The following is a 288358-nucleotide window of genomic DNA, read 5'->3' on the forward strand; positions in this document are numbered from 1 at the left end:
AAAGAAATGTTAATTTTATGCTTTTGTTGCTCTGATTGTCCTCTCTCGGGTATGGGAAAAGAAGCAGTCCTGAGCCTGTGTTCTTGAGTCTGCTGTTGAGAGAGACACCAGAAAGCGGTCCTTAGGCAACTTATGAGGAAGCAGACACTGAACATGACAAGATCAGGTTAAAACTACGACATTTTATTAAGCTAAAGTGTGAATATGATCTTTTTGTGTTATCTGACCCTTAATTGTTTTAAATTAAAAAGGTTTATAAAAAACATTTTTGTCTTAAGTTTTATATAATTTCCTTTCTTTGTCATGTGTCTTCACAGTTTTTTTGCCATCAGTGGTGACCAGAGAGTGGCAGTGTGCAGCTTTAAACTTTTGCGCTGATACTGTTTTTTTTTCATACACTTTGTGTTCTGTATTATTCAGTGTTTGTGAATTAAATGCATTGAAGAAATTAATAATAGTGGTTGTATATTAATTAAATCGTAGACATGTTTTTAAAGGGATAGTTCACCTAAAAATGACAATTCTGTCATTATTTACTCCCTCAAGTAGTTCCAAACCTGTATGAATGTCTTTGTTCTGCTGAACACAAAGGGAGATATTCTGAAGAATGTGGGAAACAGAGCAGTTCTGGGGCACCATTGACTTCCATAGTATTATTTTTTTCCTACTATGGAAGTCAATGGTGCCCCAAAACAGCCTGGTTACAAACTCTCTTCAAAATATCTTCCTTTGTGTTCAGCAGAACAAAGACATTCATACAGGTTTGGAACTACTTGAGGATGAGTAAATAATGACAGAATTTTCATTTTTGGGTGAACTATCCCTTTAACCTCATAAAAGACAACATTTGGAATTCATGAATATATTCTTAGGCTTTGGCTACTTTTCAGACCTTAAAAGAAATGTATGTTTCTAAAAATATCTTTTAATATCAACAGAGAACTAAATATTTATTTAAACTACCTTAGGATATAAACAATATGATATCTGATTAAATAAATGCCAGTGACCTGGATTGTTGTGTTTTGACGATGACAATTGTTATTGTTTTTTTTGTTGTTGTTGTTGTTGTTTTTCAAGCATTCAATAAAAAAATCATAATAATAAAATAAAAAAATGCCAGTGACCATGACATAAAATCTTTTATATTCCCATTTGTATGGTGAAGTTTGTGGGATATCAGCTGTTAGAGTATATATATATATATAGTCAATATATATATATATATATATATACATATGTTATTTTTTTAACATGATTAGGCTATACATAGCATCCATTGCACATTAATGCGTTAAATGCGTTGATGTCGCCCTCTTCTGGACAATAAGATTAAAATAGCGGTCATCAGCTGAAGATGTACATAGCTTAAAGTGTGATCCCATTTTTTATTTTCAGGAAAGATTTTGATATGTATGTAAACTCGTTGAGTAACTCTAATAATTCTATTGCATGTAAGACTCTCTTATGGTGTAAGTCTTATAAGATAACTTAGTATGCTTTGTATTATTGTTTGTAACCCTCGTTGTTTTTTTGTTGTTCTCTTTGTCTTTGTAATTGTTGTTTTGTTATTGCATAGTAAAAAAAAAAAAAAAAAAAAAGTGTGATCCCATGATTGTGAAAAGAATATTTCATGAGGATGATGGCTTGTAAAATGGTTATTGTCCAAACTCCTAGGTCCCTAATAATAGATAAAGGGAATTCTACATTTAAAGTGTATAAATATATGTCATAACATTCAACACTGTTGCATAGACATACACACCCTGAGCAATTAATTGGGAGGAGGAAATACATAAACGTCTCACATATTTCACATATGAGTCGCACATGCTATTATATAGTAATCCTACGGAACAGCCTACAGCCAGTGGGCGTGTCCTTTCGCATCCCGTGCCTCTGATTGGTTATTCCACACGGGCGTCAACGAAAGGGGCAGGTCCGAGCGTCTTGACTGACATATAGAGCACTAGAGAGGATAAGTGTCTTGTTCTGTCTGCTTGGGAAATTCATGGGGCTTTAAATTTCTCACCGGGACACAGGTCCATCCAGGGGGGTCAGTGAGGTAAGTCTTGAGGACTGTGAATGATTTGGGATGTAGATGCGGGTGTTTGTGTGAGCAGCGCTCTACATGTGGCTGTCTATACAGCTGTCTCACACTGGGGACACTTTTGATTGGAGCGCTAACCAGCTAAATCCTGTTAGCCGTCTAATAATAAACAGCTGATTGCTGCTAGCGCTGCGCGGCTACACTGTTAAAGCTAACTGTTGCAGCCAATTCAAGCTATGAATGAACGAACTGCGTAAATGAACCGACCGAACGCATAATGTTAACTTTATAACGTAGGAGAAAACGAGTCAGGTTTGTAAAAGCTGTAGTAGCTCAGCGAGAGCCACGCGCTGCGCGTTTGCTTGAAGTTGAATGGGCCGCACGTGCGCTTGTGTTGCCATCATAAAAATCAAATGCGTAATGTTACGCACTGTCCAGCGTGACTGGAAACATTTACCAATGGTAGGTTATATGAACTGGAACAGACGTGCCACTGCCAGGACGGTCATCTGTAAACGAGTTGAGCAGGTCACTGTCCTTTGTGGCGTTATAACTCATTTACAACACACAGTATAAGTGCAGATCTGAATTACATTTGCCTCTGACTACTTTAGTGGGGCCATTTACGTGTATATCTAAATCTTAAACGGGCACCAGCAGGAACTGTTTCTGAACCTACTGAATGATCATAGTTTAGTGGCAAATCAAGAGGGAAAAACACTGAACCATGCACAGCTGGGATTTGTTCATTGTCTCATTGACTCATCATAATTACTTCTATTTTCCACCTTCAAGTAAGCCATGTTCACATTTAAGGGAGAGCAGAAACTAAAAAGCACTACGGTGAAGTCTGAGATGTTAGCTGCTATTTTATTTTAGTGACTGAGTTTGTTTATTAATTTTATGTTAAGTGTGGGTGCAGTCATTTAAGAAAAAAAGAAGAAATTAACACTGTATTAATTACCCTATTAATAATTGTATTCGGCAACGATGCATTAAATTGATCACAAGTGGCAGTAAAGACTTTTACAAAGAATTAAAAAAATAAAAACGTAGCAAGGTTTCCACAATTTTAAGCAGTGCATGTTATCAGCTGTAATGGTGGTGATGAGAAATGTTTAAGCACCAAATCAGCGTATTAGAATGATTTCTGAATGATCGCGTGACACTGAAGACTGGAGAGAGGATGCTGAAAATTCAGCTTTGACATCACACAAATCAATAACAATTTAAGATGTTTTAAAATGCTGAAAAATATTTTAAATTGTAAAATGAATCACTTAAAATCTATTGCTGCCAAAGTAATGCAAATTCTAACATTTTTAAACACTACAGTGCACTCAGAAATACACCTTATATTAATATGTAATGTTTAGGTATTCATGGTTATTAGTAGTTTTAAGCAAAAATTAGACATGAAAATAAGTTCTGTTATGCACTGTTTGTAACTAGTGCTGTCAAACGATTAATTGCATCCAAAATAAAAGTCCTTCTATAATATTTGTGTGCATACTACTGTGCATATTTATGTTTATATAAATACAAACACATGCATTTATATATTTAATAAATATTTTGTATATTAAATGTGTATATGTAATATAATGTATGAGTATAAATATAGACATGTCAATATTTTCCAAATATATACTGTATGTGTATTTATACATAACATATATATACACAGAACACAACACACATTATGCAAACAAACATTTTTGTACGATTAACCGTTTGACAGCACTATTTGTAACTCATCGTGAATTACTGAATAATATTTATTTATAAACAATAGTCATTTTATTTTTATTTATTTGTACAGAAGAAAAAATGTCATTGCCTTACTGAAAACTGTAGCTTTGATTTTAGGTGATTGAGCTGTCAGAAGGGTTCTTCACCACCTCTTCTGTTAGTTAATGTATGGCGGCGTTTACAGTTACCTTAAAACGGTAACAGGTTAAGCAAACTTTTTTTTTTTGGACTTCATGTTGAATACAAGCTTCTCTTACATGTTCCTCCACTTTGAAGCACCTTGGTCTGGTTACATTTTCCCCAACCCTTTGGCCTCAAGCTGTAAGTGTGAACATACTATTCTACAGCATACTGTGCAACCACACATTGTGTACAGTGATTCATAGCACACCACACAAGACAGATCGAGTCAGCAGCATGTCATTATTCTGCCCGCACCAGTATACTGTTAGTTGTGCAACAGGGATGGGCTTTAAAATCGGGTTCCTAAAAACGGTAGCCTTTGGTGTGGGACAGAGTGATTGAAATACTATATGTGACATTGTGGTTTCTTTTTGATTCTTGTGGCTTCATGCAAAATTGCCCCCTGCGAAGTGAGACAGGAAGGCTGCTGTCTTGATCTCATAATGAGTTCTAATCAGATTAAATTTCCACGCTTATTCTTAATCTGTTATACACCTGTCAATCTCAGTGTCTGTTTATTGCTGTATGTAGGACTCACAGTTGGGCTTTTGCAGTTTTAGTAATGTTGGAAATCTGACCTCTTACAGGTTTTCTGTCTTCATGAGCTCCAGATGAGAAGAGGCTGAGCAGAGGTTCTGTGAACTGCCCTGAAATTAATTTTGCTGGTGAGTTGTTACATATAACATGTATTGTTATATTCTGTCCTTTTTTCTGTGCTGGATTGACGTGCATGAAAATGCTAATTTCCTCAAATGATTATGGGTGGTATTATGATATCCAGAGATGCTGAATTAAATGTTAGTTTTCTTGTTTCTACACAAAACCTATTGTATGTGCTCCTATATAAACACACATCATATAGGATCGTGTAGCTGTAAGCAGCAATCGGCAGAAACAGATCCAGGTTTTGTTTGTAGAATATTTTTGTTTGTGTGTCTCTGCTCATGTGGATGGACTGTTGTGTGTAAAGATGGTCTGTTTGTGGGTAAAGTCCTTTTCTCTTAATTTAACCTCATTCGTAGTTCAAGGCCCTCAGTGATGGAAGATTTCAAAGACTACTTATATGGATGATTCTGATGCACTTAGCAGACACTGCATGGATAAAAATGTCTCTGGCTTGTTTTTATCATAACCGTTTGACTTTCTCATTCTGTTTGAAAAGTAGCACAGAATGATGGAGTGAATAAACATTCTGATGTGGACCTGCTTTTTCCTGTCCCCAGGTGCATGGTTCTCATTGCTATTGAAGACAAATTTTGTCTTAGCCGTGAACTTGCCCTGCAATATAGGAATAATGACCGTTGCCAATGCCAAGTCTGGCACAGGTAAGCACCTTAGAGCCTCTTACAGGTTTATAGGATGCTTTATAGATCATTAGGGTGTGTGATGTTTGTCATATCCAAACATGTCACAAACACATAGATGGGACAGTCGGCATGGCTTCTATTATTATAATTATTATTTATTTTTTTTAGACGAGTGACCAGTTGATGATATTTATCAGAGCTTTATATGGCAGCAGCCTGGTAACTCTTTCTGCAACATTTGCTGCATATGTGAATAATACTTGAGGAAAGGTGTGCTAGTATTTCTATCATGACAACTCTCTGAAAAATTTAGCATGGTAATGGATATGACAGTGTTAATGTAGTTGATGTAGGCAGAGTAGATTTGATACGCTGCTGTATTGCTGCTGCTGTTGTTATTGCTGCTGCAAAGCAAGTACATAGACATACTGCTGCTGCTAGAGTATATATATATATATATATATATATATATATATATATATGCGCTACTCTAGCAGCAGCAGTATGTCTATGTACTTGCTTTGCAGCAGCAATAATCTAGAACAACAGCAATGCACTGATGTATCTGCCAACAATCACTATCGGCCGATTGTTCAAAATCAGCCGATGATCAGAGCCGATTATATCCTGTCAATCAAAAGGCGGCGGAAAAACGTGTCAGACTGCAACTCATACTGTGAGTGAAGAAAATCTCTGTTGAATTGAGGGCTGTCAATATTAACGTGTCAATAAGGCATTAACAGTTAAAAAAGTGGCATTAAAGCAGGCTCTATTTGACCAGATGAATCACCCGTAGTTCAAGCCTGCATTGCCAGATCTGCAGTTTTTCTCTACACCAAACATTTGTAGCACGCCTCGATCCATCCAATAATCACAAAGAGCTCTGTGCTTTCTTACTTCTTACTTAAGGTCTCTGCACACTGAGTCCGAAATTTTCGCATGCGTTTTTTCGCATTCGCAATCTTAAAAATTCGTCACGCACAGAGACCTTGCACACTGAGTCCGATGCGTTTTAATTAATCCGTTGCGAAAAAATTCGCAAAACTATACAAAATGTCTTTACGTAGTGAGGATGATTTTGTTGTCCTCTCTTTTTAAAAAAAGAAAAAGAAAAAGGAAATATTGGGTCCATCCAATCCTTAGATTGCGCAGAGAGGAAGGAGAGTTCCACCTCCTTATCAAAGAGCTGCGGGATTATCTCGAGAGATTCAAAATTTATTTCAGGATGTCAATGCCTCAGTTTGATACTTTGCTAGCGATACTGAATCCACATAATAAAAAGAAGACCACCAATTTCCGTGAACCAATTTATCCTGAACAGAGACTGTCTGAGGTATGGACACACACACACACACACACCGAACTGCGGCATCGGAAAGGTGCGCGCCAGGCATAAAAAATAGGCTACAGCAGTTCTTTATATTCTGTATTCCGCAATTTGTTTGTCATAAAGTGCTCTGTGCTGCAAGAAGAAGTGTATTAATTTGTCTGACACTATTTTGGATTTTGGCTTTCGCTTGTACGGTGGCTCTGAATGGTCAAAACACCTTCTCAAAGCATCTCAAAATGCTTTATACGGATGCGAAAAACGCAAAAAATCGAACCCGATCCGAATTTTTTTTTGACGGACGAAAAATTCGGACTCAGTGTGCAATGGCCTTTACTCTCAGCTTTCAAATCCTGTACTTTTATCACAAAATACAAACGATGAATGCCGTTTTGACTCTTTTAAATGTGACGTGACAGATCGCTATTGTATAGGGCAACAGACTATTATTTTGATAATTGATTAACCTAATGATTATTAGAATGACTAATCGTCAATTATTTCACTGATTAATAAGTAGACTTTGATTATTCAGCTTTTGCAATTAGTCAAAATATTAAATTATAAATATTCTAACATAAAGGTCACTTCAGCTTTAGAAAAGCATATTATGTAATTACAATTATTATACAATTAATTGGTAACACTTTACTATAAGGTTCGTTAGTTAACATGAACTAAGAATGAACAATACTTCTACAGCATTTATTAATCTTAGTTAATGTTAAGTTCAGTACTTACTAATGCATTTATAAAAATCACAAGTTGTATTTTTTTAACATTGGTAAATGCACTGTGACCTACCATGAACAAACAATGAACGACTGTGTTAATGTTGGTTAATAAAAATAAAGATTAATACATAAATGTATTGTTCATTACATTAATTCATGTTAATACATTAACTAATGTTAACAAGTGATACCTTATTGTAAACTGTTACCAATTCATTATACAAATAGATGTATTTGGCACACAAAATGAGATGACAGACAGAGACACTCTCACCATTTAATTAGCTATATGAAAAAGTTACTGAATAACACATCATTCTGCCTAACATCTCCTTTTGTAAGATATATAGATAAGAAACAAAATAAAGGTAAGTGATAAGACGCTTTGGATAAACTATTTTATTCACAACATAATGTCTTAAAATGCCTTATAGGGTTATGACAACCAAAACAGTCCCGAGCTAGATCAAGCTTTGATCTCTGTAAACCAAACAATCACTTTAATTACTTTTATTTTTTATTTTTTTTTTCACTAATAAAAATATTTTCTAATTAGCTAGCTCCACACTGGAGAGCTGCTTTATAACAGAAAATCAAGTTGTAATTCTAACTGAAAGCGACACTGGCTCTGGTTTTTCATGTTTAATACCGTAAACCTGCTTGAATTAAGCCCATCTATTGCATAAAGTACTATATATATATATATATATATATATATATATAACATGATGTAACCTGACTTTCCTGGAGTACTGAACTGCAGAGCTCAAGCAAACATCCACATCGCTGTAATCAGATGCATTTTAACTGCTGCTTTCACACTACTGTCAGTTTTTGTTGTTTATTTCGTTACTGAGAGGAAAGCGCGCAATATATATTTACATCCAAACGCCGCTCAGGTTCGGATGCATTTGCTCTGAACTGAAGCGCCGAACTACAGTCTTGCGCTACACCGACACACTGGTCAAACCGCAGTATTGCAGGCTCTTACATTTGGTCATGTGAGATCAAACGACTACTCGATGACAAAAATATTTGTCGACAATTCTTTGTTGCCGATAATGTCGACTAATCGTTGCAGCCCTACTATTGTACCTCAGTTAAAGTCTCTTCCAGTTTAATAAGTTATAGTGCAAAATACACATGAATGTACAGAAGATGTTGCAGTATGGCTTACCAAAATGTTTCATGTCTGTCTAATGTAATCGCTCAATCAGTGTTTTAACCGCTGAGAGATGCCAATAAAACAGACTGTGAACAGTATGTCACTTAATGTGACATTTACCTTACAGTTCATTAGTTAGCTATAAAACAACACGGAAGAGGAGCTTTTTTTACTTATTATATATGTATGTTTGAATAAATCTGGTATTAAGGTATTTATGAAGGAAAAAGGAAAGTTTAAGTTTATGGTAACAAAATTGTTTAACATTCAACCTGTTCTTTTTCATCAGTATTATTTGTGATTTGAATTTTGTGAACGGGAGTTCCTCTTTTGCTGTGCTATAAGCCGGGCTTTGGACGCTTTCACTTTCAAATTTGAATTCACGACCTTATCACTTTTTACAAGAAAAGATAGTTGTCTGTTTTGCTTACATCTATTCACTGTTTAAAACTAAACTAAAAATTATTGAAATATGGATTAATTGTTGTTCTTATTACAAACTAACTTATCTCAGTATTTGCGTAATTTTTTCAACTCGTTCTGACGCAGCGAGTATTAACCAGGCTCTGCTCCTAAAGAACTTGCATTGAAAGCGCCTCTCTCACTCGTCACGTGATCAGAAATCTTAAGTCCAAAGTATACTTAGGCTGTCCGTGTCCGCGCACCGTCCGCATTACGTCATTTTCATCATCAGGAGGGCTCGCGTACAACATCTCATACGTGAGGTGAATGTTGACAGAGCGCAAGTCAAGTAGGTGGTACTACGCATGTGTTGAGCTCGTCTGTCTGCACTAATCTGCGGTAGAGTATACTTCAAAGCTGTACGGATGTGAAGTATACCCGGGCCTGCTGCTCTGTGCGGTGTGCGCTTTTTGCATGGAGCAGAGCAGACGTTTTGGACCATGCGCAGACCATGCACTGGCACAAATGCGACCACGTCAAATTTTAACTCCCTTATAACTATCGGTATCGGCTGATATCATTCGGAATAATCGGTATCGGCAGAGGAATTCAGTATCGGTGCATCTCTTTTATTTATATATTAGTGGTGTCAAAATTAGCGCGTTAACGCATGCTATTAATTATTTTCAGATTAACGTGTTAAAAATATTTTATGCAATTAACGCAGGGGCGGGGCTAGGGTTGGCCACCCCATTCGCAACTGCTGCCTCTGTCTCTTTTTTTTCTTGCAAAGGATTGCGTTTATTTAGATGCAGAATGTCTTTATGACCACATCAAACGGGAGAAGTTTCAGACACGTGCTCTATACGTCGCCTCCACGCCAGACGCGAAACAAGCGCGTAAAAGATACTGTGCTCCTAGCGCGCACTCTTCAAATACACGCACAAAGGTGCCGGTGCGCGCTGTAGCCTATATCATTTCATATCATACAGCGAAAGAAACTACGTGCATGCAATGTCGTAGTTATGCCGTCAGTTAAGGCATGAAGTTTCCAAAAAGGCGATTAAAGCTGCCTTAAACTGTGTGCATGCATGCAATAGCCTATGTTATATATGCGTCACATTTAAGTACATGTCTCTGAAATGGTTTTAAAAACTGTCCTGAGGCACCCTAGCACTGTCTCCCTCATCTAAAATACCCAATTCAACTCATCTGCTCATTAGTTGAGACTTTCAGACCTGAAGTGAGTCAGAAAATGTAAAGAGATTTGTGAGAAAATAAGATGCATGTCAGATCCCCATCACCTTCAGCAGCAGCAGCTTTTAAAGCAATAGCAGGCAAATAAGTTAATAACCAGCTGCTGTGATGTCTATTAATCCAAGAACAAAAGAAAAAAAGAGGAAATCAATAACTTTTATAGTTTTAAGGGGTTCAACTATATTTAATTTAGAATTTAGTGTTTGGTAAGTATTAATTTTCTGTATATTTCTGCTGAAGGGCACAGGTAGCTAAATATGTCATTTATTATAATGGGTTCATGTGAAGATTTATTTTAAGTTCACTTAAATTAGACGTTAAGTCTAATAAATGTTAAAATTGATAGCTCTCAATTATACTGTAATGCTGAATGGCTACAGTCAATGGTTAAATATTCAGGCGGCAAAATTTTTTTTTTTATAGGAGACATCAGTAGTATTGATATCAGTGATGCTGGCCTTCAATCATGAAAAGGATACCATTAAAGAAATATAAAAAATATACTGTCTTTATGTTGTTTGTACATTGTACATTTGAAGATTGTTTATTTAAAAGCTTGAATGTTAGGTGGGGTTAAGCGTGATTAATCACGATTAATTTTAGAAAAATGTGTGATTAATTAGTTAATTTTTTTAATTGATTGACAGCACTATTATATATATATATATATATATATATATATATATATATATATATATATATATATATATATATATATATATATATATATATATATATATATATATATATATATATATGCTATACAGGTGGAGCTGGGGAGGGTGGAGGGTTTCAGAATAACTCTGAAAGTGTGCTGCAAAATGCTCTACTGGATGCCAACCAGCCATTTAAATCAGCAGTTAGCTTATTGGCAGTTTGTGCCAAGTAGTTTAATGCTGTGAGTATCATCAGTTTGCACTACCACCCATCAGCCTGCGCCATAGAGTTTCATGACAGAACTTGGCATTTTAAGAACGCAGTGACTTTGCTACCCAGCAAAGTCAATTGCTACCCAATAATGGTAGTGGACGTTTATTCGATTTTGATCAAGTTCACATCTATTCATGACTGCAGATGATAGAGCTTTGAAAAACTGCTGCTCTTGAGTATGGGTCAGAAACTGCTAAGCCCTCTTCAGTCATTCTAGCCATATCATCATTACTCTCCCAGTGTCTAATGTATCTTGCCTCTGTAGAGAGGGACCCATGTAGCTCCGTATGGAGATGGAGAGGTTACAGAAAAGCTCTGATGAAATGGCTCGTCTCAGAGGCTTAATGACCTGCATGTATGACCCTCCATGTTTTCTTTCAGCTGCTTCTGCTGACACACCGTTTTCTCTGCCGTGTTGTGCAGTTTGTTGCCTTATTGAGGGAGAGGTCTCTGTGTGGGTTTGTTCACCATGGAAATGGTTACTGTTTGCACTATGCAAATTACTCCACTTCGTGGTGAATATGCCCTTTTTGAGGCTCTCAATTTGTTTATAATTGTCTGAGTGCTTTCTGAATTCTGATGCAGTAATATACACATGGATTTGTTTTGTCATTCTCTGTTACTGGAAAGCAGTAGGTTGTGTAGTGTTCACTGTAAACATGATCCAAAATCAACTTCCTGCCAAGCTGTAGGAAGCTGTGGAAACTATTTTTGATTTTTTTTTTTATCAGGAGTCTAGGCATTCATAGACTTGTTGATCTATGGCATGCAGTTCATGTAAATTTAAGTCCACATTCAACAAAGCTTCTGGTCACCCTGTAGGGTTTTTGGACTTCTCGTGTCTAACAGTAAGAGGGAGTGATTTTTTTTGTTTTGTTTGTTTTTTTCCTTTTGGAAGTCAGTTGTCTCTTTTTTGTTGTTGTTGCTGTGACCTGTTTCATCAAAGAAGATTCAAGATGGACTTTTCTGTAAAAAATCCCACACCATTAGACGCATTGATGTAGTTGAATTACTAATCATCCATGTGGGCCATTGGCAGTGTTGCCAGATTGGATGGACGATTTCCAGCCCAAAAGCTCACCAAAACCCACCCACCCCAACAAAAAACTGCCTAAAACTTTAACTGTCAAAATAATGTAAGAGAATGTACATCAAGATTGATAAGGACCATTTTTAACTCCTTAAAACAAAATAATGACAAAATAATACAAAAATAGATGCATTTCTCAGGAAAACCAGATCAGAGTAAATACATTAAAGGGAATACCAAATATGATTCAAATATGCAAGCAGACACTGTCAAAATGACAAATTAACAAATACCCTCAAAAATAATTTTCAATGTCAACTGTCAGAATAAGCCAATTTCAATGCAAAAAGTGCCCAATATAAGACCGTCATTTATGCACACTCCATGAGTCAAACCTTTACAGTATAATACACTGCTGTGCAAAAGTTTGGGATCAGTAAAGTTTAAAAAAGTATATGCTCATCAAGGCTGTATCTATTTGAAATATTATAGGAATTTAAAACAAAAGTTTTCTATTTTAATATACTTTAAAATAGAATTTATTCCTGTGATGTAAAGCTGAATTTTCAGCATCATTACTCCAGTCTTCAGTGTCACATGATCCTTCAGAAATCATTGTAATATGCTGATTTATTATCAGTGTTGGAAACAGTTGTGCTGCTTAATATTTTTTTGGGACCTGTGATAATTTTTCAGGATTCTTTAATAAATAAAAAGTTAAAAAGAACAGCTTTTATTCAAAATAGAAATTGTTACAATATACACCACTACTCAAAAGTTTTGGGTCAGTGAATTTAATTTCTTTTTTAAAGAAATTAATACTTTTATTTAGCAAGGATGTGCTAAATGGATACAAAGTGATAGTAAATACTTACACTGTTAGAAAAGATTTTCTATTTTGAATAAATGCTGTTCTTAACTTTTTATTCACCAAAGAATCAAAGAAAAAAGTATCACAGGTTCCAAAAAATATTAAGCTGCACAACAGTTTCAACACTCATAATAAATCAGCAGATTTCTGAAGGATCATGTGATACTGAAGACTGGAGTAATGATGTTAAAAATTCACCTTTGCTTCACAGGAATAAATTATATTTTAAAGTATATTAAAATAGGAAATCAATATCAGAAATTACAATATTTCACAATTACTGTTTTTTGGGGTTTTTTTGTTGTTTTTTTCTGTATTTTTATCAAATAAATAGATGAGTATAAGAGACAATTTAAAAAAAACAAGGTAAATTATTTGAGGTTTATAGTATAGGTCTAACATAATACAATATGATATCAAAACAAACTGAAGCATGTAAACGAATAGAATAGAATAGAAAACAAACTGAAGCATTTAAACTGAGAACTGTAAGCTTAATATTTTCAAAAAACGTGAATTCTTGTACACTGAACAAAATTATAAACGCAACACTTGTTTTTTCATGAGCTGAACTCAAAGATCTAAGACTTTTTCTATGTACACAAGTCCTATTTCTCTCAAATATTGTTCACAAATCTGTCTAAATCTGTGTTAGTGAGCACTTCTCCTTTGCCGAGATAATCCATCCACCTCACAGGTGTGGCATATCAGGATGCTGATTAGACAGCATGATTATTGCACAGCTTAGGCTGGCCACAATAAAAGGCCACTTTAAAATGTGCAGTTTTATCACACAGCACAATGCAAACAGATGTCGCAAGATTTGAGGGAGCGTGCAATTGGCATGCTGACTGCAGGAATGTCCACCAGAGCTGTTGCCCGTGAATTGAATGTTCCTTTCTCTACCATAAGCCGTCTCCAAAGGCGTTTCAGAGAATTTGGCAGTACATCCAGCCGGCCTCACAACCGCAGACCACGTGTAACCACACCAGCCCAGGACCTCCACATCCAGCATCTTCACCTCCAAGATCGTCTGAGACCAGCCACCCGGACAGCTGCTGCAACAATCCGTTTGTATAACCAAAGAATTTCTGCACAAACTGTCTCATCTGCATGCTCGCCGTCCTCATCGGGGTCTCGATCTGACTGCAGTTCGTCGTCGTAACGGACTTGAGTGGGCAAATGCTCACATTCGATGGCATCTGGCATTTTGGAGAGGTGTTCTCTTCACGGATGAATCCCGGTTTTCACTGCACAGGGCAGATGGCAGACAGCGTGTATGGCGTCGTGTGGGTGAGCGGCTTGCTGATGTCAACATTGTGGATCGAGTGGCCCATGGTGGCGGTGGGGTTATGGTATGGGCAGGCTTTTTTATGGACAACGAACACGGGTGCACTTAATTGATGGCACTTTGAATGCACAGAGATACCGTGACGAGATCCTGAGGCACATTGTTGTGCCATTCATTCACGACCATCACCTCATGTTGCAGCATGATAATGCACGGCCCCATGTTGGACATGTCACCGGACATGTCACCCATTGAGCATGTTTGGGATGCTCTGGATCGGCGTATATGACAGCGTGTTCCAGTTCCTGCCAATATCCAGCAACTTCACACAGCCATTGAAGAGGAGTGGACAACCTGATCAACTCTATGCGAAGGAGATGTGTTGCACTGCGTGAAGAAAATGGTGGTCACACCAGATACTGACTGGTTTTTGGACCCCCCCCCCCCCCCCCGATACAGTAAAACTGCACATTTTAGAGTGTCCTTTTATTGTGGCCAGCCTTAGGCACACCTGTGCAATAATCATGCTGTCTAATCAGCATCTTGATATGCCACACCTGTGAGGTGGATGGATTATCTCGGCAAAGGAGAAGTGCTCACAAACACAGATTTAGACAGATTTGTGAACAATATTTGAGAGAAATAGGCCTTTTGTGTACATAGAAAAAGTCTTAGATCTTTGAGTTCAGCTCATGAAAAATGGGGGCAAAAACAAAAGTGTTGCGTTTTATCATTTTGTTCAGTGTATTTATATATGAAGAGTTCAGATGCAAATGCCTCTGAAATTTTCTTCTAAAATTATATTTTTATCAGCCTGCTATGTTTAATTATTTCACTTTAATTGCACTGAAAAGGACCTATAGATTGCCATTTATAATAAATTTACTGAACCTAAACATAGGAGCCTGATGTTTTAAATGCGTTAAATTGTATGAGAAATGTCTTAATTATAATTTCCAGAGGTCTTACACAGGGGCTTTGCTCGGGTTTGGAGAGATAATATACCCCCCCCCCCCCCCCCCCCCCCCTCGTAATTAATTTTATTTATATACTTATTTCATACTTCAAATACATTAACATATTTGTTGACACATAATTTTATATGAGTAATCTTTATTTGGAGTATGTCTTTATTGCACAATGCACATTTCTTAATATTATGCCTAAAATGTGTTTTACTATCACTATTGATAAGGATTGTATGTAATATAATATCAGTCTTTAAATGCAAGATATTTAAAGTGTACCTGAAGTATAATTTGATTGTACACTTTAGCACAATCAAATATACTTCAGTATATCTTTAGTTGGACTTCAGCACAGTTAAAGTGCCTTAACACAAAATTAGTTGTTCCAATTTAGCAGACTTTTATTTTACCAGTTTAGTATTCCAAAAGTACAATTGCAGGGTATTTTTATTTTGCACATAAATATATAAATGTAGGGGAGACCGGGGAGTGTTGTAACACGGGGTTAGTTGTAACACGGTCAGTTTGATAAGTCAGAACAGAGCTTTGTTATCAATATCATACACTCATTCACATTTTTAATGTTACAGGACAAGTGGCATATGAATGTGAGCAACATTGTAGATTTTATGACCAAAAAAAAAGATTTTCAGGAAAGAAACCAATATTTTTCAATAAGATTAGTTTTTGCCTAGCAATCATTGTGTTGTAGATATAATCTTTTGACTTGCATAACCTGAAGTAGCTGTTTCTCTAGTTTAATTTGATACTTTGCATTCATGTACTTAAACTTAAACCCCACATGCTAAAGCTCTTCATTAAAACAGTTCATTAAGAGTTGGTTGTAACATTTTTAATGATTACAATGAGTCCAGTTATCGAGTCACATCCTCTATTGAGGCAAAGTCATGTGAGGTTTTTATTGCACACCAAGGGATTTATGTAAAATGTGTTTCCATCATAGTTTATGCGCATAACTTTTTATTGTACAAAAACACTATCCGTCTCAAATGAGCACATACGTTTTTTTGTGCACATTTTTAGAATTTCTGTGCATCTTGACATTTCCATCCAGCATTCCAACTTCACATAAAAAATAGGTAGATGGCAACACAGTTAGTGACTGAACTCTTATGTGACAGGAACACAGTGCACACTCACACAAACACACACAGCTATTTTTTTTTGTGCTGAATTGAAAAGGAATACAATATAGTTTTTATAATTTTAAATGGTTCACTTTATTCAGAACTGATTATTCTTTGTTCAATAAAATGTTTGCATAAATTGGAAATGTGGGTCTTATTTCAGCAAATTACTTCACACTATTACATCTATCCCCAGCCTGTTACAACTCCCCCCAGAAGTGGGATAGGTTGTAACAACGGAACTCTTTGTATTTGACATTAACTCAAACAATCTGTGATTATGCAGTACACATCTAAGTGAGTTTTATTTGTAGTAGCCATATGTGACTACGATATATCAAAGTTTGAGAGATCTAGCACAAACAACCACTGAGTTACTGATGCTCAAACAGTGTTACTTTCATCCCCGGTCTCCCCTATTTGTAGAATACTTAGCAGAAAATAAATATTTCAAATACATTTTAGTATGTTTTTTCCACTAGGGCCGTCCCCATACGTTGGATACTGAGCCTCACTAATCACATCTTTGATGCTTTATCTGACATTAAATTAATTTATTTGTTTACATTGTGTGGATAAATTACCAACTAGAGATGCACGATTCTGGATAAATGGAATCCATTTTTTTTTTTTTTTTTTTTTTTTTTTTATAGATATCATGATTCTCCCACCATGATTCTGCAAAAAAATAGACAACTAAACAAAATGGCATGCAATTTTCTAGAGGTTCTGCCAAAATGCAAATTGCTACAATCTGTTTATAAAATGTATTCAACGTATTGTCAAAAGCAAAAAATCAAGTTGAACGAATGATTCAGTGACTCTCTCATAAAGACTTCACTTGTTTCATTCCTGAATGAATCAACGTTTTTTTGAACAAATTTTTTTTTTTGTCACTTGTCGCCACCTGCAGGTGTTACAATGTAATTTATACAATCTTTATTTGAAGCGTGAAGTCACTTTCAAAAGGGTTTTCTCTATTTTGATCGCTACTGTAGACAACAATGTTTATGTCCGAACTATAAACTTATTCCAGTACTTCTGTGACTATTTGAATGTTTGTAATGCATAAATAATGATACAAAAGACTTGTAAAGATGTTTGATAACTGCCCTCTCTGGGTCATAAACATAGCTCAATCGTTGTCATTTATGAACACGACTGTGTTGGTGATTGAATCTGTTTGCGATTTGGCTATTTAAATATCCAAAACATTAAACCGAGGGCTTTAAAGCTATGTTTAGTGGAATGAACACATAAGGAAAGCAGTAAACTAGCAGCGCAGACTGCTTTTCATCACGGACAGATGGATTTCTAGTACTTGGAGAACAAATTAAAATTAATAAAACATTTTATTTGTAAAGTGAATGGTCTATCTTCAAAAACATCAGGGGAAAGAATGAAGCATGACTATACGGCTGGATTAAACTTAATAAAGCAACGATGTCAATGAATAAATATGAGCGCTCCACGTTTCAAATCAAAACACGACACTGATGTCTTTATGTGAATGTATCTGAAGGTCCTCAGAAACGTGTTTGTGGCATTTTAATTTCATCTTGCCTATAATGCCTGATAAAGCAACATTTGAGCGCGGACAGTGCTGCATTGTGTTCTGGAAACCGCTATATTAAGCTGCTCCTAAAGCGCCACCTCGTGGCAGAGAATGAATTTGCATTTCCAATAAGCCTTTCTTGTATGGTCAGATCAATGCAAATATCGACCATTGTTTTTAAGCAGCAAACACAGAGTTGTAAATGAGAAAGAAGTTAATGTGCCTTTTAAAAATATAAACAATTAGACAGTAATATTCGTTTTAGTTTAATATAATAATTTATATGCTAGATTTATCCCTTTTCATAAAGATGGCAGAAGGCTGAAATGCTGTTGTATAAGATTTGTTTTTGTTAAAACCTGTATCTGAACTGTAAATCATGTAATTTTATGGCTTAATACTGTGTGTTACCATAGAAGTTGTCCAACCCCGCTCATACTGTGCTCATTTTACTTGTGCAGCTCTTAAAATGGGTTATAAATCTGTAGATACCTTGTAAATAGTAAAATCAAATTCCTTTCTTCATATTTGTTGATATTTGTGAATTGAAAATATTTTTGATTGACGATTAGACTCCTATCTGATTCTCCATATTAATTTTTTTTTATTTGGGCTAGTTTAATTTTCGGGCTACCAAAATCTGAAGAGTACCTGCCCGAAGGCCTACCAGGGATTTTGAAATTTTGCGAGCCCTGCTGAAACTGAGCTGCAGCACTGTGGCCAAGACCATACAGTGGTTTAACATGAACTGTTCCACTCAGAACAGGCCTCGCCATGGTCGACCAAAGAAGTTGAGTGCACGTGCTCAGCGTCATATCCAGAGGTTGTGTTTGGGTGGGGGGTCAGCCTGTCGGTGCTCAGACCATATGCCGCACACTGCATCAAATTGGTCTGCATGGCTGTCGTCCCAGAAGGAAGCCTCTTCTAAAGATGATGCACAAGAAAGCCCGCAAACAGTTTGCTGAAGACAAGCAGACTAAGGACATGGATTACTGGAACCATGTCCTGTGGTCTGATGAGACCAAGATAAACTTATTTGGTTCAGATGGTGTCAAGCGTGTGTGGCGACAACCAGGTGAGGAGTACAAAGACAAGTGTGTCTTGCCTACAGTCAAGTATGGTGGTGGGAGTGTCATGGTCTGGGGCTGCATGAGTCCTGCTGGCACTGGGGAGCTACCGTTCACTGAGGGAACCATGAATGCCAACATGTACTGTGACATACTGTAGCAGATATTGGGCCTCAGGGCAGTATTCCAACACGATAACGACCCCAAACACAACTCCAAGATGACCACTGCCTTGATAAAGAAGCTGAGGGTAAAGGTGATGGACTGGCCAAGCATGTCTCCAGACCTAAACCCTATTGAGCATCTGTGGGGCATCCTCAAACGGAAGGTGGAGGAGCGCAAGGTCTCTAACATCCACCAGTTCCGTGATGTCATCATGGAGGAGTGGAAGAGGACTCCAGTGGCAACCTGTGAAGCTCTGGTGAACTCCATGCCAAAGAGGGTTAAGGCAGTGCTGGAAAATAATGGTGGCCACACAAAATATTGACACTTTGGCCCAATTTGGACATTTTCACTTAGGGGTGTACTCACTTTTGTGGCCAGCGGTTTAGACATTAATGGCTGTGTGTTGAGTTATTTTGAGGGGACAGCAAATTTACACTGTTTTACAAGCTGTACACTCACTACTTTACATTGTAGCAAAGTGTCATTTCTTCAGTGTTGTCACATGAAAAGATATAATAAAATATTTACAAAAATGTGAGGGGTGTACTCACTTCTGTAAGATACTGTAGTTCTTAAACTCTAATCTTTTCATGTATTTTGATAGCGTAATGTATACAGTCTGTAGTGCTTAAGAATTTAATCGTATAAGGAAACAAAGGTTTAAAAAACGGGTATCTGCAGTTTGGTGTTTGCGTTATGATTTCCCTTATCGTAATCACCTTAATTACAATCTTGGTTTTTATATATATATTAATGATGTGTGTAAATTGTGTGTCACCCTCAGCCATGCAGCAGGTGCTGGATAACCTCAAGGAGCTGCCGCCTTCAACAGGAGCCAAAGACATCGACCTCATCTTCCTCCGTGGCATTATGGAGAGTCCCATAGTTCGTTCCCTTGCTAAGGTATAACCTAATACTTAATTTTAACTCCTTTAGTTTGAAAGCTATTAGCAGACATCAAATAATTGATTAACATTAATAATTTAAAGGATTAATTCAAAAGTATAGTTAATAAGAGCGATATCTGCCTCCTAAATATCAGCATAAACGTTCACATGTGCACACATTTATAAGGCCAGGGGTTGTTTGTTGTGTCACAGGTTATAAGAATGTGATGTGCAGGGGGCCTCTTCTTATTCTTAATATAGCTGTGTGAAATTGTTTAGATTGTGAGATATACTGGTTGAGTTTCTTTTTGTTTGATTAGGAACTAACGCTAATGTGAGAAACACATAATCCATGTTACTGTACGTTCTGTGGATTTTTCCAGTAGGAGTTAGTTTACAAGTGACTGACGGTTTGATCTGCATTAATGTCCAGTTTGTACGGCCTGTTTCCTCAGACTGAAAACGGTGTCAGCACAGGATTATTCAGTTGTCTTTTTTCTTTTTTTTTTTTTTATATATGTGTTGTGCAGGTTATTCTGCTGTGGTAACCCCTGATAGGGAGCAAACCGAGAGAGCGAGAGAGAGAGAGAGAGAGAGAAATTATAACTTATTTGTTCACTAACATCTGTGTATATTCATGTAGATCTCAAAAAATAAAAACAGAATTTAAAGTCTTTAAAATTCCCACCACTGTACAATTTCAACCACATATCAAATGATGTATTCCCTTTTTTATAATTTGGTGACAATGACGTTTTAAACGTTTTTAGAACGTTCTTTTTCCTAAGGCTTAGGCCTATTTCTAGAGTTTTATGCAAGTTAAATGCACATGATTGAGAACAAATTTAGTCTTCAAAAATGGTCTTTGCACATTAATTAATTCATGCATTTCACTGACTGATTGCTAAACAAGAACATTTGAAAGACATGGTGGAAATGACACTGGAAATAAAAACTGTGGCTCTAATTTTCATTCAAATTGAATTTCGCTCTATCATAGTTTTTTATTTTTATCATTTAAAGATTGAAAGTCTGATCAAGGGTAAAACAATCAAATGTATTAATAGGATATTTGGAAAAATAACACTAAGGCATGATACAGTTTTATTTCATATTTAAAAAATCAGTTTTAATAAAAACCAAGTGTTGAGCCGCTTGATTAAATCATTATTCTTAATGACTTTGTACAGTTGTTTTAACTCTCTCTTCTATCTGAAGTGTACATGGCAGTGCATTTGTTAATCTAGACGTAATCCATTAATCGCTTTCTTGGCAAGACACTCAAGTTATTTTGTCTCCGCCCACTTTCTCTCAGGCTCACGAGCGATTGGAGGATGTTAAGCTGGAGGCAGTGCAAAGTAATAACGTGGAGCTAGTGAGTGAGATCCTGTCTGATATGAGCAGTCTGACCATTCATGATGAAAGTGCAGCAGAACTCTGTAAGATCCTGAAGGAACCGCACTTCCAGGTACCAAACCTCATTGTCTATCTGACTGACTCTTTCATGATATGTTGACTGTTTATTTACATTTATTCATCCTGTAGCCTTCTCATCAGAAAAGGAAGCAAGATCACCGTTAAGCACTTGAGAAATTGGACAAATTAGTTGCTTCTGTTTTTTTTTTTTTTTTTTTTTTTTTTTAAATGAAGATGATTATTTGGTAATTTGTTGTTTGTTCTGTTCTGTATTCTCTTGGTATTTTCAGTCCCTGTTAGAAGCTCACGACAAGGTGGCCTCTAAGTCATATGAAGCTCCTCCCACCAGCACCAATTCCACCAGCATGGCCAGCTCATCCCTCATGCCGGCTGACACAGTTCGCATGATCAGCATCCAGAAGAAGGCCGGAGAGCCTCTAGTGAGTGACAGATGTTCTCAGTTTCACAGGATTAGATCCCACAGTCGGTCAGATCTTTAGCTCTGTAGAGTCTCTCTACTAACAGCTTGTTTCAAATCCACGCAGTGCCATTTGGTTAGTCTGCGTCGGATGAATGTTTGCATTAATAAGAGCTAGGCTTAATTGTTAAATTAGACCTTTATATACAAGGAAGATCTAAGGCCAACCAGTCTCGAGCAGCAGATCTATAGTTGGCAGCCTGCAGTGTTTTAACACCTAGTAAAATGTCATTGTGTCTCAGCCAAGGTCAGAAATTCAGCAGGGTGTTGGTTAAAAAAGCCACTGAAAACAACCTTTATTCATTTATTGCACAATTCATTATATTAAAAGCCACTGAAAATAACATTTATTTAGGGATGTTTTAAAATATGATTTCATATAAAAAGTCAATGAAAGAAATGTTAATTTCAGTGGCTTTTAATATAATAAGACAATATAATGCAATATCCAATGAATGAATGAATAATGTTGTTTTCAGTGGCTTTTAATAATATAATATAATATAATATAAGAATAATTAGGACAGCAAAACAATTAATTGCATTCAAAATAAAAGTTTGTTTACATACTATGTGTGTGTACTGTGCATATTTTATTATGTATATGCAAGTACACAGACGTATATATTAAAAAAAAACGTGTACATATAATTCTACTTGTATCTATTGTGTGTATATATATATATGTATATATATGTGTGTGTGTATGTATGTGTGTGTATTTATATATTTATTATGTATATCACAGCACACGCATGTTTGACTCTTTGTGCCGGCATTTCTGTGATTCATTGTGTCATCTCTTTTAGGGTGTAACATTCCGGGTGGAGGATGGCGACCTTGTCATTGCACGTGTTATGCACGGCAGCATGATTGACAGGCAAGGAATGCTGCATGCAGGTGATGTCATCCGAGAGGTGAACGGCCGAGAGGTGGGCAAAGACCCCATGGCATTACAGCACATGCTGAGAGACTGCAATGGAAGCATCACACTCAAAATCCTGCCCAGCTACAGGGACACCCCTCCACCCGCACAGGTCAGCGCACCACTGATTCACAGCAAACCCAATCAAGTTAAATGACACCAAATTTAAAAAAAATTAATCAACTGTTTGTTTGTTACACAGCAGTTTGTAGTTAGTCGTTGCATGGCAACGGGTTTCAGTTGTATTTATTTATCTTAGGAATGCACCAATATCACTTTATCCAGAACTTTTTTTGGATTAATTCATGATTAAAATGCAGTGGTTACCTTGCCACTAATTTCAAGTGGCAATGAAAAATCAAGGTGATCCACATTAGAATGATTTCTGAAGGATCATGCTCTGAAGAATGGAGCAATGATGCTGAAAATTCAGCTTTGCATCACAGAAATAAATTATATTTTAAAGCATATTAAAATGGATAAACATTCTTTAAAATTGTAGTAATATTTCACCATATTAGTTTTTTTTTTTTTTTGATTTTTAAAAAATGCAGGCTTGATGAGCATAAGACACTTTCATAATGCTGCATAATTATCAAAAATGGTAACATGATAAAGTCCTTTCACTTCACCATTTTGCCAGTCTACACTTCACATAACAGGCCTGTAGGTGGCATTTGGGCTTCATTAACTATGAGAGTTTCATGAAATAGCTAGTAAACGGTGCATCATACATAAATGTAAGTGAATTGAATCCCGATTACCATTATTGCGACCTTTGGTGCTGCACGGTTTTGTCATTTAGCATCCATTTTCTCAGCGATTGTAATTTGATTTATAAAATAAGACAAACCGCAGATCCAGATCGCTCCACAAATAAGATCTTCTCTCCCATGTAATTTTCAACCGATTTAGGAATAAGAACGGAAAATGACTGCTCCACTTCACATTATTGTCCAATGAAATTTGAACTTGAGCCAGATCATGGTTGGTGTATTATACATGATAAACGGGCATTGATAAATTATGTAATATTCTAAAATATATAGGCTAATATGATTTAGCTAAATAAGATAATAAGATTTGAAAATTTAGATAAATAAGATTTTTTATTAAACACTAGCGTTTATTATTTATGAGAGAGTTCAAAATATTGTTTGGTTGATCTTTTTTCCTTCTGTCGACCCACTCACTGAAAGAACCATGGCTTGAGCCCTCAAAGCCCCCCCTTCTGCACATGCCTGATCTTTCACTATTCTTATTTTTTTCTATGGTACTTCATATTCAAGTTGATGGCACATTAGAGCTGCTCCATTGCAGCGGCTCAGTACTGTTATCACGAAATTTCCTGTAATATTGTAATAATCCTGTAATAATTGTAACGGCGATTAACATTTTTTTTTTTATTATCTGAAACATGCTGCGACTTATATTCCAAAGCAACTCATATAATGCAATTAACGTTAACAAGCAAAACATGTTAAACGCATGCACACATTGGTACAGAATGAGAGAGACGCATAGCCTAGCACGTTTCACACAGACTGCTGGTTTCACTTTTTATTTAGATACTACTTTGTGGATGCTTGATATTTACAACAAATTTTGTTTATAGTGAATGCAAAAAAGATCATGCAACAGAATTGTCTCCGTCTCTCCTTACTGTTAAATTATTTTGCTTGCTTGACACATCCGACCAAACTACAAACTTTCCAGTGATGTCTGTGAGAAAGGGATATTCACTTGTAATTAATATAATGTTAAACATCCAATATTCATGTATGCACTTCATAGACATCCTTAATTTCCAATAACTCCATTCTACTCTGTTTGTTCTGTTGTCAGTGATTCTTTGTCTGTTCACATGCTGTGTGCTATCTGTGTTTGGTATCGGGCAGTGAACTGAATCGGATGCTGAGAGTACAAAATAATCTTGTCCCATAGTCCTGATTTTAGTGCTGTATAACCTCCTGATGGCTTATTGGATCGAATAGTCCTTGAGGAGGAAAAAGGAGAGACCTGGCCTCTGGGTGACTCGGAATGCCTTCGGGCTGAAACTGAACATGGTTATCCCTATTAATAACACGACCTGTGCTAAGTAGGGCAGATGGGAGGAGTTAAACATGCGCACACCCTTACTTTCTACTCTAAGGAGATCTGGGCCTGGAGAGAAATAGATCCTCAAATTCTCAGTCATTACCTTTTCTTTCTGTTAGTAGTGTTTTGCACCACAATGATTCATAATTGGGACATACAGGACTGTAATGTGCAAAGTAATCGCACAAGTTAAGCAGGTTTCGCAGGTCCATGTATAATTGCTGGTTCAAATCCTGATCCGAATAGGTTTAGGTCCTCAAACAGTGCTGCTGCATATCAACCCTGTGAGTGTACTTCTAATCAAGTATGTCCTTTTTAGTAAATACTGTTTGAAAACCTCACACAAGAGCAAAGACAGAGGGCGAGGGTTTTCAGGCATCCATTCCTTGTGCCAAACCTAAATTTCTGTCTTATTTAGACCTGAACTTTACTCAGTGGCTTGGTTATGTTCAGTGAATGACCGCTGTGTGTTTACTGTTGGGAAATCATCACTGATAAAGATCCACCAGGATCCATAAATATTTAATGTGAAAACATACTGTTGTCCTTCATAGAGAAGCCCATTTACAACACACACCAACATAAGCTGTCTCTTACTATTCATTTATTTCCCAGGAGGATGAAGTATTCTATGGACAAAACGTTGACCATGTGAATTGGCCCCTAGCACAACACAGATGTTGTCAATACAATATGAAAACGCTTTAGCCTTATTTTATTATTATTTTTTTTTTTGGTTCGATGATTTATGTAAAATGCAACCTTCCTCTCTTCGTTTGCATAATATGTCAAAGTCAGCATAGAAAATGTATTTGCCTGTGAGCTATGACATGATTTAATTTTTAGGCTATAATTAGCATCTTAAAATGAGTCCTGGTAATAAACAGGAGTAATAACACTTTCTTTGCACTTTAGGTGTATCTGAAGCCACATTTCAACTACAATCCTGACACAGATAATCTGATCCCTTGTAAAGAGGCAGGTTTGGCTTTCTCTAAAGGAGACATTCTGCATATAGTGAACAAGGAGGACCCCAACTGGTGGCAAGTGAGAAGCATATTCATTTCTTTGGTCACACTTTATTTTAAGGTCTAATTCTCGCTATTAACAAACCATTAACCATGACTTTTTTTTGCCTCAAACTCCTCATTTGCTGCTTATTAATAGTTAGTAAGGTAGTTTGGGTATTGGGTAGGATTTGGGATGTAGAATATGTGCTTTATTGCTACTAATAAACAGACAATATGTTAATAATTGTCATGCTAATAAGCAACTTGTTAATTGTGAGAATTGGTCCCTAAACTAAAGGATTACTTTTTTCTTTTTTTTCAGTTTTGGTCTGATTTCTTTAATTGCTTAAATATTTGACATTGACACTTTTTCATTTAGGCATGTAATATAAATGGAGGCCACACTGGCTTGATCCCCAGTCAGTTTCTTGAGGAAAAGAGGAAAGCATTTGTAAGGAGAGACCTGGATGGATCAGGTACAGAGGTTTAAGTTTGGTTTTTTTGGTTAAGTTTTATGGATTAAATTATTTTAGGGATATATAAATTCCTTCCTATTGCATTTATGCTGTAAACAATAAAGTTCCAACTGTGGGTTTAAGGAATCCTCTGCGGGACATTAACTGGAAAAAAGAAGAAAAAGAAAATGATGTACTTGACAGCGAAAAATGCAGGTTAGATTTGAAGGGGTTCTTTGAATTTTTCAACATTTGTGTCATTCTTTTATTCTGCAAGGTTAGATTAAATTAATCAAGTGACATCTTTTGTAACACTATAAATGTAAATACTATTTCAAATGAATACTTTTCTTTTGAACTTTCTATTCATCAAATAATCCTGGAAAAATGTTTGAGTTTCTGCAGAAATTCAAGAACCTTCTTTCAAAAATGTAAAAAAATGTATCTTATATAAAGATCTTAATGACTCCAAACTGTTTAATGGTAGTGCAAGTGTTTTTAAAATGTAAGAATTAACTTTCAAAACTTCTCTCTTTCTAATAGAATTTGACCGCCATGAATTACAGATCTATGAGGAAGTAGCAAAGATGCCTCCATTCCAGAGAAAAACTCTTGTGCTGATTGGTGCACAAGGAGTGGGTCGCCGAAGCCTCAAGAACCGCCTGATTGTGTTAAACCCGCTGCGATATGGAACTACTGTACCTTGTGAGTATATAATTAACATTAAAGGGATAGTTCACCTTCAGTCGATGGTGCCCATTGACTTCCATAGTATGGGGGAAAAACTCTTGTCAACGGGGACCAACTGAAGGCGAATTACCCCTTTAATATTGTTAATTATTACATTAATAATTACTACATTTGTCATTTTACCAATAAAAAGTCTCACTCATCAGAAATTCATATGATTCTCAGTCACTTCTCGGCATCCACGCGATGATGAAAAGGACGTCCAGTCATACTGCTTTGTGTCCCGGGAGGAGATGGATACAGACGTCAAGGCAAGTCGCTACCTTGAGCATGGAGAATATGACGGCAATCTATATGGAACCAAAATAGACTCCATCCATGAAGTCGTTCGCACAGGACGGACTTGCATATTGGACGTCAACCCACAGGTGAGTGGTTTTGTTAATAACACGAAGAAATGTTTTAGATTGATATTGTATTGTAATCTGTAATGGTCCATAGTCTTTACATATTAATAGCTGGTGAGGATGTGCTACAGGATGAACTACATATTTTCATCATCCTGTCTAGGGATTCCTAAACTTGTCAGCGAAACCCCTTTGACCTAAAACATTTACTTAAAGAAACCTTGAGATTTTAAAGTTGTAATTAAATGGAAGTAGCAACAGACATTTTCTTCCATATTGTGAGGTAAATCCAACTGAAACGTATTATTGGAAAATGAAAAAAAAAGTATGATGGCACTTTGTTGACTGGACAAAGGAAGAGCTGAATGTGAGCTTGCAGTCGATTGTGAGAAAAGTGTGGCATAAGTCACCGGAGAGAAGTCTGACATTTTACTGGTAGCTTGAGATGACATTTTGATAAATTACAAGGTCTAAAAAAAAAAAAACTGAAACCTTCAAAATTCTCAATGTGATCTTTGCAAAATGGTACAGTATTATTTTGTGGTGGTGACTTAATAGTAAACAAAAGATCCAAAGTAATTGTTTTTCCCTAAATTATTTATTCAGCTTTTTATAAACTCACAAACCCCCTGTGGTTTTCTCAGTTTGGGAAACTGTAAAATTCTGGACTTTGAGGACACTGCTCATTTTGAAGGCCTCCTCAAGATCATTTCAGGTCTTGGATATGTATATAATAAAATGTATACCGCATCTTAAAAATGCAAGAAAATGGGACTAGATCTGTTTTTTTGACGATTGACAGTAATTGTCCTGAAGTCTTTCATTATTGTTAAAGGCCTTGAATTTTTAGACAGGCAGTGCTTAAAAGTGAGTTCATTTAGAGATGCAACTGTTCTGGTTGCTGAAGGTCTAATAGCACGGTGTCGGGTTCTCTCAGAGACGCTGCCCGATGAATGCCTTAATTCGTCCATTTAAGCACCAACTCTAAAAACATTAAAGCTTTAAAAATGAATCTATATTATTCACCTGATCATCTTAGTAGTAATTATGTAATTACAATGTTGTAAAGGTATGGGTGAAGATGAACAGTCAATGTGATTGTGCCTGTGTGCTGCAGTCATCAATGCAGTCCAGACATAAATGAGTGGTTCAGAACCTGTATAAAACTCACCAAGTCATGTGATTTCAACAAACGAGGCTTCAATGCCTTTTTTTTTTTTTTTTTTTTTTAACCTTGGTTTGCAAATACTTCAAAATTCAGAGGGTTTGCAACTAGATGTTGATCTGGTGAGCTCATGAACGATTGGCTATTGCTTTTTAAATGGTTTCGGATCAGTGTTATATAATGTACATTAAGTTTTAATTAATTTAATGAATTTGAAGTTGTGTGTGTGTGTGTGTGTGTGTGTGTGTGTGTGTGTGTATAATACAAAATGATACCTAATTGCTTCTAATTGAGCTAGTTTGCCAAGCACTGTCTGAAAACACACAACCTTCCTAATAAGAATTACAAATGAATAAAACACAAATTTTACAGAACCTTCACATTTAATGGTATTTAATTACAGAGTTTTTGTTGCGCTTACATTTTTTACCAAAGGTGTCACCCGCCTGTGGTCTATCGAGTACCTCAGAACAGTGAATCGGTTCATGGACCAATTGGTTGTTGATTCTGAGTTTCAAAAAGCTTCTTTTCTCACTTCACTAACAAAAAGACTTTATTTGATAAATGTGCTCTGCAGGCGCTAAAGGTACTGAAGACATCAGAGTTTATGCCATTCGTGGTTTTCATCGCTGCCCCAGAACTCGACACACTACGGGCCATGCACAAAGCTGTGGTGGATGCTGGGATCACAACCAAGCTACTGACGGTCAGCCTCATTTCTGTCTATCAAATTCACGTTCTCAATTTTTTTTCCCCAATAATGTAGAAACATTGGAGTTACCATAAGCTCAGAGTTTGAGATATGGGGCCAGTTTTACTAACAGCTCGCGCCAGTGTAAACCGTCTTTTGGCGTTAAAATAGTACTGTCAGGATTTACTAAAGATGCACAGTGAAGAATTAGCGCTGAAAAGGCATGGACAGTTATTTGTGTGCCTCACTTTATTGAATATGCATTTGCAGGAGTTTCCTTTTCAGACGCAAAACTTATAGGAGGAGAGTATTCAAAAGAATCACGCAATGCGTTTTACTAACGTTCATGCTCGTCAAATTACTGCCATTTGTGCCATTTAACGCCCAAAAAAGCATGTCTTAAACAATTTTGCGCTGCACAGCAGAGAACAGAGATTCCTTGGTGGAAGGGAGAAGATTTTTTTCCACACGTATTAATTTATTTTGAATGCCAAAAGAACACATTATACGAACATATCATTTGCCAAGCCATGTTATTTTAATTTGCTTCAGGAAATAAAAGACTACTTACCAGGTCTATCCAAACCTCTAGCAAACGTACTGTGGCTTCGTTATTTCTTTATTTGCGACTACGCTAATTTGTGCTGCGCTTGAAATTTACACAACTATGGGAAACACTGTTCCCGATAATTTGATCCACCCTTGGTCGATATGTAAATGAGATGTTGCGTCTGTGTTCTTTAATTTGCACGTTGTAAGTAAATCACCCGCAGATATTTCCACACCCATCGGCGCTGTTTTGGAATTGCGCTCTCGCGCCAATTTGCCCTGTTTAGTAAAACTGGCCAATGGTTCTTTAGAAGCCACAAGTAAGTGTGACGACTTCTATTTCTGTCATTTTAGGAAATGGACCTAAAGAAAACAGTGGACGAGAGCGCCAGGATCAAGCGGGCATACAATCACTACTTTGATCTGACTATAGTTAATGATAATCTGGACAAGGCCTTTGAGAAACTGCAGGCAGCTGTGGAGCAGCTGACCACACAACCACAGTGGGTCCCTGTGAACTGGGTTTACTGAGACGTACAGCGGTCCAGACACCCCATCATCATCATCAGCGGCACAACCGATACGTCAGCGGCACAGAACACAAGTTCACACTGAACGGACCCAGCAGTCACTATGCAAATGTACACTAGCCATCCAGTCACGACAGACATAAGGGAAGTGTACTTATTTATTAATGTTTTTTTATTTTCTACTGACTAAACTTAAAGTGCCCCTATTATGGGTTATGAAAGGTTCATGTTTTGGGAGTCCCCAACAACAGGCTGACATGCATGCAAGGTCAAAAAACCTTCATTTTCTTATAATATGCCTTTATTTTTACCTTAATTGCTCAACGACTCCCAAACGATTCGCTCAGCGATTAATTTTTTCAAACCCCTCCTTTGTGTGACGCTATTCTGCGGTGATTGGTCGATTTCATTTAAAGCAGTGTTTGTGAGTGCAGTGCTGCTTTGTGTACAGCCGTTACCGGGCAAACAGCTATTCTTAACGCTCCAAAAGCAGCACCTAGTGGCAAAGAATGAATTACCATTTTCATTCAGACCAGTGCGAAAATCAGGTTTTCCCAGGTCTGCGCGCGCAACAAGTGGGCGGGCAATATGCTAAAGTTTCATGTTGACGTCAACGTGAAACGCTTTGTATTCGTTTTAAAACAACTCGTTTCAATGATTCGGAGTCGACTCTTTCTTTTGAGAGACAATAACTTTATACACGGTGCACTTTCAGATTTAAAACTTTGCAGGATGTTTTCATTCACTTAGAGCTGTGTTACACACTGCATGAAAGATCATTTTCAAAAATCCATAATAGGGGCACTTTAAATACTTGGAGGGAAAAAACAAATAGGATTGTTTTTTTATGGTTTGTCATAAGCTGCATTACAGTATTTAAAGCAGGGGTCTGTTTTCTTGCTGTAATTTTAGTGTTTCAAACATTGGTTTACAGTGCAGGATTCATCTTGCATTTCTTCATCTGTCAAACAGTTCAGTCACTACAGTATGTCAAGCAGATTTAGTTTATACAGCTTTGAACTTAAGATCTTTAGAAGTGTCATCCTATCATCCTTTTTCGTTCGTTAAATCCAAATGTAACTTACAATATCACAATAGCACTTTATTTTACAGTCCCTTTGTGTATGTACTATAATAACTAGGTACTAATTCTGAACCTAACCTTATAGCCCAGAGTATACTTCAGTTTTGATGCGAATGCTTCAAGGGGTTGTTCACTAAATTGTCATTTACTCACCCTCAAGTAGTTCCAAATCTGTCTGAATTTCTTTCCACTGTTGAACATAAAAATATATTTTGAAGGATGTGGGTTGTATGATTACCCATATATTATGGAAAAAAATACTATGAAAATCAAAGAGGACCAGAAACCACTTGGTTACCCACATTCTTCGAAATCTCATCTTTTGTGTTCAGCAGAAGAAAGAAATGCATTCAGGTTTGGAACAGCTTTAGGGTGAGAGAATGATGACAATTTTTATTTTGCTTCATGCCATCCATGTTTTTTTTTTTTCCCCCTACTGAAATGATGGGCTGGTTCAATGTTGCCACCTTGTGTACAGACAAACAAATTAGTGTGAAAAAGCTTGTCAGACAGATACTGTGCCTGAAAATCTAATATTTCCCTACTACATAGTATGCAAAAAAAAAAAAAAAAAGTACACAAACAACAGTGTTATGTTCAAATTCATAGTGTTTGATAAACGGTAGGTGAAAAAGTACCTGGTTGACCTACTGCTTTCACCAGGATTCTGAAGTGTGCATTCGATGGACACTTTACTATCCAATGAGACCATGGCAGAGGATTTATGAATGGCAGTAAAGCAATGCCAGTAGATGCCAGTAATTACAGATGCCATTGGTCACATGACGGTAACAACATGGTGGATGTAGTATGTTCCATTTTCGTTCATACTACCCATACTCATTCTATATAGAATATACTTTTTTTTTTTTTTTTTTTTTTTTTTGCAAAGTAAATTCCAATTCAAATGTAATGCCTATTACGTTGATTTCAGACACACTGAGAGTTTGTATGAGATCTCTGCAAAACAAAAGTGAACATTTAAAACTGGTGGGTGTTTCTAAATAATGCAATGAAAATGATGTCCCTTACTTGACTCCACCCCTAAACACAGCAGCAAATCAGTTAACGTGATTGAGAACACCCTCATTTTGGCCTCGCCCACTGATCTGGTAACCCATTACTGTCCTGCAGAGGACAGGGTACAGCGAACAGTACATGCGTACAATGCTGATGACGAAAATTTACATCACATGCACTGTGTAAAAAATCTATACTTCAGTTTTGACGTTAATGCTTAGCTTATGCATAGAGCGGAACGCACAGCCTTTCAAATATTATCCATTTGAATAGTATCAGGTGCACTATAAAGTGCACTCTTTTTTTTTTTTTTTTTTTTTTTTTTTTTTTTATAATTAGTATTTTGAGTTTTTTTTTTTTGAACATCACTGATACATTATAGTCAACATTAAAGTCAGCTTTACAATTTGAATCTTAACATGTATCCCATAGTAATGTTTAATAAAATAAAAAGCAAAAATAATCAAAAGCATAAAAAAAAAAAAATAAAAAATACTAATAATAATAAAAAAAAATAATAATAATAATAAAATATGCATTTTTCCAACAACAAGCACCATGCTGTCATCTAATAGCAATATATTGCACATATTTTCCCCATTTAGCCACATATTTTTCCACCTTATCATTAATGTTGAAAGAGATTTTTTCATAAGATGCCACTTTTGCCAATTCCATACTCCACTAAAGTGCACTCTTTTAAATTAGTTGCATTTGTCTCTTAACCACCTCACACAAACACTTGTCAGCGCAGGTGTTTGTTATTGAGGTCTCCAGTAATTTGTTGTTCCGTCTCATTCATTTCTTTTTCGACTGTGAAACAATATCCCAGGCCACTAACTAGTGCAAAAAAATTCAAGGCACATGTGGGAGCAGAATGTAAACGTACTGCAAACATAATATACATGCAGTACAATGAAGTATACTCTGGGCTTAAGGGCCGGTTTACACAGAACAAGTTTTTGTGTTCCATTGCACCGTTGTTTTTCATGCGTCTCACTGCATTTCAGTGTCTTATCTTGTGCGAGTTGAAAATGCTCAATCTTGGCAGATTTTTCCATTCACCGGTGCTGTACCTCTGCATCTGGATATATTTGTGCAGCACCTGTAGTTTTTAAAAGCAGAAGCCTGTTCTGTGTGAACAGCCCCTAAACCTAACCTTAACTCATGTCCAAGTTACCTTACATTTATATTACCTTATATTAAGTGCATGTACTATAAAATAAAGTGCATCCAATATCATTGTTTTAGTTTTATCGTTGCAGAATTGTGAGCTAAAGTCATTGTGTTGCTTGTATGTCCTAGTTTACAGAATCAGCACTGTATTTAGCTAAATGCCTTTTACACGGGCACAAAATCACATTCAAACATGGAATATAGACCAAGTGTGTCATGATCACAACCTACCTGGCCTCACAGATTCATAACCTGTTATCTAGCTGTATGTAGTGATGTACCTCTGTCTCTGGTGTCTTGCTCCAGTGTCTTTTTCAAGGCTTTGTAACTGATTTTTATCCAGCTTGCATATTCACTTGAAAATTCTATATTTTGCAATACAGAGTTGTATTTTCTGAAATCAAACCGCTGTCTAATAAATTAATCTTAATTTTGGATCACTTTACTTAAGAGTCTTTATTTTCTGGGGCCTCGTTTATAAAGTGTGCTAATGCTCCAATTTGATCTTGGATCCACACCAACGCTCATATTTGTAAAAACTGCCTTAGACCCTGACGTGACGATAAACACGCTTCCACATCTGAGCAGACGTACACACTTTTTCTTGTCAGAATACGGCAGGTTTTTGGAAATGTAAGCTTTCTTGCAGCTCACTGTTCTAAATTAAAGAATTTGGACGATGACTGGTGATCTTTTATATGTTAATGACTTTAATTAGGAGTCGTTTACAAGGCAGAGAGATTTGATCATTCACGAATCATGGGTTTCACATCTGAAAGAGTGGTGTACGTGCGTTTTCTGTGCATACGTTCATTCTATGAATCACACGTACGCATATTTGAGAAATGATCGTAAGATTGGTTTCTGTGCAACATTTTATAAATGAGGCCCAAGGTGTGCAGGTTTGCTCTTGTTAAAGGAGTTTAGATGGCAGAAATCTGGGTTAAGGAATTTATGAAAACATGGACAAAATATAATGTAAACAATTTATTGTGCATTTTCACATAAGATTGTATTTCCAGGGTTGCCAGGTTTTCACAACAAAACTAGCCCAATTGCGTGTCAAGGGGGGTCCCTCGGTAAAAATCGCATTCCATGGGATAAATATCATGTTATTGGGGTCGCTTCAACCCATGGACATGAAAACCAACCCGCGGCAACAGTGTTAAAAAAGCCCAATTCCACAGGAAAACCGCAGACTTGGCAACACTGTGTATTTCCACTGTAAAAGGTTTGACATTTACAGAGGTACTTCAAAAAAAAAAAAAAAAAAAATATATATATATATATTTAAAATGAATTGCAACTATTTAAAGACAATTTCTATAAAACAGCTGAAAGGCCACTTAAGGATCCTTTTTTTTTTTTTCTTATCCCAGTTTGTAGATTGTCCACCGCTTTGTGCCCTTTGGTCCTCAGCTTACTATAGGGTGTAAAAAAATATCGATACACGTGAGTATCGCAATATTTTATTTGGCGATACTGTATCGATTCTCCAAACCGGAATATCGATATAAAAAATAAAAAAAACGAAACAAACTGCCATGAATCTTGTAGGATTTTGAGTTCATATCCCGACCGCTAGTCTTCATCTCTGAACTTAAACGGTGACAGGAAATACTAGCATCAGGGCACTCCACTAATGTTAGCGTTAATATAGTTCGTTGTCAGTAATGGAGGATGAAAGAATTGTTCCAGTTCTCGTTTCGGTGTACAAAGCTGAAGTGTGGCGCCATTTGGGCTTTTGTGGTAATGTCCGCCCCGGGACCGCGGCACGAGCTCCATCTCGGTTCTGCCGCTTACCCCGTCCCGTGTTGAAAAGCCTTTGCACATAAACACAAACTGAAAAACCTGTGAAATCCAAGTTGAAAAGTTCTGAGAATGTTTAACATCTGTATTTATTTGATTGTTTTACAATTGTTTTGTTTTCTTTAGGAATCCTGCAAGCACTTTATTTTTCAATCAGATCAAATGTTTTGACATTGCATGTCACAATTATAAACTTAAACTGTGAACCTTTTAAAGTAGGGTCTATAAATATATATTTTTATCTTTTTATAAAATACATTTTATACATACATTTAACTAAAGAATCATGTAAGCCCTTGAATATTTCCCCCTTTACTCGTACTGCACAAAAAGTGGTTCAATAATGTTGAATGTTATAGGGACTGTTTATTGCAAATGCAGATCCCAGTGTGTTCTGGTTAAACTATTTTTATTTATTTTTTGCTAAGGTTTGCATATGGTGGTGTGTTCTTAATGACAGCTTTCCTAAAAAATATATATCCTATTCCTAAAATAAGAAATATCCCAATATATCGTGTCGTGATACGTATCGTATCGCCAGATTCTTGCGAATACACAGCCCTACAGCTTACATCAGATATTTTCGCTTTGCTGTTGTACTCCAGTCAGACAGGGGGCACTAGAGATGCCAAACCTTTAACAGCAATGCACAGCATGAGAGGAAGGCGATCCTGTGGGTTGCTGATTTTTGTAACCACTGAATCCTTCTCCTTATGCAGCATCACGTTACAGGAAGCAAAGAGTGATGTAACCTTCTTGAAAACTTTCTCATTGGTTAACGCAGCCAGAGCAGCATCTTTCAGAGAGGACTTCTTATCTGAAGTCATATTTTGCACCTGCAAGACAATAAACACGTCATATAGGCAGAAAAAAGAAGCTCTGTTGCTTGCATGCACAAAGTTGCTCAGTTTGTTGTACTCCAAGCCAGAAGATAATTAGCATGTTCAAGTTGATGTTTCCCTTAGGAATTTTTTGACTTTTTTTACAATGGTGGCTCTGGATTTATGAGCAAATTAAAGGCTGTATTTAACACAACTTGAGACTTTTACAAAGCTTGCCAACAAAAATGGAGTATTATGTGTTGAGATTATCAACAAAGCATGTACTGTCATTATCACTACACAAAATGCTTCAGAACTCCGACTGTATTCATCTAAAAGAAGAAAGTCATATACACCTAGAATGCCTTGAGGGTGACTAAATTATGGGGTAATTAATTTTTACCCTTTAAACAGGCAGTATTTATTACATGTGGCATTAATGCTTCCATTTTTGATGGAAAAACTGTTCTTTAATACGGAATACGATTACTTAATATGAAGATACTTCTAAGATACATAATATTTTTTCCCTTTTTATCTATTTTTTCTGATGAGCTGCTGTGACATGTGAATTTCCCTTTGGGATTAATAAAGTTAATCAATCAATCAATCGATACTTACAAGATGAAGCAAAGCATGCAGGGTTGTGTAACTGCAGCAGGATTTGAGCTCAAGCAGGGCAGAGTCAGTCATCTCTACATGAGCACATGATTGGTTATGAGAACAAAGGTCAATCTGACAGCAGGTGTGTGACCACAAACAACCATCAGGTAAATGACAACGATGCATTGAAAGTGAAACTACTGATTGCTTTTATGACCACTTAATATACAAAACCTAATCTATGACCGTTATTTGTCAAAATTCTGTCACTTTAACTGAACTCACCATCTAAGGAGCTGATGAGCAGATGGGTGGCAGACAGAGCGCTAGGTTTCTTCTGCTTTCCAGAGGGATTGGTACCAGCAGTCTTCTGTACAAGCTCCAGTGTGGCCTTCAGAGCAGGCACCTTCTCTATTGTACTGGGATCAGGCTGCGTCCCTCCACACAGGTCCTCTAGCTGAGAGAGGGATAAACAAGTCTGAAGATGTCCAACATGTCCATTATTACTGTTCTATATATATTTTTTTTAAGAAACCAAACCCAGACAGCAACATAGTTTTGGCCCAGATGTGGGCCGGAGCTTGCTGTCTAGGAAGTTTATTTATAAAGCACTTTTTTTTTAGAAACAACAAGTGTTTATCAAAGTGCTGTACAGACATGGATAAGACAATATCACAAATAGAATAAATAATAGAAAATAAAAAAATATTATAAAATAACAAAATAAAATGGCAGCTCTCACACAGTGTTAAACGCCAGATTATAAAGGTAGGTTTTTAAGCTAGACTTAAAAACAGAAAATGTTTGGGCCTTTCTAACATGTAAAGGCAGATTATTCCAAAGTCTAGGGCCCACCACTGCAAACGCACGGTCACCCCTGCTCTTCAGCCTTACACGAGGGACAACTAACAGTGAATGGTCAGCGGACCTAAGTCCCCTCGATGGAGCATATGGCTGTATTAAGTCTGAAAGATATGTCGGTGCCAGACCATTTAATGCTTTAAAAACTAAGATTAAAATCTTAAAATCAATTACAAAACGAATGGGAAGCCAATGAAGAGAGGCCAAAATGGTAGTAATATGATCCCGCTTTCGTGTTCCCGTTAACAAACGAGCTGCAGCATTCTGAACCATCTGTAGTCTGGTAAGGGAGGCCTGACTAATGCCTACATAAAGTCCATTACAGTAGTCAAGACGGGATGATATAAAAATGTGTATAATTCTTTCAAAATCTTTAAAAGACAGGATTTAAGCTTAGAAAATTGCCTCAGCTGGAAGAAACTAGATTTAATTACCAAATTAATCTGTTTATCCAGTTAAAACTCCCAAGTTTTTTACAGAAGGCTTCACAAATGGTTATAAAACCCCTAAATCCAGGTCAGGAGGCCCACAGGCACCCCCTAGAGTGAACAATATAACTTCTGTCTTATCCTCATTAAATTAAAAAAATGTGTTGCCATCCAGGCTTTTCCTATAGGCAACACAAAAGTGGTGCTATAGAATTTGAACGTTTTTGTTTCAATTGCAGATATAATTATGTATCATCTGCATAACAATGAAACAAAACATTATACTTCCTGAAAATAGATCCTAGAGGAAGTATTTATAAAGAAAATAAAATGTGCCCCAAAATGGAGCCCTGAGGAACCCCACACGAGAAACACGCAGAAGAGGACATAAAATCCCCAAGGCGGACAGAAAAGCTTCTGCCAGACAAATATGATGGAAACCACTCCAACACAGTACCCTTAATGCCAACACACTGTTCCATACGAGATATCAAGATGTTATGGTCTACAGTGTCAAATGCAGCCGTGAGATCTAGGAGCATAAGAACAGCATAGTCACCCGAGTCAGTGGCAAGGAGCAGATCATTAAAAACTTTCAATAGGGCTGTCTCTGTGCTGTGTAGGGATTTAAAACCAGGCCGAAACACCTCATGGAGACCGTGTAAATTTAAAAAGGATAACAGTTGTGTGAATGCAACTTTCTCCAGTATCTTAGAAAAAAACGGGAGTTTTGAGATGGGCCTAAAATTTGCAAGGACCAATGAATCAAAGTTGTTTTTTAATCACTGGTTCCACAATGGCGTGTTTAAACAATGCAAGACTGCTATTTAAAATAGATTGAATTTAGGGTCCAATAGTTTCAAAAGCCTGTTTTAGAATTTGAGAAGGAATAGTGTCCAGACTACAAGAAGATGATTTCATTTTACCAATAATCTCTCGCAAAGATGCAAGGGATACAAGCTCAAACTGATCAAAGACAGCAGGACACAGTAAAAACAAATGAGTCAGCGGAAGGAAAATAAATGTTTGCTCTAACAGCCTCGATCTTATCAATAAAAAAATGTAAAACGTTTTCACACATAGAGGCTGAGGACTGGAGGCAGGTAGATTGGGGAGTATTCAAAACAGCATTAATAGTGCTGAACAGAACACGAGGCTTATGGGAATTACTATAGATCATATTTGAAAGATACTTAGACTTTTCAGATCTAACAGTTTTCTGATATTTATGCAAACTGTCTTTTAAGATGTTTAGAGAAATTTGCTACCTATCTTTCTTCCACTGGCATTCATCCCTCCTGCACTCAGTTCTGACAGCACGAGTGACATCATTCAGCCATGGTTGGACTTTATGTTTAGGTTGGACAGTCCTAACTGGAGCAACTGTATCCAAAATATTTTGACAGGTAGAATAAAACAAAGAGGTCAAATCATCAGTATTAAGACCACATGAAGTCACTGAATAATCCCCATCGATGCTATTAAAGGCATCTGAAAACAGCTCAGCAGTTACAGGGCTAATTGTCCAACAATGACATGTTGTGACATTCGGTTTAAGGTTATGAGAGTGACATAAATAAAACTGGCATGTGGTCAGAAAAAGATGCAACACATAAATCAATGTTACAGACGGGTAGACCACATGATAAAACCAAATCTAACACATGTCCATGCTGGTGTGTGGAGCTATCCACACACTGTGTTAAATTAAACGACTAAATTAAACGAATTAAACGATTTAAAAATCTTTAGCCAATGGCTTATTGAGGCAACAAATATGAATGTGAAAGTCCCCAACAATTAAAATTCGATCATATTTGGGCATGATTCTGGCCAAAAATTAGAAAAGTCGTTATAAAATCTTTGTTATATTTAGGTGGGCGATAGACAACAGCGCACAGTACTGGGTAAAATGAATTTAGCTCAAAAACACTGAGTTCGAAGCTGGATTAAACCTTACATTGGGTGCTGGTCTAATAAATTTGTTCAGCACTGTATATGTTTTAAGATGACAACTAGATGGCATTTGTTGTAGAATAATTACTACTTTTTAAAAACAAAAAACAAAATCTGATGTAAGATTCCCCCTTGTCACTCACTGCGTCCTCCAGCATGCTGATGGCTGCACTGTCCTGCAGGAGCAGAGAGATCTGCTGGAATAATGAGGAGCGTGTGCTGGATGGGAGTTTAGAGAGAATCGTAAATTGCCCCTGGAGTCCTTCCAGATCTAAAGAGAGAGAAAGTGAATCATCTTTATCAAAACATTTTTTTATGGAAATAATGTAAACTCTATAGTATTAATCAACTGTCCTTACTAAAACTCCATCAGGTCAATATATAATGCTGTGAAATAATATTTGCCCCCTTCCTGTTTTTTTTTGCATATTTGTCACACTTCAAAGATTCAGATCATCAAACTAATTTTAATATTACACGTTAATGCAAGTAAATACAAAGTGCAGTTTTTAAATTATGATTTCATTTATTAAGGGAAAAAAGCAGTCAAACCTACCTGGCCCTACGTGAAAAAGTAATCTTTGTGTAATATTAAAATTTGTTTAATGATTTGAATCATTTAAGTGTGACAAATATGCAACCAAAAAAAAAAAAAACAAGGTGGCAAAAACTTTTTCACAGCACTGTACAACTAATAAACCAAAAATAAAAGTAAGAACATATTTCTTTTGAATAATTAATTAATGCTCAACCATGAAAACGTATTCATTACTGAATTCATCTGCATTCACCATATTGGTCACTTTACAGCCATTCACAACTAGTAAAGAATCCACTACTTTTCACCGGTTTTGTGAATTCAAACACACCATGCTTTCACATCATATTTTTCACCTATTATATAGTAGGGAAGTGTGCGATTTCTGATGGAGCCAAGCTTGCCGTGTGGGGCTAGCTGTGATGTCACAGATTCATAGTTTTACACTTTGGGAAATCAACTTTCCAGTGGCTTACTTACTTATAAACCAGAAAAACGCTAAATAAATGAACAAAAACTATTTTTAAAGCTTGGCCTCCTAAACATTAGATCACTTGCACCCAAAGCAATTATTGTAAATGAAATGATCACAGATAATAATTTTGATGTACTCTGCCTGACTGAAACCTGGCTTAAACCAAATGAATATATTGGTCTAAATGAGTCTACTCCACCAAGCTACTGTTATAAACATGAGCCCCGTCAGACTGGTCGTGGCGGCGGTGTTGCAACAATATATAGTGATATTCTCAATGTTACTCAGAAAACAGGATACAGGAGGTTTAACTCATTCGAAATACTTCTGCTTAATGTTACACTGTTAGATATGCAAAAGAAATCTCTCCTATCTCTTGCTCTGGCTACGGTGTATAGACCGCCAGGGCCATATACAGATTTCCTAAAAGAATTTGTAGATTTCCTCTCAGATCTATTGGTCAATGTTGATAAAGTGCTAATTGTCGGAGATTTTAACATTCACGTTGATAAGCTTGGTGGAGTAGACTCATTTAGACCAATATATTCATTTGGTTTAAGCCAGGTTTCAGTCAGGCAGAGTACATACAAATTATTATCTGTGATCATTTCATTTACAATAACTGCTTTGGGTGCGAGTGATCTAATGTTTAGGAGCCCAAGCTTTAAAAATTGCTAATTTATTTTGCGTTTTTCTGGTTTAAAAGCAAGTAAGCCACTGGAAAGTTGATTTCCCAAAGTGTAAAACTATGAATCTATGACACATCACAGCTAGCCCAACACGGCAAGCTTGGCTGCATCAGAAATCAACAAACGGACTGGAGTATGTTTGCTTCTCAGGCTGCCAGTGGCTCTCACACGGACATTGATATCTATACCACCTCTGTACTGGATTACATCAATACCTCCATTGACAGTGTTACAACAGAGAAACAGATCACAACGTAACCTAATCAGAAGCCATGGATGAACAAGGAAGTGCGGCTCTTGCTGAAAGCCCGCAACACTGCTTTCAGATCAGATGATGCTCAGGCCTACAGCATATCCAGGGCTAACTTGAAGAGTGGCATCAAGAAGGCCAAGCACTGCTACAAGCTAAAGGTAGAGGAGCATTTTTCCAACTCTGACCCCCGGCGCATGTGGCAGGGCATCCAGGTCATCAGTGACTACAAGCTATGCAACTCCACTCCGACGGTCACAGACGTCTCCTTCCTTAACGAGCTAAATTACTTTTATGCTCGCTTTGACAACAACAACAAGGAGACAGCCGCCAAGATCACACTCTCAGGAGACCATCAGACCCTCAAACTCACCTCCACAGATGTCTGCACAGCATTGAGCCGGATCAATGCATGCAAGGCTGCTGGCCCCGATGGCATTCCTGGACGTGTGCTCAGGACATGTGCAGAGCAGCTCGCAGGGGTCTTCACAGACATTTTCAACCTGTCACTCACCCAAGCAACGGTGCCAACATGCTTTAAGTCCACATCCATTGTGCCAGTGCCGAAACACTCCTCCCCAACGTGCCTGAATGACTACCGCCCCATAGCACTCACACCCATTGTTATGAAGTGCTTTGAGCGATTGGTCCTGGCACACCTCAAGAACTGCCTCCCACCCACACTGGACCCACACCAATTTGCCTATAGAAGCAATAGAAGCACCGAGGATGCAGTATGCACAGTACTGCACTCGGTACTCACACACCTGGAAAACAACAACACATATGCACGGATGTTGTTTGTTGATTTCAGCTCAGCATTCAACACAGTCATTCCCTCCAAGCTGATCACTAAACTTGGTGACTTGGGTGTTAACACCTCCCTCTGGATTATGGACTTTCTGACCAACAGACCTCAGCATGTTAGGTCAGACCACACCTGCTCCACCACCATCACACTCAATACCGGCGTACCACAGGGCTGTGTGCTGAGCCCATTTCTCTACTCCCTCTACACCCATGACTGCAGGCCTGTGCATGGATCCAACTCCATCAAGTTTGCTGACGACACCACAGTGATTGGCCTCATCAGAGACAACGATGAGACTGCCTACAGGGAGGAGGTACAGCACCTGGCTGCATGGTGTGCTGACAATAGCCTGCTCCTCAACACCAGCAAGACAAAGGAGCTTATTGTGGACTTCAGGAAGAAGAAAAGTGGAACGCATGGCCCCATCCACATTAACGGGATGGTTGTTAAATGTGTCTCTAGCTTCAAGTTCCTGGGAATCCACATCTTGGAGGACCTGACTTGGACCACCAACACATCCAGCCTAGTCAAGAAGGCTCACCAATGCCTCTTCTTCCTTCGGACACTGAAGAAAAACCACCTGTCTCCAGCCATCCTGGTTAACTTCTACCGGTGTGCGATTGAAAGCATCCTGACCAACTGTATCACAGTCTGGTATGGGAACTGCTCAGTTGCTGACCGCAAGGCACTGCAGAGGGTGGTGAAAACCGCCCAACGCATCACAGGGACACCACTTCCTGCCATTGAGGATGTCCAGAGAAAATGCTGTTTACGTCGAGCTCGCGGCATTCTTAAGGGCTCCTCTCACCCTGACCATAGACTGTTTAACTTACTGCCCTCTGGGAGGCGCTTCAGGAGCCTCCGAACAAGGACAAGCAGACTTAGGAACAGCTTTTTCCCTACAGCTGTCTCCCTACCTAACTCTGCCCGATGATTCCCCCTCACACACCACTACAAACTCTTCACCCCTCCCCATCATTAAATCGATTAAAAAAAAAAAAACAATCTACACACTGAGTACTATGTACTGGAAATTTTTATTTCTATGCACTTTCAATGTTCATTGCACTAGTGTTTATATATCTTAATGTATAGCTTATTCATATCCATTTGTAATTATATTCATAGTTTTTGCTCATAGTGTACATACATTTACTGCACAATCCATCTGTATAGTATGTTTATATCACCCATCTGTATATCATACTGATAGTATTTAAAAATTTGTAAATTGTCCATAGTACTACTGTCTTATCTGTATATTCTGTACATATGTAACATATTGTAGGCACTGTATATCCTGTACCTCTGCTTATTGCACTTCTGGTTAGATGCTAACTGCATTTCGTTGCCCTGTACCTTACATGTGCAATGACAATAAAGTTGAATCTAATCTAATCTAATCTAATAATACAAATGATGCGTTAAGACTTGCGTTTACTGACTTAATAAACTCTTTTGGAGTCCAGCAAAACGTCACCGGGCCCACTCATCGTTTTAATCATACGCTAGATTTAATTATATCGCATGAAATTGATCTTACCGATATAGATATCGTACCTCAAAGTGATGATGTTACTGATCATTTCCTTGTATCGTGCATGCTGCGTATTACTGATATTAATTATAAGGCTCCGCGTTATCGTCCGGGCAGAACTATTGTTCCAGCCACCAAAGACAGATTCACAAATAACCTGCCTGATTTATCTCAACTGCTCTGTGTACCCATAAATACACATGAACTAGACGAAATGACTAGCAACATGGGTACTATCTTCTCTAACACATTAGAAGCTGTTGCCCCCCTCAAATTGAAAAAGGTTAGAGAAAAACGTACTGCGCCATGGTACAACAGCATACCCATTCTCTCAAGAAAGAAACTCGTAATAATGAACGCAAATTGAGAAAAAATAACTTTTTAGAATTGCGTGAAAAAACAGTATGTCCAGCTATAGACAGGCTCTAAAAGCTGCCAGGGCAGAGTATATCCACAAACTCATAGATAATAACCAAAACAATCCAAGGTTCTTATTTAGCACAGTGGCTAGATTAACAAATAAACAGATGCCACCCGATCTAAATATTCCCTCACAGTTTAATAGTAATGACTTTATGAATTTCTTTACTGATAAAATAGATAACATCAGAAATACAATATCAAATGTAGATTCTACTGCGTCTAGTATTTCAGCTTCATTCATCGCACCCAAAGAAAAACTGCAGTGCTTTACAACTATAGGACAGGAAGAGCTAAATAAACTTATCAGTGCATCTAAACCAACAACGTGTTTATTATATCCTGTACCCACTAAACTACTGAAAGAGATGTTACCTGTAGCAGAAGAACCGCTTCTCAATATTATTAACTCATCGTTATCTTTAGGTCACGTCCCAAAACCATTCAAGCTGGCGGTTATTAAGCCTCTTATTAAGAAACCACAACTAGATTCTAATGATCTGGCAAATTACAGACCCATTTCAAATCTTCCGTTTATGTCTAATATTTTAGAAAAAGTTGTGTCTGCTCAATTGTGTTCCTACTTGCAAAAAAATGATCTTTATGAAGAATTTCAGTCAGGTTTCAGGCCTCACCATAGCACAGAAACTGCACTTGTTAAAATTACAAATTACTTGCTTCTTGCTTCAGACCAAGGCTGCATCTCATTGCTAGTATTACTTGATCTTAGTGCTGCGTTCGACACTATAGACCATGACACACTCATAGATATATATCTCAACAAGACCAGATGAAACTTCTAAACTATCTAAGCTAATAGATTGTGTAAAAAATGTAAAAGATTGGATGACCAATAATATCCTCCTATTAAATTCAGATAAGACAGAGATATTACTTATTGGACCAAAAAACAGTACACAGAATCTCTTGGATTACAATTTGCAACTAGTCGGATGCACTGTCACGTCCTCTAAAGTCAAAAATCTGGGTGTTATATTAGACAGCAACTTGTCCTTTGAAAATCATATTTCCAATGTTACAAAAACAGCATTCTTCCATCTTAGAAACATTGCCAAGCTTCGAAACATGCTACCTGTTTCTGATGCAGAAAAGCTAGTTCATGCATTCATGACCTCTAGACTGGACTATTGTAATGCACTGCTAGGTGGTTGTCCTGCATCTTCAATAAACAAGCTACAGATAGTCCAAAATGCAGCGGCTAGAGTTCTTACCAGGTCAAGAAAATATGATCATATTACCCCAATTTTAAAGTATCTGCACTGGCTACCTATTAAGTTCCGTATCATTTACAAAATATTAATACTTGCCTATAAGGCCCTAAATGGTTTAGCTCCTGCGTACCTAACTTGTCTTCTACCACGCTACAATCCAACCCGCTCCCTAAGGTCGCAAAACTCTGGACTTTTGGTAGTACCTAGGATAGCAAAGTCCACTAAAGGAGGTAGAGCTTTTTCACATTTGGCTCCCAAACTCTGGAATAGCCTACCTGATAACGTTCGGGGTTCAGACACACTCTCTCTGTTTAAATCTAGATTAAAGACACATCTCTTTAGCCAAGCATTCACATAATGCATTTTATAATCTTGTACTGCAGTTATATCTGATCAAATGTACATTATTATTATTCTTTAGCTTGGGTTGAACAAATCATTTTTGCTTAGATGGAACAGCAGCTACACTAATTATGTCTCTATTTGTTTCTCTGTTTCTGCCACGGGATTAACATCCTCTGAGGATGCCAATGCTCAGACAACATACAGAATTACCAAATCTTGCCATAAGTTAAATATATTAAGGTTCTGCAATATATAAATATATTGTGGAAACTTAATTTCCTGTAGAGCTGCTTTGCAACGATTTGTATCGTAAAAAGCGCTATACAAATAAACTTGAACTTGAGCTTACTTTACAGTTGTTGCTGAATAATTACTGAAAAATTATGTATTTTATTGTCAAAATGTTGTTTTCAATGAAAGATGGATAGAGTAGCTACTGTGATGTTACCTTTCTGCGGTTTGTTGGTTGTTTTCCCTGGTGCAGCACTAACTGTTCTTGCGTGCTTCACCTTCACTGGCCCGTCAACTACAAAACCACCCTTGATATTTGGCAGCAGGCACAGTTCTGACAAAATGGATGAGAGTACATTTTATATGGCTTGTTTGACCCTGCAGAATAACCATTCCTATAATGTTTAAGAACATTTTCCTAAACGTCTGTATGATAAACAATTTTGGTTGTGTGCTGGGTTTCCATTTGATGTTCAATGTAAAGGTCTTTGCACACTGAGTCCGAAATTTTCGTATGCGTTTTTTTCCAAAATTCCTTATCCTAAAAATTTGTCGCACACAGAAACCTTGCACACTGAGTCCGATGCATATTAATTTATCCTTTGCGGAAAAATTTGCAAAACAATACAAAATACCGTACGGTTGAACCACTGATGGCAGATGGACTATTTTGAGGATGTCTTTTATACTTTTCTGGTCCTTGACAGTGTTAATTGTTTGGCAGTCAATGGGACAATCTTAAACTGTGTTCCGAAGACGAACAAAGCTTTTACAGGTTTGGAATGACATGGGGGTAAGTGATTAATAACAAAATTTTCATTTTGGGGTGGAGTAACCCCTTAAGCAGTAAGGATGATTTTGTTGTCCTCGCTCTTCTTAAAAAGAGAAAAAGAAAGAGGAAATATTGGGTTCATCTGCTGAGATTGCGTAGAGAGTAGTTCCACCTCATCAAGGGGCTGGGAGATTATCCCGAGCAATTCAAAGTTTACTACAGGATTTTGATGCTTTGGTAGCAATACTAGAGCAACATATTTAAAAGAAGACCACCAATTTCCGTGAACCAAACCAGCATACAATTTTGTCTGTCACTTCTACGGTGGCTCTGAATTGTCAAAATACCTCTGAAAATGCTTGTTACGGATGTGAAAAACGCAGAAAATTGAACCCGATCCGGACGTCGAATTTATTTTTTTTACGTACAATTTCGTACGATAATCGAGCAAAAACTTCTGATCAAATATGTAATTGGTACAAAACTTCCAATGAATGATTATTTACCGTAGTGTCCAGTTTGAGCAACTTCTAGTTCAATCACACTGTAAGCAATGGTGGTTTTGGGGGGGATGTTGATAGACACATTAGTGTCATACTCAACAAAAGGCTTCCCTTTATCATTGACTGACACCTGTGGAGAAACAAGAGACAGACGGGACAGTTTGTTTTAGGAGGAGAGGAGACAGGAGGCAGGACCGGACACATCCCGCTGGAATGTGTTTACTGGATGGTGATACACCCAAGACTGTAATCGGAAAAGAAGAATGTGTAATCACAAAAGCCCAACCTTTATTGTCTTATTGAACCTAAACATTCCAGTGCAGGTACCACCTTCCTGAACGTCCTCTGTGACGGTGCAGGGCTGAGTGGTGACGATTCGCTCCTTCACGAGTGTCAGCACCTCCCTCTGCGACTCCCGTGTCTGCTCGATCAGAGAGTGCTTCAGGTCCAGAACTCTACAACCACAGCAGAGATTCAAGTATGACAAGTGTCACATGGATTTATTGTCAAAAATGTGTTCATCTACACGTGGCAGGTGTGTCTCAAGTCCTTATTGTCTGGAACTTTTCACCTACGTCAATACACCTGGATCAACTTAAAAAAGAAACGGTTGAAGATATATCCATGTCCAACTTTCTATTGGTGTCGTCAGGATGATTTAGACATTCTGACTTTAAAAAAAGAAATAAGCCAAATAATTTAGTTGTTACGGTATAAAGAATATGTTTAGGTCACATGACAAAACATTTAAAGTGCAGGAATGCTAATTTCACTGAAGGAGATTTAGATATATGATCAATGACAAATGAGGACATAGAAGACAAAGAAAAAATTCTTTATACGTGCACATAGAAATGCCACCTAATGAATCATTGTTAAATTTCTAAAAACAGTGTTCAATAACTTTAAAATATTTTTTCTATATATATATACACATGAGTTTATTACGGAAGCCCGTTACCATCACTAAATACAACATTTAAAAAAAAGGTAATTTCTACTTTAAGCTCACAGTTTTTTAGCTCACAGACTTTCTCACAATTGCAAATTTTCTCAGAATTGTGAGATATGAACTTGCAATTGTGCCAGAATATCGAGCGGACTGACTGAAATGGACTTTATAACTTGCAATTGCGAGTTTATACCTCCCAATTCTGAGAAAAGTCATCAGAACTGCAGGATATATTTTCTGAATGGTGAGATGTAAACTCGATATTACGTTGAAAAAAGGCAGAATTGTGAGGTCTAAACTCAGAACTGCAAGAAGAAAACTCAGAATTGTGAGATAAAAAGTTGCAATTACCTTGTTTTCTCTTGTCGGAAATGGGCTTTCGCAATCTATCCTTCTTAATCATTATTTTTAAAATATAATTTTTTTTTAAAATTCATTTTTTTTTTCTTTTTCCCCCCTTAAAGGGGTCCTGTTATGCTATTTTACAAAGTCTTCATTTTGTTTTGGCGGGTGTACTACTAGAATATGGTCTCATGCTTGGTGGTTATTTCATTATTTTTCACATAATTTACATTATTACAATACCTTTCTCCCCAGCATGGCACAAACGACTCGAGTAGTTCTGGTTTTGTGCCTTTTGAAGGTGTTTTTTGATGATTAAGCCCCTTATATTATATTACTGTATTATTTATTTTTCTGTATTTATTAGTTTTTTTTCTTTCTTGGTTTTCCTGTTATGTTTTTGTTTATCTGTATTTTTTGTTATGCTGCTATTTGGACTTTTTTGAATTGTATTAAGAATTTTCTGACTGTTGTTAATTAGTGTTTTTGTATGTTTAAGCAATAAATATGTTATACAGTTGAATTTATTTATTCCATAGTCCCACAGACTTGCACTATTTGTGGCCGCATATATATGCAAATTAATGATCTGCCAGCAGGAGGCGCTGTGGAGCCACTAATCTATAAATAATAATGTTCTATATTATAGATCAGTGGTTGGAGTGGGAGAGAGCGAGGTTTCCCTGCTCACAAATGCTGCTTTATCAGACATTATATGCAAGATTAAATGAAAATGACATCCAAAATTTTCTAAAAACAGTTGGTTTGCATCAGAAATACAGTTATATAAAAACACCGGATTTTGAAACGTGCAATGCTCCCAAAGTCTCTTTATTCTATAGTCTTTGGTGCTCCTCAACCATTCAAATTTCTTGTAGGCGGGATTTGTGATGTCATAAATACAGGAAAACAGCTTTGTAGTCCAAACGAGCCGTTTGTTGTAGTTTTTGAAAAGGGATTTTTTTTTAAAAAAACGAAATATCTCCCTTTGGAGTGGTCTTTGAGATTTGTAACTTTGTAGATCGTTTTATGCCCAAACATACACACTACACACTGACTAAAATTCAAAAAGTGAAAAAGCATAATAGGACCCCTTTAAAACTAGACTCTTCAGAAATTTCACATTATTGCCTCGTATAATAATGTGATAAAACAATCAAACAAGCATACTTAGAAAAGCAAAGCATATTTCTTTGACACCTTCAGCCTTAAATCTCAGTTTGTGATCAAGGGCAAACAAAAAATGGAAGGGAGGACTTCACGGAAAAACAGAAATATAAGAATTTTAAACACGCCTCATACTTTCATTTCCTTATTTTCATTTAGTAGTGTCTGTATCTGTCACTACAGGCGAGATTCACTTGTATTTAAACCACATACCATATGACAACACTCTCTTATCTGACCAAGCTTGTGAAGACAGTGGCTCTAAATACACTCATGCATCAGTCCCTCACCTAGATTTAGATTCCAGTAAGAGCTTCTGCATATCCACCTCCTGTTTCTTTAGGTTTCCAAACGATGACTGAAGTTTGCTGGAGCCGGCACCCCCCACATTAATGGTCCCCACTCCAAGTTCCGCTGCAGCACTTCCACTTTTGTTATCCACAACTTTGCCATTATAGGACACAAAGTCAGTTTCAACCACAGCTGTGGACAAAAATAATAATGTACATCAGCTCTCACAAACACACAACACCTTGTTAAACACAAAATTTTTGATTTTAAATAGTTACACATACAAACAATTTGGGGAACAATTTTCACATTGAGAACATGATACTATAGTCCCTTGAGAAAAATAAATGTACACTTATAGTGTACGCCAAATCATAAAAGTATGAGTGCAGATAATATTATGAAAGAAAAGGACACTTAAGTGTGCTTAAAGAGAACATGTTCCTAAACACACTTTTAAAGAGCACTATGTAATTTGTAAGTTTTACTTTAAAGTACATTTTTAATCATCGTTGTAATATATTTTGTTGTGCTGTTTTGTGTGTTGACTAACATACTAAATAAGTATTTGATAATAAGGTTACACTTTATTTGGTAACACTTTACAATAAGGGTACATGAATAATCATGTAATGCCTAAATTAATACTTAATTCAACAAATACTAATGATTATTAAAGTTAGCTAATCATGAAATAATGAAGAGCTATACTTAACTACAACTGGAGTCACGCATGAATAACGGCAGCCTAAATTACATGTTAGTACATGTTTTAAAGTTAATGCATTAATTAACATTTATGGGTAAACTAAATAATTTTTTTTTTATCTGGCTAGGATTAGGGTTACTTAAATGTAATTATGCATAATTGTTTGTTCTTATAATAGGAAGTATATGTAACGTGTAACAAGGACCTTAAAATAAAATGTTACCTTAAACTGCAACTTCATTATTACAAATGTGTAATTACAAATATATTTAAAAACTTTACATACAAGTCTCAATGGAAATTATATTAAAGTATATTTTAGTTTACCATAAATCCATATTTCAAAGACAAAAGAATTATGAAATCACATTTAAAGATGTACTTAAATCCTACTTAAGTGGGTCATAAAAGCACTCAAAAGTTCAGCCAGCTGCATTTAATATAAATTTAAACATAAATATTTTTGATAGATTAATAAAAAATTCAAGCTATCACAGACCATATACTTTTTCACAAAGAATGACAGAAAAGTCTCTCTGTACCTGGATTTAAGGGATCTCCAACAAGAACATCATTTAATTTGAAGTCTGATGTTAGGTACTTGGGCTGTTGCCAAAACCAGTAGCGGTGTTGCTTGATGACCAGGCCCAGAGGAGCCAAACCATCTGAGTCATTCAGACGGGACACTGGGATCAGGTACCCATCAGTGTCGATCTCAGAGACCACGTTCTTAGTGGCTTTCGCAAACATCTTTCTTGCTGGCAGAAAAAGCACAAAACTGTCATAAGTGTATTTCATTTCAAAGAAATGTACTCCTGTCACTGTTGTATTGCTTACAAAAAAATACCATAAAGTATCATATTGTCAAGTTATCATAGTATCATAATGCCAAGAGATTCTTTGAAGCACCTTGGAATATCATTTCACATAAATATATATTACTTTATTTTACACTGTCATTGATTCACGTTACATGTAGCCTACTTAATACTGTAATAACAGTAAATTATACATAATTAGAAGAAATTAACCTATAGTACATGTTAGTTATATAGTACTTAAGTGTATAATTGCACTGGAAGGACACCTTAAAATAAAGTGTAAACAATTATTCAAATATAACCATTCAGTGCCATAGTATTATACCCAGTATTAGTACTGCCACATTTCTTTCATTTAAGGACACACACTTACATACTTCATTTCTCCGTGTATTTGTATAGTAACAATATCGTGATGTATAGTTCTGTAGTTATCAATAGCTAACTCGTAACTATACATAATTTAGTATTACACTGACACTGTGACACCTGTGTCTAATAACGTTACAATGTAGCGATAGAAACATCTATTGTAATCCTTTCTTTTCTTCATAACCTAACAATTTTGACAGGAGTGGACTAACTTGATATTAAAGTAACCAGCTTTGAAGACAACATAAAGCTTGTAAAGCTCTCGCGCTTACCGTCTCCTGCTCTCGTCGCTTATGTTTGAGGACGTCTACCACAAATGAGACAAACTCACAAGACAGTAGTCTGGTGTTTTTACGTAGCCCCGCCCTCACACATTTCATTGGCTCACGCCCAGACGACATCATTAATTTGCTGCACAGGTTGTCAATCAAAGTATCGGCCTTCTTATCTCTTGAGAGAGGGTGTTGTTGTCCAACAAGTTGTTTACAAGTTGCCACTGAGAGAATTAAAGTTTATTTAATTGGGTAACAGCATGTCTTTAACATCTTATCGTTTTATCTTAGGCTTACCTTGTCCTATATGTCTTTCTGGAAAGCAAAATGCCATGAAACTATTTATTTTTTATGAAAAAGAGAGCCAGGCTTTGAGTATCTCACAGTAGGGAGGTGCAGACTGGAGGGAAGAGATAATGTCAGTCTGTCACACTAACTGGTTATGTAAGAGTACTGGTGGAATAAGTTGAATAATGTCTCTCAGAAATATATGAATTAATCAGTCAACTGAAAAAAGTCTGAACATGACCTGCTGTCCAGTGGCATCGAATCTGTTTCTCTACTAAGAGAATGCAGCTGAAAACTACACACACTTAGAATATTTTAATTCAATTATTTTAGCAACATGGCCCAACAATTAATGTCTTGGAAAACGTAATCTGGATCTTTGCCTTCATTATCCGATCTGACCCCCTTAAGCAGCAGCAATAATGTCAAAATCATTTCTAACATCTGTGGATCAGTCCTGCTCATTGGCTTGGAAGGATTTTTGCACTGGCCTCACAAACTGCTCTCTTCAGATCCGATCACAACATCTCTATAAAGTCAGGACTTTGACATGACAATTCCAAAGCATTTGATTTCTTCTGCTTTAACCATTTTGACCACTGGTCAACCTACTTGTGTGTTTTGGGTCATTGTCTTGCTGCAAGACTCACTTTCTGTGGAGTTTGAGTTCAAAGACTGATATAATGACATTTTCACATGGAATTAAAATATGAAACTATCCCAGGTTATGTTTCCCAAAAGCATTATTAACCGAAGTAGATTGTATAGGTAGAAAAATGGTGCCTTTTGTTTCTACAATCTTTTTTTAGGCTGCTTTAGGCAGATGCAGCCCAGGTCCAGAAATAGAAAAATCACTCCAAAGCACACTACCTTCATTGTACATTAGCTGAGTGAAGTACCTATTATCTCATTTTACCCAAATGTACCTGTTTTGACTAATTTGTCCACAAAACATTCTTCCACAAGTCATATGCCAAACTTTAGACAGCCAGCAATTTCTAAACCTTCCCTTTTAAGAACTTCAAATAAGTGAAGTTTAATTAATTGAAGCATGACAAACCTTCACCAACTAGTGTGAAAATCATATTTTTATAGTGAAGACCCAGTTTATTTTTATCCAATTTATTGAAACACCTGACTTTTACCCTTTTTAAATAACCTTTTCCAGTAAATATATATTTACTACTGGAACCAAAAAGGTTTGTGTATTATTTAATTAAATTATCTTATAGTATTAGCCCCACTAGTATTTTTTTCATCTCTTTTTCCTTTTTAACTCTATGACTAATAAAACCCAGTGCTGCAATGCATATGTCAGCAGGAAATACGTTGTGGGTTGTCAACGTTTTTCCTCACCCACAATAAAAGAAAAAAAAAAAAAAAAAAGTCTACACGAATAACAGCTCAGGGATGATGCCTTTACATGCAAACCTATTCATAGCAGTACATTTATGATTTCATCTTCTGTTGTGACAGAAAATCCCAGACTACAAAATCTGAAACTTCAGTGCCCCACATTCATTGGCTGAACCAAATGAAAATGTGAATCCCTTTACTCTCAAACTCCACAAACACTCTTTAATAAAAAATATACGTTCCCAAAAGGGGTTTTGTGTAAACCTGAAATAAAAACAACAAAGAACAATCTTTAAAGTAAGACTTTATTGAAGGCCAGAGGAAACGCTGCAGCGATCAACACGCAAGTCCCCCAGTCCCCCAACATCATTCATAGTAGTGCGTAGTGAAATGAGCACAGGTTACAGGTCAAACTGTGTGGAAGAAGCTTTAAAACACTGCCGGGCTCACGTGTGTTGAGCAATCTGTCAGTCTTGTGAATAAGTTAAAGGGATAGTTCACCCAAAAATGAAAATTCTGTCATTATTTACTCACCTTCAAGTAGTTCCAAACCTGTATGAATTTCTGTTTTGGGGCACCATTGAATTCCATAGTAGAAAAAAAATAACAATGGAAGTCAATGGTTTTGGAACTACTTGAGGGTGAGTAAATAATGACAGAATTTTCATTTTTGGGTGAACTATCCCTTTAAGGTGAATATAAATGTTTCTGAGAACTTCAAACATTTTGTTCATTCAAGTGTCTCAGAGTAAAAGGCGGTTGTAAAATTACAATACTTTGTGACGATACATTAGATTTGATTAAAAGTTCTAGCAATGTAAATGTATATAATTTAATATAAGGCATTATATGTATTATATTCATATTCTAATATACATCAAATTCCTCGACAGTTTGATTTTAAGAGGTAGACGCAGTTTTGTTCTGACAACATACCATACATCTTTTTTAAGGTGCGATCACCTGCAGTACTACATTTAGCCACAAGGGACCACAATCCAACAGTTTTCTCTTGGTTTCATGTGCTACTTACAATGCACATAAAAAAAATAAAAAAAATCACACATATGGGCCAGGATTGCATATTTCTCATACTTCCAAGGGAGCTATTTTTTAAATTAAAACATTTTAAATTAAACTACAACATAATGTAAGCATATTAAGGCAATTGAACTGTTGGGACATTAAATTATAAATATTAAGGAATGATTTGAAAACAATCAGCCACCAGTCTCTCACAGCTTTATCAGTCTTTACCTCACTTTAAAAGGGGTGTGTTGTCTCTTGAAGCTGTAATGTTGGCCAGAACAGATAAGAGCAGGCAACAGTGAGCACAGATGTATATTGGCAGCCTCTGAGTTACCAGAGGACCGGACAGTCAAGGTTACTGAATCCAGGATCTTTCCTTAACTTCCAGTAAGTGTTGTTGCTCACCCAGGTGTCATCTTTGGACTTCCTGTTGGTGATAAAGCAGAAAATGGTTTTAACAACTAACTGGATTTGGCTGTGTAATGTATTTTTCCTAAAAAGACAGTAAGTAGGGTAGTTCGGTCATACTGGAAGAATCGAGGTTGATGTGTCATGTGGTTCTCCTCCAGGACTCTGCGTCTCTCTCGCTGCAGCTGTTCGATTCTCTGCTTCTGCACCTCTGCAGATTCAACATTCCCTTCCTCCAATAACCTGCAGACACAAACAGTCTCATATGATATTCATTTATCCTCGCGTAACATGACTGATGCATCGGCTGTGACACATTTATGTCAAAATAACTCCAACTACGTATGTCAAAATTACTCGCAGCATAGTTTTTCTATAATATCCAAAAGAATTGTCACACGCCAGTATGCGAGTTGTAAAATTACAATAACAAAACTTATAATGGCAACAGCTTAGCTCATCAATATTAATTAGATCATTGTTATTAGTGTGCACTCAATAACTTAATATTCATGTCATATCATTTTTAATACTCTGAGATACTGAAACTTTAAAGTATTGATAATTGTCCAGTTTATTTGGCAGTGGTCTCATCTACTGCAATATTGTTAATTAAAACTAATATTAAAACTATTACAAATAATTTTTATTTATAGGAAAAAAAAGAAATAGACCGAAATATAAATATCAGATGATAAACTTAAAAAAAAAAAAAAAAAAAGAGAATTTCTGCAATAACTGAAATAAGTTTAAGTACTAAAATTAGTAAAACTAAAAACTTTAAAAAACTAATAAATTAAAGCTAAATAGAAATATTTTTAAAAGCATAAAATAATAAAATGGCAAAAGCACATAGCAAAATTATCAAAACCTAAACTAAAATTAAAATAAAAATGTAAAAATAAAAGATTAAAAATAAGGAAAAAATATAATAACAAATGATAAAGCATTAGAAATATTAATGCATACTATTATAGAATATAAACAATATTAAAATTACCTTCATCTACTGCCCATTGGATATTCTGACTCTAGTTTCAAATTATAAACCAAGGTCAAAACTGTTTTTAATATTCAATTTTTTTTTTCATTTCATAAGTTTTCATTTATTCTATCATTGTTAATTTAAAATTTATTTAGGCCAAAGTTTCACCAATTGGTATCATTTAAAAATTACATTATATTTAGCAGCACAGTAATTGCTGTTAGCGGCATTTTCATGTTCAAATTTTGTAATGTATTATGTATAAGAGGTGAAAGTAAAATTAATCAGAATTATTAAAAATTATATATAATATCAAATCTAATTAAGTTCAATAGTTCCAGTCATATTTTTATATAAGCTTTCATTGGCAATACCTCTGGTCGAACCGTAGTCTGGTGTCTGTGGGTGGAAGAAGTAGTTTGGTAAGAAGGTCGAGCTCATTGAGCTCCATAGCAAACTTAGTGAAACCGTAGTACTGCTCATAGTCAGGAGGCATGGGATCTGTTCACATAAACACACACAAATAAAAGCTGATGTTAAAATGTTTTCATTTAAATACATTATGAAATTATAAAGAACTACTAAACACTAGCAACTGTATTGTCTGTGAAATACATCAGCAGAAAAATGAGGCACATCTAAAAAAGAGGGCAGACTGTGTGTGTGTGTTGGTTCCTACTCGTCCTCCAGATGCAGGTAGCAGAGGGTGGGCTGCCGCAGTACATCCCCTCGTGCCATTTCCCAAACAGCTTGTGCACGATTTTCCCTTTGTGATCTGTGACAGCTCCCTCTACCTCGTTCATGCTGGAGTTCCAGTACTTTGCCTATGAAGGACACAGACACGTTTGATCAGAGCATCTCCAAACAAAGAAGTGTGTAATATATTTAAACCAGACCACCTGGGTTAATTATACTGACACTAAACAAATGAGTGAAAATACAGAATTAATTCTCCATCATGGTATCACTAATGTGGCGTTATAATGAACCGTGACATTTAACAGCAAGGTCAGATGGAGAAGATCTCCAGCAGATGTCAGACTTGAGTCAGACAGTGAGCTTAATGAATCTCAGGGGGGATGAACCGTGAATAATTATCTGACTTGTGTAGAATCTCATTCTGTCCCGTTTCTTGTTGTGTTCTCCTTTGCCCTAATTGATCTCCTGTCTGATCTCTTTCTGTCTTTTCTTCACCCCTCAGTAAAGCCTGACCCGCTGTCCTTGAAGTCTGCTGGAAGTCTTTGAAGACCTCAGTGTCTGAGTTCAATTATCTCAACTGTGCCTCACAGATCCCTCATTAGATGCTAAGGAATGAGGCGCTCTCTGAAAGGCCAGGAAGAGTTGACTGACATGTTTTGGGTCACGTGTGACCTACACGTGTGAAGGATGTCAGATGGTGAAACGTAGCAGGTTTGAATCACAATAACATCTGGTCCAATACACTTGTGCAAAGAAAACGTCTCAGGTTACGTATGTAACCATGGTTCCCTGAAGGGAACGAGACGCTGCGTTGAAACGCATATGGGAACGCCTTCAGCGTGACCAGGCTCTGAATATGATGTGTAATCAGTCAAACAAGGGCGAGGCGTCACGGGCAGGGTGACGTCACGACCAGGAAGCATATAAGCACGTGCGGCGGAGCCGGCTTCAGCTTCAAGTCATGAAGCAAGCGCTGGCAGGGATGCCGGAAGTGTGGCAACGCGACGCAGCGTCTCGTTCCCTTCAGGGAACCATGGTTACATACGTAACCTGAGACGTTCCCTTCCAGGAACTTCGAGCTGCGTCGAAACGCATATGGGAACGAGATACCAACGCCGCCAGACTGACAAGTCCCTGCCTGGTGTCAGGACGAAAGGACAGAGGAGCCGGGAGTGGCTCGGATGTCGAGGTCATAGAACCTAACGAAAGTCAGGGGTGTGGACCACCCAGCTGCGTTGCAGATGTCCTGCATGGAACACCTGCCCAGAAGGCCTTGGAGGCCGCCACACCTCGGGTTGAGTGCGCTCTGACTCCCACCGGCGGGGGGAGCTCAGAGGCCTCGTATGCCAAAGCCATGGCACCCACAATCCACCTACTAAGAGGAGGGCTTCGTAGCAGGAAGACCCCTCTTAGGCGGACCATAGCACACGGGCAGCTGGTCCGACTTTCTCCACAGGGAGGACCTGTGGATGTATGCGTCTAGTGCTCGCACTGGACACATACGGTTGTGCTTCTCCTGGTCTGGCTCCCCGAAGGGAGGAGGACAGAAGGCCTGCAGTACGACCGGCTGTGGAACGACCGATGGGACCTTCGGAACATACCCCACGCGGGGGTAGAGGAATACTTTCGCCGAACCGGGCGCAAAGTGAATAGAGGCCGTAGTCAGGGCCTGAAGGTCACTCACCCTCCTCAGAGAGGTGATAGCCAATAAGAAAACGGTCTTGATAGTGAGGAGTCTCTCAGTTATCTCCTGAATGGGCTCGAAAGGTGCATTGCACAGAGCCTCCAGAACCACAGCCAGATCCCACGTAGGGACGAGATCGTACCGGAGGCCTCAGCCTCAGCGCACCGCGGAGGAAACGTGTAACCAGGGGGTGTCTACCCACTGGAAGGGAACTTAAGAATTTCAAAAAAATGAAACATTTCAGAATGTATTTTTTTCTCACAATGGACAAAAAACAGAGGCAGCTGACCTTGATGAAAGTGACTTTACACTGGCATTTTTCACTGTTGGAGTTTTTGATGGAGATTTCTCCGTAGTGCTCGATCCAGCGCTGCCCACTCAGAATGTTATGAATACATGATGTCACTTTATTCCATTCATAGTGATCTCCAAAGCTGAAGGTGAGAGGAAAGTGTGAGTGTACATACATATTTACTAGTACCAGGACAATATTTTGTCATTCTGAGATTACCGGATGATAATCATGCTAGGTTATCTGATTAACAGAAGTGTTAGTTATTAGTGTTAGTTAACTTCTGTATAAATAAAGCCATTTTTTAAAACAGTGGATTTTAAGTAAACATTATCTAAAATAATTGTTCAAATAATAGCAGCAATTTTTTGTATGTCTCATTATATAAATACATTATATTTAGGATATTTATGCTACTAAAACGTTTTGGGTCAGTAAAATTGTTTTTAAAAGAAATGTGCACTTTTATTCAGCAAAGATGCAATCAAAAATGAAAATAAATGTGTTTACACTGTTACACCAAAATTTCTATTTGAAATAAATGCTGTTCTTTTGAACTTTTTAATATGCAAATCTGTATATTAGAACGATTTCGGAAGGATCATGTGACACTGAAGACTGGAGTAATGATACTGAAAATTCAGCTTTGCCATCACAGGAATAAATTACAATTTAAAATATATTAAAATAGAAAACAGTTATTTTAAATTGTATTTACGACATATTTTTGATTTAAAAAAATTCCAACCTTGGTGACTTGTGTTAAATATATTTCTGGCCTAACCATGACAGGGTGAATAGGACCCAAAATACGAACTGGCATAGAATAACAGAATAGCCTAAAATAACAGAATATTTTGCATGAATGACCAGCTGACTGTATGTTTTACTCTTTTATGGCTACTTGTAAATAAATAAACAGGAATGAAATGTTGATTTGAGTGAACTTATTTTATTATGCGAGAAGTACTTGTTACCCAAGTACTTGTTGCAGACAAATTTCCAAAACAAAACAACAGTAAATCACCAAAACTAGAACGCATTGTAACTTTTAAAGTATAAGCTGAGTTTGGTGCAGGACACTGAGCTCCATTCACAGGATTTGCAAAACCCGTAGAACAGAGGAAGCGGAACAACCCACTCGGCAGAGACAGTCTGTCATCATATGTCATTACAATGTGTGCTGCTGAGTAACTGGCTGCTGTTGTCACTGACAACTTCAACACCTCGCTGCCCCAGTCTGCTGTTTCCATGAAAGATAACAGCTCCAATGCTAAGGCTTCCTGCTTGCTCTCCATACTGTACGCATGCGCTGATTTGTGACTGCGTGTTTTGAGTTTGAGCTCCATCAAGTTGATTCTTTATCGTCTATTTTCTATCTTAAATTTTTTTTTATACATTATAATTTTTGTTTCTATAACGTGTGAATATATTCCCTATAGCATTTTAAAACATTACTTTTTTCAAGTAACTAGTAAAGTAACGCATTACTTTTTAATTTACCCTAAATTTAAGAAATCTTTTAATTTAAGAAAATATCTGAGTTACTTTTTCAAAAAAGTAACGCCAGTTACTTTTTTTCCCATTTATAGACTGACAGTGCACTGTGTGAACATGCTGTTACTGTAGTTCTAGACTAAATGTGAATGTGCATGAATTCATCCCACTCGCAAAAAACAGATTTAGTATTCATCAAAATGAATTAAAACAGTGAAATGCAAACTCAGAATATGACGCAAACCTGCAATAATTAAATATGTTAAACAACACAAATGTATCTAATCCCATTTTATTAATCAATGTCTTTGCTGCTGACCTTTGATGATCCAGTTCAACCATACTAATAAGCAAAAATGACTTTAGATAAACTAACAATTGTGCTTCATTGTTTTTTATTGCTGAAGAGTGTTGAACCCGCTTCTCCTGCGTTCTACTTTACAGACGTGAATTTACTTTTCCTTCAGCCTGAGGTTTATTCATTACACTTTTTGGTGTAAAAGGGCTTTTACATTTGCTATGATTAGAACTTCTTGTACTAAAAACAATCAAGCCCTGCTCATATTGAAAAAGTAACGCAAAAGTAACGTAACGCATTACTTTCCATAAAAAGTAGCTAAGTAACGTAATTAGTTACTTTTTTAGGGAGTAACGCAATATTGTAATGCATTACTTTTAAAAGTAACTTTCCCCAACACTGGTTATCACTAGTTTTATTTAGATTTTTTGAGTCTGCTTTTAGCCTATAGCCCGTTAGCATCGCCAGCGCAGCTGCCGCTAATCTTGCTTACATTGCTAATACTCTATTCACACACATTACCATTGTTTCACTGTTACTTGCTTAAATGGCGGATTTGTGTCTACCTTTGAATGCAGGTGAGGACACATTCAAGCTGCATTCGGTGCAGCTGGAGCTGGAGGCCGTGGAAAAGCAGATCCGCGACCTGGTGGAGAAGCAGGCCCAGCTGAGAGAGCAGAGAGCCGTGCTGGAAACATCCCAGGCTGACACTCACAAGTCCGGGGTAAGTATACAGCACGCTGCTAACACTCCCACCACCTCTACTCCGTGTGTTTCTCTGCACAGGCCCTGTACACCCAGGACCCATGTCCTTCACTCTGGCGCCGGGACGCCATGGACACTGGGTACAACAGCAGAAGACGCGAGCCAGGCCCCCGGGCGACGACCTCTCCTCCCCCTCTGCCGCCTCCGGTCTTCAAGATTTCCACCCGGAACCGCTTCGCTCCCTTCTGCGAGACGGAACGCGATGCTGTGATCGTCTGAGACTCCATCGTCTGGCATGTCCGTGCTACGTTAGCTGAAGGTAAAGTGCACACTCACTGTTTCCCCGGTGCTCATGTTCTCGATGTTTCTGCGCAGATACCCACGATCCTGAAGGGCGATGAGATCATCGGTACTGTCGTGCTGCATGCGGGGGTTAACGACACCAAGCTGCAGCAGACAGAGACACTGAAGAGGGACTTCAGGAGCCTGATCGAGATGGTACGCAGCACATCACCCGCGACGACGGTCATCGTGTCAGGACCGATTCCCACGTATCGATGAGGACACGAAAGGTTCAGTAGACTTTTTGCTTTAAACGAATGGTTATCGTCATGGTTTAAAGAACAGAAACTGCTCTTTGTTAATTATTGGAATATTTTCTGGGAGCGTCCTAGGCTTTTCCGTGCTGATGGCCTGCACCCCATCAGAGTCGGAGTGGAACTCCTGTCGGACAACATCTCCAGGACGCTACGCTCCATCTGACTAGTAAGCCAATTCTCAAATAACTGCTATGATGGCTTTTGTTCTACCCACTTAAAGACAGAAGTACTTGCATTGTCCAATCTATACAGACTGTGTCTGTTCCCCGAATAGCGAGGTCAAAATATAAAGTTAATGCAGGATCTAGAAAAAATCTGATCATGATTAAACCAAAAACGCAAAATAAATGAGCAAAATTTTTTTTTAAAGCTTTGATTCCTAAACATTAGATCACTCGCACCCAAAGCAGTTATTGTAAATGAAATGATCACAGATAATAATTTTGATGTACTCTGCCTGACTGAAACCTGGCTTAAACCAAATTAATATATTGGTCTAAACGAGTCTACTCCACCAAGCTACTGTTATAAACATGAGCCACGTCAGACTGGTCGTGGCGGCGGTGTTGCAATCATATGCTAGATTTAATTATATCGCATGGAATTGATCTGACCGATCGTACCTCAAAGTGATGATGTTACTGATCATTTCCTTGTGTCGTGCATGCTGCGTATTACTGATATTAATTATATGGCTCCGCATTATCGTCCGGGCAGAACTATTGTTCCAGCCACCAAAGACAGATTCACAAATAACCTGCCTGATTTATCTCAACTGCTCTGTGTACCCATAAATACACATGAACTAGACGAAATGACTAGCAACATGGGTACTATCTTCTCTAATACATTAGAAGCTGTTGCCCCCCTTCAAATTGAAAAAGGTTAGAGAAAAACGTACTGTGCCATGGTACAACAGCATACCCATTCTCTCAAGAAAGAAACTCGTAATAATGAACGCAAATTGAGAAAAAATAACTTTTTAGAATTGCGTGGAAAAACAGTATGTCCAGCTATAGACAGGCTCTAAAAGCTGCCAGAGCAGAGTATATCCACAAACTCATAGATAATAACCAAAACAATCCAAGGTTCTTATTTAGCACAGTGGCTAGATTAACAAATATACACACGCCACCCGATCTAAATATTCCCTCACAGTTTAATAGTAATGACTTTATGAATTTCTTTACTGATAAAATAGATAACATCAGAAATACAATAACAAATGTAGATTCTACTGCGTCTAGTATTTCAGCTTCATTCATCGCACCCAAAGAAAAACTGCAGTGCTTTAGAACTATAGGACAGGAAGAGCTAAATAAACTTATCAGTGCATCTAAACCAACAACGTGTTTATTAGATCCTGTACCCACTAAACTACTGAAAGAGTTGTTACCTGTAGCAGAAGGATCGCTTCTCAATATTATTAACTCATCGTTATCTTTAGGTCACGTCCCAAAACCATTCAAGCTGGCGGTTATTAAGCCTCTTATTAAGAAACCACAACTAGATTCTAATGATCTGGCAAATTACAGACCCATTTCAAATCTTCCGTTTATGTCTAAAATTTTTGAAAAAGTGGTGTCTGCTCAATTGTGCTCCTTCTTGCAAAAAAATTATCTCTATGAAGAATTTCAGTCAGGTTTCAGGCCTCACCATAGTAAAGAAACTGCACTTGTTAAAATTACAAATGACTTGCTTCTTGCTTCAGACCAAGGCTGCATCTCATTGCTAGTATTACTTGATCTTAGTGCTGCGTTCGACACTATAGACCGTGACATACTCATAGATCGATTACAAAACTATACTGGTATTCAAGGGCAGGCTTTAAGATGGTTTAGATCCTACCTGTCCGATCGCTACCACTTTGTTCATTTAAATGGGGAGTCATCTCAATTATCACCAGTAAAGTATGGAGTACCACAAGGATCTGTCCTAGGTCCTCTGCTATTTTCAATATACATGTTGCCCCTTGGTAATATTATTAGAAAATACGGGATTAGTTTTCCTTGTTATGCTGATGATACTCAACTATATATCTCAACAAGACCAGATGAAACTTCTCAACAATCTAAGCTAATAGGTTGTGTAAAAAATGTAAAAGATTGGATGACCAATAATTTCCTCCTATTAAATTCAGATAAGACAGAGATATTACTTATTGGACCAAAAAACAGTACACAGAATCTCTTGGATTACAATTTGCAACTAGACGGATGTACTGTTACATCCTCTAAAGTCAAAAATCTGGGTGTTATATTAGACAGCAACTTGTCCTTTGAAAATCATATTTCCCATGTTACAAAAACAGCATTCTTCCATCTTAGAAACATTGCCAAGCTTTGAAACATGCTACCTGTTTCTGATGCAGAAAAGCTAGTTCATGCATTCATGACCTCTAGACTGGACTATTGTAATGCACTGCTAGGTGGTTGTCCTGCATCTTCAATAAACAAGCTACAGATAGTCCAATATGCAGCGGTTCTTACCAGGTCAAGAAAATGTGATCATATTACCCCAATTTTAAAGTATCTGCACTGGCTACCTATTACGTTCCGTGTCATTTACAAAATATTAGTACTTGCCTATAAGGCCCTAAATGGTTTAGCTCCTGCGTACCTAACTTGTCTTCTACCATGCTACAATCCAACCCGCTCCCTGAGGTCGCAAAACTCTGGACTTTTGGTAGTACCTAGAATAGCAAAGTCCACTAAAGGAGGTAGAGCTTTTTCACATTTGGCTCCCAAACTCTAGAATAGCCTTCCTGATAACGTTCGGGGTTCAGACACACTCTCTCTGTTTAAATCTAGATTAAAGACACATCTCTTTAGCCAAGCATTCACATAAAGCATCTTTTAATCTTGTACTGCAGTTATATCTGATCAAATGTACATTATTATTATTCTTTAGCCTGGGTTGAACAAATCATTTTTGCTTAGATGGAACAGCAGCTACGCTAATTATGTCTCTATTTGTTTCTCTGTTTCTGCCACGGGATTAACATCCCATGGTAACTAGGAATTACAGAAGCTTCAGTCTGGATCCAACACTTAAATGATCTGAGATGACCGAACACCTGAGAAAAGATGATGCCAACCCCTCAGATGATGCCAACGCTCAGACAACATACAGAATTACCAAATTTTGCCATAAGTTAAATATATTAAGGTTCTGCAATTTATAAATATATTGTGGAAATTTTATTTCCTGTAGAGCTACTTTGCAACGATTTGTATCGTAAAAAGCACTATACAAATAAACTTGAACTTGAACAAGGACACTGACAACATCAACCACAGCTGCTGCTATAATTTGGACAGTGCAATCATTAAAGTTACAAATGACCCAGACTACAATCTGTTCTCACTTGGTTTAACCAAAACACCACCAAGACATCAGGTTACTGTTTCTGACACGTAACATGTTTTCAAAACTGTCAAAAATATTTTCACTCACAATTTCTATAAAATATTATAGAGTTTGGCATAAATAGAAAAATATATATTCATTCACACATGGAGTTTTACTATTGTACTAATTTACATGACTTTTCCACGTTTAGAAATCATACTTTTAAAATTAGGTTTCCTCATATATCCAGGTTTTCAACACAGTTGTTAAGGGGGTGAATTAAGGAATATATATATATATATATATATATATATATATATATATATATATATATATACATACTTTTTAGCTTTTTTTTGTTTGTTTTGTCTCATTATAAATCACTTTAGGTCATCGCCCCTAATTGGCCCCAGTCCCGTTTAATAGCCACTTTAGACCTTATGAGCAAAGGACCACTTCTTTTGATCCACACTTTGTTGTATATAGTGCATATTGTCAGTTTTGGGGTAATGTGTTTTTTTTCCCAACTCAAATCAGTAGTCTATGCCCATTTATTTACTTGGACTGTAAAAAGGCATACACTGTAATAATGGGTGTAATGTACACCAAAGTGGGGACATCCCATAGGCGTAATGGTTTTTATACTGTACAAACTGTATGTACTATTGCTCTACACCTACCCTATACCTAAACTTATTCCTCACAGGAGACTGTGCATTTATACTTTCCCCCCAAAAAACTCACTCTGTATGATTTATAAGCGTTTTGAAAAGTGGCGACATAGGGCAATGTCCTCATAAGTCACCTTCACCTTGTAATACCTAAGTCATACCTGTGTCATTATACACATTATGTCCTCATTTGTCACAAACACACACACACACACACACACACTTGAGTTCTCAGAAATGTTCTAATTATTTTGGATGATTCATTCTTTTACAGAAACAACAGTAATTTATGTCATGTTGTAATAATTTTGTTTAAAGCACTGAATGATTTATTGCTTTCTTATTTTTGTAGGGTTTTTAGAAAGTGCAGTCAATAGTAATGCATCTAATTTGTAACAATCTGACCATTTTAGAAAAGCTATCTGCAGAGTTGTGTAATCTGCATATTTGTGTAAATTAATTTGCCATCTGGTTGTAAAATTCCACTGCAGTAGTTATATTCTAGAGCTTGAGATGCTTTAACACCTAAGACATGGCTTGAGCCAAAAAGAGCAGACTGGCCTGTGTGTGAATTTAATAAACAGACAAAAATAAAGAACTCACCCAGGGAGAACCACATGAGAAGTTCCTACAGGTACAATCTCCATGGACTTCCCCCAAAACTTATTCCTCCACCTCACGTCTAAAATCAGTCACATATAACACACTCAGCTTCATATCTACAGAGAACATAGGCTAATTTGTACTGACACAATAAGCCTGGTATTATTAGTGTGCTGTTACCTTGCCAAAAGATGAAGTTTTTAGATTCGGCATGACAGGCAGAAATGGGGGGGTGATGGCTGACCTGGAGGATGAAAGCAGAGCAGCTGTGAAAGTCGTACACACATTCACAAACCTGCTCATAATTACAGCTTACAGAGCGCACCCTACCTGCTCCGCCACAAAACGAAAGCCTTTGTCTGGACGATCACACTCGTAGGTCTCACCCAACACTGGATTAAAGGGTTTACCTCCTGCTCTGTAGTAACTTGAAGCATAGCCGGACACAGCAAATGTAGCAATGTACACCTACAAACAGAATACAACACATTTAGTTAGTTATGTATGTTGTCCATTTCTTTTTCAAAGGGATACTTAATTCACCCTAAAATGAAAATCTGCCCACCATCAGGGTATTCAAAATGTACAGTAACTGAATTTGTTTATACATCGGAACAGATTTGGATAAATTTAGCATTACATCACTTGCTCACCAATGGATCCTCTGCAGTGAATGGGTGCCGTCAGAACAAGAGATCAAACAGCTGATACTAAGCTGAGAGACTAAGAACAATGATGGATACTCACAGTGTCACTGGATACAGTAGAGTGCAGCTGACTAAAGCACATTTCCAAGCAGGGAGAATGATTTCTGAACAATAATCATGCTCTCATGAATAACAGTGGATCCCATGATGATGAGCCTTTCTTTAGAATCCCTCTACTCCTAGACAATCACATCAGGCTAATAAAGTCGAATGCATTGTGACATCATAAGTCAGAATATGGACGTGTGTGTGTTTGTGAACTTAACAATATTAATAGCAAACATTGTAAAGATAATATACCATTAATATAAAATTATTGTGATATAATACTGTATTATGGTATATTATTTGTAACATAATGATTGTTATAAAATGCTAACTTGAAGTCAGACTATGAATGTGTGAATATTTCAATATTAACAGTAAATAATATATCCAATACTCAAATTATATATAAGCGTATCAAAATAAAATAAATTGTTTTGATATTATATAGTATTATTTTTTTATTATATATATTTTTTAGTGCTGTCTAATGATTAATCGCATTCAAAATAAAAGTTTGTTTACATAATATATGTGTGTGTACTGTATATATTTATTATGTACAGTATATATAAATATAGACACATACAGCATATATTTTGAAAACATTTACATGTAAATATTTATATAATTTATATTATATATAAATATTTTTAATATACAAATAACATATTTTTCTTAAATATATACATGCATGTGTGTGTATTTATATATAATTAATAAATATACACAGTACACACACACATATACCTGTATTATGTAAACAAAAACTTTTATTTCGGATGCGATTAATATTTTGACAGCACTAGAAATTATTTTATTTTTATACGCTTATATATAATTTGAGTATTGGATATATTGTTATTATTGTAATATTCACACATTAATCGATTAATCGTTCAGGGTCCTACACTGTAATAGGGATTTAAATTGAACATGACAATATTATTAGACTATTAATATGCAATAAGGATGAGATCTCACTTTCATGAGATATTTTAAGGAAGTGCATTTATATCTGCGAAAATTTCTATTTTGGCCCTATTTGACAGTAGATGTTATGCTTGTATTATGCTTTATTATGCAAATCCTGAGCTCTCATCTCCTCGTCAGTGATGATTCGTTACATTAGCTTTGTATGGACACAAATGTGAACATAAAGCAAAACCAGAATGCTTTGCATTCACAAATGACAATGAGAATGCCTCTTGAGAATTCATATTTGCACCAAAAATGTACATTTCTTGGCATTTCTAGCATTCACTATTTGGATGGCAACATTTCTTTTTATGTGAATGTGCACAATGACTGGGATTAGCTCAAATAATAATGCAAGTTTATGCGTGTTTTTGAATCCAAACACTTTACATATGCAAATAGGTTTACGCAATTATGTGTGTGACCTCTTCCTACCATGCGCTCAAACGGGTCCTGTGTGTGTGCAGCCTTGTCCAGCAGTTCGCTGTACTCCAGTTCCTCACACAGTCTCTGCAGTGTGTTGAGCGGCTCGTTGAGTTGAACAGGCATGGCTACTTTAGACAAGTCCTTCCCGATGTTGTTCTTCAGGATGTTCCACAGACTGATGTTGCTGGTATTGGGACTGGGGGAGGGAAGACAAGACCGCCGCTGTTCCTGAGAACCACCGTTCTCTACACAAGTTGAAAAAGAAAAACGCAGTTCAGGAGCCTGATCTCCAAAAATGTCTTAGGAAGTTTGCTTGTCAGTGCCTTTTCTGAACACACCAAATCCAACAGCTGTCAAATGTAGATCGTAAGAGATTCCCTGAATCTTTTAAATAACACTGAATGACAGTGAAATATCAATGACATGAGGAAAAATGTGGCATACCCACCTGTCAGTCTTTCATTCTCCACCTCGTTGCTGAAGTTATCCATAGACACGTTGTCACTGATGTCACTGATATATGAGTCATCTTCCGAAGGCTAGCAGGAAACCACACATCATCATTACAGGCTCTTTGACAATATAAATGTAGCACAGAGCACCAAGCAGCTGAAAATCATCAACATGTGCATCTCTCCGCACTCTTTAATAAACCACATTATCAAAACCGTGTTTTTGGGTCCATCACTCCAATGAAAAAAATGAAGAAAGTTTTTTGTGGTACAAATTCTTGCAGAAGCCTAATTCTGCATGAGGTATTTTTAGAGAGAAGCAATTATCTCAATTTTCATATTACTTCTGTTACAGGACACGCTTGAGCAGGTCGGCCTGAATGTGAGGCAGAAATGAAGTTAGAATGAGAAAGCAGGGATGGCAGACAAGCTGTGGAATGTCATGCGTAGCACTTATTACATGTTTAATATAATTAGTCCTTTCCTCTGCCTACTAATAGGGTTTGGTTCAATGTCTGCCTGAGGTGAAGGAGAAAGCAGAGGCAGCTGGTCTCCTGAGGATGTGCAGTAAATCAATTGGACGATTTGATAGAGCTAGGCAAATACGTCAGTCCGTGGAGCGGAGTTTAAAAAACATGACACTATACTATAGTATAACTGTGTGTTGTACATGGATACTTCCAGGGTATGACTCATTTTGGTCATTTCTGGTGCCCAGCTGTACCCTTACTGCACTGACACTTAGAGCAGCACATTTATGGGACTGATAGAAAAGATGGGATTTCATTCTCACCTCATTTTCTGAAGAGCTAGCTGACAGCAGCACTTCCTGTGCATCAAAGAACTCCGATAGAGACTCTGTAATGGAAGCCCTGCTCTCATTGGACACCTGGTGGACAAGAGGACGGGAACCATCACTGGAGTCTTGCTTCTGTATGAAGAAAAATCATGGTTTCAAGTCACAAAGCCGAATGGGTGAAAAGCAAAAAGAAAAAATGAATTAATTATATTAAATAATATATTAATATAATATAAAAAAATAATTATATTTTTTTTAACCGTTCAGTTTTTTTTTCAGTGTTTTGATAACAATTAAGCACACTACCCCCCCAAACTTCTCATTACTGTAACATGCAAAATAAAACTCCTAACTAATGTAATACAGAACTTAATAATCCAGTCAAATTAACCCTCCTACTGCATTCAAGACAGTTTAGACATGGAAGAACTTTATACATTTTTTATCAATATCAATTTATAATTTTAATAATTTATCATTTTAACGTAACAATTGAATAGCTTATTTATAATATATAATATTTTAAATGTACATTGCAATGCTTATTTTGTTCTTAGCTAACTTTCACCTATTACAATATATACTGTATATTACAATATTTTGTAATATACAGTATATTTGGGCTCTTTCGCATATCACACACTTTTGACATGGTAAACATGAATATACATGCATAAATAAACTATAAACAGATAAAGATTTAACAAATAAACTTGAACTACAGTCCAAAGTGAATGCATTAATAAAATGGTAATAACATAGTAATAATCAATGCATAGAAATGTTTGCACAGCTGCTAATTAATGAGAAGATATTGATCACATATGTTTTAAATATGGTTTAAGAAAAAAAAAAGTTTTATAAGCTCACATTCCACTGGGTCAAACTGACCAGCGATATGTATGAGTAGGTTTTGAATAAATTATGACTGAATTATTAAATACCACCAGTATTTTTTTTTAGTGTGAGAGTGATGAGAATGAGATTTTTCAACAGTTATGAGAGTTATGATTTTTATGCAGTGGGCTATAGAGATCTGTTATGTGTGTCTAATTGTCATGAAAATCCTTAGGGATGCACCGATATGATACCGATAACCGATAATTCTTTATATTTCAAACGCGTTGAAAAACAAAAAATCACGTTTTTTATAATAATGTTCTCATTACAATGTTATATACACAACATTCCCAATCATAGTTCTTAATGTTGTTTTATGTAGCCTTTTTGACAGACTTGCCCTGCACAAGTTGCACTTAAGTGTATTGCCCTTTTCAAAGTGAATCCAGTCATTTTTCAAGCAATTCAAAACCATCATGGCGAACGGTGCGCATCTGAAGTGTCTCTGAAGGAAATACTACATTATTTATCTGCTTTAAGATATTAGCCAAATTTTCATATCAGGCCAATAACAGTAAAAATGAACATTTATCAGCCGATACCGATATGGTGGCCGATATATCGTGCATCCCTAAAAATCCTTACGGAAAAAATATCATTGGTCTTAAAATAGGCTTCATTTTCATTACATGATACATAAATTCTTATTTGTTTCTTTTCATTTTGAGATTAAATTTGTCCCAGATATTTTTTGGCAGCTTTCATGAGATTCACCTCATTAGCTCACATACGAAGCAAACAGGATACAAGTTCCCAAAAGAAGATTAAGACAAAAATGCAGAATGAGGGAGAATAATTCTTATCAGCACAAGACTAAGTTAAAAAACTAAATTGGCAAACAGTTTCTTTTTTAATCATGACTTGTTATGAAGCAGTCAGACAAAAAGGAAAGACAGTTGGCAGAGCTTTGCAAGCTAATTAGCGTAAAAGCATTATGTTGTCGAATATCAATTAGGGAAGTTGGTTATTGACATAGCAATTCCACAGGAACATAATGCTAATAGCATGTGAAGCGTGGGTGCTGTATATAAGGTTGTTAGTGAGCGTGCAAGTGGGTTTGGGCGTAAACTATCCAGAGATATGATTAACTGGCACTACTGAGTCTGACTCAGCCTCTCCATAGAGTATCTGTGGATTCAATTAGCATAAATCAACTTGAGCCTTAGGTTTTATCCTGAGGTAACAAAAACTATGCAGTTGACAAATCTTACGCTAATTCTTTCTACAATAATGAAACCTCTACTTGTGAAAAATTAGCAATGATGAATAATGAAAAGCATGGTTGATGGCAGCTATAGAATGGTCTGGTCTTGACAATGGCACTAATGATAGCACATTTCCCAGACCCACCTGCAGGGGGCCAGGGCTGAGGTTTATATGGACAGAGGGATCAGAGATGTGCGACTCAGCGTGTATCTTGCACAGACGCTCTCGCAGCTCAGCGTTCTGTGTAACAGCCTGCAAAAGCAACCAGCAGATACTCACATGGCTTCCACATAGAGCTTCTAACTATCAGACATACCGTAAACAATGAAAAGAAAACAGATCATTATTTATTCACACTCATCTATTTCAAAGACATATATAGTGACTAAAACTAAGCAAAGACTGTTAGGGGCCATTCACGCAGAACACATTTTTCCATTCCATTGTGCTACTTTCTATTGTTTTTCTATGTAAACATGATAGACAGACATCTTTGACCTCTGCATTAGTCTTTTGCATGACACTGTGTTCTAAAATTGTGGTGCTCAAGATTAAAAAAAAAAGTGTTTTGAGACTTTACGTTTTTTTCCCCCCATTCCCCTGCCCATGTATATGTGTGGATGCCCCGTATTTAAAATAAATCGGAAATACATTCTCAAATCTTGCACTTGTTCAAATGTGTGTGAAGATATGTCACAACAGTTTTGATGATTAAATGGGCTTCATTCTTTAGTTTTTCATAATTGTTTAGATTTGTGGATTCATTTTAACTGCCAAGTTTGAATTAGACGTGTCACAATTATATCGGTACTGACAATAACCGTGAAAGTGAAAAAATTAAATACTAATATCCTGTCAATATTATACTTATGATAATATTGTAAATAATTCAGTACCAGTAAGGATTTGGCTGACACTCCAATATAGTAACTTATCATAAAACTTAAAAATAAGTAGAGGCAGTGTGTAGCTACTACTGCCGTCACTAAACCAGTACCAGTAAGGATTTGGCTGACACTCCAATATAGCAGCTTATCATAAAACTTAAAAATAAGTAGAGGCAGTGTGTAGCTACTAAAGTCACATTAGATGACAGGCAAAAGTGAACATGGGCCAAACAAATGGAAACAAAAATAAACAAAGATGAATTTGATAACTTTTTCCCCCCAAAAATGTATATTGATACACTTTAATAAAATGATATGATCAGAAGTGCTAGAGTGGGGGGTGTCTGCTTCACAATAATGTGACTCACTGAGGAAGATGAGTCATAATTCAGTGTTACAGAACTCGATTTAGCACAGACTGTTTTTAGCATGTAAAAATGTTGCTGTGAGTGTCAACACTATAGTTCACAAGATTCATTAGAAGCTCGACATACTCATACTACAATAGCACATCCAAAAGTAATTCTCTGCACTTTATTAGAAAGCTCTAAATCTAAATATTGTCTTATACTTTGGCCATTCATGAACTGATATAAGAGCAGCATGTTTACATCAGCACCAAACAAGAGCTCTGCTTGCATGCTTAGAAATGTTTAGACAAGAAATTGAACGATTGTTAGTAAATAGCATTGAGTCTGAGGAAATGCTCAGAGAGGAAATGTGTGTGTGTGTTTGTGTGCGTACAGCAGCCAAGGCATTCTTCAGTCCCAGGAGCTGGGCCGAGGGGGCAGGACAAGACTCGTGCTCCAGCATCTGTTTAAGTCTCACTTTCTCTGTCGTCAACATGCACAGGGCTGATTTCATGGTTGTATGAACTGGAAACAAACACAAAAAAGAGTCAAGCATCATTTTAGAAATATACATAAGAACAAATCATTTAAGGATCTGATTTTGATTCTCACATCTTCATGCATGATTTATGAAACATGATCTGCTTGTAATTTGAGGGAGTATTCATGCAATGCCTAATAATCTCTGAGTCATATGTCAGGAAGAAAAAATGCGTATTTTAGTGCAGTAAAATGCGTATTCTCCACTTTCATTATAGCAGGAGTGTGAATGATTTCACCAAAGTTTACTTCTTCAATATGTTCCTGTTGAATATAAATGAGTACTAGAACTGAGAAACGGATCTTAGAAACAAGGATGTTAACCTCATATTTTTCGTACCTAAACTAAAACCTAAAATTAAAAATCTAAATAATATAATATATAAATGCTATTTCGAAAATATTATATATACACTACTGTTCAAAAGTTTGAGGTCAGTGTTTTATTTTTAAAAGAAATTAATATTTTTATTCAGCAAGGATGCATTAAATAGATCAAAAGTGACCAAATATTTCAAATAAATGCTGTTCTTTTGAACTTTCTATTCATCAAAGAATCCCCCCCAAAAAAATCACAGCTTTCACAAAAAATATTAAGCAGCACAACTGTTTTTAACATTGCTAATAATAATAAATGTTTCTTGAGCACCAAATCAGCACATTAAAATTATTTCTAAAGGATCGTGTGACATTAAAACCTGGAGTAATAGCTACCGAAAATTCAGCTTTGCCATCACAGGAATAAATTACATTTTAAAATAAATTGAACTAGAAAACAGTTGTTTTGAATTGCAATAATATTTCAAAATATAACTGTTTTTAATGCATTTGTTTATCAAATAAATGCAGTCTTTTTGAGCACTGGAGACTTGTTTTAAATGATATATATATATATATATTTAAATAAATTGAATTATTAATCACATGCTTTCAGGTAGCAACTTTGACCTAATATAAAAAGATTATGAGATATTAAAGATATTTTCATAGAGTTTGACAGTTTTAGCAACTCAGGTGAAATGCAGGACCTCTCAGACACTGTGTAAGTCAAGTAAAGAAGGTAAAATTTCTAGTTTTTGTGTTGGCTAGTGTAGTTTTTACCACTACAAAAAACCACACATTCATTTAAAGCTGTGTATCATGTGTCTTGTATTAGCAGGGACATTTCTGTCAAGCAACTTTTGAAACAGCATTATAGAAGCACCAGCAATAAACATATATTCTGTACTGTACGTTAGAGGTTTGATTATTTGCATGTCACTGATGTTGCCTAATTTACAATGACCAACCACCTGCAGAAAATAACGGATTTTCCATTTCAATCCACAAGTCTGAAGGTCTGGAGCCACCAAATCCTTTCAATGGATATCAAAAGACCACCATTTGCATGAAATACTGTGCTGGCATCCCTACAACGTATAACTAGCTTAATCAGCTAGATTAGATATAGTACATTAGGTTGTAGAGCTTGGTCGGAAAAACAAGAACACATAAACAGGTCTATTTACAGGACGGCAACATTCCGGAAGAAATAATACTTTCACTATCTGTGGTCATAAAAGTAATCAACAAGGTCATCAGTCTTCACTAAAACTATAATAGTAGTCAAAAAAACAACAATAACTAGCATGGAATCTCATGCTCTTCTAAGTATTTTAGTATTTTATTCTTGCTGGTCACCTTGCCTAGAGAGGTTTTAATATTGTCCAATCAAACCTTTTGACCTGTGGTAAGGGACCTGCTGGGTAATTTCTCTCAAAATGAGATGCTGATTTTCACAAGCTTCATGAAGACAAAGTACAAAAAAACATTTGCAATCAACATCTGTCACATTCTCCCGAGTTTTAGATCTTCCCTCAGAAATTTCCTCCTGATGACATGTATTTTATATGCAAATCAGACATTATGAGACAAAAATGTAGGAATTAGGGGAGAATGATGAGGTATCATTTGTCACGTAGGATAAATGGTGCACTATTCTAGTGATACATCACTAAAACTAGTTTACTGTGGCAGAACTCACGGTTGTTTGCGACACGGCAGAAGTCTTCCTGCAGTTTGGATACATCTATAGGCGAGTCTAGAGGTTCATGGTAAGTCTTCTCATTGGTCAGGTCTACTGAAGAAAGGTTGGGATTGGATGCATGGAGACGGGTAGAGCCTGATGAGATACAGCTCGGAACCTATAAAAATTAGGAGAAAATACCAGGTCAGTGGTCAATGATGGTGCTATTCATTTTGGCACAGAGAGCACTGCGAGTTAAATGGCCTGGGGAAAACATGACAAGAAATTTATCTTACATGCACTAATACTTAATGGTTCTTTGTGTAATACTTAAGGGACTATAAAACGAGGTGTGACTATCATTGTCATCACACTATTCATGCATGTAATACGTCAGCAAATCAGCTCAATAAAACATTACGTTACCATTAAAAATGCATGGCTCTCTAGTGACTTGAAGTATTCATGGAGTGATTCATAACTGCCTTGTAGGTTTACACAAAGCCTATTTAAAGGCAGTTTTATGTTTTAATATCTGCAAGTAGAAGGTCACGGATCACCTGCAGGGTTGTTTTGTTGTCTTTCCCGTAATTCTTGGGATGCCATTTTCTGGGATGTCTCTTCTCTTTTTTGTATGTTGAAGCCTATAAAAAATGCTAGAAAGTGAGACTCTGTTTTTATTTTCCTATCATTCCCTCAATACATATTGAAAGCCTTTTATTAATCCACTAAAACAGAAGTTTTATACATATCAGTTAATGACAGATATAATAGATTTAGTTTTAATTTATCAGTATTGGATATATATTGGCTGATATTGGAAATTGAACTGTGCATGCTCATTTCCCATATTTCTACATTTATATAACTTTGCCATCTTATAACACTCATCTAGCAAGTTCATACTTAAACACACTAGTAATTTAACTTTAACTTAAATTAAGTGTAATCTTTAGCAAATCTCGACATAAATATCCATTTTCATACGATACATTAACATTTTGTGATGCCCAAATTCACTTAATGACTGATTATAGTTGTTTAGTGTTTTATATTAAAATTATTTGTACAAAATAATATAGAATATTGGCCATCTATTGGCTATTGGGGATAACATGCAAAAAATAAAATGTAAATAGAGGAAGAATTCTGTGACAATAAGTGGATTAATGCCCAGCATCAAGTTTGCTGATTTATAACCAGCTTTGTATTGTTACAATATCAGCAGTATGTGTAAATGAACAATGTGTACTTGCACCCAGATCCCTCCAATTAGTTGTCGGCCAGACGACACAAAACAAAAAGCTGCAAACTAGCTGAAGACAACATTTACATTCACAGGAGCACAAGTAAATAGCAGTTGTAATAAAACAAGGTGACCCATTTGGCAGATGAAAGGACAGCTTTCTGAATTATAGCTCATCAGCGGTTATGTGGAATAATTTGATTTATGACTGCAAAACTCATCGTGGCTATCCTTCTGAAATTGTGCTATCAACTGAATGATTGTCAGTTGGGCCGTAGGCAAGAACATTAACAGCATCCACAGGCACAGCTGGACCGCTGCCTGAGGAAATAAGACTGGCCTTTTTTGAGGGCAGCAGTTTTAAAGATCTGAAAAAGTTAGTCCAAGTAAAATTAGAAAAATCCAAACTAATACTAATTCAACTAAATACATATTTGTTGGATATGTATAGAACACTTTATCTAACTCTTCTGATATATGACTTAATTATTGATTGTTAACAAAAATAAAATATTTTATAATTACTATTATAATTTTGTGTGTGTGTGACATGTAACCTGCAGAGCATTGATGGCTGGGGCGGAGTAGGTGCGGTGTAACACCTCCATACTTCTTAACAAGTGATTCAGTTCCAGCAGCTGAGCCTCACATACTGAGAGTTCTGAGAGAGAGAGACAAAGAACATTGTGCAGTAAAAAGCTGCAGACACAGCATTTTCAGAGTGAGGTGGATTCATAAATTAGTGTGTGAGTACCTTTGGTGCACCTGTCCATGTCATCAGAAGACTGGAGCCAGGCGGTCACCTTGGCCTGACTGGTAAAAGATACCGGCGAGTGGAAAGAGGACTGCTTTGCAAGAGAGGCACGCTACATAAAGAGAGAAAGAGACAGAAACATAGACAGAAAATGATTGAGGTGAAAGAGAGAAAGAGTATATACAAGTTCTCCTGTAATAAATAAACTGTTGGACATTGTTATTGGACAACAGTGTTGGGGAGAAACTAGTAAAGTGTAGTGGAATTAGGCAATTTAATTACAACATAAATGTAATTGTAATCAGTTACAGTTTCTGAGAAAAAAAATGTGTAGTTAAATTACAGTTACTTATAAAAATGTTAACGTTTACAAAGGGGGTTCCATCTGAATATTCCTTCACATGCAGATTTGATTAATTTCTTTCCCAAATAGCATTGACTGCTCTAAAATATGAGACAAAAATATTTCAGGAGTTTAGGAGATAGAATAGCACACATTTTATTTACTATTTGCGTTTATGTACATGCTTTATTTTTTAGGATTATCTGTTTTTTTAACAAGGTATTGTCATAGCTATGCAAAGATTTGATTTCAAAACTGTTTCATAGCTATAAAATTATTTCTTGTTATGATTTTAAATCTGTATATAACCTGAGAATGATCTCAAAGTAAAAAGAGGTGCTAAAGTCTGATTTTGTGGTGGCTGTGCTTTAAAATTCAAGTGATGAAGGATTTTGAAAGTCTGATAGTAATCAGTGTTGAGTACTACTTTAAGGGTAACACTGCTTGGTTTACATTTTTGAAAATGATTAACAGTTGAAAATGTTACTTTGAAAATGAAAAGTAACTGAAATAGTTACACTACTTATTACATTTTAAATAGAGTAACTTGTAATCTGTAACCTGTAACTTAAGTAGCCTTCCCAACACTGGTAGACAAATTAAATAAACTAGTCATAGCGTGAAAAATGCTTTTTGAGAGACTATTTTGTGAAAGTTGCCACAAATTGACAGAACGTTTAACCTTGAACAGTCCTTTAACATTCTCTCAAAGTTAAAGCACTTGCACAGTCTTCGTCATTTTATCTGGCATTTATCTTTCCATCTAAACCCTCTACATGTCCCAAGGTGTTACCTTTCTGATGGACTGACTGTCAGGTATCGTGGGGGAGGAGGTGAGGGGGTAATGAGGGTGGAAGAGCGTTTTCTCATGAGGGAACATGGCGATCTCATTCTGCCTGTAAAGTCTGTGGTGACGCAGCTTAGAGACCCATTCATCAAACAGCTCCTGGGACTTGATCTGCAAGCACAGTTAAAGGTTCAGGATGAAGGAAACCAACTCAATCAGGATTCAGGACTCAAGCTGTTTTTCTTGACATCGTGTAGCTGCACTTTAAAATGGTCCAGATGAAGGTTGACCTCACGACTTTGTATCTGAAAGACCTGCTTCCTATTCCTGAGATCAAGAGTTCAAAACGCACTTGGAGAAAAACAAACTAAAGCTGACGAAACCTATTTTGTCTCTTCAACGGTTCTCTTTAAAAGAGGATTCACTACTTGGGAGCAGAATTTCATTTCAGACTCAGACTCTCTGTTGGGGTTTATAAAGCTTTCTCTTATTAAACTTAATCTATTTTGGGATTGTAATGATTTGCTAAAAGCTTTAAACATGATAAAATTATATACTGATAACAGTATAATTTAACACTATTAACCATAATAACCTATAAGACAATATCGCAGTTTATATAAATTTAACAAGAATTTCATGAAGTATCAAACGATTTTAAACATTTAGACAGTTACATTTATTTAGAACTTTATATTAAGCAATTTTATATTGACATCAAAATTTGTAACTATATTTAATGAGAGAATTCTGGGAAATGTGTTTTTCCAATACGCTTAATGAAATGAAAATTACTCATTAAGATTACATATTAAATATAATTAAATATGTATGTTTGTATATATGTATACAAATTTTATTAACTAATACAACTAACTAGTCTAATTAACTAGTGTAATTCTACTTAAATTGTTATTAGAACTGTAATTCGAAGTTAAGCACAATTACATTTAATTAGAATTGAATTTCAGAATTAAATTAAAAGTTTTAATGCATATTACCTTTAACATTCCATTAATTTAAACTGAATTATACTGGGATTTAAAATTCATTCTCAGTTCAGTTCTGAATAACAAAGTACATCAAATATTTTTCTCACATAGCCACAAAACTCCATTAAAGAAATCATAACCCCTTTCAGTGTTACTTTAATATAAGGCTAAAGCAAATCTCCTGTACCATCATAATGTAACATGCTTTTCCTGTGACTGCAGAACATTCTGACTCTAAGACCAGTCTAATACTATAATTGTTGTGATACCTTCAGGTGATAAATGTTTTCCTCGGCATCCAGATCAATACACTTGGCTTTCTTCTTAATGGCCATGACGGACAGTCCCACATCAATGCAGCCGTGGAGCTTGCCTTTCTCGACCTGCAAAGCACAAAGCACAGACAGAAGGTGTGACCTATAAATATCACACCTACCTTGTATATCAATACAACAGATGCTACTTTGTTGCAATGTACTCAAATTACTACTGAGCAAATATGTTGCTCCTGGTTAAACCTCAAATGAATATAGATTCAAATTGATTTCTTGCCTCTTGTGCTTTTCCACAAATAATTAAATCTACTGCATCCTTTCAAAAATACAACAGTGATACAACAGCTCTAGTCATCCCATCTTACTGTGGTTATTTCATAGGTTTGCAAGAATGACATAGAAGTAGGGATGAGAATTGTGAAGAATTTAAGTATTTGATTCTATTAATAAATCTTTTAGCATTTATAAGGAATAAATATTTGAAAAAAAATTCTTTTTTTTTTAAATATTAAAAAAATAGTACAAAACACATAAAGTGTATCTTTAACTACATACTGACATATAACTGACCAGTCAATAACTACACTGATTAGTTAAAAATATTCATTAAAAATTACCTGCTCAAAATTCTGAATTTGGGAGCATATAGCCCTCTATAAGCATATTGTGCATTCAAAACACTAAATTTCACAAAACGTGACAAGTTTGCAGGACATTAAATGCAAGAGCGCTCAGGCTAATTTTGGTAATGGATAACCTTGTCAATGATCCATTCTCACAGGCACATTCAACTAGTGCCCTTGATTTAGAGGCCAAAAAGGCTCCAGCTACATCTGAAAGATATATGGCAGGTTGAATACGTAAGTTCATTATAATTTAATACCCTGGCTCTAAGCGTCCACTTCATAATGCTGTTTAGGAGGGAAGACTGGCATGAGGGAAGGTAGGTTGTATAACAGTTTCTGTTATGAAATTTACCGCTTTACATTTGCAAAATATCGGCTCTAGATGATACTATCAAACCCTGGGGACATTAACTTTGATTTTACATACCCACAGCTTGAGGCTTTTATCAGCAGGAAACATATATGTGACCCTGGACCACGTCTTAAGTTGCTGGGGTATATTTGTAGTAATGGCCAAAAATACATTGCATGGGTCAAAGATTTTTATTTTATGCCAAAAATCATTAGGATACTAAGTAAAGATAATGTTCCATGAAGATATTTAGTAAATTTCTAACCATAAATATATCAAAACTTCATTTTTGATAAGTAATATGCATTGCTAAGAACTTTTAAAGGCGATTTTCTCAATATTTAGATTTTTTTGCAACCTCAGATTCCAGATTTTCAAATATTTGTATCTCAGCCAAATATTGTCCGATCCTAACAAACCATACATCAATGGAAAGTTTATCTATTCAGCTTTCAGACGATATATAAATCTCAATTTCGAAAAATTTACACTGGTTTTGTGGTCCATGGTCACATATTGACAAAAAGATGGAGGTTTAGGACCTCTAAAGATTGCTGGAGCTCTGTGAAGACTTACATGATGGGGAACTGACCACTAAAAGTCCTGAGTGCTTTAGTTCAATGGATTGAGTGAGTGTGTGTGTGTGTGTGTGTGTGTGTGCATGTGGGCCTTTTAGACTCACATCAGCTGCGCATTTGGCGTACTTCAAAATGCCCTTGTCCAAGTAGAAGAATCTCTGTGAAGAAAGCACAAAGAGGAGAGGACAGAGGAGAAACTTGGGTCAGATTTATTTGGTAAATAATGAATGTCTTCTCAGGGGATGCTTCTGCACTCTTGATGAATGAGAGGCTGTGTATTGTTATGCCTCTTTTCTGTCTATTCTTGTATTCACTTTTTGTTTGAAGGGGAATATGGGTATTTTTGGAGAACAGACCTTTGAATGGCTTACTCAGGGTTGTATCTGAATATTAAACTGGCATAGAAGAAAGTATTTTTGCATCAAAACATGCTAACATCACCTTTAATTGTGTTTGTGTGCTTAAATTGAACAGAATGAGTGCTTTAATTGTCAACACTGAAAAAAGTGAAATGACTGTGTCATTTATTTAAAGTGCATTTTTATGTTGGTCTAATCAAAAATCACAATTTCTGGTGTAACCTGTTTAGTTCAGTTTGGCTAAAATCAAAAAGGACTTATCATTGAAAAAATTAAAAGAAACAACTCTGTTGATTTGCAGCTTTAATGACTACAGACATTATTGTGGGTTTTATGAATGTTTCTGGCGTTTTCATTGTTGTTGTTAGTCCATAACAGACAAGATTATGCATATTTGAAAAGGGCTGCACAATAAACATTAAGGTCTTTCATCTTAAATTTCATATTATAGCTCATTTAGTTATAAAAATTATAAAAGTTATAAAAACCTCAAAAATTATTATGTTGACCTACATTAAAATTTGATTAAGTGTGATTTTTATAATAAATAATTTCTATAATCTGTATGAATGTTTTTGTCTACAAAAAATAAATATTTTTTATTAATATAAAATCAAAAAACCAATTTAGCAGTACCAAATTGAATAATTTTTTAAGTGGAGAGTCCATCAGAATGAGTGCAATGTGTTCAGGCAGGTTAGCACGAAACCGCTCAGATCTGGAAATCTCTGCACTAATTTATCTAATTATTCCACTTTTTCCAAATATTTAGAATTAAACATTGGTAGAGGCATTAATGCATGGCTATTTCCTACATACCTTGTGCCAGCCTTTCATTGGCCACTTTCTCTTCTTCAGCATGTAGCCAGCCTGCTTCTCTGGCTCCTGAACATAGGAAAGACCACCACGCAAACCCTCCACAATCTCCCAGCTGTCCTGTACAATTCAATTCAATACAAGCACACACTGTACAATGAAACAATATAGTGTTTCTAACTCAGTGACTATAAAAAGTTGTTCTGTCAGGATCCTGCCCTCACTGTCTTGTCTGTGTTTCATGTTTCTGTTTGTTTTGTGTTTGAGCACATGGCTCTGTCTTTGTTGTTGTCTGCCATGTGCTCCTCCTGTCCTGCCTCCTTGTTACCCATTACCACGCCCCCTTCTTTAGTCCTCGTTGGTCTGAGTGTTGTCATCTGTCCCTCTCGTTCTCTCCTTGTTTGTTTGAGTGTTGTCACCTGTTCCTCATGTTCTCCTGTCCTTTATATTGTTCTCCCTTTCCCTCTTGTTTTGCCAGTTCATTGTGCTACGTCAGTGTTTATTTGCGCTGTTGTTTGTAGATTTAGTCTCCCGTCAGTCCCCAGTCTAGTCTAGTCTAGTCTAGTCTTGTCCAGCAGGCTGGGCTACCGGTCTCCTCCCTGGGTCTGTCACACTGCTAGGCCTGTGCTGAGCCTGTGACATCACTAGTGTGGAGTGTCTGGCCACCGCTGCTAGCCTCCAGCTTTGCTGCCTTCACTGCTCTCTGGTGGTCTGCCATCCTGGACTGGACTCTGTGGCCGCTCACCTAGGCTGCCTGTTGTCATTCATTCCCTGCCTATTGTCTGGACTGTGTTCTCTCCCCTCCTCACCATCTCTTGTCCTGTCTGTTGTTTTGTTAATAAACTGTCAACTCTATCCTGCATTTGAGTCCTCTCTCATATAAACCCTTACATGTTCATAATAAATGTTTTTATAATGATGAAAAACATGCAATGTGAAATCAGAGAGTCACCAAGTAAAGAAAAAAGTGAGGAAGTCACTTGACAGAGTAATGTAGAATATACATTATGGTTATTTAATATATAAGTAAATTAATATATACACTTTCAATTATTTTTCATGATATATAGTGCTTTCATGACATAAAATTAATTATCATGATATATAAGATTTTGGTCATACAGCACACTTATTATTTGTGTGATAAATACTGTAGATATTTGGGGATTTAAAATGAATGATGAAAGTGTGGATTGAAAAGTGATGAAAATTGTTAATAAATTTACAGAAAATGTTTTAGAAAGACATGAAGGCAGCAGGGCTAGAAAAATGTTTTAAAGTTGCTCCAAACTTAAGATTCTTCTCCCCTTTTTTCAGAACACACACAAAAAAATCAATCATCACATTCCAGTATTCCATTCAAATTATTTATAGGTTTACTGCTACACAGATTGTCATTTCTTTATTTTACAAACAGGACATTGTGAATAAAAGCAGAAACAAAAGTCCCAATGCAGAAAGTCATGAATTTAGAATAAAATTCAGAACCAACACAGACCATATACACTCTTAAAAATAAAGGTGCTTCAAAAGGTTCTTCACAGCGATATGGCTAATATCCATTCAGTCAAAGGTTCTTTAAAGAACCATCTCTTTCATACCTTTGTATAATCTGAAAAACCTTCTTTCATCACAGAGAACCTTTTGTGAAACAGAAAGGTTCTTCAGATGTTAAAGGTTCTTTACGGAACCATTTAGATAAAAAGGTTCTTCTGTGGCATTGCGAAACACCTTTATTTTTAAGAGTGTAATGTATATACTGTATTAAGCCGTACTGATCCAACATTGATAAAACTCAGAAATGTTTCTTGAGCACCAAATCACCATATTATAATGATTTCTAAAGAATCGTGTGACACTGACTGAAGACTGGAGTAATGATGCTGAAAATTCAGCTTGGCTATCACAGGAATATATTATATTTTAAAATAGATTAAAAAGAGAAAAGTGTCTTTAAGTGAAGAATTGCTATACATTAGAAGCTTTGAGGAAAGCCTTTATAAGGAGATGGTTTGGGCGTATGTTATACAAATGAACTGCAGGAACAAGGTCACTTATTCACAATATTCTGGATACATCAATATAAGACTGTGGATAATTAACAATGTGCATACTGTTCTCAATCAGGTGGAAATTTAGAGAGGATAGATATTCTCTTTATTATTTAGAGCACTGACAGACGGGACAAAAATATGGGTCTTCATTCTCCCTCTTTAACAAACTCTGTCTCTTCCTCAGGGCAAGAGCTGCACTGCCCAAACACACACTCAGCAATTCACTACATCAAGGACAACTTTCAAAGAGACATCTCTATAGCCAAGGACAAAACCCAAACATGCATTAAGAACCACAGAGTGCGACTAATGAAACCAACCGCTCTTACACAACAGCTCAAATCAAAGAGCAACACAACCTTCAAGGGATACTGCGTTATGACAGTGAAACAGCCCAGCTGATCAACCAACCCTTGTGAAAAGGAAGAACACTTTAGAATAATTTTAAAACTTATAAGACTTATTAGAGAATATACTTTTAAATATTAATACTAAATATAGTGTTTTCAGACAATAATTGCATGTTAATTGTAAAAAAATGTAATAGTTTAAATGCAATTAGCTGAACTTTAGTTATTTCTTGACTCACTTAACTAGGACTTAAGTACATCTTTATATGTAATACACAACCTGAATTCCAGAAATGTTGGTACGTTTTTTTGGTACGTTTTTTTAAATTTGACTAAAATGAAAACTAAAATACTTTCAAATCACATGAGCCAATATTTTATTCACAATAGAACATAGATAACATAAACTGAGAAATTTTACAATTTTATGCAAAAAATGAGCTCATTTCAAATTTGATGCCTGCTACGGGTCTCAAAATAGTTGGGACGGGGGCATGTTTACCATGGTGTAGCATCTCCTCTTCTTTTCAAAACAGTTTGAAGACGTCTGGGCATTGAGGTTATGAGTTTCTGGAGTTTTGGTGTTGGACTTTGGTCCCATTCTTGCCTGATATAGGTTTCCAGCTGCTTAAGAGTTTGTGGTTGTCTTTGACGTATTTTTCGTTTAATGATGCACCAAATGTTCTCTATAGGTGAACATTCTGCCAAATGACTAAATGTAAATGTAAATGTATAGGTGAAAGATCTGGACTGCAGGCAGGCCAATTCAGCACCCGGACTCCATGTTTCAGGAGGTAGAGGTTTGCATGGGGTTTCAGAGGGGGGCGGGGTGATTTGAGTTCAGGGCTCTCACAGCCTGGGGGAAAAAGCTGTTGAGCAGTCTGGCAGAGCGGGCTCTGATGCTCCGGTACCGTCTTCCTGATGGTAGGAGCTGGAAGAGACTGTCTGAGAGATGGGTGGAGTCCTTCACGATGCTGTTGGTTTTGCTGGAGCATCGTGTAAGGAAAATGTCCAGGATGGAGGGGAGAGGGGCACCGATGTTCACTGTGCCTGGAGGGTCTTGCGGTCAGTAGCACTGCAGTTCCCGTACCAGACAGTGATGCAGCTGGTCAGCACACTCTCAATGGTGCCTCTGTAGAATGTGGTGAGGATGGGTGGAGGGAGACTCGCTCTTTTCAGCCGGCGGAGAAAGTGTAGGCGCTGTTGTGCCTTTTTGGAGAGTGACATGGTGTTGGTGGTCCAGGTGAGATCCTCTGTGATGTGCACCCCCAGGAATTTAGTGCTGCTGACTCTCTCCACAGTCGAGCTGTCGATGGTCAGTGGGGGGTGGTCAACGGAGTTTCTTCTGAAGTCCATCACAACCTCCTTTGTCTTCTCCACATTGAGGGACAGATTGTTGGTGCCACACCATTCAGCCAGCTGTGCCACTTCCTCTCTGTAGTGCGTTTCATCGTTGTTGCTGATGAGACCTACCACTGTTGTGTCATCAGCTAACTTGATGATGTGGTTGGAGCTGGACTTGGCAGTGCAGTTGTGGGTCAGCAGTGGGAAGAGCAGCGGGCTGAGCACACAGCCTTGTGGGGCACCTGTGCTCAGTGTGGTAGAGTTCGAGGTGTTGTGGCCGACACGGACTGACTGAGGTCTTCCGGTTAGAAAGTCCAGGATCCAATTACACAGGGAATTGTTAAGGCCCAGCAGGTTTAGTTTATTTATGAGCTGTTTGTGCTGAATGCCGAGCTGAAGTCAATGAACAGCATTCTAACATAGGAGTCTTAATTTTCTAGGTGGGTAAGAGCCAGGTGGAGGGTGGGGGAAATTGCATCGTCCGTAGAGTGGTTTGGACGGTATGCAAACTGGAGCGGGTCGAGTGTGTTGGGGAGGCTGGTTTTGATGTTGTGCATGACTAACCTCTCAAAGCACTTCATCATTATTGGAGTCAGTGCTATGGGACGGTAGTCATTGAGACAGGACACAGGACACAGTGTTTTGATAATACTACAGCATTGTTACACCAGTCTTTGTTGATATACACACACAAGCCACCTTCGCGGGTCTTACCAGACAGTGATGAATCTCTATCTGCTCGGAAGTTGGTTAGCTCGTGCAGCAGAATGGCGGAGTCCGGGATGTTATCGTTTAGCCATGTTTCAGTGAAAACAAACACACAATAATCCCTTGCCTCATGCTGTGTAGACCGACTGAGTTGAATTAAGTCCAGTTTGTTTTCCAGAGAGCGAACGTTTGAGAGCATGAGTGTTGGAAGAGCCGGTCTTGTGGGGTTAGCTCTTAGCCTAACTCATATACCTCCGCGCTTACCGCGCTTCCGTCCTCTCTCACACCGCTTGCGACGCTGCCTTGTACGGGTAGCGTCAGTAGGCGAGGCCGCTGTCTCGAGGTCCGGCTTCAGCAGTAAACAAAGGTGTCCCTCCTCTTTAGCCCGGAGGACAAAAAGAATGTCAAATTTGGACTCGTCTGACCATAGAATACTTTTCCACTTTGAAACAGTCCATTTTAAATGAGCCTTGGCCCACAGGACACGAAGGCTTCTGGACCATGTTCACATATGGCTTCCTTTTTGCATGATAGAGCTTTAGTTGGCATCTGCAGATGGCACGGCGGATTGTGTTTACCGTACAGTGGTTTCTGGAAGAATTCCTAGGCCCATTTAGTAATGTCAATGACAGAATCATGCCAATGAGTGATGCAGTGTCGTCTGAGGGCGTCTCTGAATATTTTGATGTTGTTATGCACTGTAGATAATGAGATTTACAAAGCCTTTGCAATTTGACGTTGAGGAATGTTGTTTTTAAAGTATTCCACAATCTTTTTACACATTCTTTCAAAGATTGGAGAGCCACTGCCCATCTTTACTTCTGAGAGACTTTGCCTCTCCAAGACATCCCTTTTATGTTACAGACCTGATGTCAATTAACTTAATTAGTTGCTAGATGTTCTCCCAGCTGAATCTTTTAAAAAATGCCTTGCTTTTTCAGTCCTTTGTTGCCCCGTGCCAACTTTTAAAAAAATATTGGCTCATGTGATTTGAAAGTCTTTTAGTTTTAATTGTATTCAGATTTAAAAAATGTCCCAACATTTCCAGAATTCAGGTTGTAATAATTGCGTTATAAACTAAAATATACTAGAATGTAATTTTTTATGGAAACTTGTATGTCATGTCATGTTTAAACTTGTTTGTAATTATACATTTGTAATGAAGCTGCAATTTAATACATTCAAAATATATTAACTTTAAATAATAAAGTAATATAGAATAACACACTATAGTTAAAATTATAATCATGTACTTTACATGTGCTTTAGAATACATCAAAAATAACCAAAAGATTATTAAAATATGTGATCCTGGACCACAAAACCAGTCATTAGGGTCAATTAGCCTTTTTCACACTTCTGCGTTTCTGGCTTTCGGATTGGCGCTTGCAGGGTAAAGGTTTTTCTGGTGACAACAGAGGCCGTACTTAACAAGAATGAATTCAAGAATCAAAAGTCTTTTTTTACAAATTAGATCCTATGAAATGCTTGAACTGCTGGTACTGTTCTCTACAAAGCGCAAACACTTCACAATTAACTGTTTGGTCAGCTCGGGTGTGATAAGGACCCGAGCAGCCACAAGGAGGTTCACAAATGCCGGAGCGAAGTTGGAGTCCACAAAGATGTTTATTTAGAGCAGATGTGCAAAAATGTGCAAATAAATAGAACTGAGAGCTTACAACACCGATTGATATAAAAACAGTATAAACTGCTAAGTACTAAGAACAATACTAACTCCCCTCCAATTCACTGAGGCTAGAGTTTTACATGCTTCACAGTGCAATCCCATTCACAAGCTCATTATCCGTCCTCCTTTGCAGTAGTGACGGCCATCTTAAATACACAGTTTCCCGCTCTCCCAAATTGGGACATACCATTTCTATAATATAAAAACTCTTGACTTTGATTCATACATGAGATTTAGAAACAAGAGCCTAAATAAATACAAATAATAATGCAAATCAAAAACGAATAAATCATAACATTTGAAATGCACTCATACATAGAATTAGCGTAAAATTAGCACTTTTACAAGAGTACATTTACTGCCACGCCTACTCGGCTGGATCAGAAATACATTCAAATAAAACCAAGTCGAAAGCAGTAAAGCAGTGATGGAAGGCAACTAAAGTCTCTCCATCACATCGGGTCATCACAAATACAAGTTTGTTTAATTCTAAACAGTTATAATTCAGTTAGCTTTGCCATTCTGTCCGTTTGGTGCTGGCTGTGCTTTATGAATCTCCATGTGATTTTTTTTCGCTATTATTATTATTAAGGTAATGCTGTATTTTCTACTTGCTCTCCTTTGCATTATTACTGTGTAGAACCTTGTCAAAACAAGAACACACACACATACACACACCTATTAACAGGACAGCACATTCCTGAAGAACTCCTTTCATTATCTGGGGCCGTAAAATTAATAAATTAGCAGCCCCGCACTCAACATCCTGTTCTGCTCTCCTTAACGTCTCACGAGACCCCTAAAAACAAGAATAGATTTGTGGAAAAAATCTGTAATGTATTTAAAACAGGACTTCATGGTTGGTTCTTATCACTTAACTATAATTCAACCAGAAACAGGACCAAGACCTCGGTATTTGGAAATGATCTCCTGACCATTAACGCATAAATTCAATGATGCTATCAACCGGGAAGACCCTTTTACGATGAGTTTTACAGACACACAAAAGTGACATTCCCATGACCTCCCGTTTCTCTCCAGCAGGGAAACGCGCCTTTTCTTCTTATTGGCAGAACAAAGAAAATCAGACCTTTATAAGTGTTCCAAAAGGACAAATAATAATTGTTGCTGCTACCAAAAGTAATATATATATATATACAGTTGGGCAAAAAAGTATTTAGTCAGCCACCAATTGTGCAAGTTCTCCCACTTAAAAAGATGAGAGAGGTCTGTAATTTTCATCATAGGTACACTTCAACTATGAGAGACAGAATGGGGGGAAAGAATCCAGGAAATCACATTGTAGGATTTTTAATGAATTCATTGGTAAATTCCTCGGTAAAATAAGTATTTGGTCACCTACAAACAAGCAAGATTTCTGGCTCTCACAGACCTGTAACTTCTTCTTTAAGAGGCTCCTCTGTCCTCCACTCGTTACCTGTATTAATGGCACCTGTTTGAACTCGTTATCAGTATAAAAGACACCTGTCCACAACCTCAAACAGTCACACTCCAAACTCCACTATGGCCAAGACCAAAGAGCTGTCGAAGGACACCAGAAACAAAATTGTAGACCTGCACCAGGCTGGGAAGACTGAATCTGCAATAGGCTAGCAGCTTGGTGTGAAGAAATCAACTGTGGGAGCAGTTATTAGAAAATGGAAGACATAAAAGACCACGGATAATCTCCCTCGATCTGGGGCTCCACGCAAGATCTCACCCCGTGGGGTCAAAATGATCACAAGAACGGTGAGCAAAAATCCCAGAACCACACGGGGGGACCTAGTAAATGACCTGCAGAGAGCTGGGACCAAAGTAACAAAGGTTACCATCAGTAACACACTACGCCGCCAGGGACTCAAATCCTGCAGTGCCAGACGTGTCTCCCTGCTTAAAGCCTGGCTCACACTGTGCGATTTTGGCCACAATTTGTTTGTCTGAGACAAATTTAGAAAATCCTAAAATCCTAAAAGATTCTTATAATCCTAGGCTAAAATCGGCTGTCTAGATCGCTGGTTTGACATGTTCACCGACAGCCGATTAATGGCCGTTGCGATAAATTTTTTCCTCCGATTAAATTCTGGCAGTGTCAGAAGATTTCAGACACTTTCCTGCAGTGTGACATCTCCTACGACGACCGTCAAACCAAGAACCAATAGGAGCACTGAACTTGATGACGCAATTAGCACAACAACTTCAAACCATTCATTATTTGTAAAAACAATATATGTACAAAGTAAAGTTTACTTAAAGTTTATTTATTAAGGGGCAGGATGTTTAAACTCGAATAACAAAATTACCTCAAGTTCGCTCTGTAGAACTGGAAGTCCATAAAGTCCTCTTTTGCCCAGCCATGACTTGCTCCACACACGTCGTCTTTTTCATTTTTTTTTTTTTTTAAATCAAGGCATGTAATTAATAAAACTAAGCTACACGTTGCTGTTGTTTGCTAGCTACCATTATAGCGAGAGAACGCGGGTCACGTATTGATGACGTAAAACTCCGGACAAGTCTTCTTGAGTACGTCCGTTTTTGTCGCGTCTTGACTGTCGTACAGTCTGACATTAAGACAACTGAGATCCTACAGTCTGACATGGGGATCATGTTCGTACAGTGTGACAAGCAGCAATCACAAAAGACTATTAAAAATCGCACAGTGTGAGCCCAGCTTAAGCCAGTACATGTCCGGGCCCATCTGAAGTTTGCTAGAGAGCATTTGGATGATCCAGAAGAGGATTGGGAGAATATCATATGGTCAGATGAAACCAAAATATAACTTTTTGGTAAAAACTCAATTCGTCGTGTTTGGAGGAGAAAGAATGCTGAGTTGCATCCAAAGAACACCATACCTACAGCCCGGCTCACACTGTGCGATTTTGGCCACGATTTGTTCGTCTGAGACAAATTTTGAAAATCCTAAAATCCTAAAAGATTCCTATAATCCTAGGCTAAAATCGGTTGTCTAGATCGCTGGTTTGACATGTTCACCGACAGCCGATTAATGGCCGTTGCGATCAATTTTTTCCTCCGATTAAATTCTGGCAGTGTCAGAAGATTTCAGACACTTTCCTGCAGTGTGACACCTCCTACGACGACCGTCAAACCAAGAACCAATAGGAGCACTGAACTTGATGACGCAATTAGCACAACAACTTCAAACCATTCATTATTTGTAAAAACAATACATGTACAAGGTAAAGTTTACTTAAAGTTTATTTATTAAGGGGCAGGATGTTTAAACTCGAATAACAAAATTACCTCAAGTTCGCTCTGTAGAACTGGAAGTCCATAAAGTCCTCATTTGCCCAGCCATGACTTGCTCCACACACGTCGTCTTTTTCGTTTTTTTTTTTTTTTTAACATCAAGGCATGTAATTAATAAAACTAACGGTACACGTTGCTGTTGTTTGCTAGCTACCATTATAGCGAGAGAACGCGGGTCACGTATTGATGACGTAAAACTCCGGACAAGTCTTCTTGAGTACGTCCGTTTTTGTCGCGTCTTGACTGTCGTACAGTCTGACATTAAGACAACTGAGATCCTACAGTCTGACATGGGGATCATGTTCGTACAGTGTGACAAGCAGCAATCGCAAAAGACTATTAAAAATCGCACAGTGTGAGCCCAGCTTACTGTGAAGCATGGGGGTGGAAACATCATGCTTTGGGGCTGTTTTTCTGCAAAGGGACCAGGACGACTGATCCGTGTAAAGGAAAGAATGAATGGGGCCATGTATCGTGAGATTTTGAGTGAAAACCTCCTTCCATCAGCAAGGGCATTGAAGATGAAATGTGGCTGGGTCTTTCAGCATGACAATGATCCCAAACACCGCCCGGGCAACGAAGGAGTGGCTTATTTTATGTCTTTCATATGCTTGGTGTGATTATTTAGAAGGTAGGATGTTAATCGATGCATTAACCCAGGTAGTATAAAAAATTAAGGTATGTACTTTGTGTATGCCAAATGCCTGTTGTTTGATATTGAATGAAAGCTAGTTGCGTCAATGATAATTTGGGGTGGATGAAAGTTGACTTTTCTCGTCATAAAGTATGATTAAAACCCTAACAGGAATCTGCTAGGATATGTTCTTCATTTTATGAAATAACTCAGTAAAGGATTTACGCACAGAAAACTAAGCCGTGCGGGGCGGGGCTCCGCCCTACAGAAACACTTGTGATTGGTTCAAACAGCAAAAGGGGCAGACTGAAATCAGCCCGATAAAGACAGACACCCAGCTTTGGCTAGTGCTGCTTGCTCGCGCGTTGATCTGCTTGAAACTTCGGCTCCTCATCTGACTGCGCTGTTAAGTGCTCTCAGCCATATACCATCTGGGGAGCAACCACTTCATCAAAATTGCGACCAAAGAAACTTTAACATCTGAAGCCGCAAGAACTGAAACAAATTTGCCAAGCGCGTCATTACGTCACAGAGAAGGCAACCGCCAATTGCAAGAGGGCATCCCCAGTGACATCACGCAACGACGACTTCAGCAGCCAATCCGCATCCGGGGGTTCCCTCAACCAGGAAAGGAACGAAACAACTCAGAGCAAGTAATCAATAATTCTCCATAATTCTGCTGGAAACTGGTTGAAGTAATTTTAAGAGTAAAGATAGAAAAGTTCTCTGCTTGAAACTCCCTCAGGGAAAGTTTCAGCACCTAGCAAAAGAGTGCTAGTTTAAGCTTTCTTCAAGTTCATTGCCTGAAATGTGTGTTTATGTGTGTACATATTCTGTTTTGTGTTATTTAGCTTAGTAGTATTGTAGAGTAGCAAATAAACTTTGATTTATAAAGAAATCTTTTGTCTGGTGCTATGTGATTTTCAAGTCTGAAACTATTTGCCAAAGATTGCGTTACCTATGCTCAAAATTACCTAATCAATTCTGTATTACCGTGGCCATGGGAATAAACTGAATTGTTAAGAGATACTGGTTTTAATGCTTGCTGGACAAGTCGTTAAGGAGGTATCGTTCATAAGGTATAAGTTGGACGTTTTGATTAATATCAATTAATCATACCAATATCGAATCGATACGACTTGATTTCCAGAAATTAAAATAATACTTCTAAAATTATTACAACTGTAATAGCGTAAATGTACGTTGTATAATATGCCCTGGGAAATACATATAAAACAAGAGATGACGCTGATTCGTGGCTTTATTCCTATTCTATTGGGATTACGTTGTTGTGTTGTGTTTAATATGCTTCAACCGGACTGAGAATTGTTTAATGTATTCTTGGAAAAATGTGCATCTGGTCATAAATGTTGTCAGTTTTAAGTAATTTATCATGATCGGAGACGGAGAATAGAAACCATCCAGCGCTATGTTAAGCGCATTCTCACGAGTCAGCGGTCTGAGTGGCCATATAAGTTGCAAACAAGTAAAATGTTATTTCTTTATAGATTATATAACAACAACTTGGAAAACAGACAAAACAGAAAAGGTAAGAAGCATTATTTGAGAAAAGGGCATACTGATATAGTGCAGACCTGAAACGGAACTAACTTTACCCTGCGCTGATGTAATTTCCGATTTTTGTGAAAAAGGCTAATTTTGACCCATACAATGTATTTTTGGCTATTGCTACAATTATACCCCAGCGACTTAAGACTGGTTTTGTGGTCCAGGGTCACATATAATGAATGTACATTAAAGTAAAACTTTTAATTTGGCATTATTACAAAATGCACATTTTAAAAGTGTGTTAGGAAGCATAGTCATGAAAGTATACTCTAAGAATACATGGCATTTTATTACATTAATATATGATATTACTATGTAATATCATATATTCATATAATATATTATACAATATTTGAATTTACTTATTAGGATTAACCCCTTGAGATTTATCATCTTGTTTTCGAGGGGGTCCCAAAATGCAATGTATCACAATCACAACATATATACATATATATATATATATACTGTACACACACGATACAAATGCACACATCTTTTCCACAAGGGACCCATTGAAAACTATCTTTTGTTGCCCATGTAGTGACACAAAGTATAGAGTTATACAGGAGCACTGAGTAGTCATAGAACATAAACTATAACGTAAATTATACAGAACCAGCACTCTCAGAAAGTATTTAATTTATTTGATAGATAATTCTGAGGAAATTTCTCTGAAGAAGTGGGCACCAGATCACCTGGTAGGATTTCAGCCCTCTTTGCATTACTTTAAACTCTACACAACATAATTCCATGATGTTGGTATTAAGAGTAACGTCTGCCACCCAAACAGTGAAACATATCTCCGCTTAGAAGGAGTAATGAGCTTTATAATGCTACCAAATGATGAGATTAGAGATTAGAGCCTCATAATCAGGTCAGCGTGTTCATCTGAGGAGAAGGACACGCATCCGCCCTCCAGAGCTCAGAGCATTTGAACGCACACATGTGCAGGTGTGCATATGCACACAGATATATTAAGTCTATACATAAGAGGAACAAACCTGTGTGAACGGTGATTGAAGACAAATAATGCATCCAAAGGTCTGAGAGCAGACTTTTGAACCCTGCTGTATTTATCCCTCATTTCCACAGAACATGATTAGTTCGCCACTAATTCCCTCAGACAAAAGCCTCAGGAAGAGTTTCGGAATTGCAATAAATGAAAAGAACAAGGGGCTGCTAAGTTTTTATTCATCAGGCGCTCAAGGCTCATTTCATAGATCGGTTATATTCGTATTTCCCACAGTTATCTGACTGAGAACAGAGAGATTAATACTGTGTTTCAGCACAGCGGGTAATGGGACTGATGAAGATAAAGTGGAAAGGCATAGGCTGAGAAATTTTTGGTTAAAGTCCAGAAACATTTTGTCTAGTCCACTGCTTTCATCTGTACTGTCGGAGAGTTTTTCATTTGCTTTCAGAAATTAAATTTAAAAAACCTAAGCACTATAAATATTTATACTCTAAAGGTCCTTTTTGTATGAAGCAAAGTATCAGGAGACGTTAAGGCAAGCTAGCCATCCTAAGACCTATAAACAGAACATCAGGCTCTTTGAACAAACACAGCTGTCTCGTCACTACATTTAAGCTAATATTTAGTAGATGCTTGTATCCATGGAATTTTTATTTTGATCAACATCAAGATTTTAATGTGAATAATTATATAAATATATAAAAGAAAGTATATTTCAGCCAAAACAGCCCTTAGAGTAGTTTTAGCATATACTGTGGATGACAATGTAATTTTTTTTGGTCTTGGCCGACTAGATCTACATTTCAACTTCTACATTATTGCTGCTTCTGCTGCTGCAGAGCAAGTAGCGAGACTTGTTACCGCCAAGACATACACAGACATGTAGCTGCTGAACAAATATAGATATATAAAATTGCCTGTAGCTGATCTAGACAGGTGGAGCTGGGGGAGGTGGAGGGTATCAGAGGTACTCTGATAGCACGCTGCTGAACCAGTTTACAGCAAAATCAGAATCAGATCATTTAAATGTTGACCAAATAAGCTCAATGGTTGCAGTTACAGCCTCCGTACAGATCGCGTTCTGCGTTCCCCTCGGTAAATTGTGTTCCGGGGTTCCCCTCGGTAGAAACCGCGATGTTTCCCCCTCGGGGGGGCCCCCTACTTCGTTGGGCCCTTAGAATCGTCCTAACCTTCACCCCCCTTATGGCGCCCATGTGTAAAGTAGGGCTGGACCAGAATTCGATTCGATTATTCATTCGGTGGGTTGGCAATTGATTTTCAATTTTGAGATTCAAAGTTTTTTTTTTTTCTCGAACACCTGGCATCCCCTGTGAAACGGTTCTCAGCTTCTCCGCCTGGCTGAACATCTGCACCAGCAACAGACCGTTTGCCAATGAAAGACGTTCGTGCTGACCTATAGCATGCATATATTTCATGAAAAATCTTCTATTATGAGCCCACTTGCCGCACATCTACATTTAAAATAATGAACTTAAGCGTGCAAAAGACGCAACATGTGAACGGACCTTCTGCTATCACAAAACCGAATGCGATGCATGCATTTTCTTTCTGTCAATTGTCCCGAGATGCGAGCAAAAGTCTTAGGTCAGCGTGCAGTAGCTCTTGTAGTGCAGACGAGATGCGCTGATGTGAAGCCGCTTTGAGAGAGTGAAAGAGAGAAGACGCGGTACAGCTGAATCATGCTGTTTTCAAATGACTGATTTAATCTGATATTTTGTGTGGATTTATTTACTCATCTAACCTACATGCTATATTCAATAAATGTTTGCTGGAATTTCACTCATTATAAACTCGAAAGCTGCGGGAATGAGTAAAACTATGCGATATACACACAAATTCAGGAGCTGATTAAATATAACTCTATTATACAGAGATTTGTGGAATAAAATTCCATGACTTTTACAAAACTTTTCCAGGCCTAGAAATTGCTTTTCACGACCGTACGAACCCTATAAAAGCAACTGATGCACGCTTTCAATCACTAAAGATTGGTCCTCTCCCTCCTCTAATCACATGCCGGATCCGTTACCCCGCTTTATTCCGGGACCTCTCAATTTACAAATTAAGCACTGGGCTACCTTATTAAAAGTATTGCTCTTAACAGACCTGTGTGTTTTGTATCACTAGTGCAGTGTCCGTTTTCGAAGCATATAAGCCCTGTCCGCGTGAAGCGTGCTACTTCCGGCTCGTGCTGTTCTGTAGAACAGCAATATTAAAAGTTTCACAATATTAAAAGTTTATTAATTCGGAACGTTTCGCGTGTCCATATTGCACCAAAATGCGACACAGCACTCCCTTAGGTCCTTAGCAACACACCCGTCATGCGTAAAGTCATTGGATGATCGGTTCTCGACACAATAAAAATTGCAAACAGACAGACAGATGCGCAGAGATTCCTGCTTTTATTAGAGAAGAATATGTTCAGCCCCCTCCCTTCGAAAGTTCGGTGTTGATTACTACCGAAGCTTCTAAGCTCAAAAATGGTATTCGGAACAGCCCTAGTGCAAAGAACACTGTATTCTGAATAAAGACTTTTTTTCTAGGATATTTTTTTACTTTTTTACAATAGAAGGGTGAGAAAATGCTATAAAACAGACTTTGTAGATTATATATTTCATGTCACACTGCAGGATGTCAATTTCCAAAAAGTATTTTACATCAACTACCTATTTACAGTCCCAGCGGGAAAAATATTAAACCTGAAAAATCAACACAACTGAGAGTCTCAATATATTTTCGCACACACTAATATAAAACAGTGGGAAGTCTGTGTCTGCTTCACCCTCAGTGCATTTGTATTTGATACTGCTAGTTAATCATTTTGATTGGTTTGCATGAAAAAGTTTGACATGTTCATGTTTTTTATTTTATCATCCACCAGGTAAAACTGATTGCTAAGAAAAGCCACAAAGCCACAAGATTTAAGGTTAACTGTTATTTCTCCAAAGGTGCAGGTTGAGTTATATACAGTTTCAGAAAAAAAGGTCCAAAAGCTGTCACTGAGACCCTTTCAAAAGTACAAATATGTACCTTTTAGGTCGTAATATGTACCCCTTAGGGGTAAATAAGGAACAAAGGTGTACCTTTTGAAAGCGTACCGCCCCAGTGACAGCTTTTGTACCAATTTTCAACAAAAGTGATATTTCTATGAATGTAGCTCATTGTCTGCTAAATCAAATGCATACACACTTACCTGTCTGCTGTCATGTTTGGAGGAGGAACTGCTATTGCTGTGAGATGGAGATGAGATCTTCTGGGACATAGTGGAACTTTTTTCCTCTGAGCTCATCTCCTGCTCTCAGTGAGAGGGAGAATATAAAAAGGAGAGGAAGAGGAGGAACTGGAGGAGAGGAAAAGAGGGAGGGGAACCGACAGCTCAGCAGTTGTGGGTCTCCATTTGCTTGTTCTTCCAAAGCTTGGACAGTGTTCGAGCCTGTGGACAGATGAAGAGAGACAGAAAGGATTGATCAGGAGATGTATGTGAAAGGGAACCTCAACCTGATGTCAGGCTTTCATCTGTACAGGTAATGAACACCACTCGCCCACCACAGGATATCAAATAGCAGAATTATCTGAAAGTATAAAGGCTTGGTCAGCAGGACACACAATCTGAGGGTTGTGCTGAGGAAGGCTTCTCAGCTTATGAAAGTTATGAAAAGTGTGGGGGCTACATTGAACACACACTGACTCTATGAATCTGTGCTTCATTTATAGCAGTAACAGACATCAGAGATCGCCGCTCTGTAGTAACCGTCCTTCCTTCCCTGTCTCATCTCATCCATGCTGCTCTGTCTTCCTCTCAGTGTGGTTCTCACATGAATCGAGAACAGAATGCAAATGTCCTCTTGCTTTGTGGCTGGGTTTGTTTGAAGTCATGTGTCACGACAGCACCATATGCATACTCGTGTTACAGCACCTGTGCTGGTTATTAACGCAGGTTACAGGGTGTGGGATACACGTCAGATACACAAAAAATCCGAAACAAAAATTCAAAAAACTGTCACAATAAGTTTAAATACACCTATGGCTTGTATTGAAATTATGTAAGCAATTATGATGTATTATGTATCATCAAATATGCCAATACAGATAATTGCCAAATTGATTTTATTGAGCCTATTCATTTTTTGTGCTTTTTCTTTGATTATTCACCAACCTGCAGACTCATATGTCACCAAGGCTGATGTATCAACTGATATTTGGTATTTTTTAAATTATTGTGTTGGTCGATACATTTTTCTTTTTGCACAGTAAGTGCCCTGTTGGTTACCAGTTTACTTGCTTTTTATTAATGTTTTTAACAGCTTCTTTATTTGTGAAAATACTTTAACAAGATTACAGAATCAAGATATGGCTGAAGTATAAAATAAATCTATTTTACAGATTTTTTATATATTTTTTTAAATGATTCCTTTTTTAATTCATTATGTCTAATTCATTAAATATGGAAAATATTTGCAATATACACAATTGCTATTCAAGTGTTATTTACAAATCACACATTTCAGCTTTATATTGACCACTGCCCAACAAAAAATCCATATTGGTCGATCACTAACAACAACATATTATACATATAGAATAAAATTATGGGTAACACTATGGGGACCAATTCTCACTATTAACAAGTTGCTTATTATTACCATATTGGCTGTTTATGTCCTTATAAATCACGTATTCTGCATGGCCATATTCTACATCCCTAATCCTACCCAATACCTAAATTTAACGACTAACTTACTAATTAATAAACAGCAAATTAGTAGTTTATTGAGGCAAAAGTCGTAGTTAATGGTTTGTTAATAGCGACAATTGGACCTTAAAATAAAGTGTGACCAAATTATGATTTGCGATAGTGGGTCTTTTATATATGCAAAGCACTTGTTGAATTTTATATTGTGGCTGAGATTAGTATTTTTTTCTAGCATGTGTTTTAATGGCATTTTGAAAAGCATATTCCAGTATGTCTCTCCCTCACTTTTCGCCATTATGAGCAGTAGCACAGGTCACAATGTGGGACACAGGAATGCAGCAAGGTTAATTAGTTTAGTTTTGCGCTCAACGAACCAAACACCCCTTCATTTCCATCGGCCTGTGAATTGAACGTCAAAAGAAACACACATCCTTTCTTGCAACTCTCATGAATTCAAATGGTTCTCCTGTCACCACTTGTGAATTTCATTAATGAGAGGATCTTTGATTATATATAATTTTAGTCAATGTGTCACTACAAGCATGCTGTTGAACCCAACTTGCTTGAATTGTATTCTCATCACAAATTACGCAGTTTCAGAAAGGGTGTTTGTTAAGCACTTTAGTTTATTACATTTCGGTATTTACACTTTATACCTTTACAAGGTTGTGTTGCGACCTTCAAAGCACCAAGAGAGCTTTCTAGTGTCATTTTAGGTGGAAAAAACAGCTGGATATTTTCATTTTTTGTTTCTCCTTTTATTTAGGAGGTTTGTTTCTTTTCATCTCAGGTGAGTCGAATCAGTCAGTGTGAAGTCGATTGTTTGAATTGTACGGCAACTTCCTAAACCTCTTACTGAGCAATTGAGGATACAGATACGGCTAATTACGGTCGCAGCATGTAGCCGCTTTAAGTAGCTGTGGTGACTGGTTTGTTCCGGTAAACAGACTCCTGGTTGTGAGTAAACGGCACTCTCCACCGCCGCCTGTCTCACCTCACCCCGCGCCACTTCAGAAGCCAACAGAGAGCAGCTGGCTCCGTGTGCCGCCCCTATTATTTATTTATTCACTTTCCACTGATCACACTCAACATACACACACACCCATAAGTAGCAGACATTAAATACTTGGGGGAAGTTGACATATCCTTATTTTCTGACAGTGGACACATGAACAAAGACTTGCACAGCTTTGTACAGTTTTCTGGAGGTCCACTGCTGTTATTCATCAGTTCTCTCTCACTTCTTTCAGGATTGCCTGCTGTGTTCTTCACAGGATGTCTGCTTAAGGGACAGAAGAGAGCAGTCCAGGTCTTTAGCGGTGCTTTTGTAGCCTTTTTCAGCTTTGTGCATCATTGTAATGCATTTTTTAAAGGTCCTACAAAAGCTTTTGAGATTGAGGCATGGTTCACATTAGACAATATTTCTTAAGAAGGACAGATTTGTCAGTAAACAGGCTTCTATTTAAAGAGCAGGGCACCTGTGCGACCCACACTTCAAATCTCATTTCCTTAACTGAGAAGTCAGTTATTGTTTTTTTTCTCTTTTTAGCCAGCTCTGTCAATGATGACTCAGTCAGTAAAATTTGGAAAAGAGTTTATTTCAGTCAGATTGTGTTTTTCTATAATTGTGACAAAGATCACAGAACATTTAATGAGTATTCAATGCAGGAATTCAGATAGGGTTCCCAATTCTGTCCTTGCTATTGTACAGGTGCATCTCAGAAAATTAGAATATGGTGAAAACGTTCTTTTTTTTGTAACTTATTTCAAAAAGTGAAACTTTCATATATTTTAGACTCATTGCATGTAAAGTAAAACACTTCAAAAGTTTTTTTTGTTTTAATTTTGATGATTAGAGCTTACAGCTCATGAAAGTCAAAAAGGAAATGGAAAAGGAAAAGGAAATCAGCATCTCCATAAAGCTTGTCAGCAGATGGAAGCATAAAGTGCTCTAAAATCTCCTGGTAGATGGCTGCATTGACTTTGGACTTGATAAAACACAATGGACCAACACCAGCAGACGTCACGGCAGCCCAAATCATCACTGACTTCGGAAACTTCACACTGACTTCAAGCAGCTCGGGTTCTGTGCCTCTCCACTCTTCCTCCAGACTCCAGACCTTGATTTCCAAATGAAAAGCAAAATTTTAATTTATCTGAAAAGAGGACTTTGGACCACTGAGCAACAGTCCAGTTCTTTTTCTCCTTAGCCCAGGTAAGATGCTTCTGACGATGTTTCTGTTTCAGAAGTGGCTTGGTAGCCCTTTTCCTGAAGACGTCTGAGCGTGGTGACTTGATGCACTGACTCCAGCTTCAGTCCACTCCTTGTGAAGCTCTCACAAGTGTTTGAATCGGCTTTGCTTGACAGTATTCTCAAGCTTGCGGTCATCCCTGTTGCTTGTACACCTTTTCCTACTCAATTTTTTCCTTCCAGTCAACTTTGCATTTAATATGCTTTGATACAGCACTCCTTGAACAGCCACCCCTTTCAGTAATGACCCTCTGTGACTGTGACCTCTCTTTGTGGAGGGTGTCAATGTTCATCATCTGGATCATTGCCAAGTCAGCAGTGTTCCCCATTATTGTGGTTTCAAAGAACAAGAGATACCCCAAATTTATACCGTATGGATGGTCATTTATTGAAACTCAAATGTAAATATTCTAATATTTTGAGATACTGATTTTTGACTTTCATGAGCTGTAAGCTCTAATCATCAAAATTAAAACAAGTGTTTTACTTTACATTTAATGAATCTAAAATATATGAAAGTTTCACTTTTTGAAATAAGTTACAAGAAAAAAATAACTTTTTCACCATATTTTAATTTTCTGAGATGCACCTGTATATTAGAAACTAGTCAAGATGATGAACTAGTCCAACAACCGACTACCTGATTACCCAGAAGGACGATTTGTTCTTTAAAGCATTTTTTTCTGCTTAGTGTGAAGATCTTTAGTTGTTACAGTTTGCAAGGAAGAACTCTCTCATAAAGTTGTTCGCTAACTGCACAAACTGTTTTTGAACACAAAAACGCATCTGAAGTAAAAATCCCCCTAAGAGATAAATCCAACTGGCATCACTCAAACTTGAAACCAGCCGAATTATTCAGCTCAGATAGACTGAGAAACATCAAACATTTTTTAAATCAGAATGCACAATATTTATCTTAGCTAAGACTTCGTCATCGTCTGCCATCATTTCTGATGCTCATTTACACACAGAATTTAAAAAGTTCAGCAAAAACCCAAGCACTTGTACTAATGTTGCCAATGTTTTGCCCCGAAAAGAAAAAATTTGTGGACTACTCATACCATCTTTAAACTGAACAGAAGAACATAATTTCGATGTTACAATCATAATTTGAAGAAAATTTCAAATAACAAGATAGTAAACTCGTATAGTGTGCATCAGGCTTAGGACCAATTAGTCAAGTAATCGTTTAAGCAATTCGTGAATTAGTTGATTTTGAAAATGTGTGTTGCTGTACATCAGTATTGTATGTGCATATAATTTTTAACCTAAAATATACACGTTGATCAAAAAACATAAATGGACATGTTATGCATTAACTAACCTACACAAACACACATGCGCACACAAGTATATTAACTAGTGATGCTCCGATTGATCGGCCGCCGATCATGATCGGTCGATATTGGTTAAAAATAGCTTAATCGGCAACCCCCAAAAGCGCCGATCAAAAAAGCCGATCACGTGACGTAAATAACTTGCGCAACTTTTCTGCATGTGGCGCGCGGGAACACAACAGCAGAGCAGAGCTGGCCAGACAGCAGCAAAATGACTTCTCCTTCTCCCGTCTGGAGGTTTTTCAAAGTGTCAGACAAAGACATAAAATTAGCCATATGCAATACATGTCGTGCTGAAATCCCTCGAGGTGGAATACATCAACGGCATTTTAATACAACCAACATGATTAGGCATCTTCGAACACGCCATACAACAGCTGAATATGCAGAGTATGAGAGACTAAACCAGCCGACGCAAACATCCCCATCCCTCAATCAGCCGACTGTGAGTGATGCCTTTAAAAGACGTGAACCATACAGCCGGGATAGTAAGAGATGGAAAGACATCACGTCCAGAATCATGGAATTCATTTGCCTCGACGAACAACCTCTATCCGTTGTGGAGGATAAAGGGTTCCGTCGCTTGCTAACCTGCCTTGATCCACGATACGACCCCCCAGGCAGGAAATATCTAACTGATGTGTGTCTCCCCGCGTTGTACAAATCCGTGCACACACACATTGACAAGCTTCTGAATGATAGCGTACATATTAGCTTCACAAGCGATATATGGAGTGCAGACGCCTGTCCAATGTCCCTGCTAAGCTTAACAGCGCACTTTATTGACTCAAACTTCAAAAGACACAACATTGTGCTACACTGTCAGGATTTCACGGGGTCACATTCTGCGGAGGCTTTGGTGAACGCATTTAGCGGCATGTTTCAGTCATGGGGGATCCAAAAAGAGAAAATCCACGCAATGTTTTGAAAAATGTCTTTGTTTTGAAAAATGTTAATCTGCCTTATTTGGAAAAGATGGCATACAGTAGCCTTATGTTATCTTGTTTTCTAACTACAATCAAATAAATATTGGTGGTTCTTTAAGATTTTCTTGACTCTAGCATATTTCTACTGATAAAAGATTCCCATTCCCCTGCCATTCTGTGATCGGCAGTGATCGGCAATCGGCAGACCATGATTTTGGTGATCGGTAATCGGTGATCGGCCCCAAAAATGCTGATCGGAGCATCACTAATATTAACCATGCAAACACACACACGCACACACACACAATAACTTATCTTACAAAGACCAGCAGAAGTGCAAACACATGCACACACACGCCGTGTAACCCTAGCTTTACGAAGCAAGCTGTTTTTTTTAAGAAAATCTCTCGGCAATGAGTCACGTCCTACTGTCATGCGTACAATTGAATACAGCACAGGCTATTTTCCAATATGCCAACACAGACACAGAGACAGAATGCTTTCAGTTGTAAATATAGATGATGATATCAGTTAGATCTGAGCTATTTATGTTTTCACAGGAATCTGAAGCTTAAATGCTGACTGATCCATAAATAGCACTTTTCTTGTGTATTTGGTTCATGAGTTCACGTTCATCAGATCCTTTTCAGTGGCAGCTTGCTGTCTGTAATCAAGGGGTTCAAGTTCTTGACTTCAAAGAAATAGTTCAACCAAAAATAAGTATTCTGGCATCATTTACTCTTGCTCATATTATTACAAACCCTTTTAACTTTCTTTCACAAAAAGATCAATTTTGAAGAGCTTCTTCATGCAGTTGAACACTATAATAGTATGATTATATAATAGTATGAACAGTAGTCTGTGTGATTTGTAGACTATATTACATGTATTCCGAAGCCATAAAATTGCTTTTTGTGAAGAACGAACTGAAATTTATTACACACTGATAATCTCTTCCTTCTGAACTGCTGTGACTAGTCAGTGAGTTGTACAGATCAGTCCGATTCATAAAAGGGTCCTTTTCAGACCAAATAGACAGAAGACAGAATAAAATACATTTTTTATGTTTTACTGGTTATAGGAAAAATTTAAAGCCAATCATTTTTTGGGCCAGTGCTGGATGGCTCTAGAGTATGAACGCAGGCATAAAGTCATATTATTGGATGTTTATGTTAAGCTAATGGTAAACAGGTGCTTCACATTAAAAAAATTTAATTTGCAGTGGAAAACTGGAAGAAGTGGAAAACTGGAAGCTGTGGTTGCAAAAACATAAAAAATATATAGTAGTAACATTTTAGGTCTTACTGATTAAACTGAAATTGAAAGCAAAAAAAAGCCATAATTAAATAATATAGGGTACAACGGGGCTAAAGGCACACCTTAAGAAAAAAATGTGCCATTCACTGCACCTAAAATGTATAATTACTGGGAAAATATATAAGTTTGTATTGAACGTTAATGGAGCAACAGATTTTGTGTGAAAATAAATCATTCAAGTAGTTTATTTTTGTTTAAAAATCTTAATAATAAATATATGAGGTGGCAAGAGGGGCCTTTTACCCCACAAACGGGGTAAAAAGCTCACCAGCATGGGGTAAAAGGCACACGGTATTGATACAAATACTTCAGCTAAAATAATGTTTTTTTAAATAATGTCTAAGTTAATACTTGTTCAAAACAATCACTTTAACAAAGTTTGTACTATTTTCTGCTTATTTTGAAAAATAAAAGAATACATTTTTGTTCAATAAATATACTGTCATTAAAATATGTTAATATAAAAAAATAAAAAATATGTTAATATAAAAAATCCTTAAGTCATAGAAGAGACTAAGGAAATGGGCCACATCATAGCACTCCAACCCACAGACAGCCGGTTAAAATGAAAGATTCATCAATGCTGTGGGCATTCCAAGACCCTCTCACACTACAGCAATTATACACAGAAATAACAGGCAGATACACAAGACTCTTCATTTCATTCTTTAATCAAAACTCTGTCAAGGCAGGAAAAGTAACAGCTGTTGGTTAGCACTATTTATGACTTATGTATTATTCATGAGGGGAGCAAGCGAAAGGGAAATGGACCAACAGACTGTTTTAACAGAATCACAAGAGCAACTAACTGTGCCTTTGCATTATACATGCATATATTCAACACAGCAGAGAGACTCCAGTCCCACGTTTTTAGTTTGGATGTATAGTATTAGTGGAATGTATGACCTATATAAAGTGTTGGGAAGGTTATTTTGGAAATGTAATAGGTTACAGATTACAAGTTACACTATTTAAAATGTAATAAGTAGTGTAACTATTTCAATTACTTTATTAAAGTAATGTAACTGATTACATTTGATTACTTTTTCATCACTTTTCTAAATTTCTAACGAAAGTTTTTAATCATTTTGAAACATTTAAAGCAGGTAGGGTCAACCTTACAGTAGTACTGAACACCGATCGCTGTCAGACTTTCAAAATCCTTCATCACTTGAATTAGGATTATACTCATTTAATTTTAAAGCGCAAAATCTTTAGCACAGCTTTTTACTTTGAGAACATTCTGAGGTTAAATACAGATTTAAAATCATAACAAGATATAGTTTATGCGATGATACTGTTCACTAATCTTTGCATAGACAGGAGACACTTGCATCTAACAATGCCTTGAGAAAAAAACAATTAAATCTTATTCTGTGTCTTGAACACTTCAGATGTAACCCCCTTTGTAATCGGTAACATTTTCATAAGTAACTGTAATTTAATTACATTTACATTCATTTTTACATTAACTGTAACATATTAGTTATATTTATTTTGTAATTAAAGGTAACACTTTGTATTATAATAACAAAACATTATGATTGATTACATGCAAGTAACCCTAAGCCTAACCCTAACCATATAGTGAGTACATGTAGTTAATTAATATTACTCAGTACTTAAATGTATAATTACACTGTAATTATAAAAATAAAGTGTAACCTAATTAAATGATGTAATTCCATTACATGTAACTACTTACTCCCCAACACTGCCTATATATATATATATATATATATATATATATATATATATATATATATATTTAATTTAATTAATAAATTACACTTAATTACTGTAATGCCAATTCAATTACAATATTGTATTGTATTTAATTATATATTTATTGCATTAATGAGAGCAAAATTTTTTGGATTGTGCAAGAATTGTGCAGGAAAAATTACTTACTGTCATGAAAATTATGCCATAATGCAAAAAATCTTGACAAATCTTTAAAAAGTAATTAATTTAAGTAATTATCAGTTACATGTATGCTAAGAGAGTGACAACTCCCATAGAACAATATTTATTATTTATTATTTATAAGCAGACCAAGTGTGACAGAGAAAATGGGCTGCAACACCAAACCCACTAAACCCAAACAACAGGGAGCCAAACTTTCCCTTAAGATTATGCAAAGATGCAGCACAGCAGAAAGATACAGGGACAACCACCTCTGCGGGTCGAGACCCCGCGCTTGTTAGCGCACAAAGACGCAGGTGTGACGTAATACCGGCTAGGTGAGATAGGATGACTGCCAGCTCTCTCTATGTCTACAGCCCTGTAATTTAATCTCTCTGTCACAGGGTGCAGTGTATTGTGTGTTTCTTTTGAAAGCGAGCATGGCACAGACAATGCCAAAAATAACTACCACACAAAGCTCTGACAGAAAACGAATGACAGTGGCGGTGCGACAAGGTGGCGGTGGACGGATGAAGTGCTATAATGTTCCAGAAGATGAGAGGGTGATGTTAAGGGGTCTCACTAAATGTGGAAAACCCAAATCTCTCTCAAACACAGATAAAAACACCCACACACAAATACACCTTGAATAATTGCTCTACTTTGTTCTAATATTTTAAAGGTATATAATTAAACCACAGAACACTTTATTATAGTGAATGTAAGAGGTGGTTTCAGACATAGACAGAGGCGTAAATGCAGTGGAGTGATCGTATAGGCAGATTATCATTAACCCGCAGCCTCTATCATACTCAAGCGGGACAATCAGGAGGATTTTACTGCGGGCTGGAGTAATTGGCAGTATTACAGGAGCGTTGGACCTTGATTAACGAGGTATACACCTTACAGTAGTAACCTGACGGTGGTTTAGAAGACTGGAATACATTTGAAGGGGTTATGACACACAGAGCTTGTCAGATGAATGGCTATGGTGAGGGTTTCTTCACAACTTGTGCTTGCACAAAGTGTTGGTAAACATATCAAGCAGGCACTTAATCACCTACGGGGATACTGACATGCTAGAGCTTGAATTTATGACACAGGCCTGTATTTCCCTCAGGAGCAGCTGGTTTAATGAAGGAAATGTAGCCGTATTGATACAACCTCTACGACAACCGATGCTCTTTGAAGATCTCTAGATTAATTGTGCTTTAGGTTTATTACTAGCATGAGATTAGTGAGGTTTTTGGTTGCCAAAGATTTATTTCTCGAGTTCAAAACAACTCAAAAAGAGTTACAAATATGTATAACTTGTTGTGAAGTTCTGAAGTTTAACCAATAAAAAGAGTGTAAAAAATTAGGGCTGCAACTAACGATTATTTTCATAATCGATTGGTTGGCCAATTATTCTTTCAATTAATCGATTAATCTGATTTAAAAAATATTATTTTTATTTTATTGACAAAAAAACACACATATTCCACATTCTGCCCAATGTCCTTCAAACAAACGTGCCAACTGAATGCTATGAAATCATACAGTGTTTAACAATTTCTTAAACCACCTGACATTGTTATCGTCACGGTTTACATCCCCCCGTGTGCAAATGCTAAGGACGCGCTTCGTTAACTGTATAGCGCCATCAGTGAACAACAAACAAATAACCCCAACGGCTTTTTCATCATAGCCGGTGACTTCAACCACGCAAACTTAAAGACAGTCTTGCCAAAGTTCTACCAACATGTGAACTTTGCAACAAGGGGAAACAACACACTGGACTTTGTTTACACAACAGTAAAGAACTCTTACAAGGCTGTACCCCGCCCCCACCTCGGGTACTCGGACCACATCACTGTTATGCTAATCCCAGCATATAGACCACTTCTCAAACTGTGGCATCAAAAATGCAAAACGGTCATATGCTAAAAAAATCAACAATCACACGGAGCCTGTGGCAAGCCATTCAGACCATCACTGACTACAAGCCCCCGCCACAGGCCTGTGATGAGGACACATCCCTCCCCGATGCACTCAACCACTTTTATTCACGGTTTGAAATGCAGAATGACACACCTGCACAAAAACTGCACACACCTCCCAACGACCGGGCGCTCTGTCTGTCTCCAGCCGACGTAAGGAAGACCCTATCTAGGATTAACCCACGCAAGGCTGCGGGTCCTGACAACATACCTGGCTGTGTTCTGAGAGACTGTGCTGCACAGCTGACAGATGTGCTTACAGATATCTTCAACACCTCGCTGAGCCAGGCAGTCGTCCCAAATCCACAACAATCATACCGGTACCAAAGAAATCACCTGTGTCCTGTCTAAATGACTACCTTCCCATAGCACTGACTCCAATCATGATGAAGTGCTTTGAGAGGCTAGTCATGCACAACATCAAAACCACCCTCCCAAACACACTCGACCCGCTCCAGTTTGCATACCGTCCAAACCGCTCTACGGACGATGCAATTTCCTCCACCCTCCACCTGGCTCTTACCCACCTAGAAAATAAAGACTCCTATGTTAGAATGCTGTTCATTGACTGCAGCTCGGCATTCAACACAATAATCCCACAACAGCTCATAAATAAACTAAACCTGCTGGGCCTTAACAATTCCCTGTGTAATTGGATCCTGGACTTTCTAACCGGAAAGACCTCAGTCAGTCCGTGTCGGCCACAACACCTCGAGCACTACCACACTGAGCACAGGTGCCCCACAAGGCTGTGTGCTCAGCCCGCTGCTCTTCACACTGCTGACCCACGACTGCACTGCCAAGTTCAGCTCCAGCCACATCATCAAGTTTGCTGATGACACAACAGTGGTAGGTCTCATCAGCAACAACGATGAAACGCACTACAGACAGGAAGTGGCAGAGCTGGCTGAATGGTGTGGCACCAACAATCTGTCCCTCAATGTGGAGAAGACAAAGGAGGTTGTGATGGACTTCAGGAGAAACTCCGTTGACCACCCCCCACTGACCATCGACAGCTCGACTGTGGAGAGAGTCAGCACCACTAAATTCCTGGGGGAGCACATCACAGAGGATCTCACCTGGACCACCAACACCATGTCACTCTCCAAAAAGGCACAACAGCGCCTACACTTTCTCCTCCGGCTGAAAAGAGCAAGTCTCCCTCCACCCATCCTCACCACATTCTACAGAGGCACCATTGAGAGTGTGCTGACCAGCTGCATCACTGTCTGGTACGGGAACTGCAGTGCTGCTGACCGCAAGACCCTCCAGCGGACAGTGAACACAGCTGCAAAGATCATCGGTGCCCCTCTCCCCTCCATCCTGGACATTTTCCTTACACGATGCTCCAGCAAAACCAACAGCATCGTGAAGGACTCCACCCATCCCTCCCACAGTCTCTTCCAGCTCCTACCATCAGGAAGACGGTACCGGAGCATCAGAGCCCGCTCCGCCAGACTGCTCAACAGCTTTTTCACCCAGGATGTGAGAGCCCTGAACTCAAATCACCCCGCCCCCCTCTGAAACCCCAGGTAAAGCCCTAACTCCTGAAACTCCTGAAATAAGTTGGTACAGCAATTAAATAGTGCATTCAATATTTTGAAATGTTTAGATTTAATTTTACAACTACATGTTTAAGTTTTATCCAACCTTGTTGCTGCTGTAGTTTTGTTAGTCTGAATTTTAGCTCTATTTTGACATCGGCTCGTCAGAAGATTCATTCCGTTGCCACTGTCAATCATAGCAGTGACTCGCGGCATTATTCACTCGCTTAAATTTAACATTCGTGTTTGTCATCCCTGAAAAGTTATACGTGGACGTTTGGTCCTCTTACACAAACAAAACTTTTCTCCAAATTGTGAATGGATTATGTAGAGAAACTGAGCAAAGAGCGCTCCCTTATGGCACAGTACAGTTGACCGGAAATGACTGAGCTGGCTTATCCAAAACCAGGAAGTAATCGTGCATATGGTCAATTGTCTCCCTCTCTGTGTTCCGTCTGTCTGACGCGTGTGCACGCGCCCGCCGCTCATTCGTTTTTTTTAACTTAACACAGCCTGTCACGACAGACCTTTATGCAAAATTGGAAATGCTCGCGTGAATTTGTGACATTTTTAGATAAGGATATGACCGTAAACTGAATGTTTTTGGGCTGAGGACGCACACGCATCTGTCAAAGCGCCTGCAGGGCAAGCCATTACGCTAATGCATTAACTTAAAAATAAAGACTTATCATGTTTTGGGCTCATTCTGTTTCCTCCACTATTTTTAGATGAATTTTTTTTGTCCATAGAAATGCATTATTCAGTGCTGTGATTTGAGTAACCAGCTGGAGTTGGACGTGCACTGTGGGCAGACCCGACTAATCGATAATGAGAATCGTTGTCGATGATTTTCATAATCGATAATAATCAAAAACAAAAAATAACTCTAGGGCTGCAACAAACAATTATTTTGATAATCGACTAATCTAACGATTATTAGAACGATTAATCGACTAATCGTTGATTATTTCACTGATTAATCAGTAGACATCGACTGATTATTCAGCTTTTGCAATGTTGAGTTATGCATATTCTAACAAATATATAACGCCAATCACTTCAGCTTTTGAAAGTCATATTATGTAATTACAATTATTATGCAATTAATTTATGCAGATACGTATATATATTTGGCACACAAAATAGATGACGGACAGAGGAACTCATTCACCATGTAATTAGCCTTCCTGATAACGTTCGGGGTTCAGACACACTCTCTCTGTTTAAATCTAGATTAAAGACACATCTCTTTAGCCAAGCATTCACATAAACCATCTTATAATCTTGCACTGCAGTTATATCTGATCAAATGTACATTATTATTATTCTTCAGCCTGGGTTGAACAAATCATGTTTGCTTAGATGGAACAGCAGCTACGCTAATTATGTCTCTATTTGTTTCTCTGTTTCTGCCAGAAGCTTCAGTCTGGATCCAACCCTTAAATGATCTGAGATGACCGAACACCTGAGAAATGATGATGCCAATGCTCAGACAACATACAGAATTACCAAATTTTGCCATAAGTTAAATATATTAAGGTTCTGCAATATATAAATATATTGTGGAAACTTAATTTCCTGTTGAGCTGCTTTGCAACAATTTGTATCGTAAAAAGCACTATACAAATAAATTTGAAACTTGAGTTTAGGGCTGCAACAACTAATCGATAAAATCGATTATTATCGATTATGAAAATCATCGACAACGATTCTCATTATCGATTAATCGGGTCTGCCCACAGTGCACGTCCAACTTCAGCTGGTTAGTCAAATTACGGCACTGAATAATGCATTTCTATGGACAAAATGGATCTAAAAATAGTGGAGGAAACAGAATGAGATTCTGCCGGAGAAGCACGTGATCCAAGCTGCCCAAAACATGATAATTCTTTATTTTAAGCTTTAAGTTAATGCATAAGAGTAATGGCTTGCCCTGTCAGGCGCTTTGACAGATGCGTGTGCGTCCTCAGCGCAAAAACGTTCAGTTTACGGTCATATCCTTATCTATAAATGCCACAAATTCACGCGAGCATTTCCATTTTTGCATAAAGGTCCGTCCTGACAGTCTGTGTTAAGTTTAAAATACCGAATGAGCGCCGGCGCGGCGGGCGCGCGCACGCGCGTCAGACGGACAGAACACAGTAGAGAGGGAGACAATTAATAGGCTTTTCAGCGCAAACATATCCATTGTGCTGAATTATCTGTTGTTGAAAGTTAATTTAAGGTTTAAAATAAATTAAAATATTTTATGAGAGTAGGAACTTTAAAGGGATAACAGCGTGTAATTGTCTGTCTGAATATAAACATGAGACGCTCCATAACGGCCTTTTACAGGATAAAGAAATGACGAGGTGACTGTGATCAAAGTAGTTCCTGCAGAACATTACTCTTACCTGTTGGTTAACACTGAGTTTGTGTTTTTATTCGTCTTTATTATTATCTTTATTATTTTAATTTTTAATAGAGGTTTAAACTATATTAAATTTTTACAATGCTTAACAAATTTATGTAAGTTTTTTAACAATGTGTTTATATTACAGCTTAGACATTCTCATTACTTACTGTCACATGACACATACATATAGGGCCTTGGGGGTGGGCACACTGAATGGCATCCGGAGGGCGGTCTGTTCATTCAGCCTTCCCTCTGGTGCCAGTGCCCACTTCTCAATTTTAAGTTGCACATAGACATTGAGGGCTCTAGGGAGGGGACGAGCTGACACAAGCTTGTGGAGGGTGCCCCTCCCCTGTTTTAAAGCACCCCTGTTTTAAAGCACCTTAGAACAACACACACCAACACTACATTTGAGCGGGTGAGGTGAAGCATGGGGTCTCTTTTTTTTTTTTTTTTTTTTTATCTCACACCCCTGTTCTCTGTTCTCTGTCCGGGGCCGGGGGCTGCGAGGATGAGCTGGCCGCCCGGTCGGGGTCTGGGCTGGTGGTCTTCTCTGCTGCTGCGGGGACCGGGGTGGTCTTCCTGTCCCCACGCCAGAGCGAAGGGGGTTCAGCTCCGGGATCGGGCGCTGATTACCCCTCTGGGGGTGGTGGTGCCTGGATCTAGGAGTATAGAGTGCATATAGGGAGTGTGAGTGTGGGTACCATGTCCATTTTTGTGTGTCTACATGTGGGGCGAGGGTGAGAATATTCGTTGCGTGCATGAGGGTGGGAACGTATGCTTGTGTATATGTGTGCTTGTTCGTCTACGTCTATGTGTCAGGTCGGGCCTTAGACTCCACCTCACTCATCATCTCAGTCGACCCCCACCCCACCACCATGCCCTGCCGGTGGAGGATGCCGCCGGTGCTTTGGTGGTTTCTCGCGCCGGGGCAGGATGCTCGGGTGAGCGCTGGCCCACTCTCGGCGGTCGCTTGGCGGGGCCTGGCCCTACTGGCCTTGCTGGGCCCCGGTTGGGGGGTGGGGGGCCCTTGGATCTCCGGGCCCAGGGCTCGGTCTGCCCTGGTGTGGTCGGCTGCCGGCGGAGCCTGCGGGCTTGCCGCCACGGCACCCTGGGGTGTCTACACTGTGGCTGTCGGATGTCCCACCTTCGGGCTCTCCTCTGCCCTTTTCTGGGTGGGGGCCGCAGTTGTCCCTGCGGTGGTTCCCCTGGGGGTCCCGTGCCCTGGGGGGCCTCCGGATGTTTGGGGCCTGGGTCTCTTCCATGCCTGCTTCATGCCTTGCGGGATGGGGCTGTTGTTCCCCACACACACACTATTAAACATTTACATGGAGGAACCTTATGAACACAAGCGCGCTCACACACACAGGTGTACACTCAAGCATTCACATTGGTGTAAGAACGGGTGCTCACAGACACACATTGTTCTGATCTGCTGTTGCTTCAAAACTTATTTTGTAATATTAGTTATGCGTGTTGCTCAATAACATTTAACATTTAGAATTTATTGTGATTCATACAGATGTTGGTTGTTGCTGCAGTTTCTCTGATGTTGTGTCTTCTGTTGTGTCTTCTGTTGTTTTCTCTTTTTGTCAGCAGGTATCGAAGCAAATTGTCTGTTTTCTTTTTTGTTTTGTTTTTTTCCTCTCTCTCTCTATCCCCCATTCTCTTTTTTTTTCCTCTCTCTCTCTCCCCCCCTTCTCTGTTGACTTTATCCACAATTTTTTTTTTTTTTTTATTATTATTTTTATTTTTATTATTATCATTATAATTATAATTATTATTTTTTTATTATTATTATTATTATTATTATTATTATTATTTTTTTTTTTATTTTTTTTCTCTCTCTTGTTTTCTCTGTCCCCTGGTCTTGTCGGTCATAGTATGGTTAAATAAAAGGGTATATAAAATTTAATTAATTAATTAATAAAAAAAAAAAATTATATTGAAAAAAAAAAAAAAAAAGGCTGTGAATGATGATAGCATAACTACACATACGTACTGTCATGTGTTATCTGTGTTACTGACAGGCCAAAAAAAAAAAAAAAAAAAAAAAAAAAAAAAAAAAAAACAATGTGTTTATGTAAGGTTTGTGCCACTGCTGCTCTAAAGTAACAGTATTGGTGATAACCAAAATCATTTTTCGGCTTTCTGTACTGGTTAGTACTCCAATATGTGTAAGCTCTTTAGTAACAGTAGTAGGCTGTTTTTAATGCTATAATATCATTATTGCTGTTATCTATGAAAGAAAACCAGAGCACTTATTTTTTTTTATTTTTTTTATTTGAGTATTTTTTTTTCGCGATACCCAATTGCAGTCAAAAAGTACATAAACAATACCAGCAAGAATGCAAGCTGTTATGAGGACATTTTTTATTATTATGTCCAATAAATGACAATAACATTTTTAAATTTAAACAAATTTTTGACAAATTTCTAAAATATGTTTTCTCTTTATTATGATAAGTGGTCTAATAAATTAAGCACTGTATGTTTTCATAGCATTCAGTTGTCACGTTTGTTTGAAGGACATTGGGCAGAATGTGGAATAGTGGTTTTTTTGGTCAATATTTTTTTAATCCGATTAATCGATTAACCGAAAGAATAATCGGCCAACTAATCGATTATCAAAATAATCGTTAGTTGCAGCCCTACTTGAGTTACTTTTCTTATTGAAGCAATTTGAATTCTTTATATCAGTTCCTTAACCCAAGCACACACTCCATACATCACTACAAACTCGCCTGAAAAACACCAGCATAACAGAAAGTGTTTTAAAATACCAACATAACAGAACATTAGACATTAATGAGTCTCTCTATTTTCTCATCTTGTTAAAAATGCATAAAATAACACTTTATTTTAACATTTTCTCTCCCCATATCCACTACCGTGCAAAGCATGATGGGAAGTGAACTACTTAATTGTAACAAGTTCTCTCAAAATAAAAACATCGAATTAAGCCAAAGAGTAACCGTTTCAAGTCAGTTTAACATGATGCAAGAAACTTGTTCAAAGTACCTAGAAGGCAAATCATTTCACTCGGCGGTCATCTTTGAAACGCCTCTCGGTCATGCAAGCGCAGCTCCTATCTCTTTGAATGGGGAAACATCAAATTCTCAAAAACTATTCACCAAGCTTATGATTAAATTTCAAATTTGAAATCACCAATGAAATCTGACTACAACGATATTCAGGGATTGTACTATATAACATTTAACAACCTGAAGTAACATTGACTTGTCAAAAAAATTATATTAAATTATATGAAAGATATTGTAAAAATATCTGGGCCCGTATTCATGAAAAATCTTAGTTCTAAGAGTTGCTCCTAGTAACAAAATTCTAAGAAAATTCTTAGAAATGTGGGTGTTTCCTCTTATAATTAAAGAAAAGATCCTAGTAAAGAAAAAAGTAATTCAGAAAGCATCTTAACCCTTAAAAGAGGTCTTAAGGTCCAAAATTGTTAGGAGTACAGACGAGGACTTTTAAGGGGCTTAAGAGTTTCTTTAGCAGTGGAGAAAATGGACGAAACATGAAGAGGGAGAAGAAATGTGTTGCACACAATGCATGACAGTGAGTTAATAAGACGCTACACATTAGATCGTGCAGGGATCATGTTTGTGACCGATCTTATTAGAGACACGCTAACATCTCCGACACCTGAAATGTCATAGCGTGAAAAATGGACGTAATCACTACATTAACATATTTGGCAACTGGAAAAATGCAACTATGCAGCAGTGATGATTTGTGTCTGTTACAGCACTTATTATGTCGCTGTTCATTTCCTATAAAATACGCTAAGTATGACAGCATGGTAAATAAAAAATAAAGAATATATATACATATATAATGTGTGTGTGTGTGTGTGTGTGTGTGTGTGTGTGTGAGAGAGAGAGAGAGAGAGAGAGAGAGAGAGAGTACGGTAAAACAGGAAAAATTACAAGTGAAGGCTTATAATAAACCCTACTCTTAAAACGCTCTTTTATTTCCTTCTTGGACAACAAACCAATCACAGACTTCAAAAGACTGTGTCATAGCTAGCAACAGGGTCAGCCCCGCCTCCTCACTAAGATAAAAGTTTTTGTCTTTTCCTTGCTCAGAGTTGCTCTCAGATTGAATCACTTTTAAGCTAAATTTTTAAGCTTAATTAGCAGCTCTCTAAAAGGATTCTTAGAATCTTTAGGAATACGGACCCTGATATTTTAAAAGACTTTTTGACCTTGACACAGTCATAAAGGTCTGCATCACTTCACTGCATCATAGCTGTGCAAGTAGATAAACACTATCACAAAACTTTGCCCTGCAAACTCAACACTTTTGTTCCCCTCAAGCGTGGAGATAAAAAAAATAAAAATCAATTTACAGAAATGGCAATGAGAGATATCAAGACAATCTCCCTCACTCAGCGAGATCTGGGCCCAAAACGATGTGGAGGCCTGCTGGGGCTTTAAATAACTCTCTTGATCTGTATTTTGTATGGGGCTACAGGTTTTTTTAATGCCTAGGTTGAGTAACAGTGCAGATTATGTTGCAAAGGTTATGCGACATGAGACAACGTCAATGTCTTCTTTTTATTTATTGTGCAAGTACATGTAAATAAATTTTGAGATGACTGTTTATTTACATTGTCAACTTAAACAGTAGATTACTAAATGATCTTAAAATAATAACGAATGCTTTCATAAGATTCAATAAAAGATTTAATAAAAAATCACGGCATAACATAACATCACAGTAATAAAAATGATAAATTAACATTATGTCACATCAAAATGTACTTAAAAGTAGACCTTTTTTACTATGCAAAAATAAAATGTCTTCTTTTATTAATTAGATTTTGGGGTGAAATAAGACCCAGACATGTTTTGGTAAAATTCACCCTTTTATATCATGACATTACAATAAAATCTGAAATAATTATTTCCCTTTTTAGTTTGAGACTTCTTGTTGGTATTTCATGTCAACTGATCACACTAATAATCTTCCCCTTTTCTGTAGCTCTTAAAAATGTTCTGCATGTTTTAAACACATTGATGATATTTAAGAGCTCTGCCAGAAGGGAACATTAGCAGTGAATGACAGCTTAAATTTCAGTCTTATTCCGCATACAGACTATCACAAGTCATGAGAATTACAAAAAAAACAAAGACTAATACTGGTGCGGAATAACATAACAACATGAAGCTAAGGATGTGCTGATCAAATTTTCACATTTAGTGAACTAAACTTCAACTAGTCTAATCCCTATAGCATTACAGTTCCAGTTTACAATAATAGATGTCAGTCTGAAGTCTGGCCTCATGCTACACGTCAAGTAATATTACACTGGATGACTTGTACAAGACCTTGTTTTGAAATCAGACAGGTTTTATTTTGAGAGAAGATAAAACATATATGACTGCACAATGTTACACTATAATAGTGGGGGTATCTGGGTGAATGAGCACAAACATTGAAGAAAATCGACAGAGACAGAACAGAAACGCAGAGCGAGAGAAACAGAGAATGTAAACACACAAAGAGAAAGAGAATGTAAAACAGAGCAAGAAGAAAAAAACGCCCCAAAAAATTGCATGTCGCCATTGATGTAAAGCACTGTTTCTTCCATCACAGCTCTGCAAAATATATAAACATATTTTAGCCTAGTTTTGAACTTCTAAATTGTATGCAACGACAGAGAAAGACTGGTCATTGTAAAATGGTATATTTGCAATAATTACAATTTTCTATTGCATTATCCTCACTGAATGTAAACAAAAGAAATGTTTGATTAATGTGGCTCTTTTTAACAAATCATTCAAACTGAATCAGTCCAAATCAAACACAGGAGTCATTTTTCTGAATCAAAGATTGTATCAGTCAGACAACTCACTTCTTCATTAAACTGGTATGAATGAAAATGATTCATCATTGCTTTCAAAAAGAACCCGTACAACAGTATCAATCATCCATGTAAAAATGCTAATTAAAACGTTTGTGAGCTTTCAATCTAATTTCTAGTCTAATTACTGAAAAAAGTTATTTATATGAAGTCAAGACACATGTATTTATATAGAGCTTTATACAATACAGCCTATTAAACAAAAAACAATGTAAAATTCATCAGCTATGAAATTAATTCAGCTCAATTTAGTTCAGTATTGTTTCAGTTCAGTTTAATAGCGTCAATATTGCAAAGTTAGTGTCATTATCCAGCTAAATTCAGTTCAATCTTTATTCTCATCTGATAATATAACTAAATATAATTGTCTTTTAAAGGGGTCATATGATGCGATTTCAAGTTTTCCTTTCTCTTTGGAGTGTAACAAGCTGATTGTGCATAGATAAGATCCCTGAAGTTGCAAAGACTAAAGTCTTAAAACCAAAGAGATATTCTTTATCAAAGTTAAGACTCTGCCATGCCCCCCTAAAACGGCTCATTCAAACACGCCCCCACATGTCTACATCACGATGTGGAAATATTTGCGTAATGCCGCCCAAATGTTCACGCAAAGAGAGAAGGCATGGTTTAAGTAACGCTGTGTGTTTCTAGGCAAAAGCAAAAGCACTTTACTTTGCCTTCCGAAAGTAGATGCATTTAGGAATCATTAAGATTACTTACAACAGAACAGCACAACCCAGATGTTATCACAACTAATTTTATGGACAACCGTTTTGGGAACATAGGAGAGGAGGTAATTCTGACTTTGCTATGACAATCTGGCGCTTCTGAATCAGCGACTGTAAATAAGTTTTGTTATTAGTTTAAGTATTTGCTATTGACTGTTCAAATGCAGAGTTTTGAGAGTTGTGTGTGTGTGTGCGCGTGTGTGTGTGTGAGAGAGAGAGAGAGAGAGAGAGAGAGGGTCACATCAGCTATCTTAATCGCGGCTTGTGTGCAAATACATACGAGCATCATCACTGTCTTTCATGCGACTTTGTTCCCCTTTCGGGCTTGAACTGATGGTAAAACTAAGGACATTATTAACTGTCTTTACTTTTATTTTGAAAGCTGAAGCTCGTGATTATGGAAAGGGGCGTTACATTTCCGACAAGAGCTTGTGGTGTTCGGCTAATCCCAATGCACTGTGCCAGCTGGCCAGCTGGCCAATCAGACTGCGCTTGTCGGAAGGAGGGACTTTGTAGAAAACTAAGCGTTTGAGAGAGGCGGGGCATAGAGGACCTACAATAATGTACAGTATTTGAAAAATAATGTGTTTTTTGAACATTAAAGCAACTCAACATATTCTGTTACACCAAATACACCAAATAATGATCTTTAAAAAAGCATCATATGAACCCTTTAAACCCAAGATGACAACATCTAGTTAAAGCGTTTAAGATTTTAGTCCTAATAGATAACAAACTGCAATTAACATAGTGTTTTTTAAATTAAAAAAATATTGTTGTTAGGCCCATATTCTTGAAAGGGGGTTACTGTCACTACAAATCCAAAATCCTGTAGGAAACACTGCCGTAAAGACAAATCTATACAGCTCATTGTCTTTTAATGTGTTTCCAATAGATTAAGTCAGGAAATCCCTATTTACTCCATTGAGAAAGTCCTGCCCAAAGAGGCTTATGCACACTGTGCCACCTCCGCTTAGCAGCCCAGAGTCAAGCCCGTGGGCAAAGCCTCAACTAATCAGCTGGTGGGCCTGAATTATGCAGCAGATCCTGAAGACACTCGAAAACAAAGTGCTTCATGGTAAATGCATTTCTCTTGATTTGCGATGAATTGCTTGGCATGAGCGGCTGATAGAGGTTTTATTGATACTTGTGTGATGCCTGAGGTCTCAGAGGCAGGAATGACTCATAGTGTTGTGCAAGAAACACGGGAGCATCTCCTTTGGAACTGCGTTATAGGTGTGATGTTTTTCTCTATGTCTTAACAGCGTTCTTCACACCAACAGATCCAGACTAAGGGGTGAAATCTTGTCGTTATCACAACTGTACTTGAGAACTCAATGATCAAGCATTAAAAGCGATAGTTCACACCCTGTACAAAAAAACATTGACAAATGCAGGGAAGGAACTGCATGTTGCCGCAGGAGGATTTGATCAATTTGCATTCACTCTGCCATGTATCTGTATAAGAGGTCCAACTCCTGCTGCAGAAAACATCCCCCAAACCATGAAAGTTCTTCCTCCACTTTTCACTGACATCTTTACGCACTTGGGCTTCAATGTTTCCCAAGTTTGTCAACAAACATAATGTTTCCCATTATGGACACAAAAAAATTAAACTTGCTTTCATCACTGAAGTGAACTTTGGACCAGTTCTCCTCTCTCTCCATACAACATGATGCTCAGCTAAGGTTAGTCTAGCCTTTTGATTCTTTGTGCTGATGAAAGGTTTGGTCACTGCAGAGTGGGTTTTCAGTCCAAATTTTCTTAAAGGTTGAGACACTGTATGCCGAGACAGATTCTTACCATGTTCAGCGCTGAATTGGCGAGCAATTCCAGCTGCAGTGCTGAACCGCTTGCCCATTGCGATTCTCTGAATTATCCTGTCCTCTCGTGCATGTGTCTTTTGTGGACGACCAGCCTTTTTAGGGGACTTGAATGAGTTAGTGACATTGTAAAGATGCAATTTTCTAAAAATCACAGATTTGGAACAACCAGCTTCTCTTGCTATGGCTGTTATTGGCCTTCATCTGGACAACCTGCTGTCGGAGGGTTTCAGTCACTAGAACGGCTCACCTTCTTGCAAAGTCAGTGAAAACTAGAAAGTCTGTCTGAATCAAAGATTGTGTCAGTCAGACAACTCGCTTCACGTTAAATCCATGTATATGAGAAGTAGAGAGTTCCTTTGAGATAATATCCAACAAATACACAGTACAGGTTCATCTGTCCATTGTGTGAAGAGGATTCCAACGGTTGAATAGCCATTTTTTTGCTGCCGTGAGAGCAGCTAACAGTAAAAATCTTTGTTGGACGGACAAGGTGAAGTCCCAAAAGTCATTCATGAACAAATTATGCAGAGTCGAACATATCTCATTACCCAACAAATACGATAGGTCCTGTGGGAGCTGAGTCCAAAAAGGTGAGAGAGAGGGGCACTCCCAAAAAAAATTCAAAAACGTGGCTAAAACTCCTTGGGAACAGAGATTACACTTAGGAGAAGATGACAGATTCGTATAAAAACGTTACATTGGAGTCAAGTAAACCCTATGCAGCAATTTCCAATGAATCATTTGGTGATTAGGGTTTTTAGAAGACAATTTAAACATACCCCATACCTGATCGGAAAATAAAACATGCACATCCTCATTAAGATCCTTAGCCCAAACAGTTGTAATAGATAAAGGTTTGCTTGAATGCTCAAGAAGAAAGCGATAGATGACTGAAGAAGAGGAGGGAGATTCCTCAGAAGGAAGGATTAGTTTACACAAAGGGTAAACAGGCAGTTGAGAGTTACAAGGCACCCCATATGCCCGTAGGGCCGATCTAATACGCAAATACATAAAAAAGGAGGTGCCTGGCAGATTATATTGAGTTTTAAGATTCTGGAAGGATTTTAAACCACTATCATCATAGATATCTCCCAGAGTCTTTACTTTATTATGAGTCCATTGCGGACAATGAAATGGAGTACTGCCTGACGAAAGGTTATTATTGTGGAAAATAGGCGAATGCCATTTTGTAACTAGCTGTGAACATCTTTCAACATCCCTACATGTGGAGAGGAGATGGATTACAATGGGACCAAACCGAGATTTACACTGCCTAAGCGGAACTCCCGAAAAAACAAGATGCTCTAATTTATACGGATAAACAATAGATTCCTCAATTGCTCTCCAAGACACAAAAACGTCAGGATCAAACCAAACTGATAAAGGGCAGAGGGAGAGGCTTGAGCATACTGTCTAAAATTAGGGAAAGAAAGACCTCCATGTAATCTACATCGTTGTAATGTAGTCAGTTTAATACGAGGACATTTCTCATCCCATATATACCATGAAACACATGCATCTAGTTTATTCCAGTAGCCAACCGGTGGAGCGAGAGGAATCATGGAAGAAAAGAAATTACTACGTGGGAGAACATTCATTTTAATCACCGATATAAGGGCCTGAAAAGAAGTAGGAAGACGAGACCAATTTTCCAAATCTGAGGATACTTTGGCTATACCAAAATACCATTATAGTTTTTTTAGATGATTTCCTGCAGGGAAGGAAAAAAATCTATCCCCAAGAACTTAAAGTTTTGAACCAATGGAATAGATATAGAAAGGGACATGGAATCAATTTTAGAATTGAGGGGAAGTAAACATGACTTACTCCAATTAATTTTAAACCCAGAGAGAGATCCAAAATGGTCAAATAAATTCAACACATGAGGAATAGAATGTGACTATTAAAAATAACTAAATAAATAAAACAACATACAGAAAAGATAGAAAGAAAAGAGAGATGCAAAATACAACTAAAACAAATAAAATATCATGATCAGGAAGCGATACTGTATGCACAATGAATTATGAATTAAAAAGTGAACATTAAAGCGAACAGTGAAAGACACAGTCACCCAACCATTTAGAGCATCTCTTCTCCGATTAGACAGCAAATGTCCAGCTGGAGTTCACTGAGGGTTTGTGGATGAAAGGGATCTGAGAAAATCTCTTGCTTCTTCTGGGGAGTGTAGCATTTTAGGTTCACCTTGATTGAGAATGACCTTCAGCGTTGCAGGATAAAGGAGAAAATTCTGGATGCCAGCATCTCTCATCTCCTTCCTAATTGGTGCAAATGCACTTCTTCTACTTTGCGGTGACTGGAGAAAAATCTGGAAAGAAAGACAGCGTTGCTCCGTCTGAAGTTTTCACTGGGGCATGAAGTCTGGCGGCCCGCAGAATGAGCTCCCTGTCCATGTACTGCAGCAGTTTAAAGATGAAAACCCGGCGTTTAGCACGATCTGAGGAGAGCCTTGTGTACACGTGATGCGCTCGCTCCACTTCAATCTCTTTGCCCGCCAGAGACGGAAGCCACGTCAGTAGCGATCTTTTCAAAAAGCCCATAGGGTCATCCTTTTCGGAACCTTCAGGCAATCCGACCAGACGTAGATTGCTGCGCTTATTGCGATCCTGCAAGTACACAACCTGTTGCTGGTTGTGCGTCTATTGTGATCTGCAACAACTTTCTTTTGTTCTCTCATCTCCCCTGTAAGAAGATCCAGTTTAGAGCATAGCGACTGAACAACTGACATGTGAGAAGCGAACTCGTTCCGCATCGCCGTCAACTCGGTTCTTAGAATGTCCTCAAAGTGTGTAACAGTGTTCAACATCTTGTCATCATATCGCTCGCGGTCGGTGGCTTGGATTTCTTCTTAATCGGAGAAGCCGACGGAGACAACTCCTGCTGTTTACGACTGCATGCCATCAGGTAAAGCACCACCGATGAATAAAACTTAAAACAAAACGAAAAAAAATCAGCAAAAAGAGGCCAAACATACAGAGCTCTACTCAAGTGCGACTAGGTTCATGAGCACGTCAAGTGACTCTACCTGACAACATCTTGTTAAAATGGGCACTTTTAGGGTATGAGCCAAAACGCGATGTATTTGAGTATATCGCTTTAATGCAAATTATATGTTGCTCCCGGACAAGAGGGCGAACCTTCAAGAGCTCAAGCTCAGGCATTAGCAGTGCTAGCCTTTGCAAATAAACATTCCACAATTAGTACAAGTTTGTAATCTTTACAGAAAACACTCTGTTTCAAAGTCAGTCATCTGATTATACTGTGCATAATAAATTTGCGTTTATGAATTACACAGACGGGGAGCACAGCGGGATAAAAATAACAACATAGCTGGTCTCAGGCTATCACAAACTTTATAAGTCCCACTCGTGATTATGAGCTCGACAAACTCAAGAGATCGATTCACATTGCTTTCATATGCAACTTTTAACTAACGTTACCACATTCCTATTCACGATCATTCATGAAGGCAGCACCAGTGAAAACAGACAGAGACAATGGTAGCTTTAGCATCATTAGCCTTACAGAGTGCCAAGAAGCTCTTTCAGAAGGGCAAATTGGAAAACAAACACGTGATACTTACTTTGTCTGGAGCTGACCTTCGTGCACGAAGCGTTGGTATTGATCCCTACACGTTTTGGGGACTTTACCGATTTTTTCCAGGACATTTCCTTAGACAATGAAACTTAACCACAGTGTCCTCAGTGGGTCAGATGGAGGGAGTCTATGGAGACTCCTATGTTCGTAGGTGCATCCCAGAACACAACACTTAAAATGCCTCTTTTGGTGCTGACATTGTATATCTCCAGCAGCTGCAGCAAGTAATCAGTAATGGCGGAGTCAGATTGCAGCTTCTCACTCAGGGCTGTGTTTATGCTTATTGGGCAGCATCACAAATGGGCGGGATTTTTTCCCCTTGGTGACGTGGACATTCATTCATCATTCTGAGAGACTGTTTATGATTTTTTAGATTATAAAAAAATGAGTGGGTGGATTTTTACCATTATAGGCTGGTTGTTTTCACACACTGCGGCCACACAACTGTGTTCAAACACCTTATAAAAGTGATTTTTGCATAATAAGTCAAATCTGTGACATTGACCATGTCAACTCATTTGTACAAAAGGTCAGATGTTCTTCCACTAGAGCACAAAATGCTCTTTGGATCAATCTAAGTCATCCTGGAGAGCATGATCATCAGATTCTACACAAAATGTATGCAGTTAAATTTATGCAGCTCGAGTGCTGCTGTCATAGACTGTCTTAATTGATTTAATCGTTTACTCAAATTGTTCTGCCAGTAATTCAATTTGTAATGACAACAAAGATGTGGCATTGGAAAAATGTAAAACAGACACATTTTTGCTTCAGGTTTCAGACTTTCCTGGTAAACTGGTGTTACAAACAATAAGCAGTCATTTGCTATTAATTCGTATAAAGGTTACATTTTTAAAAATGTATTTTAATATTGCATTGCACAAGTACACACTCAACTAGAGCTGGAGCACAGACGCTACTTCTGGCTAATTTATCATTATGATAAATTACTCAGCATGTCTCTCAGTAGCTCTACTGAAATCAGTATGTTGTCCTGTTGGTCTGTTCCATCTGTCTCCTTGAGAAGAACATTAACCTGTCCTATTTCAGACACACTAGTTGATTTACAAACACTTCAAGAAGAGTAAACATGCTGTGTGGGGTTTTAGTCAAGCAGAAATACTCAAATTGTGTGTGGTTTGCAGTATAACCTAAATATTGTTTTATGGAAGAATTACAAGAATTACTGTTATTTTTATGCAAATTCGACCATGTTTTATATATTACATAACCATGTTTCAATTCATATTTCTGATAATCCAGTGAATTGCTGTAAATACTTTCCAAATGAAAGGTTATTTGGAACTTGATAGACACAGACTAAACCAAACCAAAGATAGGATTATTCATAATAAAAAAATATTCAATGTCATTCAAGGCATCCAGTTTCAAATATGTAACAATTAAAAACAGTATTATTATTATTACTTATTTAACTGTTTACATTTAATAAAAGTACATTTAAAGAAACCTATTAAGTAAAAAGTCAAGATAACTTTAAATTGATTTAAAAATCTGGTACTTAGTACTCTGTTACTTATATTTTATTTACTTATAGTTTATTTCATCCACACACAATGCTTTATGAGAAGCCTTAACTGCACATTGCAACATCATGAATCATCACAACACAATATCATAAACGGAGAGTGACTGAAGTTCGTGAAATATGATGAACACTCCATATTCAGAGGCATGGAAGTCTCAGAGTTAGTGCTTTGTGAGATCACCTGCTTATTTATTAATAAAGTGTATCCTGAATGCACAAATAAATAAATCAATGTACAGTCCTGAAGTATCGATATAGCATCATGACTCATGAGTAAAAATATTGCAATTTGCACAGCCCTAAATAAAACACCTAATGGAAACTTTCAAAAATGTGCTGAAAAACTCTGAAACATTTTGACAGAAAACAGTCTAGATATTACTCTCTTAAAGCAGTTGTGTGTTGCTCAGCAATTATGATCAAACTGCATTTACATTGGACATGAACAGAGCATCATGACGTGTTGAAATTGCAGCCATTAGAATCAACAAAGCTGTCTACATTGAAAGTGCGACACTGAAGTGTATTTGAGCCTGATTTCTCCCTCCAACATGAGACTGCACAGATGTGCTTTTTTCCTCATGAGATGCTGTAGAGCTCCATCTGAGCGCCTGCCAAACCATGGTGCTTCTGCCTCCAAGAGCCAGTGCCAGCCAAACGGAGCACTCTCACAATTACAAATGTACTGCCATTAGTCTTGGCGCTCAATGTAGAATACTGTAAAACAGCTATTTAGTGAACTGTGAAGATAACTTTTCAGATGGTGTGCAAGTAGAAACAGTAGGTTTAATTTTGGTAAAAATCAGTTAGATGAGAACACAGAGAAAAAGGGTGTGCTCTGGAAAATATGATATCACTCAAATACTTCACGTACTTGACCTTCAAATTTGACATTTTCTGTGCAGCGCTTGCTGAGATGGAAGAGTTAATTGTTCTGACAAAACGTGGGAGGATTCCTTGTTAATACACTCCATGAAGTCTAGCGTTGTTATAGTTTTCCGATTTAATATTTTCTGAACACACAAGCATGGCTTCCTGTGCCTTAACCACTTCCGACCCCCATCCCCTCTAGGGCCCCTCCCATCCTTGTAAATATCTCAACATGAAATCAGACTGTTTGAAAACCACATGCCCTCCCTTTCCTCATCTGACATGATGGTGCCAAACACTGACTCATTAGAGCTGAGGGGAAAGAGAACAATATCCGAGTCGGGGAAAACCATCTTCTTCGACAGAGAACAAACGTATTTTTGCTTGAGATTTCTTGTCAACTTCTTTAATCTATAATGTCAGACACTGTGAATGACTGCTGGAAGTCATGCATATCTGAAAGAAGAGAATATTTTAGAGATGTCACGCTGGATTCAGCGAGAGCAGGACTGTGTAAGAGCAGCAGAAATCTTTCTTCTGGCAAGAACGCAAACAGGGCAGTTCAGTCCCAGCGGACCCTCAGAGGCCCAGAAGGAAAATTCTACTCACACAGAAGACTTCTTGTGTCAGCTCTGAGACCGAGGGCCTGACCTAATAAAACTACTGCCTTGCAGAAATGCAATGGCAACAGCAGACTGCACAACCTTGACTTTATACTTGTACGCAAACTATTTTTAAGACAAATTCTCTGAATATTACTGCATATTATAATGAGACAAAGCGGGTTTTACAAGCCTGTCTCGACCTTACTGATTGGAGTGTTTTTGAAGCTGCTGATGATCTGAACGAGATCCCCCTCCCCCCTCTTAAAACATAACTGTGGTTTATCACACCTGAGTTCAGTTTCTCTAGCCACACCCAGGCCTGATTACTGCTACACCTGTTCGCAATCAAGAAATCACTTAAATAGGACCTGCCTGACAAAGTGAAGTAGACCAAAAGATCCTCAAAAGCTACACATCATGTTGAGATCCCAAAAAATTCAGGAACAAATGAGAAAGAAAGTAATTGAGATCTATCAGTCTGGAAAAGGTTATAAAGCCATTTCTAAAGCTTTGGGACTCCAGCGAACCACAGAGAGCCATTAGCCACAAATGGCGAAAACATGGAACAGTGGTGAACCTTCCCAGGAGTGGCCGGCCCACCAAAATTACCCCAAGAGCGCAGCGACGACTCATCCAAGAGGTCACAAAAGACCCCACAACAACATCTAAAGAACTGCAGGCCTCACTTGCCTCAGTTAAGGTCCGTGTTCATGACTCCACCATAAGAAAGAGACTGGGCAAAAATGGCCTGCATGGCAGAGTTCCAAGACGAACACCGCTGCTGAGCAAAAAGAACATAAAGGCTCGTCTCAGTTTTGCCAGAAAACATCTTGATGATCCCCAAAACTTTTGGGAAAATACTCTGTGGACTGACGAGACAAAAGTTGAACTTTTTGGAAGGTGTGTGTCCCATTACATCTGGCGTAAAAGTAACACAGCATTTCAGAAAAATAACATCATACCAACAGTAAAATATGGTGGTAGTGTGATGGTCTGGGGCTGTTTTTCTGCATCAGGACCTGAAAGACCTGAAAAAGGCTGTGATAAATGGAACCATGAATTCAGCTGTCTACCAAACAATCCTGAAGGACAATATCCGGCCATCTGTTTGTGACCTCAAGCTGAAGCGAACTTGGGTTCTGCAGCAGGACAATGATCCAAAACACACCAGCAAATCCACCTCTGAATGGCTGAAGAAAAACAAAATGAAGACTTTGGAGTGGGCTAGTCAAAGTCCTGACCTGAATCCTATTGAGATGCTGTGGCATGACCTTAAAAAGGCGAATCATGCTCAAAAACCCTCCAATGTGGCTGAATTACAACAATTCTGCCAAGATGAGTGGGCCAAAATTCCTCCACAGCGCTGTAACAGACTCATTGCAAGTTATCGCAAATGCTTGATTGCAGTTGTTGTTGCTGAAGGTGGCCCAACCAGTTATTAGGTTTAGGGGGCAAGCACTTTTTCACACAGGGCCATGTGGGTTTGGATTTTGTTTTCCCTTCATAATAAAAAACTTCATTCAAAAACTGCATGTTGTGTTATCTTTGATTAATATTTAAATTTGTTTGATGATCTGAAACATGAAAGTGTGACAAACATGCAAAAAAATTCAAAATCTGGAAATCTGGAAGTCTGAAATCCTGTGCTGACTAGCTGGCCCCCATCTTCACACAGATCTTCAACAGATCACTGGAGCTGTGTGAAGTCCCCTCATGCTTCAAACGCTCCACCATAATCCCCATCCCAAAGAAACCCAAGACTACTGGACTTAACGACTACAGATCTGTGGCTTTAACATCTGTGATCATGAAGTCATTTGAAAAACTGGTTTTGGCTTATCTGAAGGACATCACTGGACCCTTACTGGACCCCCTGCAGTTTGCCTACAGAGCAAACAGGTCTGTGGATGATGCAGTCAACATGGGACTGCATTACACACTGCAACACTTAGACAGACCAGGGACTTATGTGAGGATCCTGTTTGTGGACTTCAGCTCGGCCTTTAACACTATCATTCCAGACCTCCTCCTGCCCAAACTAACTCAGCTTTCCGTGCCCACCTCCATCTGTCAGTGGATCAACAGCTTCCTGACAGACAGGCAGCAGCTAGTGAGGCTGGGAAAATTCTCATCCAGCACCGGCACCATCAGCACTGGAGCTCCTCAGGGCTGCGTTCTCTCCCCACTGCTCTTTTCCCTCTACACCAACAACTGCACATCTAAGTCTGTCTGTCTGGTCTGGTGGACTCTTAACAACCTGGAGCTCAACACACTCAAAACTGTGGAGATGATTGTGGACTTCAGGACACACCCCCCTGCTCTCCCCCCACTCACCATCATGAACAGCACTGTGACTGCAGTGGAGTCATTCAGGTTCCTGGGCACCACTATTTCTCAGGACCTGAAGTGGGACATTCACACTGACTCTATTGTGAAAAGGCCCAGCAGAGGTTGTACTTCCTTCGCCAGCTGAGGAAGTTCAACCTGCCACAGGAGCTGCTGAAACAGTTCTACTCTGCCATCATTGAATCCATCCTGTGCACTTCAATAACTGTCTGGTTCAGCTCAGCTACCAAATCTGACCTCAGAAGACTACGGAGAGTAGTCCGGACTGCTGAGCGAATCATTGGTACAACCCTTCCCACTCTCCAAGAACTGTACTTATCCAGAGTGAACAAAAGGTCTGGTAAAATCACTCTGGACCCCTCACATCCAGCACACTCTCCTCTTTGAACTGTTACCGTCTGGTCGACGTTATAGAGCTCTGAGAACCAGAACAACCAGGCACAGGAACAGTTTCTTCCCTCAGGCAATCCATCTCATGAACACTTGAACTCTTAACAATAAACATGAAACACACAACACTATCATACTTTTTATTTTATTTTACACACATACTTATTACATTTCAAATTTGCACCTAACATACCTGTACATACTGAATTGTCTATTTTGTATATTGTGTTTGTGCTATTTGGCACATTGTCCATTTTTGTATATTTGTACATTATTTATTTTATTATTATTATTTTTTTTTTACAATCTGTGTCCTGTCCTGTTGCTGTCATTCTGTCGCACTGTGGAGCTACTGTCACTAAAACAAATTCCTCTCATGTGCAAAAATACCTGGCAATAAAGCTGATTCTGATTCTGATTCTTTTAGAGGTCGGATCGATACCAGCATTTTGGCTTCAGTACAATACAAAGGTCTTGTACTTCGGTAGTGATATTAAATCGATACTGTAGGCAACTGCCTCAAATTACTGATGAGATGAAACAGAACATTATTTTATTAACAGCATAGCATAAAACCCTGAGTAACAAAACTTTCTGTGTGGTTTTCATACATTACAATAGAAATAATGGGCCTTTTTTTCTTTCTTCTTTTTTTTTTTTTTGCATGACTTGAGTGAGCAACAGGACACATTTTGTTCTCCTACATTTAACTAAATCAAAATAAAAATGCTTAAATGTTAAAAGCAGTTTGGTTGGATTTTTTAAATAAACTATTGCTTTAAAACAGCAGAAACATGTAGCCTAATGAAGTCAGTATCTTCTAAATAGCAGGTTGTTAATCTATGATTCATTCATGCATTTTATTTTTGTATATTTTGACCTCATAACTTTTCATTAAAATGTTGCAACTCGACCTTCTAGTGAAACAACAGACTTCTCCATTAATTTATTCTGGACTCTTTAATAATTTAGTCCACTTAAACCCCACACCTTCCTTACAATCAACAATCTTCCTCCATCCAATCAACATCCAATGGCCTGAACCAAGTCCCAGTCCTACTTTTTATTAATTAATTAATTTATTTATTTGATAATTTCACTCAGATGTTATTCACTCAATCCAAAATTAAAAATCTACTATAATTTACTCACCCTTAAGTCATCCAAACCTGGATTACTTTCTTATTTTTGTGCAACACAAAAAAATACTGAAATGACATACATTTTTTGTCTGTACAATTAAATTCAATGGCGATAAATGTTGTACTTACTGTATGGACAAAAGCAGTTAAACATTCTTCAGAATATTTCAATTCTACAACCATTTTAGGTTAGGCTTTTCCTAGCTGTTCATCCGAACAATGGCAGAAATCGGTGCAGTTATAGTGGAACCGAAATTACAAATTTCACCTTTAAAAGTAATAAGGGATTAGAGTATCTGCTAAAAACAGCACTGATATTAATATCCACTGATTCTTCAATTAGAAATCCACATCACACAAACATCAGCAAAATAGCACTTCTTTTAAAGAGCATATTGCAGGTTAGAGACTCCAGTGAGTCGATGTATAGAAAAATACTGTAGGAACTAGATTTTCTTTAAAATATACTTTAAAATACGCTATTAAGGCTTCTGGAGTCGTTTTTGTGAGAGAATTTTACTTCCGCATCTGAAACGTGCCAAAACCGGAAGTGACGCATCAAAAGGGAGAGCGGTCCATTTAAACCACAGGAAAACAATGGATCGCAATAACAGTTCGGACGCTGAGGAAATTTTTAATGTGTATTTACACTCGTATGATGGACCACAGTTAAAATGATGCGCCTGCTATGCAACCAAGAGAGCAGGACAGGCCAGAGGCCAGGATTAGACAGAACAACGGTCAGAGGAGACAAATTGAGTTGATGTGAGAAGAACAGGGCAGGTGTTTGGTGAGAGATCAGTGTTGGCTTACAGATATACACACGTTAGCTAATGTAATCAGGCAATAGCAATGCTAGTATTGATACTACCAGTAATAGAAACTAATAAGCGTTGATCAGGCATGTCACACTCGTTAATATCCGACACTAATGTTACGTGATAGTGGTTTCTTATCACCGCAGGAGAGAGAGAGAGAGATAAACACGTTTTTGATTCACGATTCGCTTATGTGGGAAATGCGAGGAAAGCATAGACCTCTCCAGGCCAGCAGACACGTTTTAGGGCAGAAATCATTTATTATGCTAAGCTAAATACTTGTATATAAATAAATTGTTAAAGATTTTAATATTAAAACAGTGTGAATAATTTTGATTCTCAATTACAAGTTAACTCTATTTAGGTCATGACTACCTATAAGTAACACTTTTTGATGCCATTGTTATAAGACAATCAATAATGACAGCATACAGACAAGTTGTCCGCTGGGCCTGCGGTGCATGTGTTGTGTCAGCCATTAGAAGATAGTTTACAGAGGAAGGAGGACTTTATAAAGGTTTTGAATGGCCCCATTTTGTTGACAATCAATAAAAAATAAAATCACAATCAAGCAGATCTGCATTTATGGTTAATTCAATTCAGTTTTATTTATACAGCACTAAATGATAAATATTATTTCATAGCACTGTTAATACCCAACTCAAAACACAACATTTCAACTGTTAATATATATATATATATATATACATATATATATATATATATATATATATATATATATATACATATGTAGATGTACCAAACATATACTACCAAAATAAATACCATCTGACCCATTTAAAAACATTTAACAATCTTTCAGTCTGGGTATCACACTAATGTGTTGTTAAAGTGTGTTAAATGGTGAAGGCTGTGGTAGATATACAACAACAGCCTCATCATGTTGATCCTCTGACTGGAGGGATCTGGAGAGAGGAGCAGGTGTAGTGGACATGTGCTAGATATACAACAACAGCCTCATCATGTTGATCCTCTGACTGGAGGGATCTGGAGAGAGGAGCAGGTGTAGTGGACATGACAGTGCTGTGTTCTTGTGGAGCCTGTGGTGACCTGCAGTATTCCTCTCTCAGACGGCATATGCTGAGAGAAGCAAACACAAGTTTAAATCACATTCACTGCTGACCATGCTTTTCCACTTGGCCTCCATCACATCTGTTAAGTTGCACAGCACCGCGGTGTTTGAAGCAGATGCATTAGTGAAGTCCAGTCTCTTCAGCTGCATTAACGCACCGAGGCCCGGAAGATACCGTCCTATTTCTTGTTAGGAAACCTGTGGACTCGATGTCCTGACAGGCTGGAGTTTGTGCAACCTCCACAAACACAATTTACCATGACAATGATAAATTGAAATAAAAATAACTACCGAAAACACACTCGCATGCGCTCAAAGCAGAGTGCGGCACACGACTCCCTTGTGTGACATAATATGACGCGATGTTGAAAAAAAGCGTTTTTTGAGAACTGTCCAGGAAAGCCTCACTTTTTTATCTAAATTTGTGCCCTCGCGTCTTGTAAAACATTTTTAAATCCTGCATTAACGGTTCATGTGGTATTTTCATACAAGGTTATATATTCATTTGAAAAAATGTTTAACCTGCAATATGCACTTTAATGATATTTATTGAGAAAATGCACGCGAGGTGAATATGGACACCAAAGGTCCAACTAATTTATGCGATGTAGGGTGGCTAATTATCACATTGTGATAACACATTTCCTCATGAGCAAAGTAATGACAGTGAGCCAAACTTTAGCTATTTATTTTCTGTGTAGGCGTCTTTGTTTAGCAAGGCTTGTGTCTGATTCTTTCACACAAATAAAGTGCATGTAGTGAGAGCACCAGTAAAAGGTTTCCATTTTGTTGCTGAAATGGAAATATGCTGGAAAACAAAGGCAAAATGGGCTCACGTTTCAGTGGTAGTCCGGAAAAAAATTCACCTCCCTGAAATATAGTGCCTAATGTACGATAATTCACGATGGGCACAGAGTGAATCAGCCATTAATGAAGCCCAGATAAGAGCTTTATCCTACGTTCCCATACACCCTCTGCAAATAACAGGCACACTCTGATGCTCTAAACTCAGTAAAAGCGACATACAATAACAAATAGTCATTTGAAGCACTCGTGATGACAGAATATTAAATTCCACACTTATTGCACTTACAAACTCCAGTGCATCCAGGGGAGCTCAGAGAAGCAGAGAAAGGCAAAAGCAATTCATCTTTTCAATCAGCGTCCATTTGAAAACACCCGATCGCAGCTCGAATTGAATAAAGCTCCACTTTAGACTGCAGTCTTCTGCAGAAGAATAGCCTCGTATCTTCAACAGGATGTGTTCAATGAGGCTTTTCAGATCACACAGGGACCGTAACCCTTATCTCTCCACCAGAGGCCCCATTCCACAGGCTGCTGGAGTGCAGATGCATTTTGATCCATTTCTATTTAAGGCAAATCATTTTTTTAGACTGCGGACATCTTGACCCTTTAATGACAGGTATTTTAAAGAGGCAAGAACAGCCGGGGAACATTGGAGGAACATGTTGAAGCTCTTTGTAATCTTTAATATTAATAAGGCTTAAGAGCCAATTACATTTACATTTATTCATTTAGCTGACGCTTTTATCCAAAGCGACTTACAATTGCTATATATGTCAGAGGTCACACGCCTCTGGAGCAACTAGGGGTTAAGTGTCTTGCTCAGGGACACATTGGTGTCTCACAGTGGATTCGAACCCGGGTCTCTCGCACCAAAGGCATGTGTCTTATCCACTGCGCCATCACCACCCCAATTAGTGACGACCTCTGAGTTTGACAACTCATCCGTCTCTGCACACTGGCTCAAGTCTTTTGATTTTCTGACCTTTTATGCATTCTATTCACAAGACTTATTAGACCAGAAAACCTGTCCAGCAGAAACACTTGCCCTTTCTATGACTGCCAGGTTTTTTAATAGTTTCACATGAGCTTTGAAAAAATAAAAAAAAAAAAAAAAAAACCTAAAGGTGCACTTTTTGTTTCAGGATATGCAGCACGACACATAAACTCAATTTTTTACTTTGTAGAAAAGTATTTGTGCTATTTGCAGTGATGATTAATTTGAAAGTGTGAATGTGTGCAGAGTTACTGAGGTAAAGTAAATATTCAGCAGGTTATATGATCTCAATGCGAGACCACAATGTTCCACCATGTCTTCATGAGGCAACCCACTCCATGTAAAATAAAACAGCTTTTATTAGGCTTCTGATATGACTGGAGGTTCATATATTCAAAAGTATACAATTCTTTATGTGCAAAGCTTCATGAGAAAAAGATAGAATATGGTGGTGTGGTTACACAGAAAATTTTAATTCTGTTATTATTTCTAACCCTCACATTATTACAAACCCATTATTTTATATTATGAACAGATTTAATTTACTTTAAATTTAATTAATTTAGATTGTTTTTCCAAATATTTTTACATAGAGCATATCAAATATGGCCAAATGCTGTGAGCAAACTCACTGATTCTTGAGGAAGCTTAAATGTGCTTGAGGGTCATGCGAGAACAACCACTGCGTAGTTCTAGGAACTAGCCAGTATGGTGGTTCCTAAAGAACCAATTTCTCCCTTGGGCCATTTTCCTGGTTTCATTTGCATCGGCAGCAGGAGACCAACAACAATGTCTTTATTTGCAATATTTACAAATGTCAACAAATGTGATCTGAGCTGTTTTTGTTGTGTGTCTTGAGTTTTGTGATAACGGAAATGGGATGTAAATGCACAATTTAGGCGATTGAAAGAGCATTAAAATCTGACTAAATCTCCTATGACAACTTGCAGTGTTACATATCATTGTGGCTAAGAAAAGAACACAATGCTGCAGACAACAGGTAGCTACATGCAGTTATTGCTGTTTTCCATGTTCGTGGAGTAAATAAATATTTTTACATGGCTTTTTAAAAGTGCAGGGTAGCTGATGTTTTGTAAGCGTTTGGCCAGTCAACGTACACTTATGTCACTGGTAGTTCCTATAGAACTCTTAACTCTGAAGTAGGAGTAGGGTTGCAAAAAATTGTAAAATTTCCAGAAAATTTAGGAAACTTTCCAGAATTTTTGGAATCTTCCTGGGATTTTTGGAAAGTTTCCATAAATTTACCGGAAATTTTCCACCCCTTTGCAACTCTAAGCAGAAGCCAATTTAGTTTCCCCAAACGGAATTCCTAGAACTAAATACGTTCCTAGTTCCTGCAGTGCGAACGTGTCAAAAAGCAGGTACTTCCGCTAGGAACTAGGAAAAGGTTCCTGCAGTGCGAAAGCCCCTTTAATGGGTTTTCAACAATTATTTGAGGACAAAATGTTTGAGAAATAAGAAATACAATTCCATTGCTATAAAGATTAAATTCTTGAGAAAGGTGTCTTTTAGTGACTTTTAGAAGCATCATAAATACAATAAAATAAAGTGAAATAAATGTAATAAAATACATTCAATTTTTCTGTGTTTTCTGTAAAGGAAAAAGAGTTTTTGAGAGAAATTGTCCTCTTTCGTCAACAAAGACAGCAATTAAATGACACCAAAGGAAAGTTGAGCTGAGCTATTGACATCGGCTGTCTACAATGCAGACTGTCTGAACTGACATGATGAGACAATATGTCATTAAGTCAAGGCTTAAACACAAAGATATCAGATTTTGCCTCAGCTGAGGTGAATGCAACATGCAAGCACAAATTACTTTAAATAAGCAATTTACAAATACCAGAAAACCAGACAAGTCTGAGACAGAATGGTGTCTTTCCATCTAGCTGTAACCTCACCCACCTGTTTAGGTTTAGAAATCACATCTTTAATGAATGAGGAAGGCAGAAGGAGGCAACACCTGCCACTGCGCTTGAGCAACCACAGCATCTGCTCTCAAAGCCCTATACAAACTCACACTATTCACAACAACACATTTCCTATACACAGCTGAGATCGTAGAGAAGTTCCCATAAGTAAAGAATGAAAGAATCACAGAATCAGACCACTACCAGCCTCCTGATGTCTCTTATCAAACTCAGCTTATTTTACCTCAAACTGTGACTATGGCAACAGCGTGTGTGGTTTCGTAAAGCGGTCCTGAGCTCTGGTGGGAAAATAAAGGTGTGTGTCTTCTTGTTAAAGGACACAGCTATGTGCGGCCCCATACTGAGCAAGATTACCTGCACAGCTGCAGTCGCAATAGGTGATAGGTGAAACCAAAAAGCCAATAAACGTCTATGTGGTTGTCCTTGTGAATTCCTTCTGAGCCCAGTTATGTTCCCACAGTTTAGCTTAAAGTTATATTTGTAGATTGTATATCTAGCAGCATTTTTCACTCTCACAGCCACTAACCTGAGAGCTGGAAAGCACAGTGGGAAACGGGAGAAGCTGTAGGAAGTACACAAGAGTTCAAGAAATGGAAAGTGCACCATAATGGTGCCATAATACAATATTGATGGAAAATGAAATTAGCCACTAATGCATCCTTTAGGTTTGTCCAGACTGGGACATACCAAGCACAGAAATAGAAGGCTGAATGGATGATATGGAACCTTCTTTTAGGTTATTTTTATGAGAAAGGACAATGGACATTGAGGATCTTATCCCCTTGCAACTGAGGTAGGACTGTAAAGCTTGCAGCTATGAGCAGACCTCCTGAATCTTAAATTTATAAATAAAACCGTTATTTAACTTAATGACATGCTGGAATGGTTTAAAATTGCTTGCATGTGTAAACATGTATAAATGATAAACTTCCACTCTATTATGGTTCAATTTTGCAATTAATCTGCGGATCACAGCTTGCTCCATACAGATCACGAATCAACTACGATCCGTTCATCCGCTATTAATGATCAAAACATGTAAATAGATAATATTTAAAGTATATAAAGTATAAAAACTTGGGCTGTTGATTAAATATAAATATTTATCATTTTAGACCACAGTTATTGCCTAAAACTATGACAAAAAACAAAAATTGAATTTATATTATAGCATTATAACAATGTTATAAACAAATTTAATATATGATTAAATGCAAATGCATCAATAGCCTAGATAAAAGTCTATAAATGAATATAATGTAAGATATTACTTTATTCAGGTAGATGCATAACAAGACATTACAAAGAGTGGCAATATATTGTTTGATTTATTTCCACATCATTGAATTTAATGCTATCTTTGAAATAATTTCTATTTTTATTTATTTTTGTTGTTAATTAATGTGTGCATATGCATTCTTGGATTATGTCTGCTATGTTATTCAACTGATGTACATATAAAACCTCTTTTATACTTTAAATTTTACCACATTTTTTAAATATAATAATGTATTGTACTAAATAACACATTAGGTTGTTGTTATAGGCTCATGACATGGTGGCACAGATCATGAGATAGGATTAACTGCTGTCATTCATAATTTGAGATGTTATTGAAGACATCTGCAGCCTGTCAGATCCATTTTCAGTCCAGGCTGTCAGAAACAAGCCTTTTCACACATCGCAGCAAAATTCAACTGGAGTTCAAACTACGCACAGGGCAATTTGACACCCTGTTCTTCTATCCAATCATGTTTCGAAACACTGTCACAAGCTGAAGAAATTTACCAACACAATCACTCTGACTCAGTGTAAATTTCTGTCGTGTGCATCAATAAAATATTGTGATTTCATTATGCATTGAATTTCACGACGGGATACAGTGTGAAATAATCGTTTTAGAAATCTCTGCAGAAATCCTCTGTCTTGTGCAGATGTTGTGTTCGGTTTCCAAAAGTCTGGATGTCTGTGTTTCTTGGAGTACTGTTTATAGAAAGTGACAGATAAGGAGAGAGGGAGAGAGAGAGAGAAAGAGAGAGCATCCGCCTCATAGCTTCTACTCTCAATGGCTGTGAAGGGAGATAAAAGTCAGTCCACCCCCAATTTATCTGGCTGTGAAAATATTCACAAATTGGCCGCTGAAGCAGCCTGTTGTCTCTTTAAATCATGTGGTAGCACAAATAAAAAAAAATATTACTTCACTAGCACACAGTTCTGGTTGGGACTAGTACATACACAGAAAAACACATTGCACAATCTGTTACCATGGTGACAGGGAAATGACAAAAGAGTGTATTTCTAATGGATACAGCGCTTCTTGTCAGATTCAGATGGTGTTCAAAATCAAACAGCCAGTTGCTCACACACTCACATACTTTCACATGCATTTTTCTAATCAAACCATCATCACCTCCATCATCTTCACTTCTAAGTAGCATGCCATTTTACTGAGGCAGTTCGAAAAGCTTGTAAGTTATACATTAGAGTGCTTGCCATTTAATACATGTTGAAGTGCAAGCACTAAATTTCCTACTACAACTTTAATGAGCTATTTGCATCTAAAGAGATTAAGTCATCAATACAGAAAGACTCTAATACTGACACATGCATACTAAGATCTAACATAAATGGCAGAATAACTTTGGCATGTCTACAACATAAAGACGCCTTTTGCATTTAAGTAAATACTTTAATATATTGCCATGAATTGCATAACTATTGTTTATAAATGACAACCACCAACCCTCAAAATACATAGCCTATGCAACCATTACGAAACTCTCAAACTATTTTCTGAAGAGTTTCATCTTATCAAATAGGGAATGTTTTGTTATAACTACATGGATTCCTGTCGTCCACGCCTGGGGTCAAATAGTTTCCTAAACGCAGCAGATAGCTCTTTTCCACTGTATCTACTTGGTAATTACATTACTTGCAATCATGCATGGACATGTCTCCGGATTGCACGCCATGCATGGCTAATAAAATTGTGGAAGGCACAGGAAAAAACAATGCCATAGTTATCTACGACAGTTCTCCAAATCGAGGAAGTTTTTGACTTACCTTTTAAACTGAAGTTACTGGCGGTACACCAAACTGACCACCACTTCCGGAGGATAAGAAAACTGCGAAATTCACAACAAAGAAATGTATCCGTGCGGCATCTTGTCAACAGCACGTCGTATCAAGCAAAACAAATTAATTTAATAATTAAAGTAGTATTTATGAGACCGTCTGCTCTGAAGTTTACGTTAAATATTCACGTAACGGACCTCGAAGCAATAAAACTAGATAGAATTAAATATTGTAACAAATAGCTATTATTCGACATGTAGATATAAAATGATTAAATGAAGTAATCAGTGCGGAGTGAAAAACGAGTCCTGAAGATGCTCTGCCCTCGCGCGCGCTGTGCAAATAAACGGTGCTGCTGGGCGCGTGCGTTCTGACGCAACTGAAAGTGGCCTTAGCCAATCAGCGGGGGAATTACCATGTACGTCACGTATAGAGGCGGTGCTACACCAGTATTGAGAGCACCTTTTCCGTGACTTCGCTCATAGCTCTAAATACATTTCACTAAATGTTTTAAGGACTCAAATTTGCTGCTGTTTGGTTACTATAATTAATATAAATGGTTATTTTTAATCAAATGCCAACATTTCCTAATTTATTAATGCATCTTTGCTTTCACTGGTCAGCAGCTTCGCATCTTGAGGCTATTTGGTGGTGGTGGATGTTGGTGATTGTGAAGGTCAATCAAAAGTCACTTTGTATAAAAAATTTTTTACATAGGGCATTATTCTGGGGATTTTCCTAGACTTTTGTTGCCTTTCAACACATTTTCAGATAGACCCTCCATCACAGTGATTTCCTACCACTCCACTGGTACCCTGGATGCTTAAAGGGATAGTTCACCCAAAAATTAAAAAGCTGACATTAATTACTCACCCTCATGTCGTTCAAAACCATTACATGTTGCTTGGTTTGGAGCAATATGTAATTAATGTCAGAATTTTCATTTTTGGGTGAACTATCCTTCAGTTCCTGTAGATACTTGGAAAGATTTACATTTTGTAAAATATAATTAAATGAAATGCTAATGTAAAAAATTTGATTAAAATATTGATTTATTGTGATATTAGAATAATTAAAATTCTAATATTATATATTAATATCACAAATTATTTATATAATAAATTGTATGATATTATGATAAACATATAATAGGCTAATAATAGTAAATAAATGAACATATTTACAATAGATCTTTCAGAAACTCAACACAAAAGGTTCTCCAAATATTTGCTTTCAGAACTGTCAAAACCTGTTATAAGACAAACATTCTCAGGTGTGTCATTAAAAGCATGGGTGAGAGGAAACTTAATGAGTCTGGGGTTTTTTTTCTTTGTTTGTTTTTTAAATAAGAATCATTGTAATAATAGGCTTTTTAGTAATATTCATGAAGGTGCTGAAGGTTTGGGGTTGATGGAGGGGCACTTACTTATTCAATGCTCTTGTTGTGAGGCATCACAAGACAAAAATGTTGGGAAACTCTCCGATTACACATTATTAATACATAATAAGCCTATCCTCTTTGTTATACGTGCCAACTTCTACTTATGTCATGACAACAGCAATAAGAAGTGACCAAACCTTCAAAGACTTAATGATCAGATAATTAGCCTAAATAACTGTAGAGCATTCAAGAGCATCCAGGCCTTTAGTTTGATGTCAAATCTATTCAGCAGCAATTAATAAAAGTCCAATAATACATGAGTAGCACACTGCGTCTTTCATCAGTTTGGTGTTGCCTGCGATGGATGATAAAGTAAAAACAGCGAAGGAATGTGGAGGGTGTTGTTAGTCAGAGTCGGACATGCTGTGTATTATGGGGGTGTGTTCACCAAGCCGTGCATATTTTTAGCACATTCCTGGGGTATTACACACACCCTCATCATTGAGAGTGCTTATGTGTATTAGAGGAGAGAGTATTCATGTGAAGTGGCTTTGTGCGTGACTGCAATAAAATGTGTGGGCTTCCACCAGATACTAGATGCAAACAATAATCGCACAGCAATCTTACATTTTGCATCCTCCATCACCCAAAAACCACACAAGTTTGATGGAGCTCTTATAATGGAGAAATGCAGTTTGTGGAGTGTTCATCTAAGCAGCATTACACTATCTTTGTTTTAGAAAATATTACCTGTAGTTATTCATTATCAATACAAATGCTCCCACTAGGGGCCTCTGCAAACTGCATCATAAAATCATATTTTTGGTTGTTAATAAATTACAACAGAGGAAATATCAGCTTAGATAGGAGGGCCTTTAGGATAAAGGTGGTCTTGGAGTCAAAGAGATTAAAACGCACAGCTGTACAGGGCTTTGATTCAGTTGACAGAAGACGTCTTTAAAAAAGTACAATGCTTCTATCTAGTGGTCAGTTTCCTAAAAACAGAAGTCATGTCATTCAGTTAAAGCAATAACATTTCTTCACTGTCACCTTGGAAACGACTGAATTTATTTTCGCTTCCTTTTTATGAAGTTTGTAATTTTGCAACCCCTAAAACATTGGTGATTTGTGAAATGCGCCAAATTAATCAGGCTACTGTGACATACTTACAATCAAAATTATTCAACCCCCTTGACCTGCAAGGCATTTTGTTGCAGAGAACAAAATTTTATGAAAAATAAAAATAAAATTAACAAAGGCATCATTAAACTATCGTAGAAGGTTTATTAATACAATAGTGTTTTTGAGGACGTAAAGGCTATTTAAAAAAATTAATTTGCTCTCAACATTCATGTGCAAAATTATTAAATCCCAAAAAAGTTACATTTGATAGTGAATCATTTATTCCTTTTAACCTCTAATAAAAATAGCCTCTAATGCTTACATGCTTCTGTCACCTCTGCTAAAATATTGGCTAATTCGTTGTTTGAAAAAACTTCCAGATCACTGATAATCTTAGGTTTTAATGTTGCCACTGCTTTCTTCAAATCCCATATTTTTTAATGAGATTTAAATATGAAGACCGAACAGACAACTGAAGAACTTTGTACAAAGACCAGTGAACATCTACACCCAACCTCTGTGACAGGTCTCTTTCTAGCACTACCAAAGACCTTAATTAGATGATTGATCAGGTGTGTTTTATTAGGGTCAGAGCTAAACTATGCAGAACAGTGGCCTTTTTGTTTGACACCCCTGTTATAAGACTTGGCTTTTCTTTTTTCTTTTTTTCACCAGGCATTCCACTGATCCTTGGGTCCAAAAGGTTCCAGTCGGGTCACATCACTCCATAAAACATTCTCATCAGATCAGAAAATAATTTGATCATATTTAAGTTTATGTTCTTCTTGGTCAAGAGTAGCATTTGGCAAGATGAAACAGCATTTCTTGTTTAATGTTATTCTTATACTCTGCATTGAAATGTTGTTTCCTCCTTTCATTAGGTTATCCTGTAAGTCTATGGCAGTAAATTGAGGTTTTTTTCACCGTTGCTCTGATCTAAGATTTTATTCCCCTTGATTCTTTATAAATCTGTTAAGGTTCTATATAGCACTTTCAAAGCATGGTTCTTTGTGGAACTATATAAAAAAGGTTCTATTTAGCACCAAAAAGTGTTCTCCTATTGTTAGGATGACGAACCCTTGTCTGGTACTCTGTAGAACAGTTTTTCTTAAAAGTGCAGTCATTTAGTATGACAATAAACTATTAACAGTATTTGGGAACGCAACGGTTTGAAGAAGTCAACTGCAGTTATGACTTACTGACAATATGCACAGAACAACTTTTATTTTTCAGCTTTTACGAAAAATTACTTGGTAACCAGTGACATGAAAAACATTCGAGATAGACTGCCCTAAGAAGGTCACTTAAAAATTGCAGTCTCTATATACCTCCAACAATGGCTGAAACACACGTCATTCTTCACCTTTCTGTACGCAGAGGTGTCGCAGGCTCTATGAAAGGACTTGTGTACCCAAACGCTCAAGGACAACCAGTGGGCCGACACACATGGTGCTGTGAGACATGCTTTTCACTGGTTTGAAAGAGGTTTAGAAGGAGAAATTAAAAGAATACTGTTCTCAGTGATTTTGTGCAAGATGTTCCTAACAAAAACCACAGCATGTCAATGGACTTGACATGACAAACCTCACTTACAAGACATCCATAAAAGCGGGGCTCATGCACCCCAAACCCTACCACTTGCGTGGACAGCTCTCCACTAGAAAACATATAGGCCTACGGTACACTGTAAAAAAAAATAAAAAAATAAAAATTGAGCCTACTTAAAATTTTAAGGCAACCAGCTTCAGCAGATTTTTGAGTTATTTTTGCAGGAGATTTTTGTTGTATAAACTTAAAACAACAAGTTGAGAAAACTAAAAAATCTGCTGAAGCTGGTTGCCTTAAAATTTTAAGTTGGCTCAACTTTTCTTTTTTTTTTTTTCAGTGTAGGCCTAAATATTACACACACAGTAAGGTGAGCCACATGCCTTCTCAGTTAACAAAATAAGACTGGCAGAATTTACATCTGTACATTATATAAAGTTTGTAAACTATTCTCTGCATTTGATATATGCCTCCAGGTTGTACATTTTTCAATGTTTCATCCACACATCTGGTCAGACGGGATGCTTTTCCCATTTCTGAGAGTAGATGGTGATGATTTCAGCAAAACGCACTGCCACTCTTTTTTAAGATTTCTCTTTTACAGTTCAGCATTTGTGTGAAAAACGTGTGAAACTACGACTTATGTTGGACTAAGAAAATTAAATTAAGATACTACATATTTGTTATCATATAGGCAGCTTAAATACATTGAAAATGACAGCTTATAATACCTGTCAATTGTTTAAATACATTTTTAGTGACAGTTTAAGTTAATTGCTAAAATACTAAATTGCTAAATTATTTAATGTTAAGTTATTGACTTAAGTTACTGTAAATTAACTTTTATATTGAAATTTTATTACACTTTATCTCTACATTGTCTAAATTTCTATATTGCATTTGAACGATGCCATTATCCTTTTTTTAAATAATATACAAGATAAAATAATTCTACTCATGTGCTGTGGCGCCATCTTGTGTTCATATGCATTAATGTGTTTCAATACTGCAACAAATAACTGCATGTTAGAATTGACCTTAAAACTATTACTAGTGTACATGTACCAATTGATATAGATGTCTGTCATGGCAAATGTCGATTTATGTACACATGTATGCATAATAACCAAAGTACACTTAGCATGGAGGTTGGTAGCCACCCAGGAACCCAGGAAGGTTGGCCATTCGTGGTGTACTTTATTCATGCCAAAAGTTATAATTATTATATATAAATAAATATTAAGTAGATAGATGAATACAAAAGTAAACTTTTTATAGTGTATGAATAAGAAAACTATACATGGTTCACTGAGATATAAATAAGACATCTTTCAACATTTATAAAGTGACAAGAAAGAAATGTCTGATAGATTGCCCAGAGAAGGTCACTCAGTGGAATTTTCTAAAAACGTTTCACACTCCCTCTAAAAACCTTCAACAATGGCTAAAAAACAGATTGCAGTCATTCTTCAGCGTTCTGTATGCAGAGGTGGCGCAGATGCTAGGAGAATGAAAGAATGTGTGTTTGCAAACGCTCAAGGACACATTGCTGCTGAGAGACATGCTTTACACTTGTTTGAAAGAGGTTCAGAAGCAGAAATAAAAAGAAAGCCATTCTCAGTGAAGCTAAGGTCCTTCAGGCACCTTTTAAATAGAAAATGAAAGGACAGATTCAGAAATCTATGAACTATCTGCACGAACAGAGCTACAGAGAAATGTTTTTATTCATAACGATAGCCTCCTTGTAGGGGACAAAGGTGCACCTATATTTTAGAGGGGGTGTTGTGCCGAATTCTGAACCCCGCCAGATTATTACCCCCCTAGTATTTAGGGTTAGGTGTGGGGGAGGGGTTAGGATTAGGGGTGGGGTTAGGATTAAGCAATCAGGTAGCGATTTCAATGAAGGGGGTAATAATTTGTCAGGGAGTTGAAAATGGGCACAACAGGGGCACCACTGGCACTTTGAAAGAGATGTATGTGAAAGTTGTCTGGATACCAAAATGCACAAACAATTTATTTTGTTATTCAGCATTTATTTTGTTTATATTTTTGTTTTTTGATGATGCCGCCACACAAGAACAGGAGCAGAAGCACTGGAGGGCTGTACTGGGGATTGGCATGATGGAAATATAGCGGGATACCGGGAGATGTAGGGATGTTCTCTTGGTATATCGACCTTAATCATCTTCTTACTGTAAGAACACACACAGATACAGATTGTAAGTCTCAGCATTTTTACAGTGAAAAGCTTGTGCTTTCTCTCTGTCCTTGACCCAACCCTGCCTGACTGAAAAATCAGTTATCCAACAGTATGAAAGGCAGAAGTCGAGATCCAGAAGAAATGTAGGGTAGAGTGGGGGAAAACGCCCCCTTACTGTTTTTCCCAAAATAACCACAAGATAATGCCAAGATACATTTTTATTGTAACTATGGACTACGTTGACAAGAGCGATGTAGAAGTTTTCACCATGAAGCTTACACTGGTGATGTACTGGAAAGAAAACGGATTTCACAGTAAATGATCTAATTTTCAGCAGTAAGAAAACAAGTGTTTTAAAGCTTGTTGTTTTGTAGAACATCACAGTTATGAGAACAGTTGGGGCTGTAGATAGGGAGTACGTGTTATTTAATAAAAATATAATTATATTTTCAAAATGACATAATTTTTTTCTTAAACATCGTCTGTGGGGTAAAACGCCCCCAGGGGGCAATGGGCAATTACTGTAATTATTCTGTCCTGAACATCAAGTCCTTTGTTTTTCCATCAAATGTATTCTAAATAGTTGTTTGACTAAAAATATTTGGATTTTATATTAAAAAATTACCTCAAGTTAGCATCAGGTAGCTAATTAGCTAGCCAGTTAGCATCAGCTAACTTTTTTTTTTCAAATAGGCTATTATAATTTTGCAATTCTTAATTATTGATTATATTCTTTTTAATTTTAAGCAGAAAGTCTGTGCTTTGATTTTGCTGTATTGTCCAGGTGATATGTGCAAAATTTGAGGTGATATGTTCACTTTTTCATAAAAGCATGAAATGTGATACACTTATATAGTACCAAAACATTTTCAGAAATGAAGCCATTGCAAAAACACCTCCTGGTTGTCATGGCGACCATTTTACTTTCAGCTATAACCAAATTATGTATTTTGTGTCATATCTCCTGAACCAAACATGATAACACAGAAAAGGTGATGTCTACCCCTATGTTTTGATGGTCAAGGATTACAATGATATTTCTTCATGTCGTCTTCATGAATGAAAAATTAACCTTTAATAATGGGAATTATACCGCACAGAGTTAAGAAATAATAAATGCTTTAAAATTGTATAAGATTTTAAAAATGTGTTCATGGCTATGAAGGTAAGATATCGAGAATAGCATTACATTGTCCTTAAAGAGATTAACCTAACTGCCTAAACAGTTATGATAGTGTTTATTTGTCAGCATTTAAATGTACAGTTATACTCACGTGGGTACTGTCCTGGGATTACCAGACTCTGCATATAAAAGTTCTTTAATAACATGAAACTGTATGTTAATTCCGCAATCATTATTTACGGTGTTGCAATTATTTTGTTTCTCAGTTTATGATAAGAATGAGGCAGGAGATGTTTATATGAGAGTCTCTACCTATATATAGCACATATAAAATGAGCTTCACCGGAAGATTACGAGCTGGCTTATCTTTATCCGGAAGTTCTAAATAGCGCTCCGTGCATATGGTCCATAGCGATGTTAACATGTCTTCCTTCAAACAATCTTAACCCTTGAATGAATCCTAGCATCTCCCATAGTTCTGACTGTGGGATATAATTGTATACTTGAAGACAAAAGGGCTAGAAACAATACTGTTAGGAACCTTCCCTCTGGAGATCCTGCAATCTAAAAGACGTTCCTGAGGAATGCTGTTCCTTTGTTATTCTAATAGAATGGACCATTTGTTTCACACCTTTATAGACACAGTTACATTATTTCTTTCACAGAATGACCACCTGAACTCTAACCAATCAGGTTTCAGCAGCGGCCATTCAACTGAGACTGCATTGCTGTCGGTCACTGTAGCCCTGCAGTTAGAGAAAGCTGATTCCAAATCATCAGTTCTTATTCTGCTGGCTCTATCTGCCACTTTTGATACTGTGAATCATCAGATTATCCTGTCTAACATCACCAGATCTGCACTCCACTGGTTTGAATATTATCTCACAGGTAGGTCTTTCAGGGTTTCCTGGGGAGGAGAGGTATCCAAAGAACATCAACTGGCCACAGGGTTTCCTCTGGGATCAGTTCTTTACCATATACACTACATCACTGGGACCCATTATACAAGCACATGGTTTCTCCTACCAAATTATAGCATTGATGACACACAGCTCTATCATTCATTTCAACCAGACAATCCAATAGTAGCTGCATGGATCTCAGGCTGCCTGACAAACATCTCGGCATGGATGAAAGAATATCACCTGCAGCTCAACCTGGCAAAGACTGAGCTTCTCGTTTTCCCTGCCACTCTGACTCTACAGCATGATTTAATCATCCTGCTAGATTAATCAAAAATATTTTTTTGGTGACAACTGACCTTCAAGGACCATATTATAAAGACAGCTTGATCATGCATGTTTGCATTGCACAACATCAGGAGGATCAGGTCCTTCCAAACAGAGCATGCTGAAAAACTTCTTGCCCATGCCCTTGTAATTTCTATTGCAATGCTTCTCTAGCTGGACTTCCATCATGCGCAAACAAACTTTGACAAATGTTTCAGAATGCAGTGGCACGACTGGTCTTCCATGAGCCCAAAAGGGCCCACTTCACACCTCTCTTTATCTCCCTGCACTGGCTACCGGTTGTGGTTCGCATCAAGTTCAAGACATTGATATTTGCGTACAGAACAGCTACAGGCTCAGCACCCTCCTACTTCCTCCTCACTCTCACGAATCTACATCCACCTCCAGAAGCCTGAGATCTGTAAGTAAGTGATGCCTTGTGGTAACATCACAGATTGGCATTTTTGTTCACCTTTCCTGGCTGGTGAAATGATCATCCAACACCTGCAGTACTTAACAGAACACCCGACACGTTATCTGATAGCAACACTAATTTAATCCAATACCCCCACTCTACCCCTATGTATCCACACTAAATATCCACACTAAAAATTCTGAAAAAAACAAACAAACAAAAAACAAAAACAAAGAATACATGTAGCATGCAAGGTGTAGCCTACAAAAGAGATGTACATATTTAAAAATTTTACCTCATGTCAATGTCTGTTGGTTTGGGGACCCTTTAAACAAAATAATAATAATAATAATGATAATAATAAAATAGTAGCTAAAGAAAGAAAGAAAATAATATTAACCTATAATGTTTAATTAGTGTGTGGAATTAACCCTGTAAAATATTACTCCTCTTGGTTTGGGTGAGGTCATAATATTGCTGAACGATGACAGACCTGAAGGTAAACACATTGAAATCTTAGTCTTAAAAGACATTTAGTAGACATGATCAGCTTTTTTCACAGTTGATTGTTAACAAATTATAAAACAAATTAAATGTTAATAATATAAAAACTAACTTAAAATATATGAATAACTATAAATAAAACATAAAATGTATTAAAATATTTAAAATATATTTATAATTGTCATTTTAAAAATAATATAATTATAATGTAATCATGTACATATATATTTCTATCATGACAACTCTCTGAGGGATTGGCATGGTAATGTATATGACAATGTTAATGTATTTAGTCTTGGCGGAATAGATCTGCTACGCTGCTTCTGTAAGGAATACTTCTCCTGCAGATATAACATATGAAATAGCCCCCATATAACATACATGCCATTACCCCATAGCAGATCTATACAGGTGGAGCTGGGGAAGGTCGAGGGTTTCTGAAGCGTGCTAATACATATCCGATATATCTTAAAATATATTAATTTACATGACTTTAATCAATTAATTAAACAGTTAAATTAATTAAATTAACAAATAATAAGTATTTAATTAGTAAGTATATATATATTTTAGTGCTGTCAAATGATTCATTGCGATTAATCGCATCCAAAATAAAATATATGAGTGTGTGTTGTGTATATTTATTATGTATATATAAATACAAACACATGCATGTATATATTTAAGAAAAATATTTTTTGTTTGTATATTAAATATATTTATATGTAATATAAAATATAATAATATAAAATATATAAATGTATATACATGTAAATATTTTATATATATATATATATATACTGAATGTGTGTGTATTTATATATACATATGCAGTACACATACATATATTATGTAAACAAAAACTTTTGACAGCACTATATATATATATATACAGTCCCCTCCAAAAGTATTGGAACAGTAAAGACAAAATTGCTCTGTTGGCGGTGGAGTCAAGACATTTACAAATATGATTAAAAGATGAATATGAGACAAAACTACAGAATGTCACGTTTTATTATTGGTTGATTCAACACAGATGTTTCACCAGCTAAGAAGTTCAGCACTTTTAGAGTTTCATCCCTCTATCTGATGTGAGCATAAGTATTGGAAACGTGGCCTCACAGGTCTTTCTAAGTGATCAGCTGTGTCCTGCTGCATTAATTCTTCAGATATTAAAAGCAGGGAATGTGTCGTATCAGTTATATCCATTACTTCTGTATTCTGAATCTTGCATTCGATGATGACACACACAAACCAGGATGAAGATGAGGGAGCTGACTTTGAGAGAAAAGCAATCAATTTGGATGCTAAAAGAAAAGAGGAAGTCAATTAGAGCTCTAGAAAAACAAAGGGCATGGAGAAATCAAGAGTTTGGAAACCACCAGAGACACCAGCAACCAACAACGACCTGATCGGCTGAGAAAACAACAGTAGTTGATGACAGACAAATCATAAAAGCTGTGAAAATGAATCCTAAAAGATGTGTCTGTAAAATCACCAACAACTTCCAGAAAGCTGGGGTGATGCTCTGACAATCTACTGTCCTCAGGAGACTTTGACACAGAATTACAGATGCTACACAACAAGATGCAAACCTCTGACCAGCACCAAAAATAGAAAGGCAAGATTAGAGTTTATAAAAAAGCACAAAGGTGAGCCAGAAGAGTTTTAGAACTGTGTTTATGGACCGATGAGACAAAGATGAAGCTTAATCTAAGTGATGGGGAAAGCAAAAATGTGGAGAAAAAAAGGGAACTGCAATGATCCCAAGCATACAGCATCATCTGTAAAGCATGGTGGAGGTGTTGTCGTGGCATGGGCATGCATAGCTGTCTCTGGAACAGGCCCTCTCAACTTTACTGATGACTTAATGTATGATGACAGTATCAGAATGAATTTGGAAGGGTACAAAACCATCTTGCCTACCAATATTCAAGAAAATGCCACCAGATTCATTTGGAAGTGGTTCATATTGCATCAGAACAATGACCCAAAACACCCTGCAGTTCAGTCAAGGAATTTATAAGGGCAAAGAAATGGAAAGTCTTATATTGCCCAAGTCAATCTCCAGATTTAAATCTGATTGAACATGAATTTCACCAGCTGGAGAGGAGAGTAAAGGCAGAAACTCCCCCAAACAAGCAACAATTGGAATTGGCTGCATTAAAGGCTGGGAAAAGCATTTCAAAGGATGAGACCAAGAGTCTGGTGATGTCTATGGGTCACAGACTCACTGCTGTGATTGTGTGCAAGGGATCTGCAACTAAATAATAGCTTTTAATCTTTTATATCTGCCATGTTCAGCTGTCCCAATACTTATGCTCACATCAATGAGTGGGATGAACTCTAAAAGTGCTGTTCTTTTTATTTGGTAAAACATGTATGTGTTGAAACAGCTAATAATAAAACGTGATATTCTGTAGTTTTGTCTCATATTCATCTTTTAATCATATTTGCAAATGTCTTGACTCCACAGCCAACAGAACAATTTTTTCTTTACTGTTCCAATACTTATGGAGGGCACTGTATATATACTGTATATATATATATATATATACACACACACAGACACACACACACAATGAGGGAAAAAATTATTTGATCCCCTGCTGATTTTGTACGTTTGCCCACTGACAAAAAAATGATCAGTTTATAATTTTAATGGTAATAATTTTAATGGCTATTTTAACAATTAGAGACAGTATAACAACAAAAAAATCCAGAAAAACGCATTTAAAAAAAGTTATAAACTGACTTGCATTTTAATGAGTGAAATAAGTATTTGACCCCTTCGCAAAACATGACTTAGTACTTGGTGGCAAAACCCTTGTTGGCAATCACAGAGGTCAGACGTTTCTTGTAGTTGGCCACCAGGTTTGCACACATCTCAGGAGGGATTTTGTCCCACTCCTCTTTGCAGATCCTCTCCAAGTTTTTCTCCAAGCTCTTTGTTGCCTTGGCCATGTGTTTTGGGTCCATCCACGACACATTTTTAATGCCCTGGCTGGCTTCAATGCCCTGGCGCTGATGGTGCATGGCCCCGTCCATCATTCCTTTGATGCAGTGCAGTTACCCCCAAAGCATAATGTTTCCACCTCCATGTTTGATGGTGGGGATGGTGTTCTTGGGGTCATAGGGAGCATTCCTCCTCCTCCAAACACGGCGAGTTGAGTTGATGCCAAAGAGCTTGATTTTGGTCTCATCTGACCACAACACTTTCACCCAGTTCTCCTCTGAATCATTCAGATGTTCATTGGCAAACTTCAGACGGGCCTTTACATGTGCTTTCTTGAGCAGGGGGACCTTGCGGGTGCTGCAGGATTTTAGTCCTTCACGGCGTAGTGTGTTACCAATTGTTTTCTTGGTGACTATGGTCCCAGCTGCCTTGAGAGAACTGACAAGATCCTCCCTTGTAGTTCTGGGCTGATTCCTCACCATTCTCATGATCATTGAAACTCCACGAGGTGAGATCTTGCATGGAGCCCCAGACCGAGGAAGACTGGCAGTTACTTTGTGTTTCTTCCATTTGCGAATAATCGCACCAACTGTTGTCACCTTCTCACCAAGCTGCTTGGTGATGGTCTTGTAGCCCATTCCAGCCTTGTGTAGGTGTACAATCTTGTCCCTGACATCCCTGGACAGCTCTTTGGTCTTGGCCATGGTGGAGAGTTTGGAATTTGATTGGACTGGTGTCTTTTATACAGGTAACAAACTGAGATTAGGAGCACTCCCTTTAAGAGAGTGCTCATGATCTCAGCTCCTTACCTGTATAAAAGACATCTGGGAGCTAGAAATCTTGCTGATTGATAGGGGATCAAATACTCCTTTCACTCATTAAAATGCAAATCAATTTATAACTTTTTTGAAATGTGTTTCTCTGGATTTTTTTGTTGTTATTCTGTCTCTCACGGTTCAAATAAACCTACCATTAAAATTATAGACTGATCGTTTTTTTGTCAGTTCAAACGTACAAAATCAGCAGGGGATCTATATATGCAGGATATATATGTTTATACTGTATGTATATATATACGTACATGTCAGATATGTCTTAAAATTTTGCAGTGCTTACTCAGGCAACACTGATCCTCCAAATCCAAATTGTTGATGTCCCTTAATGACTGCAGGGATATATTCGTTCTGGGAACTTGAAGTCATCTTTCCATAAGCCTGCTGGCTTAGCTCTTCATGATTGCTCCTTGGGTAGACCCTGTTGTCCCTTGTGTAAAATTGAAAATCAATAAGAGTTTAGGTCACATCACATCATTTCTTAATATGCTTCATGCACTTAAACATGACAACGGAAGGAAAGGAATATAGGACTACATTTTAAATGCAATCTAATGTAATATTCTCACCTTGGAATATAGAGTCCAGTGATGCTTAATGGTTGCCTCACGATCAGAGGGAGTCGGAGCGAAGAAGGGCAGTTTTCTTCTTTCATGCTTTCCTGACCAGTGCTCTAGTTGAAGCTGAAGGGTTTGAGCCTGGTTCTGGAGGATCAAAGGACTACGAGTGCTGGGCAGGTGGACACCACCAAGCAAATCGTGACTGCTGCCGTAGACTTGGATCCCTACACTCTTCATAGTATTGAATCTAAAAACAGCCACACGAAACCACAGAGTGACACCTTATCCAAGTCCGAACACCATCACTATGGAAGCTCAGCTGCGGCCTTTGTTGTGTTTAAAGGATTTGGTGATGCGAGATGCAAGATGCTCATTAGACCCGCCTCGCTGACAGATCGCACTTAATCCTACTGCTAAGCCCTTAAACTCACTTATAAATTCCAAATATAATGCAAAAGTCATCTTTGAACAAATTAGGCTGATGTCAGTTCCCGTCGGTAGGTTTTAACTGTTACACTCAAAGCTAATTATGTAAATTCAAAAGTAAATGTATTCCTTATGAATAATACAAGAAATCAATAGCCCCCAGAGAGCAATTAAAGCTCAGAATGTTAAGTCTGCTGCGGCTGGGCCTCTAAGGGCAGAAAGTTCAGTGCTTGAATTCAATAGATAGGCTGAAACCAGAACAGGCTATTAGAGAAACATAGATCCAGGCTACTGCAGTGAGTGTAAAACCATCTCCGGTTTCAGCAGTTAACTCTGGAAACATGCTATGGAAAAGTCGAGTAGATTACACATATAGGTATGTTCATATGGGTTGTGAAATATTTCATCATTTACTCACCCTCATGTCATCATTTACTCACCCTCATGTCACCGAAAGTCTTCCATTCATCTTTGGAACACAAATGAAAACATTTTAAATATTTTCTCATTGTTTTTGTTCATACACATCCTCGCAACAAAAAGTTTCAAGCTTCAAAAAGTTCATAAAGACATAAATAACACAAATGAAACCAGCTGTCCAATTCAAATCATCAGCGATATGATGGACAAGATGGCAAACACTGCTACACACTTTGAGGACATTCTAAGAACCGAGTTGACGGCGATGCGGAACGAGTTCGCTTCTCACATGTCAGTTGTTCAGTCGCTATGCTCTAAACTGGATCTTCTTACAGGGGAGATGAGAGAACAAAAGAAAGTTGTTGCAGATCACGATAGGCGAGTAGCCGTGCTCCAGTAACAGGTTGTGGACTTGCAGGATCGCAATAGGCGCAGCAATCTGCGTCATTTCGGATTGCCGGACGGTTCCAAAAAGGATGACCCTATGGGCTTTTTGAGAAGATCGCTACCGACGTGGCTTCCGTTTCTGGCGGGCAAAGAGATTGAAGTGGAGCGAGCGCATTGCGTGTACACAAGGCTCTCCTCAGATCGCGCTAAACCACGGGTTTTCATCTTTAAACTGCTGCGGTACACGGACAGGGAGCTCATTCTGCCAGACTTCATGCCCCGGTGAAAACTTCCAGTGGAGCAACGCTGTCTTTCATTCCAGATTTTTCTCCAGTCACCGCAAAAAGACAGCTGCACATCGATTATCAAATTTGCTGATGATACTGTGGTTCTGGGCCTCATCTTCAACAACGATGAGACCGCATACTTGGATGAGGTAGAGAGACTCACATCATGGTGCCAGGACAACTGTCTCTCTCTGAATGTGAGCAAAACTAAAGAGCTGATCGTGGACTTTAGGAAGAGACAGCAGCAGCCCTACACTCCTCTTATGATCAGTGGGACCCCTGTGGAGAGGGTGAGTAGCTTCAAGTACCTCGGTGTAAACATCTCCGAGAACCTGACTTGGAATACATACATTCAAACACAGGTTAAGAAAGCCAGGCAAAGACTGTACCATCTGCAGCAGCTGAGGAAATTCAGGGTCTCACCAGCAATCTTGAAAACTTTCTATTCAGGGACCATAGAAGTGCATCTCCGTGTGGTATGGAAACAGCCCCAATCAGGACTGCAAAGCACTACAGAGAGTTGTGCGCTTAGCTGAGCGCATCTCAGGGTCTGCTCTCCCCTCTCTGCAGGACATCTACCTCAAACGCTGCAAAAATAGAGCTGTCAAAATCATCAAGGACTCTAATCACCCTGGTAACCGTCTATTCACTTTGCTTCCATCTGGTAAGCGCTTCCGTAGCCTGATGGCAAAAACTGAGAGACTTCTAAACTCTAACTCTGTGTCATAACATCACTTGACTTCATGTAAATATCACTATATCAATAAGCTATTCATAATTTTTCTCTACCTCATATTGCTGCTATTTAAATACCCTGTACAACTTTTTTGCACATTCCTCTTTATTACTATTTAAGTGAACAACATTCTGACCTGCACATTTATTTTTATATTTATATTTTTTATCTTTTATTTTATTCTTTTATTTTTTTTTCTACTTTTCTTTTTCTTAATATTTGTATTCTATATAATTGCACTGTCCTTGGAGCGGACCTGACCTACATTTCACTGCTGGTTATACTCTGTATAATTGTGTATGTGACAAATAAAAATCTTGAATCTTGAATCTTGAATCTTGAAGAAGTGCATTTGCGCCAATTAGGAAGGAGATGAGAGACGCTGGCATCCAGTATTTCCTCCTTTATCCTGCAACGCTGAAGGTCATTCTCAATCAAGGTGAATCTAAAATACTACACTCCCCAGAAGAAGCAAGAGATTTTCTCAGATCCCTTTCATCCACCAACTCTCAGTGAACGTCAGCTGGACATTTGCTGTCTAATCGGAGAAGAGATGCTCTAAATGGTTAGGTGACTGTGTCTTTCACTGTTCACTTTAATGTTCACTTCTTAATTCATAGTTCATTGTGCATACAGTATCGCTTGCTGATCATGATATTTTATTTGTTTTAGTTGTATTCTTTATTTCTTTATGGGTTATTTAGTGTAACCCATCTCCTCTCCACATGGAGGGATGTTGAAAGACGTTCACAACTAGCTTGGCATAGGCATTCGACTATTTTCCTTTTGTCAGGCAGTACTCCATTTCATTGTCCGCAATGGACTCATAGTAAAGTAAATACTGTGAGCGATATCTATGATAATAGTGGTTTAAAATCCTTCCAGAATCTTAAAACTCAATATAATCTGCCAGGCACCTCCTTTTTTATGTATTTGATCGGCCCTAAGGGCATATGAAAGTGACGTGACATACGACCAAGTATTAACCCATCCAAAGTGCACACACACAGCACTGAACACACACCCAGAGCAGTGGGCAGCCATTTTTGTTGCGGCGCCCAGGGAGCAGTTGTGGGTTCAGTGCCTTGCTCAAGGGCACCTCAGTTGTGGTATTGAGGTTGAAGAGAGCGCTGTACATTCTCTCCCCCCACCTACAATCGACCTGAGACTCAAACTCGCAACCTTTGTCTAACTCGCTAACCATTAGGCCACAACTTCCCACATATGGGGTTCCTTGGAACTCTCAATAGTTTAAATTGTTTAAATTGTCTTTTAAAAACTCCTAATCACCAAATGATTCATTGGAAATTGCTGCATATGGTTTACTTGACTCCAATGAAACGTCTTTATATGAATCGGTCGTCTTCTCCTAAGTGTAATCTCTGTTCCCAAGGAGTTTTAGGCACGTTTTTGCTTTTTTTTGGGGAGTGCCCCTCTCTCTCACCTTTTTGGTCTCAGCTCTCACTGGACCTATCGTATTTGTTGGGCACTGAGATATGTTTGACTCCGCGCCATTTTTTCATGAATGACTTTTGGGACTTCACCTTGTCCGTCCAACAAAGATCTTTACTGTTAGCTGCTCTCACAGCAGCAAAAAAATGGCTAGTTAACCGTTGGAATCCTCCTCACACAATGGACAGATGAACCTGGATGGTGTATTTGTTAGACATGATCTCGATGGAACACTCTACTGCTCGTATACATGGATCTAATGTGAAAACTGTAAATTCATGGCATTCATCTTTTAATGTTATGTCTTTTCTACATTTTTTGTAAAAAAATATTTTATTGTTATTTATCTATTAATATTAATTAATATATTTTTATTATTATTTATTTTATTTAAATTTGTACAGCTGCTTTTTGTTTTGTACTACTGTTCCACAGAATAAAATTCAATAAACAGTTGTTAACAAAAAAAAAACATGGCACCTCATGGCAAAGAACTCTCTGAGGATCTGAAAAAAAAGAATTGTTGCTCTACATAAAGAAGGCGTAGGCTATAACAAGATTGCCAAGACTCTGAAACTGAGCAAGATCTCTAACATCCACCAGCTCCGTGATGTCGTCATGGAGGAGTGGAAGAGGACTCCAGTGGCAGCCTGTGAAGCTCTGATGAACTCCATGCCCAAGAGGGTTAATGCAGTGCTGGAAAATAATGGTGGCCACACAAAATATTGACACTTTGGCCCAATTTGGTCATTTTCACTTAGGGGTGTACTCACTTTTGTGGCCAGCGGTTTAGACATTAATGGCTGTGTGTTGAGTTATTTTGAGGGGACAGCAAATTTACACTGTTATACAAGCTGTACACTCACTACTTTACATTGTAGCAAAGTATAATTTGGGGTGTACTCATCTCTGTGAGATACTGTACAATGATTTATACGATTTAATTTAGGCTTGTATTCACAAATATTGATGATGAATATTGAACATGTAAATTAGTTTTTTTTTTGTTTTAGAACAGATTTGGAGAAATGTAGCATTACATTACTTTCTCACCAATGGTTCCTCTACAGTGAATGGGTGCCGTCAGAATGAGAGTCCAAACAGCTGATAAAACATCACAATAATCCACAAATAATCCAAATGACTTCAGTTCATCAATTAATGTCTTGTCAAGTGAAAAGCTGTATGTTCGTAAGAAACAAATCCATCACAATGCATTTTAACATTACAATTTTGCTCCTGGTCAAAGACCATAATACTTTTTTTGGACTATTTTTCCTTGTAAAAGGAATTTGACCAGTTCATATTTCTCTCCTGTTTCAGACAAGACAACTTTTTCAACGGAGAGAGCAATATTATGGATAGTTGACTCATAGTTTAGCTGGAAGCAACAGTTAATAAATTGTAATTATAGATTGGTTTATTTACATGCAACTTTTTGCCGCACAAGATGTTAATTGTGGATTGTGATGTTTTTATCAGATACTCTCATTCTGACGGCACCCATTCATTGCAGAGGATCCATTGGTGAGCAAGTGATGTAATGCTAAATTTCTCCAAATCTGTTTTGATGAAGAAACACACTCCTAGATCTTGAATCGCTCACGGGTGACTAAAACTTAAGCAACTTTTTATATTTTTGGGTGAACTATTGCTTTAAGATTGCAGCGATAACATTTGTGTCATTATTTTTAAGCATATTCTAACAAAGTTTTTACATGGTTAATAAACTGAAGGAATGGATGCAGCTCTGCTTACTATAGTTATTTTACACTTGCCTGTACTCAAGAAACTAAAATATTCTGGTAGTATATACTGTATATATATATATATATATATATATATATATATATATATATATATATATATATATATATATAAAAAATTACATTGCTCTCTCCTTAATTTTCCATCCATTGTAAAATCAGCAGAAATACGATTGTGTTACGGAGCTCCAAGGAAGAAGATGAGATCAGGCAAAAATCCCAAATAACAGTCTTTAATAACAGTCCACTCAAACGTGTAACAGACAATAACTGGCAAATGGCAAATAATTAATGAAACAACAGGTGGTGACGATGAACTTAACAAGACACAGGCAAAAACTAGGTCAAAAACAGAAACTCACAGACATGTGACAGATATCGCCCCCTCCCGGGAAGGCGTGTCCTCACGCCATAAAGAGTTCAAACTGAGGAGGGAGGGTGGGGGCTCTGGAGGGGGGAGTGGAGCAGGAGAGAGGGCAGACCAATGTGTTGGGCCATGTGTTGAGCCAGAGACCAACCAGGACGAGGCCCCAGGGTGGAGTCGAAGGCGGGAGGAGCCAAGGTGGGAATGACGCCTTGACAGTCGTGGACACCCTGGGGACGACCGACGGAGATGCAGCCCTCACAGATGGAGACCCAGATGGAGCCGAAGAGCCAATGAGTCCACGATCAGCCGATGGTCCTGGAGAGCGAGGAGGAACCGCAAATCCAGAGGTCAGAGGCTGAGCCTGTGGGACCGAGGACAAAGGCGGAGTCGGGGGAAAGGAGGAGCCAGCCGAAGCCATAGGTGCAGGCAGGTCGACAACTGACCAAGACAGAGCCGGATGGACGAGGGAGCCCGGAGAAGGGAGGGAGGAGCCAAGGTGGAGCCGAGGGGTCGACGGACCGAGGTGGAGCAGGGGGCGCAGAGGTCTGAGGCGGAGACAGGGGATCCTCTGTGTAGGATTGAGCTGATGGTCTGAAGACACTCGGTATATCCAAATGACCAGTGGGAGGTGCAGTGGGGCTGAAGGACTGGTTGAGTGAGGAGGTGGGAGAGGGAGGGTGGGCGGGGATTCAGGAAACACAAGAGATTCAGGACTGGACAGGACCAGCGGAGACACAGGAGTATTGGGAAGAACAGGGAGCTTAGGGTTCACCTCTCCAAAAAAAGACAATCATGTCCTCAGAAAAAATGGCCATGTCCTCATATCCACCAGAGGCCAGTTCGTACTCACTCAGCGGTAGGAGTGTGGGCGGGGCAATCCTCCATATCCCTGAACTCCGAGCGAGCGGTCCGGATAGTGAGTGAGGCACGCGAGCTGAATGAAGTCCAGGGTGTGAGCTTCCAGCGGGTGATCTCCCTGCTACAGGCAGAGAAGTTTTACGGGGGGAAGGTCCATGGAAAAGTTTAAACAAAACAAAAAGGGGAAAAACGCCGCTCAAACAATTTTGGCCAGTTATTCTGTTACGGAGCTCCAAGGAGGAAGATGAGATCAGGCACAGATAATCCAAAATAACGGTCTTTAATAACAGTTCACTCAAAAACGTGTAACACAGACAATAACTGGCAACTGAAATGGGGAAAACTCAGGACTTATAAACCCAGGGGCTAATGGGATAATTAATGAAACAACAGGTGGTGACAATGAACTTAACAAGAAGTTAAAACTAGGTCAAAAACAGAAACTCAACACAGACATGCGACAGAGTGAATCTTATCCTTACTCCTGAAAAACAGTCAGCTCAATTCATTTTTATGTTTCAGGTGATTAAAAAAGAATGCAGACCTGTGCACAATAGCCACATATTGCATTTTGACATCATAATGAAAATTACAAGCTCCATTGTTTATTCAGTTAGCTTTAATGTTATAAAATTATTTTATTTATATTATAAGTATTGTGTGCTTGTTTGATATTTCCTTTAGGTTTCTAAATTTAATCCCACCTAGTGAACAACTCATCATCATTGTTCTCTATTTAAAACAGCGGGAGAGCTGTCCGTGGTTCTGAAACTCTTCACTTCCACAGTTCAGTCTTATATGAATATCATCTCATTACATCATACACTACATTAAATATACAGTTAATCTACCCTGTTGTTTTCGAAAATGTACAGACCTCATGAAAAACTCCCACTCACTGTCTTTGCATGAATATTTGCCCTGTGGTGTTCAATCAAAACGTGAACACACCGATCAATAGACCAGACTCTGTCCAGATGCACCGCCAACTGCTTGCCAAGCACTTACACTGACCAGCCTTATTTATAAGGCTATGCTGAGCAATATATTCAGTATTACACCTTTAATTGGGATCCTCCAGGGACCTTGTCAAAGGTTTCGAGAAAAGCTGGGATTTAGCACACACGCCAAACTTAAGTTCAGTGACCAATTACCGCCCTTCTCTTCAGAGGGGTTGCTGTATTACATCTCCTACTGTTGTATTATGAATGTAGTGCGGTGATCCAGCTCCCTTGGTTGCTTGTTAATACTCAACTATGGAGAACAGGTTTCATTAGCCTGTGTCAGACTATACTGCTGCAGGCCATCAGAGGCTGCTTTAAACATCAAGGCTGCAGCAGTGCCTTATCTTACTAATGAACATCAACCGGTATAGGCTAAAACGCACACCAGCAACCATTTAAGTGTGTTTAAGTGATTAACCTATCAAGATCAGAGGAACACCATGGAGGTTCTTTGATGGAGTGTAAGCAAACACCTCCTGGTTAATATACGCTACAATCCCAGAATCTGATTAAATTGTTTATTGAAGACCTGTATTACACAGGATAAAATATTAAAATGTTAATTAAAACATATAACTGTCTCTGGGCAGATCCCAGAAATTGCTAGAGTTAAAGCTGAGGAGATATATTATCTCAAAGCAGAACCAGTTTACAGTTGCATTCTTTGTCAGAAAAAAATGTGTTTTTTAAACAGCATAGAAACAACATGTCAGAAAGTTTGAATAGAAGAAGCTGAAAAAGCACAGGAGAAGTGAAGGTCAATGTGCGTCAGTGAGTGAGTGAAATTACTAGGATAGAAGGAGAAGATGTGCAATGATGAACTGTTAACTAAAACAGATGAGAAATAACATAAATGTCATTTACTCATTTACATACGCATAGAGGATCTTTTGTCATCCTGAAAATGTTTTTCTTTGACATCATCATAGAGAACAATCAAAACTCAAATAAACCATTTATGATGGTTTTAAAAGCTGATTGCATGGCCAATTACTGCAGATATACAACAATACTTTACAGTTTTAAGCACTGTTTTAGGCCAAGTGGGACACTTCTTTAAAACTGTTCAACTGATCAAGGTGGTTAGGGCTGGTAGATAAACCAGTCACTATGTTCCAAAAAAACATTTTAAGCTGACATAATTTTGAGGCTGACGCATATACTGATTTCTTAGTTAATTTGTATAGAAAAATTTTTTTAACCCCCGGTTTCACAGACAAGGTTTAAACCTAGTCCTAAAATGTAAGTCTAAGCTGTTTCAACTGAAATAAACTTGCATTGACTGATCTTAAAATATATCAGTGCCTTTGTTGTGTCTCAAGATGCACACCGGTAATGTTTTTGTCTAAGCATGTTTATAAAAACTACTTAAATGTCTTAACTGAACTATGGCCTAATCCTGGCTTAGTCTAAGCCCTGTCTGTGAAACCAGGCCTATATGTGATATTGTATTATTTAAGATGCACACTCATTTGCTGTAATTCCACAATTACTATCCCACTTTTGCTAAAAAAGAAGAAGAAGAAGCTTTTATCAGTGCTTAATTGCAAATGTACAAAAAACTTCTCCTCTTTGCATAGTTCACCCTATTTATTTTGTGTTAAGTTATTTGAATGGTCCATATACTTTTCTGGAATGTATTATTTTGTGGCAAATCACAGTTTTGTGATGTTATTTTTTGCAGTGATTTTTCAGTGTTCCTGTAGTTCAAACAGTATACTATAGAGCAATGCCAAGCTCATGGGTGTGATTTCCAGTGAATCCATGAACTCAAGTCACTTTGGCATCTGGCAAATTGTATTAATATTTACTGCTCTTATTGACTTAATGATTTGAAGATGTCTTGTGTAATGTGTATATGTACAGCACCATAGAGTCCAAGACAAATTTCCCTTCAGCGACAATAAAGCAATATACATTTCAGTTCACAGATTTTGTAATATTAAATTCATAATGACTGTGCAAACAGAAATAATGGGCTATTCATCCTGAATATACATATTATGGATAGACTTTTAATGACAAATGAAAGCAGCCATTATTTTCAGACTAGGGCTACTTCAAAAGTGTTTAATAAAGGAAGGTAATAGAACATATACTCTCTCTCTCTATTTGTCTGTCACACACACACACACACACACACACAGGCGCGCGCCTATAAAAAAGACCTTCACGAAACAAAAACAGATTCATAAAACTTCCAGGCACACAAAAAGAAACATCCATTTTCAGTCACAGGCACACTTAACAGACAACTTTTCGTTTGCTTTCATGTTTATTTAGGTCCCTCCCAGAGGAAATCTGCGTCTTACCTGCCAACCGCTTGAACATAATTGCTTATTATACTTCAACGTCATCGCGCATCAGTCATATTTAATTATTTATTTCACTGTTCATCTCCACGAGCCTCATAAAAGACTGTGCAGGGAGGCTGAAGAACAGTGATATGTGAATGGCAGATGGACGTGTGAAGTGTGTGAAGCAGTACATTGAGCTGAGCGTTACTGTAGACGACTCCACAACACTTTGGCTGTGCCGATATGACAACTTTTGATTTTTCCGACGTGGAGGCATTTTTGGATTGCCATCCGGAGCTTTTTGAGGAATATCTCGCCAGGAAGGGAAAATGTGACACCCTGAGCAGGTGGCTCAAAGAGCATCCGCCGTCCAAAACCTCTCCGGCGGAGGAGAAACGCGGGGTCGCGAGGGATCCCTTCTGGCCCACGAACCCCGACGGACTGAAGCGCAGATCGTCCCACATGGAGCTCCGCAGGAACTTCGCCCGCTCCAAAGCGATGACGGCGCACCGGACATACGACGAGCACGTCAGTCTCACGGCGCACGAGTCCCAGTCGAGTATGCGACGGCGCGCGCTGCTGCGGAAAGCCAGTTCGTTACCGCCGACCACGGCGCACATCTTGAGCGCGCTGCTCGAGTCCCGGGTGAACGTGCCTCAGTATGCCTCCAGCGCCATTGACTACAAATACAGACTCAAAGAGTCCAACGAGAGGGAGTTCTTTCTCGAGCTGGTTAAGGACATTTCTAACGAGCTTGACATGACGAACCTCAGCTACAAGATTCTTATCAATGTGTGCATCATGGTAAACGCAGACAGGTGTTCGCTTTTCCTAGTGGAGGGACCGTCTCATAAGAGAACACTGGTGTCCAAGTTTTTTGATGTGCACTCGGGTACGACGGTGCGACCCTCTTCAAGCACTCTGGACTCAAACGAGGTGCAGGTTCCGTGGGGTAAAGGCATCATAGGTTATGTAGCAGAACACGGAGAAACCGTCAACATCCCGAACGCATACGAGGTAGAACTGCAACTAATTATAATACTGACAATTGCGCAGTCAGTGGTTGCGAATTATTATAAGAGGTTTGATGGTTTAACTCAAAGAACGTCGAAGCAAAAGGTTAAGAGGTTTTTTTTAAGCATATCCTTTTAACAAGGGATTTTGAACTCTATGGAATTATACAAGTTAGATTACAAGTTAGTGGTGCGCAATTTTACCTGTTGCCAAATAGACACTAAATAACTTCGCTTTCGCCAGAGGTAACCATGACAACAGTTGTGTGGTCATTATCGATCGGTACGCAAAACAAACAAAAAAAAAATTATGAAAGACTATTAGGCTACATAACAAATCACCAAACTAAGTGTATTTTATTTTTCATTTGCATAACTGACGTTTGGCTAACTCTAGTTATAATTTACGTCGAGCAAGACAAAAATTGACAGCTTGCGCCAGGGACTTATGTGCAGTGTCCATAAAAAATAAAGTTATTGGGGAGCCCGGGGCCAGTTGTCACAAGTTTTACTCCAGTGACTATTTATCAGGTATAGGTTTATTTTATACAGTAGGCCTTGGCTACAAAAAAAAAAAAAAAAAAAACTATTTAACATTATTACACATGCAGTCTATTATAGACTTTTAGCTACATTTAAAGAGTAAATTAATTATGAAACAAAACTATTCATGAAACAAACATTTTAAGAGCTGACATGTAAATGTAAAATCACTGTTTTGGCCAACACATAACATTTAAAAGTTCAGTATTTCAAGTAAAATCTACCTTCATTATATTCAGTAGCTTAGCTTGCTCTCTTGTTTACCCAACAGCTATGGCAAAAATATTAAACTTTAGTATGGAGGATAGTATAGATGTGCCCTTAAAGATTTGTGATTTGTACAGTTTCTGCTGCCAAGGCTTTGAGTCGCTGTCTGATTATTTTGATTATGTCAAAAGGTTCAAGAACTTAACATTCCCCATGTGAAGATATCACGATTACAGTGTTGGCTGTTTCCCTATCTTCAAATGCACACTACCAGTCGTGCGTACACATCATTATATCATGGCCACAGGCAAGCCTTCCCTAGTAAACTGTGGTCAGAGGAGATCCATTGATGCAGTGCAATGAATTTGCCACTATCCTATCACTCAGTTGGAATTTTATACTTTTGGTGGCAATGAATGCAGTTTGTCCCCAAACCACCTAAAAAGTGATGTAATATGCTACAAGATTTATCTGAAATGTAACAACTACAAATAAATTTTCATGTAGTTTTTCCCATTCCCCATTGTGAAGTTGGAAGAATTAGCATTTTTTGGTTACACTTTTAAGGTGTCCTTGATACTGAGTAATATTAAATGACAACATGTACTTAATATAGGTTTGAAATTAGATTTGGTTTAGGGTTAATGGCATGTATTTATGAAATATATACTCTTATCACTAAAAGTACAGGTAACATGTAACAAGGACACTGTAAAAACAAAGAGTTACCATGCTTTTTTTCCCCAAATCATCTTGAGTTGGTTTTGAATGAGGTAAAGTACATAAGTGGATTTGGGATTGATGTATGCGTAAAAAAAAAAAAGGAAAATGTTCAATTTTTCAAAAGTAGTCTTTTATAATAACATAATTAAAAAATAAATCAAAACAACCCAATTATAAACAGATTTTCTTTTACAGTTATTATCTACTGTATAATGTTATCTAATTATTATCTCTAACAATTATTTTCTATAACAATACACATTGAAAAAAAAATTATACATTGAATTTACAAATGTTTTTTTAAGGTAGGCTAAGTGGTTGAAATGAATTTATTTTAGCTCCATTTAAATACATTTAGTTAAAAGTTAGTCAACTAAATTTGTTTATTTACATGTAGCTAAAATAAATTGATTGCAACCACTTACCTTAAATTGTTTTTGTAAATTCAATGAATCATTTTTTTCAGTGCAATAACTTGTCATAATGAATGCACGTTTATTTTTGCATCTAGCTACAATGTTGTGCCTCCTTTGTACTGTGTAGGACCATCGGTTCAGTGATGAAATCGACAAGCTGACAGGCTATAAGACTCAGTCCATTCTGTGCATGGCCATCCACAACAGTGACGGTGAAGTCATCGGTGTAGTGCAGGCCATCAACAAGAACCCCAGCGGAACTCCATTCACTGACGATGATGAGAAGGTACATAAGCTTTCTTCTCCTTTTCGCTTGGCTTCATGCTGATTTTATATTCTAAAGCATCTGCTCCAGCTAGTGGATTTATAGCCTGTTACATTCTCCAGATGCCTATTACTATATTGCCCAAACTTTAACTGGCAAAGAAACTCTAGAGTGTGAATGTAATTGCTGTGCTAAATCAAAAGAGATCGATGAATTAGCACCTTGGTGAATATCCTTCTATGCTGGAGTACCAGTAGTTCTAGATTTAGAAAATGAGTTATTCATATTTGATTTATTCTTTATTCAAAAGCTTAGAAACAGAAACATAACCAGTTGAAGCCCTGTGGTAATTTTGCACATTTATTGAGTTACTGCACATATAAAATCTAACTGATATTGGGAAAATTCCAACTGGAAGAGAGAATCCCTATACCCTACTCACTCCAAATGACAGAACCCTTGAAGTGGCAACTTTAGAGGGAGCATGAAGCTGTTTGAAGTGCACTCGGTGAGTGGAGCATTGAAAAACAATGTCATTTAGACATTATCTTCACCTGGATTGGTTCTGTAAAAAGCGGTAACCTGCAATTGTTACGTTAAAGAGCTATATGATCTTACCCTTAAATTTAGTTTTTTTGGTGTAACCTACTTTAGGTTGATTCAGTAATGTTAAATAAAAAAATTTCTTTAAATAAAATCATTTGATGTAGATGTTTCCATATGAAGCACATTTTTTAGGTAACTATTTTTTTACGGTGCAATGTAATGTGGCGTCCATCACCCCATTAGCTGTTCTTACCCTGAAAAAAATGGTAACCTAAAAACAGAAATATCTACATTAACTGGTTTTAAGTCTGGAATATTATTTAATATTGACAAATCAACGTAAATTGCAGGTCATCACAGTGTATGTTCCAGAAATGTTCCTATTATTGCCGTTAAATTAATCGATGCAAATGAATATACATTTTATAATGACATTTTAAAATATGTTTTATATATGTTGTGCGTTCCCTCTTTAATTGATAAAATTATAAAAGACCCTGCAGTATAGTTGGATTTACCTAACTTATCTACTATTAAACACATTTCTTAAACATATTTAAACTTCATGTGAAATGCATGACGAAAGTATGTGCAATGTATTGCAACAAAATACTACTAGAACTAGAATTATTCTGTTTACATGTTAACTCGAATTCTTAAATGATCTAGCTTTAAAATGAATCGCAAGGACTCGCCACCCTGGGTAACATGACCATAAATGATCAAATTCCTTGAAGTGAACATCGTGTATATAACCTTCGTGAAAGGGTCCTTCATGAAGGGATTCAGTTGTTCACTTTCTTTTGGAATGCCCATACAAATTATGTCCCATGCTTGTCAAGGGTGCAAAACCATTTGCTATTCGCCTGCTCAAAATTGTTCTCAGAACACAGAGGTTATCTTTGTCATTGGCTAAATCAGCACATGTGAATGCCATACCTCAGAATCAACTCTTACATTTCAGAGCAGCAGATCCAGTACTGCAGTCTCTGGGCACAAGTCAGTCTGTACCTGCACATCTCAGCCCTTCACTTTCATCGCTGCTTCAAAACAGCTCTCTATAGATAGTAATTAATAGCACAGAATTTCTCTTTAGAATTATTTATGCCAAGCAGCACTGAAAGCAGATACACAGGCTGTGCTGTTATAAATGCCCTAGAAATAAACTGATGAACTGATGTAATGCCTCCAGTTCTTCTGCTATTGTTTTTTTGTCCTCTCAATATCTCACCGTCATGCATCAATCAGACTAAAGCTTTGAAAGCATCACACTTCTCTCTACAGGTGCTTCAAATGTATCTACCATTCTGTGGAATATCGATCTCCAACGCCAAACTCTTCTCCGAATCCCGCAAGGAGTATGAGAGGAGCAGGGTGAGTCAAGACCTGCAGAAATGTTACTGAATAAAACTCAGTTTTCCAGACTGATTCAAAATCTGCCTCTAGACTTCTAGCCGTCTCAGACAGTGTGTTGCTTGATTTTGTAAGCTTGTTTACAATCCTCAGGTCTCAAGGTTTCAAGTATTGTATCATCTGCTTGAAGGCCTGTGTTATCTGAATACATTTCGAGCTGTTGCTGTTGTTCCTCAAGGCCCTGCTGGAGGTGGTGAATGATCTGTTTGAGGAGCAGACGGACCTGGAGAAGATCGTGAGAAAGATCATGCAGCGCGCGCTGACATTGCTGCAGTGTGAGCGCTGCTCGGTGCTTCTGTTAGAAGACATCCACTCTCCTGTGAGATCGCTTTTTAGTACCCCTTTTCTGGCTGGCATGATTTTGGTCCATCCTTATTTTTTGTGATTTCTTATCTTTCTCCATTCTTTCCACCTTACACCATTTTTAGCTGATTCAGCTGGGCATCCTCTCATTGGCTTTTACATTAGTCTTTATTTAAACACAGTAATAGGTTAGCATTTTAGCATTTCCGGTTACATTGTCCTGCAGTCAGTAGGTTTTTTTGAATGAATTTTGGTTTTCTTTGCGCACAAAAAAAGTGTTCTCGTAGCTTCATAACATTACGGTTGAACCACTGGACTATTTTAACAATGTCCTTACTACCTTTCTGGGCCTTGATCATGGTAGTTGCATTGCTGTCTATGGATTTCATCAAAAATATTGGTAACACTTTATTTTAAGGTGTCCATAATATAGAGTAATTACCTAGTTAAGTACTTAGTATCAGCTGTTGTACTTACATGAAACAAAATGTACTTACCATGTAACTAAGCTATGGAACAGCCTATACTTACAGTTTGTAATTATGTACATGTAATAGGCAGCTACTGTTACACATATGTAACAGAACGAGTCTGTTACACAGATACTTACGTGTTGCAGAGTTTATACAACGTTCAAAACAAGTATACTTCATGTGTATCTATACTGTACAACTTATCCAGCTGCACCTTAGTTTGATGTAACCCACAAGTACACAGCTTAAATACATGTAATACCTTTCTAATTACATTAAAAATACATTATATTACACAAACATAAGCTACTTAAAATAAAAAGTGTATCAAGATTGTACTTAAGTGTACTTCATGTGTATCTATATTGTACACCTTATCCAGCTGCACCTTAGATTGATTTTAACCCACCAGTGCACATCTTAAATACATGTAATACCTTAAAATTACGGAAACTTACACAGGCATAAGCTACTTAAAATAAAGAGTATCAAGATTGTACTTAAGTGTACAAGTAGCTGTGCAACAGAGTTACATATGTGTAACAGTAGCTGCTTATTACATCTACATAATTACAAACTGTAATTACAGGCTGTTCCATAACTTAGTTACATGGTAAGTACATTTTATTTCATGTAAGTACTACAGCTACTACTAAGTACTTAACTAGGTAATTACTCTGTATTATGACACCTTAAAATAAAGTATTACCATATCATCTTAATTTGTGTTCCGAAGATTAACGAAGGTTTTACGGGTTTGGAACGATATGAGGGTGAGTAATTAATGACAGAATCTTCATTTTTGGGTGAACTATCCCTTTAAGATAGATACTGTGATGATTTAATATATGACATAAAATACATCAGTTATATCACTTTGTGATTTTTTAAAAGCTTTTTAAAAAGGTGGTTTCTAACAAGTATCTAACTGAGAATAAAGAGGTTGTTGAGGACCTTAAACGTCATCACGCAGAACTAGTCCACTTTTACAGCCTCATTGTATTTATAATCATGCTCCTGCAAACTATTCTAACTCAAACGTATTTTTTTTATTATTATTTTTAAATATAAAAAACTGAAAGAGTTGTTAAGCGTAGTGATTGTGATTTTAAAGTCATGTCACTTGTTTGTAGCCTACGTTTAGCTTTTAACTTCTGGTGATTTTATTTAGGCTTCAAAATTCATAACAGTTGTCTTCATTTTTGAAGATTATCATGATGTACTAAACATGTAAGAATTTTAAACATATAGCTCATTACTCAAAAACTCAAAAGCCTTTTTGTCAAGGGAATCTGGGTGATGTTAATTTCTGGGTTGGCCTACAAAATACGTCATCACTGTAGTGCTCTATATAGCTAGACTTGATAAAAAACAGTCTGTGCTTTTTCTTTGCAGGTGACTTGTATTTTGTGTATAGTTATCACTGAATATGTATACCGTTCATCCAGTAGAGGGCACAGTGAATAGCTTGAAATGACACTTGCATTGCTTTACAGCAAGTGTTTTACAGCAAACACTGAATATTTTCTTGAGAAAATATCAAAACCTAGTTGTTCTCTCACTGTGTTCATAGGTAGTAAAGTTCTCCCAGACGTTTGAGCTCATGTCTCCACTGTGCAGCGTTGATCATGACATCAGGTGAGAATAACAGGACTATTCATATGGTAAACTGCTTAGCATATATAACCTAAGTGGGATTTCAGCAAATGTATACCAAGCTCAGTATGTGTGTTTGTGTGTATGTGTGTGCATTTGACAAAGTCAGCATGGAGAAGGTGTCTTGCTCAGACTGGCTGATCAATAACAGCATTGCTGAGTTGGTAGCATCAACTGGGCTGCCTGTTAACATCAGTGACGTCTGTCAGGATCCCCGCTTTGATGCTGAGGTGAGTAGAACACACCTTCACAGACCACTTTCATGTTCATTTTGATCACTTGGCCCAAAACAAATTATGATTCCAAGCCCACGTCTCTCTCATGGTGCCAGTTGAGTCTAAAGCATACAAGCAGCAGTCATCTACGTAGTATGCCCTTGTGAAAAAGAAGTACACTTAAGCATACTTTAAAAAGTATTTATTATGGAAAAATATGCTTTAAAATTATATACTTATAAAAGAGAATGGGGGATAGAGAGAGAGAGGAAAAAAAAAAAAAAAACAGACAATTTGCTTCGATACCTGCTGACAAAAAGAGAAAACAACAGAAGACACAACAGAAGACACAACATCAGAGAAACTGCAGCAACAACCAACATCTGTATGAATCACAATAAATTCTAAATGTTAAATGTTATTGAGCAACACGCATAACTAATATTACAAAATAAGTTTTGAAGCAACAGCAGATCAGAACAATGTGTGTCTGTGAGCACCCGTTTTTACACCAATGTGAATGCTTGAGTGTACACCTGTGTGTGTGAGCGCGCTTGTGTTCATAAGGTTCCTCCATGTAAATGTTTAATAGTGTGTGTGTGGGGAACAACAGCCCCATCCCGCAAGGCATGAAGCAGGCATGGAAGAGACCCAGGCCCCAAACATCCGGAGGCCCCCCAGGGCACGGGACCCCCAGGGGAACCACCGCAGGGACAACTGCGGCCCCCACCCAGAAAAGGGCAGAGGAGAGCCCGAAGGTGGGACATCCGACAGCCACAGTATAGACACCCCAGGGTGCCGTGGCGGCAAGCCCGCAGGCTCCGCCGGCAGCCGACCACACCAGGGCAGACCGAGCCCTGGGCCCGGAGATCCAAGGGCCCCCCACCCCCCAACCGGGGCCCAGCAAGGCCAGTAGGGCCAGGCCCCGCCAAGCGACCGCCGAGAGTGGGCCAGCGCTCACCCGAGCATCCTGCCCCGGCGCGAGAAACCACCAACGCACCGGCGGCATCCTCCACCGGCAGGGCATGGTGGTGGGGTGGGGGTCGACTGAGATGATGAGTGAGGTGGAGTCTAAGGCCCGACCTGACACATAGACGTAGACGAACAAGCACACATATACACAAGCATACGTTCCCACCCTCATGCACGCAACGAATATTCTCACCTTCGCCCCACATGTAGACACACAAAAATGGACATGGTACCCACACTCACACTCCCTATATGCACTCTATACTCCTAGATCCAGGCACCACCACCCCCAGAGGGGTAATCAGCGCCCGATCCCGGAGCTGAACCCCCTTCGCTCTGGCGTGGGGACAGGAAGACCACCCCGGTCCCCGCAGCAGCAGAGAAGACCACCAGCCCAGACCCCGACCGGGCGGCCAGCTCATCCTCACAGCCCCCGGCCCCGGACAGAGAACAGAGAACAGGGGTGTGAGATAAAAGAAAAAAAAAAATGCTTCACCTCACCCGCTCAAATGTAGTGTTGGTGTGTGTTGTTCTAAGGTGCTTTAAAACAGGGGTGCTTTAAAACAGGGGAGGGGCACCCTCCACAAGCTTGTGTCAGCTCGTCCCCTCCCTAGAGCCCTCAATGTCTATGTGCAACTTAAAATTGAGAAGTGGGCACTGGCACCAGAGGGAAGGCTGAATGAACAGACCGCCCTCCGGATGCCATTCAGTGTGCCCACCCCCAAGGCCCTATATGTATGTGTCATGTGACAGTAAGTAATGAGAATGTCTAAGCTGTAATGTGTGATTGAGATGCAGGTGGCCACGAGGAGACAGAGGAGTACCACCTTCCCCGCATCCCAGCGACACACCCGCACCTCAAAACCCTACCTATGTGTTGGTGTGATGGAGCGGGAGAAGTGAAGCCTTAGGGATGGGGAGGAAAGCATCAGAGGGGGCAAAATACCCCCCCCTTTGGAGCCAGCTCCCCCGCTGACCCCCATAGGCACCCCCATTACCCCAAATCTGCCCAGGGCGGGGGGCCCAGGCCCATCCAGACCAGGGCCCATGGCAGCCCGGGGCGGCCCACCAGACCCCACAGCAGAGGAAAAACTACCCCACCCCATCACTCATTCAACTCCCAGACTACATAAGACAATAAGACACCCAGGTTAAGCCCGTTTTCCCTGCCTCTATTGGATCCCCCCCGCGGAGGCACCGATGTATCGAAGACCCCCACACCAGGGCCGGGCCCAAGCGCATGCACCAACCCATGCTCCCGGCGGCACACCAACCAGGACCCAAGCCCCCCAGGCCCAGCCGTAACCCCAACCGGGAGGCAGAGCGCCCCCAGAACCCTAAGCCCCCCCCGGACCAACCCTGGAACAGTGCAGCCGCCAGGCCGGCAACCTACGTCTGCCGGCACAGGCATCCCCAGTAGCGCCGCATGCAGCCGCCAGAAAAACAGCACCCAAGAGTCACCAATACCCCATCCAGGCCAAGATCGCAGCCCCAGCGCCGAACCCCCCAAGAAACCCACCCCCAGGGAACTCCCAGATGCCCCAAGCTCATATGGCCACCCCAACAGCAAAAACCACAGCCGGACAGAATCGGGACCCCCACTCACACTAGGTGATGGAGCTGATCAAAGGAGCCCAGAGAGATTGATCTAATGTGGCAGCAGAAGCTGTGTCAAGACTAATATAATCCCACAAATGATTTCTATATTGGTTGATATTAAGATTATTTTTATTTTTCCAGTTCATGAGGACAGTCTTCTTAGCAATGCATAGGGCAGTGAAAGCCATGTGGATTGTGTTACCTTCTGTAGTGACACCATCTAGGTCGCCCAACAAGCAGACTTTGATAAATCTTCACAAATCCTGTACCAGTACCTCTGAACAGGTGGACAGAACCATAGAGCGTGGATGTAATTGTCAGGTGTATTGCCTTGACAGTGTGAGCAGTTGTTAGAAGCTGTAAGACCCATCCTGAACATCCGATGACCTGTGTAGTGCACTCTATGCAGGATTTTGTATTGTATTAATTGTAAACCAGGATTTCTAATCAGTTCAAAGGTTTTTAAACATATCTGAGACCAGAAATTATGGTCCCAGTTTACTGCTAGATCTGCCTCCCATTTTGCAATAGGAAGTGATACTGATTCATCTATTTTGGAAAGTGTCCTGTATATTTTAGACATTAATTTGGGGGTTTTGAGATTAAGAAAATGATATACTTAAGTGTTGACTGACTGTAATGAACATGTATTATAGTATACATTTAATATTAAATACAATTAAATTGAACTTAAGAGTGCTTTTTTTACTCGCCTCAGTAGGACTAAAGTACATGTTTATATGTAATTTCATAATTACTTTAAATAACTTTAATTGTCCAATTGATTAATGTACTGCCAAATGTACTGGCAAGCATTCATGGTAAAGTAAAACGTAAATGTATGTCTATTGAAACTTTTTACATATATCATCTATTTAAATATATGAAGTAGTTTACATGTGCATAAGTACATTAGTCAGTGCATCAAAATAAATGCATTTCTTAAAGGAAAGACAAAAGATTATTAAAACAATGTTGTGAAATGTATTTTAAAGTGCACTTTTGTGTGTTAAGGAACCTTAGTCATAAAAGTGTACTGCAAGTACAGTTTTAAAAAAATAGAGCTAAAAAGAGAGAGAAAATAGAGAAATAGAGAAAACAAAATTAAAGTTCAATACAATTAAGGGCACTTCTTTTTTCACAAGTGTGTAAGCACCTTTAAGCATGTATATGAACCCAAGTGTACTCAAACACACACACACACACACACACACACCCGTACCATGTAAGCATTGTGTTTCCTACTCAGGCGGACCAGGCTTCTGGTTTTCATATCAGATCAGTTTTATGCGTCCCCATCTGGAATCGGACACATCAGATTATTGGTGAGTTTCCCCACACAAGTGCTTAACTGCTTATATACAAACCCACAAAAACAACAATTAAAATAATGTCTTACTTTATTTAGGCGTTGCCCAGATTCTGAATCGCTTGGACAGGAAGACATTTAATGATGCAGATCAAAGGTTATTTGAGGTGTGACTTTATTCCAATATTTGATGTTGGAATAAAATGGCCAGTCAATATTTTATATGTGAATTAGAGCCTTGCATACTTGCTTACATTACTGATGCTGTCATAAATCATACGCATGAGTAATTTTCCTTTCCGTTGTTCCTCACAGGCATTTGTTATTTTCTGTGGTCTGGGCATTAACAACACAATGATGTATAACCAGGTTAAAAAGACTTGGGCCAAGCAGTCTGTGGCTCTAGATGTGAGTAATATCTCTTATTGGTATTTCTTTTTAGGTTTTAAACTGCTCATTAACATAACAGCTAAATTGTTTGCCTGAATATAAATCTGTCAGACCAGTAGAGAGAATTTATTGTGCATGCGTGGTTTGGTTACATAGTGTGCATAGTGTATTGTTGTTTCTGTCTTTTCCAGATGTTGTCTTATCATGCTACATGCTCCAAGGCAGAGGTTGATCGACTGAAGGTAAGATTAAAATATGGAATTTAAGTCCATACAAACTAGATTCCTCAGCACTGAAAATATACTAATGTTTTAAATTTGTTATATATGTGAAGTTTTAGATGTTGAAACATTATTGACCACAGGTCTATTTACTATACCTTTAAAAATGATGTGTCAGTACAGTTTTTTTTTGTATTATTCAGAAATGAGGCAAAATTATGAAAAGTGACAGTAAACACGTTTTTTAAAATGTTAGAAAAAAAATCTATTTAAAATAAATGCTGAATAAATGAACTTTCTGTAAATCAAGAATCTTTAAAAGATTTATCACAGATTCCATAAATATATTAAGCAGAACTGTTTTCAACATTGATAATAATCAGAAATGTTTCTTGAGCACAAAATCTGCATATTACAATGATTTCTGAAGGATCGTGTGACACTGAAGACTCGAGTAATGATGCTGAAAAATCAGCTTTGCCATCACAGAAATAAATGACATTTTAAGATATATTAAAATAGAAAACTTCTTTTTCTTGTAATAATATTTCACAATATTACTATTTTTACTGTATCATTTCATGTTACTTTACTGTATATTTTCAAATAAATGCAACTTTGGTGAGCATAAGACACTTGAACGGTATACTGTATTTCAAGTAAATTACAACAAAAATAATGATTTTATTGATTACTTAATTTTTTTTAAAGATATCTGTTCATTTAAAACTTATTTGTCACATGCTATTTTGTGTATTATATGTCCTGTTGCATAGAAATAAAGCTGTTTAAATAAACTATAACTATAGCAAAAAGTAAAGCTCTCTTTAATTACCTATTTTATAATTTATAATTTAATAAATTATTAATTCAACATCTGATTCGTTGTAAATATTACAAATGCTTTTGCAATACGCTGTAACGCCTGTCTTGCTATAAAGCAAATTTGAATTTAATATCAGCAGCATTACAACTTACTGTATATGACCAGTACATTATTATCTTTACAGCGTGATACAACAAAATGTGATACAACACATCCATAAAAGGCTGGTATAAGATTCCCAGATCAGTAGCATATAGAAACTTTTTCTCCAGAGAGTCGTGATGAAAACTTCAAATTAAACTCATACATTAGAGAGATAGAAGTGTAAAAAACATCACAGCGCCCAACGTTTCCTAGAAATTTATAGATGGTGGGTCCCAGACTTGAGAGAGTTGAAGTATTAATAATTGAAAAGGCAGAGTGTAATATACTCTTTCTGTTTGAGCCCTCAGTGGATCAGGCTCTGCTCTGGTGTTTAATTGCCTTGCTACTGGAGTTGCTGAGATTGTCCCCTCTCCTCTCTCAGGCTGCTAAGATTCCCCTAAGCAGTGAGCTCGGGATTGATGAGTTCCACTTTAATGACTTTTCTCTGGACAACGACGCCATGATCACTGCCTCCCTGCGGATGTTTTTGGAGCTCGGTGTCGTGCAGAAATTCAAAATTGATTATGAGGTGAGGCAATCACCATCAGAGCGGGGACCAAACGCCAACCCTATACTGACTGGAAGAGTGAAATGCTGCTTACATATGTATGCTGTGTGAAGCAGGGAGCGCTGGGTTATGGATTGGGGAGAGACTGTGCTGCAGGCTGGTTTCGGGAACACGGGGAGGGTCTGGAGCTGTGGTGTGAATACTACAGCTTGCCTTTCTTTTCCTGCTCAGGTGCTGTGCCGCTGGCTGCTTACCGTGAGGAAGAACTACCGCACCGTAGCCTATCACAACTGGAGGCATGCCTTCAACGTCTCGCAGTGCATGTTTGTTATGATCACCGTAAGTCACAGATGATGATCGAAGTGGCCTGAGATATGTGATTTGATAGTTCACTCATGAATGAAAAGTCATCATTTATTCACCCTTAGTGAACCTTCTTCTTCTGTGGAACACAAAAATAGTAGAATGTTTAATTAAGCTGCTCTTTTCTGCACAATGAAAGTGAATGGTCAAATAAGACTTTCAACCCTTGTGAAAAAGGAGAGTGCTTAATTAGAGTATATTGAATGTGAGCTTGTTATTTACTTCAAATCTTTAATTATTTTAAAAAAACAGTATTTTTAAAAAACAGTACTTGAAGATGATACAATAAGTGCTATTTAAATCATCATCTTTTAATAATCTTTTGACATGCTTTAAAAGAAGTACACTTATTTTGATGTAATTGAAAAGTACTTCATTATCATTTTAACTGTGGTGTGTCATTCAATATTATATTTAAAGTTGATGTATTTGAAATGGACTAAATTGCAACTTAATCATTACAAATGTGTAATAATAACCAATATATTTAAAATAGTGCTGTTAAACGGTTAATCCCGATAAATCACATCCAAAATAAACGTTTTTGTTTACATAATGTATGTGTGTGTACTGTGTATATTTATTATGTATATATAAAAGCACACACATACAGCATATATTTTGAAAATATTTATATGTATTTACGTGTATATATTTATATTCATATAAATAATTACTTATATAAATATATCTAATATATAAACGTAAATTTTTTCTTAAATATACATGCATGTGTGTGTATTTATATATATATATAATAAATATACACAGTACACACACATATATTATGTTAACAAAATGTTTTATTTTGGATGCGATTAATCGTTTGACAGCACTAATTTAAATATGTTTAATTGCATGACATGCAAGTTTCAATAGAAATGACAATAAAGCATATTTTAGTTTATCACAAATCCTTGTCAGCACATTCAGCAGCATACTATAACCATATTTTAAAACAGAAGACCATAGAAATCATTATGAAATTGCATATTAAGATATACTTAAGTCCTAGTTAAGTGCCTACAAAAAACTGCATTTAGATTAATAAATACATTTAAACAGTAATACATTTTAATTTCATTGCAATTAACATGCAAGTGTCCAGAAATGTTACATTTAGTTCACTTTTGAAGTACATTATTTCAAGAATAAGTACTCCTTTTTAAAGTATGCTAAAGTGTACTTTATTTTCACAAGGTAAGGCTATATATTCAATGAATAACGGCTTTAATTCTGTTCGATATTGTTTGAATTGTATATTGCCCACAAGTCATATAGTGATTTTTGCTTGCTTCACATCCCCTGTCCCTATCCACATTCATTGTATGGCAGAGAAAACACCTTTGAAAAAGACAGTCATAAGAGTTTGGAGCAACATGAGTGTCAGTAAATGTCTTTCATTTTTGGGTGAACTATCCCTTTAATGATATTCTCAGGTAGAAGCTGTAAATGCCCATAGTTTAAATCAATAATGATCTTTCAAGCCATAATGTAATCACTGTATTGGAGGATTTGCAGTAGTAGGTATCTCTCTTGTGGTCCAGACTGCTGGGTTCCAGGAGGTATTGACAGACACCGAGACTCTTGCGCTTATGGTTGGGTGTTTCTGCCATGACCTGGACCATCGTGGCACAAACAACGCCTTTCAGGCAAAGTGAGTCAAAAGTCTGTCAATGTAAATTACATCAGTGGCTTCAGATTTTGACTTTGTATTTTCAAATAATGACCCAACAGTATAACACAGCACTAAAATTGTCATGTAAAAGTAAAATTGTTCATGGAAGAGGCATATCATGTAACCTGTCAGTGTTGGCATCTGTCTAATATGACTAACTTCTACTGACTGACCAATTTGTGCCAATTTTCTGGAGTTTCTGATTGGCTGCACAGCCTTAAACGACAACATGGGAGGTGTTTTCTCCTCCCTTTTTTTAAGGCTAAAGTCTTTTTTTATTTTGCAATCCTAATTTTGCATGTTTACATGGCTACTTGCATTTTATTATTTGCATTTAGTTTAACATTTTAGAATGTCTAAATATTTTTAAAGCATGAAACACCACCATTTGGGGTTGGTAAGATTTTTAAAAATGTTTTTAAAAAACATCTCACCAAGTGCTCACCAAGGCAGTATTTGTTTATTTATGCATAGAATTTATTTGTTTAAAAATACAGCAACAACAGTAATATCGTGAAATATTATTAGCAATTATTAACTGTTTTCCATTTTTATATATTTTAAAATGTAATTTATTCCTGTGATGCAAAGCTGAATTTTCAGCAGCCATTACTCCAGTCTTCAGTATCACCCTTCAGAAATCATTTGAATATGTTGATTTGGTGCTTATCAATGTTAAAAAACAGTTGTGCTGCTTAATATTCTGTTGAAATCCAATGCTATCTCACGACCAAAGGTGGCTAATTCATATGAATTCGTACGAACTCACTCATAAGATTTTGTACGATTTGTCGACCCCAGTGACAGGTAGGTTTAGGGGTGGGGTTAGGGGTAAGTCGTTTGTTCGAATTCATACGAATTGGGGAACTCATAAAATACATAGGATTTAGCAAAAATCTTACAAATTTGTATGAGTAAGGTCGTATAAATTCATACGAATTAGCCACCTCGTAAAATATGTACGAATTGCCATGAGATAGGGTTGGGAATCGCAATTATTTTAAAGTCTTTACCATCACTTTTGATCAATTTAATGCATATTTGATGAATAAAAGCATTAATTTAGTTTAAAAAACACATATTGACGCCACACCTTTAAACATAAGTATATCTGAGAATGAAAATTTGCATAAAATACTACAGATTGTTTCCAGAGAATTTATCAGATGACCTCAGATGATGCTAACCCTGGAACAACATATAAAATTACCAAATTTTGCTCAATCGCAAAATTTAATTGCAATCGCAAAGTTTTATCGTAGCATATACACATTGCAGTTAATAGTGTTCACCGTCTGTTTGATTACTTGTAATTTGTAACTAACTGCATGATTCTTACTGTGCATTTCTACCATAGTCTCCACTAATGACCTAATCCTAAATATAATGTAGAAACTTAAAATTTTCTGCTTTGCAATTATTTGTATCATCAAAAGCGCTATACAAATAAACTTGAATTGAATTTATCTTGAATTAATTTTTTTAAGAAATTTTTTATTCAAGAGATATTTTCTAAAAGTAATAAAAAAATATATATTTTGTCTCTTAAGTAAATATATTTTGTTTTAAGGTATTTTTACTGGAAAACAAGACAATGCTAATGAAGTGATTTTTATTTTTTTTTGTAGTGCAGTCTATTTAGCGTGACCTGTGTGTTTGTACAGCAACATAATGTGCTTCTTGTTCTGGATCTGATCTCTGTTGTGCTCCCAAAGGTCTGGGTCAGCACTAGCGCTGCTGTACGGAACATCTGCCACACTTGAGCATCATCATTTCAACCACGCCGTCATGATCCTGCAGAGTGAGGTGAGCATGTCTGTCAGGTCAGGTCTCAGTACTGAGCAGTACAGAACTCTTGTACTCTTATGTACTCTTATTTGCAATGAATTGTAGATTTGTTCATTATACAGTCCATGGTATATTCACTACTTAGCTGAAGCAAATGAAACAAATATTCAGTAAAGCAAATAAAACAAATAATAAGTAATTATGAAATGAATACTAGTTTGACTTTTCACTGAAATTATTATTCACACTTTTGGACTCCAGTGTTTGTGAAAACAATGATCTGCAGAACACAATGAATATTGTCAAGCAATGGACTAATAACCAGTCTCTCTCACACTTCTTTTGTAATGGATTTGCATAAATGACCTATTTTACCTTCGTCCACATTTGCACGTCTCAGTGGATGGAATGAATGCAAATAGATGTCAGCGTTTGATTAAGTGGCTGATTTAGCTCTGAGCTGTTTAATCATGACCAAGCTCTGTATCGATTTCCTGTAGACGTCCATTGAGCTTTTTTAACCAACACCAATTAACTGTGCTAAGGAGATTCCCCTCTTGGGTCAGCTGCACTGAAGCAAGGAGAGAAAGAAATTGCTTTCTATCCCAGAGACTGAACATGCATAGAGAACTTTGGAGACACACTCTTTATGAATGATACTCAGGGGTGTGAAAAGATTGCTGGTTTCACGATTGGCTTTATTTCATCAGAAAAGACCAGGCTTTATAGGAGCACTAGAACTTGGAATGAGAGATTGCTTTCTCCAAACTTTACTTGCTGTAGACTTTAGGAGAGTAGGTAAAGCTGTGCCACATTTTACTTAACCTTCCGATGCCTACTGTATCATACTGTATTTGATACACTAATTTCTAAGGCCTCTAAATTATAAACATGACCTTTTATGTGCCTTTTGTCATCTGATTTACAGTCTATACTTTTTTAGTAAGTAAAAGGCCTTGAATTTGTAAAAAATCCACTGGTTGTGGAAATCATGCATTTTGCTGTGAAATTTTTACTAAATCCGTATAGAGTAAACATAAGAATACCTTTTATATTGCTAGTAATATTTCAAGATGATACTTACTGGACTGAAGCTACATGCTGTAGGTTTACTTGATTATCCATACATCATTTTCAGAAAAATCATGTTAAAATTAATAATAAAATATTACAAATCAGGCTTTTGAGGAACATTTATTTGTACATCCTCCACAATAAAACTACAGAGCTTTGATCATAAAACTAAGCATTTTAATATAATATTACTAAGACATATTATTGATATTTGTATCGCTATGGAGACTATATTTATACACATTTAATGCAAGTAGTCTGCTATACTGATATAAAGATCTCATTGACTTAACATAATGCTATCAGAATTTAATTGTACTTTTTGGCCTTATAAGTATCAGCAGCTGCACCAAACTGCATATGTGTGCTCAGTTTGGGCCTAAGAAGAAAGCCTGATGTATCAAATGATGCTTGAAAATAATTTTTTTTTTTAATTATTATTTTGGAATTTTTTTATTATTATTCCATACTGTATGACAGGCTTCTGTCAGGGTTAAGCTGTCCGATAAAGCTCAAATTTATAGATCTAATTATGTTTTAAAATGCCTGTTATCAACTAAAATTAAATGAAAGCACATGGCCACAGAAATACGACTTCTTCCCCGCTGAGATTTTAAAAAGGTAAGTTGGCTCATTTTAGCAGTAAGCTGTGCCATTGTAAATGATCAATGACAAATATGGACATAAAAGCAATGCAGGACAAACCAAATACCAAACAGTTTCTCTCCTAAATAATCAAAAGGCTTCCAAATAATTTCATGTAATGAACTACATTATTATTTTTTTAAGAAGCTGAACAAATTCATTCAATATACAACCATCAATGTTCCAGGGATATATGAAATGTTACTCCCTCCTCACATTGTCATGCATTTGCACTAGATTAAGCGAGTGACCCAGTTTGCCAATTTAGACATCTTGCCCCAATCTTCCCTTACTATTGGATATAACATTTGTCATCTTTTTCTCCTTTTTATTTTTTTACAGGGTCACAACATTTTTGCTAATCTGTCCTCCAAAGAGTACAGCAACATGATGCAGCTATTGAAACAGGCCATTCTGTCCACAGATCTCACCTTGTACTTCAAGTAAGTAATAGTATCAAACAGCATGTGTTTCAATTTAGTCATAAAAAGAGGTAGCCCCCACAGCTTCAAACTGCTCTAAATATTCAACTAGATGCATGTAATTCACCTTTAGGCCACAAAGAGGCGCCCTTTGAATAGAGGCAGAAGAGGCATATTAAGCCCCTTTTGTGACTTTTGTTCAGATCCTGAAAGCCTGGTGTAGATCTGAAAGATGCCTTAAGGAACATTAAATAAAATTAACTTGAATGCAGAACCTTAAATGGTCAAATTTGCAATTAAGTAAAATTAAGTATTGGATTTTATTTTTTTCATTATCTTCATAATCCATTGGACATAAAAGAAGAAGAACCAAGTTCTTTGAGTGTGTTTTGTCGGGACAGTTCAGTTGGAGTAATGAAGAACATAGAGACATGTTCAGGTGAGTATCTACAACTTTTAAAATTGATAACAGAAATGCCAGGACCTGCTGTTAAAATACTATAAATATTTAAACATACCAGGTCTATGCTGATGACTGCGTGTGACTTGGGTGCCGTGACTCGACCATGGGAGATCTCAAAACAGGTTAGATCGACCCACATTGTTCCATTTTTGTCTTGTTTTCCAGGATAAATATCTTATTTGAGAGGGAAAATTGTAAGAAAATAAGATTTGTTTTGAGAGAATAAATATACATATCATCATATAATAGTTATATGCATCATCATATATAAGAATGGCAAAATATATACAAATTTGTCAGATTTATAAAGAAAAATTCTCAACAGGGTAAGAAAATGATTGTACTGCATATTCTCTGAAACCACTGCAGAGTATGTCGGGGTCATATCATAATGGACATTAAAATACAATGTCATAAATCTATGTTTCTAATTCCAGGTGGCTGAATTGGTGACCAGTGAATTCTTTGAACAAGGTGACAGGGAAAGATCAGAGCTGAAGTTGACACCGGCTGTATGTATTGTCTTACCAACAGATAACTTTGTGTTTTAAAATTAAATTAGCTGGTTTGTCAATCAACTCAGTCAAAATCAATTCAATTTTGCTCTCTCCTATCCAGGCCATTTTTGACCGCAATCGTAAAGATGAGCTTCCTGTGCTTCAGTTAGAATGGATTGATGGAATTTGCAAGCCATTATATGAGGTAAAACAGTTCAGTAGATAAAGCAAATCAATTAACTCCAAGTGATTAACTTTTATACAGTGGTGATAATGTATTTTATAGGCTCTTGTGAAGTTGAATAGAAAGCTTCAGCCGATGGTAGATGGAATTGATGCCAACCGAAAGAAGTGGGAGGAGCTTTGTCGGTCCTATCAGCAAACACGGAGAGCTTCTGAGTGCATCTCCAGTCTGGAGGCAGGAGGGACAGAATCGCCTCAGTGTTCAGACTCCACCCACGAGCCAGAATCACGTCAGAGTGAGGTGACCAATCAGAGCGAAGACTCCACCCACTGCGTGGAGCCAAATCAAGCCATGGTAGCCAATTACAAATATGAGGCGTAATGTGGCGATTAAAGGACGGCCCACTGAGTCAGGGGTTCCCAAACTACTTTTTCCTGAACCTCTTATACGCTGAGATTTTAAGTTAATATATTAATATTCTAACCACACATTTACATTCATAATGATCTGATGTTGGTTAATGGTCAAATGACTTTATTTTACAAAACAAATACAATAGTTCATATTTTTTCAATAAATGTTTATTTTAAAATTATTTATATATAGGGCTGCACAAATTGTCCAAAAAATATACTGCATTAATTTGACATACTGGTATATGGCGATTTTAAGAGTCATAGCTCATATGAAAACATATATTTTATTGCTGCTGATGAAACCATCTAAGACCTCTTTCAGGGTCTTTATTATTACTATTATTTTTTATTAGTATTAGTGTTAATACAAATGAAGTAATAAATGATTGATAATTATAAAAATAATTTCATTTTACACTAACTTTTTAATTTTACGAGTCTTAATTAAATTGCAGCCTTGGATAATCACACTAAGATAAATCACGAAGTGTGCAGCACCATTTATTTTAGTTTTGGATTTGATTTAATTAATTATTAGCTTCATCAACTCATGAACCCCAGAGGTTTCTAAACCCCACATCTGAGAAACCCTGAACCGAGTAATGACGACTGACACTTTTCCTATGTTCGTATATGAAAAAATGTGTTGCTAACCAAACTTTTTTATGTGGGCTGCTTTGAGATTTCTATTAAAATTACTTCAATCGTTTACAGCACAATTTAAAAACATTATAAAATGACTGGTTTTAAATAGAAAATATTTATTAAGAACCCATATTTTTGAGATTTTATCTCAGAAAAAAATATATGGTATATGTGACAAAACTGTGAATATGTGCAGGAAGTTCAGGTGCACAACAAATGTAATGTGAGAAATAGCAGTAAAGTGTTTCAAATGCTCAGATCTTGTTCAGTGAGTCTGTGCTGCTATATTGCAAGTTACAAGTTTGCTTTCACAAAACCTGGCATTATATGAAGATAAAACAGAGTTGCTGATAGGATTCCTATGCTTCAGATGCGGAAACTGAGCATGATTTGATGAATGTATAAATGAATATCACTGTGATCTTTTGCTGTTGTTTCTTTAGACTTGCATGGAAACACTGGAACACTATTATAACTGCTGATTGTGCTATAATTTTATATTGAACATTATACATACGCATTGTTGAATGTTTATTTATGCATCTGTCTCTTTTACCTGTCAATCAGGTCCTTGTAAAACAGTATAGGCTACATTACAACAACATTCACTGTGAAAAATACAGTAAATGTAGATTTAAACAGAAGATTATCTGGAATGAATGTGAAGTCCTCTGTCTTAAACCAGCTATTAGGGATTCGTCCTTGATAGCTGATTCCTAAGATGAACCAAAGTCAATTCTCACAATACTAAAAACCTGAATTTGTTGCATGCAAAATTAAAACCTGTTGTTGGAATGTGAGTTTTAGTGTTTACGTTTGTTACATTACAATTTAATATGTGAACTTTGTGTTTTTGAAAGCATTACAAATGCCATTAAATGCATGCTTCAGAGCTTTGACAACAGCAGCTTTCTGCTTTAAATGGGAGTTAAACTCTCAGTGTTGCAGTTGTCCTACTAATGTTTTTTTCTTATGTGCACTCAGTCAGATTATGCTCTTTCAGTTCAGTCTGTCTGCCTTATTCAAATGAAATGTAATTATTTTTGCATTTATTATGAATTAACATTTTAAAAAAGAAAACCATTTATATTCATACACTAAAAAAGAAGGCCACAAATAGCTTTATATTTTATTAGCTAACATAAAATGCTTATATATCTATGAAAGCTTGTTTCTGACCACATAAAAAAGAAAAGAAAAAAAAGTTACTATTTTAAAGTTTTTTTTTGTTTAGTTTTTTTTACACGTTACATGTACTTACTATTATAATAGCAATTATTTGTGCATAATTACATGCAAGTAACCCTAAACTAAACCCTAATCTATCACTACCCATATAGTGAGTACATGTAGTTAATTAATATTACTCAGCACTTAAATGAATAATTACACTGTAACAAGGACACCTTAAAATAAAGTGTAACCAAATATTATTTTATAAAATAATATTTTTTAAAAATGAGGTAATTGCGACTTTTTTCCTCACAATTCTGAGGTTATATATATATATATATAAAAAATCACAAAAATCTAAATGGCAAGATATAAACTCAAATAAATATTCTGAAAAAGAAGGTCAGAATTGTGAGATATAAACTTGTAATTGTGAGGAAAAAAAAGTAGCAATTAACTTTTTTATTTTTTTACTCCGTTTCAAAAAATAAAAATGGCAAGATATAAACCACAGACTGAAATGTAAACCTCAAATTGTGAGAAAAAAAATTCAGAATTCTGCATTTATACAGTATTTTGCAATTCTGCATTTTGCTTACACCACAGAATACAAAATAAAATTAATTGAGACTTTTTATTTTTCTCAAAATTGCAAGAAAAAGTCAGAATTGAGCAGTGACATTTTTTCATGGTGACAAAACACGCTTCCATAAATATCATACTTGGTGCCTCAATCTGTCTCTTTTTTAGAGAGATGGCACATGAATAACTATGTTATACTGTGCAGTTTGTAAGGGGTACACACACAGGGTCTTTTCTCGCCAGACAGATTGCTGATCATATTCCTCAGGCTTTTTTGTAAATAAAGAACACTGTGATGCGAGCGAGTGTGGCGATCTGTGATTGGATGCATGCAGATGGTTTTAAAACACCCCTTAAATAATTAAACTTCTTATGTAAATGTCCTGCATGACAAATACTTTGCTCACATTATCATTCAGAAACATACTATGTGCAAATGACTGATATTAGTTCATAACTCATTTCCCAGCCTAACCTTTCATGTATATGAGTTTTGCATAAAAGATATGCTGCAATTTGTAACAAGCCAAGCTCATAAACAGTGAGCATAGCTTATGTAAAACAGCATATGCATAAATATTTGGCCTGGGTGAAAGTGTGAGGACTGATGAAAGCGAGTGTTTGAAGTTGTAGCTGCAGAGAGAGAGAGAGAGGCTTTGTGCCGGACGGACAAGCCGGCTGATACAAAGGCAGCGTGGCCGGCTGCATCCAGCTCGGCTCTCTGTAATCTATTATTCAACAGGGACTCAGCTGCTTTCCTGAGGCTTTACAACCAACATGGAGAACAGGAATGAGGCATAATAACTTTGGTTCTGTGTGTTTCAGCTCACAATCTCTGTATATACTGTGCCTTAACAACATACTCACAACCAGTTCTCTCATTTACCAACTAATATTCCCATATTGTATTATATATAAAAGAACCAAGGCTCAAGATTATATAAATTTTACAAAATTCAACAGCAGAGATATGCTATTCAACATTTAATTACACACCTTAATAGCTGATACAGACATTGTTTGCAGCAATATGGCCAGATTTACAGACTTTTTACAGATTTATACACAGATTTACAGGTATGATTTTGGACTGCTTATTGGACACACACACACACACACATATATATATATAGAGAGAGAGAGAGAGAGAGAGGGAGGCCAATTTCCAGATTATTATTTTTGAATGATATTATTGAGACACATTTCCATAAAGCCAAAAGAAAAACAGTAACTGGAACATCCAAAAGCTTGGTTTTGCTCTGTAGGACCATTTATAAAATTGTTTTACTGTACTCTTCTTTATTATACTTTTTTATTTTTATTGTTCGTAATTATGGCTCAGTTATATAATGCTGACATTATGTTTCATTTATTTATGTATTTTAATACTTTATTTTTGAATATGCTACTGTTTTGTTGTAATATTCTTAAATATTTGCCGTCTTGCAGTTGTCAGGTGTCTGTTTCCTTTCAGTTCTGTTTTGCCCTTATTTGGTAGTTCCTGACCTTGTTTAGTTAATGATTCATCATCATTTATTACATTCACCTGTCTTGTATTAATCATCTTGTTTCCTCATTAGTTTGTGTTCTTTATAAGCCTTCAGTTCAGTCGTAGTCTTCGTCTACTACTATAAAGTTTCTTTAAAGTTATGTTCATGCTGTTAATCCTGTTGTTAATATGTTTATTTCATTAAAGTACCTGATTATTCTGCATCCCTCGTCGTCCTGCTCTCTTACCCCAGCAACGTGTAACAGCAGTATTTATATGTAGATATATCATTTAAAACTTGAGACTTTTTAAAGGGGTTTATTCCAACAGTTTACACATAAAAGGCCGCTTGTTTCATTCATCACAGTTAATTTACATTTTTACAACTTCTGCTAACATAGAAAACAGAACATCATAATCCAGGAAATAATTAAGATAGATTAAGTGGCCACCTGAATACAAATCTAACAACTAACAGTTTAGCAATGCACTCTTAAAAAAGCAACTAATGAGAATACAATCTGGTTGAGTAATTGCATGGGGTTTCATCACAGATGAAAATTATAATGTTATATGGCTATTTACATAATAATAACAGTGGTGGAATGACAATTACATTCACCAGAAATTTAGAAAAGCTCCAATTTAATTTGATACTGGATCAATTTGAAGAAATGAAACACTCTAAACTAGAGGCAGTATAAAATAGGCTATTAACATTAATGTATGCATAGAAACTTGACAATGACAAGTTAATTTTGCATAGAAACTGTTCATTTTGTCGTCTAGATTTCTGTCATAATAGCTTTGGGCTTTGCTAAACATAATAAAGAATCACTTTATTATTAATTATTCATTTTGTTGCTGCAGTTCAACAGTTAATAGGAAGGTTGGTATTCACAAATAAATCTTGATGAAAAGCATATGCAGTCTACTCATGCCTTTAGTATTCTTGAAATAATAATGTAATTGATACAGGCCATAAATCTGGATTTGAAAACAAGTATTCACAGCAGTTATGAAATGTAAAAATCCAAATATATTTTGAGAAAAATGCAGTGGTGTAATGTTTTGCTCTTTTTACAAATAAGATGGCTTAAAAAGTGGAAAAGACTATATTTAAAGATGCATCTAGAAAGGTTTTTATTTTTTGTCATCCTTTGTTGTATTAAAAGTCAAAGGGCTTAAACCTAACATTTAAGTTGAAAGGTCAAAACTGATGACATAACTTTGGATCTAGAAGCTTAAATTTTTATTCCCAAATCCCAACTGTTTTTAGTTCAACATTTTGCCATAAGTGATTCAAAATGTAACATTAAAGCAATGCCTCTCCGAACACATGGGCCTCTAAAAGTCATTTTTATGTGCATCTTCAAACCCCTGTGGTTTGACAAAATACAGTGCATCAAATAAAAACAAGCTCTATGTTTCACGGTACAAGCTGAGACTTATAACCGTACATATGAAAGTCAAAAAGCACACTCTAGAATTCCCAGTAAAGTTCAGCTGGCCTTTTCCGCAGGATGCTATGGCTTCAGCTTGAGTGCTGACAGTAGAGTGCATCCAACTCTGTGTGCTCTTAACCTTTTTGACAGAAAACTCTATATTAATTTGACCCAAACTGCCTGTGTCAGGTTCGAGTTCAGTGATTATTTATACTGAAACAATACAGTCAGATCCTTCTGTTGTAGCTTATATAAGTATGTTGCTCATGTGCTCTTCCCTTAAGGATGAAAACTTCCTTTCAACCCAATTCCCTGCCTCTCACACCAGCCTCCACGGCTCAATAGCCTTTGTGTTCTTGACCAAAACTACTGTCGAACTTTGATGAAGGCTTTGACTTTGATGTGGCTTCAGTCCACAAATCAGTTATGAGTGGGAAAAGAGTAGGGATGGGTACCGAAACTCTGACGTTATCGGTACTTCTGTCGGTATTGGAGAAATTAAGAAAACACACATACATTTATTGTTGCTCTCTCTCTCTCTCTCTCTCTCTCTCTCTCTCTATATATATATATATATATATAATGTCGCCAGCTGTTTTTATGTGCAATAATATTCAAACATTTGTCTATGATGCATTTTTGCTATGCGCAAAAGAAGCCAGATCGCGCTCACGCGGAGGAGTTTCAGCACACGCAACATGAAAGTCCTGTTTAATTATGATAGAAGAGAGAACCAACTATTCAAACATCTGCTCACACTTTAGGCCTGTGGCTGTTATATTAAGCTAAGTATTTTATTTAATTTTTTTCGATTTTGGCTTCCAAGGATTATAGCCGCATTTCTTCTAGCACAACTCCCTTCCCTTCATAGCCGCGCGGATTCGTTCCTCCGAACCAAAACTTAACATCTGAATCAGCTCAATCAGTGATTGTTATAAAATGCCGTCTTTACTGTTGCTACATTGCAGGACATATTTGATAGTAAAACGTTGAAAGTACAATCTGCACAAGTGATGCCAGGCTGAAATGTGTGTGCGCGCGTGTGCCTGCGCGGCGGCGTGCTCCAAAACGGACAAGCAAAGTACACTTTGAGCTTCGGGCGCGTTGAAATAAAAAATATGCCAAAAAATATACACACAATGTGTCAAAATGGCCGGTTATGAGAGTCTTCACTTTTATGTTTTAAGTGGACGAGAACAGTTGGGAGAAAATCCGATGCGTGTCAGTATATTGTCTTAAAGTGTCAGACTGGAGCTTGAGCCATCAATGTTAATCAAAGAACAAAATGCAAAGAGAAAATCACCCACAGCTCTTAATCTGAACAACGTTATAGCTTTAATAAACATAAATCTATCAGTACATACAGTGAAAACTATGCAGTGGTCATTTACATTTGATTACTTTTGTAACTATTACTTACCTGAACATTAATATTAGTAGACCTTCATGGAAAAATGAAAGCACTGTTTATTTCATTTCGTTTGTGTGTTTGTTTCATTGTATTTGTCAGTTTGTTTTACTTTGTTTCTTTGTTCATGTTGTTACTGTATCTTATCTTATGTATATAAAACACTAAAAATACCTGCACACTGGTGCATTTACAAATTGATGAAGTGCAGGCATTTTTAGTGTTTTATATACATAAGATAAGATACTGTAAGAATATGAACAAAGTAAAACAAAAAGTGCCGATAAGAATACCGTTAAAGTACCGGATCGATAAGCAGTATCGGTAAGAGTAGTAATACCGTTAAAACCTTAACGATACCCATCCCTAGAAAAGAGTGCCTGTCTCTCCTTGCCGTTCTCCATCCCGTTCTGTCTGCATGCCTCCCACAATCAAACAGATCTCAGCGCTTTGACTTGTTGGTGAAATTGACCGACGAAATTGGGATCTTGCCAGAGAGACCAATCCACTTCGAGTGTAACTAAACGAGCCAATGGACATTGGCATGTGATCATTACATCCAGCTGTCGCTGATCACAGCGTGAGTATAAGAGGCAGCAGGTGCACCGCATAAATTTGTGATTTGTGAGTAAGCGAGCGAGTGTTGGTATGGATCTCACGGGAAGAAAAAGCGATTTCCGTGAAGACAGTCACACTAGGACTGTGCAGTGGCCGCTCCCCTGCGTGCTTCAGCACTGAAAGACCAACACGGGTGATTGCGTCTTTTTAAAGATGTCTTATCACCTATGCGTTTCTGGGTGTGATTGTTTCCTGGTGACTCAGGACGGTCACGATCGCTGCCTCACGTGTCTGGGCATTCAGCACGCTGAGGAAGCTTTCATGGATGGTTCATGTTCTTCTTGTGGGGACATAGCAGAGTCTTCTGTGCATCTCGGAGTTGCACAGAAGACTCTGCTATGTCAAACATGGTGGAGTACCTCTACCTCTGCCGCGATCCCAAGAGCACCCCTCCTGCCCATTCGTGGAACCAGGTAAGGGCGCCTTCAGGGCAAGGACGTTCTGTGACCGTTGTGTATATCAACCGGCAAGGCAGTTTACGCTCCCGTCGCATGTCGCAACTCGCCCGCCACCTCCTCCTCTGGAGTCAGAAGCATCTGAGGTCCCTCCGTGCCATCCACATCCCAGGAGTGTTCAATCGGGCAGCCGACGAGCTGTCTCGAGCAGCACTTCCAGGGGAGTGGAGACTCCATCCCCAGGCGGTTCAGCTGATTTGGGGACGGTTCGGAGTTGCTCAGGTGGACCTGTTTGCATCTCCAGAAACCACCCACTGCCAGTGGTTCTACTCCCTAACCGAGGCAACGCTCGGCATAAATGCACTGGCACACAGCTGCGCAAATATGCATTCCCCCCAGTGAGGGGAACTCTGGGACGAGGAGCAGGTCTTGTTAGTGGCTCCATATTGGCCCAACAGGACCTGGTTCTCGGAACCCATGCTCCTCGCGACAGCCCCTTCCTGGCCGATTTCTCTGAAGAAGGATCTGCTTTCTCAGAGACCGGGGAACCCTCTGGTCCCTGGATTGGACGCGGAGGTTCTAGGTGACCAACCCAGGAGGTAGCACTCACTATCGCTTCAGCACTTGCCCTGTCCACAAGACGGGCCTTTGCTCTGAAGTGGAACCTGTTCGTCGAATGGTGTTCCTCTCACCATGAGGACCCCCGGAGATGTTCGATCAGAGCCGTGCTTTCCTTTTTGCAACAAGTGATGGAGCGTGGGCTGTCCCCCTCCACCCTTAAGGTTTATGTTGCTGCTATTTCTGCTCATCATAACCCCGTAGAGGGGAGGTCGGTGGGGAAGCACGATCAGGTTAAATCCTCCTAGGCCTCCCTCTCTACCCTCTTGGGATTTGGCATTGGTGCTAAAAGCCCTATAAACTGCCCCCTTTGAGCCTTTGCAGTCAGTCGAGTTGAAGTGTCTCTCTATGAAAACCCTACTCCTGACTGCGTTGGCCTCGATCTAGAGTGTGGGGGACCTGCAGGCATTTTCGGTCGACGAATCGTGCCTTGAGTTTGGGCCGGCTGACTCCAGTGCAACACTGAGGCCCCGGCCCGGCTATGTGCCCTAGGTTCCTACCACTGCCTTCAGGGACCAGGTAGTGAACCTGCAAGTGCTGCCCCTGAAGGAGGCAGACCCAGCCCTAGCTTTGCTCTGTCCTGTACGCGCACTGCGACAGTACGTGGATAAAACTCAGAGCTTCAAGACCTCAGAACAGTTCTTTGTCTGTTACGGAGGACAGCAGAAGGGGAAGGCTGTCTCCAAGCAGAGGATGGACCACTGGATAGTGGATGCTATCACCTTGGCCTATGAAGCACAAGGTGTGCCCTGCCCGCTCAGGCTGCGTGCTCACTCCACTAGGGGTGTCGCATCGTCCTGGGCGCTGGCTCGTGGTGCCTCGCTAGCAGATACATGTCAAAATGTCTCTTAACACCCTCTGGGAGGAGATGACTCCTGCAGTGTGCCTCTTCCAAGTGGAAGGGCACGCTTCCCAGTGTTATCCAAGTCCTACTGTTTGGGTCGCTCAAGGAACAACAGTAGTTGACCTTCTCTCTGTAGAGCCCGGTCCTATCATTTGCCTTATAGGAAGGATCAGGAGGCCTACACAGGGCACTGGAAGGGGCAGCTCCTGTGGCGCTTTGGTAGGGATCACAAATTTCGTCGGTCATCCGACGTGACTCGGAGTGACCGACTGAAAGGGAATGTCTCGGTTGCGTATGTAACCCTCGTTCCCTGAAAGAGGGAACGGAGACGTCACGTCCCGTCGCCACAGTCGCTGTACCACCGCTCAGCTGCTGGGTCACCGGCTCGGCTCCTCAGCGAAAGCATGAATTAATGTGGTGCACCTGCTGCCTCTTATACTCACGCTGTGATCAGCGGCAGCTGGATGTAATGATCGCATGCCAATGTCCATTGGCTCGTTTAGTTATACTTGAAGTGGGTTGGTCTCCCTGGCAAGATCCCAATTTCTTCGGTCATCCGACGTGACGTCTCTGTTCCCTCCTTCAGGGAACCAGGGTTACATACGTAACCGGGGACGTTCTTAATCTGCTCTTCAGTGCATTTAAAAACAAAGACTAGGCATTATAAGGACTGGAAACTATATTTCTCTCCTCTATCTCCCTCTGTCTCTTTTTTAATGTTATTCTTCATATCAAAAGAGGTTTAGCTCAGTGTTGCATCAGACTTCAGAGAAGAGTATAGAAATGATAAACCTTTGAGTTATTTTTGAATTAAATGCACTGCAATGGCTTTTGGACAGTTTTCTATTTATAATTGCCTTTCCTTTTTCTTTTTAGCAGAACAGTCTATCCACAAATAAATCGTGTGTGTTAATGGCTAATCTTTTAAAAACAATGTTTGAAAAGAATGCTTGAGTGAGCACATAAAAAGTATTCTTTGTTCTCTGCATAAAATAATGATTTATATTTTGAGCCGTCGGGTTGAAATTTGGAGGGAAATTTCAGTCACTCTTCGCTTGAGTGAGTAGCCTACATAAAAAGTGTTCAAAACCTTGTTCTTTGCCTAAAATAATGATTTATATTTTGAGCCGTCGGGTAAGATTTGGCGGGAAATTTCAGTCAATCTTCAGTAAGAAAAGAAAACACAGATTTCTGTGGTGGCAGATATACTTGTTTAAATGACACATTTTCACAGGTAGGCTACCTTGTGGGACTGTTTTCTTACTGTCAGTAGGTATTAGTTGGTGAATACAAATCTGCCCTGATGTGATGAACTACTTTCATTTGAAACAGATAATTATTGAGTTAAAAACTACAAATACTTCCAATTCTCCACTAAAGGTTTTTGATAGAACAATCTGCTTTGGTGTGCAAAGTTTCTTGACCTTTCACTCAACCAACACTCTCATCACTGAACATTGTTTTATTACTTATGTGTTATTTATCACCGGCAGTAAGGAGAGTAGGACTATGCTTCTGCCATACAGGGAGGTTAACTTCGTGGTCCAAAATTATCAGCATAGACATGGAAGCAGGCCTTTAACAGTTGCCACTGAAGAACATAAAGTATTAAGACAATATCCTTTGCATTATTTATGTCTTGTATTCACAAAACAATGTGAGAATGAGTGTACGAGGCTTATACAAATTGTGCTGTCATCTTCTCATGGATGATGACACCTGAGCCATTTTCAATAGTGGAGTATGAAATGGCATACCAGATGAAAGAAGCACTTCACACATAAGCTTTGTAGTGATAATATAAACATAATTTAGTTCCAAACCCTGACCCCAAAGCACCTGCAAAATTAGAGTGCTGCCCTCATTATGATGGAAATTGTATTATTATTATTTCCATCTGTGAGTGTAAGTCTTTTTTTGTCATCCAATAATGAACAACATCAGACAGATTCACTGGTGCTCTGGGGGTATGTTTTTCTCCTAAAATAAAGAAACAAATAATTCTCTTTGAAAGAGGAAATGCATATGCACTGTATCTTAAATTCTGAATGAGTTTATATAAAAAAAAACTCTATTTTTTTTTTCCTACATGAAAAACTCAAAAAAGCATAAAAGCTGTTTTAGGTGCTGTAACCAAAAATAAGCTTCATAAAAATATAATTTACAACATCAATATAATCTTACTCTTACCATGCAGGCAAATAGTGTTCAAAACACCATTTTATTCTGTAATAATACATCAGTTTCATTTGCTGTACAGTAGTGTCCTCCAGTGGTAAAAATGGAAAATAGATAACATAACTTCTGATTTATGGTCTAATTTCTGTTCCTCCTGTATGGCTGTCCTTGAGGAAGAGGAGTAGGAATAAAATGAAGGAGGAGGAGAAATACCAAATGAAGCAGAACCTTTTTCTAACCAACTAACTCCTTCCTTTTTAACATTTAGATAAGAGCAGCGCAAGAGTTACTCTGGGTTTCAAAATGATCTACTCACGGGATCTTGGCGTTTTCTCTTTCAGGATAATTTAGCGCTGCAGGGCCATGTCACCATGACAGCTGACCCCGCCTCTCTGTCCTGGCAGGCTAGTTTTGGATTCTTTCAATAAAAGCCCTTTGATTGCGCACTGGGGCACCTCAGGGTTCCCTGAATGGCTGTCAGAGCTGTCAGAGTGATGGACGGGTGGGTATTTTACCTCAGAAAGTAACAAGCGAGGCGTTAACTCTACAAGTGTAAGACCTCTGCCATTCAAATGGTAACCTCTCTCAGGCAGATATATTCACTGCTTAAAACCAGACAGCTGAACAAAAGTGGATTGAGATGTACCCATCTATAGCATCTCCCTAAAACTCCACATAAATGAAAGATTCCTTTATTAGGCATACTCAAAATATTTAAATTCAGGTTGGGTAATCTGGTTAAGCAGATGTATGAGTGGTAAAGGAAAATAATGCATGATATGTATAGTTTGTTCAACAGAAGAAAGTAAATGATAATATAATTTTCATTTTTGGTTAAACTATCCCTTTAATATAAAGCTAATTTGAAACAATATTTGTACTAAAACAGTATATAAATAAATGTGACTTGACTAAAGTGTTACTTATCATTTAAGACACCCCAGGATAAAAGGGTAAAAAAAAGAAGTAACTAACAGATATCATCATCATACATCCCCATCACATTAAGAATTGCAAAATGTTATGTTTAAATGTGCAACTTATGCATTAATTGGTAACACTTTACAATAAGGTGTCATTGGTTAACATTAGTTAATCTATTAACTAACATGAACAAACAATGAACAATGCATTTATTACACTATTTATTAATCTTTGTTAATGTTAGTTAATGAAAATACAGTTGCTCATTGTTTATTCATGTTAGCTCACAGTGAATTGACTAATGCTGACAAACACAACTTAGTAAATGCTGAAATTAACATAAACTAAGATTAATAAATGCTGTAGAAGTGTTGTTTATTCTTAGTTCATGTAAACTAATGTTAACCAATGAACCTTATTGTAAAGTGTTACCATCTAATTAAATATGCACTAATTTGTATACATTTCGAAAATAGAATCTGAACATTAGATAAAGCCAGGTTCAAATTTATTGTTTAATTTTGTTGACGTATTAGAGTTAAAGGTTTTTACAGTGGGGATTTTACACATATCTTTTTATTACTCCATAAATCAGAAATTACGATGAACAGCCATAAATAAGTTTTCCCCATGTTTTTAGGATTAAAATGTTGTAAAGTGCTACTGAAGAAATTTCTGCATGAGAAAAAAACTCATTTTGAGGAAACAGCCTTTAAAGACACATATTGTAATTGAAAAGATAAAGTGTAATAAATAAACACTTTCTGTCCACTAATCTAAAATAACACTTTATGAAAAGCCAAATAGCCTAAATATCAAAAACGATGTTTTTGCATGTAGTGCCTTGCCTTCATAAGAATAAACAAGTCATTTGGATGAAAAAAAGACAAAGGGAAAGTGAAGGGCATAAAAGCCAAGGAGTCTGCAGATGTCTAGCGGGTCGTGTTAGAAGCTCAGCTATATGAACAGTGATTGGCCAGATATAGACCGAGGGTCCGGTGATGGTCTGTTTCCTGTCGACTGTAGAAGATAATCTTTCTTCTGAATATGAATATTTTAACAAGGTCAGAAAGACAAAGGGCACTTAATGACCCTAATGCATTTTACTTATTGATCTACATACTGCACAGACAAACATAAGCTAAGCGCTGTATTGATCACATGCATAATAAGTGATTTGTGAAGAGAGAACATTTTGACATGATACTGTGGAAGCTTTAAAGAAAAATGAACCTAAAGTTTGAAACATAAACTCCAAATAACATACATATACGTCAGTGAACGCGTCAGCGGCCAGCTTTATTTCTATATTGTCCCCACATTAATGCTTTCAGTGGAGGTGAAAAGCACCATTTGAATTAGGCTGAACCCACCACAAAAGAGCGAGCTGTTGTGTTTGATTTCCGCCAGCAGCTGCTGTACTGTTTTCAACGCAAGGCATGTCTGTTTTGTGTTTCACACAGAGTCGCAGTTCAAGGTAACATGAAGCGGCCCTCAGCTCCCAGCAGCCTCATTAGTTCCCTAATGCTCTAATCTGTGTGGTTTGTGAGACTGGCCACTCAATAAGGCTGATTTATCTGGGTCTAACATATGGCTGTCCCTGTGCTAACATTTGGACAGAGAAGAGACAAAATGTTTTAGTAGTGCATGTGTTGGATCAAAGAGCAACTCACAGAGGCCTCCAGCCTCAATGAAGAAAAATAGAGCGTTGACTAACCATGCATGAAAAGGCAGCATTTCTATTCCATGCTGCAATGTGGTAGTGTTGCCAAATAACTCTGTATAGAGAACATTAGAAGACCATCTGGTTGAAAAGATTGGTTGGAAACTAAAAGTCAACTAAAAAACATAATTAAAGGAATATTCTGTGTTCAGCAGGCCTACGAGTTAAGCACAATTAAAAAGCATTTGTGGCATTATACTGATTACCACAAAAAAATAAAAATCCACTTGATGGGACTAATTTATAAACATTATAACACTTACAGTTTAAAAAACTAATGACAGGAAACAAACCAAAAAAGGACAAAACGGAACTCAACGGGAACACACGTGGCAGATATATGCTTCACATTTTTAATTTCTTGGCCAAACCCTTGATATATATATAAATTATTTCAACATGTCTTTGATTTTTTTGATAATATATGTAAAGAGAGAAAATTAAAGATGAATTGAAATTATTTGTTTTAGTTATCAACATTATGCAATCAGCTGATCTTAAAAAATCCCAAATCCTTTACTTAATCTTTTCTGACTTCTTTTTCTGTAAAGATATCTACTAATCTAAATCTAAAATAAAAACATTATACATTTACTAGAAGCAATACTTCATACAGTATTAAGACTTATTTTCATGTAACTCAATTAAAAGTAGCCATTTTGTTTTACTACACTGATCACTGATTTCTCTAGAGCTGCTTTATAGATGAATTCATAATAGATTAACTTTACACAGTTATTGAACCAAACTGAATCAACAATGAACTAATTTCAGCTGAATAATGACTGTTTTATATTGTCGTATTAGAACTGAAAAAGACAGCAGAATCGAATTCTTTGCATCACTGAATGATTATTTTCCTGTTTATCACTGTAATGCTGCTTTGAAACAATCTGTATTGTATAAAGCACTGTATATACAGTATAAAGATGACTTGATTTGACTCCACTTGTATTAAAGGAGACCTATGCCCCTTTTTACAATATGTAATATAAGTCTCAGGTGTCCCCAGAATGTGCCTTGAAGTGTCAGGTCAAAATACCCCACAGATCATTTATTCTATCATATTGAAAATGCTGAAAAACACACTGTGTTTGTGCATGTCTCTTTAAATGTAAATGAGCTGCTGCTCCCCAACCCCTTTCCCAGAATAGTGCTGTACTTTTAAAGCTTGATACTCTGCTAAAAAAACATCTGTTTGGCTTTGATTATCATGTGTGCTGTATTTTAAATCATGTGTTTTAAACCATATTAGTTTAAACTTCTGATATACGGTTTTCTGAGAGCACACATCTGAAGCACACACACAGAAAGCGGCTGTCACACGGCATGTGAGTACTAAACTAAGTTCTCTTTCATGTCCACTGCTTTCTTGTCTCCTCTGAGGCTGGGACTCGTCAGTGCAGCAAAAGACAGAACAGTTAGCATGCTTTGCTTGAACTTTTGCCATGGCGTTAGAACTGGTTCACCACTGTCGCTTGCACAAACACAATGGCGGCGCTGTGGGTGGAAACTTGCAATAATAAGATCCCTTTTCTACGTCACGGGGGGAGCTCTTAAATCTTAGTGGCTCTTTTTTCACAAGCTCGCAGAGAAAAATTGACCAAACTTACCAAAAAAAATTTACTGGGTTGTTCTTTTTCACATTTTCAGGGTTGGTAGATGCATCAGGGACCCAATTATAGCACTTAAACAGGAAAAAAAGTCAGATTTTAATGTTATGTCACCTTTAAAAATACTGTAAATTCTCTGAAAACAAGTCTTAATATCTATACATAAAATCTATATATAATATCCACAATATGCAGCATTACAAGCACATTAATATTCCTTTTTTTATTTTTTATATATATTTTAACTGGAAAATTAGACAAGGATTTCCTGCAGTGGTGCAGCAGTTAACATATGATAGATTGAGCTGCGGTGCTGATGTTTGTAGAGTCTGCATTCACCCTGTTCAATATTTGAACAATAAAGCACAATACCCAAAAATAACATAAAAAAGAGCAGTTTGTAAGTTTCCCTCCAAAAAATGGCCTCTTCTTTTGCAAGTGTACCATTCCCATCTGTACTGTCTTTTTCTCCATGAATTGAGGCTTCATCTAAACATGACTTTGGACTGAAAGCATTTCACTGGTATTTCATCATCAAGCAAATGGAGGGAGAAAGGACAAAAAAGACATGTCTTCCTCTAGTAAGGGAGGATCTCCACTCCTCAGCTGATGTGTCCATGATTAAGAGCTCACCCCAATTCCCCCTTCTTTGTCAAATGGACATCAACATATAACTCACTTTGCTGGACAAACAAGGACTAGATCTGAGCAACATCTAGGCAACCTAAAGCATGTCCTCCTCCTCCTCATCCTCCACCGGGAGGATCTAAAGATGTTCAGTCGCAGGGTTGGGGTGATTGTGTCCGCGGTGGGAGATCATGCTGAAGATTCAGAGTGATTCACGGGAGGTGCAAAGGCTGGAGAATGTGTAGATAGAGCAGTGTTATTTACATTAGTGCACCATTCTCCCTACAACACACTTATCTGACCTCCAGCACACACAGAGAAAGAGAGGGCTGTGCAATTAAAGAAAGATGCCTTCATTCTTCTTTCACCACTTTTCACTCCTTTTTCTTTCTTCGCATTCTTCTGTTTACCTAGAGATCTGTTTTAAAACATTGTATACCTTTTTCAAAAACATTTTCTTTTATTTCTTTACCTTTATTTACTCATTCATAATATTCCACTTATTACCAGTAAAAGACTGTAAGACCACAGTAAAAATACTTTAATTGGTTAACTATGAGATGCCTTCCCTACTGAAATATAAAAAATAATATACTGCAAAAAAGTATGCTACAAATGTACTTACATATTTATGTACTTAGTAAAAATCCCCTGCAACAGTACTTTTAGTATACTATACTGGTAATACTATACAACTAATTTTGTACTTAATGCACGTTAATTGTGCAGAAGTAGTGCTGAAGTCCAACTAAAGATATACTGAACTATATTTGATTGTGCTAAAGTGGTACTATAGCAAGCATACTTCAGGTATACTTTAAAAATCTTGCATTTAAAGACCGATATTATTCAAATACAATCCTCATCAATAGTGACATTAAAACACATTTTAGGCTTAATGTTGAGAAATGTGCATTGTGTACAAGTAGTACTCCAAATAAAGTATAATTATATATTTTTTTATCAGTAAGTCTCAAGCGATATGTCAGGAAATATGTTAATAGATTAGAACTAATTTGCTGTAAAACAGGCAACACTTTATTTTTAGTGCACTTCAGGCATTCTACTACAAGTAACTTTGCAAGCACATGTCAACTGCCAGTCATTCGAGTATACACTTTCTGCTTAATGTCTTCTAACACTTTATTTTGATGGTCCCTCAACAGACATTCAGCTGACTATAAAGGGGTCATCGGATGCCCATTTTACACAAGTTGATATAATTCTTTAGGGTCTTAAAGAAAAGTCTATAAAATACTTTGGTTAAAAATTCTCAATGGTAGTGTAAAAAACACCTTTTTAAACCTGTCAAAATCAGCTGTTTTCAGCACGCTGTTATAGTCAATGTTTCTTTAAATGCTGGTGAGCTCTGCTGACACTGGCCCTCTCTTCTGTGGAGTGACGAGCAGACCACAGATATGTGTAGATTCCCTATTCGACCGCTCCAGATACACTGACGCGTCAGCCATCTCGCATTCACCATAATAATCAATGAATATTCAAAGATATACAAGCCTATAACTTGCTGTTGTAGACACAAACAGTCAATGCACTCAATGGCCGTTTCTCAAACGGAAGGCTGCATCCTCCAGAGGTCGCATTTGTAGGCTGCATACGTCATCAAGCCTGGTTTATTTCAGTTAACTGAGCATTACATTTGCGAATCAAAAGCATATTAAAACAATTTACACTTAACTAAGAATAATGGTCAAATTTATAACTGTTAATGTGTAAGGAATAATTGACGACGGGCCATTGAATTATTAGAAAAATAATTTGTGAAAAATAATTTCGAAGTGGGTGTGCATTGTTTTTCTAATAATTCAACGGACCGAAGTTAATTATTCTGCTTATACTACAGTTGCCACACCTCAAGACATCGTTCAGAGGATATATTTCAAGGCATTTGTCTGTTTTTTCTACTTAAATCGCTATTGTGAGTAGGATTAGTTCTTCCGCCATCTCATCCAACGCCTCCTTTGCTAATTTCAAAACGTCATTTTAAACCGTAACGGAGGCTTGAGCCGTTGATAGCAGACTAATGCAGTTAATACAGTTAATAACTAAGTTATGAGAGGAGAGAGAGAGAGAGAGATTACCTCTGTGAGTCTGTGCATCTCTGTTCGGCAGCAATGTCTCTAACGTTAGTTATAGTGAAACTTAAAGTTCACTTTCTTCACGAACAGTGCCGTTGTTGTTACCCCGCTTGTGAGAAGTCATGTACTTTTTAAGTTGTTAAACTATGTTACTGATAAAATCGTCAGAGTAGCGCTAACAACATTAGCGCATCTGTTAACATGTGTGCAAACTGTCTGTGAGGGAGAGAGAGCGGGAGAGATAGCGTATGTGCTTTCCGTGCATAATAAAACATAATTTTGTGTCAAAAACATAAATATAATCTGTCGTTTGTATCCTTATATTTACTATATGTGTTTGTTTGGCCAGTGTCGTTGTGGGTTTTGGTTCTTTTGCTGTTTTAGGCTGTAAGGACATTTGAATTAACGCAAATCATTTGGCGAAGTGATATGGACATGTAATGCGGTGCCTGGAACTACGTTCGCCATGCGTTTCCCTGAAAATAATTGCACACCTTAGAACGTTCGTCAGCCAATCAGATTCAAGCATTCAACGGCTCCGTAGTATAATCTAAAATAAGATCTTCTTTATGACGTATGCAGCCTACAAATGCGACCTCGGGAGGATGCAGCCTTCCGTTTGAGAAACGACCAAAGATTTGCAGACAATTCCAAAAATGACGGATGGTTTACATATCGCGGCCCATAGAAACTATAATGAGGCATCTAGGTATATATCTATCTAAGCATACTAAACTTCAGCCACAAAACTGGCTTACTAGCACATTATTAGGAAAGGTGATTTGCAAAGATTCATAAAAAAACCCTTATACTCACTTCTTCTGTAGATAAAGCTGGGTCACGAATGATTCGTGCGAACATAGATGCATTTATGTAGATCGAGGATAGGCGCATTCACTTCAAAGCGAAAGTAACGTTAATCCTCTGCCTTCAGCAGCTCAGATGTCAGGAGTAAATGATGACTGCTATATTCATTATTACATCCATCAACTAAACACTTCAATCGCTTAATTGGAGACATACACTTCCAACACACATTGCTCCGGGTGTGTGTTCACGGTGTGTGTGTGTTCACTGCTGTGTGTGTGCACGTTGGATGGGTTAAATGCAGAACACGAATTCCGAGTATGGGTCACCATACTTGGCCGTGTGTCACTTCACTTTCACTTTCATTTATGTTCAAACAACTTGAAAAGTGAATTTTGCATCCGATGACCCCTATAAGTAACTTTTCAAGTACGTCAACGTATTAACGTCAACTAATTAGCAGAATGTCTGACATGGACTTTTAAAACAAAGTTTAACTGTAAACTGATTGTTTTTTGGAAGACAACATATGACAAACTGAAACATACAATCTATAGTTAAAATCTGTATTGTATTGAAAAAGATATGGTTTATGAGTCATCTTTTTATGGTTAAAAGCAGTAAAATGACATTCACATTCAATAAAATTGTATTTTGTTATCAGTTATGTTTAGTTGTTTTTTATAGCATTTTTTTGATGGTTTGATGGTTTTGTGTTTGTTTTAGTAACTGTTAGTTATTTATGGAAGCCTGTTTCAGTCACTGAATATAAAAATAAAAAGGTAATTGCAACTTTTTATCTCATGACTTTTTTTCTCAGAATTGTGTGATATAAACTTGCAATTGTGAGTTAAAAAGTCATAATTCTGAGATATAAAGTCAGAACTGCGAGATACTATATATGGTAATATAAACTCACAATTATGCGATTGTTTTCCTATTTAGCGCCCAAACTCTGGAACAATCTGCTTAACACTGTTCGGGAGGCAGACACACTCTGTCAGTTTAAATCTAGATTAAAGACCCATCTCTTTAACCTGGCTTACACATAATAAACTATCGCATTTCTATAATTCAAATCCGTTAAAGGATTGTTAGGCTGCATTAATTAGGTCAACCGGAACCGGGGACACTTCCCAAAATACCCGATGTATTTGTTACATTGTTAGAAGAATGGCATCTACGCTAATATCAGTCTGTTTCTTTCTTATTCCGAGGTCACCGTAGCCACCCAGATCCATACTGTATCCAGATCATATGGCCACTGCAGCCACCCGGATCCAGTTCGTATCCAGATCAGATGGTGGATCAGCTCCTAGAGATGACCTCTACAGCCCTGAACGTCAGCGTAGACCAGGACAACTAGATGAGCCCCAGAGACTGATCCCCAGTGAAGACCCTGTCTCCAAGACGGCCATCGGGACAAGACCACATGAACCATATGAGTCGTTTGCACAATCTGATTCTGCTTTAGCCTAGATTTAAACTGCTGATTTTGTCTGGCCAGAGGAGAATGACACTATTTCGACACACTATTTCCCGTCTAAATACTGTAAAGCTGATATAAAGCCACCCAGCTTTATATCAAGCTGATGTAAAGCTGCTTTGACACAATTTGCATTGTTAAAAGAACTATACAAATAATAGTGACTTGACTTGACTTTTTTTCTCAGAAGTGTGAGAGATAACCCCCCCCCCCTCAAAACTGGACTTTAACTCACAATTGCAATTGTGAAAAAAAGTCTGAATAAGGGCAATTTTTAGTCGTTGCATTATCTTGGTGGTCATCAGTATTTTTTTAGATGCATGTCTAAGCAGGCTGACATGTTATTATTGTAAAATTTGATGAGAGTTTACGGAATGATTATGAACTTTAAAATACACACAAAAATGTTATCTTGTAATGCCTAAAAACATTATCTACACCATATTTTTTACAGTGAATTTCTAGCAAACACAACTGTAAGGTTTTTTGTTTTTTTACTATAAATTTAACAGGGAAGCATTGCAATATACCACACATATTTCCATCAGCGTTCCTTCAGCACAATACATTCAACTGGCTGTGGGTAAACGACCGGGGATGCCTGAGCTCTCTGCACGTCTCTCTGACCTTAAAACAATCAGAGTAAACACACAGAGGCCCCTGAGAGAGCGCAGACCCCTACTGTGTCCTCAAAACCTGCCCTCTCCAGCGTGCAGCCTTAATCAAACATACTGTCATGCTGTTTACTAGAACACACAGGGGAAACAAACTGTAGGAGCCCCTAAGTCTCAGCGTTAACCAGGACCATCTGAGCGTGCCTGTTCATGTGAGCGAATGTCTACGTTTTTAGAAGATAACATAGTTCGCTGATTATTTACTGCAGATGCTTGGTGAAGACATCTTAAATCCTTATGTTTAATTTATTTTCTCTGTTCGATATGTATTTGCGTGTTTGAACAAAAACAGAAGTCTATCTGTGTGTAACTGCTTCATTTCCTGCTGCAGAAAGCCTGTTTCCTGAGCTGTGTGGACCTCAAATGTGGCTCCTCACAGAGGGAATTCAGAAAAGGATCAATTGCACTTGTTACATCTCAGGTTTCCCTCTCCCTACCCCCTTTACTTCACTCACACAGGACTGAATTCTCAGCTGCAAGCAATTACTGCAAGGACTCACTGACTAACAGTTTCCAGATTGCCTCTTGATGGCTCCCAAATTGAGAAAGACAGTCTGGAGTATGGACAATGTAAATCCATTTCTGGTTTTGTCAGTTCCAGACAGCTGGTCGGGCAGACCAAAGGCTGTGGCTTTGAGAACTCAGTGACAATCTTAACATGAAGACAACTTTTCATCCCCAGCAACCTTCCATCTCATAGAAAGGTCATTCTCTCTAAATTGCAAATATTGTAGAGTCAAGAAAATATCTGGCAGTTTCTCGAGACACTATGTTCAAGCAGGGGCTGACAAGTGGAGCATAACAGTTTTGGCTCTACTGTGCAAGTGTGTTAATGTGTCATTCACACTGATTGCTCGACGTATTTATAAGTACACAAGTCCTATACAGTCTTACTTAAAAAACTGTTTCAGATTGAAAGGTAAAAAATAGGAGGATGCCGTGCTCTAATAGTGATTTCCACATTGCTATGCATCTTGATTACATATCCGATGTTGATTTTGTTCCCTAAATCTAACTGAAACACTTTTACTCTAATTAGCTTAATCTTTGATGGAATTTTACAGATGGACTGCTGAACTTTTATTATTGTTAGCTTATTTGTTTACAGGCTTTAGAAAGAGCAGAAATAAGACTATTCACTGACAATGTGATGACTGGAGTCCTGCCATATTGCTGGAAGCAGTCGTGAGGATGGAAAGTTTTCTCAAAACGCATGAGAGAAAGAATGGCTTGCAGCCGACGGCTGTCTCGTTCAATTAGTGAGTCAGAGGAGAGACTGTCAGAGGAAAAACATGGAGCTGTGGTTTCGTCATGTGCTTAAGACAAAAGAAGGCCAGGCAAATAATTGAATTAGTTTTAGCATAAATGTAAATTTGACATGCATTCTATAGAGATTTTGCTCGTATTCATTATTTTACAAAGTAAAGTGGTGGATTACCATTTTAGTGAGACTGGAAGCAGAAAGAGTACAAAATAGCCTAACTGTAGAGTTAACAGTTTATACACCTGCTGGAAAATCAAGTTTAAGATGGTGTTAGCTGAAAGTGGGAACTGGTTTCTAGATGATCCACTCTGGTGATGATCCAAGGTGGTAGACTGTGAAAAAAAAAAGAAAAAAAAAAAAGTATTTAGGTAGTCAAGCTGGTTTTTGAAGAAACGCTGGTCAGCTAGCTTATATCCAGCTTGGACAAACTAATGACCACATTAGACCAGTTATTGAACAGCTTGAGCCAGCTAATAACCAGCTTTTGTCTGATTTAGACAGGCTAGTGACCAGTCTGAAGCATGAAAAACCAGCTTGATTCAACTAATGGTCTGTTTAGATCAGCTAATAATAAGTTAATGACAAGCTTGGATGAGCTAATAAGGCCTTGGATTAGCTAATTTAGACCTACTAATAACTATCTTGGAACAGTTAATTTGGACCAGCTAATGACCAGCTTGAAGGATCTATACCATCTTTGGCCAGCCAATGACCAATCTGAACCAGCTAATAACCAACTTGAAGAAGCTAATGATCAGTTTAGATCAGCTAATGATCATCCAGGATCACTTAATGATCAGTTTAGACCAGTTAATGACCAATTTGGACCAGTTAATAAGCAGTTAGTTAATACCTAATTTGAACATTTACCCCTGGTTTCACAGACAAGGCTTAAACCTAGTCCTAGACTAAAATGTAAATCTGAGCTGTTTGAACTGAAATAAACTTGCACTGATTGATCTTAAAACATGTCAGTGCCTGTTTTGTCTTAAGATGCACACCAGTAATGCTTTTTTCTAAGGCATGTTTATAAAAATTACTTAAATGTCCTAATTAAACTATGACCTAATCCTGGTTTAGGCTAAACCCTGTCTGTGAAACTGGGCCCTAATGATCAGTTTAGACTAGCTAATACCAGTTAAGGTCAGTTAAAGACCAGTTAATGATCATCATGGCTAGCTAACAACCTGCCAAATTATTTTAAAAATCAGCTTGGTCACTATATAGTATAGCAAACTGGCAGTTGGTTCAATGCTGAAACACAATGGTAAACCAGCTTGGTAATGGCCGGCTAATAGCTAGCTATTTACCAGTTAAGACTAAGTAATTAGCTTAGTGCATTACAATATTACATTACTAAGATACTTTTTATGGAATGTAATGTGTTATGTTACTTTGCGTTACTTTCTAATCTGGGCTGGGCTTGCTTGTTTGTTTTTAATATTAAAAATTTTTATATTTTTGGAAAATACAGAAGCCCTTTCACACCAAAAGTGAAATGTATAAGCCTCAGGCTGAAGAAAATGTACATTCAAAAAACTCAAACAAACCTTTCAGCTGTGCTGCCATTAGGGAGTGCCATGAAGAATAGGATGCAAGAGAAGAAAGTTCAATACGTTCTTCTCAATTACCAACAAATAAAACAAATATTATGTCACTTTTTGCTTATTATGGTTGAATTGGATCAGTGGAGGTCAGCAGCAAAGACACTGGTTAAGAAAGTGTGATTAAATACATAAAGGATATTTGTGTTATTTAACATTTTATTATTGCAGGTTGGCGTGATGCACTGAGTTTGCTTTTTGTTTTTGTGCAAGTAAGATGAGGAAATGCATGTTCACATTTAGTCTAGACTTACAGTAAGAATAATTTTTACACGGCGCACACATACACCTCTGCACTCACTCCCAATTTCAGTAACACTTTACATAATGGTGTCCTTGTTACACGTTACATGTACTCACTATTATAATAACAATTAATTATGCATAATTACATGCAAGTAACCCTAATCCTAACACCTAACCATATAGTAAGTACATGTAGTTAATTAATATTACTTTGTACGTAAATGTATAATTACACTGTAACAAGAACACCTTAAAAAAAGTGTAACCCAGATTTCTCTCGACATGGGTGCAGGAAAGCTATCAGTCAATAAATGGGAAAACTTACATATTTGAAAAAGTAACTTCTAAATTAAAAAGTAATGCGTTACTTTACTAGCTACTTGAAAAAGTAATCTGATTACGTAACTTGCTTTACTTGTAATTCGTTACCCCCAACACTGCTAATGACTAGCTAATTGCCATCTTAGACAAGCTAACAACATTTTAGACCCCTTAATAACTGGCTTGTACCAACTAATAACTATAACTAATAACTATATTAGACCACCTAAGGTTTAGTTTAGAACAGCTGATGACCAGCTTGGATCAGTTAATAAGGAGTTTAAACCAGCTAATATATATCTTGAACCAGCTAATGACAAGCTTTAACCAACTAATGATTAGTTTGGACTAGCTAATAACCAACTTAGGCCAGCTAATGACTAATGATTATAGTTCACCCAAAAAGGAAAATTCTCTCATAAATAACTCACCCTCATGTTGTTCCAAACCTGTAAGACCTTCGTTCATCTACGGAACACAAACTAAGATGTTTTGTAATGAAATTCGAGAGCTTTCTGACCCAGACATGAAGGGGAACTACCATGGTCAAGGCACAGAAGCGTAGTAAGGACATGACAAAATAGGATGAAATAAGGACAAAATAGTTCAACCGTAATTTTATGAAGAAAACAAAAATAACAACTTTATTAATTTTTATTACTTTGTGCACAAAAAGTATTCTCGTAGCTTCTTAATTTGTGTTTCGACGATAAATGAAGGTCTTACTGGTTTGGAAAAACATGAGGGTGAGTAATTAATGACAGATTTTTCATTTTAGGGTGAACTATCCTTTTAAATAAGCTTTAGTTATACCAACTGGTATGGTTTGTTGCTTGTCTACAATGGGCTACCAGCTTAGACCAGTAAGAAACTCACTACCATATTCCAAAACACATCTACTAATTTAATCTACAGGTCCCACCTTATATTAGGGGGCCTTAATCATTTACACACAATGCACTTATTGTGTACATACATGTTTTTACATTCTACTTATATTTAAAAAATTACCTGCTTGTAATTACATTTGTAATTAATATCTGTACTTACATTTATATTTACGCTGTTGACCCATCCTTTACACTTTAAACAACACTTAAACCTAGCCATACCAACAAACCTGACTCTAACCTATCCCACCTCAAGAGCAGCAAGTGTTTTTCAATACAATATGAGAACAATAAGTCCATTGTACTTATTTTTTATGTAAGTACATAGTATTTAAGACCACCTAATATAAAGTGGGACCAATCTATATTTTACAGTACGTTGCACAGCTGTTAAAGCAATTTAGCAGCATCAAATAAGTTCTTTGCATTAAATTAAACAGAACTCTATGAGAACGTGAATGCCTTAAACAGCACTGCATGATTATAAAGCTATCACCGAAAAAAGAACACAACCATATAAGAACATATACATTTCACATAGAAAGACATTTGAAGCTAACGCTGAACATAAAACATTTCTCATCTTTAAAGACATGTTCTTCTTGACACAGTAATGACTGCCTGAGAGAGAAAAGAACAGCACATGAAGGCTTTATGATCAGAGCCAAACCACAAGCTGCCTGTATAATGACTGTTTCTTTAATTCTTGACCAGCATATCCAATCTCATTGCCCAAAAAGCCTGATCACACAGAACAGCTTGTGAGGCCTGAGGGTAAAAAGGACTGAAAACAGAGCTTGGCCCTGATTGCTTCTAACACACCGATTTCGGGTTCAAAGCGCACAGCTGTGAGAGAGAAACAGAGCCCCGAGCCTGGAAGGTCAACAGACAGTGTACGAGGGGCTGGGGTACAGAGCGATCCACCCGGAGACAGCCAGCAGCTGCGGAGTGACAGCGTGAGCTGGCTGGACCGCACTCCTCTCTCACCATACAAAGACATCATGCCACATCGCTGTCATGGCTGTCAGCGCACCGACCAGCTCGTTAACAAAAGAAGAGCCAATCAGAGCTCTGATGCACACAATATTGACAAGAGCGTGAAGACTTTGAGTCCTTAAGTAGCCAATCAACACAGTAGACTGGACAGAAGTTAATTAACCAGATTTCTGTGAAAGGGAGGAAAGTGATTGTGACAAGCACAAAGGCAAATGAAAGGTTTGATCGATTTGATCACTTAATAGGGGATGCATTTTAGCGTTCACACGAAGGAAGTAGCTTATGATGACATTCAGTGCTATAATTACTGGTTGCTGGAGTTTTGTTCAAAACTTGATGGACTAACACCAGAAATTAAGATATACTGTAGCCTGTGTGTTTCAGAATCCCCCATCCTGCCTTGTTTTCACTGCGAGGGCAATGAGAGTTTAAAATGAAAATGAATGTTTATGTGTTTTCATGCGTTGAGTGTAAATATCAAGCTATTTTGCCATTTGCGCAATATTTATTTGTGGAAGGAAAAAGGTTGACATGTGGATGTTCAGCTCATAAAAGAGCTCACTCAGGTCCTGTCCCCTAGCACGGCCCCGTCACATACTTCTTGACGTAAATTATTCCCGGCAAGCGAAGAAATACTTCATGCAAAATATTGCCTCTGGCCTCTGGGTTGTGTACTGTAATAAATTCTGTTTGGAACATGCAATGTTTTTATCCAAAATGTCGCAGTGACATTTTAATTACTCTGAAATTACAGCTAATTAAAGAGACCTTAGAGTGAACCTCATATGTGATTGGCAGGAAAACGCTTGAGCATCATTTGGTGAGTTTACTCTTGTCAGAAATTTATACAATAGCAAAATCAGTGCAAAGTCATCTGACAGAAACAACAAAAAATGATGTCACAATATTTACATCATAAGAATATCATAAGTATATCATAAGAATTCAAAGGCTGCAAGTGAACTAAAGGTTTGTAAGTATAAAAAAGTACAAAACTTACGCCAAGTGCTTTGAAATGAAGTCTTTGTATTTGTTTTGGTTTCATATGGTTTTGAAAAACTTAATAATTAAATTAATGTCATGTGATGTAACCAACTAATAAAACGTTATAACATTTTCATTACACCTTTTTTCCCAGTAAGTGCACACGTTAATCATCATTACTATTATTTTTTAATTCAAAGAATTATATTTTTCAATTAAATTATTATTTGTTATTATTATTCATAAGTATCATTATATATTTGGGGAGTCACACAACATAACATTCCAGGACTTGAGCTAAACTTGCCATTTCATAAAAAGATCTAATATTTTAAGATACTTACTGACACCCAGTCGTTGGGATCTGATTTTGTCATAAAAAAATGTATTTCAAATAAAAAGAAGAAAAATTATTATATAAATAAAAAATATATCAAAATGAAATTTAATGCAGTAATTAAATCATTCTCTTTTTTGAAGATTCTTGAAAAACTGAACCATTCTCTTCATTGAATTTTAAGTCATTGCATGTATGAATAGCATTTTTATGTATTTTTGTATAAATTAATAGATCTAGGGTCTGTTTCATAAAACAAGTTTACCAAAGAAGCCAGGCTTGTTTCAGTTAGTTACTTATTTTGAACCAAATAAACTGTCAGTAAGTCAGACTAACTGAAATAAACCTGGCTTATTTGGTAAACTTGTTTTATGAAACAGGCCCGTGGATCCCAAAATAATAATAATAATAATAATAATAATGTAATTGAACCTTAATGCATTTATTGAGAATGTAACAAAATGGAGGCAAATGTACACAATGTATAAAAATTACAGCACACACAAAGCCTCATGTCATCCATTCTGAACTGATTCAGAAAGAGTATTAAAAAAACAGTAGCAAGATCCCTGATTATGTTGGAGCGGTGTTGTCCACAGTGGTGTTTGTGCTTCAGAGTCACGCATGTCTCAGGCTGTGAGGGCACACATCTCTCCCATTCCCAGGGTTTATTATTACAAATAACCACTTCCAGCTGCACGCTGACACTCAGTGGGGCACGGAGCCATGGAGCAGATGCATACCAGTCTGTCCTACTCCCTGTGAGAGAGGGTCTGTGAGCAAACCCTCTCCCCGATCCTCACTTTAAAACCACCGTGGACATGGTGATGAAAAATAAGAAATGGACTGGAGAAATCTGGAGGAATTTAGTTTTTATAGTCTTGCTTCTCTCTTTTTCTGTCACTCTGTCCTCTGTTACTCGCCTGACCCTCACCTTCCACCCTGTGCCTCTTATCTGTCAGTGATCCCTCATTTTCCTGACTGTGATTGGCAGCCTTTAAGGGAAGCTCTTCAAGCCGAGTGGAGGAGGTCCCAGTACAAAAGAAAGTCACCACAAAACAAATAATCTGATGAGAGTGTGGCGTTTCACTAACTCACTGTTGAGTCCAAAAAAGGCAAGAGAACAGAGTATGGGAGGTTTAAGAGTAAATGTAATGTGACTCTTACTTAAAGCTGAAGTGATTTTTTATTTTTTTAATAAAATGTTTTCTTCTATCCCAGTTTAAAATGCAGAGATAGCTGTAAGATATCCATAGGTTGTTAATCTCAAAACACTTTGGATGTATTTAGTTATCAAAACATTTTCTTTCTTTCTTTGAGTGTCATCAGCCTGACATGGCAACACTGGCTCAACCAATGGCGTGAGTTTGGGGGAGGGGCCAGCTGTTTGGCCAACCAATGGTAGATGAGGTGTGTAAACAGAATGGTTTTGCAAATAAAAATAAAAATGCAAAAGTACAGTTTCTCAGATATATATATGAAAGTGAAAAAAGTGAAAGTGAAGTGACATACGGCCAAGTATGGTGACCCATACTCGGAATTCGTGCTCTGCATTTATCCCATCCAAAGTGCACACACACACCGTGAACACACACCCGGAGCAGTGGGCAGCCATTTATGCTGCGGCGCCCAGGGAGCAGTTGTGGGTCCAACTCTCTAACCATTAGGCCACGACTTCCCCCATATATGTGTGTGTGTGTGTGTGTGTGTGTTTTAACTAACAGTAAAAGTAAATGTGACTAGGGGCTGTCAAGGTCCAAAATTGACAAAAAGTGATCCAGATGACTTGTATGCTTTACAAAGAAAAAAAAGTATATAAGCAGTGACTTTCAATGAAATTGAAAATATATTTAACTTTTCAACCTTCATATAGCAAAATATATATGTTCAAAATGTATTTTCAAAGATATATAAAAAAATTGCCAAAACATATTGTTCGAAAATGTATGTGAATATATTTTTTAAAATATTTTAGCCCACTTTTTTTGGGAGTCCTGTAAAGACATTCAATATATATACTATAATACAATACAGTAAAACTTGTGTATATTAAAACTTGGCACATTATTTATAGTTAAGAGTCACGCAAGAAGCATCATGTACAATGACTTTTTCAAATTATGGCATATCAGCTTATGTGAATATCAACTTAAATTGTCATTTTCCTCATACAAAGCTATCATATTGTTTGAGAAGACTTGAAAGTTATAGACTACTTTTATGCCTTTTACTTTTTGAGTTTGACAGCCCCAGTTCATCATTTACTTTCTCTGAATGCAGAGTATATGCGTCAACATTGTGCTGCAGAAAGTCGATACAGGTTTGAAAGAACATGAAGGTGACAGAACTGATGACAGAATAATTATTTTGTGAGTGTACTGTCCCTTTAAGTTTGCCATAAACCATTTCTCTTTTACAAAACACCTTCATGCTACTGTACTTTGTATATCATTTGCTCTTCTAGCTGTATGAGTTATTCTGCTGTGGGCTGAGTATTCAATAACTCATTTCAGCTTTGTGGAATAGTTGTGAGTGGCCTGCCAGTGACCCTTTGCTCTTGAGGTGAGGTCAGGCTCTCCTGTAGGCCTCCCAGCTGTCTCGCTCCCTACACCCACACGTCCCTCTCCGCTTGCCCTCTGATTTCTCCCTCTCCCTCTTCACTCCCCCGGTTTTTCCTCTCCCTCTTCCAGAAGGGTTGACAGCTCCAAACAAAACAGGGCCTGTGAGCTGACTGACACATTCTGCCTCTGAAAGGAGAGCATTTAACACGCCTCACACCCTGCACTGCCCACCACACACACAAACACACACCCTTAGCCAGTCGAAACAAAACGCCACCACAGAGAAAAGAGAGGATCGGCAGAGTTTGGGGGGAATCTGCACCTTGAAGAAGAGAAAAGGGGGAGAAAAGAGTTGAGAAAGGGAGGAAAAAGAGTTTTTTCAGGTTCAAAGGCGGTCTATTCTCCAGCCTGCACCCTGTCACTCATCCTGAGCGGGTTAGCCCGGAGGATAGCGCTCCTTTTTCACTGGTGTCATTCATCCATCTGTCAGGCTGATGTGCACTCCAATGGGTTTGGTGAAGAGCTGCGGAAACTTCCTGTCAGGGCCTGCCGTGAGATCAACACCTGTTGGAGTGAGACGGAGGAGTCCCGACTGGAGTGCCGCTTTCCAACCCGCACACTGAAATCAAAAACACACACTCAACAAACACAAACAAACAATGCTATCTGCTTCCTCAGAACGCAAAAGTGTGTCTGAAATGCTAGCTTATCAGTTAGACAGCTTCTGGTGTTAAAAGCAAAAAAAAAAAAAAAAAACATACAAAAGTATGTTTCTGCAAAACCCCCTCTTATTATATTATACGATTTACTTTTATGTGTGCCAAAACTAAAGTGTACATTTTTTTTTTAGATGGGCTTGCCCCCCCCCCCAAAAAAAGTGAATAATTTTTAAAAATAACACTGATAAAAACAATATAAAATATATTATTATAATATATATTAAATATATGTAAAATATAAAACATCTAATACATAGGTACGCAAGTATTCAGACACTGACTGAGTTTTTGTTCTTCTGCCTATATACACCACTACAATGGATTTGAAATAAAACAATCACGATGTGATTGAAATGCAGACCTTAAGCTTTAATTCAAGGGGTTGAACAAAAATATAACATAAAATGCTTAGGAATTGCAACTATTTTATACACGGCCCCCCCATCTTCAGGGGTTCAAATGTAATTGAGCAAATAAATATAATCATAAATAAAATGTTCATTTTTTATTTTATTTTATTGAGAACCCTTTGCAGGTAATGACAGCCTTAAAGGAACACTCCACTTTTTTTGGAAATAGTGGAGTGTTTCCACTTATTGCCACTCATTTTCCAAGCCCCCAAGTGTTAAACAGTTAAGTTTTACCGTTTTTGAATCCATTCAGCCGATCTCCGGGTCTGGCGGTAGCACTTTTAGCTTAGTTTAGCATAGATCATTGAATTGGATTAGACCATTAGCATCACGCTCAAAAATGACCAAAGAGTTTTGATATTTTTCCTATTTAAAACTTGACTCTTCTGCAGTTACATTGTGTACTAAGACTGACGGAAAATTAAATGTTGCGATTTTCTAGGCCAATATGGCTAGGAACTATGGGAGATCGGCTGAATGGATTATATATACAGTATATATGATATATAGCATTATATATAGAAAACGGCATAATTTTACATGCACTGTGTGTATACACACACACACACAAAATGTTATATTGGTTTCTAACTAAAACTAAAACATTTCTGTATTAAAAAATTTAAATTGGTCTAGCTTTCAAAAACAACAACAACGTTATTATACAATTTCAAGCAAGTCCATACGCATCATTTTTTTTGGATCAGACTTAGAAGTATGTACTTCACAGTGATACAGAATACTGCTCCTTACTCAAGACTTTGATTTCACCACAGTTTCTCACAGCGAAACTTCACTCTCACGTCTTTTCCCGGTTGTATGTAGCCAGCAATCTGAGCCATGTATTTTGTCATGAAGCTGGATGCCAGAGGTGCCGTGATGCTAAATGAACTGACCACACTTCTGCTATCAGGTACATTCTCATGGAGACCATTAGTGCTGCTGTCCCCTGAGGCGGGCCTTTGAATAATGCATGCGAGAGCTCAGGCTCTCAGCGGCCTGAGGCATATCCACCGCTCTTGTTACCTCTCATGGCATATCCTGTCAGAGTCACAGGTCAACATGCCGCCTGCTGGACTGTGTTACATGGGGCTCAAACCACCGCTGCCAGATTCTGGTTTCAAAAGCAGAGCAGAGCGACAAAAGTAATCACAGGCTTTAAAAAGGCTCTTGGAGAAAACGTAATGGGTGCCGGTGGACAATGGCTGTACTTTTTCCACTGATTCTGTTAACTTTTTTCTCCCAAATCTTATTCTATTCAGTATTATTTGAAGGGTGCAAGGATCTGAGCTGCCTGTGTATCCAGCTTTCAGAGAGCCACGTATCTACTCTGTATATAAGCAGTTTCTTCATTCATTCTTCATACTAATATATATATACTGTATATACATACACACACACACACACACACACACACACATAACCTTTCCAAGGTTTGGGGTTGATAACATTTCTCTTATTCCTGTGATGGCAAAGATTTTTCAGCATCATTATTCCAGCCTTCAGTGTCACATGATCCTTCAGAAATCATTCTAATATGCTGATTTGGAGCTCAGGAAACATTTCTTATTATTTGCAATGTTGAAAACAGTTCTGTTTTTGTGGAAATTGTGATACATTTTTCTTCAGGATTCTTTGATGAACAAAGTTCAAAAGAACAGCTTCTTTTTCAAATATAATTTTTTTTTAACATTATGTCTACTGTCATTTTTGATCAATTTAATGCATCCTTGCTGAATAAAAGTACTAAGCTGTTGCTTTATTACTTTGCCAACTAAATTTTACATTGGACAATACAGTGCCAAATTGTGTATCACGCGAAAGTCAACAGTAATACCCTAAAAATCAAACATTTGTAATAAAAGTCACAAACTTAATACATACAAATAATTAGATAAATACATATATAAATATGAACATAAACTATTATTTTGTAAATGCTCAAATAAATTTACTGAGTATTTGGTTGAATTTTGATGGTTTCATGGCCATCAATAACATTCACAGCATGAAACATCGAGGCTTGTGGTTCTGATTGCAAGTGAACCCGTATTTATTGTATACCCATATTTTCTTTTACCTTAGTTAATTTGCTTCATGGTTTTCAAAGATGAAGTCATGCCATGCAAACTGCCCATGTTGACATCTTTCTTTGGCAAGCTTCTACCAAGTGACATACACAAGAAAACATAAGGGAGGTGTTAATTTTACACAATTCAAGTTAATTGTTTGCATTCACCATTGTTTTTAGTTTTTTTGTTTTTTTTTAGCATTTTGCTTTCCTGATCCCTGGTAGGAGATATCTGGTAAGAAATAAACAAACTAAACTGGAACCAACACCTGAATCTTTTCATTTTAGACATAGAAACACACACACACACACACACACAGTGTTCAGTCTTAATTAGAGTGAATGAAAGGATTGTGTGTGGGCTGGAGGAGGGAAATGAATGTAGTGCTCTGCTGAAAGTGATCCCTGTCACACACAGGATGTCTGCTCACTCTCTCTCTCTCACAGACACACACACACACACACACACAACATATATATTAAGGAACGATGGACCAAGGGAGAGATATCAAAATAGAGAGAGTGAGACAGCTGCCAATTCCCACCAGGTCTGTTGTAGTGGGCAGAACGGACTGGAAATCCCCATTCAAGTATGTAAAAGCACCCGCAGTCCACACAATGACCATGAAGCCTTTATAAGACATCATATTAACAATCTTTCATTGTTGCCATTCTGCAACACAAGCCAAAGAAGCATTTCTATTCACGGTGATCAGAACAACTCTCATTCGCTTATACATATACATGCATTTAAAGGGATAATTCACTCAAAAATGATAATTCTGTTATTATTGAATTGAATCACCCTCATGTATAACATTTTTCCTTCGGTGGAATGCAAAAGAAGATATTTTTAATAGTATTTTGTATTCACTAAATGTCTATGGGCTCCAGTGTTGTTTGGACGGTAGATATTCTTACAAATATCTTATAAAAAAAAATATGTTTTGGCTGAACTATCCATTGTCACACTTTTCATACAACAAAAGCCTTTCAGCATCATTGGCAATGTATGATCAATGTTTTTGCGCTTTTTTAAATTAAATGTGATAAGAAATTTCAGTGTTTATTAAAAATGCCGTTATATACAAATGATTTAAGTAACACTTTACTTGAAGCCTTTATGTACCATATAATGCATTACAAAAGTAGATTTAATGCATTAATTATGCCTTGTAATGCATCTTCCAATCACATGAATAACTGTAACCACAGTTAATACATTATAACACTTATCAATTCATTGTTGCAATGTGCATTTTAAATTTGGCTATAATTACTTACAACAAGATATAATGTATTACAAAGCACATTATAAATAATTATAATGCATCATACACTTTAATAACCCTATATAATGCATTACACATAATGGTCTTAAGTAAAGTGTTACCATGATTTATTAGGATTATAGCAATAGATGTATTGGAAGTCTGTTATTGAACATCTGAATCGGTTTAAAGTTATTTCACCCAAAAATATAAATTCTGTCATCATTTACTCACCCTCATGTTGTTCCAAACCTGTATGCATTTCTATCATCTGTTGGACACAAAATATATTTTGAAGAATGCTGCAATCAAAGTTTCAGTTCTTATTGACTTCCACTGATTTTTTTTGTCCATGCAATAGAAGTCTGTTCTTTCTTCAAAATATCTTAAGTTCCCTCAAAAGAAAGTAAGTCAAATATGTTTGGAACAATATGAATGTGAGTAAATGACAGAATTTTCAATTATTTTGTGGGTGACCTATCCCTTTAAATCAAACTAAAACTGAATACGCTCACGAACGTTCTGGCACTGTTTTAGCACTTAGTACAAGACGGAGAGGGAGAATATTATTCCAGGGTGTTTTGGCACCAGAGGACAGCTCTATGAAAGATTACCCAGGTGGTCTTTCCTCAACTCCTCCGTCTCTCCCCCAGCAGAATGTCAGTTTCAATTCCCTGGCTCAATTCTCCAGTCCCTTACCCAAATCATCATGTGAACCTCAGATTGCTTAAATATGGGCCCGTGAATCTGATACTCTGTTGGGTTTTGAGTCTTGACGGAGGTGCTGAGAGCCGGCTGATGAGGGGGCCCAGCCATCCGCCATATTGCCGCCCAGTATGCCGTGTCATGTTCTCTGAACAATCGCCTGTGTCCTTCTAGTTGGGTAAACAACAGAGGCTGTCAGCCGGTGTCAGGTTTGGGCTTTTCAAAGCAAAAGAAGGAGAATGACAGATGACTGCTCTGAGTGTAGCCGACACTTTGCTGATAATGGTGATCTGAGTGCTGATACGGAGAGGCAGACTGCGATGGGCGAGCAAGATATACCCGGTAAAACATACAGAACCCACAGTTTTAACAAACACACTGCTGGGAAAGACTGCGAGGCGCTTTCAGTGAGATTCCCCGGCTTGCTTGATTCTCTGATTCATCCGTGGCAGAATTTGACATGTGTTGAGGTTGAATCACATCCACGATTGTGAGTTTGCAATGAAAAGCTGAATTCAAGCCTCTTTCGACCGCATAAAAATTCAATAAATAAATGAAAAATGTAACTGGATAGAATGGAAATAAGCCAAAGTAGCAGTGAGCCAATAATAAGTAATAACAATAATATTTGTTCAAATAATAAGATGAAAGATCCTTTATTCCTGTGTGTTAAGGTTTTTTATTTAAGGTGGTTCACATAAAGTGTTGATTTCCAAACTTAAATAAAAAAACAAAAAAAAAAAACAATCTGAATTAACTTAACATGAAAAGTGTAATATTTGTTCCTCTGTTTGTCAATTAGTTTTAAATTTAGGATGAAGTTGTAAAAATTACAGATAATTGGTGGGAGTTAAGTTTTTTTTTTTTTTTTGGGGGGGGGGGGGGTGTAATTTATCAATAATAAATAATATTTGTTCAAAATTAAGATAAAATATGCTTCATTCCTGTGTTATTTATTTAATTTAAAGGTGGTTCACAAGGTGCTGATTTACAATATAATACAAAAATATATATAAAATAATAATTCATAATAATAAGTAGCAATAGTATTATTATTTGTTCAAATAAGGTGGAAAAATTTTTATTCCTGTATTAATAAATAAATAAATGTACTTTCTTTTATAAATAAATAGAATACATTAAAAATGTTTAGTTAATTTTAGTACTAAACCTCTGTTTGACCATCAGGTTCCAAAGTCAGGACTAAATTGTCAAATCTTCAGAGAACATTCTGGTGGGAATTGAATTTTCTGAGGAAGAAAAAAACAGTTAATGATAGAAAATCTGGTCAGTGTCAGCTCTGAGATGCACAGATGAAGTGATTGCATTTAATGTCAGCCGTTCAGATTCTTTGGTGTAAATCAGCTGACCCTTTCACAAACTGCTCGATGAATTAAGCTCCACAGAACACTTTCATTAAATTGAACTCAAACTAATCTGTTCAGGGTTCATGGGGTTGACAAGCCACAAAAAAACAACATGTCTGACACGGTCGGCACGAGCGTACCTGTAACCTGAGCCGAGGGACGGTGGCGTGCCAAAACTCGGCATCCCTCACGCTGAGAAAGAGTCCAGTTAGACCGGATCCCCACCCCACACATCAGCTCTCCTCGCCTCTCAAGTGCTGGCCGGGCCTGCACAGTGGGGTCCCTCCATCTGGACACATTTCTACCCTGACAGGAGACATGGCTGCATTAAAGAACGTATTCACATACGGCGCACTCAGGACTGTCACTGCTGGAGATAGAGAGCAGACTGGAGGACCGGACTGTGCAGAGGCAGAGAGAGAGAGAGATCTGGGATTTCGCTTGAGCACTACAGAACTCTCATTCTATAGCCCATCTGTCAAGCATTATGGACCCGGGCCCTCAGCTGAATAACTCAGCTCCTCCTACACATGGAATGTACAGAGAGGATTGTTTCGGTTCAAAATAAAGAAAAAGCTGCACATTATGCACATTAAATTATATTAATGTTAAAATGACAATGAGCATTTAAAAATATATATTATTAGAGTTATAAGCTATGTATGTTAGTCTGATTGACACCCAATTTAAGATGTAACAGCATGTTTTACATAGCACACTGTAAATGATCAAATGCATTTGTTAAGTGCAGTACAGAATTATAAATAAAAAAATAGTTAGGCTTAAAAAAGGGGGGAATAACTTAACTGTGCAACAGTTAAATAAAAAAAACTTTTGAACAAGTTGCACAGAATGTCAAAAGAGTTATAAAGTTAATAAAGAAGTTGTTAAGTAAATAAAGCAAACTTAGCGAATGTAAAATGTGCTTTAACAAATGTAATAAAACATTTTACAAGTTATCTCGTAAAAATGAAACTTTTTATGAGGAACAAAACAACCAAATAAAGATGACAAAAGAGTGATGAATGGATAATAGCGACCTCTTCTGGACACAGTATAGAAGATAGAGGTGGCAAGGGTTGCTTTGACATCAAATGTAAGTTTAGAAAGTCCGGATTTTGTGTCTTCATTTTGACATTAGATAATAAATAAATAAAATTAATTAAAATTAATTAATGCAATTCTTCATCTTTAATGCAATTGGGTGTACAACTGAACCAATCCGATTCAATCGCCTCTCTGATTGGAAGGCGGAAAACTGTCAATCATTTCTTAAATGGGAGGCGCTTAGGTTCTACACGAAACCAGTGGTCAGTTACATTGAAGCGTCCTAAAGTAAAGAGCTCCTTATTATTCCCACTGAAAACCCCGCTTAACTAGCATCCATGCAGAAGAGGTTTAGATGCATTCTTCGATTAATATTACCATCATTGCTAAATGTATTATTATTATTTTTTTGCATTAAAAAAAATATTAATTTACCTCAGTAAATGACCGTAAATATTTCTGTGATATATTTTTTAAGTAATAAATAAATAAATGCATGCATGCATACATACATCCTTAAACGTGGGTGGGTCTAAAGATCCGCAGTAATACTGATATTCTACTCCTTAATTTAGACTCGATGCAATTATAGACTGATTAGAGTCTAAACCTGTGCATAGAATTGTTATTATTATTACTATATTAACAACAATAAAAACAATAATAATAATAATAAACCCAAAAAATAAGATAAATTATACTTTTGGCCTAAAGGTCGTTTTAAATCCGAAACTGAAAATCATTTAAGATTTTTTTGATGGTCTGGTATTATGACACCGATAAATCTGGGTCACTGAACTCAAACTGTTGTGTTTATACAGAAGATGCACAAAATGAATGGCGCATGCGCCCTCCAGTGTCCTTTGACAATACTACATTCGTCAAAACAACGTATAGATATTTTCCGTCTATCTTTCCTAAACCGAAACGCTAAAGAAATTCTCTATACTACAATAAATCCCTGACGTTGTTTTTTAACTGGCATCAAAAACGGCAAAGGTGGCAAAATGAATTAAAATAATTCCAAATATAGTATTATCTGCTAGTAATTCCAAGGCTAACACATCTGAACACATCCTGAGCTAAAAAAAGAAAACCGTCTGTGTGCACAGAGGTATTCAGCCATGTCTTGCTCTCGGGATGCGCCTTTAAGGGTTCCTCCCCCGGCTTTCCTTACTGACCTCTTCCCTTTGAAACCACTTCCTCCCCTTCTCCCAATCGGCCATGTTTAATTTGACTCATTCATGAAAAGTTATGTAAACACAACAGTAAAGCCATGCCCGTGAAAGCTACACAGTGGGCGATGTTCGGTTACTGAAGTGCATTGTGGTCGTGTGGATGCAGCGCGTTGTTTGTAAGTTAAAGGCTGCGCATTAATCAGCAGCAGTGGGAATTAAGACTAGCGCGTGAGGCTTCGCCAGGTGGGCACGCGCACTTACCGAATTCACATCAGTGGCGTAGAAAGAATAGCATTTAATATAACAAGCATTCATAATATTAGCCTGCTCGGTCCGTGACTAAGAAAGTTTAGTTCGTGGGAAATGATACTTCATGCATAAAAGCGGTGACTTCACTGGCAGCGACGTATTGTCATTGTTTATCTATTGTTTATCTGTTACACATCGCTTGATACATTAAGAGCAAGCAAACACATACATTTCAAGGGGGACATGCTTCTTTAAAAATGTCCGACTTCAGTGCCGAACGTTTATTCTATGTACAATGTAAGTTTGGTATCACGTGATATGTGTGAAGTTTTCCTCTAAAGGCCTATAATAACAAAAACATCACTGACTAGTTTCCTTAAGCCCCTTCATGTCAAATGATCTTATTTTAATGCTAAACATAACATGCATGCTTTATAATATATGAAATACTGTATTGAAAACATGATTAAATGTAGTGTTGTTAAATAGGAAACCATGAGGAAAAAGCAGAATGTGAAAAACAGGAAAGCAGAAGAGACGACGGTTGTCCAAGAGTTTGCAGTGGAAAAAATTATCCGCAGAAGAGTCAACGATGGAAAAGTTGAATACTATCTAAAGTGGAAAGGCTTCACGGAGTGAGTTTCTGGAACAAATGTTACCATGTGTCAGATAATTATATTATGAATATGTACCAGAATATGACATGACTGTCAAACTTTCCACAGTGCAGAGAATACCTGGGAGCCAGAAGACAACCTGGATTGTCCTGAGCTGATAGAGGAGTTTCTCAGAAACCTAACTGTCTCAGGAGAGACTGAACAAGAGGGCTGTCAGTCTCTAGACCTGGAGGTCCAGCCCAAGCAAGAGTTAACTGAGCTGGATGCTGATATGGTTAGTGTCTTTATATACTGTACTGGTGCACATGCTGTACCATTTACTTTCACTCCTACAGGACAATTACCGCACTACAGTGTTTCAAAATAAGCATTGTATACCCCAAAAATACATCAATAAATTTAATTATGCTAGATAACATACTTGCCATAATATGAATAACCGTCAGTGCATTGTATAGCGCAAAGGGGTCCAATCCTGCTTCTGTAAGACACGTTTCCACAGAGTTTAGCCCTAATTAAACACACCTAAACCAGCTAATCGAGGTATTCAGGATCATTGGAGGAGGTGGAGCTAAACTCTGCTGGCTGGCCCTCCGGGAGCAGGACTGAACACCATTGGTACAGAGTTTTAGTCCTGTAGACTCTCTCCAAAAACTGCAGGTTTATTGCTCTTGCTATGTGATATATAATGTATCCCTCTTGTCAGGCTTTATGATAGTTTAGTTCTGTGTCTGGACTCATGCAGGCTCACCAGCAGCCTCCGGAGGAGCTCATTGAGAGGGGTAATGAGGAGGTTGATGATCACAACGCTGAGATCCCAGCAGGCCAATCTAACAACCCAGAACCAGACTGCATCATCGGATGCACAGACCAACAAGGAGAGCTCATGTTCCTCATCAAGTGGTAATATTTCTACACTGGACCATATGTGGGCTTTCTTTACACTGCTTTATTCATTATGGATGCAGTAATGCAATTTTTTTTATTTAAAATTATTTAATCAATGCATAGAATTTCTTCCCCCCAGACCACACCTAAATGTTAACTTGGCTTTAATGCTTAGCATCGCATTGCCTGAACTGGCAAATCATTTAGAAAAGCAACAAGCTGATCAAAATAGCAGCATGTTGTTGTCAGGTGCTGAAATTTCCACAATGTCAGAGTTATTATAAAACTAAAACATTACTTGAAATGAAAAAAAAAAACAATAACTGAAATAAAATATGGATAAATAAAAAAAAATATTTTTGTGTTTTCTGTTTTCATGTAAAATAATAATAGTATTATTGTAGTATCATTAATATACTATTTTACATATATATGTATATATATATGTTAACTTATACTTCTAAAATTATATATTAATATTTTAAGTCAGCTTTTTATATTTTAATTTTAGTTTTAGCAGTTTTTATATGTACTGTGTTTATTACATACTTTTGTCATTTTTATTATATTTCAGTTTTTTAATGTTTACATATTTAGCCTTAATTAGTTTTTATTTCAGTTTTAGTTATTTTAGTTCTTAAACTTATTTTATTTCTGTTATTTGTCAAGTGTTTTGTCTAATATTTATATTTTATTTCAGGTTTATGTCGATTGGCAAAAAAACACCAACATTTTAATAGTTTTAGTTAATACTCTACAGTTAATACTATTTCTTTCTTTTCATTTCCATGCTCCTCTTCAACACAAAAATAGAGCAAAAGATCAAAAGCAACCTCACAGCAAAAAAAGAAAAGAAAAAAAAGATAGTATAACAATGCTGTTTCCACTAATCCACCACTGCAGCTGCTGATTGTGCTTTTAATTTGCTGTATTTGTCCATTAATACTGATCATTACTTTATTTCATCTCAGGAAAAACACAGATGAGGTGGCTTTACTGTCAGCCGGAGAGGCCAGTAAAAGGTGGCCCGAGATGGTGATCCGCTTTTACGAGGAGAAGCTGGCCTGGCATGGAGAAGACGAGCAGTGAGAGAGAAATATGTAGCAGTGGATACTACTGTACCTCCTGGCAGCTTTAAACATAAACAAACACTGTGGCATAAGTTTACTGTTTGATGTACCGTGTATTCAAAGTGTGTGAATCCACACTCCAATGTGAAGTTCTTCCCAACACACTAACCTGTAGAAATGTGACTGGAGTATTAGAGCTCTACTGTAGTGTATGGTTTTACGAATCCGCTAAGTGGTTTATTAATCAGATGTTGTTGTATCTTTTGGCCTGTTGTTTGAAAGTTCATTTGTGATGTTTATCGTTCTGTCCTCTGTTACTATGATCTGAACTGTGATTACACATAGGAGATGACGACAGATGGTACAATACCTGCTGGATAGGAACTGTTTGATGTGTAGATGTACTATAAGTACTCTTAACCTTTGGTTACGCACTTATTCAAGTTATACTGTGATGGATCCCGTGATCTGCGAGGACGTAGTGTGGCTCATGCAGGTATAAATCCATAGATTTGCACAAAACTAATTCTAGAATGTAGCCTATACAATCACGTTTTTGTGGACATCAACACTTTTGTTGTAGGTCAGTGTCAGTTTCATAGCTGTAGTATAAACAGGGCTTTGAGGTTTTGTGTTAAAGGCGTTCGTCCTGCAGTTTCGATCTTCTGGTTTCCTGTTTTCTGTAAAGATCACTGTTAACTTTTAATCTCAAGTGAGCAATCTCTAGGTGCTTGAAATAAACATAAAATTACCTCAGAAGTGTTGTGATTATTCTTGTTAAATTGCAGTTGTCTGTAAAAAGTGTCTTAAATCAAATAACTATAATGAGTGTAGCTACCTTTGGTACATCATATTGTAAAATTGGATGAAGCAACCTTTTTCTTATCAGATTTTCCTTTTAAATCACATGAAATTTTAAAATAACCAATCAGTGATATTTTAGTATCATTGAGATACTTTTATGATGTTGTTATTTCTGTTTTATTTATATTGTAATATTATGAATTTGCTTTTACACTATAGATTTTTAATGTTTTTTTTTTTTTAAAGAAGTCTCTTCTGCTCTCCAAGCCTGCATTTATTTGATCAAAAGTACAGCAAAAAAGTTAAATTTTGAAATATTTGTATTATTTAAAATAACTTTATCTATTTAACTTTTATAATAACTATATTAATTAATTATAATAACGTTTTACTCTATTTGAGTATATTTTCAAATGTTATTTATTCCTGTGATTTCAAAGCTGAAGTTTTAGCATTCATTACTCATGTCACATGATCCTTCAGAAATCATTCTAATATTCTGATTTGCTGACATTTATTGTTATTATTAATATGTTGAAAACAGCTGAGTAGATTTTTTCAGGTTTCTTTGATGAATAGAAAGTTCAGAAGAACAGCATTTATCTAAAATAGACATCTTTTGTACTGTAATGTAATGATGCTGAAAACTTTTTAATTTGATCTTATTTTTGTCTTTATTTTTGTTTGTCTATTTAAGTCTATATATTTTTTTCATATTTCTTTCAGTTTCAGTTAACTTAGTACATTGTTACACTAAATGAAAATGAGAAATGTTGCTTTAGAAACTAGCTAATTCTTTTTTTTTCAGTTAAAAATGTATTTTATTTCCAGTAATGAACATGATTTATATGGTTTTAATTTTAAATATAATAACCCTGTAACCTATCTGTAATATCAAGAGGTTTGAAAAGCTGTACATGAACAACTGTTAAAGTACTGCTAGTTGTTTCAAACATGCAGGTGTTATGATTATGGTACCCATTTTTCCAGCTGCTTTTCCCTGCTCCTTTTATTTTTATGGCAGTGCTAGTCTGCTATGTCTCTGGTGGCTGGTAAAAATGAAGCACCGCTGTCCGTCAGAGACACAAAATGAGCTTGGATGTTTTTCCCCAGTCTACAGTTCCCATGAATCAGCCCCAGTTGGTCAACACGACCAATGTCTCATGAAAATACTTCCTTTTTTATTCTTCCCATTTTTTTTAAACCTCTGAGTACTGGCTATGTGTGCTTTTCCAATGTGAGTTTGTGAGCGTATGCGTGAGGTCTTTTCCAGCGTTCTTGGACTTATGCAGGAATTCACTGGCGTGTGGGTGAGGGATCCTCGCATCCAGAAAGAGGATTTCTGGCATGCTTACATGGATTATGAAATCTGTATACATGTAAGTGCAATCAGAACATATGATACAAAGTGGTCAAAACAGATGGTGGAAACTTCCTGATCATTCTTTATATTTAATTTTCATTCAGACAAACAGTTTGGCCTTCACTAAGAAGAGTTCCTGTGTGCGGCGGAGATATAGCGAGTTTGTGTGGCTAAGAAAAAAGCTACAGGAAAATGCCATGCTCATGTATGTAACCATTGCATCCTGTTATTGATGTTTACTTTGTTCAGTAATTGTGCACTGATGAAATAGTTTGTAATTGGTTCAATGATGTAAAACAGCATCCGTGAATATTGAAAAAACTAGTTTTTAGACCTAAACCCTCTGTATATCAATTGTATCTGATATTCATGAAGTTATTGAATTATTGAATATTTTTATTGAATTATTCTATGTATTTTTGAAATAAATTGTGTCACACCTTGACATTTTTTAATTTTTACAGAAAAAATAAAAACATGATCATCATAGTAAAAATGTATTGAAGTCATTGTATATGTGAGAATTTTTGTATTTTTTATTTTTTTATTATAAATTAATATGAGCTTCAAAGAATTGACCCGATTAATATCCCAATTAATACAAATACTAAATTAGGTCATTTATTAATATTTACAAATAAACTAACTGTTGCTAATTACCAGGGTTATTTTAGTAGTATTTATATGCAATTTTAGTATTTATTCATATTTATTAAATTAGGTTTTATTTTTAGATTTTCAGTTTTAGCTTTTTGTCATTTTGGTAATTAAATCTAATCTTAGCTTTTCATCTAATACTTTTTTTTTCCGTTAATTGGTCATACTTTTGTTTGGGGACCAGTTTTCACTTTTAGCTAATTAATTGTGACTTTTGCCTCAATAAACTCCTAATTATTGCTATTTAGGTATGGGGCAGGATTAAGGGATATAGAACATGATCAGGCAGAATAAGGCATTAATATGTGCTTTATAACATATAATATGTTTACTAGTAGCAGTCATGTGTATGTTAATAAGCAACTAGTTGATAATGAGAATTGGTCCCCAAACTAAAGTTTATTTATTTATTTCAGCTTTATTTTAATAAACAGAAATGTTTTTAATAATTTTAGTTAACAATAACTCTACTGCTAATTACCATATTAGGCAGCTGTATTGTAGGCATATTAAAGTTTCAGTCATATGGCAATTTTCTATTTGACAAATGAAAACTGAACTTCTGTTGTTGTCTCTGAATTGCAGAACACATCTACCCATACTTCCTCCAAAAAACCCGTTCTTCAGTCTCAACAATGCCAGAGAGATCGGAGCCCGTATGGAAGGACTCAGGAAATTTCTAGAAGAGTAAGTATCAAAATAGCACTAAAGAACAACACGCATACAACAAACATAAAACCATGACTGAAAGAATACATTAAGCTTGAGATCTCAGTTCTTCATTTCTAGAAACTCAAAAAATACAGTAACGGATATGCTTATGGTTTCTGTGATCAGTTACTGTATATACTTACATCCTCAAGGGTGGTTCACAGCTCGGTGCTGCTTTCAGACAGCTGCTTACATCTCTTCCTACAGTCCCAACTAAGTGTGAAAAAAATTGAGGCCTGTGCCGAAGGCCGAAGTCGCTACACTGTCTCTGAGGCCATTCACAGTTTCGGCTCAGGAAACAAGCGCTTTGAATCTCAGTCTGAAGAGAGCATGGAAGAAGAGGACGATAACTGTGAATCAGAGTGATAGACTATACTAAACACATAAAGACATTACTGAGGAACATAATATTCAGCAATGAAGATTGCAGCCCATGAGGAGAGACAACGGAACAGGAAAAAAGTTACTGTCATTGCTGAAACGGTGTTGTTTTTTCTCACACTCATACTTTCTGTATTGATGAATATGTATTGATGAAAATAACCTAATAAATGTAATTATTTAAACCACATTTGTGCACACATTAATGTCTTCCTTGGCAATCAAGTGAATGTATAAAAGCATAATGTGGCCTGTGTGGAAGACAGTTTGTTGTTAAAACTACAGATGTGCGCTGAGAGGTTTACGAGAGGGAATTTATGCTTGCGTGTGAAGTCCCTTAAACGCAATAACCCCATCCTAATAAGCAAATACAGAGCATTAAGACATTACGTGATTTAAACCCGACCTTACAGAGCTAAATCCTAATAATAATCTCTACTCAAACTATTTTATTGCCATACTTAGTCATAAAAGCTCATTGTCTGGATGTCATACAAATTGGGCCTTCTCATAAATATTTAACAATCGTGTGAGGCCACACATAACCAGCAGATAGCGCCGCTGCTCTTCTGTCTGTCTGTCCATGACTGATGGTCTCATACCTGCAAAATCATAAATAATTCATCAAAGAGAAAAAGCCCTCAAAGCTAGCAGTATTTTCCCTTTTTCAAATCATCCACTGCTTTCACAGGCTTGGGCTGGGACATCAAATCATCGAGACATTTCAGAACAGGAGGATAAAGGTAGGCTATTCTATCACCACAAGCAAGAGGTTTAAAATATAGCCTTTTATTAAAAAGGGCCACAAGCATGATCCAATAAACAAAATTCTATCTGAAATTATCAAGGCAAAAATATATTTTGGGTCACAACAAAGGGTCATGGTGTGGCTGGTTAGTAGGCTATGGCCCCTTCAGAGACATAGACTCAATCATATGATCAAGTGATGAAATTGTAATGCTCAATACTGCTGCTGTAGTCCGCCTTATACAGTTTAAAAAGAACTATCACGTAACAAAAGTATATAGAATAGAAAAAATAGCATAAAAACATAGCCTGTTCTTCAACGCAATGACATGCGTACATGCTTTACCCCAGTAAAAAATATACTAATCAATCCTTTTCTGCTACTAGAGATTAGCCTACCATATAAGCCTATCCAGTCAAACATTTTTTGTTTTTTAAGAACGTTTTTCTAATGTTCCCATTAAGTTATGAAAACGTTATTGTTGAATGTTCTCTTAACGTTCAGAAATTCCATTAAAAAAAAATTATTTAAAACATTTTTGTTGTTTTTACGAATGTTAAGAGAATAGCCTATTCAAGTTTATAATTTTGCAAACATTATGGGAATGTTACATTTGAATGTTCTCTGAATATTTTTAAGTAGCCCGGTAACAATAAAGAAAAGTTAGATGAATGTCCAATTAAAACATTCCAGAAAACGTTGAACGATGTGTAAATTAAGTTTTTGGGCTATGAGAACTTTTGATAACTCGCCAGAATGTTCTGAGAATGTTCACTGATAGCTGGGTAACAACCTGGTAATCATTTTCTATTATAATATTTCAGCAATGTGTGGTTTCTCTCAGTTGTTTACAATCAGAACTAGCCATTCATTAATCATTATTAATCTAAACAGTCAAACAGGTTTGCAAATAGGTCTCAAACTGTTTGATTCATTCGCACAGTTCACTTACGAACTGAAGTAGTTTGTCATAGCGCAACAGGGTAACTTTATAAGACAGAAAATAAAAAATAGCACTGGATGATGTTATTTACATACAATCCACTGTATGAAATGAACTTGCAAATGTCTTATATCATGTGTCAGCAATGAAGCAGCCTACGGTGTCCGAGAGAACTCAATGCGCTGCAAATGCTCACAACACAAACAAATAAAGAACCGCACTGCAAATAGAAAAAAACACCTGCAAATTAAGAAAACAACTTCTTCAATTTTACAACACTCACAACACAACCAAACAAAGAAACGCGCTGCAAATAAAATTCTTTATTTGTTTGTGTTGTGAGCATTTGCAACACCTACTGTGAAATTAATGAAGATGTTTTCTTGATTTGCTGGTGCTTTTTCTATTTGCATGTGTTTTCTGAACTTGCAGCGCGTCTCGCCCACCGTAAGCAGCTCTTAATTGCATGTGCAGCTTGTGAACCATGGGTTGGGGGTTGAGAGAGATGGGAACATGGGTTGCTAAAATTATGGTGCTAATATTTCAGTAAAATCAATGTTTTACCAATACCCAATATTGTTTTTTGTTGGGCTTTTAAAAGCGTGAGATTATTTAAATTACTTTTAATCATTAATTAGTTTGATCTCATTTTAGTCAGATCTGGTAACAACACCAATGGCGTGAATTTGCAAATCTATCTGATGACCCCTAGAGGCACAGAAATTTCACACTTCAGCTTAAAGAAAGAGTCACACTGACACTCTCACTAAAAAGACATTCCCTCGCCCCGTCTCCTCCCATCTTACTTGTACCTCTCACACAGCAGGCAAAGGCTCATATGTGCAGAGTCGCCCAACAGGTTGAAATGTTCCTCTAATCGCTTGCCCCCTGAACATCACTCGCCACGGCTCCCCTAAGAACTCTGACGGCCAGCTGCTGCTGTCTCTCTAACGATGGAGACCATCTTAATAGGCTCTGCACACACTCAGCTGCCTGATAGCAGCGCTGGCAGCACCGGGCCTGAGACTCCCACTGGACGCACAAATACCAGTAAAAGAGGCTGGAGGTGTATATGCGTCAAACAGACAAGCCACTCTAACGGTTGTATTGGGGCAATACCATGTTGACAGGCAGAGTCCCAGTGCAGGCTGCTGTGTTGGTTAATGTCAGCGGCCTGTCATTCTGTCCACCTTCTGAGATGACGTGCTTGGCCCTTGCTGTGATATCTTCATGAGGTGTATTATTTATTCAGCAGTCCAGTCAGAACAACTGAAAGGTGAAATTTGAATTATACTGTAACACCTAAAGCAACTGTTTTTCTGTTGATTCACCAGATAAGGACACCAGCTAACCAAAAATGCCTATTTAATAAAAAATTAAAAAACTTTACAGAAATTCATTAACACTCTTAACATGGTGTTCTAAACAGATAAAAGAAGTAAAAGTTCTGCCTTCAAAATTAAAGATCACTCGCTTTATGTTACTATTCATGTCATACTTTATTGCTGATTTGAAATGTTTTTGAAATGTGAGTTTGACAAGGAGTGTTTTGAGGGTCTTTCCTCATTTAATTATATAGGAGCTGTACTTGAATGCATTTGCAAGATGGCCGTGTACTGACTTGCCTTGCAAGGGATTTTTTCTTTGAATTGCTTTGAATGTGCACTTGCAGTTTGCATTTTAAGCATATTATTTCTGTAATAATTATATTTCTAAAAGCTAAAATGCACTTCTGTTTCACAAGGGTGTACACATTGAACATGAAAGACATGCGATGCTGACATGCTGCTTTTTTCTGTATAGCACAAGGCAAGTTATCAACAAAATATTTGATTATACTGTAACTAATTAGCACAGAATTTCATATTAACACACTTTTAGCTTTTATAGCTTTTGTATCTTATTGCTTTACTGTATCTTGTGTGGTTAGCACCCCGGTAACATCAAACCTATTTTAATGTTCAGTTGTTTACTGAAAAAGTGCTTTTTGGAAAAAGCAATTCCTATTGAACTCTAAGCCTTGTACACCATCTGCTTCTAGAGACTGCTAAAGGAAGCTATGCTATGCTAATGTCATATGCCGTTAGCTAGAACACGTCTGACACATTTGCTACATTAATTAGATTACTGTGTCATCCGGAGGTGAGGGTGATATTCATTATAAATTCATAATCGGAGAAACAAAGGGCTCCCGGCTGCATGACTGACAGGTAAAGTCACCTTTGGACCTCCTCCACTCAGCATAGACCAGCGAGGGCGGCAGGGAGCACACCAAATTGGGGTTGAGAGGACACACTGCTGAAGCTGTCTTATTAAACCACACAGGGTTTGTCGAGTTGTCTGTGATGTGTGTGAGAGAGAGAGAGAAATTGTGGGTGTGAAGGCAGAGAGCACAGTGGGCATGAGTGTACCGTATGCATTACCCCTCCCATCACTTTCACACATGGCGGTAATGAAGCTGTCATGGCCGCCAGCATGTGGACATGGTTGATATTCAAATGAGAGCGCCGTTCACCTACTGAAGACAGACCAGTCCAATTATGGGCTTAGGGCAGAGACCAGGTCCATGAATAGGGCAGATACACTATTCCACTGCTGCTATTTCCAATCTGGAAAATATTTTTTAGGAAAAATCACCTTGCACGATGTTGAAAAAACTATGGTGAACGCATCTTCAAAGGGGACCTCGGATGCCCATTTTCAATATGTTGATATGATTCTTTAGGGTCTTAATGAAATGTCTGCAACATACTTTGGTTAAAATTCCTCAATCCTCAAACAACATCTTTTTACTTTGTCAGCCCTGTTCACAGCGACCCGTTTCGGTGCATGTCTCTTTAAATGCTAATCAGCTACTGCTCACCCTGCCCCTCTCTTCCATTTCATGTGTATTTGGTGGCGCTTTTACATCAAAAACAAAACTAATCCATGGCGTCATCAGTGGCTCCTATGTTCACTTTTACATCCAACTACAAAACATCTGCAATGCTTACGAGACATTGTTGCTAAAGCTGCTTGAGCGCACAGAAAATGACCGACAGCGTACAACTGACTGAGGGTGGAAATATGCTAATACAGAACAGTCCGTCAGCAGTCATCATACTGCTCAGAAAATCAAAATGGCTTGATAATTGAGACTGTTTAGGTTTTTTTGGGGATTAAAAAACACGTTTATATGCAAACATCATGTAAAAGTGAATTTTGCATGAAATACCTTGCCACTGATACTGAATATTTTTGTGAAAACAGCAAGTTATTCAATAGTGCAGCATATTTATGTTTACTCGGTAATTTTTATGTTGCACTTGATTATAGAACAGTCATCTCAGATGTAATACTGACACCTAGTGGTGTGGATGTACAGTAGCCCCTCGCAAAAGCAACTCTTTTACATGTGCTATTGTTTTCTCTATTCACAGGCATATTTTTCGCCCATGAATGAATTTGTTTTCGCAAATTGACAGTTTCCGAATACAGGAAGGGTCGCAGAGATGTAGTTAGCAGTATATAGCTGATGGTGGCTTCCGTGAGGTGATATTTGAAATAAAAATAGCTTTTTCGAAATCACTTTTATGACTGGAGCCTTTATCTCATGTGAGTGTACACCATTTTACACATCTGTCAAAAGTACAATTAATTTCTTTAAAACTTTTTAATGAGGAAAAAATGACTGATTGCACCTTTAAGGAATAGACAATGCCAGACCCGATGGACCTCTCTTGCTGTCTCCTGAATGAGAGGAGTATTGTGACAGAAAATTTATTTTTAGCCATGCAGCGTGCAGCTAATAGGAAGCCATTTCAGATGCTGCTATTGACTTCAGCGGTATACTATAGTGCTCCACTCTGAGAGAGCTATTGATTAGTCTGTAATTGTCTGTTTCCCTCTTCTACAGACTGTTAACCTTGAGCTGCCACAGGGGAAGAGGAGCAGGAATGGCCTTGGCTGTCAGTCCCGCTCCACTGTCATGACAGCACTAAAAACTGAGCAGACCTTCACCTTTACCAAGTTTGAAGCGAACACTGTCTTGCATCTGATGCCAGGGTTTTCAACTATAGAGGTCTTCCACAGGGTCTGGGAATCTATGAATAAAACTGAATTTTCTAAAAGTTTTGAATCATGACATTTCCAAATTTATTTTATATTAACTGAACATTTGATCCATTGAATTTTACTGTGTAGCAATGCTAGTTTATGTTTTCATAGTTCATAGTTTCATCTAATTTATTAGACTGGGAAAGTATGTTAATGAATTGATTACAATAAAGTACTGAACATAAGAAAAGTACTGTTGTTATATGGTTAAAGAATAAAAATCAACCAGGGAGCAAACATTGTCCCTATATGTAGAAGTAAATTTCTGACAATGGTCATGATTCTGTTGTGCATGTGTTTCTGTGTTCATCATAGTGTGTGGAGGTCATCTGTTCATGCTGATTGAGCAGAATGACTTCTCCACAAACAGAAGCTACAAAAGGTGACAGAGAGGGGAATGACTCCACAGGGGACACCACCATCTGCTTCAGGGCTTGTCAGCACTTTTTATGATACCAACTGCATATTGTCTCAATATACATATGCTCACTCATGCACACATCAGAATCATATTTACCATTATTTAGCTTGCATTTGACCTTTATTGTGTTTATATGCATGGACAAATGGATCAATATGGATCAAACGTGACCATTTCCATACAGCCCAGAAATCACATCAGATACATACAGTAATTGTGTGTTATTTTACAGTTAATCTACTGAAGCAAGTGAATGTTCAGAAATGAAAAAACTGGACATGACTGCTGCGGTTCACTTGCAGCCTCAGATTTTCAACCCGTTCTCACTGGAAAATGTAAGACTTGGTGATTTCATGAAAATTGGTGATTTTTAAGGTCCACTCCCAAATCTAACCTAAGTGGGGTGTAAGCAAATCATATGAAAACAAACTAATGAGATCATACAAATTTGCCACCAATTCACCTAAATGTTGGATTTTTAAGCCAAGTGGATTTTGAATGCAACTTACAAATAAAAATGTATATGTGATAATTATATCACAAATATAAAATATTATGTATTTTTAAATAAAACTTTCCATATATTTTTGAATATATCATATCATATATAGTGCACTGGCTGAACCAGCGCCAGCACTGGTGCCACCTCCAAAAAACAATAAGTGCTTGATAAAAGATAGCAGGTATGTAAGGTCCTACAATGTGTTGTGATAAGATGCCAACAAAAACACACGGCCGCTTGCGTTGACATTGAATTACAAACATACAGACACGGGTATAGTGATCTACAAGCAAGATCCTCTTCAAAGGCTTCTTGTGTCTTTCATACAATATATACGCTCTATCACCTTGCAATAATTCATTGTCTTCCATCAGATCTGGACTGCAGTGAAGGGGAGGGGATTGGTCTATGTGTCCTGTCTCAACATTAAGCTCCATCTGAAAAACAGCCCGCCATGCCACCGCTGCCAAAGCCAGACATCTTCCCTGTCACTCACTTGTCGGCAGGGAAATGAATCTGGATGCAGCATGTCCCCCATTCATCAGCCTTGACAGGCTACCTTTGCCTGGTTCCGCTCGGATGGGGTCCCCGTCACTGCAGGCGGGAGAGCATATTTCTGCTGGAGATGAAGAAATTACTGTGTGTGCAGCGCTGTTAAGTGACTCGTGAGCGCAGTGTCATTTGGTTGGGTATTAAACGGCATCGAGTTGCCCTCATCTGACAAATACTTCTAGAGGGCAAATCCAAAGATACGTTTTATATTGCTTTTTTTTTCATATTTCATATCTTTCATATTATAATGGGCTGATATAACCTTGAACATGTAACATCCTCCTGAGAGCAACTACATGCTATTGTGTGTATTGTGTTTGTATGAAAAGAACTGAAGAAAGGGGAAAATCTTCACAATCATATTTAACCAGTATCACACAAGCAGGTCTACTGTTTTTGCAAGGGTATAGGTCCTGTGTCACATGTATTTACAGCCATGGGGATCTTTGTGTAAACAGCACAATTGTGATACTGCTGGTAAAGACCAGTTCAATAAACAAGATGTTAATATTGAGAAACTTCCATTTTAGACACAATATAAGCTGTTACTTGTTTTTACTTTGCCATAAAATTGTTTCAAACTAAGACAAAGTGTTGTATCCCTGAGGAACACACAGTACGTGCTATTTTGTAAATTAATTCCTGAATGAACCTGCATTTTTAAATGCATCAGTTGAGTGAATAATTCAAGGATTTATTCGGCTTCATTCGAAGTCACATACTACAAAGTAGGTGACAAACAGAAAGAGTAGTACGTATGTCTGAATTTACAGTATTTATAAAGCCTGTGGATGATAGAAGTACAGTGTGTTCAATAGACTGTACTGTTGTTTAGCAACATGCCAGTTATTCAGCTGAAAAACCAGTCAAAACCACAACTGCGGGGATATCACTAAATTGCCAGTGAATTGTCTAATTTATTTGTTAACATTATTAATGTGATTGAATGTTAAACTTCCTGCTTCAAATGCAATTGATCACTTATTTCTATATGATTTCTTATGATACTCACTGGCTCAGAATTTAATAGGAATTGTGTAAAAAATTCACCAAACTTAATACAAATTCCCCAAAAAGACGGCAAAAAAGTATTTGTATGAGATAATTTTTTTAACATGAGCAATGTCACAAGACCAAGAGAGCTGTTTTCACGAATATGAGCATGATTCAACACATTCAACAAACAAGAAGTTAATAGTAAGTAAATTACATTTTTGACACAATTTTAAACAACGAAAACCGTTCCAAACAAATCCATAGCAGAACTGTTTTGTGTTTGGTATTTTGCTACTGAATGTATCAGTTGCTTTAAAGGGGACCTATTATGCCCCTTATTACAAGATGTAAATGCCCCCAGAGTGTATATGTGAAGTTTTAGTTCAATATACCCTACAGATACATTTTTATAGCTTGTTAAAATTGCCACTTTTAGGATATGAGCCAAAACGCGTTGTGTTTGAGTATGTTGCTTTAATGCAAATGAGCTGTTACTCCCGGACAAGAGGGCGGAGCTTCAAAAGCTCAAGCTCCTCATTAGCAGTGCTAGCCTTTGCAAATAAACATTCCACTATTAATACAAGCCTGTTTTTTTTATACAGAAAACGTACTAGGTTTCAAAGTCAGTCATCTGATTAACCCTTAAATGCATACCTCGGGTCTTTAGCGACCCGGTACATCTCTACCCTCTCCCTCCTTCATTTTTTAAAGTTATAGATCAACTTTCATAGTATTCCTCAATCTATTCATTATAAAACTTTAATTGGCTTGAATGGCTTTACTGCAGAGCATTACTATATGCAATGAAATATAAATATCACTGCCATTTGATGCTGGATGTGGTAAATAAGCTGCCAGTGATCAAAATATTGAATATAAAGTCATTGAAAATGATCATTATTTTGAGAATATGGTTGAGATCGCGAATATGAGGCAGATGCTGAATGTACTGTGGAAGGATGCACTCTGACGATGACGGCGATGGTAAAATCATCTGCTCAAATTGAACCTTTTTAAGTTTCAAAAGGTAACGAAATATGCTTTATTTTAGTCTTCTGTAATTGTTCTTAAAATATCAAGAGTTTTTTTTTGCTATTGCAGCAGTTAGAGATCCATCCGTGCTGGATATATAGGTCCGGGTCGCTAAAGACCCGAATATGTAATAATGGTTGGCGAAACATTCATGCATTTAAGGGTTATACTGTGCATGAATTACACAGACGGGGAGCACGGCGGGATAAAAATAACAAAAATAACAACATCCCACTTCTGATTATGAGCTCGACAACTTCAAGCGATCGACTCACATTGCTTTCATATGTAACTTTTAACGACCACATTCCTATTTAAGATCATTCTGGGAAGGCAGCATCAGTGAAAACGGGCGATATGATAGCTTTAGCAATTAGACTTACAGCGTACCAAGAAGCTCTTTCAGAAAGGCAATTTGGAAAACTTACTTTGTCTGGAGCTGACGTTCGCGCACGAAGCGTTGGTATTGATTCCTAAACATTTAGGGGACGTTACCAATTTTTTTCTGGGATATTTCCTTCGAAAATGAAATTTAACCACAGTGTCCTCGGCTCAGATGGGGGGAGATTATGGCGATGCCTGTGTTCATTAGTGCATCCCAAAACACAACACTTATAAAGCCTCTCTGGCAGTGACATTGCATATATCTCCAGTAATGGCGGACCGCAGCTTTTCACTCAGGGCTGTGTTTATGCTAATATGCTTTTTCCCCTCGGTGATGTGAACAGAGGGAGAATCTGAAACAGCTCTTTTGGAGAGACTGTTCATGATTAATTGGTTTTATAAAAAAAATTTTTTTTTAAATGAGTTGGTGGATTTTTAGCATTATAGGCTGGTTGTTTTCACACACTGCAGCCACACAACTGTGTTCAAACACCTTATAAAAGTGATTTTTGCATAATAGGTCCCCTTTAAACAATTAAAATATTTATATATATTTATGCAGTTGTAATTGTAACAATTCAGATGCAACTTGTGTGCCACCTCTGCAGTGCAAAGATGAATTTTGTTGCTAGTGATTTCATTTGATTGGTAACAGCTCTATAAAGTGTCTTATTATTCTAATTTTACTTATTAATTTCAAGACATTTTTCAGGCAGATTAATTTGGTTTGGTCTTGGTCTTTACTCCCCCTGCCTTGGTTTTGTCTTGCTCTCAACCCCTCAAAGTATTGGTCTTGTCTTGATCTTAACACACTCTGGTCATGGTCTCTGTTAAGACAGTCTACACTACACTACAACACTACCTCACAGTCTCATTTTCATCTGCATAAATTCAGTATCTGTCCTGACTAAGGTCCATCCTATGAGGCCACGGGAGAGGAGCTGTGAATGGCAGTAAAGCGACATAGTCTAGTCTAGTGCTGGTGGGTCACATGACAATGACAAATGTAGCAGAGTATGTTGCAATACGTACTGTTACAGCGCTGTGGAGGAATTTTGGCCCACTCATCTTGGCAGAATTGTTGTAATTCAGCCACATTGGAGGGTTTTCGAGCATGATTCGCCTTTTTAAGGTCATGCCACAGCATCTCAATAGGATTCAGGTCAGGACTTTGACTAGGCCACTCCAAAGTCTTCATTTTGTTTTTCTTCAGCCATTCAGAGGTGGATTTGCTGGTGTGTTTTGCATCATTGTCCTGCTGCAGAACCCAAGTTCGCTTCAGCTTGAGGTCACAAACAGATGGCCGGACATTGTCCTTCAGGATTGTTTGGTAGACAGCTGAATTCATGGTTCCATTTATCACAGCTTAAAGTCTTCCAGGTCCTGAAGCAGCAAAACAGCCCCAGACCATCACACTACCACCACCATATTTTACTGTTGGTATGATGTTCTTTTTCTGAAATGCTGTGTTACTTTTATGCCAGATGTAATGGGACACACACCTTCCAAAAAGTTCACCTTTTGTCTTGTCAGTCCACAGAGTATTTTCCCAAAAGTTTTGGGGATCATCAAGATGTTTTCTGGCAAAACTGAGACGAGCCTTTATGTTCTTTTTGCTCAGCAGCGGTTTTCGTCTTGGAACTCTGCCATGCAGGCCATTTTTCCCCAGTCTCTTTCTTATGGTGGAGTCATGAACACTGACCTTAACTGAGGCAAGTGAGGCCTGCAGTTCTTTAGATGTTGTTGTGGGGTCTTTTGTGACCTCTTGGATGAGTCGTCGCTGCGCTCTTGGGGTAATTTTGGTCGGCCGGCCAGTCCTGGGAAGGTTCACCACTGTTCCATGTTTTTGCCATTTGTGGATAATGGCTCTCACTGTGGTTCGCTAGAAATGGCTTTATAACCTTTTCCAGACTGATAGATCTCAATTACTTTCTTTCTCATTTGCTCCTGAATTTCTTTGGATCTCAACATGTGGCTTTTGAGGATCTTTTGGTCTACTTCACTTTTACCCCCTTTCCACCAGCTGGAACCAGGTGTTATATAGCCAGTGCTATAGCCGGTTGTTAGTTGGTTCGACTGGCGAGCCCTTTAAGAACCGGTTGCTTTTCCACAGGCTAGAGAGCCCATACATAGCCAGGTCTTACGTCACAATACGTTTCATGTTTCGGTTCACGAGCGCGGCACAACAGGCTTGTTCGAGGTGCATCAGCGCCACGCAGACCGATCGATCGGCACACAACACATTAAAGCACCGCGAGAGCGATCCAAAAGCATAAAGAGCAGTCTGCTTTCCAGTCGCTTCCGCAGCACCCCGATGCCTCGCACCGACCGGTCCGCGCAGCGCTGATCCATCCCGAACAAGCCTAAACAAACTATCAACAATGGCGGACGTTGCGGTGCTATTGATGTTCATGGCTTTGCGAACCTACATCGGCATCCAAACACGGTGAATCAAACGTGTTCGCGTTTAGCTGCTATTTCAAATATGGTGGTCCAAGTTTCTGTTCGTCTTGTTGGTCACGGTAACCCCGCCCTCAGCCCCTGTCACAAGCAGTTCTTCCTTCTAGCCCAGCAATGTTTTGGTGCTACTTACGAACCGCTTTTCCTGGTTTGGAGCTGGTGCTTTGGGTGTCAAAAAACAAAGAACCGGTTTGAAACTAGGCTCTGGCTCCAAACTAGAGCCCTGCGCGGGACTGTTTTCTTCATCCCGCTCCCGCCCGCCGAATTTCTGACCATTACCGCCCGCTCCCGCAACGTGTGTGTTACACTCCCACCCGCTCCCGCAATATGTATGTCCACTCCCGCCCGCACCCGCAAAACTCTGAGAATTTATTCCCGCACGATAATAGAGATGCATTGATTTTGTGTCTTCTCCCATCCCGCAGGAAAAAAAAAAACGTATTGTATTGCTATTATTAAAGAGATTCATGTTTGTTTCTTTCCTTGACCTGCATGTATTCTGACACACTGGTAGGGAAGATGAATATAGCCTGGGCTATCGGGGACATCTAAAACGCTTAGGCTACCACGCGTTTCTTTAGACTTCAAGTACTTTGATTTTGTTGACAATGACATCATGTCGCTAGGCTACCTCCCGATCCCGCAGTGTTTTTTTTTAGCCGCCCATTCCCGCCCGCAGCAAAGTTCAAACCGCCCGCTCCCGCGAGATTTGCGTTGGGTCCCGCGGGACCCGGCGGGTCCCAATCCCAATGCAGCCCTCTACTCCAAACCAGCACTGGAACTGCCTTGGTGGAAAAGGAGTATTTGTCAGGCAGGTCCTATAGAGCTCCGGACCCCACGTGACCACCAGTGTTCGGGCCGCCATTTTGGCAGTAAAATGACAAGTGCCAGTGCCAGCGCCGAAGCTTTCAAGCCATCGGAGTACTCATCTCACTTTAATTTGCATGACATTGAGCTTTATATAAAAAAATTAAATAGGTTAAATATTACCGTAAATATAATATATTATATAAATATTATAAATAGAACATGTTGGTCTGTGCATCAGGTTTTTGTTCAGTTAAAAAGTTTCACCAAACCTGCCTTCACATGAAAAGGGTCCCAAAACAGTGGGTATGTCCCAGCTGCCGAAAAGTAATCAATGCCCAAAAAATAAAAAACCTTAGTGAGGAGACTGTGAAATGAGTTAATAGTAGTAGCTGATACTGTACTCTCTTATTTATGAATAAACAGTTGTTAAACCAATGTTGTTCTCTTCCCCATCATTATTAAGTATCTGTAGCAATCAAGGATATGAAACATGGGTAGGTCATTCATATCAAACACACCAGAACATATATCTGCTTGGGTGGAACTCAGTTAGAATGGGTGGATGTGCAGCTTGATCTGTAAACAGAATGTGATCGCATCAGAATAGCGAGTGATCAAAATGATAAAAAGTAATGTCACAACAAGGAAGCAAGAAGTGAGAGTAAAATAGGTTTATTTCCTGGTTGAGCACATCTGTAGCCAGTCACATTAGTTCAATTTACTGTACATCCCATCACTGGAAGGGCACCACAGATTCAGACACATTTGTAAGTGCACAACGGCTGGGGGGTCCCATCTTTCAGTCTTGTTTTGCTTGCTTCTGGCTCTTTTAATGGCGCTGATCCACTTAGCTCGCCTCTCCGCATCTTTAGGAATGCGGTAAAACGACGTACCTTTCTTTTCCCCTCGTTTATTTGTGCAACCTGGTGCACAACAGTTATCGACCAAGTTTAGACGCCTTCACCACAACAGTCTGCCAATCTGCCGAATGCTGCCAAAATGGCGGCGCGCACGGTTTCCTGTCACATAACTACGTCATCCCCCGGAACTCTATTTAAGTGATTTCTTGATTGTGAACAGGTGTGGCAGTAATCAGGCCTGGGTGTGGCTAGAGAAACTGAACTCAGGTGTGATAAATCACAGTTATGGCCATGGCCATGTGGGTTTGGATTTTGTTTTCCCTTCATAAAAAAAACCCTTCATTTAAAAACTGCATGTTGTGTTTAGTTGTGTTATCTTTGATATTTAAATTTGTTTGATGATCTGAAACATTAAAGTGTGACAAACATGCAAAAAAATAAAAACATCAGGAAGGGGGCCAAAACTTTTTCACACCACTGTATATAAGTATATGAGCATATATGGAGTGTTTTGAACAAAACAGTTAAATGAGTTATTTCACATTCTTGCCACGAACTACTGATGTATCTTTGTAACCTGCAAAGTCACCTAAAAGAATCCACCACAAATACACACTTGAATCAAGGACAAGCAGCAAACAAATGAAAAGTCACAGTTTTGTTGGACTGTTGCAGCAGCACTTCAATCAGATCACTCTCTCTTCACCCACTCTTCGACCAGCCTAATTTGAGAACCAGATCTATATGTTGTATACGTTGTTTAATCAGCACTTCTTCACCTGCTTTGAATAATAAAAAACAGATATGGATTTTGCTTCACACATTCAGGTTAAATCACATTAATTACAATACATTTAACTCACTTCTAACCTGTAGCTATTCATCTATGGCCCATTGTATTGAACTTATTGAGCCCCTTAGAGGAAACCACCTTAAAATGGCATCATTGTAACCTGTTCCTGAATGAATAGGCATAACTGATTTCCGCAGACACATTTTAAATAAGTGTGTGCAGTGCTTAAAGGCACATTGTTTCACACAGCCCCCTCGACGTGATGGATAACAGTGCCAGAACTGCACCAAACAAATATCTTGTTAGAGGAAGAAAAGGGAAGTGCCCAGTGGGTGAGCTCTATGTGTGTGTGTGTGTGTGTGTGTGGACGTGGAGCTTTGGGAGGGAGGGCCTGGTCTCTTGAGAGTCCCTTGTATTCCTGCCAGACCGTATAAATCAGCACATGGCCCACAGCCGCAATAAGCTAGAAAATAAAAAAAGCATAAAAGTGTCGGAGTGAAATAGAGGAAGGGAGAATTCTTTTATGATGAAACTAAATTCTCCTTACTCTGCAGTAGATCCACTTCCCTCGGTCTGATTGTTTACTCCTGACACCATTCATCATTACGCTGCCACAAATGACTCAAATTACCACACCTGCTACTCGTATAATACCCACACAACCAGGGCTTAACACTCAGGTAATTGTTTCAGAAGGAATTCCTTCAGTACGATGTGATGTGACGTCGTACATGTGAGGGAGAAATGATATCCACACTTTGGACCCGTGGTGTTGAATGTGACTATAGTGAGATTCATGCTGGTGTCAGTAGCAATCAAGAGTGGTCAAGAATATGATTTTAGAGAAATATATTGGAGAAGCAGGGTCAGTGAATCTTTATTTCATTCTAATTTTTATTTGTTAGATTTATTATAAATATACAGTATGCACATATTTAATTTAAGAGTAGGGTTATTGTAGCTGCATAAATAAAGTGATGCAACCCATGTAGACAACATGAAGACATGTGAAATATATAAAGTACAATTATAAATGTCTCGATTTAAAAATTCTTGCCGGTACCGAGCTGATAATTGACTAATTAAAAACAGAAGCCTATACTATTTTGCCTAAATACATTAAAAACAATAATAATAAAAACTAAAATAAATAATTTTCAATGCTACTTATAAAGTACACTCAATCTCATTTTGAGATTTACTAAAGATTACATTTCATGGTGTTTTCGAAAGATTCATCTTTAGTGAACCTTAGATGACAGCAAAGGTTATCCGAATATAAAAATAAGTAGGGCTGTCACGGTTCCTCGAATAAATTTGAGTAGGTCTATTATAACAAATCCTCTAGTGCATTTTGCTTGCGTCGATTACCTGCCAAAATACCAGAAGTGGCGCATTCCACGGACGAGAATCCATAAATGTATTATTAGACAATGCAATTCACAAAGGCTGCGATTCAGTTAAATAAATATGTGTGCTACGGGTTTAATATGTGCTTTATTTAGACCTATATGTGTGTAGGTGATGTGCATCTTAGAGTGGCTCCGTTCACTGTAAATGCTGCTCCACACAAACAGTTATGATTTGCATGCGCGGATCGTCTCAAACTCTATCTTTGCGCATGTTTTGATGTCCATGTGTTCTTGTTCAAGAAATGACAGCGGCTGTAGCATTTCTATCATAAAGAAGTGGACAAATATTAAAGTGGACATTAATGTTGTTTAGTCAATATTAAAAAAAGGATTAGCTTCCTCAGAAAAGCCTCGTTCACACTAAGAACGATAACTATAAAGATAATTATAAGATAACGATATTAGCGTTCACACCAGCGAATTATATCATCTGTTTATTCTCAGCACATGCTCGCCTGCGCTTTAAAGTCTTGAGCTTGTTATAGCATGGATTCTGATTGGGTGTCAATGTATTTATGTTCATCAGCTGGAAAAAAAATCGCTCTGAAAGTGATTCCAATGATATTGTTTCTCTGTGCCTTTATCATTATAGCGGTGGTGTGGAATCTTTTTTAAAAACTATATCTTTATTGTTATCTTTATAGTTATCGTCCTAGGTGTGAACGGGCCTTAAAGGGGATAGTTCACCCAAAAATTTAAATTATTTCAAGATTTACTCACCCTTAGGGCATCCTAGGCATGTCTGACATTCCTCTTTCAGACGAACACATTCAGAGTTATATCCACTTTGTCCTGTCTGTTCCAATCTGTATAATTGCAGTGAATGGTGCCCCTGTTTCTGAATCCGAAAAAAAAGTATCCATCCATCATAAAACTACTCCACACGGTTCCGGGATGTTAATAAAGGCCTTCTGAAGCGAAATGTTGCGTAATTTTAAGAAAAATATAGATTCTTAAAACTTTATAAACTGTAATGTCCAGTTTCCGGTCGCTCAAGCAGGCGCGTTCACAACAAGGTGGTCGAGCGTATGACGTATGCACAGAGGAGAAAGCATAGCAAAACACCTGTCACAAACGTATTTAAACTTATTTAAACATCCCGGCACGAACATCCCGACACGAACGCACCATTTTAATAAAAACAGATTCAATTTACTTGTTCACATGGTTTCCCTGTGCTTTGGGGGAAGTCGTGGCCTAATGGTTAGAGAGTCGGACTCGTAATCCGAAGGTTGCGGGTTCGAGTCCCCGGCCAGCAGGAATTGTAGGTGGGGGGAGTGAATGTCCAGCACTCTCTCCACCCTCAATACCACGACTGAGGTGCCCTTGAGCAAAGCACCGAACCCCCAACTGCTCCCCGGGCGCCGCAGCATAAATGGCTGCCCACTGCTCCGGGTGTGTGTTCACGGTGTGTGTGTGTGTGTTCACTGCTGTGTGTGTGCACGTTGGATGGGTTAAATGCAGAGCACGAATTCCGAGTATGGGTCACCATACTTGGCTGAATGTCACTTCACTTCACTTCACTGTACACAAAACTTGGTTCTCGCGAGATTACATGCTTCTCCCGGAGCTTACTCTTACGAGACTACAATCTTCTTTCTTACGTTCCACCCGCGTCATACACTCGACCGCCGTGGAAGCTGGACAGTACAGTTTATAAAGTTTTAAGAATCGTCATTTTTCTTAAACTAACGCATCGTTTCACTTCAGAAGGCCTTTATTAACACCCCGGAGCTGTGTGGAGTAGTTTTATGATGGATGGATGGATACTTTTTTTTCGGATTCGGAAACAGGGGCACCATTCACTGCAATTATACAGATTGGAACAGACAGGACAATGTCGAATATAACTCCGAATGTGTTCGTCTGAAAGAGGAATGTCAGACATGCCTAGGATGACCTGAGGGTGAGTAAAACACAGGCTAATTTTCATTTTTGGTTGAACTATCCCTTTAAAGTGTAAAAAAACAATAGTCAGGCCGTTGGCGCCCTCTGACGATTATATGATATAATACATAATGTGCATAAGTTATGATTATTTTATTACATTTATTACATCTATTTTAACACTTTTGTTAAAAAAAAAACATATTACTTGCTTTGATTTTTTTTGTTTGAACCTATTATTATTGCCTTGTTGCTATTATATATGTATGTTAAGTCATTTTAAAGTCTATTGTTCGCTTAGGTCTATTTTAGATTAATCGTCTGAATAGTCGTCCAATTGCTTGATTACCAAAACAATCATTAGTAACAGCCCTAAAAATAAGCATGCACAAATAAAAATCTATCGACCAATACATCTAATGTTGATTGACACTGATAAATTAAAATCTCTTAATATCAACCATTAACTAATATGTCTTTGTTTTTGTTAATGTTACATCGGCTGATATGACAGTTGTCTTGAACCTATACTGACACCTAATGGTGTGGATGCAGCATCAACTTAAAGAAAACATTTCGTAACTGATGCCAATGTAGAAATGTGCTATTCAGAGTCAGCCATGACTATTGTTTTCTGAGACTGAAAAAGAATCCAGTAACAGGAAGATTACTGACAAAACAAGTAGCTGTCCATGTGATTTAAACATGGCAGCCATCATGAGATGACCATTTCCATATAAAATAAAACCACTTTTATTCGACTACTGATATGACTAGAGTCTTTGTGTGATATGTACATTCATTAAATATATATTTCAAAAAGCACTATTACTTTCTTTATGTGTTAAACATTTCAATGATGTAAAATGATGAAGTGCACCATTAAAACACTGCCTCCTTTTCATCGTCAGATGTTTGAACAGCACAGCATTACAGGGAAACGATCTGCTTGACTTCTGCTCCTGACTCAGTCAGACATCTGAGAGGCATTCACAGTGTTATATCAAAGAACGCAACATGTCCATGACCTCTCCGTGGCATAAGTCACATGCCAGCACCTCTCCAGAAACCCCTGACATATGTGATCACCCTCTTGGGCTTGAAGTGCTAAATCACCTCAGGGACACTTTGGCATGTCCTCAGAGGAACACGGTCCAGCCCTTCCTCAATGACACTTTTAAGCTCAGCATTTCCAATCTGATCAAGATCCACGTTCCAAACTTATCCTAAACGCTCACTTCCTGGACCCAAATCCCAGCTGGATTGTGAATCACAATACTCTGCTTGATCGCTAAATGTGTGCGTGTCTGGATGCTGTAACATCGACCGTTTCAGACAGAGTTTGGCAGCTGCCTCTGGTCTCGGATGACTATAGTATCAGATGGCTGATTTGTCTTCTTATTGGCTAGCTCACGCTATGAACACACAGGACCATCAGTCATGCGCTAACAAGCGTTAGCATGCCAAGCTGGACACTTTTCTGGCAATCAGAGTCAGGTGTGCCATTGCAGTAAACAGGGGAGCAGTCCAGTAAATATTCTGCAACGCTGGGACGGACGAGCGCGTGGGAGAGATGTTTATAGCAGGTGGAAAAACGCTTGTCATGCTGATGGCCCTGATTTATTCTGGGAGAAAATTTGGCACATATATCACCTCCAATGGCCAAGCACGGCTTCATTCTTACACATGCACACACGCATAGGCATTCTCTCTCAATATATGCTTTCTCTCTCTATTAGCCCTTCAAATATGGGGGGGGGGGGGGGGGGGGGGGGGTTAAACACGACACCAGGCACAGAGATGGTGACACCCACCCTGCTGAGAAACTTGTGCCGATTTTCTTCAAACATATCTCCAACCACACAGAGTAGAGGCAAAGTCTTACTTTATTTTAGATCCAGTTACAAGACACTACCGATACAAAGAGATGATTTAAGGGGAAAATACCAAGGCAAATACAGCTAAAATCTTTTTCTTAATCAGTATTTGTCGTCTTGTTTTCTGGTTTAAAAAAAAACTGAAACATTCCAAAAACAATATATTTACTAAAAAAAAAAAAAGTTACATTTTCAGTAACTGAAATAAAGTTAAAATAAAAATAATATAATGATATTAAATGAAAAACTACTGGCAACTAATTGAAATATGATAATAAATAAATAAAAATAACAACAACAACAACTTAGTTAAGCCAAATTTTTTATTTATTAAACATATTCTCCTATTTAGAGTTTAAGGCCCAGTTTCACAGAAAGGGCCTAGACTAAGCCAGGATTAGGCCATAGTTCAATTAGGACTTTTAAGTATTTTTTATAAACATGCTTAGAAAAAAAAACATTACTGGTGTGCATCTTGAGACAAAACAAAAGCACTGATATATTTTAAGATCAGTCAGTGCAAGTTTATTTCAACTGAAACAGCTAAGACTTACATTTTAGTCTAGGACTAGGCTTAAGCCTTGTCTGTGAAACCGGGGGAAAGAGTTTTGTTTAAATTGATCCATAGAGGCACTGTGTTTTTATGTAAAGAAACATGCCAAGCCATGGTACTTGTTTGAGAGCTGCAGTACTAGTCACATTTCAGACGTAAAACTTTGCAAGAAGCTTTTGAAAAGTCTTTGGAGGGATCTTTTTGCTCCTCTGATAAATGACACCTGGCTGTATTCTGCTACCACCACAGCCAAATTAACAAGCACCATGAACAACAATTAATAACAGCCTGGGGTCTGCAGGGCACAGTGCTTTTAATTAATTTTTTTAATGAACAACACCTGAATGAAAACGTGAAAACGTGCTTCTCAGATCACCCTGATACTGCAGATGGAGGAAGTCAAGTTTGACTCATTCCTTCAAAGTCACTGCAAATGCAGAAGGAACGGGGGCATTATAAATGTTTTGGGTGATAAATAATGACACTGTCCACATGGTAACTAAACATTTACCAGCAACAGGTTCAAAACTTAAGCAGTTTACATCGTGCCCGAACTGATGAGGAGGTCTAAAATGCATAGAGAGAGCTATCCGTCAGCATTCGCATTCAAATCAATGGTAGTTACTCAGCTGGCACATGCCCCTTTGGATGACCAGCAGACAGAGAGAAGTCTTTTAAGAGCCCTCCAAAAAAATTTATCACTGGTAAAATATTACCAGTGGTAAAATACCAGCCCAATCTCACGGCAATTCATAAATATTTTACGAGGTGGCTAATTCGTACGACCTCACTCGTACAAATAAAAATAAAAAAAATCCTAAATATGTACGTATATGTACGTATTTTATGAGTTGCACAATTCATATGAATTTGTATGAATAACCTACACTTAACCCTGCCCCTAAATCTAGCCGTCACTGGTTTAGACAAATGGTGAGGTCGTACGAATTAGCCACCTCGTAAAATACATACAAATCGGTCGTGAGATAGCGTGGAAAATACTGGTAAAATATTACCAGTGTATGTATATACTCGTATGGAAAAGTTAATCATCAAGTAATCGAAAAGTAATCAAAAGTAATCTAAAAGTAGTCTAATTAGATTACATAAAATGTGTAATCTAATAGATTACGTTAATAACAACTATTTATATCATACATTTTGTAATCAGTAACGGACTAGTTTGCATGGAAGATTTTACAGATTTGCATGAAAAAGATTGTCTGCTTTTATCACAAGTTGTTTCATTGCATCACATCTAGGCAGTACAGTCTGTTAGGTAAGTAAAACAAATGCCCTTTTGTAACAATCGGGTCAGTCCGAGTCAGTTACACAGGTCTAAAGCTAAATTCTCTGTGGCACTAGAGTACCATCACAGCATTTCCTTTAATTGATAAAACACTTGCCTGGTAAAATACGAAGGCCGAGCGCTGCGGCCATTATTGAATCATCGCAGCCATAGCCAGCATACGTGGAAAATGTGAGGCGTCAGCACCCTGCTCTGTAATGCCATGGGTCCACAAAGGTACTTTACATTAGACGCCTGCATGAGTTGCATCTGCTGCGACTGACCCCAATTAATATTTGCTTACATTTCAGTGGTGTCTGCATCAGATTTAGAGGCATAAAATGAAGACAGGTCCTTAATGGGATGCTGACAGGAGGCCAGTTGGAAAAGTAGTATATTTCCCTGAGGAACGCCTGGGGATACCACATAAATAAGCCCCTGTTATTTCCAAGAGAGTTAGTGAGGTGTGCCTTTCTGTAAGTGTGTGTGAATGAGGAAAAGCGAAATAGAGAGAAAAAAAGAGGGTAAAGCAATAAAGGTGTGAATAGTTCTGGATAAATGAGCAAAGAGGTATTAAAACACCACAATGTTCTTCAGTTATATGGTAATAAATCAAAAGACAATATATATATATATATATATATATTCATATACTATATTGCTATATAAAAGGATGGTTCACTCAAAAACTAAAATTGTCATATTTTATTCCTCATGTTATTTCAAACCTATGTGACTTTAATTATTCTGGTGAATGGAAAATAAGAAATTCTGAAAGAAAAAAATATTCATACAATGAAAGCCAAAGGGATCCAAAACAAGACGTGTAACTGTAATAAATGTGCATATATATATATATATATTAAAAACTGTACACAAAAGTGCAATTTAATAATGTCAAAATACGTTTTACTTTTAAAGTCCTTTTTAAATCCTAATATTTTTATATTTTTTGTTGTGCACTTATTTTGATGTGCTTACTAACATAAAAAAGAAGGTAAAATACTTGATTATATTTTTGTAGTGTGTTATTCAATATTACATTTAAAGTTAATATATTTTAAATATACTAAACTGCAGTTTACACATTACAAATGTGTTAAATATGTGAAGTTTCAATAGAAATGACATTAAAGTATATTTTAGTTATATTTTACCATAAATACTTGTCAGTACACTAACCATATTTCAAAGACAATAAAAGTAATTATGAAATTACATATATTTAAGTCCTATTTGTGTGGGTCCAAAAAAATATTTAGTAAATATAAATTTAAACGTTTTATTTAATTGCAATTATCATTTAAGCTTTACATTAAGTATATTCTTTGAAAGTATATTATTTCCGTATGTGCTGGAGTGTACTACTTTTTCACGAAGGTGATTGAAAATATGCCTCCATATCAACTTTCACACACACAAACACCATGTTCTGCAGATGGGTTCCACACAAATAACGACATAATCCGTCTGTGAACGGTCATTTTCTTTTACAGTGTTAGCTCATATAAACGGCATCATTACCAAATTGAGCAGTTAAACCAGAAGGGCACCTGCTCTCCACTTTGCACTCTCTGCATTACTTTCAGCTTGACTCATCAAACTTCTTTTCCAGTTGCCCGTTTTAATTATTAGCGTTTTAGCATGATTACTAGAATTTAATGCGCACCAGATTAATTTTTCTGTGGCATTTATTTATGAAACCTATATTTTTCCAACAAATTGTAATAAAGGATATACAGCTGTCCAGAGCAGAGCCAGGGGAAGGAGTGCAGATCCATTAACCAAATCATTTATTAGCCTATAAAATCAAATGGTAATATTTAGCAAAACGGCCCTCGATGACAGCCAGCACGGTAGCTCTTTCATCACAGACACATTTTGCGGAAAGCTGAGAAGATGGCAAGATTGCCCCCTGTCTGCAGGATGTTTGCATTCTAATCTTCCGAATTATGATCTAGGAATCTCTCTGAGAGAAAAACACACAAGATTATGTCCTAATCACCCTTTTGGGTTTGAAACTTAAAATCAGACAGCAGGAAACAACACGTCTGATCTCTGATTAGACAGCTGGGGAAACTTCCAACCAAATTTCTGCTGTCCATGAACATAGATTTCCGTCCCCCATGATGGACTGCTCCCCGTGGCACACACACCTCCCATTTAATGTAAAACCGCCTATGACTAATTATGGTAATTCATTACATCTCCAATTAGGTTGTGGGATTTATGGCAAACTGGCCCCATAAAGAGCAGGATTTATGGAGCCTTTGAATATCACCCAGAGGACAGAGGGTTGGCTCCACATCATTCTGCTCTGAGCCTCCAGCTCACTATATCATCAGCATAAGAGACAAAGACACTCCACCCTGCTTTGTTCAACCACAAATGCTACCCATCACTGTGGTAAAAAGCAGGGCCTAGCCAGGTAGCCAAAATACGTTCTAAGCACGTTTTGATAATGTTCCTATTAGATTATGAAAACATTCTTTCTGAATTTCCTCTGAAGGTTTTTCTTGTTTATGTCAACATTAGGGAAAAAATTCACAGAACGATTCATTTTGCAAATATTATGGGAAACGTTTCGTTTGAACGTTCTCTGAGCGTTTAGAAACTAAGTAGTAAGTAGTAATGTTAAAACCATTAGGTGAAAAAACGTTTGATGAACAATGTATAAATGTTCTTGTGCTAACATTTTGAGAACGTAATCCATAAAAGTACTGTAATCTGATTATGAACATTTTAAAATGTAATATAATCCAGTTACGAGTACTTACTTTTTGGACTCTGATCATGTAATCCAGATTACATGTAATTAGATTTGGATTATTTTTAGATTACTTTTTACCAAAGGTTTTTGTAAACCTACCATTGCTACCATCCACAGTAGGAATATTGGCAAGAAAACAAAGAAAAAAAGAAGAGAATCAATAAATTGTGAATAATTTACTGCCCTTTTATGAACAATATGTATTCATGTAACCCAGAAAAAGTAACTGTGATCTGATTATGGGTATTTTAAAATGTAATATGTAATATTAAATGTCATATTAAAATGTAATCCAGTTGACCCCTCGCAAATAGCTTGATTGACAGGTGATTTGACCAATCAAACCGCCGAAACCGCCATCTTGTCAGACAAATAAATCAGACAGGAGAGTAGATTAACTTTGGTGGATTTAAACTTGAAAAATTGTGTGCATTGGCATCTATCCGTGGTTGAAATAAAATACCTTCTGATGTTCACTCATGTTTATTTCGTGCTTATTTAAAAAGACGATCGGTTCACGTGCCGCTTGAACTGAGGCGCCACAGCGATCTGTCATGGCACATTAAAGAGCCACAAAACGGTATTAATTTTTTTTTAAATCACAAATTCAAATGCTGAGACCTTGTTTCATACCAGAGGTAAGCTGCTCTGTCTTGTCTGTCAGCGTCTTGTCAGTTTTCTCTCAATGTGTTTTTTACTGCATGGGAACATGTGTTGTGTGAGAGTGGCTTGGCTTGTCGGACATAGCAACAGTAACTAAGGAGGGCAGGTTTTTGCGAAGGGTCAACGAGTACTCAATGTTTGGAATCTGATTACATGTAATCAGTTTACTATATAAAACTGTGATCCAAGTGTGACCTCATTAACCTGAGCTTTTAACTTCAAACATGTGATCAATAGTGACCAGTCTATTTGAACCAGCTTATATAATCAATTCTTCAGTATTCACAGTGCAGTCTGCAGATGCTTTCCACATACAGATCTGCCATCTGCACCTCCAGCTTGGATTTTCACGACTATCATCTGTGGGTACACAAGCACAGCGCTTGTAAACACTGACAGCCAGGCAGTCCTAAAACGTAAGGACCCTTTGTGCCCTTGGCCAGGCCTCGCTTTTTCCTCTGAGCAGAGTCGTGTTCCCTGCAGCAGAGCTGCAGGAAGGCTGATTTGTTCCCTGGCTGGAGCTGACAGGAGCTGGTGATGTTGTTATAAGTCGGCTCCAGCTTCTGTGTTTCAATCAGGCAAACAGCGGGACAGCCCATCTGCTGCCGCAAACCTCTCAGCCGCTCAAAACAGGACCTGAATGGAAACGAGTGTTCTTTCAGTATCCTAGAACATAACCTACATGTTAACACTACTTTAATTTTGTAGCGATTTTGTTACACTTAAGTGAGTTGTTCAGTTTTACCTTTACGCTGACATCTTGAAACGAAAGTTGACTCATTTACTCACGCTCATGTCATTACAAACCTGTATAACGTTCTTTCTTCTGCATGTGGAAAACTAAAGATATTTAAAAAAATAAACAAAGTATTTTTGTCAATCAATGCTGTTTTGGTCCCAGCGTTATTTTAGTATTATTTATACACTGTCTATTATAGTATTAATAGTTTTAATTTAATTTCAGTTTGAGTCATTTTGTCATGTAAAATGTTATTTATTAGTTTTTTTAAACATTTTGTTTACGTTTTAGTTTTAGTCATCTTTCATGATTTATACTCTATTGGATTTTCTTATTTGCAAATAAGCAACAAAATAAAACACACATTCTCAACCTTTAAACAAACAACACACAAAAAACAAAGACACCCACAAAATGAAGGCAAATCAGTTCTTTAAAAATAATGACAGTATAAGTTTTAGTAATTTTACTACTTCAGCTTAATCTTATTTTATTTCATTTAGTTGCCAAGGCATACTTTCTATCATTATTTTGCATTTAGTATTTATATTTTATTAATATCAGCTTCATTTAAAATAATGACATTATACATACATACCTATATACATAAAATTGAAGTATATTTAATTAGTAAATTACAAAACTGTTTGGTCTCCATTGACATTCACTGTTTGGCAAAAAAAAAAAAACACTTCAAAATATCTTAATTTATGTTTTCCAAAAGAAATAAAGTCATAGTAGTTTGGAATGACACAAGGCTGAGTAAACGATAACAAAATTTTAATTTTTGGTTGAACTATCCCTTAAAGTAAGGTAGTGGTTATTAAGCAACTTACAGATGAGCAAATTCAACATCTGCACCAAAATCTTGAGCAGTTGGATGCTTCGCTCGGCCTCTTCTATGACATCACACACCTCTCTGTTTCAGCCGTCTGTGTGGATCTCTGTGGAGGAGACGGATGGTGCCCCTCCTCTTTCCGCTCTGCTCAGAAACTGGTGGGAAATGTATAATGAATACTAATGAATCCCCACCTCCCTCGACAGGTGTCTTACCTCCACCCCTCTCACAACTAACATCCTGTCCTCTCCTCTCCTCTCTCTCCTTCCCTGACAGAGAGGAGTGAGCTACTGACATGTGATGTGAATTTAACACACACAAGGCTCAGTGGAAACATCCTCTCCACCCTGAGCTCCTTCATTAGAGCTGATTCTTTAACAGGCTGGACGAGTTCAATCAGGAAAGTCACAGTGTTCCAGATTTCACCATTCCAGTAAATTATCAGGATACACAGCTCAAGAGTAAAGAAACAGTAGGTATATCAGAAACACTGTATGAATTTATTCTGCTGTAATACAGAATATTACAACAGTTTTTAATGCTAAGAATATAATATAATATATGAATGATAAAAATATAATTTGAGTACTTTTTTCATTCTGGCATATTTATTTAGCTGAATTTATTCTGCTATAATACAGAATAAACAGCATAGTTTTTAATGCTAAGATAAAAAAAATGAATATATATATATATATATATATATATGTGTGTGTGTGTGTGCATGTATAATAATGGCAATGAAGAGGATATGTAATATAAAATATAACTCTGATATTCTCTGTAAGACTTAGGGACCAATTCACTATTAACTAGTTGCTTATGCATGCACATTACTAGCATATTGGCTGTTTATTAGTACTTATAAAGCAGATATGCTGCATATGCAGGATATGCCATATTCAGGATATCCTACCCAATACCTAAAATTAACAACTAGATTATTAACTATTAATAAGCAGTAATTTATTGAGGCAGAAGTCGTAGTTAATTGTTAGTTAATATTGAAAACTGGACCTTAAAATAAATTTCGATTATATCATCTCTTCAGATTTTGGTATTAAATTAGATTTTTAAAAAAGTTCTTCGTGAGATTCTAGTATTCTCAGCTCTGGCTGAAGACGTTTTAAAAAATCTAAAATTTTTAATATATTAGCTAGACATGGTGCCAACATTTGATTGAAATTGTTCCATGCTGCTCAACTTTAAAATCAGGGACAAGTCTAATAATTGTTTATCAACTGGTATATAATACAGTGATATGTAATGATCAAATTAAAATGTCTTTAGTATTTATTGTGTGAAGCTTGACTGAGCAAGTTAATATGCAAATAGTAACACTTCGTTTGGATACATTCTTCTTGGCAGTGAAGGTAACGGCCTGACATGTGTTTTAATTAAGTTTCTCACTTCAGTGCCCAGATATTTGTGGATGTCAACGCAGCGGTCCATGAAGCTACCATCCGAACAGTTCTCCTACAGCAGTTAATTAATTCCACATCTCAATAACTGCTATTTGATTTGTTTGTTATGTTCTGCATAAAAAGGTCAGAGATTTTGTTTCCCATCAGTTCGTTACATACTGCAACATCGTGATTGTACTACAAACAGCACTTCTACAGTCTATGTAGAAACCTGTCTTGTGTTGCCTGTCCTGTGGAGGAATCCAACGAAGTCTCAAATAAAGACATTCCACATCTCTCACTGCACAGAACGTTATGCACTGCTCCCACCTGGTGGCTAGAATACAAAAACACTCCAGAATGTTTTGTGAACGCGCAAGCTTTATTTCATAGTTTTTACCTACAATTGAATGCCTTTGAAAGACAAAAAAATACAAATAAAAAGAGGTTTACATTCACTTAGACAGCTCGTGATAATTAAATAATTAGCAAAAAACAAACTTCACATCCTTCATGTATTTTTCAATCACTTGTGCTTTTGAACTGGCAGTTTGCTTTAAGGGTCACAGAATAATAGAAACACAGAAAGAGACAGCGGCTTGTGGGCATCAAGCTACAACAGCAGGCCATCAGAGGTCCCTAGAAATAAACAAACATGTACAATTCAAACAAAAATGGAGCAGGATTTACTTAGAAATAATTTTCACTTAGAAACTGCTAGTAAATTTGACAAATAATAAAAAAGAAACATACATAACACAGTGAATTAAACATGGAATTTTGATGTAGAACATTTTTTTGTTGTAAAATGTACTCCAAAAATAGAAGTTTTATTTACAACTTACAATATATATATATATAAGTGCTGTCAAAATTATCTGTTGATAATTCTATAATCTTCCCATCTACTCAGGTTAAAAGTCTGGGCGTTGTTCTCGATAGTACTTGATCCTTTGAAAAGCATATGGACAATGTTACTCGGTCTGCATACTTCCATCTTCGGCCATATTCCTCACACCAAATTCCACACTTACTGTAACTCTCTTCTATTTGGTCTACCTCACAATCTCCTTCATAAACTTCAGTTGGTCCAGAATTCAGCTGCTCGTATAATTACTAGAACCTCCTCCGTTGAGCATATCACTCCAGTTATTTATCATCTACACTGGCTACCTGTTAAATATAGAGAACAAGATTCTGCTTCTCACTTTTAAAGATCTCCATAATCTCGCGCCTCCATATCTTTCTGATTTGCTTCATATCTACATCCCGAAGCGTACTCTCAGATCTTCTTCATCTGTTTCCCTTGTTGTACCTTCTGTTCGCCTAGCCACTATGGGGTATTTAGTTGTGCTGCTCCTAATCTGGAGTACTTTTATATCATGTCTCAAAACTTGCTTGTTTAGATTAGCTTTCTCTGATCAATTTTAAATTATCTTACGTTAATTGTTGTTTGTTGTATTTCTTGTCTTGATTTTATAATTACCTTTTAATTGTACGGTGTCCTTGACTGCTCTGAAAGCCACCTTCAAATAAAATTTATTATTATTATTATTATTATTATTATTAAAATTAGCACGTTAATGCAGGCGATTGATTTTTTCAGTTTAACTTGTTAAAAGTATTTAATGCAATTAACGCAGGGACGGGGCCTAGGGTTGGCCGCCCTACTCATAGCTGCTAATTCTGTCTCATTTTTCTTGACAAGAAAGTAAAATGAAAGTGAAGTACCGCCAAGTATGGTGGTGACCCATACTCGGAATTCGTGCTCTGCATTTTAACCCATCCAAAGTGCACACACACAGCAGTGAACACACACACACCGTGAACACACACCCGGAGCAGTGGGCAGCCATTTATGTTGCGGCGCCCGGGGAGCAGTTGGGGGTTCGGTGCCTTGCTCAAGGGCACCTCAGTCGTGGTGTTGAGGGTGGAGAGAGCGCTGGACATTCACTCCCCCCACCTACAATCCCTGCCGGCCCGAGACTCGAACCCGCAACCTTTGGATTACGAGTCCGACTCTCTAACAATTAGGCCATGACTTAGAGTAGAGACTGAAATGGGTCCGATCTGAAATGGGTCACAAAAGGTAGAGTTGAGAGAAAATACGATGCGTGTCAGATCCGCGTCACGTTCAGCAGCGACATCTCTTAAAGAAATAGCAGCCAAAACATCTAAAAAAAAAAAAAAAAGCTGCTGTGATGTCTGTTCATCAAGAACAAAAGAAAAAAACAGGAAATCAATAACTTTATTGTTTTATGGATTCATCTGTATTTAGTTTAGAATTTAGTGTTTTATAACTTTATTCAATTTCTGTATATTTCTGCTGAGGGGCACAGGCAGATAAATATGACATTTATTATAATGGGTTTATTTGAAGATTGTTTTACGTTCACTTAAATTAGAAGTTATTTTTAAAGTCTAATAAATGTTCAAATTGATAGCTCTTAATTATAATGTAAAGTTGAATGGCTATAATCAATGGATAAATATTAGGGGGTAACATTTGTAAAGAGAAATCAGTATTAACTGGTATCAGTGATACTGGCCTTCAGTTATAAAAGTAAAGATGCCATTAAAAATATACTGTCTTTATGTTGTTTCTACATTAATTTGAAGATTGAATGTGAAATTATTGCAATATAAAAGTATATTTAAAAACTTTAATGTTAGGTGGGATTAATCGCGATTAATTTCAGAAAAATGTGCGATTAATTAGTAATTTTTTAAATCAATTGACAGCACTAATATATATATATATATATATATAAAGAGCTTAAGTTTATCAGCTGTCATTCCAGGATCATTTTCTCACCTCAGACCCTTTACGGCACATACAGTTCGAGAAGATACTCCTTAGGCACGATTCCGATGGCCTCTTTCATCTCCCCCACCCACCAGCCAAACATGTCGTACTCCTGTCAAAAAAAAAAAACACAACCAACATTCATTAAACTCGCTCACTGTTGAGACCAATTAGAGCAGTGACACAATCAGCGAGGTCAAATCTCATAGGTCAACGCTCAGGGGAATGAAATCTGTCAATATATAGTTCATTTACCCGCTCCTCTTCAGGTTTTACTCCATTTTCTTCTCATACGGTCTCTATCCGTACACCCCTACCCCCCATTCTGTCTCCCTCCCAACCTCCTGTCTGTCTTTCCAAGGCCAATTCAAGGACACAAGGCTCATAGGACCTATAAAGATTACACAAGAGAATGTGAACGGGCGATATATTTCGTATGAAGCACAACAGATCTGCTTCCCCGCGGACAGAGTCCTTTTCTTCCTGTAGAGAGACAGATCATCTCTTCTCCACCTCATGGAAAAGATAGCCATAAAGATAATAAGCAGATAAGAGCCGTCCATCCGTCTCTCTTTCTTTATGCCATAATTACAAACAGATCACACGGTGCCTTTCACTTCAAAGCCACAAAACCCTGTGTTTTCTCCACATCCACGATATTTCGGTTTCTCACAGACGCCTTCTAAACTTTGGGGTTATACTGAGGCAGATCTATCATGCCACATCGTGCTTTCTTTCAAAAAGGAGAATGGAGGGAAGCAGGGAGAGGAGATTGGACTGAAATGAATGGTGGACGCACTGAAGCTGCTGTATAAAACTCCATTTCCCAGCAGACCTTTGGAGGAGCTAGATACACTGGGGTCTGGACACCCCCACTGAAATGCAAGTGGGTGCTACAATATTTTACAAAATGTATTTTAGGGCTGTCAGCGTTAATGTGTGCATAATATGCAAATTTGGTAATATTTCTATTGTATCCTGCTTTCTAAACATGGACAGAAATCTTTATTCTACTGACAGCGTTAGATGTTCACAGTTAGAGAAAAAAATCTGAATACAGCTTAGCTAAATAATAATTATAAGGAAGTAAATCAATAAATAAATATGGAATTCAAATATATTAAATGTAAAAATTTTAGACACTATCAACTTAAAAAGTAACTATTTTAAAAGATATAACCAATTTAACTGATTTAAAATAAAAAATAATATAAAAGACAATTATGCACACTACTATTCAAAAGTATGGGTTGGTAAGTTTTTTAATGTTTTTTTGTTTTTTAAAGTCTCTTATGTTCTCCAATGCAGGCTGCATTTATTTGATCATAAATACAGTTAAAACAACAATATTGTGAAACATTATTACAATTTAAATGAACAATTATTTAATAAGCAAATTTGGTGCTCAATAAAACATTTTTTTATTATCAATGGTCAAAAAAGTTGTACTGCTTTATATTTTTGTGGAAACAGATACTTTTTGTTTAGGATTCTTTGATAAATATAAAATTCAAAACAACAGCATTTATTAAAAATATTAATATTTTGAAACATTATAAATACATACATACAGTACTGTAATCTCAGAAACAATTAATTTGTTGTTTTTAAAATCACACTTAATATAATACCAATTTATACGCTTGAAAATATAGCTGCCTTATATTTTAGGAAGGGGTCCAGACATTCATCATATCTGTGAGTCCTTGGCATCAAAACGTTCATATCAAAAAACAAATAAAAAATCCAATACTACTTTGCAAAGTCAGAACACAGTGATACTTTTTGTCAAAATTGAGTTATGACTGAAATGGGGTCTGTATGATCTGTCTATGTGACAGACAGTTTTGGCTCAATGCAAACAATAAAGTAAAAACACCAACTCAATAACAGTTTTAGCTTTGGTGTAGTTCCTGTGCTTTGCCTTTGTAGGGCAGTATAGAGGACGTTAATGGGGCCCTCACTCATCAGGGGGCCCAGGTTGCCAATCTGCAACCTCAGCTCTGCATGTTTTTGAAATATCCCACATAAACACTCATTTGTTGTACTTAAAAAAATGGTCAGCTACAGTGAAACCCCGCTACATCTCAATCCAGTGTACTCTGACTGACATTTATAGTCTTTTTTCTCTCTGACATTCAAGTCTTTGATCTCCCTAAAGCTGACAAGACACTCACTGCTCGTCTACCTTCATCCTTCACCTCACCATTGGAGAAAAAAATCTCTCTCTGTATGGTTCAGAAAGAGCAATGAGGTTTGAATCATACCCCATCTGAAGTTAAATATGAAGTTTGTGGGCCTCTACTTGACCCAGGCAGCCTAAGTGATTCCTGCTGTATAATGTATAGAGCTCAGCTCAGGCCAGCAAACCTCTTACTGTCTGCGTGCACGTATCTGTCTATAAAACACAGGTCTGGTTATGCAGCTGCTGACAGCTGCCGCAGACACTCACACTGTAATGGAGAGCGTCTCCCCACCGCCAACTGTCCTCAGTGTGTACTGACCTCCTCATAAGACTCAAAAGAAAAACTCTGCAGAAAGACCACAGATTTCAATAATAAAGTCAGGGCTGTAGATCAGGTGTTTTTTAAGCTGCTTGTTTTCAGACTTAACAGAAACTGGGAGCATTGATATATTAAATTAATTGATTCCAGAAAGTTCAAGACCTATATGTTCTTCAGGAAAAACTAAATTTCTGTTCATACCTTGATTTTGTGTTCTTAGCATTTTCATTTAGTTTATAGTTTTTATTTTAACATATACATTTAAAATATATGTTATAATATATTGAATATACATACATATACATTTTATATATAGATATACATTCAATATATTATAACATATATTTTAAATGTACATTTTAAAATAAAAACTATATATATATATATATATATATATATATATATATATATATATATATATATATATATATATATATATATATATATATATATATATATATATATATATATATATAGAAAACGATTGATCTAAATAAAAATGAATATGAAATATATAAAAATGAAATATATATATATATACCCTGATCCTCTGATTGAGAACCACTGTGCTAAACAAATACATTTTAATGATTAATAATTATTTGTAATTAATTAATATGTTCCCTTATTTGATAATTTTTAGTAGTTTTTAATATTGTTTTATACAATATTTGATGTGTATATACATATTTAAATATAATGATATTGAAATAATATCATACTTTTATTTTTTTACATAGTATAAATTTCATCCTTTATATTTTAAGAATGGAGTCCTTTGCAAAAATGATATTCATCATATTTGATGGTACATAGCACTAAAATATTTGAAACCCCCCCGCAGTATATAGCAGCCAAATTATGCAAGTAATATGAAAGTGATATGTTAAAAGTATTAATTTTTAAAATCTTACTAAAACTTCTGAACAATATTGTAATTTCAGAAACAAATGATTCTGCTGTCTTTAAAACAGAGATGACAGCAAACGTGTTCAAGTCCAAGATTCACACACCTCAGGCCGCCTAATATAGGGCAGTTGTCCAGCCTGTGTGAAACGAGACAGGAAGTGCACATGTGAAGGGGTGAAGCGGAAACTTCCTGTAGCTGTCCTTTGATACAGACACACCTCATTGACAGGGCAGCGCCTGCTGCTGTGTCTGTGCGAATATGTGCGCGTGCAAGAAGGTCAGATTAGAAGGTGAGGGTGACATAAGTCTGCAACAGGAAAGCAATGCAGACCTCACACTCATCCTACATGCCCACACACGACTATCCAGCACCCATCTAAGGAAGCAGACATGTAAGGTCACATAGACTTCTTAAATTAGCGTTTAGCGGACTAAAATGACCTTTGAAATATCTTGATGTAAGGTGAATAATTTAAATCCTGCACAATTAAAATTTGCATATTATGCCACTGAAATTATGTGGGTCTTCGAGTTTTACGATGCTTCTGGACCCCAGACAGACCATGTGACGCACTATTTTGACCAAGCATCATTTACAGCACACACTGGCCTGCTTTGAAAAGAAGAGCGTGTGGTGTGTGTGATTTAGGGTCCTGACACCTCCCCCTGGTCTGATGGTCAATACCCTTTCAGAGCCGCTGAGGGTCTGGACAGGGGGGTAAATGGAGGAGGGGAGGGGGGGGTGTTAGACTTGCAGCTGCTGCATGGCCAAGGGGAAGGAGGTAGGCCACTAAATGGCCTGTGAGCCACAGCTGGACACTAAACCCACACCGGCTTTACGGTCATCCACAAGCCTGGTTGAAGGAAGGGGGAAGGGGCTATGCTACAAAAGAGCGCCTGCAATATTCATGGTAAACCAAGCCGTGTAGTACCCATAAAACGGCACAAATACAACACAGCATCATTGGACTGTGTCGAGCAGTTCTTTCCCAGCATCGTTTGGCAACATGAAGGGTTTAGGCTTATCTCTTTTAATGCAGTGCAATACATTTCATGCATATTTTATAAAATGGGATTTAATAGTGTGGGTTTTTTTGTTTAAAAAAGTGCCTTGTGATTTAATGTGTATAAGTTTATATATATGTGTGTGTGTGTGTGTATGTGTATATATATATATATATATATATATATATATATATATATATATATATATATATATAAATAAATGCATATATGTATATACACACACAAAAGAACTAAAAATGCAAACAACACAATTATGTCTTCAAAAGGCTAATTTTCTTTTGGTTAAAAAAAAAAAATGCTACCGCACTCATTCTAGCCACTAGATGGCACACTTGCTCTGAAAAACGCAGTCACCCCTGGATCCCATTCAGACCATATTCTGTCATTTTCTGACAGCCTGCTGACTTTTAACAGAATGAGATAATTTCCCCATTGGCATGCTTTATATATCCATTACAAATTATGGATTTTTAGCTACTGGTGAAATTGGGATGTCATCTCTATTTCTCCCGAAGATACATTATCTTGCTGCTGCACATTTCTGTGTCTCTAGTAAAACGAATATAAATAAATTGGGTAGAATTATGGAAAGCTGTATTCAGCAGTTCTTTGTGTCGGCTTCTTTCCTGTGCAATCACTTCTGGAGACCTAAACTTTCACCATTACTTAATGGATCACATTATATGACATCACACATTGGCATTGCAAGGCCTTATTTAGGAGGGTTTTATCTCAGCCCTCCTAAAAAGCTCAGATGAAGCTGTCAGGTCACTTGAAAATCTCTTAAAAAAAATAAAGAAATAATAAAAATAATGATGTGGCAGAAAGTCATCAGAGAGTATTTGAATTTGAATTCTCTATTTACCAGTCATAAAAAAAGAATATATATTACATTAACTTTTAAATCCTTTTGCTCTAGTCTGTAGCTGTTGCTGATCTCCCATAAGACTCAAATACTAGAATCAAACTCCCATACACAGGGTCAATGAGGGTACACTTTATTTTGTCCTAGCTATTTATTTATTAAAAAAAATATAAATAAAAATATATAATTCATACATAATTGATACTTCTTTTAATTTCTGTATTAAAATTAATTTAGATCATTTTTGAGTGGTATAAAGTGAGCAATCTCAAGATAATACAATTGTCCTGATTTAATAATGAATAAAAAAAAAAAAAAAAAATTAAATTATTATTCTTTTAAACCTCCAGAACCTTCCGTTCCAACACCTGCATGACTTACTTTCTTCTGTGGAACATAAATAATTAGGCTACATTTTGAGAAATGTCTCTGTGCTTTTTGTCCATACAATGGAAGTCAATGGTCACCAAAAAAATCTAAAAATTTAAATATCTTCTGTGTTCTGCATAAGAAAGAAAGTCATGCAGGTTAGGAACTACAGAGTAAATTACAAATTACAAAAATTACAGTATTTAAAAATTTCATTTTTGGTTGAACAATGCATTTAGCTTAATCCTTAACCTTTCTTAGAATATTAAGAACAAAAATTGCTTCACTGCTTAACATTTTTTAAACTTTTGTCTACAAAACCGAAGACAACAGTAAGAGAAGAGTAAAATATATCTCAGAGAGGACCCCTGCAGATCTTCATGACTTGTGTCAAGGTCAATAATCACATAGTTCAAGTTTTTAAGATAAGGCAAGGTTAGCTCAGGTTATAAAATTTCATGTGGCGCAACCTGAAAACTTGATATTTATGAAAGAATAATTCTTGACGTTTATATAATCACATTATACCTTAATCTATCTATAAAGATGATCTACTGTGAGGATAATAATCTGTGTACAAAAACATGTATTCAACCTGTAAGGAAAATGTTTTTATTTTTACTTGAACTAATAACAATAATTTTAGATTAGTTGTTTATTATTAGTTGTTTATAAATGAATTTATATTAGAATTATTTTTCTCTGCGTTTTCTATATATTGATTCATTTGTCTCCTGCCAGTCTGTGACTGTAAAAAAAGAAATTTATTAAGCTGCCTCCTGGTTAAATAAAGGGAAAAGAAACAAACTTGATGTTTGTGCCACATTACACATTGAAACTTTTCCTGAAAATGGTATTAATGTTTTTCAAAACTATATGAAGCCAACATGAATACAAAGAATATAAGAATTTGCCACTAGCTTTAAACTAGATCATGGACACTTATATAGTACGTCCTTGACCCACATATTTGCCTACCATTATTCATAGACACCAGCATAATGTCGATACCTCAAAACCTCTCTTCTAAAGGAGAAAGCAAAACACTATTAAGCTTTCCAATTCTTTCTCTGAAGGGCAACAGTGCTAAGTAGACAAACCGCAAGATACCAAGTTTGTTTCTGGGAACGGAGCAGCCTGACCTGTTTTAAGTAGCCATGAGAGGTATCGAGCTAATTCTGTTAGCCAGGTACAAACCCCACGGGCAGTTCCCAGATCTGCACAGCCGGCCTACACATCGGAGCTGACAGGTACGGGAAGTTTTTAACCAAACGCACTTCTCCGCAGCACCTGGTACGAATAGAGAGGTGGATTCAGCGTTTCCTGAGAACACAGACTACCATTACAGTCATAAATAGTGACTGGCCGAGATGTATATATGCTAAAGGTCTGCTTACGGCTGCCCTCACTGAACATGGCATTGAGCCGTCTTCCAATGCTGAAATACCCACACACAAATGAGCTCTGAGACGCACACACGCACTGGGCAGACGTGGAGAGAGGTGACAGAATGCCACTGGCTGCCAGACTGCTCTGCTCAGGGCCAAGAGCACTAAAATGGTTTCCGTTGTGACAAGACTAATCCCATCACTTTGCACAGGGAGAGGGTGTACTTCACTTCCACACTCAGCAACGCCGCACGTGCACAAAACAGGCCCAAAACTAACCTTTCTGCATCTGACTCAAATGTGTTATCCAGACGTCACAATGTATTTATTTAACTGAATGTTTTTGCAAATTCATCTTTTCCTGCTGACGTCTGAGGGCAGCCTCATGCTGTTTTATTTCTGTCCTCCATCACGTGGGTTGTGACAACTGCTGCAAGTCTGGAAGTTTCCAGACCGTGGCTCCCGTCTTACCTTGCTGAGGATGTAGATGGTGTCTCCTCGCTTGAAGGACAGCTCATCGGGATGCTCTCCAGCACAATCCCACAAGCCCTGGAAGTAGTTGACGTAGTCTGTGCTCTTGTTCACTGCTGCAGGGGATAGAAGAAAAGAAGATCATTTAAATAGAAGATCATTTAAAAACAGAATTTAATTATTAAAGAATGAATAGAGCATTTATGATAGCATTTTGTGTTTTTAAAGGCGTCGTTCTGAACTCAATACACTCTTAGCATATGCATCACAAAACGTTTATGAAGGGCTGCAAAAATGGGGAACGTTAGGTTGTTGGTTTGGTTTCTGAACATCTCATCTGTCCATCAAAGAAGTTTTTTTTTTAATAAAGTCTCTTATGCTCACCAGAGGCTGCATTTAACTGATCAAAAATACAAATAATATTGTGAAATATTATTACAATCTAACAATAAAATGTTAGTGCAGTTTTCAAATAACAGTTTTCTAATGTAACATTTTAAAATTTACTTTATTCCTGTGATGGCATAGCTGAATTTTCAGCATCATTAGTCTTCACTGTCACATGATCCTTCAGAAATTATTCTAATATGCTGATATGGTGCTCAGGATGCCATACTTATATTATTATTAATGTTGAATAGTTGTGCTACTTAATTTAGTGGAAACTGTAATTGATTCTTTGTTGTAAAGAAATTTAAAAAGAACTACATTTATTTGAAATAGAAATCTTTTGTAACATTCATTCATTATTTTAGTGGCTTTGCAATGTAAGCATTATAAAAATTTATGTAAATACACAAACATGCAACTATCCATGAATTATTATATGGCCCTGCTAAGTTTCTTTATCCACCAAGGGGTTATTGGTGGGCGATGTAATGGGAGGAAGGTTAGGATGATTCCAAAGCGGCGCCCCTGGGTTCTTGGTTGAAGACCCCAGTGTTTTTCTGGCTCAGAAAGATCCACTAGTGGGCAGCAGAGAGTATAAATTGCTGAACTGTGGCTCTTGCCAGTTGAGATGCATACTGAAGAACTCTCTAATGAAAGACTCTTCACTGTTGTAAGTTAACTAGTAACTTGTATTACAAGCCACATTTGTTTTAAGCTTTTTTTATTTATAAAGCTTTTATAAATCTCCAGCAAAGATTCAGTCCCTTTCAAAAGAACATTTATATTCTATCTCAAAACATCAGCAAAAAAAAATGCTCTTGAGTTTACATTTAACCTGTCCTTGCTCTAGGCTCTTGATTTAGAGCATTATTTATTCATATTTCCAATATATTTACTAATCTACATTGTCTACCCAAAGGCAGCACCACGAGTGGGTATTTAGTAAAACTGCTTTTATATAAATAAAAACAAAATACCCCTAAAGGTAAATATCTTTCAACAGACATTATTGCTGGCAGATTCCCAGCTATGCTAATTTGGCAGATTATTCTAATTATTTTCTAAATATAACCTTACCCACTGCTGCCTTAAGGTTTTATTCAGGGCTGCATCCTAAAAGAACCAGGCATTAGAATTACACCTGCTGCACTGGTCTGGAATTAGCATTATTGCTTTCACTTGCAGGATTTTAAAACATCATTCAAAATAGCCCTTATCAAAAACTGACAACAAACACTAATCAGGAAAATTCATATGACAATCTTGCTTTCCAGGATCTGTGAAGCTTGTATTATTTCCCTCCATTATGGCTCTCACTAGTGCTCTAGCTGGCCTCCTCCTCTGAGCATCTGTCATGAGATCCTGCCTCAGCCATCGCTTCTGTCAGCAGGACTTCCTGTGCTGTGAGCCTGGAGCAGAGGGCCATGGTGGGCCACAGTGCACCAATGGAGTCAGCTTCCTGCCAGAGCCTACCAACCCCTGCCCAGTGCCCAGTACCCGGCAGGATACATGCTTCCCCACACAGGCACAGAAAAACCAATAGAGCATTTTAAAATAATAACTGAGATGATGGCAAGAGTATTGTCTAGTGTTCGTCTTACCAATAAACACAAATCTGTTAAATTAAGTATCATTACAAATAATAAACGGTGCAAAAATAAAACAAAAAATTCCAGGTCTCTTCCTGAAGGCCCATCCTGTGGTCCAGACTAACTTCCTACTCCTGTCATCAGTGTGACTTCACCAGCTAACCTCCCAAATCCACATGTACCTGCAATATCCATTGCTTCTGTTCCACATTCATCCCTCCTATTTCTTTTTCCACAATATTTGCCCTTTTAAGAAAAAAAAAAAAAAATGATAGTCACCCAGGCAGATCTGGGAGTCTGTATGGTGTTATGGGACAGCAGGGCAGGTAGGGGATGGACAGGCCTTGTGACCTAGTGGTAATTACCTGTCATAGGAGTAGATGGTAGTTGGAGTTTGTTGGCCAGGGTCACTGTTGGTTTAACAGGTTGGGGTGTATCTTCCTCTGAGAGGGAGAGAATAAATGTGCCAGTCAGTGCGGAGAGCAATACACCAAATTCAAAATTTCTGTAGCCATTTCTACCACATTGCATACAGGAACCACCCTCAGGGGATTTTACATGACTATAACTGATTATCAACATCAGAAGTGAATAAATAACAATAGAGTACAAATACACCAAAAAATAAGAAAACGAGGTGCAAACCTGGGAGTTCTTCATAAATGTCATCATCAATAGGTTCAGAATGATTGGTTGGCTGATTCATAGATAAGCAGTCATCGTACTCTTCTTCATCTTCAGGAATGACTCCACCCATGTCTGATAGTCAAAACACATGCAAAACATGATGCATTTGTTCATAAAAGACACCTGCTAAGCCAAGTTTAGAGAGTGACAGTGTTTTTCTGATGTACAGTCCTACCTTTAATCAGAAAGTCAATGTGCTCTACCCACTCTTTTGCATCTTTCTCGGATGCAGCACAGAACTGCAGCAAAAAGGTATTGTGAGTGATAATGATCTGAGGATATGAATAAACACTGCATGTTTGAGACATGTTATGAGAGGTGACCGACCTGATATACACGCTTGTCTGGAGCAGAGATCTCAAAGCAGCAATCTCGCTTTGCATCTTTCCGCAGGGTGTTGTTCATTTTGACCGTGTATCCGACAATATTAAACTCTCCCTTCTGCTGTTTATCTAGTGAAGATTATTAAATGATCCAATTTCAGAAAAAATAAATTGAATTCAGGACTACATTTATAGGTGGTAACAAAAACAGTAGCTTTCCCACCTTTCTCACTGCCATAGTAGTAGAATATGTTGTTGCTTAAAGCACACCATCTCTTCTGCCATTCATTGCCAAAGAAGCTGTGATCTATAAGAAGTCGAAAGGAGGTTATTTTTCCAAAAAAAAAAATAAAAAATTCTCACGAGCAACCTGTTTTTGAATGCAGTAACCTACCCTTTCTGCGCTTCTCCAGGTAGCCACTCTTTAAAATGGACTGAAGGTCCTGAGCTGCTACCGGAGGAGACTGTTGAACTCCTGATTTAAAAAACAAAACAAAATTATTATATTTTAGTTCAGCTTATTTATGATGAGCAGTGCTAACTGTGCTGGTTAAGAATCCACAAAGAGGAGCACCTGGCTTCACAACAAATTAAATGCATTTGGTAAATTCAGGCAGAAAGCTACTTCCATGCCTTTAGGTTTAAAAATCAAAGGTCGACTAAATTTAGCAGAGATTCAAACCTGGATAGAGTTTCATGCACTGATCTGTCAGGTACAGCAGTGTGTGAAACAGATGCATGGTCTGTTTTCAAAGCAAACCTCCCCTCTCGTTTACACTGCCCTCCCTTCTCTTGTGTACACACTACCATTGCGTTGCTGAATGAGTGTGAGTGAGCAGAGCAGTGTTATGAATGACAGGCAATTGTGGAATGTTTGCAATAATGTACAAAATGCTGTCAAGGGAGCATGACACATGCTGACTGTGAAAAGCAAACTGAACACCCTCAGAGTTGGAACGGATTCAGTTAAATCTGGTAGAAAATGTCTGGTAGAAGCACTAGCAAATAAATCATAAATCATGCCATCTTTTAGAGCAAACACTGGCAAAACAATTAAAAAAGATGACATTTTGGAGAATAAGAACTCGTTGGCATAGAACATCACTTTGATTTTTGCATCTTCCTTAGTGAAAATTTTAAATAAATAATAAAATAAAATTATTATATATACTACTGTTCAAAGATTTAAAAAAAATAAGACTCTTTAAAAAAAATCAAAAAGTGAAAAGTAAACGGTCAAAAACAGCAATATTTAGAAATATTATTACAACGGCTTTTTTTTCAAAAAAAAAAAAAATCTTGATGACAAGAAAGCTCCATTTTCAGCAGCCAAGTTTTATTCATATATCTTAAGAAATTATTTTAATATGCTGATTTGGTAATCAAGAAACCGTTCTTAACAGTAGTTGAAAATGTTTCTGTTTCTTAATGAAGTGTGGAAATTGAGATACAGTGTTCTTTGATGAATATAATGTTTGAAGAACAGCAATTAATTGAAATAGAAATCTTTTGCAATATCATAAATGTCTTTACCGCCATTTCTGATAAATTTGTCCTTGTTCAATAAAAGAGTTTCTTAAATAAATGATCCCAAATATTTGAATGGTAATGTTAAACCAACCCATAACTATAAGCCATGACTAAAAATGTGTACTATGAACAACTTATGGTTACACAAGCTCATAACTTCACTTGCTCTAGTACATTTGTCCAAAATAAATAGTCTCAAATAACTTTTTGGTCAATCTCAAAATGCCGTTTTGATTCTCCTAGGCTCTGCAGTGTGCACTAACAGGCTTCAATCTTGGAGCTAAACAGCTGTTCTCTCTGGCAAGCACAGGGCAAAAGGACCTATAAAACACATGACTGCACTCCAGCAGTAAACCTCTTCCTACCATATACATTCACACAAACTACTCTCGGCCTGCATCTTACCCTCCTGATTATGTAAGTTTCTGAATGCAATAATCAGATATGGTGTATAATTCAAAATGAGTCAGCTGAGCTGTATTTCCTTAAATGTAAATTCTACCAATAGCATTCATTTAGCATACGCTAATAAAACAGAAGCCTGAATTGACATTGGCTGTGGGCGGCATTGTCTGGGCTGCAGACCATAAACCATTTGCTCAGAGACAAAAGAGAGCTAAACCCTTGACGTCTGTGCCTTCAAACCGTTCCAGAGCCTGTTGCCGGGTTACATCAGTCTTTCAAGCACCTCATTCAGCTTTTGTGTTCTTCTACCACTACTAAAATATCCTAGACAGGACATGACAAAGGACTGCCACAATGATACTGTGTTATGACAGCGGAGGCTGCAGAAAAGATGATAAATAAAAAGAAATAAGTGAGAGAAATGCTTTTGGTTTCTTAATTTATATGCATTCTGTAAATGCAATCTGTTACAGAATAGATTGCAGTGATTCTTTCATAGTACTCACAATTACAAACTTTTATTTTGACTTCCAGGAGAGAATTCAAGGGTACAGTACTGTGTCATGTGATATTCCTGTCTCACAAGTTCTTCTAAAAGAATTGCAGATGCTCCATGCTTCTCTACTCTTGTAACATTTTTTAATAAATCACACAATTTTCTACTCACCATCATAAGCGCTTTCCTCATCTCTGTCGGTCTTTTCTGAGTGCAGTGATCCACCATCATTGGTGTCCGCTTCATCAGGTTCTGGAAGCTCTTCATCTCCTACACAACAGAGTCTTCATCAGGATTCTCAAAAAGGCCACATTTTCAAACCTCCACCAGCAAGGCACATTAAGACTGTCTGATTCAGATATTATGTATGTTGCTTTCCAATATGATAGCTGACAGCACAGAAATTTGGACATGGTGCCTGGGAGGTAGTATGAAGTATGCTTAAACCATTGATCTCCCAGTCACAGGCAGCTTTGAGTGGCACTCGCTTTGCAGAGATTTGGTATATTAACGGAACAGTTCACCTAAAAATAAAAATATGCTTAAAATATACTCACCCTCAGGTCATTCCAGATGTAGATGAGTTTACTTCTTCAACTGAATGGATTTGGAAAAAACTAAGCATTACATCACTTGCTCAGTGTATCCACTGCAGTGAATGGGTGCCATCAGAATGAGAGTTCAAGCTGATATAAACATTGCAATGATTTACACAACGTCAGTCTATTACTTAGCGCTTTGTAAATTAATAGTTAATATTGCTTTCTCCCATGATTCCATCTCTCTCACATCCAAATCCACCAACATATGAACTTTTGGACTGTTTTCACTTATAAAAGGTGATTGATCTGTTCATATTTCTCTCCTGATTCAGACATGATGGCTTTTTTTCACTGGAGAAAGCAATATTATGAATAGTATAACCAAAGCAAAAGATTTAAGTATAAAAAAAGGATGGATTTGTTTCTTAAAAACATGCAGATTCACAAGACATTAACTGGTGTACTTTTGTCAGTTACTTGTGGATAATTGTGATGTTTTTATCAGCTGTTTGGACTCTCATTCTAATGGCACCCATTCACTGCAGAGGGTTATTTTCCATTGGTGAGCAAGTGATGTAATGCTAAACTTCTCCAAATCTGTTCTGATGAATAAACATGCGCAGTTTGGATGCCCTGAGGGTGAGTGCATTTTCAGCAAATTTGTATTTTTTGGCTGAACTATTCCTTTAATATGGAAGATAAACAGATCCCCTGTAACACTCTAGCCTGTTTGAATCACATGCCCTAAAAATATAATTAATATAGAAGATGATGGCAAAGCAAAAATTACGCATATGTTTGTGCCATCATGTTGAATTTGAGCAAAGAACTTCCTGTTGACATTGTGATGTGGTAATAGTGCTGCTGTAAAGTGCTATACCAAACTCAGCCCTCTACCCACATCTCAACCCAAAATTTGTAGTAGGACTCACAAAACTGATCTGTGAACAGTTATGTGGTGGCTTAAAGCTTATTTTTAAAGCACTTTTTCATGTGTTCCCATCAGAAGAGAAACTGTGTATGTGTATTATATATATTTGTCATGCAAAGATGTTTACATATGAAGAGTTGAAGTTTTCATGTTCAGAATGAATGCTAACTATGATGCATCAGGATACACTGAAGCACACACTAGCCTACAGCATAGTGGGGAAGTAGGCTACTAGTTTTTACTTCACCATGCTTGTATTTAAGCCTCTACCCCAGACACACGCACAAAACACATCAAAACTTACGTTTGTCCTTGAAATCTTGAGAGTAGCTGGAACACAAATAATTAGGATTTTGTTGAATACTATCAGAATAGAGTCACAAACATATTACATGAATACATTCTGTGGTACCTCGTCTTCACATCTTTAATGCGCTTGATAAAGGCGTCCTTTTTCTCATTTGCTTTCTTGCTCAAATTCTCCCCTTTAAGGACATCGGTTAAAAATGTTTCCAGATCTGAAAACAGACACTGTTTTATAAGCGTAGCTTCTTTTTCCATGTTTCACCCTTCTTGAATTCCTCACCTCAAGTAGCCTAGGTTTATGCAAACAGGTGCACTTCATGTTTGAGGAACTTAACTTTCCAAACTAATGACACTGTGAATAGTTTACTGGCAAGGCTACATCCCCGCTGGAAAATACATCTTAAACTGGTCTTTGGCCAGAAACAACTACTATCAACCTGCTTTTTGTAACATTGTAGCTGGTCAGGCAACTAATAACAACCTCACTCCATCTAATTAGTGTAACGTTAGCTGGCTACTATCTAATGTTACCGTGTTCAAACAGTCTCCCACAGGTATGTTAGGACTCAGGCTAAAAAAAAACTGCACAAGAAAAAATGTGAAGTTTCATCTGCCGTTGAATCATAACAACATAAACTCTCTACGTTCATACACAAAACATCTATTCGCACCCACCGTCTTTAGAAAAAAAAGTATCCTAAATAAAGACCACTTCATGCTCTAACTAAGTTACAGGGAAATATTCTCAAAGTCTGTCGGTAGGCTAAACTTCCTCTTTTCAGCCAAGTATGAACATAAATAAATGTAGTTTATTACTGAAGACAAAACTATTCTATTCTAACTGCGCTCGAGACCTAAATGTTCGCTTTATCAACTGTTGCATTATCAAATATTGCGATTGTACCTGAAACGAGCGTCGTTAAGTCTTCCGGGATGGACCTCATTGTGATAAACCGCTTGACCCAGCAAGATAGCCTTCGAAACACGGAAGTTACAAATGAAATACGGAAGACCCACTATTCAAATTAGACAGTATTATTCATCACGCCTGCTCCAGCAGAAATATTTGACTAGAGTGCTCACCCCAAACAGCGCACTGGGGAATCACACATTTCCTCCAGTTTTACGAGCACGATTTGACAGGAGTGATACACTTTACATTAGTCATTTTATTCCATCGAATTCACTTTCACGGTGATAATATTTACTTTTGATGTTTTTATTAGCATGAGAGCGGAAAAAAACAGATGGGAAAGAAACACAGCATGCTCATATGATCTAATCTTATCTGAATCTAAGACAAGGAGCTTCACTACTTCCTTAGCCAAAGCGGCAATCTTTATTTCCAGACTTTGGTAAGTAACTTGATGAATGTTCTGTTTTTTAGTTGCCCTCTGTACGTTTGTATAATTAACTGCTGGTGCATTAGAGGATTTTAGTGAGAGGATCTAAGGACCTTTCTGCCCTTTTAGATGGGCCTGCTGTTTGGAGTGGGGCCCACTTATCCTGAGGAAGGAGACAGGTGAAGAATGGGGGTGATGCAGAGCTTTCATAGGAAAACACATAGCTATCCATCTCCATCTGGCTCTGTGCTCCTCTGCTGTTTCACAGAGATTACTGCAGACAGCAGATCCCTGCCAGCAGACATGCACTCTGTCACCTTCTCAAGATACCTCTCCTAGAAAATTATAAGGAGTGGAATTTGTTTTTTAAGTTAAAAATATTTTTTAAAGTTATTTTGCACATTAGAATTAGATCCATATTTTGCGAACAATCCTTGTTGTGATATCTTTATGGACATAAGCAAATACAGCTATTCATATAGGAATTACTTAAATGAAACAATAAAAGGCAATTTTTTCTTTATGAAAGTATTGGCTGATATTCAACACTGACATCTTGCCTGCTTGTATGCTCGGCTTGAGCACTGCTTGAACCTCATTTGACCTGGCCACAGATCCATCTGGTGTGGAGGGGGAAAGAGAGGTGAAGTGCCCTTTGACCTTGTGAAGGAGAGGGGAGCAGCTCCATATCTCATGCTCCTCAGCCGAGCCTGTTTGATCTGGACTCACCTCAGTTCACACGTCTCAGCTTCTGGCCCCAACCCACAAAGGGAGGAATGTGTGTGAGTGTTTAAATGCAGTGTTACATCAATATAATCATAACCAGTGATCATCATCTTTATTAAATTAGACATATTGTACTTCTCTTCATCCCAGAGTTTTAGCATTATACTTTGTTGTTTTCTCTAGGGTAAAACAATGTTTTGATCATGTTTGGTCGACATGACTCTGTGGTAGCCAGCACTGTCATGCTTGTGCATATGGAAACCACTGACTGCCACATTCCGAATCATTCCTTTTTTTCTTGCAAGCCTTGTGACTTGAGCCTGTAACATTTTCCTTTGCTTTGGTTTTGTTTCAGAGAGCTGGTAGAGAAGAATTGCTTCGTTGGCCCAAAACAACACTGAAATGTAAGGTTAATGGCATCTACGTGAAGACATACTAGACTTGAAAACATATTTGAGATGGGTGAGGTCACCAGCAAATACTATGATATGTGACAGGTAAGTCATATCTGAATCAGACCACCTGAACAGCCTCCGAACATGAAGGAAGAACATCTGAGGGCACGCTCTTGCCACTGTAATTCACACTGCCTGTAGGGTGCAGGGGTATCTGTGAAGTTCAACTTTGTGATGGATGAGATGGTGTTTTTGCCCCTTGGCCTTTGAAGGATTAGGCTGCTCAGGTGTTGTTTTTAAAAGACTTAGAATTAGCTTACATTTAAACATTTAAACTGTCTTTTGACACCACTTTCACCACCTGTTTCTGGAGAGGGAAAAAAAATAGTCTGGGCTCCCTTGGATTGAACCTTGAGTTTACGTTTAATGTCTAATGTCAACAAAAGAATGCATCAATCACCTCAGAAATGTACATTTGTAACTGTTGTACCTGTGTTTCTCTTTGGCAGGGATTTGGTTCTTTGATTATTAATTACTGTAGATATATTCATGAGGCGTGAACCTGTGCTAGTCATTTGATTTAACAGTACATAGTGAGGCATCGGTTGCAGCCGCAGGAGGAAAAAACACTTTATGTTAGATGAAAAGAGATGTTTAAGAAGCAGAACACGTAAGTGCAACTAGAAGAAGAATAATTGCATACCTCAGGAATTCCATAAACATGATCTATGAGATAATATCATGCTTCATAGAGCTAATTTGTTCATTTGTATTCTGTGGTGTTGCTGTGGTTGGCCTTCTACTTGAGCCATTCTATTTGATTCAGACTATTTGATTTAAACCCTAAAAGGGATATTTCACTCAAAAAAGAAAATTATGCACCCTCGTGTCATTCCACACCCTAATGACTTTTTTTTCCGGCAGAACACAGAAAGACTGTTTTGTCATACAATAAAAATCAATGGAGCCCTAAACAACATTGAACATTTTTCAAAATATCTTCTTTTGTTTTTCACAAAAGAGAGTCAGTACATGTGAGTGGGTAAATGATAACAGATTTGAATTTTTGAGTGAAGAATTCCCAAGCATTACATAACCGCATATATACGGTTTGCATTTTCATGCATCTTGCAGTTTATATTTAGTGTTTCACTCTACCCTCAGAATATCTGCATGAAGCCCACCTGCATAGGAATGACAAAAGGGACCACCAAGATTAAATGCAAGGTTTCCATGGAAACCAGTTGAAGGCTGCACTGACTTTAAATGCCTGCATAGACATTACAGATTGAGTCAGTGGACTAACAGTGCATAGGCCTTTCCTCTTTAAGCGTTTTATAGCTGTCGGGACAGGAATTTTACTTTGCACAGATTGTTCATCGATTTTTGTAGATGCTGGGATGACCAAAAATATGTCAGGCTCCCTAACCAAAGCCATAAACTTAGGCTGCAAAACACTTGAGAAAATAACATTGTTGCAGGAGCCCCAAATTACATGTACATATTATGCATACCAAATGGTTTCACATCAGTTTGCATTAAGGCAAAGTTGATTGTTCAATTTGGGTAGGATCGTGAAAGTTATGTGACTGTCAAACTTTATGGCAGTATTAAATAAGTAAGCAGATAATTATACTTGAAGCATCCGTGCAATAACATATTTTAGCAAATGCATCTGCAATGATACCCAGGTCCTAGTAGTGGCTCGTATGAGTTATTGTGATGCATATTCACTATGGAACGGTAAATTTGGTTTATCAAGCTTACAATTTTACAACCACAGCTTTAAAAATGGGGTGCTACCACAAAAGTGACAGCTGACTTCCAAAAATGTATGTGTGTAGAATGTAAAAAGTTGCCTCAATGAGAGGGTTACAGTTTTATATTTGTACATTATTTTTATTTAGGGCATTTCAAAACTTTAATAGAAGATTAATTATAAAATTGTAAAGAGAATTTGTATTGTAATTCTATGCCTTTCCCTGCATGCTTATGATGCAAAAATCTCTTTTGGGTAGGTTGGATGTTGATCACTTCTCTGTGCCAAATCTCAACTCAGTCTTTAACCTGGTTAAAGAATGCCGACCACGTGTTTGTTTTCGTCAAAGGACGTCAGTCAAACTATTTGTTCTGGCTCGATTTGGCGCAACGCCTTTGCCTAAACGATTTTGAGCTTTGTTTTGTAAAATGCGATAAAGGGGCTTTTCTGTACACATCTTTTTGCGTATGATGGAAAATTCTAAATAATATAAAATTTAATAAACCAAATGAAATATAAAAGCATTTAAAACTACTTTGTTAATAACTGAAAAGCCCTCAGACCACGATTAAAGTTATAATATAACTACATTAGTATGTCTGCGGTGGTTATAGTAGGCCTATATCAATCCTACATTGTGTGGGTTTAAAGTTAGCCTGATCTACAAGGACTCGGATCATCTGCGTCTCTAACAAACACCTCTGCGGTGTGAGCTCTTAGCCGCTAGGCCTCATTTCCTTTTCAACACTTACGCAGCGATTGCAACGTGGCGTCATATGTTTGGAAATGATCCTAGCTAGATTTCTCCAAAGCTAGGTTTCACTGAACACTCTTCTCGAGGTACCACTGAAGTCGTCTTTTATAAATTCAGTTTTGTGTTGGTATCCTTACAATAGAATTTCCTACAACTTGCAATTCATAGAGTAGGCTATAGAACATTAACAGAAGTGGCTCGAGTCACCATAACTATTAAACTCGATAAATAACCCAGCCACGGATAAGCACTAATGATGGTGAAACTATTTATTTTATTTTGTGATTATTTGTAGTTTCATATAATGTGGGGCAAATATCAGTGCCAAAATACTTTAGGAGAAAAAAAACGAATTTAAAATAAATATAGGCTAGCTACATAAATACAAATGTGTTTGTTAAACTTAAAGGCTATAAAACCGGTGTTGACAGGCTTTTTATTGTGCAAAAGGTGAAAAGCATTTGCCAAGATCCTGGCTTGTCGAAAAAGGTTAAAATTGAGTTGTTTTATGGCTGTATAACAACGAGCGGGGTTCAATGAGTGACACACAGGCCCATAGAGTTAAGGTCTTGGGAGAGCAGGGCTGAGGAAATCAAATGAGATTGTTTATTATCTATATATTCAGATATCAACTATTTGGACTTTAAAAGTATAAATATTAATATTGATTAAGTTTTAGTTTATACTGTCTGATCATTCCTTGTAGCGTTGCCTGATGATAAAACGATAGGCTACTTCATTTGATAACTCTTGTATTAGATGCACTGATCTGATTCAAGACACAGTTACATTCATCAAATGTAAATTAAATCTATGACTGATAATTATAATAAATTATATAAACTAAATAATTAATGTTAAAATGTGGTTTGACTGTTGAATTCCCTTCTCATTCTCAGCGGCGGATTGAATTACGCGGAGTGCTGCCTCAACACCAACCCCCTGTCGAAGGTTTAAAAGGCAATAAAATTTAATTGCTGAACTCCAAAACGTTACAACTCTTGGCCAGGAGACTCAATGTGTCGTCAGATACAGTAAGGGACTTATTTGTGTACGCAGCATCAAGTCATCAATCTCCTTCTTGAGGCATTCTGTTTTAGTCTACAAATTTGATGGCATCTAAAACTTCCCATGGGTTCATTTCATACTGTTAAAAAATCTAAATTTAACGCCAACTAGGCTACAGGGGAATTAACAAAGATGAATAAAAAGAATGTAACACTCATTACATACCTAACTGCGTATTAATTTTGCGCACAAATAGCTAGTTTTCGGGATAACTGATGTTAGTTTTGATTTGCGATTATAAACATATATTTGGCAGCCTTATACATATCTAATTTTGTCTCTCGAACTATTATAGGCCTAATAAAAAAATCCTCGTAAACCAGGTAAATACACATCAAAACAAATCAGCAAAATTGAATAGTAATATATACTTTGAATCTTATACCTTGTTTAATTCCTTAATCTGTTATTTCTTAATCTGAATATTGAAGAAATAAATAACACCGCTATTATTTTCAATAACAAGTACAAATTTATTCTATGAAAATATGGCGCTTTGCCGGCGAACGATACAAAAATAAAACGTGAAAAATATCACTTCTTTCCTGCCATATTTTCTCTGTAAACAAAAATTATCACTCAATTATTGAAAAACTTACCTTATTGATTAATGGTCTAGGCCTATATTTAAAGTCATAATTAAACACACAGACCATCAATGTGATAAAGATATTGACGTCCCTATAATGAAACTTCATTTAGAGTTAGTAGCTCAAGTGTTGCAGGTCGATTGTTGTAAGCGTCTCAGAGAAGAAATCAAAGGCCTCCGTAGATAAACCAATGGGGCTGTCTACAGATTCTGACAAACTTGGGGACACGGCATCTGAGAGGTGTAAGCAAGAATCATTGGAGAAAACGTTGAAGTCCTGTAAAGAGACGTCCAGGGCCGAGGGACTGCCATTGTCCTGAGCAGATGCACAATCCGGGGCCATTGTTGAGGCGCAGATAGGAACAGTGGGTGACGGGTTGGGAAAATGTTTCAGATGTTTGTCATTGCTACCTAAAGGCGAGACAGTTGCGCTTTGGGAATCACTATTGTGTCCATTCTGTGACTGTTGAGAAGTTAAGGTATTCTGCTGAAATGGATAACCCTCTCTTTCCAAGAGCGCCCCTGATACATTGTTTGCCACTTGTTCGAAAAAAGATTTCCCATCACCCCGTCCGCCTGCCTCCTCCAGGCTCGGTGGTTTTCCATCGCCGTGATGGTTCTCTTTACACTGCGTTTGCCGTTTGTGTTTCATTCTCCGGTTTTGAAACCAAACTTTGACTTGCCGCTCGGTGAGGTCCAGCAGAGCGGCGATTTCCACACGCCTTGGCCGGCAGAGATACTTGTTGAAGTGGAACTCCTTCTCCAGCTCCAGCAGCTGCGTGTTGGTGTACGCCGTTCTGAGTCGGCGAGTAGCCCCATTGCCACCATCAGAAATCTCGGGCGAGCCTATGAAGGGATCACAGCGTTATACATTATTGATAGGCCTACGCCACTAATTATAACTCTTGATTTTTACAACGGCGCTGTGGGGCTTAAAGCTGACCCCACAAACTTGTCAAATATATTGCGTTTCTCACGGAGCGTAAATTGTTTGTGGGAATGGAGCCACGGCACTTGAATAATTTGTGTCCTCATCCCCTATGCCAGAATATACTGATGTGTCTGGTGTGAGTGCGGAGAGGTCCGAGTGAAGATTAATGAACACAGCTGCCGAGTTGAGTAATGGCAATCTATCATTCTTCATTACTGTCAAATATTAAAATTCATGCCCTACACTAGTAGCTAACACAGAGTTTAGGAGTTGTTCAGAACAGGTCTTTCGCATCCGAAAAATAGCAACAACAAAAAATGTAGATGTTACCATGTTCGCATGACCCATGAGGATAACAAACTATCTTGCACTTTCAAGCAGTATGGCCTTGCGCAACACAGCGATTGAAATTAATAATAATAATAATAATAATAACAACAAAAAGAATAACTTGCATTTCGTTTAAAATAAACTATAAAACAATAAAATTGCATTAAATCCAAATACCTTGAGGGGAGAAATATAGTGGACCAGGGTCGGTGGTGGTTGTTGCTGTCGAAGTTGTCTGGTTTTTCTTGGATGCTTTTTTCTCCTTCATCCAAGGGTACTCTGGGGGTAAGGATGCAGCAGGCAGCGGGCATGAGCCATTAGGGTTCTGCTTGGGCCGGCTGTGGCGAGGGTGGCTGCCGGGGTTCAGGCTTGGAATGGTCTGCTCAAAAGGAGGAGGAATCAGTGTCGAGTGTGAAAGCGTCGAGCTCTTGATTGATGAACTTTGAAATGCATCACCGACAGGGGGAAAAGATGTCAGGCACTCAGCGAGCGACGGCTGACTATTGATAAAACCCGTCTCTCGCTCGAATTCGTAATTCATCTCCTCAAAGTCTTCCAAATTCGCCGCTCACAAATTTGTGACCCAAGGAAGATAAAATGAAATATCGTGCCGGGTTAAAAAAAAAACTATTTTGCTGATTACGGCCGTATGGGGACCGCGGTGCCATTAAACTATTGCTTTCATGGAGACAAGGTTGAAATTGGACCGTATTGCTTGTCACATGATTACCTCTGTCCAATGACAATTTGGGGTTTAATCAAAAGAAGCCACTGTCTGTGTGATTGATCGAAAAAAGTCCGAGAGGAACGCCTCACTCTCTGGGACGGGCTAGTTTATTTACGCATTTATGGTCAGTTTGCACACTGCTCCGTAGATTGTAAGTATAGCCAGTACCTGAAACAGTGAGTCCGTCTGCTGTTCTCCCTTTATTGTTTGACCGGCCCTCGGCTGAAGATCCCCAACACATTAACTGGACACATAAACACACCAATAGCCACCCTTTAATTCTGAGTCTGGGTTTTTACTACTTTCTTAGAGAATGCGCGCTCTCGTTTGCCAATGCACGAGCAAAAGCGCGCGAGACAGTACGCGCGCACATTGCGCTCAGACAAATTCTTTGAAAGCCCAGACGCGCCCGCGTATTCACACGCGCACTGACGCATTACGCTTGCATG

The 288358-nt window shown here is 37.5% G+C and overlaps 8 protein-coding genes across 17 annotated transcripts; 4 read left to right on the forward strand and 4 right to left on the reverse strand.

Moving 5' to 3' along the window:
• The first annotated feature begins 1951 nt into the window (after positions 1-1951).
• LOC306877918 (protein PALS2-like) lies at positions 1952-32143 on the forward strand. Of its 2 annotated transcripts, XM_079429957.1 has the most exons (14): positions 1957-2065; positions 4573-4650; positions 5209-5310; positions 19987-20105; positions 21405-21557; positions 21796-21945; positions 22793-23020; positions 25921-26052; positions 26395-26491; positions 26615-26686; positions 27014-27175; positions 27386-27588; positions 29310-29438; positions 30327-32143. In XM_079429957.1, the coding sequence occupies exons 3-14, from the start codon at positions 5280-5282 to the stop codon at positions 30501-30503; spliced, it is 1653 nt and encodes a 550-aa protein (XP_079286083.1). In that variant the 5' UTR covers positions 1957-2065; positions 4573-4650; positions 5209-5279; the 3' UTR covers positions 30504-32143. The 2 variants fall into 2 exon arrangements, with proteins under 2 accessions (XP_079286084.1, XP_079286083.1); XM_079429958.1 differs by lacking the exon at positions 5209-5310 and having other exon boundaries at positions 1952-2065.
• Positions 32144-35154: 3011 nt separating this feature from the next.
• On the reverse strand, positions 35155-53061 carry LOC306878240 (gasdermin-E-like). 4 transcript variants are annotated; one of them, XM_079430459.1, is made up of 11 exons: positions 52990-53061; positions 52067-52282; positions 50815-51007; positions 48350-48518; positions 48067-48193; positions 47006-47122; positions 40404-40531; positions 37301-37472; positions 37034-37107; positions 36164-36427; positions 35155-35605 (listed from the first exon to the last, which is right to left on the reverse strand). In XM_079430459.1, exons 2-10 carry the CDS (start codon positions 52272-52274, stop codon positions 36197-36199), a joined length of 1419 nt encoding a protein of 472 aa, XP_079286585.1. In that variant the 5' UTR covers positions 52275-52282; positions 52990-53061; the 3' UTR covers positions 35155-35605; positions 36164-36196. The 4 variants fall into 4 exon arrangements, with proteins under 4 accessions (XP_079286585.1, XP_079286584.1, XP_079286583.1 ...); XM_079430458.1 differs by having other exon boundaries at positions 35155-35633; XM_079430457.1 differs by lacking the exon at positions 35155-35605 and having other exon boundaries at positions 35638-36427.
• A 1859-nt stretch (positions 53062-54920) lies between these two features.
• LOC306877705 (oxysterol-binding protein-related protein 3-like) lies at positions 54921-142905 on the reverse strand. Of its 3 annotated transcripts, XM_079429622.1 has the most exons (23): positions 142517-142905; positions 99675-99914; positions 83881-83997; positions 82807-82860; positions 81141-81254; positions 79886-80050; positions 78750-78861; positions 78553-78656; positions 77310-77393; positions 76768-76927; positions 74599-74729; positions 73112-73219; positions 70856-70993; positions 70059-70149; positions 69620-69855; positions 67785-67922; positions 67635-67698; positions 67455-67533; positions 59728-59872; positions 57735-57879; positions 57430-57556; positions 56191-56313; positions 54921-56089 (listed from the first exon to the last, which is right to left on the reverse strand). In XM_079429622.1, exons 2-23 carry the CDS (start codon positions 99768-99770, stop codon positions 55993-55995), a joined length of 2628 nt encoding a protein of 875 aa, XP_079285748.1. In that variant the 5' UTR covers positions 99771-99914; positions 142517-142905; the 3' UTR covers positions 54921-55992. The 3 variants fall into 3 exon arrangements, with proteins under 3 accessions (XP_079285748.1, XP_079285750.1, XP_079285749.1); XM_079429624.1 differs by lacking the exon at positions 73112-73219 and having other exon boundaries at positions 74683-74729; XM_079429623.1 differs by lacking the exon at positions 73112-73219.
• Positions 142906-166639: 23734 nt separating this feature from the next.
• Positions 166640-187633, forward strand: LOC306878522 (dual 3',5'-cyclic-AMP and -GMP phosphodiesterase 11A-like; the record flags this gene model as incomplete). Its single annotated transcript, XM_079430964.1, has 20 exons — positions 166640-167413; positions 169426-169584; positions 171394-171483; positions 171701-171841; positions 173872-173936; positions 174064-174184; positions 177990-178065; positions 178149-178216; positions 178365-178457; positions 178631-178681; positions 180013-180159; positions 180370-180477; positions 182049-182158; positions 183895-183985; positions 186029-186129; positions 186470-186547; positions 186630-186693; positions 187009-187083; positions 187190-187273; positions 187355-187633. 20 exons carry the CDS (start codon positions 166640-166642, stop codon positions 187631-187633), a joined length of 2775 nt encoding a protein of 924 aa, XP_079287090.1.
• Positions 187634-227017: 39384 nt separating this feature from the next.
• Positions 227018-230565, forward strand: LOC306877940 (chromobox protein homolog 3-like). Of its 3 annotated transcripts, none has more exons than XM_079429995.1 (5): positions 227018-227160; positions 227723-227868; positions 227959-228124; positions 228596-228753; positions 229710-230565. In XM_079429995.1, exons 2-5 carry the CDS (start codon positions 227729-227731, stop codon positions 229825-229827), a joined length of 582 nt encoding a protein of 193 aa, XP_079286121.1. In that variant the 5' UTR covers positions 227018-227160; positions 227723-227728; the 3' UTR covers positions 229828-230565. The 3 variants fall into 3 exon arrangements, with proteins under 3 accessions (XP_079286121.1, XP_079286120.1, XP_079286122.1); XM_079429994.1 differs by having other exon boundaries at positions 227031-227530; XM_079429996.1 differs by having other exon boundaries at positions 227031-227227.
• Positions 230566-231846: 1281 nt separating this feature from the next.
• LOC306878415 (sorting nexin-10B-like) lies at positions 231847-233911 on the forward strand. Its single transcript, XM_079430762.1, has 4 exons — positions 231847-231991; positions 232080-232180; positions 233218-233319; positions 233496-233911. The coding sequence occupies exons 1-4, from the start codon at positions 231866-231868 to the stop codon at positions 233707-233709; spliced, it is 543 nt and encodes a 180-aa protein (XP_079286888.1). The 5' UTR covers positions 231847-231865; the 3' UTR covers positions 233710-233911.
• A 28205-nt stretch (positions 233912-262116) lies between these two features.
• On the reverse strand, positions 262117-280364 carry LOC306877838 (src kinase-associated phosphoprotein 2-like). 2 transcript variants are annotated; one of them, XM_079429825.1, is made up of 13 exons: positions 280192-280364; positions 279394-279499; positions 279286-279311; positions 277680-277778; positions 275472-275552; positions 275301-275384; positions 275082-275206; positions 274930-274993; positions 274713-274826; positions 274433-274510; positions 272089-272204; positions 264566-264668; positions 262117-262389 (listed from the first exon to the last, which is right to left on the reverse strand). In XM_079429825.1, the coding sequence occupies exons 1-12, from the start codon at positions 280229-280231 to the stop codon at positions 264576-264578; spliced, it is 1026 nt and encodes a 341-aa protein (XP_079285951.1). In that variant the 5' UTR covers positions 280232-280364; the 3' UTR covers positions 262117-262389; positions 264566-264575. The 2 variants fall into 2 exon arrangements, with proteins under 2 accessions (XP_079285951.1, XP_079285952.1); XM_079429826.1 differs by lacking the exon at positions 262117-262389 and adding an exon at positions 263814-263924 and having other exon boundaries at positions 280192-280276.
• Positions 280365-285788: 5424 nt separating this feature from the next.
• Positions 285789-287723, reverse strand: LOC306877593 (homeobox protein Hox-A2b; the record flags this gene model as incomplete). The annotated part of the gene is made up of 2 exons (XM_079429444.1): positions 285789-286767; positions 287360-287723. The coding sequence occupies 2 exons, from the start codon at positions 287721-287723 to the stop codon at positions 286037-286039; spliced, it is 1095 nt and encodes a 364-aa protein (XP_079285570.1). The 3' UTR covers positions 285789-286036.
• Between the last annotated feature and the right edge of the window lie 635 nt (positions 287724-288358).

The sequence above is a fragment of the Barbus barbus genome, assembly GCF_936440315.1.
Source record: "Barbus barbus genome assembly, chromosome: 12".
NCBI lineage: Eukaryota > Metazoa > Chordata > Actinopteri > Cypriniformes > Cyprinidae > Barbus > Barbus barbus.

Bases quoted from the DNA above. Each gene is read 5' to 3' on its own strand.
- LOC306878240 (XM_079430459.1), bottom strand. From the start codon at position 52,274: ATGTTTGCGAAAGCCACTAAGAACGTGGTCTCTGAGATCGACACTGAT. The intron at 51,008-52,066 runs GTACAGAGAGAC...TTTTGTCCACAG, and splicing joins TGGAGATCCCTTAAATCCAG to CTGTGGTTGAAACTGACTTT. The intron at 48,194-48,349 runs GTTGGGCTTTTG...GTTTCTCCACAG, and splicing joins GGTTCAATAAGACAATAAAG to GTGTCAGTCAATGATAAAGG.
- LOC306877705 (XM_079429622.1), bottom strand. From the start codon at position 99,770: ATGAGCTCAGAGGAAAAAAGTTCCACTATGTCCCAGAAGATCTCATCT. The intron at 67,534-67,634 runs GTAACAGCACAC...GACTGATTTTAG, and splicing joins AAACTTCATCTTTTGGCAAG to ACGTGAGGTGGAGGAATAAG. The intron at 56,090-56,190 runs GTATGACCGAAC...TATCACCAACAG, and splicing joins CATCAACCTCGATTCTTCCA to GAAGTCCAAAGATGACACCT.
- LOC306877838 (XM_079429825.1), bottom strand. From the start codon at position 280,231: ATGAGGTCCATCCCGGAAGACTTAACGACGCTCGTTTCAG. The intron at 279,500-280,191 runs GTACAATCGCAA...GTCTGTTTTCAG, and splicing joins CTTAACGACGCTCGTTTCAG to ATCTGGAAACATTTTTAACC. The intron at 274,994-275,081 runs GTCGGTCACCTC...TTTTTGCTGCAG, and splicing joins CAGACAAGCGTGTATATCAG to TTCTGTGCTGCATCCGAGAA.
- LOC306877940 (XM_079429994.1), top strand. The intron at 228,125-228,595 runs GTTAGTGTCTTT...GGACTCATGCAG, and splicing joins CTGAGCTGGATGCTGATATG to GCTCACCAGCAGCCTCCGGA. The intron at 228,754-229,709 runs GTAATATTTCTA...ATTTCATCTCAG, and splicing joins CTCATGTTCCTCATCAAGTG to GAAAAACACAGATGAGGTGG.
- LOC306878415 (XM_079430762.1), top strand. From the start codon at position 231,866: ATGCGTGAGGTCTTTTCCAGCGTTCTTGGACTTATGCAGGAATTCACT. The intron at 231,992-232,079 runs GTAAGTGCAATC...ATTTTCATTCAG, and splicing joins ATTATGAAATCTGTATACAT to ACAAACAGTTTGGCCTTCAC. The intron at 233,320-233,495 runs GTAAGTATCAAA...TACATCCTCAAG, and splicing joins CTCAGGAAATTTCTAGAAGA to GGTGGTTCACAGCTCGGTGC.
- LOC306877918 (XM_079429957.1), top strand. From the start codon at position 5,280: ATGACCGTTGCCAATGCCAAGTCTGGCACAG. The intron at 5,311-19,986 runs GTAAGCACCTTA...TGTCACCCTCAG, and splicing joins CAATGCCAAGTCTGGCACAG to CCATGCAGCAGGTGCTGGAT. The intron at 27,176-27,385 runs GTGAGTATATAA...TATGATTCTCAG, and splicing joins ATATGGAACTACTGTACCTT to TCACTTCTCGGCATCCACGC.